Genomic DNA, 260,324 nt, shown 5'->3' with positions numbered 1-260,324 from the left:
CTGGTTCCCCTCTACCGGCAAGGCCTGTGCCATGAAGGGCAGGGCAGGGGCCGCGTCTGTCCCCGTAAGGCAGGCCCTCGTTCAAATGAAATCCTGCCCATGGCCAACAGGCATTTCCCTGCAGTGAATAAGGGCAGCCTAGATCCTAGAGGGGATGGGCCTCAGCCCACCCCTTGTGTCCTGGCTGGCATTCAATACCCACCACCCTTGTGCTTCTCCAGCTCTGCTTGCAGGTGCAGGTCCTGCCCAGGGAGGGGGGCTGGGGCCAGAGCCACCATCTGTGGGCAGGGGCTCGCTGGCCCTGGGGGGATCCCCTGCTCAGCTGGCTTGGGCTGTGACAGTGTGCAGAACGGGCTGTGGGCAGGAAGGGTGTGTGTGTTAATTTACTGGCTGCTGTAGCTCAATCAGGCACCATTAATCAGCTCCTGCACTCACTTGGTCACAGAAGGGGGGCTGGGGCAGCGCTGGTGGCTGATTGGGCAGCGGGCGAAAGCAGAAGCTGACCACCAGCCCCCCTGCGTTAGCACTGGGCTCCGTCTCCCTGCCTCAGAACGAGAAGGGTGTATTCGGATCTGCCCTCAGCCCTGCCCCGGAGAGCCCTGTACGCCCACATCACGTGCCCTATTTATTGCTATGCTGTATATACTTATTTATTATGGTGGATGAGCTGCGGGCAGCCTGTAGCCCGTGGCCAGTGCTGCCTCAACTGCAGCAAATGCCGGCAGCTCCCTGCTGCTCTGGGGCACCAGGAGCCTGGTTCCAGGGCAGCCCAGAGCAGAGCCCCGGCATGAGCAGGGGGGCAGCTGAACCCTCTGGCTGCTGGCACAATAAAGGAGTGTACGTAGGGCAGGATATGCACACAGAGGCTGGGAACTGGCTCTTGGAACCCTCTGCCCCCACTCACCCCCCAAGTAAGTGGTTGGCTTTGTTGGAGGAGGGAGGCGGCACCATTGCCACCTGCTTGGGGGCCAGCCATTGAGATTTCCTGACCCCACAGGCAGGGCCCCTCCATGCAGACACCAGACGGGCTGTGAAGCCCTCTCCAGGGGAGATGACACCGGGAGCATGGCTGCAGGTCCAACAGCCAGCATGTGCAGTGGGACCAAGCAGGGCTTTTCCATCGCTGCTGTTGGGGCAGTTTCCCGCATGGGACCCGTGGTGCTGGGAGCCCAGCTCTGGCCTGATCAGGTCATTGAGGAAATGAGCCTATGGCACAAGCTGAGGTCTGTGTTGTCGTCGTCCGTGTTCCCATTCCACACACCACCACCCCCCCGCGCGCACCTCGAGCCCTGGAAAAAGCACCAGCCCCAGGGAGCCTGAACCTACCTCAGGCATGCATATAGGAGTCTCCAGCACCAGAGCTGGTTTCCCTGGGCATGGGAGAAGGCACCTGCCCAGGCCACGGAGCCAAGTGCAGGGGAACAGGCACCACTTCCATCCTCAATGCCAGTGTTGGGGTGGCAGAGGGGTTCCCCAGGGCCGTCTCCTGACTTGCTCGCCAGCCTTGCGTCTGCTCTGGTGAAAGCCTGGCCTGTGGTGACCACAGTGTGTGAACACCTTGCGCTGGAGGAAGGGAATGGGAGGCTGTGTGGGGGGAAACCAGGCTTGGCAAGCCACGTGGCCAGTCCTTGTGAGGCCCTTGGCCAGTAGCTGGGGGAAGCCCTAGAGGTGAGGAGCCCAAAGGGTTTATTTCAATCTATATGTTTCACTGACAGCAGGACGTGCTGCTCGAGTGCCTGTTCACATGTGCTGTAAGTCTGTGCCTGTGGCAACCCACTGGATGGCCCAGACCTTATGAGCCCCAAGGCTGAGTCCTGCTGAGAACTAATCTCCCGCCTGCCTCAGCAGTGGGGCAGGTGAGCTGAGGGCCCAGACAAGGCTGTGGCTCTGGTGGGACCTGCAGTATGGGAGTGGGCTGGCCCCTGAAAGTCCAGCCACTGCTGCAAGCAGCTTGTGGGGCGGGGGGGGGTGGGTGGGTGTCCTGCCCCTGGGGCGTGTGCTCACTTGCTGATGCCCTGGCTGTGTCTGTCCTGCCTCGGGTGGCCTTAGCCCTGCTGTACGCTTTGTACTGTACAGTGGAAGCTTTTTTGTACCAGATTGTGTTTTATAACCTGTACAAAGACACATTAAACCGAACTAACCAAACCCCTCTGGCTCTGCCTGCTCCCTGCGGCCAGCTGGCAGCGCCGGCTTCTGCACTGTGCCGGGGCACACGCAGCACCGTGCTGCCTGGGGCCTGGTAGGGAGCCGCTCTCTGCTGGTGAAACGTAGCTACAGCTTTGCCCGTGCGCAAAGCATGGCCAGAGGCTGGCTCTGAGGCACCAGCCTGCGCCGTGGGCAGCCCAACACGCAGGGAATCGCCACTGCAATGGGTCCCATGAGTTCCTGCATTGCACTAGCTCAGTGCCACCACCCTGCCAACACGGCAGAGGGACTGGGGTAGGACCGGGGGTGCTGGATGAGTGCCTGGCCTTGCGCCCTGTGCTGCTGCATGGCCCCCCCCCCCCACTGCTGTGATGGCACCTCCCCGGTGACCAGACAACGGCCCCATCACTACAGATTTAACAGAGTCCCTTTTGACCTAGGCTTTTACTCATAAGAACAGTCATCCTGGGGCAGCCCAAGGGGCCAGCTACTTCTGGCAGGCAGAGCCTTAGAACACCCAGACCCTGGGCTTGTGTCCCTGATCATTGTGGCTGATAGCCGTCCATGGACCTAGCCTCCATGGCCTGCTCATTCTTTCTTAAGCATTAGTGTTGTTTTGGCCTTCACACCATCCCCTGGCAAGGAGTTCCACAGGTTCCCTGCCTGTTGCATGAAGTGCTTCCTTTTGTTTGTTTTAAACCTGCTGCCTATTAATTTAATTGGGGGACCCCCTGATGCTTGAGTTACCTGAAGGGGTAAATAACACGTCCCTAACCACTTTCTCCACACCCATCATGACTTTATAGACCTCTGTCATGTCTCTCCTTAGGGGGCACGTCTATAAGCTGACCGAGCCCAGGTTTTGTAATCACACCTGCTAAGGGAGCTGGTCCATGCCCCTAGTCAGCTTTGTTGTGCTGGCCCCTTTTGAATGCTACTGGATCTGAGCTGTGGCAACCAGCGCGGCACCCAGGATTCAAGGGGTAGGCGTACCACGGAGTTATAGTGGGGTAGTATATTGTCTGGCTTTATTAGCTCTTTCCACATTGTTCTCCAAGAACGATCCCTGCTGACACCACCGGCCTTTTCTGGAGCGGTAACGGCTGATTTAGAGCCCATCTGTTCCAGCCATCGTTGGGACTGTTTGCCGACGTGCACTACTTTGCCTCTATCAGCGTGGAATTTCAGCTGCCATTTTGTCAGCCAGGCCCATGCCAGCTCTTTGTAACGCTCCTGCCAGCTTTGGACTTTAGCTTGAATAATCTTGTATCCACTGCAAATTTTGCCACCTCACTGGGCGCCCCCCTTTTCCAGTTCTTGTTGAATACGCTGACGAGCCCCTGCTATTTACCACACACCTGCTAGCCCTGCAGAAAACACAGTCACGCCGGTGTGAGCCGGACGGCTCTGGTGCACCCCAACCAGATGCTTTACCTAGTTCCCACCACGTCTATCTGGGCAAGTGGGGCTGGATGGGGGCTAAGTACCTCGCGTGAACCATGAGCAGGAAATAAGGGCGCTGGGATTCCAATCCCCAGAGGCTCTCCCCTCAGCACGGCAGCTCTGGGAGACCCAAGACCCAGCTGCAGGACTGCACTGCACATGGACTAGACCCATTGCTTCAGTCCGTCTGCAGCTGAGCTCTGGGGAGTGGGTGATTTAGCACTTCCGAAAGCCTGCCAGCCCCCCAGCAGGCTGCTCCCAGAACAAGCCCAGCACACGCTGTGGCAGCTTCCCTGCCAGGTCCCTGGGGGAAGGCCCGGGAAAGGTGAGCTCAGACTCCAGCCCCATTGGGCTAGAAAAGCTCACACAGGCAGTCCAACAGGAAAGGGGGGAGGGGTTCCATGCCACAGCCATTTCCCAGCTTGGCCATGGCACAGGATTCCCCCATCTCCAGCAGGGTTTAAGTCAGGTCCACAACGCCCCTGCGGCCCAGAGCAAATCATCCATTTATTGGAGTAGCAAAGAGCTGAAAAAGTCAGTTCTAATTACAGAGTCAGATCAGAACATGGAGACGGACAATGTTACATTTGTACAAAAGCAGAGGAACCGAGCGCGCCAGCGGGGGCCGTGCGCCGTGGCCATTTCTGCCCAGGCCGCCGGAGGCAGGGCCCAGCGCTGAAGCCTGGGGGGGCTGTACAGTATGAGATGCAGGCCAGACCCAGGGGGAAACTACTTACCGAAGCAATCGAGGTCCCACCCCAACCCCCGCAGCAATGGGTGCTCCCAGGGCTTGCTAAGGACATGGCTGACCAGGTCTCCTGCTTCTGTCAGCCCCACAGCTTAACACAGAACAAGCCCTTCTCCCCAGGCAGCAGCGGGCCACCCGCTCCTAGGCCCAGGAGAGGCCAACCCAGCGGCTGGGATGTTGCCTGCCCCCCCGAGACAGTCACTGGCTCTGTAGGACAGCCCCAGGGGGTGGACACTGACTCCACTTCCATGCACGGCCTGCGCCCCTCCACGCCCAGCGGCTGGAGAGCTCGGGGAGAGGTGCAGAGAATCAAAGCGACTGCAGACACAAGGAACGACCCATCACCGCTCTACTGTACTCTCTCCTCCCCCTGGGACAGGGGCCTTGGGGCTTTTCACCCTCCCCGGCCCTGCTGCCAGCAAATCAAGCCCCCTGGAACACGGGGCCCTGCTGAGTAAGCCTGCCTCAGCCGCCCACCCCAAGCCCAGGGCTTGTGCCGCCCCAGCTGGGGTTACCCGGCTCTAGGTGCCCTCGGCCTGCAGGTCACCCCAGGCTGAGAGCGCAAGGCCCAGCCCCTGCTCTCGCTGTACCAACCCCCTGCCCCTCACAGCTGTCCGACCAGGCCAGGCGACAGGCCCCAGCTCAGCTCAGGCCGAGGGGGCACCCCAGGCACCCAGTCCCAGGAGAAGCACTGAGGGAGGGGTCACCACATGGTTCGGGCAGGGCTGGCAGCGGTGCCCGGGGCCAGCTGGGCACACGCAGTGCCGTAAGCACAGCCGCCAGCAGCTGCCCCCAGCCGTGCGGTGCTGGGCAGGGGCATTAAGGCTTTAGGCTGGTCCAGGGGGTTTCAAGGCCCCCCAGACACTAAAACCCTCATGTAAACTGCTGCCACATGGGAGGGAGGGGGGGAAGGGAGAGAACGACTGAGGCCAAGGGGGGCTGGAATTGCTCACTCTTCCCCAGCGCCGGAGCAAGAAGGGAGGGGGGCAATTGGGCCCCGTGAGGGGCAGGGAGCCACGCTGCAGCCAGCGAGCCGGGTGTGTCTCCAGGCAGGCGCCTGGGACAGCTTTAGGGCTTCACCACGGCCACCCCTCAGCACTTGCCCTCCCTGCCAAAGGCTGCCCCAGGACCCGTGGGGGTGGGGGCTTCCCGGGGGGCTCTCAGCCAGCAGCCCTCCATGGGGGCTCCTGCAGGAGCTTCCAAGGGCTGCGAGCTGAGGGGTCCTGCCTGGAGAGCGGCCAGCGTTCTCCACGCCGCAGGGGCGGAGGCTCCTTCCCCTGGGGGCTGTGAACGGAAGAGCCGGGGGTATTGCAGGCCCCCCCCCAAACCCCCAGGCAGGAGCAGCAGCAAGGGGGCCTTCTCTCTCTGCTGGACCAAGGCCAGGTCTCCGCCAGGAGGTGCTTGGGGACAAGCAGCAGCCCTGGCTTAGGCCGCAGAACAGCTGGGCTGGAGGGGCTGGGAAGGGAAGGCTGGCTCTCCATGCTGCGGGGGTCACCCTGGGCTAGCTGCCGGGGGGCCCAGGCAGTGAGTGTGGCACAGGCTTGTAGTGCTGTGTGCGCATTTCGCAGCCCTCCCAGAAGCCCAGGACTGAGTGGGGACAAGGGCTGTGGTCCAACACCCCAGATTCCAGCCACCACACTGGGGGGGCTCCCCCCAGTCCTCTTAGGGGCAACAGAAGGGGCATGCTGGCATGGCCAGGGAGGGGCTGTGCGTGCCATGTCCCCAGAGCCAGGCCAGGCCCAGGCCCCTGGCTCAGGTTTTATTGAGTGTCCACAGTGGGTCCAGCATGCTGAGGGGGTCGTCGCTAGGCCGGGGCCCCCGCAGCCCCTCCCCATTCTGGGGCTGCAGGAAGCTCTGCTTGCTCATCCGTGGCTTGCCCTTCAGGGAGCTGTCCAAGGAGAAGGCCTCAGGGGTCAGCGACGCCAGGAGCTCCAGCGAGGAAGAGGAAGGAGCCAGGCTTGTGGCTGAAGGCTCCCTGCTGGGTCTCTCCTCTACATGGTTGCTGCTTTCGGCTTCAGGGAGTGGCACAGGCATGGTGGGGGCGGAGTGGGCAGGGGGCAGCTCAGCACTGGTTGGGGGTACGGGCTCCGTCAGGCTGGGCTGGGCGACACTGTCGGGTGCTGCAGGAACCGCCCCTGGGCTCACAGCTTCGGGCGCTGCTGCTGGCTCGGGCAGCTGCCAGTTTGGGGGAGGCTCCGGGCTGCCACCAGGGGGCTTGATGCTCAGCTTGGCGATAGTGGCCTGGATGGAGCTGATGGGCATGTCCCCGCCCAGCACCAGGTCCTGAGGGTCCTGATGCAGGTACAGCTGGAAGAGAAGTGAGAAGGTGGGCCCAGGCACTTCCTTCAGACAGGCCCAGCCCGCCACCCGCCGCCCCTGCCCCACTCCTCTCAGCATGGATCAGCCGCCAGAGCCAGCCCCGGAGCCATAGCAGAGGCTGCTGAGCCTGGCGCCAGACAAGCGGAGCCTGCAGGGGGGGTGTCTCCAGAGCCCCGCTCTGCCACCGCCTGGGAGCGCGGGTACCCACCTTCTGGGTGGCACTGCTGGGGGCTTTGCTGGGGGCCGGCGTGGTGACCCCGTGTCTCTGCAGCACCTGCTCAGCGTGCTTGAGGACAGCTTCATAGCAGAACTTGAGATGCAGCTGGAAGAGAAGCAGCCGGCGAGGGCCCTTGAGCCAAAAGCTGACGAAGGCCCAGGCGCCAGGAACTGCCAGAGCCGACTCTGCCCTTCGAAGTGCGTCAGGGCACTGCCGTGCCCGCTGCCTGGCCCCCCCGCCCTCCCAGCTCGTTACCTTCTCCTGCAGCATATGCTTCCTCTGCTGGCGCATCCTCTTCACCAGCCGGGCCAGGTCAGGGATGCTGTTCCCGGCCTCCACCTCCTGCACGGCCGCGTACATCAGGCAGAAGGCGCCGGTGCGCCCCACCCCAGAGCTGGTGGGAAGAGAGCGCCCAGGGGCCATGACCGGGGACCCTGCCGAAGCCCGGGCAAGCCGGAAGTCCCTGGCCCCTTACCCAGCACTGCATCGTGGGTAGAGGGTCCCTCTCCCCAGGGGCCAGGGGCTCTGGGAGTCCTCTGCCCCGCACAGCAGGGCTGCAGTCTGGCTTGGGAACTCCTGGGGAAAGGGCCAGCCCTGCGGTCTCCCAGCAACGCGCTAGCTTTCTACGCTGGGCTCCTCCTCTGGCCCAGGAGGGAGGCTTGCTCCAAATGGGCAGGGCGCCCGCCCTGCTCCCATGCCCCGGCAGGAGGGGAGACCTGGTGCCCGCGCGGGTCGCTGCTTTGGGCCTTACGCTGGGCTAGGCAGCTGCAGCGACTGGCTCGCTAGCTGGGGCTGGGCGGCGAACCCGGCCCCGGGAGGGCTGCCTTACCTGCAGTGGACCACGATGGGGGTGTGCAGGGGGCGCTGGTGTAGATAGTGCCCGTGTACGTCCTGGATGAACCGCAGCAGGGTCCCCTTGCTGTCGGGCAGGCCCCTGCAGGAGGAAGGGGGGAGCTGCTGGCGAGTGGGCGAGGACCTGCCGTGCCCAGTGCCAAGCCATGCGGGGGAGGGCTTCCACCCCCAGCCTGGGAGGTGCCACGCTCCTCCCGGTGGCACAGGGCCTGATTTCCCCTCCCCCCTAGGGGCCTGGTAGGGCATAGGGTGCCGCTGGTGAGGAGATCTCCCCTCAGTGCCACCACACAGGGCCCTGGGGGGCACCAGCTGGGCTCCCAGGGCTCCACAGCCAGGCTGGGAGGGAACAGAAGCTCTGCCCTAAGAGAGCACCTGCAGCCCAGCCCAGCCCCCCGGGGTGGGAAGTTCTGATCCAGTCGGCTGGGTTCTTCCCCCAGGGCCCTGACCCCCTTCTCCAGCCCCCCAGACAGGCCCCCGCCCCGCGGCACATACAGCTCTGGCCAGGCCGTGAACTGCAGGTGGATGACAGTGCGCTTCAGGCTCTGGTCGCGGAACTGGAGGGTGATCATCCTCTCCACGTGCGTCGGGGCGACCTTCAGGCTGGTGAGGACCAAGGTGATGGGGCCCTGCACCATGGGCTGGCCCCGCTCCAGCGGGAAGTACCGCACCACCTTCTGCTGCGGGGCGAGAGACCGGGCTCAGCACGCGGCGAACAGAGCCCAGGAGCACAACACAAGGAGTGGAGCCCTGTCCCCCAGCCCAGAGCCACCCCCCCACCTCCTGGCCCCAGCCCAGAACAACGCCAGGGCCTGAGCCACTGGCCCCGCCCCCCCGGCCCCAGCCCAGAACACAACTCCTGCCCCAGGCTCCGGGGCACAGACCAACGAACTGCTCAGAGGAACTGGCAACGCAGAGGGCCCACCAGCAGGCTCCATGCCAACACCCAGCCAGAACTGGCCAGGAGCTCAGCTTTCAAGTGAGACCGTCCCTACCTTGGCTGGCACCCTGGCTGGCCGGAAGGACCTCCAGAAGTCATCAAGCCCACCCCACCATGCTGAGGCAGGACCAAGTAAACCTGGACCATCCCTGCCGGGGACCCACCACCTCCCTGGGAAGCCTGATCCAGAGTGTAACGACCCTGTTCGCTCAAAAGCTTTCTTTAAGACCCAGCCTACAGCTCCCTTGTCTCAAGCAAGTGGGCACAGAGAACTATTGATCACCGTCCACTTTACCCCCCTGCCCCCCTTCATGGAAGCTGCCAGGTGAGAATGTCCTGCCCTGAGGAGCTCCTGGAGATCCTACCTTCTCTAGTTCCTGCTCCGAGACCAGCATGACTAGGAGGGAGACCTTCTGTTCGTAGATCATCAGCCAAAAGTCAGAGGCCGTCCCCACCAACGGGGCCTGGGTGGCGATGATGGTGGGGCAGTAGGAGGACAGGTCCTCCACCTTGCTGGCATTGATGTAGTCGTCCTTGCCCGACTGCAGAACGATGCGGTTCTTGTCGTAGGGCATGATGTCCTGGTGGCGGTTTTTCATGGAGTAGCAGCGGGCGATGGCGATGGACAGCTGCCGGGCATCCCTCTCCTGGGCATCCTGGAGCTCCTTCCAGATGCCATCCAGCTCGGGGACGCTCCCAGGGACAGGCCTCTCCAGACTGGCCACCACGCCTCGGAACCGATCCAGCTCGGAAAGCAGCCTCATGATATGCTCAGGCTTCTCGTACGGGTCGTTCTCGATTAGCTGAACGGCCTTGGGTTTCTGCCCCTCCTTGGCATCTGCCTTGGTGGGCTGCAGCAGCGGCTGGTTCACCGCCGTCTTGGAGCCCCCGTGCTGGCTCTCGGGGCTTGAAGACAGGAGATCATCTGTGGAAGAGCTCTGCCGGTGGAACTGGACCTCAGCAGGGCCCTGTGCCAGCGGGGCCGCACCGGGGGTGAGTGATGGGGGGGGTCGCTGTGGCAGGGAAGGGGCGCCAGGCACAGAGGAAGGCAAGATGGCTGGAGGCTGGATAGCTAGGGATGGCTGGGGGGATGGCGCCGGTGAAGGGATGGCAGGACCCGGGACAATAACGCCGCCTTGCATCTGGCTCAGAACAGGACTGGGGGAAGATGGGACATGGTGAGGGCCGGACTGACTCGAAGACGGGGGCTGGGGACCAGCCAGTGGCATGGCGGAGCCAGGCGGCATCTGGTTTGTAGGGGGCCCTGGATGGCAGGCAGAAGGGGCAGGACAGTAGGGCATTGCAGAGACCACTTGAGCTGAGGAGCCGGCTGGCATGGGCTGCATGCCTGCCAGCGAGGGGTGAGGGTGGAGCTGCTGAGCCGGGGCCAGCATAGCGGCTGGGAGGCTTTGAGCCCGTGGGGGAGGCCCGCGGGGCATAGCTGCAGGGAAGGAGTGAGGGGGGTTGTCCTGAGAAGGAAGCGGATAGAGCTGTGTTCTCAGCTGGCCATGGATCTGGGCAGGGCTGGGAGGCTGGGGAGAAACGTGCGCCAGCCCCGAATGCTGGCCAGGGAACTGGGCCGGGAACTGGGCCTGCGGCTGGTACATGGGCAGGGGCTGGACCTGGGCCTGAGGCAGGTATTGCTGCTGTTGGAAGCTCGGAGGGGGCGGCCCCGCTGGGAATGGGGGCTGGGGCTGCTGGCCGAATGGCTGGACGCCGCCTTGGGTGTAGGGGAACTGGGCAGGCAGGCCGAGGAAGCCGCCCTGAGGAGGGAGCCCTGGCGGCTGGTTGGTGAGCCGCGGGGGCATGGGCCCGCCCACGGCCCTGGGCGCAGTGTAGCTGGAAATGGGCGCCTGGATGCTGTCGACAGTTGTAGTGGCCGGGCGGACCCCAAGGGGGTGAGGAGGGCCGTCGCTGCCTCCTGGGGCCTGGCCACTGAACCGGGGGGGCTGGGGTGGGCCCATGGCTGTGGGGAGGCCGCCTGGCAGAGCCCCACAGGAGGAGACAGGCTGCCCCATCCTGTAGGTGGCATTGGGGGCAATAGGAGCTGGAGCAGAGCCAGGCATGGGCACATGCTGGGGGGAGGATCTCTGGGGAGGCACCTGGGTGCCTGCGTAGCCGGGCTGAATGGGGGCAGGGGCGGGGCTGGGGTGCCCAGGGCCTCTCCTCAGGGTGCCAGCCGGGTAGAGCTGAGGGCTGGGCGACGGGGCAGAACTTGGAGGTCTGTGGGGCTGCATCGCCTGGGATGGCAGCACAGGGGGCCCGCTGTAGGTCTGCGGGGGGAAGGGGCCTTGCAGAGGGCTCCCAGGGGCACCTTGCGGGGGGGTCGCCAGCCTGCCGGGGAAGTAGTGTCCCGGCAGAGGCGCCAAAGCACTGAACTGAGCAGGGTTAAAGGGAATGCCAGGCTGGGCTGCCATTGGCCGCTGTAGCGGAGCGTTGGCTGTCCGGGCGCCGGCCGGAAAAGTCTCCGGGCCTGGGGGCCTCACGCCACCGCTGCTGAAGGCCGGGTTGATGGAGAAGGCAGCCATGGCGTCCGCAGGCAGCCTGGTGAGATGCGCTGCCAGCACGTCGGGGGGCAAGCTCCGGAGCTCTTCCGGCAGGTCGGCCAGCGAGAGGGAGCCCAGCTGCTGCAGGTCTGCCCCGTCCAGACTGGCTGCGAGGTCCAGGTCCCGCTCAGAGGCCTTCTTCTGCAGGGCCGGTTTGGGAGCAGTGGGCCTTGGAGGTGGCTTCTTTTTCATTTCTCTGCCAAAGCAAGAGCAGGCACGTGAGGAAAACCCAGCTCCCTGGCGCCGGTGCCTTGAACGGAGAGGCTTTGCGCTCCCTGACCCACCAGCCCAGCTCTAAGGGCCGGCGTCATGGGCGCTGGCAGAAGGTACCTCCAGCCTCTCCTGCAGGGACCCCCCGTGGGAGCGGGGAGGGGAGAGGGGTTTGGGCTCTATTGCTGAGTCAGCCAACAGCAGTGGTGGATTCTGCACCCTTGACACCCAGCTGAGGCCCTAAGGAATGGGCTGAGGCTTCCATCCTGCACGTCCGATTTCATCCCCAGGCGCCGTCGTGTCGCTGTTAGGGGCTCTCTTGTGCCACTCGGTCTCTGCACCGCTCCTAGTCACCCTCCCACGCTAGGGGACTTGGGGGAGCCTGAAACACCCCAACGTTCGGGTTCTCAGCGCTACGGCATGCCCAGCCCCCCCACAGAGAAACATGAACATGGCGAACGAGCTGACCACTGCAGACACAAGGAGTAGCAGAACCCACCCCGCAAGGTGGGCCGGATGTGGGGCAGTGACCTACCTTTCCAGGACCTGCTGCCGGCTTGCTTCAGATGTTTGGCAGGCCACTCGGGCCTTCTCCAGGAGCTTGGCTGCTTTGCTCTCCAGATCCGCATAGAAATCTTTCCCTTCCTGAGACTTCTTCATCAGGTCTTCATAAGCTTCATAGGAGGCCACCAGTGTCTGCAGCGTGGTGTTCCACCTGGGAGAGTCAATGCAGGGTATGCAGTGGGGGGCGATATTAACAGAGCAGTCCTGGAAACCTGGGTGATTGTGGGGGTGGGGGTTGAGAGCAAGGCTCACTGGCCTCTATGCGCCCCACCCCTGAAGTTGGTTTGTTTACACCCCAGCCATGGCACCAGCACATTCCAAATCAGGGACCCGGCCCGTGGGGGGCCCAGGTTTCCTCTCCTCCACTGACAGCCCCGGGGGACCACTCCTCTGGTTTATAGCTGAACCAGCCTCAAAGCAGTCAGTCAAACACTAGGGCCTGCAGGGGGGCAGCCTATGGGCGCCTTGGGGTTAGCGCCATGGGGCACGGCAGGCAAAGTCAGCAGCAACCACCACGGGCCCAGCTGGGATGTGGATCTCTGCACAAGAAGAGCGGAGGGGCTGGCGAGGCCCGCAGACCCCACCCCTCTGGCCGCGCCAGCCAAGAGGTGCTGGGGCACACAGAGTGAGCGGCTGGCTTCGGGCTAGCGGGGGGGTATTCCCCACCGGAGAACGGGAGATGGCAGACCCTGGCCGAGGGCTGGGCTCGTTTTACACAGCACAGGGCCAGCGCTGCACGCGAGGAGCGGACTCTGCTGCAGCGACCGCCACTGCCCCCTGCGGGCGACGCCATGCTTCCCGCCCACTCACTTGTGCTCCACCTCAGCCAGGACCTTCCGCACTGCCGCATACTTGACATTGGCGTCCGTCAAGGCCTTCAGGACGTTCTCCTGGGCCGCCAGGTTCTGCTCCAGATACACCTTGATCTGGTCGTACTTCTTCAGCTGCTCGTCGAAGAGCTTCTGTCAGGGGCGAGAGGAGCACGCTAGGGTCAGCGGGAGAGCCGGGCTGGGGAGCTCAGCGGGGAACCCCACAAGCTGAGTGCGGGGAGGGCTGGGGCCAACTGAGAGCGGCAGGAAGCGGCCGCGATAGGAGCAGGATACCTAGCAGGGCGGAGCAAGGCCCTTTGTATGACTGGGGGGACCGCAGTCGCCACCATCAGCTCTGACCAGAGATACTAGCGCACTAGGAGTGCGGAGAGCAGCGGAAATGGCCCAGGAGATCACTCCTCTCCAAAGGGGATGTGACCACGGCCGGCAGGCAGGGACAGGGAGGAACAGCGAGGGGGGGGAGGGGGAGTCTGTTTGGAACGTAACAGGCTCAGCTCAGTCCCAGGCGAGGCAGCAGCTCGGCACTCTGCCCCGGGCCTCACCCTCATCTCCGAGTGGTCGGTCGTCACTAAGGAGGTGGTGATGTCGTCCTTCTGGATCATCTCACGGAGCTGCTGCTCCAAGGACATCCGCTGGTCCTTCATCTCCTGCACTTTGGACAGGATCCGCTTCAAGTTCTGCAGCACCTGCTTGTCGTCTGAGGGAGGAAGGAGAAAGCCATCACCACCTGGGGGCGCTCCCCAAGCCACTGAGGAGCCTGCTCTGTACAGGCTCCATACTGTGGTCACCCAGCTCACCTAGCTACAGCCACCCCCCGGGAAAACGATCCCTCGGACAGGCAGGTACCGCTCCTGTTGGTGCCAGTGGAACCTGACCCCCTGCTCCAGGGCTAAATTTGGCCCTTGCTCAAGACACGCTGTGGGTCCAGAAGCCAAGCGGGCCTCCTGCCTCCTACAGCCCCCCCAGGAAGTCTCCAGCTGACATTCAGAGGACTGGCGATGGAGAGGCACCACCGAACCCAGCCTGCTCACCCAGCCCTGAAGCAAGACAGGATGAGCAAGCTGCTGGCGTCAGATCAGACTCCGCCCCGGGGAGCAGCTCCGGGGTCTCAGCCAGAGCAAGGGTGTGACATTAGCTGGAGGCATTCTGCCCTTTACACTCCACCCATCACCCACAGATCTGATCCTCTGCCCTGTCACTATTAATCTAAGCCATACAGCAGGCAGCATGCCATGCTCAGCAGTGCTAATTGGCCAGTTAATACTAGGCCCCTGCAACCATTTAACCGAGTTGCCTGGAGGTTCTCGCAGCACTGCAAGTCTCAGCTGTCTCTCTAGCCACCTGGGAGCTGGGGTGCATCTGTCTGTCTGTGTTCCAGAGCTCGGAGCCTCGGTAGGTCAGAAATTTCACCTGGAGTCTAGACCCAACCTGCCTCCTGATCCAGCCTGTGTCCCCCATCACTAGCTCTTTATCTGACCCCACAGGCTGGGAACCAGCAGAGCACTGCAGAGGGACCCAGCTGGAGCCCAAAGCATGGGAGGGACAAGGCCAAGAGGGAAGGCACTGGCTTGGGGCCCACAGCAGGAGCAGATTCATTCTTCTGGGGCAGCGAGAGACAGGGAAGACCAAGGAAGGAGAATAGCCTGGATCTCAGCATTAATGCCTCCAGGCCAGCGAGCCGGCACAGCTCAGCCCCAGCCAGAGCTCTCCGAGGGAGGGGCGAGGCTCGGGGTGCCATGGCGCTGGGTGCTCACCTTCCGTCAAGGCCGGCGCAGGCAAGGCAGTCCGCACCTGCTCCAAGGGCCCGCTCAGCAGTCGCAGGTTGCTGATGTGCAGGTTCATGGCTTTGTGCAGCTCCGTGTTGGTGAAACTGGCCTTCTCGTGCACCTCCATGTACTTGGCCCACTCTTTGCTGACCTCAGCCAGCCCCGGGGAAGGGCTAGGAGGAGAACCCGGCTTGCCAAGCAACTCCTGCAGCTTCTGGTCCTGCAGCTCGTCATCATCCAGGAGGTCCCTGATCTCCTTCAGAGAGGCCTCCACGTCGGTGAAGACTCCCGAAAGCACTGGAGGGGCAGAGACCCAGAGGCATTAGGACACTGGAGGTGTTTCCAGCGAGGCTGGGCAAGGCCCCGGAGAACGACTGGAGACTGAGCCGGCTCCACCTAGGGCCCAGTGCTAGGACAGGTGCAGCGAATGGCCTCGTTTGTCCCAGTGAAATTAGCGAGCTTCACCAGCATACCGGGGGAGGCAGAGGCAGAGACAGGAGGTGGCTTGTCAATCAGGGCAGGGAATAGAGCCCAGGAGTCAGATCCCCAGCCTCCAGGAAGACCCCTTTGCCATGACTCACTGGCCTTTCCTCCGTTGCGGATTCCCCCAGACACACGCCATCGGATCTTACCCTGCATGGACTGAACCAGGTTCTTCACTGTGTCTGGCCGCACACTGAGTGCGGCGCATTTCTCCATCAGGATGGGGGGAATGTGGTTGTACATTTCCAGGTTATCCACCGTCTCAGGGTCCAGCTGCATGGAGTCCATGAACTGGCTGTAGACAGAAAGCAGAGCCCTCTGAGCAGCAGGAGAACCCTTCCCAGACACAGCCCTGGGGATGGGAGCATTTGCAGATGCTGGAGCCAGTTTCTTGGCAGTGGGATCATGGTTCTCAGAAATGAGAAACTGGAAGGATCCCAAAGGGCTTTACAGAACGCACACCCATGGTCACCTCCGCCAGCACGGAAACACAGCCACCTCTGGGGAGGAGCACGACAGCACACACTGCATGACACAGTGCAGGACAGGAAGTGAAGGTGAGCACCACACAGACAAACAAAACTTCAGGGTGAATCCAGGGAGACAAAATGTAATAACCCAAATTGGAACCGGGCCTGAACCCAGGGTTAATACCCTAGCTATTGGGAATGGGCCATGGGAACTGTGGGTCCACCAGTGCCTTGGTTTCCAGATCTTCCCAAAGGAGAGCTCCAGCAGCACAGCGCCCTCTAGGGCACTGGCTCAGTACTGACTCGGGAAAGGGCAGCATGTACCGAATTGCCTGCCCCATTTCCTTCAGTGCCTTGGGTCACCCTTGGAGACCTGCCGTCCCACCACGCCAGGTCAGGGGAGGCACTATTGCTGAGAGGTGACCTTGCACTGGGCCATGGCTGAAGGGAGCAGAGCTCACTTCCCATCAGCTGGGATGGGGAAACGCAGAATAGCGAGGCAATGGGGGACCCCCGCACTGTCGGGTGTGCACTGGCCAGGGACCAACTCCATCCACACCAGCGAGGAAAACCCCACACGCTAGCGCAGTCTCAGAGCACACATACTCCAGGACTTCATTCTTGGCCTCGATCTTCGCCATCACTTCTCTCAGCAGCTTGGCCTTCTCCTCACTAGGACAGACGAGAGAAAACCCCTCAGCACCCAGACCAACCAAGGTACTTACAATCACTGGGCCCTATGCTGGGTACCCTGTTCAGGACTCGAACCTTCCTCAGGCACTCCAGGAGCAGGCTGAGCCGGCCCTATGGCTAGCCAGGGGCTAGCACTGCCCTGTTCCAGCAGCTCCCGGAGAGCCAGGCTGGAAGAAGCGAGCAGGTGAGAGCCGAGGGAGAAACACTCAGGACTGGAGACACTGGAAGGGCCCTTTCAGGCAGGCACAGCCGAGTGTCCAGTTTCGGCTGCTCCCCTACAAGGTGCTGGGGACCCAGCCCCTGGTGGGGAGGGGATGGGGGGTTCTGATTTGTTTGGGGAGGTCTCAGGTGAGTTCAGCCTCCTGCAGTTCCCATTCACCTCGGCGTGCTGAGTGCCGGACACGTCCTCACCAGAGCCACAAGCCCCTGCTCGAGAGAGATCGCCACGTTTCTGGCAGGGAATCACTGGACCCAGCTTCCTGGCCCCTGAGGCAGGATCCACACCCTCCCGTTACTGAGCGCACAGATGCCCCGGGGCTGCCTCGAGAAGTACTTGCTATGGAGATCCCCTCCACTCACCTGTACAGCGAAGATGCCTCATGGGCAGCCATTGGCACCAGCTTGGCAAAGATATCCGGGCCCGTGACAGCTGGGTCGGTGGGGTTGACGGGAAGGGCCTTCACCAGGGTGGCACCTGAGTATAGAAGAGAACAGCCTGACACCGATGCCTGCGAATTATTCAAGGACACAGGATTTCCCTTCGTGCCCAAAGCTGTTTTTCGGGCTGCGCCTGCCACCAAACACAGATCAAAGCGGCCAACAGCTGTTCGCCTCCAGCAGGTGCTGTGGAGACCCTGGGAGCAGGAAGTCCCTGGCGTGAGCGCCATCAGTGGTGCCAAGGGGTTGGAGACCGGTACCAACCCCCCCTGTGCTGCTGGGGCAGCGTGTTCTCATCGCTGCCCATTACCAAGATACCTGAGCAAAGCGCAAAGTGCTTCCCTTTCAGAGAGGCTTCTTCCCCACTCGGACCACCCCCCCCACACACACACACTCCAGCCCGCAGCACGGATTGCGCGGGGCTGAAGCTTTATGCACCAACCACAGCGTGGTTTTGCAGAGCTGCGGGCAGCAGCAGAGGGATGGACGTGCCCGGGTCTGGCCTGCCTTACCTTTCACTGACTGCAGGGTGTCCAGCGCAGGGACAGCTTCATGATAGATGAAGTCATTGTCCTTCTTGGCCGAATTGTACCTACAAACAGTTGAAGTGTAAGTCCAGGGAGGGGAAAGGTGGACCGGCTGGGACTCAAGGAGTGAGCTTGCTGGGTTAGGTGGGCAGGAGCCTCACGAGGGGTGTTTTGCTGCCCACCTGACGCCCCCAGAAGACACTATCTGCCATCTCTATTCTACAGGCTGATCCTCACCTGCCATTCAGTGGGTACAACCCCACCCAGTTCCCTCTGGGGAGAGGATGGACCACATGTGACAGACATTAGCTAGTCACTTAACAAGCTGCTCACAGCACTGAGATGCTACGGTGCGGACAGCGTGAGAAGACCCTGTACAGATCTACACTCACCAGCAGCACATGTGAATTTGGCCCTAGATACGGAGACCCTACACAGAGAAAAGCATGTGCCAAAGCTCCCCACAGTGAGTGGCGGCGGCGGGGGCGGGGAGGGAGATTCAGCAAAGAGGTTTGACCCCAGAGAGCCTAGAGACAGACTCCAGTCCCAGAAGCAATTCTGGCTGCAGACTCACTTTCCCCCAATCACATCCAGGGTGAATCGCAGGGCTTCCTGCACCGTTTCAGGCTGACCCTAGAAGAGGCAAAAAACATGAGTTAACACAGGCAGTCCTGCCACATCACTGCAGTCTATGTAACACGCTGAGCCGCCCTTCTGAATGCTGCATCCTGCTGCCCTCCACACACCAAGCCGTGATCTGAAGGCAGAAGCAGCCTGGCAGCCCCTCACTGCTCCCCCATTTCCCCCATCCTACTTCCAGAATGAGCAGCCGGCGGAGACGAAAGGAGCAGTGAACAGCTCAGAGCTGCAGTTGCAGGCTCCCTGCAGACTCTGGCAGGCACCAGCCCTTGGGTGCATTCTGGTCGCATTCTGCAGGCTGACTTGTTATTCACAACGGACAGCTGGGATTCGGAGCACCACAAACACAAGGCAGGTCGATCCTGTGCCAAACTTGCATCCCATGCCCCAAAGGGAGTTTTACCCCCGACTTCGGTGGGGGCAGAGACAGGCCAATGCCAAGAGCTTTTCAACAGCTTCTCCAGGTCTCCGTGCAACAGAAACACCACCTACTTCTTGTCTGCATCACGTGATGTAAATGGGCCAAATTCACCAGCTGGGCAGCGGGTTCAAGACACTGTAGTAAAATCATGAATGAGTCCGCCCCCCCCCCCCCCCCCGAGCTGTAGAACACATCTGGAGTCAGTACTACAGTGAGTGGGGGTCAGACGCAGCCTCCAGTAGAAACTTAGGGCTTTACCGTATGGACCAGGGCTGTGTTAAACCAGCAAGTTCCTTCTTTGCAATGGAGGATGTCAGTTAAGCCCCACGCTCCCCCCATGGTCCAACATGTGAGAGGCACGTAGGCTCCTAGGGGCCAGGGAAGGAGAGGACACCTTGTTGAAGATCCAGAATGGGCTTTACTCAGTCTTAGTGCAAGAGCCAAAACTCCCATTAGACCTAGAAACCAGGAGGCACCAATCTTAGGTCTCAGCATTCACAAATCCCCCGGGCAGGAGACAGACCCCCTGCTGTACTGGAAAAGCAGGACCTTGAGCTTTCCAATGGCAGAGGATTCATTTCAAACCCTGGATGACTGTAAGGCAGGCTTTAAAAGTCACATCATTCTGATTACCACCGCCCCCACAAATTCTCACCTATTCTAGTGACCAGTCTTCTTGGTGCCAAGAGATGGGCTACGTGGAACCTGGTACCAAGAGGTCTTTCTCCCTAACAGTGCACAACTGCTCCCTATCGTCAAGCAACGGGGCTTCCGCCACCTCCCTTGGAAAGTTCTTCCACAGAGCTGGTGCTTGGAAAGTTTCCTTGAGAGCTGCTGGAAACCTACGTTTTGCACCATCTGAAAGCTAGCCAGCCCTGCTCCGATGGCACCGAGCAGATGTCTCCTTCTGAAAGTGCGCGAGGCTGCTACAATCTTTGGAGAAAGTGCACAGCTGGTTGCTCACTACCAGCACTCTCAAAACCTGTATTTTGAGCACTGATCCCAGAGGGTTTTTTAAAGACCATCGGTACCATGGACAAGAAAGCTGCTTACCTTTGCCAGTTTGATAGCTTCATTGAGTTTATCCAGAGCGCTCTGGAAGTAGACAACCTGCAGAGAAAGCAGAGATAAGTTCTGCCAAACTCCTCTGCAAGCTGGGAAGGAATCACAAGAGCGCATACACTTGCTGTGCCACATGCAGCCAAACAGGCCAGCGAACCCTCTGTAAAGATACCTAGGACAATCCAACGCCATTAAATACAGTGGGGACTTCTAAGAAGAAGGAACAAATTAATAGCACAATCAAGCAACCCAGATGAAGGTACTCTGCCCGTGAGACACCCAGGGGCCATTTTCTAGAGAAGGACGATACGTGAGAAATGCAGTGCCCCACACAGCCACGTCAGCAATCCAGCTATTGCCATCACATGCTGCTGTCCCTCCAGGCCAGGTTCCAGAGCGGGTGTTCCCACGAGTAGACGAGTCTCACATCCTGCGTTTGAGATCTCTGGAGGTGCCTGCACTGCACCCAATGGGAATCACATGGAAAATGGCAATCATGCAAGTGTGGATTCTCTTCTGAGAACAGGGTCGGAAAGTCACATCCACCGGCATACGCAAGCTTTCAGCCTTAACTCTACCCCTGCTGGGGGACAGCTCCCTCCGTGGGCAGCACACCTGCGTGGAGTTTTAGAACAAAAGAACAAGCCTCGCTGGAAATGTACACAGTAACAAGAAAGATGGTGCCCGAGTTCATGTGGAGTACGGGAGGCCGATCCGCTATTTGCCTCATGGATTGGTGCAGAAGCAGCAGGGGCTTCCAAGTTACAGTTTAATAGACACCAAAGCTTTCAATGTATCCACCGTATCATGGACAGTTGAGTTCCCCCCGTGTAGCCCAACCTCTTCAAAGGGTAAAGGCCAAGCCCACATGAGATGGGACTTGGTTTACAGCTGGACTGCAGGAGGATTAACCAACCCAAAGCAGAAAAAGTTTTACTTACTCGTTCTCCAAACTTCTGCTGCTCCTCAGCCTGTTTCCCCATATGCAACTGCAAGGAAACACAGCCGCTGATGGCAGGGGCCCTCATTCAGGGACGGGCTCAAGAGGAACTGACTGAAGCCCTACAAAGCCAGCCAGGGGACGCTCTACAGGAGACTGCATTTCGCCAGTCTCCAGGTACACTCAGGAACTCCACGCCCATGGGGACCACACCACCACCTCCCCCCGGCGGGTTTACACAGCCACAGCCACCCGCAAGCGGAGGGATGCAAGGGGGGCTGCTGCTGCTGCTCTGGGGCGGCCAGGGTGGGTCTCCCCCGGGGCGCAGCCTCATTCTTCCCACTCACATGGGCGACGGCAGCAAAGTAGTAGATCTTCATCTGCACCAGCTTCTTCCAACCCTTCTGAATCTTCCCCAGCAGCGAGGCTGTGCCCGAGTCCTCCAAAGCCCGGCAGGCCTCCTTGTAGTAGTCCACCACCTACATGGAGAGAGCCGGTCAAGAGGCATCTCAGGGTGGATTCACAGCATCAGAATCCCAAAAGAAAGCCCTAGCGCCAGTTAAGAACATAAAAGAGGCCAGACTGGGTCAGGCCAAGGGTCCACCTAGCCCAGTGTCCTGTCTGCCGACAGTGGCCAGTGCCAGGTGCCGCGGAGGGAGTGAACAGAACAGGGAATCATCAAGTGATCCATCCCCTGACGCCCATTCCCAGCTTCTGGCAAACACAGGCTAGGGACACCATCCCTGCCCAGCCTGGCTAATAGCCACTGATGGACCTATCCTCCATTAACTTATCTAGTTCTTTTTTGAACCCTGTTATGGTCTTGGCCTTCATGACATCCTCTGGCAAGGAGTTCCACAGGTTGACTGTACGTTGTGTGAAAAAATACTTCCTGTTTGTTTGTTTTAAACCTGCTGCCTCTTCATTTCGTGACCCCCTAGTTCTTGTTATGAGAAGGAGTAAATAACACTTTCTTATTTACTTTCTCCATATCAGTCATGATTTTATAGATCTCTATCATATCTCCCCTTTTTTTCAAGATGAAAAGTCCCAGTCTTATTACTCTCTCCTAATACAGAAGCTGTTCCATACCTCTAATCATTTTTGTTGCCTTTTCTGAACCTTTTCCAATTCTAATATATCCTTTTTGATATGGGGCGACCACATCTGCAAGCAGTATTCACCATCAGGGCATACCATGGATTTATATAGAGGCAATAGGATATTTTTCCGTCTGATTATCTATCCCTTTCTTAATGATTTGCAACATTCTGTTTGCTTTTTTGACTGCCGCTGCACATTGAGTGGATGTTTTCAGAGAACTATCCACAATGACTCCAAGGTCTCTCTCTCGAGTGGTAACAGCTCATTTAGACCCCATCACTTTATATGTATATTTGGGATGTTTTCCAATGTGCATTCCTTTGCAGGGAAGTAACGGCAGGCTGGAGTTCTGGCTGCCACACAGCGCCCAGGTATTGCAGCTTACAGGGCTCTCCCTCGGCCGCAGGAATGCCTGAGCCAGCGTCCTCATTCGGACTAGATCGTGTCAAGTTCAGACACTGACTAACTCAAATGATTTGACTTTAAAAGGCTTGGTCTTTAAACCATTACTCGCTTGCCCTCACGCTCTAGCAGAGAGCGAATGTCCCCCACCCTGCCGCCCGTACAGCAGTGACTGTGTATAGGATTTCCTTCTCTGCTTGCAAACCACCTCAGCTGGTTCCCGGGTTTCAGAGATTCCCGTGGAGTTGTTCTTGTACATGGCAGGGCAGCAGGAGGGGATCCGTCTCAATCACGGTTCAGGTGCCCACAGAGCGTAGTGCAGCAGAGCTCCCCAGGTAACTCACCTGGGCGCTGATCCTGGCCACGAGGAAACTCTTCCTGTTGTCCAGCATCGACTTCTCCAGGAGACACTCCTGAGCTTGACCCTTCCAGGAAAAGCAATGGAGACACTCAGCTCTCCCCAGGGCTCCGCATTCCAGGGCTCCTCAAAGTCACCCCAACCAAACTCAGCCAGCCCCCTCTCCCCTGCCCCAAAAGGGTCACTCAGCAGTGGCTCCAGTCTACCATGCTAGAGATGCCGACACCGACCAGCTACAATGCAGAACAAAGCCGAAGGAGCCAGAACAGCTCATGGGACTAGCCACGCATAGAAAGCCTCTCCCCTCCATTGCCACTTCAAAGCCAGCCCATCCATGGGAACCCTAAATCACTGTGAAGTGAGCGTACGGATTCACCCCACCGCCGCGTTGGAGGGCTCAGGTGCGAGGCCAAGCACAGACTGAATGGCCTTGGAGACCGATCTCCCCTCTAACTTCCAGGGGCGACCCTAGGACTGAGGTACATTGGTGGGCCCATTTAGGGGACAGGGCTGCACTGGCTCTGGAGATCAGAGCTGAAAAACACAGGTCAGCCCCTGCCAGCGCAGGGCTCTGTCTGCTCAATCCCTAGGGCTGTCAATCAAGTCAAACACTTCCACCACTTCTTTCTCCTAGCTAAAGTGAGCTGGCCACGGAGGCTGGACTTCACCTACGCTCAGCTTAGCTCCAGTACTGCGGCAGTGCGGCTGAGCCAATAAAGCCACCTCATTTGGAGAGTCAAAATCCAAACCCTTCCTCCCTTTCAAGGCCAAAGTGCTGACCAGACAATGGCTATCAGTCTGACGCCTCCCAGAGCTGCACACGAGAATGAATAAAGCAAAGAGCATGCAAGAGGCAGGTGCCATTATAATGGGATCCACTGACGCAGTAAGCCAGGTCAGCTTCCTTCGCACCCACCTCTACCTTTCTCCTCTACAGCGAGGACGACAACGTCAAGGTATTTCCACCTGCTCTGTCAATAGCCCCACCCCCGACCCCTTGGAAACGGGAACCAACTTGTTTCCTTACCACTTTTATTCTCCCCGATTTGACATTTAAAACTCCCTTTGCTGTTCAGGCCATTAGGCTCGAGAGCTCAGTATCCCAGCCTGACAGACTGGGGACTGGCCACTTTCTGAGGAAAGCGAGCAGCCCCCACAATGCATGCAGCCACCCATGCAACCCTGCAGATGGAGAGGAAAATATTCCTCTTGTCCCTGTGTGTGTGTGGGGGGGGCGGGGGGGGCGCAGGGGAAGAGAATCAGCTTATGTTCTGGAGCCGGACTCGCAATTCCTCCCCTACATCAGCACTCTGAGATCTCTCCTGAAGAAGGACAGACACCGGAAGCCTCTCTTGGCCACTTTTTGCAGACAATTTCCCTCTAAGCAGACAGCAGGCTTACAATCTGTACGTTCCAAAGTACTGGGACAACTCCATCTTTATCCAGCTCTGTCCAACGGTGGCTCCCACTCCATCTGGCCTTTGAAAAATGAGACAATGCCAGGCCCAATACTGAGCACGTCTCCTTCTCCCCTCGCCTCGTCAGCTTTGGTGAGATCCCTTTAAATGAACTGCATCTAACGAGCCCAGCCACTGGATCCCAGCACGAATGGTGAGCAGCAAAGCCAGCACCCACCCTTACCAGCATGAGGTTGATGTTGAGGTTAAGGATCTGGTGACTCATGTCCACGCTGTACGAGTGAGGGAAGTGATCCCGCAGGTAGGTGAAAGCCCCAGCCGCACACTGGAAATGGGTGCAGGAAACCTTCATGCCCTGGCCAGGGCCGCCGCAGAGGGAGAAGAAACACGTAAGGCTCTAATGCACCCAAGCCAAAGCAGAGGGCGCTGCACAGACGCCATCCTGCCTTAGAATCATAGAATATCAGGGTTGGAAGGGACCCCAGAAGGTCATCTAGTCCAACCCCCTGCTCAAAGCAGGACCAATTCCCAGTTAAATCATCGCAGCCAGGGCTTTGTCAAGCCTGACCTTAAAAACCTCTAAGGAAGGAGATTCTACCACCTCCCTAGGTAACGCATTCCAGTGTTTCACCACCCTCTTAGTGAAAAAGTTTTTCCTAATATCCAATCTAAACCTCCCCCACTGCAACTTGAGACCATTACTCCTCGTTCTGTCATCTGCTACCATTGAGAACAGTCTAGAGCCATCCTCTTTGGAACCCCCTTTCAGGTAGTTGAAAGCAGCTATCAAATCCCCCCTCATTCTTCTCTTCTGCAGGCTAAACAATCCCAGCTCCCTCAGCCTCTCCTCATAACTCATGTGTTCCAGTCCCCTAATCATTTTTGTTGCCCTTCGCTGGACTCTCTCCAATTTATCCACATCCTTCTTGAAGTGTGGGGCCCAAAACTGGACACAGTACTCCAGATGAGGCCTCACCAATGTCGAATAGATTGATTACCGAAATTTACCAACAGCCGAGAGATGCAGCAGGATTTCTTTTAATTACCTTTTGCCTTCACGAAACCCCAAATGTTACCATCTTAAGGGCAGTTAAACCTTCTCCTGCCCCAGTTATCCAGGCTTTCATCACCTGGAGACTGGATAACCATGATGCTCTACACGGGGTGACCCCCATGAGACCACTCAGACCCGAGAGGTTGCCAAAAGCACCTACTGCTTATTACTGCCAGAAGCAAGTTACCCCCTTGCTCTGGCTGCCGTCGGGTTCCCAGACGGGGCTGGTGCTGATTTTCAGCTGTGAATTCCTACATGGCTTGGGAGCTGGTCAGCAGAGGGACTCTCTTCCCAGGTGATGCTTCCATGAGCCAGGTCAGCTGGGAGCTCCCCAGGTTGGGAGAGGAGGGAGTGGCTGGCAGGACTCTCCAGGAGGGGTCCTTGCCATCAGGGCACGTGGTCAGGCCCGTCTTTTCCGAGCATCTGCTTGGAGGGTGGGGGAGGTTCTGTTATTGGCTGGAGGGAAGACTGCATGTGGGGTTACATTGGGGTGTTAAATTATGTCAGGGTGCCCAGAGCTTGCCACAGACACTGCTACAGGGTTTCTATAACTATACACAATGTAAAAAAAAATCCTGTATTCATTCCTCCCCCACAGTCCCGGGAATCCCAGCACCTGGCATGAGGGACACAAAAATCTTCAGACTTCAGTAAATGTGACAAGTCCCCACCAGAGATTAGCTATCGCCGACCTTTGTGCTCTCATTGGTTTGAAAGAGACCACCCATGATAAAGGGAGGAACCACGAGGTGTTTAGCATCTTTACCTCCTCGGAGACTCTCTTGTCCATGGCGCCCAGCATGGAATGCAACGCCCCTGTTGGGAAGAGGAAGCTCAGATCAGGCCATTGGCGCATTCCTGCAGCATTAAAGCCCCTCTGCCAGTCTACGACTGACACAGCTACATTTACACTGCACATTTTGTTCCAAAGGCTCCCGAGCCACATAAAACATACAAATAATACCGATCAGTTCAGCTACCGAGAGGCAGCCACTTCTGGGGTGGAGCGCTGCAACCATGCACAGCACCGTAAAACAGTTCAGAACAAGAAATGAAGATTTCCCCCTGCAGTTACAAGGGCTATGGCAATTTGGGGAAGCAGGAACATCCACCTGGAGCTGGGCTTTGTCACAAACACTTGGGGCTACCTTTCTTACTCTTGTACCAGGGCTCTAAAACCCAGTGATCCGGATCTCTATTGCATGTCTCATGGTAAAATTAGCAGCACCCCAAGCGCCACCCTGGAGCATTGGATCCGCACTGACTCAGAGGAAAGAGTGCCCAGCACGTGACTCCATTCTCCATCTTCTCTGGCTCAGCCTCTGGCTCAAAGCCTAAGGGGCCAGACTCAACCCTGGTTTAAGCTAGTGCAAGTCTAGCAACTTTAAAGGGCCGATCTATCCACTAGTACAGACCCCTTTATCGATGCATCTACATCAGCCATTCTCAAACTTTAGCAACCCGAGAACCCCCATTTTGATTTACTTTTTTTGCAGACACCCAAGCCCCCTGCTCAGCCCCAGGCCCCGCCCCCACTTCACCCCATCCCCCCAGGCCCTACCTCCTGCCCCTCCTCTTCCCTGCCTCTTTCCACCCCCTCCCCAAGCATGCCCTGTCCCCGCTCCTCCCTCTACCTCCCACATGCTGCTAAACAGCTGTTCCCCCAGTGTGCAGGAGGCACTGGGAGGGAGGGGGACCCCCGGGGGTCTGCGGAGCCCAGTTTGAGAAATGCTGACCTACACCATTTTAATCCTTGCTCATTTTGATTGTTGACAGCTCACTGAACTAAACTACACCTATTTACATGAGGGATAAACCGGTTTAAGTACAACCAGCTGAATTGGATCAATTTCAAATTGATTTAATTAAACGGGGGCAACTTTTCTCCTAGACAAGGCCTGATTGGCCTGCGGGGGAGGGTGATGCATAGTAATGCTCTGGCTTGTCGTTCATCGATCAGAGTGAAGAGCCCTTCGGAGCTGACCCTGAATATCAGCCTCACCCGCACCGCAGATGCCCGGACTGAAGCCTCACTTGAGGGTCTCGTGCCTGGCACACACAACACAGCCAGGGTTCAGATCTGGCTGGTGTCCTCATGGCCAGCAGAATCCGCCAGAGCCAAGGAAACAGTGGCTCAATTGTCCTCAGTGACCACAGTAACACTTCAAGATGTCATGGGTCTTCTCTCCCAAGGGCCAGCACTTCCAGCTGTGGGCAGCTTCATGCCGACCGTCACCACTGGCTGCGGGCAGATCGGCTGAATGCCCCTGCAGCTGACACCCCTCCCCCAATTGAACAGCAGGACCAGGCTGGACGATGGACCCTGTGGAGAAGGGAATGAGGGCTAGCCAGGGAGGAGGGCATTCTCTGGTGCTAAGCAAACCCCAGGGCACTCTGGGCAACACACATTGCCAAGCCAAGCCAGCAGGTGGGCTCCAGCGCCTTACCGAGGTTATAGAGGATACACGCCTGCTCATACTTGATGTCCTCATGGGTAACTGCCTTGCCAGAGAAGATCTCCGTCCTGTGAACGAGAAGCCCAGGGTTAGCCCCTACACTAGTGAGCTAGCGAGATGGCCAGATGCACAGCCCACAGCCACATTTCCAGGGAAGGCAGATGGCTCACAACTAACGGCTCAGAGCAGGCAGGGGTGATCCAAATGATTTAGACTCACTTTCTTATCTAGCTGGCATAGAGTCCACTCCAAACCGAGTGGGAGATGGGAAGCTGCTAGGTACATAAACCAGCAAGCCCCTATAATGTTTGAGTGGTGCCAGGACCAGTCTTCTTAGCCTACTAGGGAAGTGTTATCTAGTGGTTAGGAGGAGGGGCTGGCATCAGATCTCATCCAAAGCAGGGTCAGGCACATGGGTGGGAGACCTCCAAGGAGCACAGCCGGGAAAGGTGTCGCTTGTTCAGTAAGCAGCACTCCTCCCTGCGAGGGGGCACTTGACCGATGGCTCTGTCATGTTTCAGTCCTGCCCACCTGTGGGCATTAGATTTGCCATGGCACTCCGGGAGGGGACAGCCTGATCTTACACGCACCAAAAGCGAGTTCGTGCTGTTTGAACGTGTTTTCAGTTTCACACGCCAAAGCCGCAGACTGGATTTTAACCTGAGGGGCTCTACTAACTGGGGTGTCCCTTGGCAGAGACAAGCGACCGATCTCCCTCCCCTGGCTTGGCCATGCCTTTGAACACCAGGCAGGGACAGAGAACACGTGCTGCTCTGTCCAGGAAGGTGTGTTTCTACACATCAACGGAGAGCAGCCAGCAAGCAGCCCCAGGGGCTGAAATTCACTCTCGAGCCACAAGCCCCAAAGCCCAGCCTCCACCACTGCCACCAGGCGGCGTAAAACCATCCCTCTTGGTCAGTCCTGTGCCCCCTAGGGCCATCGCTGCACCCTAACGCACTGAAATCCCAGCTGCGGCAGGAAGTGCAATCGCTGGCTGAAAGGTGCTATAAAAAACTCTCAGTTACTACACTGCACTTCTAATAGCTTCTTCCATCCCAGGCTCTCCCAGTACTCCACAAACCTCCACTAATCCTCACGTCCCCGGGGAGGGAAATACTCTTCTCCCCAGCTTACAGTATTAGATCTCTCTCCAGAGTCAGATGCGCATGGCCTTTGGTGGAGAGACTAGAGACGTGGCTCTGCCCGCAGGGCGTTCCAGGCAGGCTCAGAACAGAGGCACGCTGCTGGGCGAGATCACACTGGGTGCAGGAGAAGGACACAGTGAGGCTGGCGGAGCTTGGTCTGGGTTTGTTCCATTGTACAGATCATTGGGAAGGCTGGCAGAGGGAGGGAGTCAGTCATTGGTGGCTGGATGCAGGATCAAGGAGGAGATTCCTAGAGAGGGGGCTGCAGGGAGGGGCACTGGCGGAGCACAGGGACAGGAGGGGAGATGTAGGTGGGGTAGAGCTCAGCAGTATGTGAGCCAGTGGAGGGAACTGGGTCAGGGCAGAGGAAGGTCACGAACAAGGTCAGCTCCCAGACTGCTGCGCTGGGCATCACAAAATGGGGAAGAGATGGCTAGCCCTCTGTGGAGATAGAGGTGGTTAGGGACTATTTAGAAAAGCTGGACGTGCACAAGTCCATGGGGCCGGACGAGTTGCATCCGAGAGTGCTGAAGGAATTGGCGGCTGTGATTGCAGAGCCATTGGCCATTATCTTTGAAAACTCGTGGCGAACGGGGGAAGTCCCGGATGACTGGAAAAAGGCTAATGTAGTGCCAATCTTTAAAAAAGGGAAGAAGGAGGATCCAGGGAACTAAAGGCCAGTCAGCCTCACCTCAGTCCCTGGAAAAATCATGGAGCAGGTCCTCAAAGAATCAATCCTGAAGCACTTGCATGAGAGGAAAGTGATCAGGAACAGCCAGCATGGATTCACCAAGGGTAGGTCATGCCTGACTAATCTAATTGCCTTTTATGATGAGATTACTGGTTCTGTGGATGAAGGGAAAGCAGTGGATGTATTGTATCTTGACTTTAGCAAAGCTTTTGACACGGTCTCCCATAGTATTCTTGTCAGCAAGTTAAGGAAGTATGGGCTGGATGAATGCACTATAAGGTGAGTAGAAAGCTGGCTAGATTGTTGGGCTCAACGGGTAGTGATCAATGGCTCCATGTCTAGTTGGCAGCCGGTATCAAGTGGAGTGCCCCAAGGGTCGGTCCTGGGGCCGGTTTTGTTCAATATCTTCATAAATGATCTGGAGGATGGTGTGGATTGCACTCTCAGCAAATTTGCGGATGATACTAAACTGGGAGGAGTGGTAGATACGCTGGAGGGGAGGGATAGGATACAGAAGGACCTAGACAAATTGGAGGATTGGGCCAAAAGAAATCTGATGAGGTTCAATTAGGATAAGTGCAGGGTCCTGCACTTAGGATGGAAGAATCCAATGCACCGCTACAGACTAGGGACCAAATGGCTAGGCAGCAGTTCTGCGGAAAAGGACCTAGGGGTGACAGTGGACGAGAAGCTGGATATGAGTCAGCAGTGTGCCCTTGTTGCCAAGAAGGCCAATGGCATTTTGGGATGTATAAGTAGGGGCATAGCGAGCAGATCGAGGGACGTGATCGTTCCCCTCTATTCGACATTGGTGAGGCCTCATCTGGAGTACTGTGTCCAGTTTTGGGCCCCACACTACAAGAAGGATGTGGATAAATTGGAGAGAGTCCAGCGAAGGGCAACAACAATGATTAGGGGTCTGGAACACATGACTTATGAGGAGAGGCTGAGGGAGCTGGGATTGTTTAGCCTGCAGAAGAGGAGAATGAGGGGGGATTTGATAGCTGCTTTCAACTACCTGAAAGGGGGTTCCAAAGAGGATAGCTCTAGACTGTTCTCAATGGTAGCAGGTGACAGAACAAGGAGTAATGGTCTCAAGTTGCAGTGGGGGAGGTTTAGATTGGATATTAGGAAAAACTTTTTCACTAAGAGGGTGGTGAAATACTGGAATGCGTTACCTAGGGAGGTGGTAGAATCTCCTTCCTTAGAGGTTTTTAAGGTCAGGCTTGACAAAGCCCTGGCTGGGATGATTTAACTGGGAATTGGTCCTGCTTCGGGCAGGGGGTTGGACTAGATGACCTTCTGGGGTCCCTTCCAACCCTGATATTCTATGATTTTAAGGGGGATATGCCTTCAGTCCATCCAGAATAGCACAGCTGGTGGCTTACAAGAATAGGACATCACAGGAGTCTAGGCAGCAGATTACCAGGGCCAAGGAAGCTACCCACCTGGATGGGGAAATTGAGGCAAGAGACGAAGCCAGGTAGTACAGTGAGTCCACAGGCGAGCCCCAGCTTCAGCTCCTCTCCTCCTGTTGCTCAAAGAATCTCCCAATGGATCATAGCCAAGCCCCCAGCGTCAGCCGAGGGTGCCCTGGCAGGGGCAGATAGCTGGATGTGGAGAAACCTGCTCCCTCCCCTGCCACCACACAAACCCCACCAAACCGGTGAGCTTACCACGTGATGGGGACAGCCGCCTCGTGCTCCGGGCCCATGGGGACGCGGCTCTGCAGGTAGTGAAGCTGGCCGAAGTACTTCCGCAGGATGCTGCAGCCCTCGAAGTCCCTGGGCACGCTCACGGCGTTCTGGAGGAGGAGGAGAGGAAGGAGCAGCGCTTCAAGGCAACAGGCAGTGCCACGCTTACAGACAGAGGCCTGGGCTGTATTTGGCTGGCAGCGAAATCCACTTACCTGATCATGGGCAGGAGATCACCCTGAAATAACTCCACAGAGGGACTTTCCAGGGCCCAGTCACAGAAGCCAGGGTATTAGCCACTCTCAGAGAGAGTCCTCTGGGTTGGGCTGGAGTGGGAGGCTGCTGTAGACTCCCCACTCCTTTCACACACATGGGGCAGGCAGTTTGCCAATCCAGTGGTACAACTGCAACAAAGTGCTTCTTACGCGAGGCTCGGGAGAGGCCTCGGGCCTCTCTGTTCTGGAGCTGAAGGCAGCCAAGTATGTCACAAACTCAGGAGGCACCCACCGCCCCACAATGCCTTCAGCCCAAGGCTTTCAAAGTACTTTGCTCCATTAAACGCCAGGTGTCAGCCTGACATCCGTCCTGGGCATACTGGGTGAAATGATCACTAAAAACAAACCACCTGGCCGCTCATGACTGAGGAGGACTAACCAGCACCGATTCTGCAAAGGAAAACGGACTTGCTGATCTCCTGGAATTTTCTGAGCATGTCAGGAAAGGGCGGGAGACAGGAGAACCAGCGATGATATGCTTAGACAGCCAAAAGGCCTCTGACGAGGTCCCACACAAAAGGCTGTCAAAGACGCTAAGTCATCATGGGGAAGAGGCAAAGTGTTATCATGGACCAGAAATGGGCGGAGACAGGAAAAGTAGGATTCAATGGTCAATTTCAGCACAGCGAACGGTTAACAGCAAGCGCTGCAGGTTCCACTCCAAGTCCCGTGTTGTCTAATGGATTAATTCGTGATCTGGAAGAGGGGGGTTGGGGGGCGCATGAGTTGAGAGTTACAAAGCTGACAAATGACAGTCAGGTTAATGGGAACCAGGGAGGGCTGCAAGGAGCTTCGGAGAGAGCTAACGGAGCTGGGTCACTCGCTACATATGGCCAGCTGGATCACTTAGTGCTCTCAGCATTAACAGCAGAATTCTGGAAGGGGTTTTAAAAACCAGGCTTCAGGGCTTAAGCCAATCTCTGTCAGAGATCAGGAGACCAGACAACCCACAGTAAGCAGGTGTGGGATCCTTCCACCAACACAGCTAGTGCTGGCTCCTGCCAGAGAGGGGCTAGCGGACTAGACGGACTGTGGATCTGATCCAGCCTGGCCGCTCCTATGTTCCTGTGTCACGGGAGGCAAGGTGATGAACTGCATTTTACAGATTAGGAAGAAACAGATGTGAAGGGACTTTCCTAAGATCACACAGAGCTCTGGATTGCACGTGTCCCAGCTCCAACCACTAGACCACACTCCCTCAGGAGCGGTTTTGTCACGGATCTTTTACTATAGAATTTTAGAGACAGTGCGGTGTAGTGGACAGAGCACTGGACTGGGACTCAGGAAAGCTGGGGGCTCTTCCTGGCTCTGCCACTGACCTGCTGGGTGACCACAGGCAAGTCACTTTCCCCCTTTGTGTCTCTGTGACCCCTTCCACCCTCTCTCAGTCTGATCCATTTCGGCTGCCAGCCCTTCAGGGCAGGGACCATCTCTCTCTGAACAGTGCCCAGAACAGTGGGACTCCGATCTCAGCTGAGCCTCAAAGCACCACTGGAGCACAAATGAATGAGAGATTCCCCTCCCAGTAAGGGAGTGACTTTGGGAAAGCAGAGACCCTGTCCTGGGAGCTGGGCAGGAAAAGCATAACTTTTTCCAGCAGAGAGGAATGTGCTCACTCATCACTCCCCGGTGGAGTGCCGAAGCAATCACTCAACAGCGTCAGAGCTCAGCCACAGCCTTGTGGGAAACGGCTGGCGCTCTCTCCTTCGCAGCACGGCCACAAGAACGGAAGAGAGCAAACCTCTCCCAGTGAGTGCTAACCGCAGTGCTCCATCATCTGGGCAACCAGGTGCTAGGATCCAGTGGTGCTGCACCTTAGTGACACGCTTGGCTTGGCCTGGCTGGATGCAGAAGTTTATTTCTGCGCCAGGCCAAGCTGCTCCTTAATACCCCCCCATAAGCAGGCCCCACCTCAGGGCTCCGCACACACAGAACAGGAGAAAGCTAATGGCATAACCCTGACGTTTCTCCCTCTGGGTTTTCAAGCTGGTCATTATGGCTCAGGTAACTCCGGTCACTCCGGCTGGGTTGACCACACTGCTGCTGTGGAAAGCGGGCACGACGGCAGTCCTGCGTGGTTACGCTAAAAGGTGCCTTGCAATGACAGTCTCCGTTTATCCACAGCAACGAGCGGGTCGCCTCCCCTGCGCTGTCTCCCTACGGGGCAGTTGGGTTTCCATGGCCCATTCCGTCCTGGGCCTGCCTGCGGGAAGCGCCGCTGATCACACAGACACTTATCAGCTGGGGGGAATGTCACTTCACCACGCGATGGAGAAGACTGGGTGGGAGCTGACCTGGCCCTCGAGATGTGAACGCCCTATTACCAATTCCCTGGGCCAGACAGCCCTCTCCGGCTTTGGCTGCCTGCGTTTCGGGCTCAGCTGAAGCAGGTGCACGAACTCCAGTGTCTGGCTTGGCTGGAAACGTTCCCCCCGTCCCAGGGTCCTTCTCCCGCTGATGAGCTCAGCTGTTGTGAGTGGCGCTGACCTTATCGCAGCGCCCCACAAACGTCTCTGGGAACTCGCGTCAGCCACCCACAACAGCTCAGCTCTGGGATTCACATCACAGCCACCACGGCAGGCAGCTCCTTCCCCTAGGTCCCTGGTTCAACTCCAGAGGGGGCCAGCAGTGACCACTGTTGGTTGTGCCGGGCGGCCCTGCAAACCCCAGGGCCACAGAGGGTGGGAGCATCTCTACTCTGCCAGCCAGGAGCCCTGCCCAGCCCTCCTGTTCCCACCATCATTTACCTGCCTCTCCTTCAGCCCTGCCTACGATGTGCCTGACAGGGGCATCATGAGGGTGGGGGCACGGAGGGGCCTTGTTGCAATTCCCCACTGCAGGGGTAGCCCCCCCACTGCCCCTCCGCCCGAGATCTCCTCTATAAGGCCACTTGCCCTTGCAGAAGGAACCAGCCTCCCTGCCCCCACTAAGGAACCTCCTCTCCCCCCAATCTCGTGAGACCCCTAGCGCTGATCTTTGTGCTGCCAGGGCCCAACCACAGTAACTGCAGGGGCTGTCGAAGGAGCTGCGCTCTAAGTAGCTCTAGGGGGGCCTCAAACGCCTTCCCCACCGGAGGGGTCTAAAATCCCAAGGGGCTGCTGCTGTGTGTGAGGAGTTGTGAGGGTCCCAACGGACCGGTGTCCACAGCACTGAACACCCCCCTCTCCACAAACGGCACTGACAGGTCCCCTTGTTCACACTGACTCCAGCACCGAGCAGGCCACGGAGCGCAAAGAGAACCAATCCCCCGACCCCACCGCGGGCACTCCAGCAGGGGGCGCGGGAGGCGAGCACCCCTGCCGCTGCCCATGCAGCTGGAGGGCTATAGGCTCCAGGGCTGGGGCTCCCTCACCTGTATTCAGTTCACACTGTGCCTGGGTCCCCTCCCAGCAAGGCAGTGGAGGTTTCACATACAGAAAGCTTCCCCTGGAGGGTCCCAGGTGGGGGAGCAGACCCAGCACACACACGAGAACCATTGGCTCTCTCTCGTGGACTGTGGCCAGGAGATCAGGAGTTCCTGGCTCAGCCACTGGCCTGCCCTTGGGCAAGTCACTTTCCCTGCCAACCTTTGTCAGCCCCAGCTTGACGGTGCGCTCTGGGCAGGGACTGTCTCCCCACGTGACTGCCCCGCCTCGCAGCGCCGTTACACAGCGCCAGGGCACACTTACCTGCCGGAGCAGTTCAAGTTTCTTCAGCTCTTCATTGTAGCTCTCGGGATTCTCGCCATAGTTCTTCAGAACAAACTGGAGGGAGAAAAAACTAATCAGAGCTTGTGTCTAGGACTGGTGCGTAGAGGAGAAATCGAACACCACTCCCCGGAGCAGAGCTGCCCGGGCATTGCTGGAGAAGCCAGGCAGCAAGAGGGGCAGCAGAAGCCCCAAGAAAGAGCTCTGCACGAAGGGTGGCGGGGACACTCGGGGTTGGGCTTTTGGGGTGTTGCACAGGCCAGGCTGTTTCTGTCTTTGCTGAGGGAGAGGAGCTCAGAGCAGGAGAGTGAAAGCCCCCCTGCAAGGCCAGGAACGTGTCACCAGTTCCCTGTGCTGCCCCCACACAGCCAGTCAGCCAACAGCACATGGCAGCCACCTCCACTTTGAAGGAGCCCGTATATTTCCTCAGACAGCGGGTGCCCCTATTTCCCCGCAGTCTACAAGCCAGAGCCAGGCCTTTTGCAGAAGGAGCTCCACAGCCTGAGCTCAGCTGGCCACCCCCAGCCCTGGTCAGACACACCTCAGCCCACAGAAGTCAATGGAATTTCGGACCCAGCCTGCAGACTTGTTCCCTCCTGTGGCAAAGGCTTAACAGGGACCATGGCTGATCTTTGACTTAAGTAGCCATATTCAGCGTGAGCGGCCAAGAAGAGCATGCTGCCAACGTGAATCTGCAGCAATTGGCCACCACTGCCCAGGTGACAGGCCTGCTCAAGCAGCAACACATGCCGCATCTTCACTTGTCCAGCAAGGGGCTGGACAGGGGAAAGGTTTCGGCACAGCTTCTTGTGCAGTGGGCTGCCAACCTTTCATCGCACAGATTTGCCATGGCTACTGGAAGCTGCACGCTTGAGCCAGGCTCCCAGATACCCTGTTAAGTGTCCTGTATGTAAGACAGGCCCACATGTAACTATCAACCTTTGCATGCTCCTCCAGCTCCCTTCTACGACTCAGCTTTCCCGTCACATTCCCCTTCTCCCCTCCCCACCATGGTAGAGCTTCTGGAGGCATCAGTCTAGGTCAGATGGCAAGATCCTCAGGGCTGGGACCTTGTCTCCGATGTGCCTGTAAAGTACCATGCACTGTGCAAATCAAAACCGATCCTGGCTCTCTTCTCCACGGGGCCCAGTAAAGCATCCCCACCGCCCATGTCTGATGGCACTCATTCTCTGATTTCCCCCCGAGCAGCCAGGCTTGGATTGTTCCTTCCTGTGCAGCCTCCAGTGCTTTACCCAGCCCAAGCTTAAATAACGAATGCCTTTCCTCAGCTTTCAGCCCCAACACCGCTCAGCTCTGAAATGCAGCTACCTCTGGGATGAAACCCAGCAGCTGTTTACCAGCACACAGCAACATGAGAATCCAGATTCAAAGAGAATCTGCAGGGAAGATTCGGGAGACAAAGGTTGTCAAGGTTCCTTCCCCACTCTGAACTCTGGGGTACAGATGTGGGGACTTGCATGAAAGACCCTCTAAGCTTATTCTTACCATCTTAGGTTAAAAACTTCCCCAAAGTACAAACTTTGCCTTGTCCTTGAACCACATGCTGCTGCCACCACCAAGTGTGTTAACAAAGAACAGGGAAAGAGCCCACTTGGAGATGTCTTCCCCCAAAATATCCCCCCAAGCCCTACACCTCCTTTCCTGGGGAAGGCTTGAGAAAAATCCTCACCAATTTGTACAGATGAACACAGACCCAAACCCTTGGATCTTAAGAACAATGAAAAATCAATCAGGGTCTTATAAGGAGAATTTTAATTAAAGAAAAGGTAAAAGAATCACCTCTGTAAAATCAGGATAGTAAATATCTTACAAGGTAAACAGATTCAAAACAGAGAATCCCTCTAGGCAAAATCTTATGTTACAAAAAGACACAAAAGTAGGAATATACATTCCATTCAACACAGCTTATTTTACCAACCATTAAACAGATGGAAATCGAACGCATTTCTAGCTAGATTACTTACTAACTGACTGAAGTTCTGAGACTGCATTCCTGATCTGTTCCCGGCAAAAGCATCACACAGACAGACAGACCGACCCTTTGCTTCCCCCCCTTTCCAGCTTTGAAAGTATCTTGTCTCCTCATTGGTCATTTTGGTCAGGTGTCAGCGAGGTTATCTTAGCTTCTTAACACTTTACAGGTGAAAGGGTTTTGCCTCTGGCTAGGAGGGATTTTATAGCACTGTATACAGACAGGTGGTTACCCTTCCCTTTATTTTTATGACAAAGGTAGTCCTCAGGACTGAAATCCATCCAAAACACTGGAGGTAATACAGCCCCTGGGATCTCGAGCGACCACACGAGGCCAGCGCGATGGTTCTGCGTCTGACGGGAAAGATGGTGCCTCCTGCAGCACAGTGCCCCCACGACCACGCCGAGGTGCGGAAGCGGTCCTGACTCGAGAGTGAGGAGAGCCATCGAGGCATCGCCCGTAGAACCTTGGAGATTCCCCCCCGACCCTCTCCAACCTCACTTAGCTTGTCTGCGCAGCACCACGTGGGTCCTGGGCACTGCAGGTGACTTCTCCACGAGAGATGCCTGCAGCGGGTAACTGATCTGCTGTTCACTGTGCAGAGCGCCTGAGGGATCGTCCATTTCTTGGGTGCCCTCAGGTGCTGGACGCGGCATGCTCCCATTAGGGGCGTGCATTGCACTCCCGCAGCTGGAGCAGCTGCTTAAGGACCAGCGTGGCTCACGCACAGGACGGGGCTGGCCGTCCGGGCCCCACAGAAGGTAGCGATGCTGACTGCGTCACGCAGACTGTGACTAGAGCAGCGAGCTAGACCCTTCGGAGCTACGAGCACACAGCTGCCTGGCCTGGGCAGAGCGAGGACTCCACTGGAGTCCAGTCTAGTGCCCAGCATAGGGGACTAGAAGCCAGGGCACAGGGAGTCTATTTGGGGCTCTGGCACTGACGTGTCATGGGGCTTTGGGCAAGCCAGTCCCCTGTTACATGGGGAGGCTCAGCACGCAGAGGGGGTAGCAGGGTCGTGGGGCTTAATGAAGGCTCTGAGCTCTCAGAGATCCCCAGCCAGTGCTACAGGAGGGCAAAGGATTGTGAGAGTAATGCTCAAGGGAAGAGGACCCAGCCATGCCCAGCTGGCAGCAAACCAGCTGGAGAAAGACTGTCCTTGTCCAGTGTTAGAGAGACTGAGGCTGGTGATTGCAGACACGTACTACCCTTGACTGAAGGGACATAGCTCCACACTGGTAAGAAATCAAGCTGCCTGCTGTGGTTTGGGGGAAGGGACTGACACCAGCTAGAGATCTGTGGGGGTCCAACTGTCTTGGCAAACCTAGGGTCCGAATGAATAACACACAGGGGCACTAAGTGAGAGAGGTCAATAGCTCTCTGGAGGGGAACTGAAGATTCGGCAGCCTTCCCAGACTCTGGAGGGGAGAAAGGATTTCTGAGAGAGACAGAACAGCCTGAAAAACCAGCGTGGAACACAATGTACCTGGCAATACCCTGCACACTTACCCAGTCCCTAGGATCCCAGAGGGCTTTCACAAACACCTAAGCTGCACACCCTCCCAGGGTGGGCAAGTCAATCACATTGCACAGACCCAAAGGATGAGCAGCTTGCCCCAAAGCCACACAACAGAGGCAGGAATAGACAGCAGGAGTCCAATGCCCAGTGGCCCTACTATAACCATTATATTACACTGCTTCCTGTGACATCTGGTGGGATGAGTCACAGCAAAGGCTCCTAAGTATGTGCCACAAGGTCAGCAGGATGAAGAGGAAAGCAACTAACCCCAGACTGCAGGCCGTCCCCACCCACGGGCAGAGCAGAGTTTATGGGTAGATCTAGTCAGAGTGAGAGAAACCTGTCCTCTAGGTCACTGGGTTCAAATCTAGCCCAGCCCAGCCAAGCCATGACTCACAGCTATCATTATCCCCAACTGCTCACTGACAGGGATGTCATGAGTTGGTGGCTTCAGTTTTTTTCTTAAGGGTGGATAAAAACAAAATTTATTTGAAAACAAAACAATTTTTAAATATGGGATTTTGATTTAAATTGGATATTTTGATTTTGTTATTTAAATTATCATTCATTTTTCTTTTTAAAAGTACACCTGCTTAAAATGAATCTGAATCTAATAAAAAACATGTGAAGGCCTAAAATTATAATCTCAATACATTTAAATAAAAAAAAATAATTATGCTGAATCCATGAGCCTCTGTCAAAAACTGAGTTAAAGGCTGCTTTTCTAGAAGAAGAAGAACTAGGGGAAAAACTTTGAGGTCAGACTTTATAAATATGGCAGAACAGGTCAGCCTAAGTAATTTAGGAGACTCATTTTCCAGAGACTTAGCCCTGGTCTACACCAGGGGTTAGGTCGAATTTAAGCTGCATTAGGTCAGTTTTAAGCCCTGGGGTTAGGTTGAATTTAGCCGCATTAGGTCGATTTTAAAATGAATGTGTCTATCCAACCAACCCCGTTCCGTCGACCTAAAGGGCTCTTAAAATCGACTTCTGTACTCCTCCCCGGTGAGGGGAGTAGCGCTAAAATCAACCTTGCTGGGTCGAATTTGGGGTAGCGCAGACGCAAATCTACGGTATTGGCCTCCGGGAGCTATCCCAGAGTGCTCCAATGTGACTGCTCTGGACACCACTTTGAACTCCGATGCACTAGCCAGGTACGCAGGAAAAGCCCCAGGAAATTTTGAATTTCATTTCCTGTTTGGTCAGCACGGGGAGCTCAGCAGCACAGCTGACCATGCAGTCCCCCCAGAATCGCAAACGAGCTCCAGCATGGAGTGAACAGGAGACGCTGGATCTGATTGCTGTATGGGGAGAAGAATCTTAGCAGGCTGAACTCCGATCGAAAAGAAGAAATGTAAATATATATGCCAAAATCGCACAGGGCATGGTGGAGAGAGGCTACAACAGGGACACACAGCTGTGCCGCGTGAAAGTCAAGGAGCTCAGGCAAGCCTACCAAAAGACAAAGGAGGCAAATGGTCGCTCCGGGTCAGAGCCCCATACATCCCACTTCTATGATCAGCTGCATGGCATTCTAGGGGGGGACCCTACCACTACCCCACCACTGTCTGTGGACACCTGCAAGGGGGGAGTCTCATGCAACAGGGAGGAGGAGGAGGAGGAGGAGCAGAATGTGCAGCAGGCAAGCAGTGAATCCGTTCTCCCCGGCAGCCAGGACCTTTTCATCACCCTGGAGCCAATACCCTCCCAAGTCGGGATCCCCAACCCTGAAGCCGGAGAAGGCAGCTCTGGTGAGTACACATTTGTAACTACGGTACAGGGTTTAAACACAACAGTGTTTAATGTTTGATTTCCCCTGTAGAATTGGGATGCATTCACGGACAGTACAGCTACTGGAAAAGTCTGTTAATGTGTCCGTGGATGGAGCAGGAATCCTCCAGGGACATCTCCATGAAGCTCTCCTGAAGGTACTCTGAAAGCCTTTGCAGAAGGTTTCTGGGGAGGGCTGCCTTATTTCGTCCTCCATGGTAGGACACTTTACCATGCCAAGCCAGTAGCAAGTAGTCTGGAATCACTGCAGCACAAAGCATGGCAGCGAATGGTCCTGGGTTTTGGTCGCATTCAAGCAACATTTGGTCTGTATCTTTATATCTTAGCCTCAGGAGAGTGATATCATTCATGGTCACCTGGTTGAAATAGGGGAATTTTTGTAAGGGAACAGTAAAAGGACCCCGTTCATGCTGGGTTGTTTGCGCTTGGCTAAAAGGGATCATTCCAGAGAATAGCCACACCACAGGGGAAGGGGTGAAGGGATCATCCCAGAGAATAGCCATGCGGTGGGGTGGGGGGAGGTGTGTGCTGCACATCCACCCAAAAACCGCAGCCTCTCCTTTTAAATGTGAAGCCCAACCAGCATTGCTTGCTCTGGGAAAGGAGGGCGCTGCAGTTTGAAACCATTCCTGCATGTTATGAAGGCGGAAGAAGCCAACCCCACATACCAAAAGGCTTACCATGGCTGCCTAAAAACCAAATTCTGTTGCCCAGCAGTTTGTGATGTGCCACCATACCGGCAGGCACTCAATATAAAAGGCAAAATGTGACCTCGTACCTAAAGCACACGTGCTGTCTGCTGTGAATTGCTTGATTCACTGTGAAAGAGTCTCCCTTTTGTTCTCAGAAACATAGCAGCTTAAATTTTACTCTCCCTTTTTATCTCCCCCCAGGTGCAAATGTTTCTATGCTCCCCCATCATATCCGTCCCTGAGGTTATCGCAGATTAGAAGGCAGAAAAAAACGCACTCGCGATGACATGTTTTCCGAGCTCATGCCGTCTTCCCGCACTGATAGGGCACAACTTAATGCATGGAGCCATTCAGTGGCAGAGGCCAGGAAAGCATTAAGTGAGCGCGAAGAGCAGAGGCAGGAGGCAATGCTGAGGCTAATGGGGGAGCAAACGGACATGATGAAGCGTCTGTTGGAGCTGCAGGAAAGCCAACAAGAGCACAGACCCCCACTGCATCCACTGTATAACCGCCTGCCCTCCTCCCCAAGTTCCATAGCCTCCTCACCCAGACGCCCAAGAACATGGGCGGGGGGAGGCTCCGGGCACCCAGCCACTCCACTCCAGAGGATGGCCCAAGCAACAGAAGGCTGTCATTCAAACAGTTTGATTTGTAGTGTGGCTACGATAAGCAATGTGGCCTTGTCCTTCCCTCCTCCCGCCCCCAGGTTACCTTGTCAGTTATCTCTTTTGTTTTAAATTAATAAAGAAGGAATGCATGGTTTCAAAATAATAGTGACTTTATTTCCTTTGCCAGCTGTGATCGAAGGGGGGAGGGTGGTTGGCTTACACGGAATTAAAATCAACAAACGGGACAGGTTTGCAGCTAGTAGAAACACACACAACTGTCACACCGTAGCTTGGCCAGTCACGAAACTGGTTTTCAAAGCCTCTCTGATGTGCAGCACACCTTGCTGTGCTCTTCTAACCGCCTTGGTGTCTGGCTGTTCAAAATCGGTCACCAGGTGATTTGCCTCAACCTCCCACCCCACCATAAATGTCTCCCCCTTACTCTCACAGATATTATGGAGCACACAGCAAGCAGCAATAACAATGGGAATGTTGGTTGCGCTGAGGTCTGACCTAGTCAGCAAACAGTGCCAGCGAGCTTTTAAACGTCCAAAGGCACATTCTATCACCAGTCTGCACTTGCTCAGCCTGTAGCTGAACTGCTCCTTATTACTATCCAGGCTGCCTGTGTACGGCTTCCTGAGCCATGGGAGTAGGCTGGGTCCCCAAGGATAACTATTGGCATTTCAACATCCCCAATGGTAATTTTCTGGTCTGGGAAGTAAGTCCCTTCTTGCAACTGCTCAAACAGCCCTAAAGATGCGAGCGTCATGCACCTTTCTCGGCCATCCCACGTTTATGTCAGTGAAACATCCCTTGTGATCCACCAGTGCTTGCAGCACCGTTGAGAAGTCCTCCTTGCAGTTTACGTACTGGTTGGCAAGGTGGTCCGGTGCCAAGATAAGGATGTGTGTTCTGTCTATCGCCCCACCAGTTAGGAAACCCCATTCCACAAAGCCATCCAATATGACCTACACATTTCCCAGAGTCACTACCCTTGATAGCAGAACATTAGTGATTGCATCAGTTACTTGGATCACAGCAGCCCCCACAGTAGACTTGCCGCTCCAAACTGATTCCCAACTGACCAGTAGCAGTCAGGCATTGCAAGTTTCCACAGGGCTACCGCCACTCACTTTTCAACTGTCAGGGCAGCTCTCATCTTGGTATTCCTGCACTTCAGGGCGGGGGAAAGCAACTCAAAGTTCAAGGAAAGTGGCCTTATGCATGCAAAAGTTTTGCAGCCACTGTGAATCATCCCATACCTGCAACACTATGCGGTCCCACCAGTCTGTGCCATCACCACCTTGATATAAATCAATCCACCTCAAGAGCTGTCCCCACCACAAGCAGCCCCCTCATAACAGGTGCAGCAGAAGGCCATGGAGACCGACGTTCTAGTGCAGGAGTGGCCAGGCAGTGCTGGAGGCCAGTAGAGTGGCCATGTGGCAATACAACACTCAGATCGCCATGCCACATGGGAGCTGTGCTCGCTTCGTGTGGCGCTAAGGCTTCTGGGAGCACATCCCAGCATTCTTAGCACTGCAGCAAGCCAAGCCTCGCTTTGCATTTTCCCAGTGAACTATGGGAGAACTTGTCTGTCCTTTCTGGGCACAAGGGGTGGAACTGTGGGAAGGCACTGGAGGACTAATGGCACGCAAGTGGGGCTACACCTGTATCCATACTCGTGTTAGCAGTGACGAGTTGCGCTCACTCACGTTTTAGTGTATGTCCCCCTGAGGCCACCCAACTGGAGTTAAAAGCATCGCCACATCCAAGGCCAGGATTCATGTGTGGGGATGGGATTGGAATTAGGGACAACACTCTTGTTAGAAGTGGAGTTAATTCTGCAGTGAAGACCTGCCCTATGATCTTCCAATAAAGCCATGCTCAAGAACACCCACAGCAGCCAGAGCACCCAGCCACCTGGACCTGAAGGGTTACAAGCTAATGTGGAAGAGCCGGTTTGAGCACAAGCCAAAAAAGGTCACTCTCTGAACTGATGGCTTCTGCCAATGAGTGTCAAGCTTGTCCTTAATCCAAACAAATTGCTGACTAAAAGAGACTGAATACGTAGCTGGCACCCACCCAACCAGGAGGTTTATAATCCCAGGGACTAATATAAAAGGAAAATTAAATGGGATCTCCTCTGTTAACTGCACAAGCCCAGCTCCTCCAGCCTACGTGGGGCTCTAGGTAGTAGCAAGCCAGTGTAGAGAAGAACTGGACCCGGGGCTGGAAAGCAGGTACTCACTGATTAATCAACTTCCCTAGCATTTCCCATCTGAGGCTCGAGCACAAGGGTGTGCAAACTTTTTGGCAGGAGGGCCACATCGGGGTTGCAAAACGGTATGGAGGGCCAGGTAGGGAAGACTGTGCCTCCCCAAACAGCCTGGCCCCCACCCCCATCCGACCCCTCCCACTTCCCACCCCCTGACTGCCCCCCTCAGAACCCCCCACCCATCCAAAACACCCTGCTCCTTGTCCCCTGACCGTCCCCTCCTGAACTGCCCCCCCTTCCGGGACCCCACCCCCTATCCAACCCCCTCGCTCCCTGTCATCCCCCTCAGGACCCCTCCAACCCCCCCGAGACCCCCACATCCAACCCCCCTCCCCGCTCCCTGTCTCCTGACTGCCTCCGCCCCATCCAACCACCCCCTGTCCCAACTGCCCCCAGGGACCTCCTGCCCCTTATTCAACCCTCCCCTCCCCCTGCCTTTACCAGGCCGCTCAGAGCAGCAGGACAGGCTTATTGGAAAGCCTGTGAGGTGGGCAGGGCCAAGCTGCGCTGCGAGGGAGGGGAGGAAGTGGGAGAGGGGCCGGGGGCTCCAGCAGGTCAGGGGCCAGGCAGGATGGTCCCACAGGCCATAGTTTGCTCATCTCTGCTCTAGCATGTCACAATACTCAGCTAAGCCTCTCAGCCCCATGTAAGTGGGTATTATCCCCATTTCCCAGGTGCAGAAGGGGAGACAAAGAACTCCCCAAGGTCGCACAGCAATTTGGCAGCAGAGCAAGGACTAGAACTCAAGAGTCCTGACTCTGCTACTCAGCCACAGGGGGGCCCTCAGCAGGCCACTGAGCCTGTCCATTACTTAGTTTCCCCTACCTCACAGGGTGCACGTATGTGTGTGTATGTGGGGGGAACAGGATTAAATGAACACGTGTTCATCAAGGGCTTGGAGACCGTTGGATTTTAAAAAGTGCTTTTGCCAGACTTAGAACTTACTGATGTCAGACAGATGCTACCACTGCGCTCACCAGCAGCGTCTCCTAAACCTCCAGGAGTTTAAACTGAGACCTGTTATCCAACCTCCCAACCACAACCAGAAAAGGGGGAGGAATCTGAGATCCCAGATGATACACTGCAAGTCCAATCTACTTCACCACTCTAGGTAAATACAGGGAAGAAGAGAAGTGCTGAAGGTAAACACTCTGAAGTTTGTCAGATTAAAAAAATATCAGATTTGTTTTAAAAATAATATGCTATACCTCACTATTGCCTAGATTATTAAAACTGAAGGCACTTAAAAAAATGTACTTTTCACCACTTCTGCATCTCTCCGCTCAGTAATAAAATTGGATGAGTCAGTTTGTCTGATTTCTAGGTGGTTTCACTTCCTGTTTAATGTACCAACCAGCAAAATGCAGAGAAATCTGGGTTGTGAACACTGCAGGGAAATCTTTACATATAAAGAGAAGAGTTGCACAAAAGTATTTCTATTAATATCAGGTTTTCAGGATTTGCTTTTTTAAATAAAGAATAAACTCGAGGTTTAAACATGCTGAAAGAGACAGCACTTGCTCTGACCAAGTGGTAAGAGCATCCCCTCACATGCAGCCACGCCTGCCAGACAGCCATGTGATTTTAAAATGCCTTGTTTTGGAGGCCACCCTCCTCTAGGTAGGCACCTATCACTCCATCCACTGCAGCAGAAGTTATACTGATGGCTAGTCTCCTTTCCAGCACTAGCAGACAAACTGGAATGGCAAGGACTGTTTCTAACTTACTATCACTACCATGTCAGCACCCTGCAAAGCATGACTCAGCTCTCTGGACTGCATTAGAAAAAGCTGAGGAAGGCCCAACTACTTATGGTCATCAAAGATCCCATAAAAAGAAAAGGAGGACTTGTGGCACCTTAGAGACTAACAAATTTATTTGAGCATAAGCTTTCGTGAGCTACATTGTTGCATCCAATGAAGTGAGCTGTAGCTCACGAAAGCTTATGCTCAAATAAATTGGTTAGTCTCTAAGGTGCCACAAGTACTCCTTTTCTTTTTGCGAATACAGACTAACGTGGCTGCTACTCTGAAAGCTGTATAGAAGGACAGGTGCCCTTCCTCCCCAAAAAGCAACAAGAATTTTTGCACATTGTACAAAAATAATATGAATTAATACTAACCAAACATTTCTCAAACAAATCTCAAAGATGGGCATGTATTTTCTTTTACAAAAGTTAATACAAAATGGGCAAGTATCATACTCATTGATAGAGATACAGAGGGGTCCCAGGGACACAGCCCACTTGAAATCTAGTTAATTTAAGAACAAGTTAAGACAGTTTCAGACACTACCCTTGCCCCGACTCCCCAGGGCCAATTTTTGTTTTACAATCACTTCCCCCACCCCCCTTTTTGCTGTGTGAAAAGTCAACAGAGAAATTGACCCGCACTATCAGGGAAACAATGAAACTGACCCTGAACAAACTGCTGTCAAAGTCACAGAGACCAATCTTTCAATTCTAGAAATTTTAGGCATTGTTGGTAACAATGGTAAGTAAAACATCCCCAAACAGAAGAGCAATATTTAAGCTGGTCTCTTTCTCTGTGACCTAACACAGAGGAATTCAGTGATCAAGTCTCCTATCTGCAAGTCCCTGCTTTATAACACTGCCTCTCCTTTATCATAGCACAGTATTTTACAGCAGCAAAGAGTTCTCAGTTAAGCTTCTAGTTTCTAAAAATGTGAGATTGAGAGTACAGCTGCCCCTTTGCTCTTTTATCTACTTTCTTAGGACCTGATTCAAACTCCCTTAAAGCCAATGCAAGCCTCCCACTGTGGTTATCACTGGCTTTAACAGACACTGGATTGTGTCCTTATTAAATAAACATTATTGAGACAATCTCAAAATGCCTAGATTAAATACATTATTGATTACAGTGACATGGGGCAGGATGGCTCCCACTTGTCTACACTTCAAAGTTATGTTGTCATAGCTGTGTCAGTCAGGGATATGAAAACACACCACACACCCCCGTGACATAGCTCTGCCAACAAAACCTGCAGTGTAGATGCAACTATGCCAACAGAAGAGGGCTTTGTCGAGGTAGCTAATGTCGTTTGGAATGGTGATGTTCCTACACTGGCAGAAAAACTCCCGTTGGTGTAGTCTGTCTACACCCTAAAGGGCTATGCTGACACAGGCTATGTAGACACACCTATAGTTTGGACGAACTGGGCACCGAACTCTAGCAATCGAGGGTCCGTGTTATGAAATCCTCCCACAGGAGGTCTGCTCGAGCCCCTTTAGGGCACACAGCAGGAGCGACCCTGTTTTGACAGGCTTTTCCATAACCATTTGGAGCTCCCTCCTAGGCGATTTCTGCCCCTCCTACCTCCTTTAGAATCATCTCTTTGCATCACCTGGGACTTTATCCCATTTGCTGGTGGAGCAGTTCCCCTTGAAGGTCATTATGTCTCCCATTTGCCTCTCTCTGACAGTACATTTGATCTGGTTGGGACTCTTGACCATTGATATCTGGTACTTTGGCTTTATTGAACAGGGCGGAGCTATCCCAATGAAAAGCAACTTACAAATGGGTTAAATTAATACTGCTCTCTTAGAAAGTCACTGGGTCCAGACACATGGGAATGATGGAAACTGTCTCTTCCTCATTTTAAAACCCAGGGGAAGCAAATACCCAAGACAGACACTCAATCTAGCAGGGGTACCAAACCGGGCTTTAGATCCAGATTTACCAGCATCCCATAAGGCCCTGGTGCTATCTCACTGCCAGTGAGAATTACTCCCACCAGAAATAACAAGCCATAGAACAGAGCCCACTCCAAGCTGGACTTGGCAGCTTCCCAGGCCTCCTCTCACAACTGTTGTCTCTCCCAGCATGTGCAGCAATGGGGTACGCTGTGTCACCGGACGGATCCTGAGGTGCAGAGGCCAGAAGAGGGAAAGAGAAGAGGGAGGATGTGGTGATGGGATGGGTGGGGTCCGAGGAAAGTCACGGTAAGGACATTACTTGCCATGGCCAAGTCTTGCTCACTCAGAACAAGAGATTTTTAAATCTCTCCCTCTCATGACAAAGGGTGGCTCAATGAGACACGAGACACTTCACTCCTTTAAAACTCTCCCAGCTCTCAGCCTTGGAGCATGGAGGGGTGGGGGTACCAGCAAATGCAGCCCCACCTGCCACCTCCTCAGGAGCATCTGAGCTGCATCAGGGCTCGCAAGGGGTGCAGCTTCCAGTCACGGGGGGGCTAGGGGGTAATGAGAGCCGGTGGGCCCGGAGCACTCGCTAACACGGCCAGGCCAGCCGCCCTGGGCATGGGGGGCATCTTCAGGCTGGGGGGAGGAGTGGGGAATAGGGACCGATGTGCCACTGTGGGGATGGCAGGGGCAGACTCGGGCCTCAGGCCCAGCCCCCCCACACTTACCCCACAGTGACCACCCCCAGGATTATCCGCTGGAACAAGGACCCCCCAGCTACAACCCCCTGCCCTCCCCGTCAACAAGTCTCGCCCTCCCCCGCCCCCACATCCCCCCCACACCCGCCCCAACGGCCCCCCCACACCCGCCCCAACACCCCCCCCACACCCCCAACGGCCCCCCCACACCCTCCAACACCCCCCCACACACCCAACGGCCCCCCACACCCGCCCTCCCCCGCCCCAACACCCCCCCACCCTCCCGCCCCAACACCCCCCCCACACCCAACGGCCCCCCACACCCGCCCCAACACCCCCCCCACCTTCCCCTCCCTCCCCAACGGCCCCCCCCACAGCTTCCCCTCCCCACACGTGCCCCTCCTCCCCAGTCTGGCCCCTGGGGGCTCCCCCCCCTCACCTTCTTCACGGCCGGGTTGAACCCGAACTCCCCGGCCTCCTTGAGGTCCAGCCAGATCATGGGCATGCGGGGCACGGCCTCCATCCCGGCCGCTCCGCCGGCGCCGCTCCGCACCCGGAACGCAGCAGGCCCGGAGCCTCCCGAGTCCCCGCCCCCGGCCCGCCGCGGGGCCTCACCGGAAACCGCCCTCCGGAAGCCGCCGCGGCGCCTGATGGGAAATGTAGTCCTGACGCGGACTCGCTGCTGGGCGGGACAGGGCACAGGCTCCTCCCCTAGGGCCCCGCCCTCACTGCTGGGCGGGACAGGGCACAGGCTCCACCCCTAGGGCCCCGCCCTCATTGCTGGGCGGGACAGGGCACAGGCTCCACCCCTAGGGCCCCTCCCTCACTGCTGGGCGGGGCAGGACACAGGTTCCTCTCCTAGGGACCCTCCCTCATTGCTGGGCGGGGCAGGACACAGGTTCCTCTCCTAGGGACCCTCCCTCATTGCTGGGCGGGGCAGGACACAGGCTCCTCCCCTAGGGCCCCTCCCTCACTGCTGGGCGGGGCAGGGCACAGGCTCCTCCCCTAGGGACCCTCCCTCATTGCTGGGCAGGGCAGGGCACAGCCTCCTCCCCTAGGGATGCTCCCTTCCTGCTGGGGTTCAGGACACAGGCTCCTCCCCTGCTCCTGTGGGGTGGGTGGTACACAAACGGGCTCCTTCCATCCCTAAAGGTGTCACTACAGAACCCCCCCACCCCCACATTCTCTGTCCCTTGCTCCCCGCCTTGCACTGCTGCATTCCTCAGTGCTGTGGCCAAGAGCCGCCTGCAGTGGGTCCAGCTAGGCTCTGGGGCCCGGCATTCAGCCAGTGCTATTCCCCTGTTAAACTGTAGCACGTCACAGTGGCGCATGGGCTGGAGCCCCTCTCAGCGCTGAGGTCTGAAATGATCCGGGATCGGAAAAGACCCCCGCAGCCTCCCACCCTGGGCTCAGACCCAGCCAAGATCAGCTGTGAGCGGAAGCTCTGCCATATTAGGTGTCCCATGTGACACAAGGGCAGCGGGTCTCACACCCAATCCGAGCGGGCAGGTCTCCATGTAACAAAACCCACTGCAACTGGGAGGCCCCGGACTGAATGCGTCTGGAGACAGGGGGCTCTGTTGGCCAGGCAGGCAGGCGCTGCAGGGCCCAGCTGAGACACACTGGCAGGGCTCAGGGGGTATGGGAAGATCGCCCGACTACTGCCCGTGCTGTAGCAGCTCAGTGGATAATGGCAGATGTCAGACTCCAGGACTGTCCAGCTGTCTCTTTTAACCAGCGTCGAAATTCACTCAACAAGAATCACCTTTATGATAATTTCACAGACACATTTTGCATTGGAATCCAGGCCCCCATTAATCCTCCAGTAAAAAGCAACCAACAAAGAAGGACAGAGTGGGGAAAAAACCCATCACACTGCTGCTCAAATACTGGATCTGTTGCTTTCCAATAAATGCAACTGGCAAACGTGGCTGTGGTGAGGTCTGGCCCATCTGATCCCTTGACCCACTGAGTGCAGGACATGGCACGCCCATGGCTCACACCAGCACCTAATGGAGAGGGTGCATAGGAAGCACCTGGGTAAAGATGGCTGGATAACATTGGGGCTGGGACTGGGACCTGATGAGACCAGAGAGCTTCTCGCAGACTCCCCTGTACTGAGCTAAAAGATCTTAGCTAAATCAAAGCATTTCTTTGCCTGCTGCCAATAAGCCAGGGGCTGAGAGCAGCGGGGGAGGTGGGAGAGGGTTGGAGGGACAGCTCCATTCAGCCGCTGGCCGGTAAATCGGTGTGCTCTGCCCTTCTGTTCCAAGCAGAGAGTCTTATCCATTAGTGAACATTCCCAGGCCAGGCCCAGCTCGGAGCCTGCAGACAGCACACACTGGTAGCGGCCACATCCTCCAGACCCAGAGAGGGCTGAGCTGACCCTAGATTTCATGGGGGGCTCATGTGAAAAAAACAACTTCTCCCGACACCCCCCACTCCTGGCTGCATCCCGTCTCCGCACCTCAATTCCCTCCCACACCAGAGCAGGTGTGAGTCCAACCCAAATGCAGGGGAGACCCTATACGTGTGGGAGGATGCCCTTGGATAGTGAGGGGTTAAGGGGGATCATCTAGCCTGGGGGTCCCAAATGTGCAGGCCCTGGGGCAGCTGCCCCTGCAAAGGAAGAGAAACATGTGAGCAGCAGTGGAAGAGGGGGAATGTAGAAATCACCATGCTGATCCAGCTGGTCCAGTAGCCAGTCTCTGGCCGTGAATGATACCAGCTGCTCTGGAGGCAAGAACTGGGAACTCCCAGCTTGGACAGACATACAGTAAAATACCCCTGGGGGAGATCTCTTCCTATCCCCAGACTTGTGCCCTGAAGCACGGGGCCCATGATATAGAGAAAGGCCTTTTGGGAATGCTTCTATGCTCTTAACCTCCATGATATCTTGTGGCCATGAGTTCCAGTAGCTAATCCCAGCTTTAGCTGTGACACCTATTGATTGCTTTGTGTCCCCTTGAGCTTCTAGCAGGAGAGGATCAAGCTGTCCTGTCTGACCAGCTGAGGTTCAGCTTCTGGCCTACTCTCTCCGCATCCTGCCTTGTTTGATACCTCTCTAGTGCATCCCCTCTATTAGTTGGAGTCAGTCCACCTGTGAATGAAGTGGGAATGTTCTTTATGCTTTCTCCGAATACTGTGTGGGTGCCTCAGTTTCCCCTCTGCATTTCTTAAGTATCTAGGTGGGGGGAATGTCACAGAGTCCCTGGGCGATGCTCTGGAACTGCTCCCCATGAAGCCAGTCAGGACTCTGGGGAAGTCTTCTCTCTGGGAGCAGCCTGTCTTCAGGACACACAATACACACAGCTTCCACCTTCCTGGGTCTGACCTCGGAGCATTCAGCATCCTCTGCCCCTCCGTGCGCTTCCCACAGCAAGTCTGCTCAGGCAGGGCTCCTGGGGAAGCCAGAGGGTCCTGCACCCCAACTTCGCAATCAGACGTGACTCTCAGCCAGCCAGTAACACAGAAGGTTTATTAGACGACAGGAACATGGTCTAAAACGGAGCTTGTAGTTGCAGAGAACCAGACCCCTCAGCTGTGTCCATTTTGGGGGCAGTGAGCCAGACAACCACGTCTGCACTTCACTCCATGTCCCAGCCAGCCCCAAACTGAAACTCCCTCCAGCCCCTCCTCCCCTGGGCTTTGTTCCTTTCCCCGGGCCAGGAGGGCACCTGATTCCTTTGTTCTCCAACCCTGTAGCTCTCACCTTGCAGGGGGGAAGGGCCTAGGCCATCAGTTGCAAGGAAACAGGGTGTCGGCCATTCTCTGTGTCCAGACCCCTGCACACACCTGCCCTCTAGGGCTCTGCAACGATCATACACCCTTACCCCACCACCTAGATACTTAAGAACTGCATAGGGGAAACTGAGGCATCCCCACACGATTCAGAGGAAACATTAAGAACAGTCCCACTTCGTCACAGGGGATAAAGGTGTGTAATTGTTGCAGAGCCCAAGAGGGCCAGTGTGATGGTGTCTACACAGAAAATGGCCGACACTCTGTCTCCTGGCAACTGATGGCCTGGGCCCCTCCTCTGCAAAGGTGCCGACTGAAGGTGTTGGAGAACAAAGAGATCAGGCAACCTCCTGGCCTGGGAAAGAGACAAAGGGGAGAGGAGGGGCTGGAGAGTTTCAGTTTGGAGCTGGCTGGGGAAATGGAGGGAGGGCCAGATGGGGCTCTGGCCTTCCTGCCCGCCCCGAAGATGGACCTGACGGAGGGGTCCTGGTCTCTGTACCTACAAGCTCTGTTTTAGACTGTGTTGCTGTCATCTAATAAACCTTCTGTTTTACTGGCTGGCTGAGAGTCATGTCTGACTGTGGAACTGGGATGCAGGACCCTCTGGCTTCCCCAGGAGCCCCGCCTGTGCGGACTGGCTGTGGGAAGCGCATGGTAGAAGAGGATGCTGAATGCTCCGAGGTCAGACCCAGGAAGGTGGAAGCTGTGTAAGCTTTTTGCCCTGGAGAGGAGGCTCCCCCAGAGTCCTGACTGGCTTCATATGGAGTAGTTCCAGAGCAACGCTCGGGGATGCCGTGACAGCCCCCCGGGAAGGGTGTGAGACCTCAGAGGAGATACAGGTGGGGAGAGGGCTTCTCCCACAATCTGCCTGCCTCACTGCAGACCCACAGGGACCATCTGGATGGGTGGTCGGAGAGGTCAATCATGGTAGCCCATTCAGTCCTTGGCCTCTCTGCTAAGACTGCTGACAGGAGGGCTCATCCGTTGCACATGTGAGCATGTCCCCTGGCGATGGGCTAAGACCCATTTCACAGAAGCCATCAACCAGTCCTAATTTCCAGTCACCTCGGACCTAGCACGGTTCTGAGCCAGTGCTGGGGAGATCTGCAACCCATGCCTGTCCCCTGGCCCATCCGACCCCCTGCGGGCTTGATCCCATGCCCCCTGCATCTGTCAGCCCCCTCCCCTCCGCTCCCTGGCTGGGATGATTTAACTGGGAATTGGTCCTGCTTTGAGCAGGGGGTTGGACTAGATGACCTTCTGGGGTCCCTTCCAACCCTGATATTCTATGATTCTATGATTCCCTTTCTCCTTTGCTCTCTACCCTCAGACAATGGGCTCCCAGAGCTGGGGGCCAGATGTGGAGGCCGGAGGTATCTGAGGCTTCCCTGGCGCAGCGGCGTTTGTGAATTATTGATCTCCTCGCTGCGGAACATGAACATGCCGGGGGAGGACAGAACTCAGTGCCCCCCCCCCCGCCTGGCTCCCCACTCTGTTTCCATGGCAACAAAAGAGGAGGCGGAGGAGAGGGTACCCTGCCTAGGAAGAGGAGCAGCTTGGGAAGTCCCTCCTGAAATTAACCCTTTCATCTCTACAGGGACCGAGGCCAGGGTGCCGGGCACATCTGACTTAGGGAGCTGGGGATAGGTGCTTGAGTAGATGGACATGAGCCTGAAGGAAGGTGGGGGGGGGTGTGGTGAGGGACATAGCACCATCCAGAGGTAGGATTGGTTGGGATCTGGGTTTTCCAAGCCCAACCATGATTCCATTATGGATCCCATTTCTTCTGGACGCCCAAGGGCCCTGTCCCATTGGAGATGAACCCAAGCATGGCAGTGGTGGCCCCGGATAGAAGATAGAGACTGGGAGTGGGGGGGGGGGGCAAGGAGGGATGGGGGTGTCAGCTCAGCCGTGTTTGGAGGGTAACACCTGGACATGATTCACTTCTCCATCTGCCCAGGTGGGCACTGATCACCTGCAGCCAGAGGGGCTGTACGCTCCAACCCCGGTCCCAAGAGGATGGCTGGGAGATGGGGGGAGGGGAGTGTGAGAAGGACGAGAGTCTCAGAGGATGGTTGGGGGGCAGAAATGGAGAGGGCAGAGAATGGTTTTAATCATAGTCTCTCTCTCCTGGCTTAGGCTGGGGTTGGCACCTGGGTGATGCCCTCTCTGAGATCTGGGGTCACTCGGCGATGGGGGGTTACCCTGTGCCCATGATGGCATCTGCCCATTGCCATAGTATTGGAGCATGTTGGTGTCAAGTGGGAGGAGCTTTGATGGTGGGAGGAGCTTGGCAGAGTAACACCGCCTACATTAGCCCAATGTGCTGTAGATCAGCCTTGATTTCCCTGTGACAAGGGACCAGGCCTGAGGAAAGAGACTGGAGTGTAGTGGAGGAGGAGGGAAGGAAGAGGAGATGAGAGATGAACAGAACAGGGAAAGGGCAGGGGAGTAGAGGGAAGGGTTGGAGATGGAGAATAAGAAAGTGGAATCCAAGAGGAGAGAGGGAGAGTGGAGGAACCAAAGCATTGAAGCGTTTGCAGGTGGGAAACCAGGCCTCTTTCTCTGTTCCAGCCACTCGTGTGAGTTTGTGCAGGCCCATGGGTGGGTTTCGGCACTCACCTCACTGTGGCAGGAGGCCTGTTGGTGCTTAGGAGCATGGTGTGCATGCACGTACATGTGTGTGACTCTGTAGTTGTGTATGTGTGTGTAAGCGTGCTTGCAGTTGTGTGCCTTCACCCCTCGCAGATGTGCTTGCATGTGGCCACAAGCACAGCTGGAAAGGCAGATCTCAGTTTGTGGGGCATTCCTGTCCGTATCCCTGTATACACATGGGGGTGTGGCAGCCTGTATGCAACATGTGTGCATGCCTGTGTGTGCTTTGCATGTGTGTGTGTCTGGTGGCTTATGCTCACTAGCCCTGTGTGACCCGATGCCCTGATTTATGGGGGGCAGGGATGGGGATTTATCTGGGTGCATAAAGGTTCCTAACTCTGCTCATCTCTAAAGTGACCTGCAAAGGGAAACCCAAACCACAAAGATTCGTGCCTCTGGGGGCCCCTCAAAAACCATATTTTTTTCTTTTAACCCCACAGCTAGTAGAGCTCTGAGGCCTTTGCATCTGTTTCTGCTGGAGGACTCCTTAGAGAACTGCAAGCCTCAACTGGGTCCGGCTCAGCGAGGGGCCACCTTTCACAAAGAGGACTTCTCTCCCAAGCGGTTGTTGGGTGTTTGAGTTAAATGGGCACCAAAAACCAACCCGACGCCAGAGCTTTGACTCACAATCCCTTCCTCGGGGTTTCAGCTTCCTGTAGATCCTGATCGTTCCTCAGTCACCACAGGGAAGCAGATACTTTACATGTGAACACAAGCCGACTCCCCCACCCCCTCCCGACAACCTACACGAGAAGTAGCCGCAGCGCCCCCTATCGTGCCCCATTTGCAAATGGCTTTTATGAGTTCGGCGGTCTGCTATGCACTAAACTCAAGTGACCAGCAGGTGGCGCCAAGATTTTTGGCTCCAGCCCTGCTCAGACACATTGCACAGGGCAGGGGTGTTTTTTTGGGGGGTGGGAGGAGGACTGTTTTTTATGGCACCCAGCACCACAAACAGCCTTACCCTAGGCTATGAGCAAACACCCGCCAGCTGTGCTTTGCCCTGGGGGCTGGGGGTGAGTGTGTAGCACAGAGGCCCCAAGTTCAGGATGCCGTCCCATGGGGCCCCAGCCAACAGCATCACTGGGATGGCCATGGGGGGGGGGGTAGGAGCATCTCTCTTGGCAGCAGCAGGCATTATGGGGTGCTCCATGACTTGGGTGCTCCTGCCATGACACTCTCTCCTTGTGCTCAGCCCCCCCCCAGGCCTGGAAGCAGCAGCCTGGAGCTCAGAGCAGAAGGAAGAGAGGGACAAAAAGCTGTGATCGAGGGGACACCAAGCCAGCCTCCGGACAAATTTGCACTAGAGGGGCCGGTCACTCCTGCTAGATGTCCCGGGAGGGAGTGACGGTGCGGGGCTGGGTGTGTGTGTCTCCTGGGCAGGCCTGATGGGAGCAGGCAGGATTCTCTTGCTCTCCTAGTTCTGGTGGGTTTATCAATCTCCCGCCCTTGGAAGGGGCACGTTCTCCCTGGGAGACACTGGCGTCATCCCCAGCCTGAGGAGTATCAACCACCCCAAATTCCCCTTTTCCCCTTGGCTCCAGGCTCCGATTGTTGCCCAGGCAGGCTTCTCCTTCCTCAGGGCCTCCTAGGGCCACCCCCTTCTTGCAGCCTCATGTCTCCCAGCTGCCTCCCAGCCTTGAGGAGGCTGCAGGAAGAGCTGCTGGGAGTGACACTGCTTGCAAGGACTCACCTCCCGTGGGGCCACGTTGGGCCCTTGTGCTGGCTGGCCTCTGGTACCAGGAAGGGCGCAGAGGAGGGACGAGTCTCCGTGGTTGGGATGAGCCGCCGAGAGCGCATTATATCAGGGCTCGCAGTCTGCAACCACCGCTGACTCCCCAGTCACGGCCGGACCAACGCCCTGGATCTCAGAGCTGTTCGCCTCCGTCCCCTGGCTCTGCTGTCAGGGTCGTGCAACCTCGGGGAACGGCACTCTGTCGGGGACCCAGCCCTTCAGCTCTGCTTGGCTGTCCCGTGCCCAGGGGCCAGGGCTGAATGGCAGAGCCCAAGGCAGGGACTCTGGGACCCCGACCCCCGATGTCACCAGGCAGCGTTGGTGTAGCCAGTCCCAGGATATTAGACACATACGCAGGGTGAGCTCCTAGCTTTTATTGGCCCAACATCTGTTACTGATATTGCCTCACCCACCGGGTGACCATGTCACCTTCACGCCCCAACCTCTTCGCCAAAGCATTTGCCCGTCCCTGAGGGGAGCTGGCAACGTGCTCAGTGAGAAGCGCCAGAGGGTGAAGCAAAGAGCAGGCCAGAGACTTGCCTGTCCCAGCTGGGCCGGTCCCGTGGTTGTTGTTAACCCATCTCCGAAGCAGAGATTTTCTCCCGGGATTCTGCATGATCCCTGCTCTGTCTCTCTTTGTTCCTGGGCTGCTCCCCCAGCACTGGAATTTCCCTTATTCCTCTGGAAGGTGCTGCTATGGCCTGAGATTTCCCCCAGTCGGTGGCTGCCCCTTCTCCCCTCCTCAAGGAGGCTTCTCCCCCCACAGCTCATCGCTCCAGCCAGCCGGCCTGCGGCTCCAGCTGTGCCACCTCCTTGCTGCACGAGGGTGCCCCGAGCGCGCACCCATCCGCACGGGGCCATCTCCGCCTAGCACATGCCCTTGGCCAGTCATGCCGCGGGTGGGCGCCTCTGCACTTTGATCTCCACGCACCCGCATGGGAGGGAACAGAACATGGCCCGCGATCCTTGAGAGGAGAGGGAGGTCCTCAGGGCTTGTTTCCACACAGGGAGGCAAAGCCGGCTCTCTCCTCTTACCAGCCATCAGCTTCCAGTGAGCCAAGCCAAGCCTGGGCCAGCCACCCCTGACCAGCTAACACGGGGAGGGGGAAGGGACCAGACCCCAAGCTGCACAGTTTGGACCATGGTTCTCCAGGGCTCAGATCCAGGCTTCTCTGTGCTGATGGGAGCTGGGAGGGTTCTGCAGCTCAGGACCGATCCATTCCCCAACCCAGCCAAACTTGGACCATTCTGAACCCTGCCCCTCCGTGCAAATGGGGGGCAAGAAACCACCCTGTTTCCATGGAGCACATGTACAGAGAAACCCTACAGCCAGGCAGGACTGTGGGGGCTTGGCCTGGACACTACAGAGCGTGAGGCAGGTTGGGTGACTGAGAAGAGAAGCATCATTAGCCTCTCTTTACAGATAGGGAAACTGAGGCAGAGAGCGGGACTGTCACTTGCAGCAGGCCCAGGGCAGAGCAGGGCATAGAACCCAGGTCTCCCAAGTCCCATGTCAGTGCTCTATCCACTAGGCCAAATCCCCTCTGGTATTTCATGGATTAGTGACTGGCACACATGGTGAGCCTGGGTGCTGGGCCCTAGTATGTCACCACTGCTTGCCTCCCATTGGGTAATGAGTGTTCACTGCTCGAGGCAGGGTTATTGGTGCACACCCCAGCCCTTGGGAATTGATTGTGCAGTGCCACTGGCTGGCTGGCTCTGACGAGGCTGAACCTGTCTGTCTGTAAGTCGGCGAGTCACCCCCTGAAGTCAGCACAAGTTAGAACTGCACCCTCCAGCCTGGGGTTTCTTGTTCCAGCCGGAGCTGCGTGGGGCTGCGTGTAGCGTACCACCTGTACAACATACGTGTGTGCGTCTACCGCTGCCCCCTGCTGGATAGGATCAGACCCACTGCTCAAGTGTCAGGGAGTATGTCCTCCCCTGGTGGCAGGCCTGAAAAGAGGATGGTAGCCCTGCTGATCAGTGCAGAATGGGCTGCTGCGTCGGGGCCCGATTCTCCATTCTGATACATCCGCATCCCACCATTGACTTCAGGGGAGTCCCAGCTGCAACCCTGGGGGTCAGAGAATGAAGAATTAGCCCCCTCCACTTCTCCTCCTTGCATGGCTCTCACTAGATACCAGGTACCGCTCACTCCGAGCGCTAAGCCCCGGGTTCCGTCCCCCTGTTTGCTCGGGGATCTATTTCTGTGCTCTGTAAGAAGTTTATTCTGGTGTTTGTGCCGGCAGCCTCCCCTCCTCTCCTTCATTTCCACAAAGGCTGCCCCAGAATAGAAAGCCAGCAGCAGGCAGGAGCCTATTCTTACTGAGGTTGAGACAAAAATGTTAATTGCTTGTTTTTTTCCCCATCAACCCCCCCCCCTTTAGCCCCTCCCCAGTGGCTTGTCCCTCCAGCCCCGAGTCTGGCCTCTGGAACTGACCAGTGAAGTGTGTGTCCAGCACCAACAGACAGCAGCAGGTTAAAGGGCGTTGTGTGGATGAATCAGCGGTGCCCACCTAGAGCTGCCTTGGTGAAGCGCTCCTGCTTCGGCAGATCTGACTCAGAGCTGACTCTGCCCTGACGCAAGGGACTCTCCCACTGAAGTTCACCGGATGCGAGGCTCACACGGCAGCATGGCGTGCACAGGGGTGTCCTGGGGCTGGAGGCCACGACCTGCCCCATTTCATGCAAACCGGGCACAGGCTTCTGGCACGGTGTGGACGTGGCCCTTGACAGGGCACCCCTGCTGTACACCGGTGGATGGGCCCCTACCCGAGAGGGAGCTGCAGGGAGTAACCTGAGCAGAATGCCCTGTACTCATCTTCACACTGGATCTTAACAGAGGCCCCAAACCTGGGGGCAGGGACCAGGCAATTTCAGGCCACACCCCTTTTCCAGCATTCCACCCTAGCCCCGCCCACAGTCCACCTGGCTGCTCCTGCCCTAAGGATGATCATCTTCTAGCAGCAGCTTTCGTTGAGGGACCCCAGCACTCCACAATGGGTCCCCTGCTCAGCGCCCCCGCTAGGCAGTTTCCCCGGCTCCCTGCTTTTGGGGGTGGGGGCAGAGTGGGAAAGCGGCCCTGCGGGGATACTGGCTCCAGCAGTGAGCTTGGCAGTCCCACACTGGATCAGTTTGCTCAGTGAGCCACATAAGAACAGCCAGACTGGGTCAGACCAGTGGTTGCTCTAGCCCCAATGCCCTATCTCTGACAGTGGCCAGTGTCAGGGGCTTCAGAGGGAATGAACAGAACAGGGCAATTTATTGAGTGATCTATCCCCTGTCATCCAGTTCCAGCTTCTAGCAGTCCGTGACCATCTTAGCTAATAGCCATTGATGGACCTGTCCTCTGTGTGAACTTACCTAATTCTTTTTTTAACCCTGTTGTAGTCTTGGCCTTCACAACATGCCCTGGTGACGAGATCCACAGGGTGACTGTGCATTGTGTGAAGAAATACTTCCTTATGTTGTTTTAAACCTGCTCCCTATTAATTCATTGGGTGACTCCTGGTTCTTGTGTTATGTGAACGGGTAAATAACACTTCCTTATTCACAAAAAGAAAAGGAGGACTTGTGGCACCTTAGAGACTAACAAATTTATTTGAGCATAAGCTTTCGTGAGCTACTGCTCACTTCACTGGATCCAATGAAGTGAGCTGTAGCTCACGAAAGCTTATGCTCAAATAAATTTGTTAGTCTCTAAGGTGCCATAAGTACTCCTTTTCTTTTTGCAAATACAGACTAACACGGCTGCTACTCTGAAACTTCTTTATTAACTGTCTCTGCATCAGTCATGACTGCATAGACCTCTGTCAGATCCCCTCTTAGTCAGCTCCTTTCTAAGCAGAACAGTCCCACTCTTTTCAGTCTCTCCTCATACAGAAGCTGTTCTATACCTTTAAGCATTTTTGCTGCCTTTCTCTGTACTTTTTCCAAATCCAATAGATCTTTTCTGAGATGGGGTGACCAGAACTGCACGCAGTATTCAAGCTGTGGGTGTACCATGCATTTATATAGAGGCATTATGATATTTACTGTCTTATTATCTATCCCTGTCCTAATGGTTCCTAACATTCTGTTCTCTGTTTTGACTACCACAGCACACTGAATAGATGTTTTCAGAGAACTACGCACAATGACTCCAAGTTCTCTTTCTTGTGTGGTAACAGCTAATTTAGGCCCCATCATTTTATATGTAGAGTTGGGATTATGTTTTCCAGGGTGCATTACTTTGCCTTTATCAACATTGATTTTCATCTGCCATTTTCTTGCCTAGTCTCCCAGTCTTTTGAGAACCTTTTCTGACTCTCTGCAGCCTGCTTTGGACTTAACTATCTTGAATAATTTTATGTTATCTGCAAACTTTGCCACCTCACTGTTTACCCCTTTTCCCGGACCATTTATGACTATGTTGAACAGCCCTGGTTCCAGCACAGACCCCTGGGGGAACCTGCTATTTATCGCTCTCTTCTGTGAAAACTGACCATTTACTCCTGCCCTTTGTTCCCTGACTTTTAACCAGTTACTGATCCAGGAGAGGACCTTCCCTCTTATTCGATGACTGCTTACTTTGCCTAAGAGCCTTTGGTGAGGGCCTTGTCAAAGGCTTTTTGAAAGTTCAAGTACACTGTATCATCTGGATCACCCTTGTCTACATGTTTGTTGACACCCTAAAAGAATTCTAATAGATTGGTGAGGCGTGAGTTCCCTTTACAAAAGATGTGTTGACTCTTCCCCAACAAACCACATTCACCTATGTGTCTGATAATTCTGTTCTTTACTGTAGTTTCAACCAGTTTGCCTGGCACTGAAGTTAGGTTTACCAGCCTGTAATTGCCAGGATCGCCTCTAGAACCTTTTAAAAAGATTGGCGTCACATTAGCTACCCACCAATCATCTGGTACAGAGTTAGTAGTTTGGCAATTTCACATTTGAATTCCTTCAGAACTCGGGTGAATACCAGCTGGTCCTGGGGACTTATTATTGTTTAATTTCTCAATTTGTTCCAAAACCTTCTCTGTTGACACCTCAGTCGGGGACAATAATCAGATTTGTCACCTAAATAGAACGGCTCAGGTGTGGGAATCTCCCTCACCTCCTCTACCGTGAAGAAGATGCAAAGCCCTCCTGCCTGATTGAGAAGGAAGCTCACACACGGATCAGTGCTTGGGGTGGGGGCGGGGGAGAAACTGAGATTCCCTTCGTTGCTATTAACCATAGAGTGCAGTAAGGCCCACTTCACAATTCAAATATCAGGAGTCAGACCCAGAACTCAGGAGCCTGGCCCCCCGATGAAGAGAGCTGTTTAAAGATCATGGTGCTGTTTTTTGATCTCTTGATTTTGGAACTACCCACACACCATGGTGCATTGCTGGGGGCAGGAAGCCACCAGGGCTGCCAACACTCCCACACATACAGAGCAGGGCAGTTCTGGCCCCACTCAGCATTCGCTCTCTCAGGGAATGCCTGATGTTGCAGAGTCCTCCCCCCTTCTAATTAATTTATTTGTGCCCCATCTGCCCACCCCACAGCCAATCAATTCATTATGCACCCATGTAACGAAGTGGGAATGTTGTTAATGTTTTCTCTGCATACTGTGTATGCCTCAGTTTCCCCTGTGTGGTACTCAAGTATCTAGGTGGTGGGATAAAGGTGTGTGATTGTTGCAGTGACCCCTAGAGGGCAGGTGTGATTGCTGACTGGCTGCAGAGAACCGCCAACACTCTGTAGCCTGGCAACTGATGGCCGGGCCCCCTCCTCTGCAAGAATCAGCCACCCTTATCCCACTGCCTAGATACACCGCCTAGATACTTGAGTAATACATAGCTAAACTGAGGTGCACACAGTGTTCAGAGAAAACATTAAGAACATTCCTACTTTGTCCCAACCTGCAAGCCCCACACCAGTTCTACCCCACATCTGTGCCCCCAGAGCCCAGCAACTAATTATGCATTCCCAGCCCCCCAATCTGCCCTCTGCCCTCCCCCAGCATCTCTCAGGGTTCTTCACTCCCCTCTCCCTTCCCAGGCCTGGCCTTGCAGGGATGGAGGAAGGTGGGGAGGAGCAGACAGACCATCTCTCACATGACGGGCAGAGGGAGCAGAGCTGCTGTGAGCTTCTGGACTCTTTCTGCTTCCTCTTCCCCTCCCCTAAAACTCCTCTTGGCTCCTTGGAAGCAGCAACTGGGGCTCATGACTCAGGGTGTCCGTTCGCTGCAGGGGTGCGTCCCGCCCCCAAGGAGCACACGCGGCGGCCAATCCTCCGACCCTTGGACAGAGACAGGATCCCGGGCCTAGCTTGCCCAATCTGCGATGGCAAATCCTCTGGCCTTTAAGCTCCTTCCCCACCCCAACCACTTCCCAGGGCACAGGGGGCTGGGTTAGCCCAGCCCAGGGAAAGCTGCATTCCTCCAAAACTTTGTGGGGGGGGGGGCAATCTGGCCAAGCAGGGAAGGCAAAAGACCCCCCCTCTCCTGTGACGCTGGCAGCGCTGGTCCCCTCCAAGCCCGGGGGGGGGGGAGGGGGGGCTGAGAGGACACACAAGGGGCAGTGGCTCAACACCGGGCCCTGCCTGCTTGTTTGCACCCCTCACTCCTGGCCCAGTCCCGGCCTCACCCCCTCATGCCCTGCAGACCTGATATCCCCTTGCTGCCAGCAGCATCCCCCATCGAGCAGGTGCCCACAGATCCGGCAGCCCGTCAAACCCTGTGGGGAACGCCACCCCCATGGCCCCCTCACTCCATTGCCACTTGCCCCCCGCCCCCCGCCTGCAGGTATTCGCACCCCCCCCCCCCCGCCGTGCCTGGTAGAGCCCGCTTGGGGGTGCAGCCTGGGAAAGGGGGAGATTGCCTAGGGCTGCTGGCAAGGGGGGCATATTGGCGGGTACCCTAATTGCCAGAAGCCATTCTACCCAGCCTGGATTCAGCCCAGCCCATCTCCTGGGGCGGGGGCCTTGGCGTGTCGGGGGGAGAGGGGCCCCTGCCTGTCTGTCTGTCCGCCCGGTGAAGTCTATTCCAGCGGCCCAGCCATAGGGGGAGCACGAGCCCCACACAGCCCGGCTCCCTGCCTGCCCCACGGGGCGAGGATGCCTGCGGGGGGACGTGGCTGCTAAGGACCATCCCTCGGTCCCTCCTCCTCCTGCTCCTGCGATCCCGGCGGCTCAGATGCGGCAGGTCTCCCCAGGCAGCGCCGCACCGGGCCGGGCCCCGCAGAGAGCCGCGCCTGGGGGGGCAGGAAGAGGTTTGCTGCTGGACCCCCGGGAGAGCCGAGCGGGCCGGATTCACCCCGCCCCGGGATCGGGCTTTGCTGCGGCGCCCGGCCGGGGGCCGCTGCTCCGGGCGGACCCGTGACCCCCCCCCCACGGCAGGAGATCCGCTGGCGCATCTTCCCTGGGCCGGCTTCCGAGCATCTCCCCGTAGGGGGGACCCGAGATCGCGGCGGGAGGGGGGGCCGCCGCCCGCCCCCCCGCTCCAGCCATCTCCGCCGCGGGGGGGCTCTGAGTGCAGAGAGGGGGGGCCCCGCCCGGAGCCTCTAGATCCCGGGGTGGGGGGCGCGGCTGCCGCCCAGGTAGCCAGGCGAGGAAGCGCCATCGCCAGCAGCAGCCGCCGGCTCCCTGCGGCCGGTGCCAGCCCGGATCCGTCCTCGTCCCAGCCCATGGCCCGGGGGCTGCAGCCGCCGGCGATCCGGGAGCAGCCCTGAGCCCCCCGGCCCAGGGGCTCGCCCGGCTCCCTGCCTGGCTCCCGGCGGCGGGACGCGAACCTGCGTAGGAGCCCGCCCCCCGCCAGCGGGCCTGGCCGGCGATTGGATTAGATGGAGCTCGGCGCGGCTGGCAGCATCCTCCTGCCGGCTGGGCTCGAGCCTGCTGCTGCCTCGCCTGCCCGGGCTGGCCACGCAAGACTGAGCCTTAATTGCCTGCACGGAAGCGCTCCGCAAGACGGCTAGTTACGTGCACGCGTGCCAGGCTGTTAATTGCAGGCACAGGACAGGACCGCCATGCAACGCTGCTAATTAACGCTGCGTCCGCCGCTGCCCCATCGCAGGCAGCCCGCTGCCCGGCCAGGCTGCTGGGGAATGGCCTCCCTGCCGGACGGCGCGTCGCTTGCAGCCCTGCCGGCTTGCTAATTAGCTGCATGCGGGGATTTGCACTCGCAGCCCCCTTGCTTTCGCTGCCTGGCTCCCGCCCTGTTGGCTCATCCCTCCGCCGGCCTCCCCCAGCATGGGCACCGTGCTGTCCGTCTCGCCGGGCTCCCGGAAGGCCAGCCTGTACGAAGAGGGCTCCTCCGGCTCGCCGGCGCACTACCCGGCCCCGCCGAGCACCAAGGGCGGGGGGCAGAAGGGGGACAAGCCCCTCAAGCGCCACTCCATGTTCATCCCGGCCTTGACCTGGAAGCGGCTGGTGGCCTCCACCAAGAGGAAAGGCTCCCGGGGCGGGGGGAAGGGGCCCGCCCACAATCACAACCACCCCCCGCCCCACGCCAAGGACGTGGCCCTGCTCAACCACGAGAACGTCAAGAAGTCGCTGTCCTGCGCCAACCTCGCCAGCTACGAGGGGGGCGGGGCGCCGCTCAGCACCCAGCGCATCTCCACCACCTCCGTCTCCTCCCTCAAGCCGGGCGCCTGCCCGGGCGGGGGCAGCTCGGCCTCCCCGCGGCGCGTGGTCGTCCAGGCCTCCACCAGCGAGCTGCTCAAGTGCCTGGGCGAATTCCTTTGCCGCCGGTGTTACCGCCTCAAGCACCTGTCGCCCACGGAGCCCATCCTGTGGCTGCGCAGCGTGGACCGCTCGCTGCTGCTGCAGGGCTGGCAGGACCAGGCCTTCATCACCCCGGTCAACGTGGTCTTCGTCTACCTGCTGTGCCGGGAGGTGATCGACGGGGACTCGGTCTCCAGCGAGCACGGCCTGCAGGCGGCGCTGCTCACCTGCCTCTATCTGTCCTACTCCTACATGGGCAACGAGATCTCCTACCCGCTCAAGCCCTTCCTGGTGGAGGCGGCGAAGGACGCCTTCTGGGACCGGTGCCTGCGCATCATCGACGCCCTGAGCGGCAAGATGCTCCGGATCAACGCCGACCCCCACTACTTCACCCAGGTCTTCGCCGACCTCAAAAACGAAGGCAGCGCCCGCGAGGACTTTGCTCGCGTCCTGGACCGGTGACTGGCTCGGCGCCCCAAGGACCAGCTGCCCCCCTCCCCGCCAACCTCGTGTGCAGCGCAGCCCTCTCCCTGCTGTGACCTTTGAAAACCAGCTTGCAGCGAGCCAGGGATTTTCCTCTGACTCGCCTGGGCCAGCTCTCCCCCAGGCCAGGCCAGACGCGTCCAACCACTTACAAGGAATCTGGCTTGGCTGTCCCCCCGCCCCATGAGCCAACAACAAGGGGTGTCTGTGTATGGCGTGGGGGAGGCAGCCTTCAGCTCCGGTGTCTGTGTCAGAGACAGAAGAGGAGCAGCCAAAGGCCAATAGTTTGATTCCCTTTTCATAGGCCAATAAGTGCCTGTAGGTTCCCTCCTCCCCCTCCCTGCCCCCCGCTTCTCCCCCCCCCAGTGCCATGTTTGTGGCTTGTTAATGTCTTCTTCTTTCGGGTCTGCTTGGGATGCATTCCAAAGCGATGGGGAGGATCTCAAATATACACAGACGCTCGGACACGCGCTTTAGCTTCGGTCGGTGATGTATTTGTACAGGTGTGTTCTTCCCTTCGAACTAGCTCTGTCTTGCTTAGAAAACCTCCCGCCCCCTCCTTGCCAGACACTGGGCCAGCCGGTGCGTTGCACTGTCTGATGGTACCAGTCCCGCCAGATCCTTCCTTTTTGTACCTGTCTGACCTCTGCAGCCTGGACTTGGCGCTGGCTGGGGCCTCTGTCCCAGGATGAGGACAAGTAGCTGATGTCCCCTCCTAAGGACTTTCCAGGTGCGTGGGGGGGTGGGGGGGTGGGTGGAGGAATTGGGCCCAGGCTGTAGATGGAGGGTAGCAATAGCATGACTGGCCTCTGCATGCTTTGATTGGCCTGGGCGTGGCCTTGGGAACCGAGGAGCCATGGCTAGAAGGGTTCGAACAGGCCGGTGTCTTTTAAAGTAGCCAGGTCCCCTAGGTGTTGTGTGGTGTAAGCAGGGGAAGGGAGAGGATGGAGGAGCTGAGAGAGGGTGGGAGGGGCAGGGCTGGCTGGCTGGCTGGGAGGGGACGGAGGGAGGGGCAGGGCTGGCTGGCGGGCTGCGGGGAGAGGGGCAGGGCTGACCAGTGGAGGTGCTGCAAGCCTGCTCATTACTGGTTTTGTTTGTGAGTTCCCTGTCCCCTTCATCTGGCAGGGTGAGAGTGAGCCCTGGACTCCTTTACTCCCTGATCCCCGCTGGGTCCCTGTGAGTGTTGCTCCCCAGCGTTACGTTGACTAAATCTCATTTGAAAAGTCTCCTGTACCCCACCAAGCATGAGGGGTGGGTTCGGCACCTGGTGTCTCTCTTTGCTTGCCTGTCCCTTTGCTAGTCTGGCTGCAGGATTGGGGGATGTGCTAACCCACTCTCTTGCTGTCTGGTGCTTCACCAGCCTTGGGTCCAGCCCCTTCCTTTGCCCCCAGCCTGGCTAATTCAGCCCTACCTCGCAGCGCCCTTGCCGCGTGCCCGCTCTGAAGAGGGTTTGCAGCTAGGATCTAGGGAGGGGGTACGCAGGATCTGCCGCAGGGATGATGCTGGGGGAGTAGAATGGCTGGAGGATTGATGGCTCTGGGCCGTTCCAGAGGAGAGTGTCCCCATAAGCAGGGGGGTGTAATTGGAATGGGCTGTGGAGGGGTGTGGATATTCATAGAATCATAGACTATCAGGGTTGGAAGGGACCTCAGGGGGTCATCTAGTCCAACCCCCTGCTCAAAGCAGGACCAATCCCCAATTTTTGCCCTGGATCCCTAAATGGCCCCCTCAAGGATTGAGCTCACAACCCTGGGTTTAGCAGGCCAATGCTCAAACCACTGAGCTATCCCTCCTCCCATTGGGGACACTCTTCCTGCAAGGCACGGTGGATTGTGGGTCACCATTACAAAATTCGCACTTCGCATGCTGTACCAGCACCCATGACTATTCCCAGCCCCTCCCCGCCCAGGAAGTAGGGCAGTATTACCACCCCACTTTATAGATTGGGAAACTGAGGCAGGGAGCAGGCAAGCCACTTGCCTGAGGCCACGGAGGGAATTACTGTCAGAACTGGGAGGCTTTTCAGAGGACTGACCTCCAGGCCTGGCCTGAGGCTAGGCACTCAGATACTGCAGCGACCAGGCAGCCGTTGCTTGGGTCACTTGGAGCTGGACTGGAGTGCGGGGGACAATCCTGCGTGGCAGGGCGCAGGCTGGGAGGTCTGATAGGTCTCCTCCATCTCCAGCACCTGAGGTTGCAGCTTTACCTGCCCGTGGCTTGGCTCCTATTGGCGCCTGAAGCCACGAGAGATTCCCAAGGGACGAGCGTTCACGTCTCTCCTCCACGAGCGGGTGGTTGGGAGGGCACAAGAGCTGGTGCCAGGCTGGAGGCCATGCTCAGGACACGGAACGAGGTAGCTGACAAATGCACTCAGAGCAGAGAGTGGGCAGGGAAACCGCGGGGGTGCTACCAGACCCCGCGCATCAGGATTTCCCGTGGAGGCGCTGCCCTGCTGGTGAAAACTGTCAGGCGCCTCCAGAGGTCCGGTGGCTCATCCCACTCAGCCTCGCGTTGGGTGGGGAGGCCATGGTGCCCTCTCGCGGGAGCTCGGGGGCCTGCAGGTGCGCACAGGTGGCTTTGCCGTGGTATATCAGTGCCTGGGGCGGTGCCAATTGGTTAATTGATGCCCAGGCACCGGGCTCAGCACCATGGTAGCTGCAGCCACGGTCAGGTTTTATAACCAGCCTGGCTGGGGAGTTCTCGGTGCAGCGATAAGCCCGCGGGGAGACTGCACCTAGTTCTTCTACTATGGCTCATCGGAAACCTTTCCTGGGTGCCCTGTGCTAGGACCGACCAGGGCTCAGCTGGGTCACAGCCTGGTTAGCTCTGAGGCCTTTAACAACGTCCCCAAGGCAGAGTTCCTAAAAGCCCCGACTCCCGGGAGTTCTGCTCCCAGGATCTGGCCCTTACTGGAGACAGGAAGCCATTCAGGGACTCTTTCTTGCTCACCCTTAAAGGGGCCCTGCAAAGAAATGGGGCTTGTGCCTTTTGCTGTTCCCTTTCTGATGGATACCTGAGGCCTGAGACGTTGGGCCATAAGAAGGGGTCGGTTTTTACCTGAGCTAGTCGGGGCGTGTCTCTAGGCAGCTTCAGCCCTGATGAAACAAGCTCCAGCGCATGGGGAAGGGGCCTGTTTTCAACGCTTTTGGTTGTGTTGACAGCTATTCACGCCAATGCCTAATGCACGTCTGGGGAAAAGGCCATCTTTGTTCGAGTCACCTGTTCAAGGTGGGAGCCAGCGCTGGCAGCCGGGGACTCCTCCGGCAAACCCCAGGGGGCTCCAGCCCTGACTCCCTGCAATTTGTACGGGGACAAAATTCAGATTCAGAATATCCGCCAAGCTCAGGGGTTTCTTTGTGCGTCGACGAGCAAGGGCACAATCCCAGACCAGTCATCGTCAGGTCAAAGACCCCCTGCATAGCAGTGAGCAGGCTCAGACCTTCCTGAGCGTCCCCATGGCATTCCCAGGCCCTGCGCATCTCCGGGGCGCTTGTGTGCACAGATACATGATTTATAGGCAGGGATATAAAGTCCCTTTATAGACACACGCAGCCCTACTGTATCATAAGCTATATGTATATTTTTATATGAGAGAGTATCAGTAACTAACATGGGGATGGGCCCAAATGCCTTGTTGCTTTTTTTTAATTAAAAGATCAACTCCACGACTATAGAAGCTTAGGTCGTGTCCCCCAGCCCCACCCCCCATGACCCTAAAATCGGGACTGTTGGCGAAATCCACGCCAGTTGCTGCTAAACCAGCATCCACCGCCATCCTCCCCGCCCTCCCCTGTCCCCCGGTGGATATGCTGTTGTGTAAATAGCCCTGTATAAAGCGTCGCGAGCGGGTACGTGACGATTGTGCATGTAAAGATGATTTATTTAAGTTGTCACTATCTTTCTCTTTCCATTTGTGGAGCTGTTTTTCAGCAGTGAGTTTCTTATTTAAAACTGGGAGGGGGGGGACTCCCCCCCAACCAAACACACCGCTCTGGATTTTCTTCCATAAGGGGAGGACATTAAAGTGCATTCCTCGGGTCAGGATTGATGCATTTTCACTGGAAGCAGACTCTGTTTATTTTTAGTATTTGTTGCATTTCTTCTTTGGAACCACTATTTATTTGGGTGGAGCTGTCCAGCCTCCTCCTTCCCTCCTCCACCCCCAAAGACACCCATGAGGTGAGGGGCTTTGGGGGTGATTCCGGACAGAAACTTGTCCCTTGGTCCCTGTACCAGGGCGTGGCCAGTGTTGCTACAGAGGCCAAAGAGCCATGAGACTGCAGTGGGAACCGTGTGAGGTTTCACCTTGCAATCTGGCGATGCTCCCAACAGACGTAGGGGCCTTCGCTTTCACGCCCCTCCCAGTGCGGAATGAAGATGACAGTTGATATTTAAAGCAAAAATGCTTCCCTTCCCCTCACCCCCCGGAGGTGTTTGAAATCTGTTTGTAATATGTACTATCTCAGACTTGCCTACATGTCTGATTTCAAAATGTGTCATTGCTGGGTGCGAGCTGACCCCCCCCCCAGGTGCTCCAGGGATGGAGCCTTGTCACAGGGTGCCGGGAGCAGTGGGGGTCAAGTATTTTCTGCTGATGACCATGGCACTTTATGCAAAATAAAATTGGGGAAAAACAATCTGAAATACAAAGTCTTCTACTGAATGAAACAAGAGTGAGCGCCTCAGGCTAGCTGGGGACGAAGAACGCAGGCCGGACTTTCACAATCGGGGACTCCATCCTAGGAAGCAGCGACTCTGAAAAAGATTTGGGGGTGGGGGTGAATAATCAACTGAACATGAGCTCCCCATGTGATGCTGTGGCCAAAACAGCTAATGTGATCTTGAGATGCCTAACCAGGGGAATCTCGAGTAGGAGCAGAGAGATTATTGCATGGGTGTATTTGGCACTGGTGTGACCACTGCTGGAATTCAGTTCTGGTGCCCACAACTCCAGAATGGTGCTGAGAAACTGAAGAGGGGTCAGAGAAGAGCCATGAGAATGACTAAAGGATTAGAAAACCTGCCTGAGAGAGAGCGACCCAAGGAGCTCAATCTATTTTGTTTAACAGAGAAGGTTACGGCGTGACTTGATCACAGTCTATAAGTATCTACATGGGGAACAAACATTTAATCATGCTCTTCAATCTAGCAGAGAAGGGTGATCCCAATCCAACGGCTAGAAGTTGAAGCCAGACAAATGTACATTTTTAACAGAGTAATTAATCATTGGAGCAATTTTCCAAGGGGCGGGGTGGATTCTGCATCCCTGACCATTTTAAAATCAAGATGGGATGTTTTCTAAATGCTCTGCTCTAGGAATGATTGTGGGGCAGGTCTCTGGCCTGTGCTGGGCAGGTCTCTGGCCTGTGCTAGTCAGGAGGTCAGACCAGATGATCACCATGGTCCCTGCTGGCCTTGGGATCGATGAGACAGGGACAGGCACTATAAAAATACACCTATAGCAATGTAGGCTTGGCTACTCCATGCTGCCGAGGTTATTGCATTTCTGCCATAGCATCTGTATTCAGTGTATGGAACGGCTTCCTTTCCCTGCCCCACATGCCGCGTTATACCTGCCCCCCCCACCCCCCAGGCCTGCCAGTGGCATGCAGGGGTCAGGATGCATTCATGCCAGGCATTGGAATTACAGAACTGGGATTTACCCGCATACAGTGGGGAGTTCAGGAGCTTGAAATCTCTCCCCATACACTCAAGTCTATAGAAGTAAATACAATCACTGTGACTAGAATCCACTGAATGGGACAGACCCGCGCTTTTCAACCGTTCTTCATTGGCAGGCCCCTAAAAATGTCAAATGGCAGTGAAGATCCCTGTGGAAGTCTTAGATGTAGTCTGCAGACCTCCAGGTCCACGGACCACAGGTTGAAAACCACTAGGATAGACTATGTGACCTACTATACACACTGATTTAGCAAGGGCCGTATTCTAGTAGCGACTGCTGCTGGAATACGGTGCCCAGTTCTGGTGCTCACAGTTCAGGAAGGATGCTGATAAATTGGAGGTGGTTCAGGGAAGAACTCCAAGAATGATTAACGCATTGCAGACCATGCCTCGTAATTACAGGAACTTAATCTATTTAGCTTAACAAAGAGAAGATTACGGGGTGACTTGACTTCAGTCTATAAGTACCTTCACGGGGAACTAATATTTGATAATGGGCTCTTCAGGCTAGCAGACAAATGTCTAACAAGCTCTAACAGCCGGAAGTTGGAGCTAGACCAATTCAGACTGGAAATAAGGTGTGGATTTAACAATGAGGGGAATGACCCATTGGGACAATTTACCAAGGGGCACGTGGCAGATTCTCATCACGGGCAATTTTAAAATCAAGCCCGGATGTTTTTCTAGAAGCTCTGCTCTGGTTGAAACAGGAATTATGTCAGGGAAGCCGTATGGCTTGTGCTATACAGGAGACCGGCCTAGCTGATCACAGTGGTCCCTTCTGGCCATGGACTCTATGAATCTTAAGTATGTGCCTAACTTGAAGTCAAAGTGACCGGTGAGTTGATTGGAGGTAGGTGGGCACTGGGGCTTGAATGTCTGTTTCCCATCGCTGAGTAATTTCCATGAACGAGAAATTGTCTGCTGGTTGAGGCCAGAATGTTGATTTGCCTACAAGGGGGCGGGTTGACTTAATAGGAAAAGAGTTTTTTTAAGGACATGTAGAAACTAAATATCACTGCAAAAAAATGAAGTGGGGGGGAGGTGGCCAATATGTAGCCATTCCCCAGCCTGGTTGCAAATCCAAAGGCAGCAATGAAACTAACAGTGAAACTAGCTAGAAACACAACAGGAAACTCACTCGCCCAGGTTTGCTGCCCTGGTGCAGTGCAATGCAAACCCGTGAACAGCCGCTGCAGTGACAGGCCCCTTAGAGATGCAGTTTCCAAAGCACTCAGCTCTGGCCTTTGAAAATCCCGCCCTGTAAGGGTTTGACACAGGAAGACACTGAGCGGTTTGCTTTCCATTCCATCTTGCCCTTGTCTTTTTGCTCTTCCTGCAAAAGGGACATAAACGTGCTTGTTTTTCCAAGCGAGTGTAAGCAGCACTGCGGTGTGGACAGAGAAGCCCCTCCATATTTAAGGTTACAAACAGGATCCCATTGGAAGGCTGATTTTTGCAGCATCTTTCCCTTGAAAATATATTTAAAAAATCTCATCTGCCTTTTACATGTTTAGAGGCAAGTGATGTCCCTAGAAAGAGGATGGGTGATCCTGTGATTAGGACGGTAGCCTAGAACACGGAAGGCCTGGGTTTGAGTCTCTGCTCTGCCACAGACTTCTTGTGTGACCTTGGGCAAGTCCCTTAGATGCTCTGTGGCTCAGTTTCCCATCTGTACAATGGGGATAACAGCACTGCCCTGCCTCCCAGGAGCAGTGTGAGGCTCAGATCCCACGGTAATGGGGACCACACAAGTACCACAGCTAGAAGTCTCGGTGGGAATTTGTTCAGAAAACATTGAATAAACTGAGTGCGTTGAGCTTTGAGACTGAAACATGCACCCTTCTTTGGTGCCATGTCCTCCTCTCCCCGCAGTATTCCTCCCCTGACTCAAAAGCAAAGTAGATTTTAAACCCTGACTCATGCAACGAGTGGTTTTCAAGGCCAGGAATAGCGCTGTGACGCTGTGTCCCTGAAGCAGGCTGTGGAAGGCACAGGCTGCTGGGTAGTACTGCCCGCATCCAAGAGGACGGACGATGTTTGGTGTGATCCCATTTGAGCTGGGAGAACATCCTGAAGGAATTGACCCCTGGGAGCAAGGGACGTCATCCTCACATCAGATAGGCACAGAATGATTGCCCCATCATTCCTCATGCCACCAGGCCACTCTCCAGCCCCAAACCCAAAGCTACAGCCCCTAGCCCCTCCCAGCACACCCAGGCTCTGGGTTGCTTCCCAGATCTTCAAAGACACGTAGGGGGTCAGCGGATCTCATCCAGTGCATGGGCCAAACTCCCTATAGGCTACAGCAGCTGGGAAAGAGCCCAGACCCCAGACCTCTCGCATCCTGTGGGAGGAGGGGAAGGCTGGCACAAACATGGCACGGGTCAGCTCACGAGGGTTTGGGGGCACAAGCTGCCCTAGGGTGAAACCTTCCATCACACACACGGTTATGCCCAGAAGCCTCTATGTGCTGAGAGTAATCCCACCCATGGGAAAACGGAGCCAGCAAGAGATCAGACCAAAGCGTTCAAATGTTTCGCAGGGGGCGCTAAAGTTAGGAAACGGCAGATTTTTGGTGTCTCAAGCGGGGGCCTGAGCTTCCCCATTTCAGGATGGCTACTACAGTGGAGTCAATGAGAACTGAGATGGGGGGGTCGGGGGGGGCCGCATTTCTGAAATCAGGCCACTCCTTTAGGTGCCTATGCATGGACCCCAAGGCTTGAAACTTTTGGCCTAAGTGTTTTGCCTCTGGCATGGCCGGGACGAACACCCAGCTCTTCAGCCTCCTACCCCTATGCCTTAAGGGTGTCCTGCCTGCCCCTTCTCAGGAGCAGACGCCGCCAGCCTGGGGTTCCTGCTATCTTGATGATTAAAGCCCAGCGATCCCCAGACGTTCCTAACGTGCTCCCAGCTCTCCTTCCTTGTTCGAGCACCACTCTCCGACCGACGGGAGCTGGGGGGCAGGGGGGGGCGGAGTGATGGAACAAAGCGGCCTCCCTGGATGGTCTGGGATTCATTGACGTCTGCTTGCCCCTGAGTGCTGGGATCACTTGGGGGTTGCACAGCAATCGGGTCATGGCGTCCAGCGAGAGCGCAGGATATCGGAGTGTCTAAACACTGCCCAAGGAAGTGACCTCAGCATCCTCCCATGGTATGTATGGACGCACGCAGAGGGCCAGATCCTTTGGGATGGGGGGACCCTCTAGTCTATCTGGGTTCAGATCCTTCCCCATGTGGCACAATCCAGGTCATTATCCCGGAACCATCCCGACAGGTGGGAATCTAGGTAAAGCCTTAAATCTCTTCTGCAAAAGCAGCTCCGTGATGCCAGGGGCAGCTTATTACAGTTCATGATTTGCACGATGGCGTCCCTCTCTCATTCGCTCGCTCGTGGGCTTGGCTGGCTGGTCCTTGCTCACATGTTGGCAGGAAGAAGGTCCCGCAGCTGCACGTGCTCAGGCCCCGCAACAGGCGAACAAACCAGTGAGGTGACCTGACGGCACCGCCCTTCCTGACCTGCTGAGGAAGCCAGTCCGGTTCTTACGCCCAGCCCCAGTGCCAGCTCGCTGGCTGCTCCACACACCCCCGCAGGGTCTCTGCTTCCCTGGGCTCGTTTCTCTCCAAGCCCAGCTCCTGCTTTGCTCCTCCACAGCTCCAGTCTAGCCCCTGCCCTGCCCCCAGCCTTGCTCCTGGCTCAGAACCAGCCCTGACTCCTGGCTGATTTCTGGGTCCCACTCTGTCTCGCCCCTTGACTCTGGCACTCGGACTCTGATCACTAGGCCTCATGGCCTGGTCCCCAGCCAGTTTGAGCAGCCAGCAAGCTACTGCTGTTCCTGGGCTTAAGAACCAGCCTGCTGGCTTGTAAAGCCATTGTAAAGCCCTGTAAAGGCGCAGCTGCAGGGCTGTACTCCTGACATAAGAACATAAGAACAGCCAGACTGGGTCAGGCTAAAGGTCCATCTAGCCCAGTATCCTGTCTTCCGACAGTGGCCAAGCGAGGTGCCCCAGAGGGAATGAACAGAACAGGGAATCATCAAGTGATCCATCCCCTGTCGCCCATTCCCAGCTTCTGACACACTCTCAGGGTCAAACCGACTGCCATATGTGGGGGTCGGGAAGGAATTTCCCCATAGGTCAGTCTAGCGGTGACCTGGGAGGGTTTCACCTTCCTCTGCAGCGAGGGGTGCCGATCGCCACCCAGGATTATCGGGGTTTAGTGTGGGGGTGCTGGGGGTCTGTGATGTACAGGGGGGCAGACTGAATGATCTGCTGAGCCCTTCTGGCCTTGTACTCTAGCACTCTGTGATCACCTACTGAGAGCAGGGCCCCACTGCGCTTGCCACATGGGGCCCATCTCCACGCGGGGCCGAGGTGCCATGTCCGCATGAGCAGACGTCCCCATGATAGCGCTGATCAAGCTCGCGCTCAAAGCACAGAAGCGTAGCTGCAGCTGGGGGAGGGACTAGTCGCCCCGTCTACCCTCCCATCCCAGATGCGAGGCACGTCCCTGGGGTGCCCAGCCCCTTCCCCAGCACAGGTCTGTCTCCTCGAACTGGAAACAACTTCCCAGCGCCAATGGGGCCACACCCGGAAGGAAGAGACAGGGCCTGCCTTGGAGAGCTGGCTGTCTACACAGGGAATCCAAGGCACAGGAGAATGAAATGACAAGCCCAAGGACGCACAGCATGTCGGTGGCAGAGCTAAGACCAGAATTGAGGACTCCTGACTGCCAGGGTGCTGCCTTAGCCACTAAGCCACATTGCACGTCCTTCCTCAAAGCATATAGACCTGAGGCTAGTAGGGGTCACGCCACTGATCTCCAGGGAGCTCCCTGGCCTCCAGGCAGATTTTATCCTATGAAGCTTTTCCGAGGTTTGAACCCATCTCTCCTGCTGCAGCTTGTCTCTGAGACTGTCCTCGTTTGACTCGGGGCTGTTAACTGATCCCGCTCGTCTTCCCATCATCTGTTGACGTGTTTGTCAGGTTCGCCTCCCACTGCCACCTGTCACTGCTGAGTGACGCCACTGTGAGGGTTTTAAAGGGAGAATTCTAGGAAATCATCCCTGTAAAAATAGCGATCATCACAGCCAGGCACCGGTTTATTCTCTGGAAGAATAAGCCGAGGAAGGTCGTTCTCCTCACTGGGGCATTGTCAAGATAAAAACCGGTGCCAATAACTCCTTCTCCCTGTTGCTAGCATCACCCCGGGTTATTAAGAGGGCAGCAGTTAAAATCAAATCCATTAGAACATTTCACCATTTAAGGCATTTGTTCTCTAGTTGGGCTTTAGCTTAGTGAATCAAAGTTGGTCAATTTCAGTTTCTGGTCAGTTTCATTGTCTGGTTTAAAACAAATAAAAGGAAGTATTTCTTCACACAATGCACAGTCAACCTGTGGAACTCCTTGCCAGAGGATGTTGTGAAGGCCAAGACCATAACAGGGTTCAAAAAAGAACTAGATAAGTTAATGGAGGATAGGTCCATCAATGGCTACTAGCCATGATGGGCAGGGATGGTGTCCCTAGCCTCTGTTTGCCAGAAGTTGGGAATGAGCGACAGGGGATGGATCACTTGACAATTACCTGTTCTGTTCATTCTCTCTGGGGCACCTGGCACTGGCCACTGTCGGCAGACAGGACACTGGGCTAGATGGACCCTTGGTCTGACCCAGTAGGGCCAGTCTTATGTTCTTATGGTTGCCACAGCAGATCAGACCAGCCATCCGTCTAGTCCAGAAGAAGACGCAAGGAGCTCTGCCATGGCCAGTGAGGGAACAACTGCCCATAGGGGAAATTTCCTTCCTATCGGCCATCAGTGTGCAGTTGGCTTATGCCCTAGCTCAGGGGTTTCAGACATGTGGCCCACGGGCAGAGCTGACTCATTTAATATCTCAATGTGGCCTGAGAGGCACAGCAGCTTGCCCACAGGCTAAGCGTTCATTTTAAAAAAGGACGTTTCCAGCGTCTGGCTGTAAAGAAACCCAGGGGTCAGTGTACCCGGAGGCAGGGATGTCTGCCTGAATCCACAGCCAGCTCTGAACAGGGACTCGGGCATGTGAGCTCCTCAGCACTCCAGTAACCTCGCTGCAGGGTCAATCCAGGGCCCAGGCTAACTGGTCAATGGCTGATTGGGCCCAGACCACGCAGAGATGGGAGTCGGGAGCTGCAGCAGGGAGGGAACGCAGAGGGGAGAGCAGAAGCCACACTGAGAGACAGGAAAGAGGGAGCGAAACCGAGGGAGGTGGATGAGGAACAGAAGGGCAAGGGCAGCAGCGGGCCCGACAGCTCTCCCTGGCCGTGTATTCACTGTGGGGTAGCTGGGTGAGGAGAAAGCCCTGCCCCTGCCTGGGGGTGACCACAGCAAGTTCTCTGGTCTGCACTGTGTTTTCCCTGGGGCTAGGATCCGGGTCTTAGGCCTGCTGGGTAACAGCCCTGCCCTTGTCAGCAGGGACCACACAGCTGGTGAGTGCTGCCGGATGCAGCAACAAGGTGCTGCGCAAGCAACTGCAAAGAGCTTGGCTCCCGGCCCAGGGCCTGCCAGCCCTCTCGGAGCAGAACTCCCGCTGGCGGGCGCTCTGCGGAGCTCGGCGGGCAGGACACACTCTGGGATGTCCAGAGCTGCCAAGGGAGTCAGGTGCCTAAATGCCTTTGAGGATTGGGCCTCAATGCATCCCCCAGCCCACAGCTCCACGGTAACCCCGGCGTCCGCCTCTCTGCCGCAGCGCGGGGGACCTCGGAAGAGACAGGCTGGAGCCCAGGGCAGAGGGAGGCCCCGGAAGAGATTAGAGGGGAGCAGGGGGACCTGGGAGGAAGGTGGGGCAGAAGGGGTGCTGGGGAAGGCCCAGGGGAGCAGGGGGTGACTCGCTGCAGAGCCCATCTCGTCCCCACCTCCCCCTTAACTGTGCCCAATTCCTGCTGTCCATGGGGGGCTCTGCTGACTGGGCAGAACTGCTGCCCACTCCCGACACTGTCTGGCTCTAACTGCAGTGTCCTCGGCTCCCAGTGCGCCAACCCCCCGCCCACTCCCAGCTGCAGTGTCCCCGGCTCCCAGTGCGCCAACCCCCCGCCTGCTCCCAGCTGCAGTGTCCCCGGCTCCCAGTGCGCCGACCCCCCGCCCGCTCCCAGCTGCAGTGTCCCCGGCTCCCAGTGCGCCGACCCCCCGCCCGCTCCCAGCTGGAGTGTCCCCGGCTCCCAGTGCGCCGACCCCCCGCCCGCTCCCAGCTGCAGTGTCCCCGGCTCCCAGTGCGCCGACCCCCCGCCCGCTCCCAGCTGCAATGTCCCCAGCTCCCACTGTGCTGACCCACCACCAAGCGCCCCCTGCCTGGGCCCAGCCCCTGCCTGCTTGGCGGATGCGGTGCAGCTGGGGAGGGAAAGGAGACGCCCAGCCCGGGACCCACAGAAGTGGCGGAACCCCGTTCTGGCTCCCCAGGGCATTCCGGCGTGACTTGAGCACGACCTTCCCGAGTCTGACGTCACTGCCTTGCCCGGCATCAGGGCCTGCAGCCGAACACCCTCGGTGACAGCTGAGAGGCGGCCCCAACCCTGCTCTGGAGCCCGGACGCGGCACTAGGCCAGCGGCTGCCCCACGCTTAGGCCCACTGCTGCGACGTTCTCAGCCTCACCCCCTGCTTGGTTCCTGACTCTGGCTTTGCCCCATGGCTCTGACTCCTGCTTCCCGACTCTGGCTCTGAGCTTCAGCGCTGTTCCTGGCCACAGCTCTGACCACTGGACCTGACCGCCCATCCCCTAGTCCGGGACACCCAGTCTATATGTGGGTCTCCCGCACTACAGGGCAGGGTTTCAATCTTCTCCCCTCCCCACACCCAGTAACACTCACAAATCCATAGCTCTTTGTAAGGAAACCAACACCTTGCTTCAAGGAAGAAAAAAATCACTATTTTGGGCCCAAGAGCTTTGAGGTAAAGTGGCCAGATGCAATTTCTGCGTCAGCCAGACCACACGCGGGGGCACCAGACAGCAAGGCGCAGTGAAACAGACCAGCGCACGACTGTACAGTGAAATGGATCAAGGCCACGCCTGGTTCCGTGACGCGGACACAGCTGCGGTGAGTTGTTCTGGGTTTTACATACCGCGGTATCTTTTAAAGAGGATTCTGTGCCTTCGAGGTTGAAGTTCTGCACCTGCCTCTCCTGTCTGCCCTTCACAGCACAGTCCCTGGCAGCCCCCAGATATTTGGTACAGTGGGGTTCAGGCAAAGCCAATGGCTGATCTTTTAAACTATACGTCTATGAAATCTCTCGTGGCTTCCGACTAAGGCCTCTAAACTGCGGCCAGCTCTGCATCCGTATAAGAGCTGTCACGCTGGGGGGTAGGGGGGGTGGGGGGCTACACAGCTACCCGAGGTGTGATTGCCACATGGGTTTGCAGACCGGCGCTTGCTTTGCCCACCTGGCACAGCTAAAGATCGCAGTGAAGCCGCGGCAGCATGGAGCCGGGCTATCTGCATGGGCTCTCGTTCACCGTGCTCCAGCGGGTACGTCCAGCCGTGCTGTGGTCACAGCTCTGACGGCGGGGGAGCTAGACCCATAGCGCTTAATGCCCGGCACCCACATGTGGGAGCCTCCTGTCTGATCGCTAGCCTTGGGCGAGTGCGCGATGCTTGGGAACCTCCACTTTCAAACTGGGCTTCCAGTCTTGTGGGCACTAGGAGGGTGGGGAAGCACTGGAATGGGTTGCCTAGGGAGGTGGTGGAATCTCCTTCCTTAGAGGTTTTTAAGGCCCGGCTTGACAAAGCCCTGGCTGGGATGATTTAGTGGGTGCTGGTCCTGCTTTGAGCAGGGGGTTGGACTAGACGACCTCCTGAGGTCCCTTCCCCCTAATCTTCTGTGAGTCTATGATTCTATGCTGCCAAACTGGGGCTCTGGAGTGGCCGCTGGAAGCGGGCTAGGACAAGCGCCTTTCATGCAGGCTTCGACCCGTCCTGGCAGCCCTGTTTGGACCCGGTGGGCTCGGCTTTGAGCTGCCTGCCTGGAGGGGATGTTTCTTAGCCCATTGGTAGGAGCAGGATTTGCACCGCTTTGGGGAGCGGGAGGCTACTGGTGCTAAAACAGAGCAATCCGTTTCCGCTGCGGCCACGTCGACACTCGTCAGCAGCGGCCAGGCGTCTCCAGTCGGGCTCGCCACCGCCTTTCAACCCCATCAGGCGCATCTGGCCGGGGAGCTGGAGCTGGACCTCACGCAGCGGCCAGTGCTCGGTGGCTGGAGAAGGGTTTTCCTCGAAGCTGGCTGACCGAGGGAGATGGGGCCCTGCCGAGGGGGATTTCTGTGTCCACAGCTGGGCCGGGAATTACCCTATAAATATGGCCCCGACTCCTTAGCAAGGCTCGGCGTTTCCCTTATTCTGTAGCGGCAGAATGTGCCAGGGAGTCCAGCCCCGACTGCAGCATTGGGGTCCAGAATCTCACCTTGGGAGCCCTCGTAGCTGGGGTGAAAAATTCAGCCCCTGGGATGGATTCTTCAAGACCCGGCTCTGCACCCGCGCGGCTGCTCCAAATCCCTGGCCAGGGAATGCTCCAGCAGAGGGGAACCGCAGCACTTTGCAGGGACACAGACCCCACCACAGAAGGATCTCAAAGCACATCGCCAATAGTCATCGACCTGGGGACGGAGCTATTATTATTCCCTCCTTTGCTAAGGGAGGGAACCAGCGAGTTGCCCAAGGACATAAATACAAGGAGCTGGGAATGGAACCCAGGAGTCCTGAGGCCAATTGCTCTGCTCTGCCCCACACCAAGGGGGACGGGCGAAGGTGAAGAGAGACTGGAGTCCATCATCTGACTGTCGCTGTGGTAGATCTTCTCCGAGTTCCGCCTTTCTGAGAACGCATTATCACAACTCAGCCGCGCGAGCCCCGGCTTTCCCTTCATCCCATCATTGGCTTAAACCACCGCGACCCCCGGCATTCCCAGGGGGCTGCTCTTGCTTCGGCAGGTGTTGTGCTCCAGGCTGTGGAGCAATGACAGGTCACCATCAGACCACTGGGCTTCCCGACGGTAGGGTCTGTGCTGATCTCAGCTGGCCCTGGCCATTGGCAACGCCGGCTGTCACGCACACACATCTCCTTCCTGCAGCGCAGACATAGCCGGGTTGTAGCCTGGGGCACTGAAACTGTCCAGCCATTGACGAGACAAGACACTGGTACACGTACTGTAGGGAGCAGCCCTGCACCGGCCCTTCAGAGACGCAGTCGCTGGGATCCACTCGGTTTCTCCATCTTTAGCTGCTCGGATCCCAGGGAGCTGGAATCAGAATCTCGGCCCAAGTCCCCAGCTGCCCTTTGCACCCCTGGGCCAGTCCAAGGCTCTGAACTCCCCGGAGACTCTGGGGCACAGGGCCTGGGGCTGCCTCTGCGGGAAGGTGCCTGCCCAGCATGGAGCAGCAACAGGCGCCGGGAGAGGGAGGCATGGAAGAAATAAAGAAAGGCCAATAACCAGAGCTGGAGCCAACGGCACGGCCCATTGCAGCCCATGGATGTCAGTGACAGGTCCCCGGAGCGCTGGGCCCAGTGATGAGCGCCCACGGCAGAAAGCCTTGGAAAGGTCCTGGAGACGCTCTGAGAAGGAGGGACTCTGAGAGCCAGGCTGGAGCAGGTGAGTCAGGGAGGGGCTGAAGGCTTCACACTCTCAGCAAACGTGAGACCCAGGGGCACCGGGAGAACTAATTGCCAGCGCTTTAGAGCAAACACCTTCCCCATGCAACGCGCCCACAGCCACCAGGGAGTCGGGGACTGGCTCGGGACTGGGGGGGGTGTCTTTGATGGCTCTGAATGTCATCGGTGCCTCCCTTTCCTGTGGCGCATCAAGTCCTGGGTATTGGCAGCGACACGGGGTCAGAGCGACCGGGGGCCTGGCTAGACCTCAGCTCTGAGCCAGCACGACACGAGGGGAGGATACCGGCGTCGCTGGGCCAGTGTTTGCTCTGGTGTGAGAGGATCGGGGACACCCATCTGGAAGGAGCAGCAACCTTAGCTCGTGTGAGACACCAGGGGCTGTCCATGGGTGGCCCTGCAGTCTGCTCCGGTGTAACTGGCTCAGGGCAGCTGAACTAATGGTCTTACTGGTGTGAGACTGACAGAGGGTCCATCTCCACCAGACTGCAAGCCCTGCTGCATGCCTGAGGCTGCCTCAGACTCGCGGGGCCCAGGCTGTGGGGCTCAAAACTGCCATATAGATGCTGGAGCCTGGGCTCTGGGATCCTCCTGCCTCACTGGGTCCCAGAGCCCAGGCTCCAGGCCCAGCCTAAATGTCTACACAGCAGTTTTACAGCCCTGCAAGCCCATCAGCCGAGCCAGGCCAGCCGGGGGCGTTTCACTGCTGTGTAGACAGACCCAAAGCGGATCCCAAGCTGTATGGCCCAGCAGTGAGATGGGCTGTGGCAACTGGGGGATAGTGGCCTTTGTGGACCAGCAATCTGAGCTGGTCTGACAGGAGGCCTCTGAGCTCAGCTGCAGCTGGCCATGTCCTCCCGGGGCAGAGGCGGCAGGTGGCTGGTCTGTGAGGCACCCGGACTAGGGGATGGCAGTTGGGCAGTCGCACGACCGGAGCCTGCTGAGTTGCTCCCCTTGGCCCAGTGGAGAGCTGGGCAAAAAGCCAGGATGCTCTGGCTGGTGCCTCAGGACCGAGCTCCTTCCCGTGTGAATACCTCGCATGGCACCTTTTGCTCAGGTGGCAGGGGCCTGTGCTTTGGGGCAGCAAAATGGCAATGGCAGACTCGCTGCAGGCTGGGGGGCGGCTGGGAACAGTGGGCTATTAAAAGCCTCTTGCCTGGGTTTGATCGGGAGATGTTACTTGTACCAGCTGGTGCCTAGATCTCAAACTCTTTCTGCTTAACTCTTTGCCGGGTTCCCAATTCTAGGCGAGAAGACACAGCAAGCTCCCCTAGAATGACTCCTTGTGGCCCTGTGCTCCACCAGCCGGGCCCCAGGGAGACAAAGAAGTGGCCCCGGGCAGAAAGGGGCTGGGGCTTGTACTGCATGGTGACAGGAGCCCCTTCACCTGCTCTTCATTGTTATTGATCTCACTTTGCCCGCTCCGGTGCCGCATCTGAGGGGCTCTCCGAGTACGTCAGCAGCACAGGATAACTCCACAGCTTCCCCGTGAAGGAAGGAATGAGCAGGGATTATCACCCACCACTGAAATACAGCCACCTCTGGGGCAGAACACAACAGCTGTCCGACGGTGCACGGCAACATGGCGCAGCAGTTCGTGATGGGAAGTGAAGACAAATCCCATATCCAAGGAGCTCTGCAGGGGGATTGCCAGGAGGCAGAGGGGATCCCCCAAGTCAGAATTGGCCCAGAGAATCCAACACTTCAAAAGCACTGCAGGCTTTTTAGTAAGTAGCTGGGGGCCTGGTCCGTGGCAGGGACTCTGAGGTGCTATGATAATACAAATAATAACCACGATCGGTCAACATCTCCCTGATACAGGCCCCCCAGCACCACAGCACCCTCTAGTGTTGTGCTGGGCTGTTGGCTCACTACTGACTGGGGAAAGGGCACCGCCCACACCACATCTCAAGGCAACAAAGCATTTCTTGGAGGCCTCCCATCCAAACACTGACCCAGCTCTACCCCAGGTGGGCTGAGAGCTGATAGGGTCACAGTGCAAGGGGAGAAGGCTGCAGGGCTCCCCTGGGTGCTGCTGCTCAGCTGGCTCCCATCTCAGCCCAGGACCCTACAGGCCGGCCTGGAACCAGAGCAAGAAATAATAATAATCAAGCCAACTCAGACACCGCCCACCTGAAACTGACGGGCGAGCTCTGTGGTTAGAACTATCCTCCCTGGGACTCAGTAATGCAGGAATGAGGGGTCCCTCTCCCGGAGCATTCTGGAGATATCGGGCTCTGCAGCACAGCCTGGGCCACGCCCCAACTCGCAGCGGCCCTTGGGATCAGCCTTGAAGTGGGGCGGCCGGTCCAACAGCAGCAGCAAAAGGTCTCACTCTTGTGGTCTCGAGGGCCAGGAGGAGCGGAGAGGGAATTTTACTGCTGTATTTGGCACTGCTGCGACCGCTGCTGCAATCCTGGGTCCAGTTCTGATGCCCGCAATTCAAGAAGGATGTTGATATATGGGAGAGGTTCAGAGAAGAGCTGTGAGAATGATTAAAGGGTTAGAAAACCTGCCTTAGCATGACAGACTCAAGGAGGTCAGTAAAGAGACTGGAATGCCCAGTCAAAAAGGGACCCTGATGGCTCCGGTTGGCACCACCAACCAGGCCATTAAAAGTCCGGTCAGCAGCGCAGCGGGGGTCCGGGGCTAAGGCAGGCTCCCTGCCTGCCTTGGCTCTGCTCGGCTCCCGGAAGCAGTCGCCAGGTCTCTGTGGCCCCTAGATGTGTGGGTGACCCGGGAGGCTCCGTGCGCTGCCCCTGCCTCGAGTGCCAGGTAAGCAGCACCCAATGGCTGGGAACTGCGACCAATGGGAGCTGCGAGGGCGGTGCCTGCGGGTGCAAGGGCAGTGTGGGGAGCCTCCCTAATCGCCCACGTGCCTAGGGGCCGCAGAGACCTGGCGACTGCTTCCGGGAGCCGCGGTGAGCATCGCCGGGACCCCGTACCCTGAACCCTCTCCACACCCCAAACTTTCTCCCTGCAGCAGGACCTTGGCTGTGGGGGAGAGTCACCTCTCCGTGCCGTGGCAGCTCCGGGGTTGAGTTGAGGCCGGGGGAGGGGAGCCCTTGGCTGCGGCAGGTCCGGGCCACCCCTCCCCCAGCTGTGGCAGGTCCGGGGCTGAGTTGGGGCTGGGGGAGGGGCCCCCCTCCCCCGGCGATGCGGATTCTCTGAGCGCCTGCACGGTGCTTTATAGGCTGCTGCGTGGCCACGCAGCTTACAGGGACCTCAGAGCATCGGAGCTCCACACAGGTCGCTGAGACCCGCAGGTGACCTTGCACTCAGAGGATTCTCCGTTACCGCAGCACTTGCAGGAGCCCAGACCATTCAGGCATTTCAAATCAGGGCCATCGGGCTGGATTCTGATACAGTACAGTCTGCAGAGATGCTGGATTTTCCCGCATGTGACTGAGAGCAGAGTCCGGGCCCTGGGCTCGTGTCGATGGTAGCAGGTCACGTGCTGTGACGGAACCTGCACTAGCCTATCTGGCCGGCTTGCTCCCTTCCTTCTCAGAGCCTGCAGCACCAAGCTGGCATGTGGGTGGGTGTTGATATCTGACTGGTGATCAGGCTTGAGGGCAGCCGCATGGGGAGTCTCCAGGCAGATGCTGCGGCAGGGTGCATGGGTGGGAGAAGCCCAGGGCTCTGCGGAAGGAGGTGGAAGTGTGGTATCAGTTCACATGACGGACCACCCAGCCCCCAGCCCCAGAGGCTGCTCTGTTACTAGACATTGCTCATTGCAACAGCCCCAGGGGTCTTTCTGGCTCTGCCACATCCTTCCTACGATCCTAGGGCATGGGCCACCGGGTCTGACCTGGACCAGATGGGTGCCTGTGGATGGGTGCCTATTTCTGTGGGAATCAATCAATAACCAGCCCTGCCTGGCTTCCACTAGGACCCTCTGGAGCATGGCCCTGATTCAGGAAAGCTCACACCAACCGCACCCAGGAAAACACAGCTCTTTTATTCACAAACTGTACAGCGTTGTTGGCATTTCCTTGCTGCGAAGAGCTCCTGAAGCCTGTGGGGTCCGTTATCAGTACTGGCCTTATCATTTCTAGAGCAGCCGAAGCATGCCTGGGGCTGTAAGAAAGGTCAGTGCTCAGAAGAGTTTACAATCCTACCCAAAGACAACCCTTGGGGCAAATCTTCAAACACGAGAAGGGGTGTGTTGGGGGCAGGGGGCGCACGGTCAGGAGATCAGCAGAGGAGCCTCATGGGAAAAGTGGAGGTTGAGATGTGTTGGTGGCCCTTTAAGGACTCAGCCCAGAACAAGAGAATTCTGGGAGGTGTAGTTCCCCGAACAGATAGGAATTGTAGGCCTGGCAGCAATGCACGCTGGGAAGGGGACTGGGATATAAGAGTCCTCCCTCTGCTCAGGGAAGGGACATTCCTTCCTATCCCCTGTACATGGAGGGAGTGGAAGGAGGAGGTGCTTGGTGAATGCAGGACTGAGGGCTGCTCTGAGAGTGGCTGAAGGTGTGAAGCCAGGGGTGGGAGAAGGGGCTGATCATGGGAGCAGTGAAAGGAGAGGGTAAAAAGAAGCAGAATGAATGGGAGTGGGGGAGGGGGAGATCTTGGCTCCTGCATGTTGGATGGACAGGGTGGGGGTGATGTGGGGAGGATGTGGGGAGAGGAGCAGCCTGTGGCAGTGGAGATAGGAGGTGACCGGGGAGCAGTGGTTGCGAGGGAGGTGGGAGGATGGATTGGAGGGATTCGGAGAGGAAGGACAGGACTTAGGAAGAGCCGGAGGAGAGCAGGCCAGGGGGCAAGGAGTTCTGAGAAGGGCCGGTTGGGGCAGCCGCGAGAGGAGGGTTGGGTGGGAAGACCACGAGCTCAGCACAGGGGCTGGCTGGGGAAACCTCGGAGGGGCGGGAGCAGGCAGGTGGCAAAAGATTGGGGGTGGGGAGTCAGCAAAGAGGGGGAAGAGGAGAGAGCCGGGGCAGCTGCCAACAGAGGGGACAGAAGAGCTGCTAAAGGAGCAGTTGGTGAGTGGGGAACCCAGGGGCCACAGAGTCAGGGGAACCCATGGAGGAGAGAGGGTGAGGGCATCATTCCCTGAGCCAGCAGCCCAGAGGAACACCGAGGAGAGGAGCCCTGGGACGCTGGCTTCATGCTATGCAAGGGCAGAGCCTCTAGCAGTTGTGGGGGGCTCGGCCCTATCACCCCCAGACAGCACCCCCTGCAAACATCACGGCTGTAGGTGCTGATTGGCCTACATGGTGGCAGCGGCTACGGATCAGTTCCACCTCAGCAGTGCTACAGGCTTGAACTGGGAGACTAGGGCTGCCTGGGTGATGCAGAGAGGGGCTTTCCTGGGGGGGCCGGCCTGGGTGACTGTCTCTCCCCACCTTGGGGCTGCCCGTGCGCCCTTCCGCTGCAGCCTGGACAGGGACTCGGGCATGTCTCTGGGGTGCTCCTTGCAAAGCTGCTCCCGGAGCCTCTGTGTCCCCCATTCCAAGCTGCGTGTCTGGTACGAGCCTCACTGAGGTTCATGCATATCTGGGCTGTGGGTTTTGAGCTACATGGGCCCTGCAGGCCGTCAGCCTGGTGGTGTGTCTGGAGCGGGGCCCATAGGCAGCAGGCAGGGTGGGGGGGCCCAGGGATGCTGCTGCCTTCTGGGGCTGGCGGGCTCCAGGCTCCGGCTGGCTCCATCCACAGCGATGAACTCACTTAATAAAAGGTTACAAAATCCTAGCGAAAAACCAAAGGAAGGGAGGCCCGATGCTGAGCAGGGCCCTGCGTCCCAGCTCCTCCCGGTGGGGAAAGGCGGGTCTGGGTTCGGAGCCAAGCAGACCCTCCCCCCCGTCGTCCAGCCAGGACCCGCCGGGGGGCCTTGACTCATCTCCTGGGACAGTAAAGCACAAAGCCGTCCCGGCTCTTGCCGAAGTCGGGGAAGGCCAGTTCATGGCGCGTCTGCACGGCAACCAGCCTCTTCCTCCCGCGCAGGCTCAGCTGGATGCAGTCCGACACGCGCACCTGCAGCTCGCGCTTGGTCCTGGGGGGAAGAGAGAGAGCGGGTCAGCAGGGCTCAGCGCCCGGCAGCAAGGGTTTGCCGAGCGAGCATCACAGGTCGGCAGGGGCGGTTCTCGTGCCCAGGAGCACGGGGGCGCGTGTGTGTGGAGGACACCCATGCCAGTGTGTGAAACCTGTGCACGAGCGCAGCGACAGCCGTGGCCACGGCCCAGCTCCGCTGATTCCAGTGGGAGCTAGGAGCCTAAATACCTTGGAGGAGCCGGGCCTAAAATCCCCCTTCGGCAAGGCCATGGCTGCCGTGCTTCCGTTTGCCAGGGCAGGGCTGGCTCAGGCCTCTGCCGCTGTTCTTTTAGCAGGGAATGAAGTCGGCAGCCTGTTTGACAGCCCAGCCTGCCGCTTGTGGCACCTGCCAGACTGACACAACCGGGATGTGTGAGCTTCACACGGTGGGTGTTAATTGTCCTGCTCCCATTTCTAGCCTGCCATGGTTAACCGTGTTCCCGCCGGTGGGCACCTCTAGTGAATCCTGAGTCACTCTCAGGGCTTGTCCGCACGGTGCTGGCAAAGCACCTCAGCGGGCTCTGAAGTGCTCCGATGGGCGTGCTGACTGCCCTGCGTAGCCCCTCGGAAAGGTTCCTCGGTCACATGGACAGGGTCAGCTTTGCTGCGCTGTGGAGACAGGCCATTAGGCGCTTCCTGCCTTTACGCACCTTGCATGTGCTTGCAAGGGAAGGTACAGCTGGGGAAACTGAGGCATGGAGGGGTTCAGTGACGGGCCCAAGGCCCCAGACCCACTGCTAGTGATAGGATTAGAACTTGGGCTCTGCTGGCTCCCAGTCCAATGCTCGGACCTCTCTCACAATAGCAGGGAGAACTGGGGAAGGTCCCTCAGGCCTTGCCCAAGGCCACACAGCAAGTCCGGGGCCCAGCTGAACACAGAATCAAAGACTCTTGATGCCTAATCTTGTGCCACCAGCTCCCACCTGACCCGGAGAAGCACAGGCCTGGCTCCGAACTTCCACTGATTTCACTGGAGGATCTAGGCTGATGGGCCCAGAGCTGGGAAATTAACCCAGGTCTCTCTGTTGGGACCTTGTTGTACCAGCACTTGCTCCTGCTCTTAAAGCGCGGTGGGGAGGAACTGGTGTCTGCAGAGTTCTCGCCTGTCAAACATCAGTCCCTGGGGCTGTGCCTAGGGCATTAGATGGGGTCCCAGAACACACGCCTCCTCCTCCATCCGCAGCAGGTCACTCCAAGGACACACGTCAGTGCTTTGAACTATCTCCCATTGCTACACAGTTGGAATCTGCGCCAACGGCGTGTAAGGGCCAGATGCACACATGGGGGTAGTTCAGGTTCTATTGAAAATGGCCCCTTCTAACCAAAATCCTGCCCCTGAGCTCCCTGAAACTTCCCAGGGCTCAAAATCCAGCTCAGAAATTTGGGGTCCTGGTCCACAGCTGGTATAAACGGGTGTGGCTCCATCAATTTCAGTGGTGGATTTATACCAGCTCAGGAGGAGGCTCTGTGCTTTTTAATCTGCAGTAAGCAAGGAGGTGGCTGCGTGGCTACAATCCAGCAAAGGATAAACGATGGGAGACAGAGGTGCAGGAGAGCCGAGAGGTAATGCTGCGTCTGAGACCACACACGGGACAGGAAGGGGACAGACCTTTCCCCCAACGGAAACCCCCTCGGGAGAGCAGAGACCTTCAACAGACAATATTATTCCAAGCCTGGCTGAAATCCTGCCAATGAGCCGGCTGATAGGGTTAGAATGAGGCTCGGCAGAATTTGATTGTTGTTTTTTATCATTTTGATGGATAATATCAGTGTTTGATTTTAAGCATTTTGTTGTATTGATTTAAATGTTCACAGCTGTGGGAAATTGTGAGGGAGGATCAGGCAAAGGGGGGGTCTAGACAATAATTGGTTAATGACTGTAGGTGCTGAGATTCAAAACATTCAAGTTCTATAACCATTCAAACACAACCTGTCAACATCACACGCCAAAATATACCAAGTAAAAACCCTTAAATCAAACCCTGCTCAGTTCTCCAGCAGATTTTTCTTACTTTGCCTACTATTACCAATGGAAAGATTTTGGACGTTGGCTTGTGTGTTTTACGGTGAAATGGACACATACCAATAAAAATCTAACCCTCCCAAGCCTGGTTATAATGTACAAAGATCTTATGATTCCAAAATCCCCACGGGAAACAGATTATAACTTTATCTGTGTGACAAAGTGGGACTGTTCTTAATGTTTTCTCTGAATACTGTATGGGTGCCTCAGTTTCCCCTCTGCATTTCTTAAGTCTCTAGGTGGTGGGATAAGCTGTGTGATTGTTGCAGAGCCTTACAGGGAAGTGTGAGGCTGTCTAGGGAGAAAATGGCCGACACCCTGCCTCCTGGCAACTGATGGCCTGAGCCCCTCCTCTGCAAAGGTGAGAGCTAAAGGATTGGAGAACAAAGGAATCAGATGACCTCCTGATCTGGGAAAGGGACAAAGCCCAGAGGAGGAGGGGCTGGAGGGTGAGTCAGTTTGGGCTGGCTGGGGACGAGGAGTGAAGGGCAGATGTGGCTGTCTGGCTCATGGCTCCCCAAATGGACCCGGCTGAGGGGTCCTGTTCTCTGTACCTACAAGCTCTGGTTTAGACCATGTTCCTGTTGTCTAATAAACCTTCTGTGTTACTGGCTGGCTGAGAGTCACGTCTGACTGCGAAGTTGGGAAGCAGGATCCTCTGGGTTCCCCAGGACCCCGCCTGGGCGGACTTGCTGTGGGAAGCGCACAGAGGGGCAGAGGATGCTGAATGCTCCTAGGTCAGACCCAGGAAGGTGGAAGTTGTGTGAGCTGTTTGCCCTGGAGACAGGCTGCTCACAGAGAGGAGACTTCCCCAGGGTCCTGACTGGCTTTGTAGGGAGCAATTCCAGAGCTTCGCTCGGGGACACCGTGACAATCTGTTCCTGTACTTATGTCCCAATAATTACTGCAAAAATAAAGCTGTTTACAGCCTTTCACAGCTCTATCGTCAGGCCTCTACAATGGGTAGAGCCGCCACAGTGCTATGCAGCCAGTCCGTAATGAAGGACAAACCCAGCTTGGCATGAGGAGATGCACTGGGAACTCCACCCTTCCTTTCCTGGGAAAGAATCAGAACCCCCTGACCTCTCATGTGCTCCTGCTCATGTAATGGTAGAATTTCTCTGGGATGTTTTGAGAAAAACACATCTGAAAGGGGGTGGGGGGGGTGTGTGTGTCTAAGAAAGAGTGATCATAGCTCCACAACAGCCTGGCCTCCAGGGCTGGCTGGTTTTTTTGGCCTTGCTGCAAAGCAATGGCCTTTTAGTGGGTTTGCTGGGGCTAGCATGACGAATACGTCTCCTACCCCTCATCAGAGCAGGGGTATGAGAGGAGGCGTGTGAGCCTGGCCTCTCCACTCTGGCACAAGGAAGACCTGGCCAATTGAGCATGTTACTGTCCCAGCAGCATACAGCTCCCAGCGGACTCTGGCAGAGGGAAGCAGGCAAGGGAGCATGGAGGGGAGGCAGTGGACTGCCAAGAATGGGGAAGGGAGGGCATGGTGCAGTACAGGCTACCAAGGAAGGCACAGGGGGTTGGGGAAGGGTAGGCACAGATGGGTGGGGGGTACGTCTCCATGGCAAAGAAAAACCCACGGCACCGGGTCTCAGAGCACAGCCCAACTGACTCAGGCTCGTGGGGCTAAGACTAGCCGTACAGACGGCTGGAGCCTGGCCTCTGAGACCCGCCCCCACAGGGGGTTTCAGAGCCCAGGCTCTAGTCTGAGCTCCCTCCTGCAACCCTTCCGCCCCAAGCCCAGCTAGGCCCCTGGCTCGCCTTCAAGAACCAGGGGTGACCCACAGGAAGCCGAGTCCGTAGGAAGGGCGTCCGTGGAGCCCAGCTCTCCCCGAAAAGACACAGGGCCTGAGTGTGTCTTTGCTGAGTTGGTGGAGCACCACTGACGGCCAGGGCGCCCCACCTGAGTTCGAGTGGATGGAGGCCCCGCGGTCCTAGAGCACAAGCCCCCCGTGGGAGCGAGGGCGTCCGTGTCCGGCTGCCAGAGAGCTCCGCACGTACAGGCCAACTGACAGCCCCTGACACAAACCCTCCAGCACCCTCACCTCACCATGTTTCGCAACCCCCAACCGCATCCAGGCGGCTGCTTTGACTCCCCCTCGCCCGGGGAGCAGCTGCAGGGAGCTCTGGCCAGACTCGGTGCAGGACTGCAAGCCTCGAGGGGCCATCGGCGCCGCCCTGGCAGGGCGTGAGGGCCGCTCATGGTGACAGGCCCCGGCGGGGAGCGGAGCAGCGTGTGGCCTGCCTGGAGCACCGGGCAGTGACTCCCTGCTCGTTACTCGCGCGAGCTAGCTCTGGTGTGTCTACACAAGCTGCAATCACGCCCCGGGACTGCAGTCTAGACGTGCCCTTCCAAACCAGGTGACGCACTCAGGGCCAGATAAACCACCTGGAAGGATCTCTTAGGCCTTGTGTACATGGGGCAGCCAAGGCACCGTGAGCTAAACCCGAAAGGCCCCAGTTACGCCGCCTGGGCCCGGAAGCGTCCCAAGCAGCACGACGGCACCGTGCCCCGTGCGGACGACGGGCCCCCACTCTCCATGTGGGCCCGAGACGGGACTGTTCTGACCATCTAGTGAGGGGCTGGTGGGGAGAGGAGCGGTTGGGCTCGGGGCTTTGAGTCACTCATCCATCTCGGAGCACGTTCCCCGGGGCCAGGCCTTGCCTCTCCCCACCCCGCCGTGCAAGCCGGCCTGACAGCTGTCGCTTTTGTGAGCCCACATGCTGCCACCTGGAGAACAACCCTGGACCCCGGCGTGACCCGCAGGTCGAGTGTGTCCTTTCAGAGCGGGGAACCAAGCCCTGGCACCAATAGCTATGCCAAGGCCCCTTCTGGCTGGCTGGGATCGGACGAGGGGCTAGGAACTGTGGGGGAAGGGCTCCTGTCCCACGCCTTTGATCCCGAGAGCCAGAGTGCCGGGGCACTGTCCCTGGGGCAATGGCTCACGACGGCATCAGCTCAGCGGGGGCAGGAAAGGGCTAATCGACACTGGCCCCTGCGGGATGTCCCCCGGCGTTCCCCTAGGGCAGTGCCAGCCCCCTCATCACAGGCATCGCCTGGATATCAGGCCCCCCCAAATCTCCCTGGGTTCTTAGCTCCGCATTCCTCCCCGCCCCGTCTTGGGAGTGCCATGGCTTCCTGCCCCCTCTCTCTGGCCTGGCAGCCCCTCCAGGGAGCAGGGCAGGAAGCCATGAGCTGGTGCCATGGAGGCCATTGCCCCGGGCGGCTCACATGGCTACTCACTGGCACTGGGGGAGCTGGCTGGGAAACAAAGGGGCCGTTTCTTCGACGCTGCGGGGACAGGGCAGCTGGTCGGGCGGCTGCCGAGGCAGCCCTATTTATAACCCAGCCAGCGGAGGGAGGAAAGGCAGCTCGCAGCAGTCTCCCCGGGGCGAGCTGCGGCTTCAGGGATCGGGTTGCACCCAGGGGCGCGCTCGGCAGGGATCTGGAAAACAGCTGTCGGTACGGATGCAGCACCCCCCTGACCTCAGCTTGCTGGGCAGGGGTTAGCTGATCCGAGAGGGGAATTGTTTCCAGGGGGGAACCAGCTCTGGTCCCAGGGAACAGATCTACTAAAGGGTCATCTCCCTGCTCCTTCCAATGTCCACACACGGCCAACACCACATTCCCCCTGGCATAATATGGCTTCATCATATTCACATGGTACACCCGGCGGTGGTGCGCCCAGTTCGACAGCTCCACCACATAGTTTACCTCGTTTAGCTGCTTGACAACCTTGAAAGGGCCCTCCCAGGCGGCCTGTAGTTTGTTCTTTCTCACAGGGATGAGAACCATCACCTGATCCCCGGTGGTGTAGGTGCGGGCCCGCACCGTGTGATCATACCAGACCTTCTGCTTCCTCTGGGCTCTGGCCAGATTCTCCCTGGCCAGGCCCATGAGTTCAGCCAGTCTCTCTTGGAAGATCAGGACATACTCCACCACTGACTCTCCATCGGGAGTGGCCTTCCCCTCCAATTCGTCTCTCATTAGGTCCAGGGGGCCCCTCACCCTCCTTCCATATAACAGTTCGAAAGGTGAAAATCCGGTAGACTCCTGGGGCACCTCCCTGTACGCAAACAGCAGATGAGGTAAGTACTTGTCCCAATCCTGTGGGTGCTGGTTCATAAAGGTTTTCAGCATCATCTTTAGCGTCCCATTGAACCTCTCCACCAGCCCATTGGACTGGGGGTGATAAGCTGAGGCCCAGTTGTGCTGGACCCCACATTTCTCCCACAAGCACCGGAGCAAGGCCGACGTGAAGTTGGACCCTTGGTCTGTCAAGGCTTCCTTGGGGAACCCCATTTGGCTGAAAATAGTCAGGAGCGCATCGGCCACAGTGTCGGCTTCAATGGAAGCTAAGGGCACTGCCTCGGGGTAGCAGGTGGCAAAATCTACCACCACCAGAATGTATTTCTTCCCCGACCGGGTCGTCTTGCTGAGAGGCCCCACGATGTCCATGGCCACCTTCTGGAAAGGCTCCTCTATGATAGGCAAAGGTCTCAAAGCCGCTTTCCCCTTGTCCCAGGCCTTCCCCACCCTCTGACAGGGGTCACAGGATCGGCAATACTGCTGGACTGTGGTAAAGACCCCAGGCCAGTAAAAGTTCTGTAGCAACCTCTGCCGGGTGCGCCGGATTCCCTGGTGCCCTGAGAGGGGGATGTCATGGGCCAGGTACAGTAGCTTGCGGCGATACTTCTGGGGGACCACCTGCTGCCTCCTGATCCCACAGGACTCTACTTCCCTTGTGGGAGCCCATTCTCGGTACAGGAACCCCTTCTCCCACAGGAACCTCTACTGGCAACCTCTCCTCATGGTCTGTACCGCACTGAGGTCAGCCAGGTCCCTGAGCTTCTGCAAGGAGGGATCTTTCTGCAACTCGGCCTGGAACTCAGCGGCTGCGAAAGGGATGGGGCCCGGTTCCCTCTCACTGGCTGGGTCTGATGCCACAGCCTCTCTGAGCCGTGCCCCTCGGCGCTCCCTCCCCACCAGGGTAGAGTCCTGCGCCTCTGGTGTGGTACCCTCCCCAAGGTCGGGGCGCAATGCCCCTCACCAGCTCTGGCTATGGGTCACAACCAGGGTGGTCTGGGGGTTGCTTGGCCAGTCCTCTAGGTCCCCCCCCATCAAAACCTCAGTAGGCAAATGGTGGTGCACCCCCACATCCTTGGGCCCCTCCTTGGCCCCTCATTTCAGGTGTACCCTTGCCACGGGTACCTTGAATGGGGTCCCGCCCACCCCCGTCAGGGTCACGTAGGTGTTGGGCACCACTCGATCTGGGGCCACCACCTCGGGCCGGGCCAGCGTCACCTCCGCGCCTGTATCCCAGTATCCACTGACTTTCCTCCCATCCACCTCCAGGGGAACAAGGCACTCCCTCCGGAGGGACAACCCTGCGCCCACCCTGTAAACCGAGAACCCTGAGTCCAGAGCCTCCAGCCCTCTGGAGGAGCTGGCCTGGGGTACTCTTCCCTCCTGAGCAGGTGGTAAGCTGGCAGCCCCCCTTGCCTGGGCCGTCTGCCCCTTGTCAGGCTGGGTCCCTACCCAGTTAACCCTGGGTAGGTTGGGTCTGCTCAGTCTGTCCCTGAGCCTGGGGCTCTGGGTCCGTACGTGGCCTCTCTGGCCACAGTGATAGCAGCTCAGGTCACGTTGGTCCCCGCGAGCGGGTCGGATGGTCCGGACGCCAGGCGTTCCCCTTGGGAGGGGGTTCTCCATATTTCCCTGCTGGGAGGTCCCATGGTGACTCTCTCTCTGCATTGTGGGGGGCCTGTTCTTTTGGGACTCCTCCCTGCTACCCCCTGACCGACTGTTCACAGACTCGTCGGCCAGCTGCCCTGCGTGCTGGGGGTTCTCGAGCTTTTTGTCCACTAACCACAGCCTCAGGTCGGAAGGGCACCGTTCATACAGTTGCTCCAGTATGATTAGGTCAAGCAGGTCCTCTCTAGCTTGGGCCCCAGCTGTCCACTTGCGGGCATACCCCTGCATCCGGTTGACCAGTTGTAGGTAGGTGACCTCAGGCGTTTTACGCTGACTCCGGAACCTTCTCCGGTACATCTCGGGGGTCAGCCCAAACTCACGGAGCAGGGCCTTTTTGAACAGTTCGTAGTCCCCTGCCTCCGCCCCTGTCATTCGGCTGTACACCTCCACGGCTTTGGGGTCCAGTAAGGGGGTGAGAAACTGGAGCCTGTCTGCAGGGTCAACCCGGTGCACCTCGCAGGCATTCTCAAAGGCCGTCAGGAAGCTATCTATGTCCTCCCCCTCCTTACGCTGGGCCAGGAAGCACTTATCAAAGCTCCTTGCAGTCTTGAGTCCCCCGTCACTCACCACAGCCGGGGCCCCACTGCTCCTCAGCCTGGCCAGCTCCAGTTCATGCTGACGTTGCCTCTCCTTCTCCGCCCGCTCATGCTGTCTCTGTTTCTCCTTCTCCTCCTGCTCATGCTGACTCGCTTTTCATTATCCTCCAGCTCCCTCATTTTCATCTCCCTCTCCCATTCCAGCTGCCTCCACTTCAGGGATGGGGAGCTCCGCCGGGAGGATCCCCTGCTGGCTGCCGGGGTCAGGATGCCCTCAGTATTCGCTGGGCTTCCCTTAACCCCTTCCCTAGGCATAGGTAGGAAGGGTCTTGGGATGTCCTCGGCAGCAGTCTGACCCCTCCCAGCCCGGTCAGGCCCCAGGGCCCACGCTGCATCCATTGGGCGGCTTCCCTCAGGGACTGGGATCGGGTCATCCAAGCGATCCCTCTCCTCCAACTGGGCAATCAGCTGTTCCTTGGTGGACCTCCCAATGTGCAGCCCCCTCTGCCTGCACAGCTCCACCAGGTCACTCTTAAGGCGTTTAGCATCTCCCTGCTGGCCACTCACAGGCCTGGGCAGCTTTCCATGGTTTCCAGGAAGAACCCCTAGTGTGCCAGTCCTTCTTGAGGTCACACCTCTTTGCCAGGGTCGAGCTGCAGACTCCTCTGGCCCTGGGACAGCTCGCTGCAATCCCCTGGGGCACCCTGCTACTGCAAAAGTCCTTCTCTCTGGTCACACACTCCCAGGGGTTAACCGCCCCCTGAAACCGTCTCTCTCTGAATCTTCAGCACGCCTGGTCCCCGTCAATCCCCCTTCGTTTTACTGCTCCCCAGTCACTTACTGCAGGAAGCGCCGTCCATGGGGTGCAGTAGATCCCACCTCTGCCACCAGTTGTCATGGAGTGTGGGGGAGTCCGGGCCCTGAACCCCTCTTCCTGGGATTCACTGAGACTCTCAGCCAGCCAGTAAAACAGAAGGTTTATTGGACAATAGGAACACAGCCTAAAACAGAGCTTGTGGGTACAACCAGGACCCCTCAGTCAAGTCCTTCTGGGGGGCAGGGAGCTTAGGCCCCAGCCCTGGGGTTCCCTGCGTTCCACCACGCAGCACAAAACTGAAACCAACCCCCCCCCCTCCCCAGCAGGCTCTCTCCTCCAGCCTTTGTCCACATTCCTGGGCAGAGGTGTTACCTCCCACTCCCCTTCCCGGCTCAGGTTACAGGCTCTCAGGTCTCCCATCCCCAGTGAAAAAAGAAAAGGAGGACTTGTGGCACCTTAGAGACTAACCAATTTATTAGAGCATAAGCTTTCGTGAGCTACAGCTCACTTCCTCAGATGCATATCGTGGAAACTGCAGCAGGCTTTATATATACACAGAGAATATGAAACAATACCTCCTCCCACCCCACTGTCCTGCTGGTAATAGCTTCTAAGCTTCTACGGAGCCACCTTTTCTCCTCTCCAACTCCTGCGCCTTTGCAAGGGACTGAGCAATAACAGAGGCAAGGGCAGCCCGCCAGCGTGGCAGGCTGTTGGCTCCCAGCCTTCACCGTTCCCACCTCCCCCAGCCCAGGGCTGGCACCTCCTCCTCCCTCGGGCTGCCCCGCTGGCTCAGGGGTTACCCCTGGAGCTTGGCTGCTCTGGGGGTGCTTGTCCAGGGGAAGGGGACTGGCAGGGGGGTTTCCAGCAGCTGAGAGGTGAAGCAGGCTGGGATTTTTGTCCTCCCCCAGACTGCCTACCAGGAACCCTTCCTGAGTTCTGAGACCCCCCCCCCCCACCTGAAAGCCCCCCCCCCCCCGTGGATCCCTCCCTGAGCATGACCCTCTCCCCAGCTGCCTGTTCTATCTCTCCAGGTCCTCATCACCATGGTAACTAAGCCCCTCCCACAATCCCTCCAGAAGGTAGTGCATTCAGATCCCCATCTTACAGAGGGGAAACTGAGGCACAGGCTAGGTTAAGTGACTTCATTGTATGGCGTGTGCGGCTAAGCCAGGAACTGAACCGTGGTCTCCCCACTCTTCCATGCACTAGTCCTAGTGCCCACCTCTCTGAGCCTGACCTGTCTGCCAACACAACCCTCCCCCCCTTGCTCTGGGGGCTGCTGTTCCTGTCAGCAGAGTCCCAAGGCTCGTCTGGGGGGTGCGAGCAGTGGTGTCCTCTGCTAGCTTGCTGGCTGAGGGATGACCAAGTTGGGGTTTGCCCGCTCTCGTGCCCCTAGGCATCCGTGACTGCAATGTGTCTGTGTGTGCGAGAGACGGGGGAAGGCGTTTGTTGCCCCCTAGAGGCCATCCCGCAAAGGGGAAAACAGCCTTACCACTCGCAGCAGCTGAGGGAGATTCTCTCCCCTAGCTCCTGCGGCAGAGACCTGTGCTGTCGGAGCAGACGGCCCCATGTCCTCTCCCAGGGGCTGTCTGTGTGTGCGTTGCCGAGTGGACAGGTGCGGGGGCTGTTTCTGTACGGGCTGTGCTCACGGATTCCTTACCAACACTTGGCACCCGAGGCACGGTTGCCCTCTGCCTCCAATCCCCACAGGGCCAGCATCAGACCCTGGGGGGGGGGCCTGACCAGGGCTGCCCCGCCAATTCCCCCTGACGCAAGCCCTAGAGGGGCTAGGGCAGCACGTACACTGGGGGGTCACATCAGCCCCTGAATAGGGGAGATGCAGGCTGGCTGTCCCCTCCCTGCGCCGGCCCTAGGGCTGGGGCAGTGTGATTTCCCCCTCGCTCTCTGGAAATGCTGGAGGGTCGTGCTCACAGCCCAGCCAGGAATAAATCATCACTCTGGCTCGGTCTGCGTCAGCACCACTCGCACTGCGGTAAAATATTAATAAAAGCCAGACAGATCTGGGGCAAAGCAGCCCTGTGGAAGTGATTATCTGCGACGAGGGAGCCTCGCGCCCCTGCCCGCTCTGCCCAGGGGGCTGGGATTCGCCCTTCACCCTCGCACAGACATGCCCGTCCCTGACCCCTGCCTGTCCTTGATCCGTGCCCAAGAGTGCAGCGTGCGGGCATCAGCAGCTCTGAGGATGCCGAGCAGCAGCCAGCCGGCTCTGCACAGATGCCTGGCCCCTGTTGCCATGTCCGAACCCCACTCGCCGGAGCCGAGAGACGCAGGGCAATTGCCACAGAGAGTGGACCAGGCTGGGCCTGGGGCCGAGGACATGGTCTGGAAAAGGGGATGGGGACCTGGCTCCAGGCAAAGAAGAGAAACTGGTCTCCACTGATGGGACAGGCCCCAGGTGCTGACCTCCCACTGAGGAAGTGCACCCTGGGCACAAGCTCTGAGCTCCAATCCCCACCGAGGTATCAATGTCTAGCAGAGAGATTGGCATCAGAGCCGAGATCCTGAACCCCATCCATGGCACCAATCCGCAGGCTCAGGGGAACGAGCCCCACAGCAGGCCAGGCATCTGGCCTGCAGGTATACCACCCTTCAGCAATGGGGGGCCCATGATGGGCTGGTCACCTTACAGCTCCAAGGCCTATGGGAAGGAATCACTAGGGTGGGGGGCATCCTCCCCATGGGATCACAGCATACTGCCCTTAGGGTTCTCATGCAACAGCGCCGCATGGTGGCATAGCTGCAAAATGCCCCCGGCAGACTCCTATGCATCGTATGGTCTCCCTTTGCCTTTCTTTCCCTGACACGAGGAAGCCAGCCAGAGTCAGACGTAGCCCCTTTGTAGAGGTCAGAACCATCTCTCCCTGAGCTTTGCCCCCATGCCTGGCCGTTCCCGGCAGGACCCCCCACTCTCTACCGCAGAGCCCTCTAGGCCATGCCCACCTCTCTCGCGCCTGGCTGAGTTCGGGAGCTGTGCCTTCCACAATGAGTCCACAGAAGTTACTTGGCGGCTATAAGCAGGGTCCCAGTCCAACTAACAGGTTGGCTCACTGGATCCCTCCGGGGGTCACTGATCCTGTTTCCATAGCGCTTTGTACTGTCCAGACGCTGCCCTGTGTACCCACCATTGTCCTATGGAACTCTCTGCCACAAGACACCTTCCAGGCCAAGAATGTAGCAGCACCCATACAAGGGCTGGCCGTTTATATGGGTAATAAGAGCATTCACAAGTCAATGAGACTGATTACAAGGGATATTGACCCTCCTGCTTCAGGGCAAGCCAAGCACTAACTGGCTGGGGTTAGGCAGAAACTCCCTCAGAGGTATGAAGTTCTGGCCCCGCCAGAGGCAGGACGAGGGGATAGAAATCTCCTCCACTGGAGGTGCTGCATCTCCTGCCAAGAGGGCTATCGACACTCAGACAAGTGTGGAAATCAAAAGTGGCAGCGACTGGGGACGGGGCCAGGAACAGGAACAGACTGCGTCAGCATCGCTGCACTTGGCATCAATGCCCGTGCCGCTGTCACCCTGCAACCGCTCAGCCAGGAGCCCCGGCGCTGCCGGCGGCACTCCTAGACCGCCGCCGCGATGGACGGAGGCCTGGCCGGGTGGCAGGGCTCGCAATGGGCACAGACGGGAGCCGTCTGGGACACGTCTGCACCAGACAGCGAAACACCCCAGGTACGTCCACCCAGACGGTCTCCTGAGGGCAATGCAGGACCGCCAGGGCCTGGCCTGATTCAGCGTGAATGTGGCTCCCGCCGGTTCCCCCGATCTACCCCACTGGATCAAGCCACTTCCCCTCCCCCCTCAGGAATGAGCATCATCTCCTCCTGCTGCACCGCCAGCCCTGGTGAACTCTGGATTACACCTGCCATGGGTTTGGGCCATCTAGCTCGGTCCCTTGAGCGGGTTCGTTGCATTTCTCTGAATCCCTTCCAGCCTCTTGGTGCAGCGCTGGCTGGAGCTGGATGCAAGGGGGCCAAGGAGCCAGGTCCCCAGCGCCACACCTTGGCCACTCACAGCCTCAGGGAAGGCTCCCTGCCACCCCCAGCCCTGGGGGCCCCCTGTTCCCAGAGCTCCACGCTGATATCATCACAGGTCAGAGCCAGGTCTGATCCCGCTGCCCTTGAAAGCTCCCGGCGGTGGGACCTGGAGCGGGCCCCAGAACCAACGCCGGGGCCCATGGCAGAGGAGGGGTGCAGCGGCAGCAGGTGCAATGCCCGGCTCTGCCAAGTTGCCACACAAACACGGTCCCTGCAACAGCCAGCCTGTGCCTCACAGCTTGTCTGCCTGCTCCCCCGCCCCTGCCTTCCAGCTAGTGGCATCCCAGCAGGAGACAGGCTCGGGGCTTCTCAGGGCTCTTCCCAGCCAGTGCTGATGGCACCAGCCCCCACCTCTGCAGCCAGCAACAGGTGAACCCCTGGAGGGGGGCACACCATGACCAGGTGGAAGGGGAGCACAGGCTTCCTGGGTGAGCCCTTGGCCTTGCTGCCAGGTTGCCAACCTGGGCTGGGACCTGCCTGACTCCGCCCTGAGCCTCTGGCTCGCCTGGGCAGTCTGGCTGTGCCCATCACGATGGCCTCTGAAGCCTCTTTACTCCTGCGTCCCCAGTGGCGTTTCCCTGCACCCCGCGAGTGACAGCGCCAAGCTGGGAGAGCGGCTCCTGTGCTGGGCTGCAAACTGGGCCAAGCTGGCAGTGCCACCCGTGGCGTTCTCCCCTCTCCTCTCACCTTGACACCCTCCCGCTCTCCCTGCTTTTTTCTTCCCCAGCTCATTAGTTAGTCTCAGCTGTTAATGAGCTTTCCTGCAGTTACCTAGCAACCATCGCTGGGCTCAGAGCCATCTGCAAAGTGGGACACCAGCTAGGCTCCTTCTGCTGAGTGTGCAGGGTGCCAGTCTGGCCCACCCGGCTGGATCTCGCTGCAGCCACATTCTGCTCTGACAGGTTCCTCTTCCCTGCCCTGCGGGGTGCAAAGCCGTTGAGCCCCGATGCACCGAGCACCCGAAGTGCTTCTCAGCCATTTCTGTACCAGGATCCCACATTCACCGCGGTGGGAAACCTGAAACCTGTTCACGACCCCAGGTTGAGAATCCTGGGCTCGGGCCTCCCGGGAGACCCCAAGGCCAACATGGGGCTGGGGTGCAGTGCTGGGTGAGCAAGCGATCCCCGTGGCCTCTGGCCTCTGGGAAATACCCTCCTTGCTGTGGAACATCTCCGGCATGTGGGGGCTGTACCACGCAGAGCAGAGAGTGTGTGGCCGGGAGGTGATGGCTGGTACAGGCCAGATACGGGGAGCCAGTGGACTGGGATACAGGGCCCTGGGTTCTGTTCCCAACTCTGCTATCAACATGATCTGGAGCTTTGGGCAAGCCACTTGGCTGCTCCCTGCCTCAGTTTCCCCATCTGCTCAAAGGGGAGCCTGAGACCTGCCCTCACAGAGGTGCACTGAGGCTTAGCTGGGGCGCCATACAGTGCTCTGCAATCTTCGGATGGGAGGAGCTGCGTTTCTCAGACTGTGGGTCCGGACTCCGAAGTGGGTCATGACCCCATTTGAATGGGGTCGCTAGGCCCAGCATTAGACTTGCAGGCACCCAGGGCTGAGGGTGAAGCCCCAACTCCACCCCTACCCGAGGTGGCGGGGCTCGGGCTGCGGCCCCCTCTCCCCTCACTGGGGGCAGCGGGGCTCGGGCTCTGCCCACCCCCACCAGAGTCATGTGATAACTTTGTTGTCAGAAGGGGGTTGCGATGCAGCGAAGTTTGAGAACCCCCGAGCTAGAGGAATGCGCCGCGTGAGTTCTCCAGCCAGCCAGGACAGCAGCAAGCATGCTCTGCCGCCTGAGGGCCAGACGGAGGCTTGTGACACTGGCAGCACCAGGGAAAGCGTGCCGGGGTTTGCAGGTCGGTTAGTGAGCTCCTCAGAGCAAGCTGCTCATCATTTCAGGCAGCAGCCACACGGACTCCCAGCCACCAGGCCAAAATCATCTCAGCAAGGATGCTAGCGCCACACTGCTGCCCCCTGCACTCCCCCGCCCTGCAGAGTTTACGGATCCTGCCATGCTGGGCACTGCTCCCTGGGGGACCCTGCCTTGGCCTTACGGTGGGGTTGCTGGCGTCTGTAATGGCGACCTGGCCTGGAACCAGCCCGAGTTGGCACTGCTGTGGGGTGCGGATCAGGGGAGCCCGGCCTGGGGCAGACACCTACAGCGGGCTAGTGCTAATCACAGAGTGTGTGGGGAGACGCATGGAGACGGGTGAGAGCACTCTGGAAGGGGCTGTTTCTCTGACCCATCTAGCTTTGCAGGGTTCCCCGCAGTGACAGAAGGCCGCAGTTCCCCCACCCCAGCCGAGTGCCCTGCCGTCACACCGGAGTTTGCTTCCCTCTGGGACTGGCTGGCTTGGGCCCTGCAGTGCTCTGGGAGCCAGCAGGCCTGGAAGCCCAGCATGTTGTTTATGGCTAAATGTCTTGGCTCGGGGTTGGAATAAAACCGGCTGAGGATGCTCAGGGCTCAAGCACTCCCCAGCTATAAATCTGGTGGAGCTGGGAGGTGCGAATTCCCTGTGCTCCGTCTCCCAGACATCCAGCGAGGAGAGCGGGTGATGGACGCTGCTGGGGCTGTCCTCCTGTGAGCACCTAGGGGCCAGTGGGTTGGGTGAGGGGCAGTGGGGGAGGGAAACCAGTTACAAAGAGAAGATAATAAGAGTAGTAGCTTGTGTCTCCATAGCCCCTTTAATCCCAGGGTGCTTTACAGACGGGTATACGAGGCTGAAATGCAGCCACCTCTGGGGTGGAGGATGACAAGCAAGCAATAGAGCATGCTGCACGACAGCTGGGAGCGGGCACTTTGAGCCAAGGGCGCTGGGGCAAACCCCAACTCAGCTGCAAAGGGCCAGGGCCTTCCTCTGCCTGCATGGTAGAGGCATGTGAGGTCTTGTGGCTAGTCAGTGGGGTGGCTAGTAGCACGGTGCTCATTTCAGACAGCAAGTCAGAGGCAGGGCCAGGAAGAGAACCCAGGAGTCCTGACACTGTCTCCAACACTCAGAATAAAAGGGCCATGGGAGCTTTAACTTCCAGCCCAATAGTCATGCCCAGCTTGAAGGGGCCTTGTTCTGTCATCGGACCTGAAGGCCTAAAGGAGTGTGGCATAGTGGCTGGAGCATGGGGCTGGGATTTAGGAGACCTATGGTCAAACCCTGGTTCGGCCGCTGGCCTGCTGGATGACCCTGGACAAATCACAGCCCCTCTGTGCCTCAATTTCCCCACCTGCAAAATGGGTTTAATGACACTGCCCTCATTTGAGCAGCGCTTTGAGATCTGAGCAGGGCATTACTAATTATGCCCATCAGGGAGGGAGCCCTTGTGGAGGGATTGAACTCCAGCGGGAGCTGCAGTGGGGATCCAAAGAGACGGGAGGCAGTGGGACACTCGTATACCGACGGCGAGGATTATTATGGGACACACGGCAATTCTGTGTGTGCCTGTGTCTGGGGTGGGAGGGGCAGTGAATGGAGCAGCAGCTGTCGCTGGGTTAAGAAGACATGAGCGTGGGGCAGGATCAGCCCGTTGCATTGAGCAGGGAAGGCTGCTAGGTAGCTATTAAGACAGGACAAAAGAAAGCCAGGACTGAAATGCAAATGAGAGCCAGGAGCGGAGCAGCTGTGGGGATTCTTAAAGGGGCAGCCACCTTCTCGGGGCGGGGGAAGGGGAATACTGGGGCCTGGGGAAAGATCTGGCTCTGCACCCCCCCGTCTATGGGGAGCCTAGTGCAATGTCAGTCCAGTTGGACAGTTATTTCCTAACCCCCCCCCCCCAGCACCACACATGCAGCCAGGCAGGGGCTGTGGTAGAATGAGAGTTCCCTGCCCGGGAGCAGAGATCACCAAGGATGCTTCACATTCCGCCAACCTTGAGGCCTTGGCTGGGCTGGGACCGAAGCCGGTGGTGTGGCTGCTCTGGTGAAAACCCCTCGTGTTGACATGATGAACACATGCCCCGTTTGATTTGCACTAGTGCCGCTCTGGGGTTAGCTACACCAGTGTGCATAGCGCCTTCCCTAGAGGCTGGCACCAGTGGCTAAAATCCCACTGGGCACATGGCCTGAGATTGCTCAGACTGTGGAAGGGACTGGAGGGAAGAATAACCCTGGGACCCATAACCCTAGACTGTCCTGTAGGGCACAGTCCTGCACTGGACTCCTGGGCATGGCCTGGAGGGTCTAACAGGCCCCTCCTATGGTGATGCTATAAACAACAACTAGCTACATTCCCATTTCACAGATGGAGAAACTGAGGCACCAAGCAATTAAAATGGCTGGTCCAAAGCTACAGAGGAGAATAGGTGTCAGAGCTGGGGACAGAAGCCAGACAACCCCGGCTCCCAGTCCTACACTCACCCCACACTGGCAGGGGGTGGTTTAGCCACTGCAGTCTTCAGAGCATCCCGTTTTCTTGGGAGACAAGGCAAATATTTAGCCATTCTCCCCCCAAACTGGGATTAGGAGGAAGGATGCTTCGTTCAGGGGCAACCCTCCCACTGCTAGCCAGGCACAGTCATGGTAAGAACGTACACAGTCCCTTTCTTCTGGGGATCTCAAAGCCGTTCACAAAGAGGGAGGGAATGGAGGTCTGTAAATTAAGTGACTTGGCCAAGTCTATGGTCCCAGCTCCAAGCCTGGTGCCCTGTCATCCATCCCACCGTCTGTCCATCCATCCTGTAAAGCCCCAGGCAGGAGGGGGATCATGCAGGGAGGGGCAAGGGGGGAGTGAGAGAGGCACTTCAGACTGGAGAGGAGGTAAGCCAGGGAGGGAGACCTCAGCCTGGGGAATGGGCTCTCCAAAGGGGTGGAAGCACCTTCGACAGAGCGGGGCTGTAGGGAATAGTCCAGCCGTGGACCCCACGCACATGGGCTAGCCGGGGCCAGTGTGACATTTCCATGCCCTGCTGCTGGTCCCTCTGGACCACATCGACCTGCTGGCTCTAAGGGGGCACACCCGGGACAAGTCTGTGCCAAGGCAGCTACAATTCCCTGCTGCCACCCTTCAGCACCACGGCCAGCTCCTCAGCCACCAGCTGATCCCAGAGCACAAGGCTTCCCAGGAGGAACCCCCAGCTCTGCCCAGCCCTGCCTGCCCTTCCCCAAGGCCCCAGCGCCCCAGGGAGCTGACAGATCCCTGCCCGGAGGCCAGCTCCTGGGTGAAGGCCCCACCAGTTCCAGCACAGAAACCAGGCTGGGGGTCCCCTGGTCTCCGCCAGCATGTTACCGGCTGAGCTCTTGACCCACCCAATGACAGCTCGGCTCACTGGGAGCTGCCAGTGAGCTGTGTGCGTGCGTGTACGCGTGTGCATGTATGTGTGTGTACACATGCACGTGTGGGGAACTTTCCCCTTCTCCCAGCCCTGCCGTGGGGGCAGACTCATGCCCGCTCTCCAGTGTGCCATGCCACATCGCTCTGGACGGGGCCAACTGGGCCTGCGGTGGAACTCACACCCAGGGACCAGAAAAGCCACTGGCTCCTGGGCCAGCTGCTCCAGGAAGGTCTCTGGGTTACAGGGCGTGTAAGGGGGGTGCGATGGGCAAGAGCTGAGTTCCGGCGGGGCGGGGCAGCCCAATCCTGGGCACACGTCTGTCCCAACCTGCACCAACCGAGCCGGGGAGGGAGAGGGAGCGGCTGGGTGCTCTGGGAGTGGGGCAGGGGCGGGCTGGGGATCTGCCCTGCTCACACTACGTCAGTCTGTCTGCGTCCGTGCGAGTTCGACAGCATCCGTCATTCTGACCCGTCTGTGTCTATCTCCCCGCAAAGGGCGGTCGCTGGCCCTTTAAGAGGGCCCCACCCTGGGAGGGGCGTTACCATCTGGGGGCTCATGTGTGGGGCGGTAATGCCCTACAATCCACTTTGTGACAGTGCTCCGGGAAGAGGGGGGGCCAGCGTACAGCCTCTCTCCCCCCCATCCCCAGCTCTTTTCTTCCCTGCGTCTGGGCAGACCTGTGCCAGCAGCTGCCGAGAGCAGATGGCGCCGGCTCGCCCCAGATCCCTCTCTCCTCCCTCGGTCAATCCTTCAGGGGCTCCGGCAGACAGACATCCATCTGGCACCTGCTGCTCCGCAGGGACTGCCGGCGCAGAGCCAGCCCTGTGGGGGTCAGCAGTGCCCTGTCCACCAGGCTCGCCCTGCAGCAGGCACCGTGCTGCCCTCACCTGCACACGCTGCGCCCTCTCCCGCCTCCGCCCCACGGCCCGGCCCCCACGCATGCTACCGACCTCTTTTGCAGCGACACAAAGCCCCTGTCCGTGGCACCGGGCACAGAACGTTGCCCTGCCAGTACTGGGCAAAGGGCGAACCAGATCCAAAGCCCCTGCCTGCCCCTGGGCTCCTCACTCAGCTCAGCTGGGGTGTGCCGCACAAAGGGGGCGAGCTTCCTCTCACGACCTCCCCAGGCATGTACACACCTACACACCCCTGCCCTCCCCCACCCACACATGGCTGTGTTCTGTCCCCGCCCCGGTGCACACCCTCACCCAGCCGCTCTGCAGCATGGCCACACAAACGCACCCGCTTGTGGAGACCCACTCTCCACGCTCGGGCCCTTGTGTTCCCTGGAGGCCAGGGCGGGGAGCAGCCCCCAGCCTTGGCGAAGGCTCGCTAGCACCCCTGGCTGTAACCTGCCGAGCCTGGGAGCTCTGGAGCTGGCTTCATGCCCCCAGATCTGGGCTCAGCCCCCTCCCAGCCAGCTCCCACACCTGCTTTGCATCACAGTGGCAGGGGGAGCAGCAGGGTCAGGAAGAACTCTCTAATCCGGCCCAACCCCCCACCCCAGATGGGAGCTCGTGGGCAGGCGCCCCTGGCCTTGAGGCTTGCTGCCGTGACAGCTGGAGGCTGCAATGGGCCCGCGTGCCTTTGCACAATGCCTGATTAGGAGATTAGGCTGCGAACGAGCCTTCCCGGCCGCACGGCTGGTTCTTTCTTGGCCTGCACGCCCCCCGCCTGCCCCCAGCCAGGAACCAGCGCCAGCAGCATCCTCAGCTCTCCACTGCCCAGGATCAATACCCAGCATCCCTGCCAATGCAGCTTCTCCAGATTGGCACAGGCTCCTCTCCCTGCCAGTGCAGACACACTCCCTCTTGTACGGGTGGTAATGGGCCGTGGAGCCTTTCGACTCCTGTTTGTGGGGTTGAATCCATCCCAGGCGCCGCCGGTGTCTGAGAGCGGGTCGTAGACTACAAAGCCAGAAGGGACTGTTGGGATCTTCTCCTCTGACAGCCTTTATAATACAGGCTCAACCCACTAGGAGCAGGGTTTGAATGCGTGGGGGGGGAGCCCTGGTGGATTTCAAGCCCAACACCTTAACCGCTGAGCCACCATAGCCGGATAATTCGCAGGCGTGGCTCAATCCACTAGCCACAGCCGGTCACCTCGAGCCGCCTAGTGACAGTGACCAGTTGATAGTTGTCTGGTGGCCTTTGTCTGGGGAGCCAGAGTCTGAACGGGCCAGTTGGGCCAGAGCTCCTGTCACCCAGCCCATCAAGAAAGATGCCACAGGAACAGCCCCCCTGACCCACCACTGTCTCGTGCAGGCCCTTAGTACTCGGGAAGAGGCTCAGGCTGATCAGTTCCTTCTTCCAAGGGAAGCTGCTATCAACTGCAGGCTTCTTCAGGGCTGAACCAAGTACTAACCCCTGCCCTAGCTGCCGTTATCCTCTGCAAGGGCTACGCCCCAAAACTGGAGTCATGCCACTCCACTCAGAGCTGAAATGCTGCCACCTCTGGGGTGGAACACAGCAGCTGCTCAACAGCACACAGTAACAGCTACACTGGAGTTTAGGAGAGAAAATCTGGACTATAGCATTCAGATGATACCTCAAGGGAAATGTAATTATTTGGCTGGACTGTGGGGGACAGAGCCCTAAAACACCACAAGATCTGTAATGGTCGCAAACAGTCAAGGTCGCACTTTACAGCCGATCTGCAGGACAGCACCTCCCTCAGCACCATGCCAAAGCCTTGGGTTCATCTCTGACTCCCAGGGAAGAACACCAGCACCACCATGGTTTTCCCATCCACACCCTGACCTAGCTGTGCCCGGACCCCTTGCCCCGTCCCTTCTTGTGTCTTGCACCAATGCCATCACTCACGTTTTGAAGTGGTCCACCAGCACCCCCACCAGCTCCCCAACTCGGTTGTCCTCTTCCGGCTGCATCTTATGGAAGCAGATGACCAGGTCGTCGTGGGTCTGGGTGTGAAACACCACCAGCTGGTCTTGGCAGCTGGTCACGCTCACCCCCGTCACCTGTACAGCACAAACACACTCCGGGTTAGTGACACGCCAGGCCCCCTAGCTGAGGCAGGGTGCGATTCCCCACATGGCCACCAGGGGGCAAAAGGCAGGGCGGTAGCTGGGCGTCTACGGTCTATTGCTATTGGTCTTTCATTTTCTAAGCCCACCCACAACCAGACGCCACATCAGCCAATGAGATGGCAAATTGGCTAGTGTTTGTTCAGCACGGAGATGATTCTGTATTCTGATTGGCTGACGGGAGGAGATGTGGCGGGTCCGGGTGATGTCATCCCCGCCAGATCACATGTTCCTCACTGCCATGGGCCAAGGGGTCCATCATGCCCAGAGACTAGGCATCTCCCCTCAGATCTGCCCCCTGCGCGGCACCAGCTGCTTTCCCGGAGCGCCACAGAGAGGGGAATTTCCTCCAGGGCACAGGAGTTAAGGATAGAAAAGGCCCAGGCGATCTAACCAGTCTCCCTGCAAGTTCAGGACTATTCCCTGCCCCAGCATTGCCAGCTCTTGTGCCTTTATCATTAACTTTGCGGTACCTGGTGTTTCTATAAATCCCCAGCTCCCAGAGTCATGTGATTATGCAGAGAAGAGGAGGGGCTGAGGTCCCTGCGATGGCAGGGAATTGATTTGGTGAGCGATGCCTAGATGATCCTGCCAAGCGACCCATGCCCCAAGCTGCAGAGCAAGGCAGGTGTTTGACGCCTGTCTCGTGATTTTTGACCGTTTGGGGTGGTGACGCTGTTGCTGCTGCGTCCTGTCCAGGTTTAATGCTGTAGTAGCATGGTGCCCTCTGCCCCTCAGTGCTATTCACTGTAACACCACAGAGGTGGCTGCGGGAAGGAGCAGCAGCTAATGGTTAGAGCAGAGGATGAGGCATTGGGAGTCCTGGGTTTAGTTCCTGGCTCTGTGGGCAAGTCACTGCATCTCAGCTTGCTGCTCTGTTCAGCGCTCCTTAGAAGAGCACCGGGGTGTTATGGGATCGCAGTCAGGCGGGACATGGACTCTGAAGAAAAGGACCTTCAGAGATGCTGTGCTGAATATCTTGGGAAGGGCATTTGGGATTCTGCCTCATTACCCAGGTCTTGGTTTTCCCCATGAAAGGACATTTTCCAGCTGCTTCGGGATCAACTTCCAGCAACGCTGCCCCTAACCACCCTGCTTGTCTGCACTGGGGTTCAGGAGTCTCAAGAAATCCCACTACTGCCCCCAGCCAGCACTGGAAGGGGGACAGAGCAGCTGAGCCTGGTCTTCTCCATCTCTGCTGTGCCCACTTGGCTTCGATCAGGGCTGCTGGCCGTGGTACCCAGCCTGCTGATGATCCACCAGAGGAGATGGGAGGGCTCAAGCCGCCCCACGAGCTGTGTGCTGGTATAACAGACCCCATGCTCTCCCAGCGTCATCCATGCCTTCCTTGGGGGGAAATCCCATGGGCACCCCCTGCTACTGCTGTCTTCTCCCTTGCATGACTGACATAAAGATCCCATTGTTCTTGTTTCCACATTCAAGTGTCCACGCCTGTGAGACACTCCCTGTCCCCTGGCCGGCAGCCTTGGCAGAGAGCCCCAGGACTGAGTGGGTCACGGAGGCTCAGCTCCCCTCTCGGCCTGGCAGGGGTCCCGGCAGGGCACAGCTGTGGGCTGTATCAGGGACCCTTGCCCTGCTGTCCCCGCTATGCAGACAGGGGCCTTGCTGTCAGAGCAGCCCCTTGCATCGGACCAGTCCCTGAGGGTTACGGCACCCCCTGGCCCAGCTCATGGGGCACTCACCATGCTCAGAGGCAGGGTCCGCATCACCTTGTACTCCTTCTTGGGCTCCAGCTTGTAGAGGTGCTGGTCCGTGACGAGAATGGCCCGGTCCCTGCTCTTGTTAAAGCGGTTGATCTGCATGGCAGGGGAGACAAAGTTACCTGGAGTTGGGGGAGAAACACAGCCAGGGCCCTGAGTAAGAGGCAGGCAGCCAGGCCAGCCTGCAGGCAGGACTTTGCCCAGGGGTCCCCAGCTCCCTGCCCGCTCCCATGTGCCCCAACCCTGCTGGGGAGGGGGGCTCCCTCCTACCCTCCCAGGAGCAGCCACTCAGTGCTCCACTCTCACGGACACCCGATCCCAAACCTTCCTCACCCCTGGCTGCTTGGAGAAACAAGGGTGCTGAGGACCAGGCAGAATGGGGTCCCCATGTGTGTGTGTGTGTGGGGAAACGGCCCATCAGCACTATGGATGCAGGTGGGCCCAGAACTCCTGCTGGATCCTGCCATTCTCCGGGCCGGCGGAGAGGGGGTCTCCCCAGGCTGGAGGGGCTGAGGCAGGCAGTGTCCAGCACACAGTGCAGGCCATGGCAGGAGGGAGGGGGGCCCAGCCCCCCAGGGGGCCCTGCTGCACCAGGCTCCTCACCTTGCGGACATGGCAGGAGAACAGCACCGAGCCAAAGTGCACTTTGTCCTTCAGGGCCTGCACCCTCCTGGCGAACTGGGTGGCCATGACAGGGTTTTCAGCCACCTGGAGAGCAGAACAGAACCGGGGAGAGGCTCCGTCAGGCAGAGAGGGATCTCCCCATGCCGAGGGGGAGGCAGAGCTACCTGTGCAGGAGGCAGGCTGATTCGGCACGGAGCAGGAAGGGGCTTTCGCTAGCTTGAGCGCGACTCTGCCGGTAGCACGGCGTGCTGCGCGCTCAGCGGCTCCCTGGAGCTAAGCAGGGCAGGAGCTGCTCGGCACTCGACTGGGAGACCCGCGCAGGGGGAGCCGAGGAGTCAGCTGCTGATGCTCTTCCCTCTTGGTCAGCACTGAAGTGATACCCGTGGGGAGGAGAAAATCCCACAGCAGGCCCACTCAGTCTCCAGCCCTTTGCCCACCCATGCCCAGCTGGGATCTGTTGCCCCGTGGTAGCACCCTCCGGGCCCATTCCCACGGCCTTGATGCCTCCCCAGCCCTGAGCTCACTCCTCTCCCCCAGCCTGATAGGCCCCTGGATGGCCCTGGCTCCGTGCCGTGCTTTACAAGCCCTTTGAGTTAAACTGGTACCCCCACCCCATGTGTTCACTCTCCATGCCCAATGGGCAGCTGGGATGAGAAGGCCCCCGTGCCTTGCTCCCATACCGGTTTGGAGCCGGTTTTGTCGGGTTAGCTGGCACTTCTGAGCTCACTAAAGCCAAACAGGTTTAAATCCAAGTGCCGGTGTCCACCCTGGGAGCCTAGAAACTGGGTCAGGCCAAGGACAGTCTAGTCCGGCCTGCTGGCTCTCCTAGGGGCCAGTGCTAGGTGCTCTGGAGGGGAAGGTGTCGGAACCCACAGGAGCAGATGTGCTCCCCACAGTAGGTCTCACCCTGATCACTAAACACAAGAGGTTGGTTCGAGCCCCAAAGCAGGAGTGTGTTAGCATTAACAATGGTCACTCTGGATAGTCCTGTTAGCCAGATAAACAGCCTTTTGGAATCTTGCTCAGTTCTTGATGTCAGTATCATCCTGTGGCAGTGAGTTCCACAGGCTGATTACAACTTAAGTGAAAGTGTTAGCTTAGCAGGTGCAGCTCTGTATGTAGAGCCAGGCTATGCATCCAGTCTGTGGGCCTGGCTACTGCCTTTGCCTCAGAGCCCACCGACACATTTAACAGCCAGTTTCCTTGGCTTCCTCTCCTCCAACTCATTCCTAAAGGTCCCAGAGGATACAGGATCCTTCACGGCCTGACCTAAATTACGCAGCTGCGTGTTATTACGGTGGCTGCATTCCAGCGGTGTGCACGGAATTTGTGGAGCACTCTGGATTGACGGGCCCAATCAAAGAGCTGTTATGATCCAGTCCTATGGCAAACTAGCACGAAACCATAAACAGCAGCAGCCACCCGCAGAGGCGTTTACTCTCGGCTCAGACACAAGGGCCTGATCCTGCTGCTAGCCACAGCAGTGTAAATCAGGAGGGACGGCGAAGCAGACAGCGTGAGATCAGAATCAGGCCCAAATCAAACTCACACACACTCCTCTCCTGGCATGAAATGACCGGAAGGGGTTTGCAGGGTATCTGCTCCGCTGCCTTGTGCTTCCTTGTGGGGACCATCCCAGTGTTCAGAGCCCTGCCGGGGTGAATTCACTGGTGGGGCCGGGAGATTTCCACCACACAGGCCCTGTTTGACCAGCAAGTGCCATGTGGCCATGGCGGGGCCAGCTGTGGGGTTAATTCAGCCCCCATGGGCAGGGTCCCGTACAGCCAACGCTTTCAGCCGGCAGCAGCGTGGGGCTTTGTCGGCTGGAGAGGAACAATCTAGCCTCTCCGAGTGCCCGAGCGAGAGCTACTGGAGACAACCTCCCATTCCTGGCGAAAGGCAGGTGCATCTGGAGATGTGGATGCCCGCTGTTCAGGGAGACGCAGCACTCAGAGTGCGGGACTTGGAGAGCCAGGCACAGCCCCAACTCCCCGCCCCATGCACCCCCGGACACGAGTGGCGCACATGGGCCCAGACACACCCAGAACAGGCCCCGCACGCTCCCACGGAGCCACACACTACACGCACAGAGACGCACACAGGCATAGACAGACGCCCAGCATATGCACACAGGCAAACACAGAACTCCTGCTCTCACTCACACAGACACACACAATGCCTGCCCAAAGCACACCGGGCAGACATCCCCCCCAGATGAACACACAGCCAGCTAGTGTAGGTCTCTGGCCACATACAAACACAGCCAGACCCGTGCCCCCCCCCTCCCCCCATTGAGTTCCCTGGAAACATGCTGGCTTGGATCCTCCCAGGGGAAAGGAACACTGGGGCCCCTCTGGGGAGCTGAGCCACAGCCCAGGGAACAGCTGCCAGAGCAGGAAGTAGGCAGCAAAAGGCCTCTCAGTGTAGCAAGGAGGCACCTGCTCCTGGCAGGCTGCTGAGCCAGAGGAGAACAAGAGGCCAGTCAATGCCCAGCGTGGGCAGCGTGGTGGTGGGCAGCTCTTGGTCCAGGTTGGCATAATTGAAGGGATGACCCTGATCCCCAGGGGAGACCTGTCACCCCACTGCAGCCTAGTTGCCAACTAGCCTGGCACATGACCCTACCAAGGAGGGATGGGGAGTTTTGTTTCCAGATCCAGACAAGTGGGGGGTGGGTGAACCCCCCCCACACTCTGCCCACAACCCAGTGACTGAGAGACACTGGAGCTCAGAGTCACCCTGGCAGTACCAACCGGGGAGGCAAAGAGAAGGACTTGCACACTGGCACTCAGCCTGGCACTAGGCAGAAGGGAGCCGCACCACACAGTGGGCTGAGGCGGAATGGAGATGGAGTAGCACAAAAATGCGGCCACTTCTGGGGTGGGACGCAGCTGCCGTTTAACATCCCGCAGCAACGTGGCCAAAAAAAAAAAAATCAAAGAAAACGTTGCATCTAGCTGAAGCCACAATGGGTGCCAGAACGTACCTCAAAGCTGGAATCTGGCCGGGACCCCTGATAGTTACAGGAGCGCCCAGGCTCCTCAGTGTCAGATGGGCACCACCTGCGGGCGGCCCCGCGCCCCCTGCACTGTACAGGGGTACGGACTCACAGAGAGGAACGCTGTCACTGGTACCGCTCCTGGGGTCTCCTCCCAGCCACACGCTGCTTGGCTTGCGCAAGCCGAGGGACCCCCAGCCATTCCTTCTCAGCCTGGACATGGGAGGGGCGAGGGGGCAGAGCCAGGAGAGCCCAGAGGAGGAGGGGCACAGGGGACCAGCCCGGGAGAAACAAAGAGAGAAACGGGGCTGTAACGAGAGCCTGTCGCTATGGCAACTGGAGCCTGGCAGCAGAAAGCACCTGTGGGCGTCGAGAGCAGATGCTCGGGCGGGCAGCTGCCTCCCCCGCCCCTCGCCCAGCTGGGAAGCCCTCTGAGCACAGCACCCACCTCCCCCAGTGCTGCTTTCACAGCATGGGAGCAGGAGGATGCCCTGCCCCCTTCCAAGAGAGCAGCGCCCCCTGCTGGATCACCGAGGCCACGCCAATTCCCCACCTGCCTCCCATCCCGAGCCCACTCTGCCAGCGTCACTGGCCCAGCAGCTCCCCGGGCCAAAGACTCACCGACGACAGGTAATCCCGGCCCCAGTTCCTCTGGCAACCCCAGTCTTTGCGCAAGCCCTGCAGCACTTCCATGGCCGCCACCTTGGCCTGGATCTGCGCCATGTCCGAGGGAGGGATGTTCTTCACGATCTGTCTGGCTCGCCACCTGCAGCGAGGGGAGGGGGCTCAGGGATCCTGGCTGCCCTGCTAGGCTCCTGGTCCACCCCTGAGCGCAGCGCCCTAGCCTCTAGGGGGCAGCCTCGCGCACAGCATCCCCCCCGGGCAGGCTGCGAGCCGGGGGCCTGCATTTGCTCTCCTCGGCTTATCGTAAAGCATCGTGCCCGGCTGCCACTGGGCATATCCCGTGGGGATGAAGCAATCACTGCCTACTAGTCAGCTGGGCACGGGCCGAGGCGTGGGGTAGCCAGGGGGCTGTGGGAGAGGAGCGAGGGGCATGGGCTGAGCTGGGGTGGCGGGGGACGGTTGCCAGGCTGCACTGTGGCTGATTCTAGCCTCGTCAGCGAGGGGCCCAGGGGGAGCAGGGCGTGCGTCCAGGGTGCCACCCCCCGGCGTTACCTGCGGAAGAGCAGCTTGCTGTTCTCCTGGAACTGCATCAGCACCGCCGGTGGGTCGGGCCACTCCACGCTCTTGCCATAGTCGGCCATGCTGCGCACCGCCTGGAAGCGGTGCACCAGCTCCAGCAGATATGTCTTCACCTTGAGCCGCTTGTAGTAACCCATGATGGTGTAGATGGCACGCAGGTACCGGCAGCGCCGCCGGGCCAGGGCCCCCCGCCACGCCTGGGACAGACACACAGACCCAGTCACAGCTCTGCTGGCAGGGCCTCACATGCCAGCCCCCAGGACCCCACACCCAGTGCCCTGCGGCCATCAGGAGAAAACCCCACGGCCAGCGACTCTTGCGTTCAGAGCCACACAAACCATGGGGCCATCTCCAGCCCCACACCATGTCTCCTCTCTCTGCCGCAGGAGGATTCCAGAGCCCTTTACAAACCAGGCACATGGGGATCCCTCCACCCACCACCAAAGGGCAGCCACCTCTGGGGTGGGATGCAGCAGCTGTTTCGCACGTGGCAATGTCGCACAACCATTTAGAGCAGGAAGTGAAGGAGCTGTTGGCATTGACGTGAAAACGCAGAGGGAATGACAGCAGGAAAAAGGCAGCCCATAGCACAGTGGCTCTAGGGCCTGGGAGCCCAGCCTGGGCTGGCTGAAGAGTTTTGAACCAAACCTTCTACTATCAGAACCACAGGTGGCTCAGTCATGGGGAGAGGCTGTGGTGCATCATGGGAGATGTAGTCCGGGCAGAGGCACAGTCTGTGGAGTGGGGCAAGCACAGTCAGGGGACTGCACCCACAGGGCACAGCGAGCACCTGGGGCCCAACCTCAGCACTGCGCCCCTTCATCGGACCTTGCCTGCCAGCAACCCAGCTCCATTAGGTACCTGCCGGATCACGGGCAGTGCCCGCCCTTCCCTGCCCTCCCCTGTGCCCATGTCCTGTCTCCCCCTGCTCTAACTCCCTCACACACACGGAGGGGATCACTTCTCTTTGCCTGGGGGGGGCGGGTAGAGCAGCTCAGCAACACCCCTCCAGCACCCCCTCACCTTCTGCAGCAGGAGCACGATGATGGGGATGAGCTGGGCCCGCTCCTGCTCCAGGCAGAAGAGGGTCTGGGGCATGCGGATGAAGAGCTTGGTGTGACCATAGGCCACGTCATCCTGGAAGCCGTGCTGGTTGATGAGGGCCTGTGTGGCCTCCTGGTCCGTGGGCATGAGGTGGTTGGGCCACGTGTACTCGCAGGTCATCTTATACCTGAGCATTGAGACAGCAAGGTCCTGAGCACAGAGAGCAGCCGGGCTGGCCTCCGGGGAAGGGGCAGCTCTGACCCATGGTGGGGACCGGGGTCAGGACGGAGCGGGAAGGGGAGGTGCAGCACAGGGCAGCAGGATCATAGAAGATCGGGGTTGGAAGGGACCTCAGGAGGTCATCTAGTCCAACCCCCTGCTCAAAGCAGGACCAATCCCCAACTAAATCATCCCAGCCAGGGCTTTGTCAAGCCTGACCTTAAAAACCTCTAAGGAAGGAGATTCTACCACCTCCCTAGGAAACGCATTCCAGTGTTTCACCACCCTCCTAGTGAAAAAGTTTTTCCTAATATCCAACCTAAACCTCCCCCACTGCAACTTGAGACCATTACTCCTTGTTCTGTCATCTGCTACCACTGAAAACAGTCTAGAGCCATCCTCTTTGGAACCCCCTTTCAGGTAGTTGAAAGCAGCTATCAAATCCCCCCTCATTCTTCTCTTCTGCAGACTAAACAATCCCAGTTCCCTCAGTCTCTCCTCATAAGTCATGTGTTCCAGTCCCCTAATCATTTTTGTTGCCCTCCACTGGACTCTTTCCAATTTTTCCACATCCTTCTTGTAGTGGGGGGCCCAAAACTGGACACGGTACTCCAGATGAGGCCTCACCAACGTCGAATAGAGGGGAACGATCACGTCCCCCGATCTGCTGGCAATGCCCCTACTTATGCAGCCCCAAATCAGGATGGGGTGGGATAGCCAGGAGCCGATGGTGGCAGGACGGGGAGGTGCAGCTGGGCCAGCTGGAGCGGGAAGGGGAGGCTCCGCAGAGGGCAGCAGGGAGCTATGGTGTGGGGCCAGGGTGGCTGGGCCAGGGGAAGCAGGATGGGGCGGGCGGGCCAGCGGGGGCAGGTACCTGAGCAGGAAGCGGCCGTAGGGCTGCCGGTAGGCGAAGCCGGCCCGCCGGACCCGCACGTTCTCCAGCAGGCCCAGATACTCCACCTGGTGGCGGCAGCGCTCGGCGTCGAAGAGCAGCGGCGACTTCTGGTCGTTGGGCTTGATGCAGCGCACGTAGTACGGCTCCTGGGGGGAGAGGGGGGGTGCCACTGAAACCGTGGGAGGGGCCCTCGAGCGGCTGCTGGGACCGTGGCTCTGGGGCAAGGGACTGAGGCTCTGGAGAGGGGATGCCAGTGCAGGGGGTGTCGGGAGGAGCCCCCAGGATGGCTGGGCAGGGAGCGGGGGGAGCGGTGCCAGGCCAGGTCGTATGTGGGGACGAGTGGGGAAGGACCCCAGGGCTGGCGGGAGGGGAAAGGAGGGGTCACCTGCTTTGGGAATGAGTGGGTGCCCCTCGAGGCCTCTGTCTCCAGAGACCCACCCACGAGAAGCCTGGGAAAGGCAGGGCGGCCCCAGGGGATCCCCCCGCTGCAGGGTGAGCCGAGGGGCGCTGACGGGGCTGGCTGCCCAGGGCCAGCCAAAGAGTGGGGCAGGGGGCTAGACTTGGGGTCTGCCAGGCGCTGGGAAGTGGAGGTGCAGGCGGAAGCCCCGCAGGGCTGGGACAGCGGCAGGGTGCGCTTGGTGCCTGGGTGTGAGCCTTGCCGCCCCAGAGGGGAAACGTGCCCCTCCAAGGGGAGCGACAGGGTGAGCCCAATGGCTCTGTGGCTCCACAAAGAGCGCCTGGCCTGGGCTCTGCCGGCCACACCGCCAAGCCCAGGGCCAATCGTGTGCCGCAGCACACACACTATCCAGCAGGGGGCGGTGACGCTCACCCCCCCACACCCCCACATGTCTCTTCACAGGGGCACAGCGCAGGCAGCATCTATCTGGGGTCTGGGCAGCCGGGTAATTTCAGAGCTTTGGGGCCTGAGAAACAACTATCACTGCTGAGGCTGCAGTTTGGCTCCAATAAGAGAACCAGCCAGGCCTGGCCCATCCCCGCCCCCTCAGCATGGTCCATCCCTGTCCCCTTGGCATGCCTGGGCCACGTGTGAGCAGGGAAAAGGGATGAAATGGGAATTTTCTGTAATATTTTTATGATGCCACTGCGTGCCTCAGTTTCCCCTATAGCTTGCGCAGTTACCTAGTGGGCAGAAGGGACTGTGTGCTCTCAGGACAGGCCGGCAGATAGAGGTATGACCGTCACGCAGCTGTCTGAGCCGGGCTGGGGCGTTAAAAACGACTGGCCAAGGCTGACCGATGGAAAATCTGAGAAGACGACGGCAAAGCCAATCACCGGGCTACTGAGGCCTGGTGACCAAGGACCCAGAGGGAGGGGGATTTCCCCACCTCTCCACAGGGAAGCTGGAGAACAAGGCCCGGGAAGGTGTGAGCTGGAAGGCCTCGGTGATCTCAGCTGGGAGCTGACCATGGCGGGCAGATGGAGACAGAGCCGGGGCTCAGCACTGGGCTGACCAAACTGGTCTAGGCTTTAACCTGCAGCTCTCTGGGCTGAGCTAAGGGTTGCTAGGCTGCATGCCAGGCGACCAGTGCCCGTTCTGACAGCGCCATGTAAACGGCACTGCCCGCGCTTGGCCAGGCATGTTAGCCCCTGCAGAGTGGGCAGGTCTCCCTCAGTTCAGCTTGGCTGGACTCACTGAGCAGAGCTCATGGGGGTGCTGGAGGCCCAGAGGTTCAGGCTCGAAGGGGCTGAGGGTGCATGACCAACCCTGGCGGAAGAGCGAGAGCCCCGGGGTGCGGCACACTGAAGGGTTCCTCCTAGACACCGCTCCAAAGCTAGGGGTGTAGCCCCAACCCCGTGGATACAGGCCCCGGGGACTGTCACAGCCCCAGCCCCACTCAGCTCCCCACGAGCATGGTTCAGAACTCACTGAGGGGGAGGGGGTAACCAGAGGAAACTCATGAACCTGGCCGTGGGCAACCAGGGGCAGTCCCAGGGAAGCCGCAGGCAGTGCCTCACCTGTGTTCCCCAACTGAAGTGCAGCCCCCTACTCTCAAAGCAGCCAGGTGGTGCCAAGAGAGATCTGGAGAGGACGGGTGCCCGTGAGGGACAACACCCCCGTCCCTAGGGCAGTCAGGGCCGGGGGAGAGTGTCTCCCCTAGCCTTTCGGGGTGCTGCTGCAGGGAGAAGAGGGGCCAGCTGAGGGCACTGTGAGCTCCTGCGAGCCCTGCCCACCCCACCGCTCCGGTCCTGCCCTGGATGCACAGTGCCAACCTGCTCCGAATGTCCCATGGGAGCTCCCTGGGCAGGGCGGTGGGGGCATCGTCTTGGGGCAGGCTGTGCTGTACGCGGCTGGCCAGTGTGTGTCACCACTGCCCTCTGCTAGACAGATCAGAACTGCTCAGCTGTGTGTCATAAGCCCCACACTGCTGGAAGGGATTCTCCTGTAGCTCAGATGGTAGGGGCTGTGTTATGGGAGCAGGGGGGCCACTTCACAGCTGTCCCCATGGTGCTCTCATGGCTTACAGTGTGCAGCCCAGTGCAACATGCTGTTACAGTATCAGCCGGGACAGTGTTTCCTTCTGGCCCGATGGATGGGAGAAGTGCTGCAGCCATGGGACAGGGACAGGCGGCTCCTCCGCTCCAGCTGGGTCGATCCAGGAGACATAATCACGGCTCTGAGCCTCGCTGCAGCTCACACAGGAGCTAAATTTGGTTGAGACATCAGCTTGCCAGTGACAGCATCAGCAGCAGGTGCCCAGGCAGAGCTAATGAGCAGCTAGAGAAGCGGGGAGTGAGGAACACTCAACCCAGCACCGCCCAGGGCTTGTGTTCTCCAGTGCCAGGCTCAGCCCAGCCCTCCTCCCACACCTGTGCCACAAGCCCGAGCCAAGTCCCATCCCCACGGCCAGCCCAGCAGCCAAACAAGTGCCGGCTAGCTAGGGGTGTCTCCATGCATGTGTGGGTCTGCTTTAGTGTGCGTACATGGATAGTGTGCGTCCCTGTGTGCATCCATCGCACATATACACCTCCATGGCTGTGTGTCTCTCGCTCTAAGTCTGCGTGGATCCATGCAGGTATGGCTGGGTGGCCACGTGTCTACATGTCACGTCTATGCATACATCTCCGCCTGCCTGGCCATGTCTGGCTGGGGATGCATCCAGGCATGTGCCTCTCTCTGCATGCCTCTGCCCATGGGTGTCTGGGTGGCTCTGCGCCAGCCTGGATCCACGTGCACGTCTGTCTGGTCCAGCGACACACATCTGGGCTCCCCGCCCCCAACTCTCTCCTTGGCTCCCTCCCCCACCTCTCACTACTTCTCTTCCTACCGAGGGCTAATTTTAGCTGCTGCAGCTTCTGGGAGCAGGTTCCCGATCAGAAATGGGAGCAAATGCCAAATGATTCATGGGTATTATTCACTGCTGCCCGTTGCCAAGGCAGCTGGGGTCTCCGCGTGTCTCCACTCAGCCAGACACACGCGCTCCCCTTTAAATCAGTTCTTTATCCTTGCGGTGAAACAACCAAAGGAAACAGCTAATTGAATGGAGCGTGTGCAGGCTGTGGCCGGGGCAGAGGGTCGGTGGAGGGCAGGACCGGGTCAGGGCTGGGGGATGCTGCTGTTCAGAATTGGCTACACTGGCCAATCTGCCACTTGGCTTTGGCTAAGAACCAGCAGGCAGCCTCTGTCGGGGCCTCTCAGGGGCCCTCAGCTGCTGAGTGAGCCAGGATTCGCACTCAGACCTGGTTGACCTGCAGGAATCAAACCCACAGGTGGCTACACTCCAGGGGCTAACAGTGCCCTCTTAGGAGCTGGCCCTTTAAGAAGCCCGGGTGGAGCTACTCATCAGTTAGCCAATCAAATGACCCTCAGGAGCAGCGGGCCAATCCGGGGAGGGAAGGGAGCAGCCTCAGAGGGCAGAGACAGGTGGAGGACCTGGTTCCTGGGAAGGGAGGCCCTCGTGGCACTCAACAGCTCCCCCTCTGGCAGGAGCAAGCATGGCATGCTCCCAGACCTCATCCATCCGGGGCTCTCCCACCGTCACACGGGGACGAGGGCAGAAGGATGGGGGGAACCATCCAGCTGTCTCGCCCCTGCCCAATCACCACAGCACCCAGCCACCAAGCAAGCTCACAGGCTGCAGGGGAGCAGAGCAGGTGGGAGATGTATGGCTGGGTGTCCTGCCGGCCAGCCATGCTGCCACCCGTGGGGGGTGGCTTAGAGAAGCTGGGCAGGGAGGGGGCCGCGAGGTGGCGGCTCTGTGACTGGAGGGGTCAGTGCAGGACGGGCGAGGAGCAGGGCCTCGGAGGTGCACTAGGGGCAGCCTAGGCGTGTGGGGCTGGAAATGCCAGGAGGCCTGCCCCTCTCCTGGGATTTGGGCCCTTCGGGGACAGGGCACTCCAGGAAGCGCCCAGGTGGCAGACATATTTGGGAAGGGAGGTGCAGGGACACTGTTACAGCATAACCCCAAATGCCAAGCCTGGATCCAGGTTCTGGCCTGAGAGCCGGAGCCTTCCCCTCCGAACGGCTGTTCAGAACTCCCTGAGATCTGGGAGAGGCTGGATCCCGAACCTCAGCCTGCCTGGGCTTGACTCTGCCTGCTAAGGGACACAGAATCCAGCCTGGAACCGGGGGGAGGCCCCGGGCCCAGACCTATCTCGGGGTATCCCACCTTTGCCAATCTCCCATCCCTACATGCAGCCAGTGGCCACCATGGACTTAGGCAAGCTCTGTGGCTGTGTAGGGCCCTGCTTGCCGCATGACACTGGCCCCAGGAGCCGAGCGCCCCGACTCCCCTGGGAAGGTCCTTCCAGGCTCCCAGTCCAGACACAGGAGGCGGCTAGAGGCCAAGGAGCATCTCCTGTGGGTGTACGGCAGGAGGTGGGAGGAGGCAGCCCAGGGAGGGCGTTGGGGGGGGAACCCCCTTGCAGGTGGGGTATCCTATTGTTCAGTCACATTGGACACTGTGGGACCTCTGGCCAGCCCTGCTCACTGCCAGCAGCAGCCAGAGAGTCCTGGTGAAGCAGATGACCAAGGAGGAGCCGGGGTGGGGTGGGGGGTTACCTTGGAGGCCAGGTTCTCCACCAGTGCCACCATGGAGTTCTTGAAGAGGGTGGCAGCCGTCAGGGGGCGCTTGGTCACCTCAGTGATGCTGACCTCGCCCTCTGGCCACATGTCCCTTAGGACAGGGTCTGTGCTGGGGAGAGATCGTCAAGGAGCATGAGGGGCCGGGAAGCCGACGGTCAAGGACGGGGACACCAGGGTGAGGGGAGAGCACGGGCCCCGTTCGTCTCTGCTGTCCAGGGAGTTACTGCAGGCAGAAGACTTTTGTGGGGAGCTCCCCTCCCGTCCCCTATATTCCCTCCAGCCTCCTGGGCCTTTGCCTGGACCCAGAGCAGGGGTCCCTGGTGCCAGGAGAGACACAGGGGGAGCAGGATCCTGAGATGGAAACGGGCCACAGGGCCCAGATCCTGATCCAAGGCTCCCCAGGTAGAGCCACTGAGGTGGTTCGTTTAAAGGAAGGGCGCCACCCGGTGGCACAGAGGAAGGTGCAGCGCTGCCCAGGAGTTAGGAAGCTCCATAAGGCTGCTGTTGCCCTGTGCAAAATTGGCCTCCCATGTACGGCTATCAACGGCGAGGGAACCCAGCCAGGGTTTGGATCCTGTCCCAACTGCCCCCAGGCTGTTCCGGCTCCAGGAGCTCCCAGCCCATTATTGCTCCCCTCTGCCTCCTGGATTCAGTCAAGGGAACAGGACTCAGAGCCCCTCCCGCTGGACAAAGCCGGCCCACTGCTTGCCAATGGGCGGCCTGTGGGAGATGAGTCAGGGCTGTTCCTGGCTCCGGTGCCCATCCTCACAGTTAGCCCCCTCGTTGGGAGCCTCGGCAGGGAGCCTGAGGGCTAACTGGCCTCGAGACCGAGGTCCCCGCTAGGTCATGGCCGAGACACCCTGGTGGGGGCAGCTGCCTGCACCGTACCTGCTCTGTGGCTCGACAGGGGAGGCATGTCTCAGGGCAGCCAGGCTGAGCCCCTTCTGCAGCACCAGACCCCCTGATCCCGCAGAATCTCTCCTGCTGCGGCTCTCGCTCCCTCTCCAGAGCTGAGGCTCGGAGGCCAGCCCCATGTGCCCGGTGAGGCTCAGCCCCCTGGGCGTGCAGCAGGCCTCCGGAGCCCTCACCTGTTGTACATCAGCCGCTTGAAATCTTGGAAGAGGGTGTCCTTGTTCTTGTCGATAAACCCCTCCACCGAGTACCTGCAATTCAGAGCAACGGGGGCACGGTCACCTCCAACCCCAGCTGCTCCCCTGTGCTATGGGGAGGCAGGTGCTGTCCCTCCACTCGGACCCCTCAGCCCAGGATGGGCTGCAGCTGGGATCCTGCTAGGGCAGACACAGGGAGGGGAGGAAGGGGCTGGTGGTTATCGCACCATGGGGGTTTTGCCACTAAAAATTATTGTGGCACCCTTAAGGCTTAAAAGGAGCAGTGTCCTCACAGGCACATTTTGAAACGGTGGCACCTGGGTCACCTGGTCATGCAGGGAGCGTCCGGTTTTGCATCCTGCCACACTTGGTGTCCTGAGCATGCACCCATAACCCCCTTGGTCCACACTGCAGCCTCCCCCCACACACACACCCTGGGGATGGGGAGGAGGCTGCCCTCACCCTAGAGAGGTGGCTGACTCGAGCTGCCCAAACGGACGCTAAAGTCCCCGTGGGAGGTCTGCAAAGAGTCAGAGAGGACCCCGGCGTCCTGGAAGCTGTTCCCTCCCCCCGACCGAGCAGGTTCCAGCAACCCAGGGCCATGCATGAACGATTGCTGATTGCCTTTGCCCACGCAGAGTCAGAGCTCCGGGGAAGAGCTGGACGGGGCTGGAGAGAGGGTGACGTGACGGGACTGACACTCCCCAATGGCCGAGGGATTCCCCTGAGACCCTCCTCTCCTTTACCCTCCCACTGCAAACACACACGCACACTCACCCACGTACAAACACACACACACACTCCTTCCAGATCCCCCCCGATGTGCAATCGTGCACACACATGTGCACATGCATAACCCCCTCAGGGAGACACTCGTGCCCACACGCACACCCCCAACATATCACACATATGCGTGTGCACAAGCACGGCCCCTAGGGAGACGCACTCCCCACAGGTGCACAGCCAGCGATGCCCGCTCCTGCCCAGCCCTGCGTTCCCACCCCCAGGGAGCCAAGCGCACATGGCCCGGGGCCTGTGCTTGCTCCCCGTACCAAAGCTGTGGGCTTGACTCCTCTGCCTGACTCAAGATCCCCTGACACAGGGCGCAGGCCTCCCCCCTGCCCAGCTAACAATGAGCCTTGAAATCTCTGAGCAAGCAGCCCTGCGGAGGCGGCTCTCCTTGTGAACGGCAATGCAGCTCCGCAAGGGGCTGTGGGGGCAGCCTCCCCCATGTGCCTGCGTCAGGAGGCTCCTGTGCCCCAGCCGGCTCCTCGCACACTCATCTCCCCTTCTAGGCTCGGAGTTGAAGTCCACCCGGGCACCCCTCTCCCCGAGAGACGCCTGGTCCGGGCTAGGAGGAGGCTGGACTGTGAGGGCCCCTGGGATCAGCGACGGGAGGCATTTGGGATCTGCCCAGAATTTCACAGGACAGTCCCTCGCCCGGCCAGCCTAGCTCCGGGCCCAGAGCCCAGCACATCCTGGCACAGGGAGGGGAGAGGCCCGGGGAGCCTGCCCCCAGAGCAGCACACTGGGCCAGAGACAAGACCAATTTCAGTGGGGCCTGGAAAAGAGCCGCACACGAGCTGGGGAACGCGGGCCTGGGGGAAAGGGGCTGAGAACTAGCTGCAGAGCGTGGCGAGGGGCTAGCGGCGGGGTCTGCTAGCGAGGGAAAGCCACGAACCTGCCGAGAGGGTCATGTAGCTGCCGAGAGCCGTGGAGAGAAAGAGCAGAACATGTCAGCGCTTGCTGCCTGTGAGCCCAGCCAAGCTGGGGGGAAGTCTCCTGAGGGGGCAGGGGAGCCCCTGGCTTTGACTGGAGGATACAGGCCAAAAGCTTGCCAAGGGGCCGGGGATCTGAGCTTTGCCTGGAGAGGCCTCAGAGGGGCCAAATCTGGCCTGGTTTCCAAGAGGGCTGAGCAGTCACCTGCTGAGAAACCAACCCCTTGGGGGTGTCTGCAGGTGGAAATCCTGTCCAGTGTGCAGGGCACAATCCTACCCACCTGCCCGAGTGGGGTGCCTCCTCGGCCTGCCCGGCTCAGTCTCTCACCCCCTGCAGACAGGTACTAAGCCACCAGCCCTCTGGGTCAGCAGGGAGTCCCCTGCCACTCTCCAGACAGGGCCCCTATTGGACAGAGATGCCAGGCCGCCAGGTGGGACCCCGCTGGGCGTCACCCTGACCCCGGGGGTCAGGGGCAGGACTCACGTGACGTTCCCGGCGTAGTGTTTGATGCGGAAATCCCGGCCGAACTCCATGGATTTGTCGGTGGTGCAGAGCTGCGAACACACGGTGGGCTGAGCCGGGAGGGCACAGGCAGCCAGCGTCGGGTGCCCACACATCGGCGGGAGGGGGGTAACCCACCACCCGCCTGGGCACCACTGCAGACACAGGCCCTGTCCCCAGTGCAGGCCAGTACCCCATACTCTGGTATGCCTGTCCTGGCATGGGGAAACAGCCCCCGTCCTCATGCCCTGCACCCCCCCTTCTCCCCTGCCCCAGCAATCCCCCCCTCCCAACTTCACTCCCACCCAGTGCCAGGCCAACGAACCGGGCAGCCCCACGAGGTGCCAGCATACCCAGAATGCACCAGTGAGCGACCCTCTGGCCCCCACTCAGAGGAGAGGAACCTCCCACCCCTCCAGCCAGAAGCGCTGGGGATTGTGGGGGGTGTGTGTGTGTGTTAAGGTTACAGGGAGGGTAAATTTGTCCCGCTCCTGCAGAAGCCAAGGAGCTCCCTGAGACAGCGCCCCCCTCCCCCAAAGGGCCTTTCCCACCTAGCAGGACCCAGTCTCCCTCCCACTCCTGAGCCCTTTGTCTTCCCCACAGTGGGCGGCCTAGCCCCCGCCCACCTAGCCGGTGGGGCTCAGCCCTGACCCCATCTGAGCCCGGGCCCTGAGGTGCCCATGTGTGGGGCGTTACCTTGCGGCTGGCGTAGTGCGGGTGCTTGCCCAGCTTGGTGTTCATGGACTCCAGGAACATGGCGTCGGTGACCTGGCCCCCGGTCAGGCAGGCCTCATCCAGGATGGAGATGATGCCCTTGTGCGGCTGCTCCACCAGGTCCACGATGATCTGGTTGTTGAAGTACTCGATCTGAGGGGGGCAGGGCAGAGGTTACCGGGCACGGCCCTGGGGGAGCTCTGGGGTTGACCCCCACACTGGGGGTGGTCACAGCCTGGCCTAGGGTCCCTCCGTGAACAATGGAACCCCTGAGCCGGGCGCGGGAGAAGCCTGTGTCGGGCCCCTCGGGAGACAACGTCGCTGGCTCAGAGCAGGGGCCGCAGCAGGCGGGAGTTGATTCCCCAGCAGGCGAGAGCTCCCTGGGGCAGAGCTCCTGGCCCAGTGCCCCGGCAGGAGCGGCTCTCGCTGTCCTGCTCCTGGGGGAGCTGTCTGCCCCTAGCCCTGGGTGAGGGTCACACAGATCGCTGGGAGGAGCCCTTCCGCATGGCCCTCCGGGCAGGGACCCCTCGCCCTTCCCCATCACGTGGGGTGCTTCCGCCCCCACGCTGCCCTCCGGGCGGGGACCCCTCGCCCTTCCCCATCACGTGGGGTGCTTCCGGCCCCACGCTGCCCTCCGGGCGGGGACCCCTCGCCCTTCCCCATCACGTGAGGTGCTTCCGCCCCCACGCTGCCCTCCGGGCGGGGACCCCTCGCCCTTCCCCATCACGTGGGGTGCTTCCGGCCCCACGCTGCCCTCCGAGCGGGGACCCCTCGCCCTTCCCCATCACGTGAGGTGCTTCCGCCCCCACGCTGCCCTCCGGGCGGGGACCCCTCGCCCTTCCCCATCACGTGGGGTGCTTCCGGCCCCACGCTGCCCTCCGGGCGGGGACCCCTCGCCCTTCCCCATCACGTGGGGTGCTTCCGCCCCCACGCTGCCCTCCGGGCGGGGACCCCTCGCCCTTCCCCATCACGTGGGGTGCTTCCGCCCCCACGCTGCCCTCCGGGCGGGGACCCCTCGCCCTTCCCCATCACGTGGGGTGCTTCCGCCCCCACGCTGCCCTCTGGGTGGGGAACTCCCACCCCAATGGGACACTGGCACCCCCACGCTGCCCCCTGAGCAGGCGCCACCCCCCCATGGGGCTCTGCACTCACATGCTGCCACTCAATGCCTTCCCGCTGATACTCCTCCTGCTCCTGCCTCAGGATCAGCTCGATGAACAGCTGCTGCAGCTTCTCGTTACAGTAATTGATGCAAAACTGCTCGAAGCTGCAAACCAGCAAAGTGCACAAGTCTCACGGTCTGCACCCCTCACTCCATACCCCCTTCCCCATCCCTCCACCCTACTGTACGCAGCACCCCACCTCGCACTCTGGAGAACACACTGGGCTCCCGGGCCAGGGCTGGCTGGATGTGCTGGCTACCCCATGCCCAGAGCCAAGGAAGGATTCAGTTCATGGGGGCTGGGCTGAAGGATCCACTCCACGCTAACCCCCCGTGCTGCACCTTCCGAACAAAGCACTTTGCATGCCGTGACATGTGAAGAGTCACTGCAATGCAGCTGCCTCTGGGCTGGAATGCAGCAGCTGCTGCCCAGCGCACAGAAACGCGTCGCAGGAGTTTAGGGGAGCAGTGAAGAAGCAGCCACAGCAAATCAAAACGCGCAGGAAACGTCTGGAGGCTACAACGCGACCCCGGCTGAAACTGGGTCCGTGTGAACACCTCAGCTCTCACCAGGAGTGCCCCGGGCCCTGGGTGGGCAGCACCTCTGCTTTAGCCCCCCCCAGGAGGCACAGCAGCCCCCAGCCCCACCCACTCAGATCAGCACAGCTCCTGACCCACTGGCACCTGCCATCCAGTGACCCAGCCCGATATGGCCTTGCATTGGGGGGAAGGAGAGGGGGCCAAGCCTGTGATCAAGCTGTCAGTGGAGTGCACAGTCCGCGGCTGTCCCCTGAACCGGGCCTGGGAGCAGCAGGCAGACGGAGCCACCATCCAGCCCAGCGGATTGGTCCCTTGGCCTGAACCCCTGCGGCCAGCGACCCGCCCTCGCTCTCCCTCTCCTCCACGCGTGTCCCCAAGGCCCTCTGCACATCAACAGCTGCGTGCTACCTGGAGCCACTGGCCCTGGCAACCTGCCCTCCTCCCCCTTCCCCACCGTTCCAGGGTCGAGCCCCAGCAAATCAGCCCCAGGCGTGACCCCAGCCCTGGTGCATGCTGGGAGAGGAGGCGGTGGGTAGGTCTGGGTCCTGCTGGGCAGGCCTCCGGCTGGGCTGGCTGCATTGCCCGAGGTGGCTGGCTGGGCTCTACCTGTTGCTTTTGAAGATCTCGAAGCCGTAGATGTCCAGCACAGCGATGACGGTGTTCTTGCCGTGGAGCCGGGCGTCGTAGTTCTTCACCTCGATGACGGTGTTGATGCGCCCCACGATCCAGCAGAAAAGCCGCTCGTAGATGGCCTGGGGGAGGGGCGGGGGGAGACGCCATGAAGCGGAAGGTTCCCCCTGGCAGCTAGTCCCAGGGACTGGTAAGGGTGAAACTCTTTCCACCAGGTGTGGGGCATTGTACCTTTCGGAAGCAGGCGATGCTTAAGCCACGCCCTCCGGGGGCGGGGACAAGTTTTTGGCACTGGGACATGTGGGGCAGGCTGATGTGCAGGTTTCACTACTGCCCCCTGCTGGATGAAATGTCATGGCTGTGCAACTCTACTGCCACCTAGTGGCTGCTGTGGATCTAAGCCTTAACCCTACTGCAGGATGGGGTGCACCTTTAGCACAGGGGCTGCGGGGTTTTTGCAGCTGAAGGCTCTGGGTTTGATCCCCACCGGTGCCCCAGCGTGGTATAACCAGCCACGTCCACATGGCTGCAGCCATGGTGCTGTCTGGAGCGGCTGACCCCAGGAAGGGCTTTGAGCAGCTCCTGGCCTGTGACCCTGGCCTGTTTCTATCCATACTCTTCCTCCCAGGCTCCCTGACACGGCAGCGTGGGTGCCTTGGATGGAGACGGATGTGGGGCACATCAGAACAGCCCCACTCCAGGCTGCGGGGCTGGCTGCTGCCAGTTTAGTGACCTAATTTAACGCATCCATAGTCCCCATCAGCACGGGATGGCAAACTAGCCGGGGTGCCACAGGCCCAGGGCAGAGCAGCCAGAGATGCCCAGTCTCTTGTGGGCAGGGTGACCATCACAGCACAGGGTGAAGCCTGCCCCACAGCTGCCTGGCCTGGAGAGAGAGAGAATCCAATATGTAGCTGGGGGCGAGCTGGAGGTCACAAAGGGGCACTGCCCTGCTAAAGGATGGTTCCTGCAGCGGCTCAGCATGGGGGCTCGGCAGGGCCCAGCTCCCAGGTCCTCTACCCCTTTACCTTGGCGCAGGCGTCCCTGGCATAGTTGGCTTCCTTGGCGCTGTGACCCTTCTCGATGACCTCCCCGCCGCCCGTGGCCACTGCACGGTACAGCAGGGTTCTCAGCAGGCTCTCCGGCCGGGTGGAGGTCAGTTCCGCCAGCTGGGAGACCAGCTCCCTGTTCTCTATCTCCACGGCGTCTCCCTCGGCGACGAAGCTCACGTTGCCCTGGAAATCCAGCGAGAGAGACGCAATCAGCAGGGAGAGGGCACTGGCTTCCCACTGCACGGGCCTGAGCTGGGGGAAGCCACCGGTGCCCCATGGACACTGGGACATAGAATCATTGAATCATAGAACTGGAAGGGACCTTGAGAGGTCATCTAGTCCAGTGCCTTGCGCTTGTAGCAGGACTAAGTATTATCTAGACCATTCCTGACAGGTGTTTGTCTAACCTGCTCTTAAAAATCCCTCATGATGGAGATTCCACAACCTCCCTGGGCAATTTATTCCAGTGTTTAACCACCCTGACAGGTAGGAAGTTTTTCCTAATGTCCAACCTAAACTTCCCTTGCTGCAGTTTAAGCCTATTGTTGCTTGTCCTCTCCTCAGAGGTTAAGAAGAACAATTCTTCTCCCTCCTCTTTGTAACAACCTTTTATGTACATATCTGCTCTAAGCCTTGCGAACGGTCCTGAGTGGGCATAGAAAACACACCGTGTGCAGAGACGCTAATGCACACACCCCGCACGAGGACACACAATGGACAGACGTCAGACAAACATGCACAGACCTGATGCCTAGAAACGCAGGGCCCGATTCTCCGCTCCCTTATGCCTCGTGTTGTCCATCCCGAGGGTTAACCACGAGGGTGGTTCACACCGACCAGTACAGGTGTGACCGGTGCCTGGGTACCAGGCTCAGGGCCCACAGAGGGGCAGCCACAGGAGTGGACCCAGCATGTTGTAGGGCAGGCAGGTGACGAGCCCGCCCTGTGTCATGTCAGAAGTGGCACAAACTTCACCCCTTGCTGCAAGTCAGCTCAATTTCCCTGCCCAGGGTCAGCCGGCACCAGCCTGCCCGGACGCAGTCACAGGCTAGAAGGGTGCACGGGGCCACATGGAGGTGCACGGGGCCTGGCTCTGCAGACTGAGAGTGAAGGCCCCATCGCCAGGACTTGGTCCTATGAGTGGCCACTTTTAAGGCGGGTCAGGTCACTGCACTGCCCGAGGCTAGGGTGACCAGGTGTCGGGTTTTTGACCAGAAAGTCCGGTCGAAAAGGAGACCTGACAGCATCCGGTCAGATCTATGGACCGGACACTCAACATCTGGTTACAGCAGGTGGGGGAGGTGCCAGGTCATCACCAGCCATCCCCTACTCAGCTGGGGCTGCCTCCTACCTGCGTCAGGGGCTGCAGCTCCCAATCCCAACTCTGCAGGCGGGTCCTTCCTGACCCAGGTGCGGGGCGGGGTGGAGGGGGAGAGCAGCGAGTGACAGGGAGAGGACGAAATGGGGAGGGGCCTCAGGGAAGAGGCGGGGCAGGGGCAGTTCCTCGGGGGGACATGTGGCACCATACGTCTGCGGGCCCGTGTCTGCGTGCAATCAGGTTGGCAGCTGGACCCACCCCTCATCTCTGCTATGGGCCCCACCAGCACCCTACCCCAAATTGACCCCACCACTATCTGTGCTAGCCGGGCCGGACACGGCACAGGGGAAGGGATGTATCCGCTGACCAGGCCATCACTTACCAGGTGTAAAATAGTAGCTAGGATCTTGTAGACCGAGTCAATCTCCTCCGGGCTGAAGCCGATCACCTTCATGGCATCTGCCACAGCCTTGAAGTTGGACTGATCACTGGCCAGCAGCTGGAAGAAGCCGGGGGGTGGGGGGGAAGAGCAGCAGAGAGAGATGAGCCAACGGTTTCCAGCCCTGGGGAAGGTGCCAGCTGCATGGCCCTGGAGTCCTCCATCTGGCCACAGTTCACACTGGGCCTGGGGAGCTGCAGGGCGAGCATCCTGCACCCACAGCCCCTCCCCGGGGCCTGCCCCTGCCCCAGAGAGACCATCTCTACCAGCAAGGGGATCGCTCAGGTGTCTTGGCCCACTCAGTCCTTGCCAGCAGCTAGTGCCCACGGGTACAGAGCCCCTGGATCCACTGAGAACTGGGCTGAGAGCCAGCAAACTCATTTCACAGTGGCCACCAGGCAGCCAGGAGGTGAGAGTGGAACTGATGATCTACCTAGCGCCCATCACTGCAGTGTCTGGCCTGGAGGTGAAAGGCTCGGTGGCCCTCTGCCTGGCACCCGGGGCCCCCTCTGAGCTGTGTGCAGCAGAAGCCATGTCCAGCTGGATTTCTCCAAGTCCTTCCTGTCCGCCTGCCCTGTGGCTCCTCTGTGCGATGGGGGAACGGGACGCAGAGAGGCGCCCAGCGAGGGGCATGGCCCACATTCAAGGCAGGGGCTGCAAGAACTGTGCTTAGCACTTAAGACAGGGCTTTCTCCCTTCATAGTGCTGGATGCACACAAACCCTTCACAGGAACCATGATTAGCCCCCCATGGGGAATGGGACTTCAGCCTAATGGGAGCCCTGGTGGAAACTGTGTGGGTGCATTAGACAGCAGGTGGCTGCAGCTCCCACTGAAGTCAACGGGATTTGTGCCTGGTTACACCAGGGATACGTTTGGTCCCGGAGCACCCCAGCAGCTCCCTCCCTGCAGAGTGTCGAAGCTGCACCCTGCCCGGGCCAAGGGAAGCCCACTGATCCGATTGCCCAGCTGTGAGGCGCCTGTCGGGAAGCCAGGGCTTTGCTGCACTGACAGCCGGCTCCGCCCGTTCCCGTTCCCCATGGCGAGCCGCCCACCCAGCCCCTGCCTTCCCCATCCCAATGCTCAGGCACAGGAAGATCCCTGGGCCCAGGTTTCCAAGGGACCAGTGATTTGGGGGGCCCCAACTTGAGACCCGTAGAAGGGCCTGATTCTCAGGGTGGGGGCTCAGCACTTTCCACAAACCGGGCCCGGGTCTCTGGGTGGGTGCCCCCAATCACCAGTCACCCAGGGAACCCTGAGGAGCCTGGCGTGGTCCCCCCAGGCGTGGAACCGGGACTCACGTTGTTGCTGGCGCCCTCGCTGGTGAAGCGGTAGGCTGCAGGGTCTCTGCAGAGATGGAGGGAGGCCAGCTGAGCGTCCGAGGTCCCGAGAAGCAGCTGAGGGGGAGAGACAGGGATGAGACCCCCTTGTACCTGGGGCATGTGACATTGCGCCCCCAAGCTCTGGGGGATAGCGAAGACCTGGCACTTGCTGCCCGGCAGCTGGGCTCTGGCTGGCCTCTGAAGGCAAGGGAGCTCGCCCAGCAGAGCCCGGGCAAGTGGGTGTTCCCAGGGAAGGGGCAGCCGGAGAGGAGGCAGGGAGCTGAGACCCAGCGAAAGGACGGGGGGTCAGGGTAGTGAGGTGTTGGCTGGCGAGGAGGAGGAGCAGGACTGTGGTGCTGAAAGTGGGAGGAAACTGGCCTAGCAGTCGGGTGACCAGATGTCCCGATTTCATAGGGACAGTCCCGATATTTGGGGCTTTTTCTTATACAGGAGCCTGTTACCCCCCACCCCGTCCTGATTTTTCACACTTGCTGTCTGGTCACCCTACGTAGCAGCCTCAGCTCTGCCCTCCCAGCCCAACCTGTGCGGGGGAGCCAGGAACGGCTGGGCCCCATCCTCAGGGCGGCCGACTAACGTGCTTCCTACTGGGCCAGGGCTGAGCGAGAGCCAAAGGAGGCGGGCGGCTGCAGCGTGCCACAGAGAGTGTGGCTCAGCAAGGTGACGGCACTCACTTCCCTGGCTCCTCTGAGTCAACGGCCTGCGGTTACCCGCCTGGGGCCCGGCGCGCTATAAATAAGGGACACGCAGCAGCAACGGAAGCCGCCGGGGCATCGCCGGCAAGTCCCTGCACCCAGCACAGCCCCGTTCTGCACTGAGGCCTCTGCAGCACCCAATTCCCCGGGCGAGCGGGATCCTCCTCTGCCCCCAGCCGGGCGGCAGCCGGGGGCCTGAGCGCATAGGACTGGGGCTGACCTGGGAGCAAAGCTTCCTGCCTGGGCACAGTCGGCAGGAAACCCACAGGATGTGCCTCTGTGGCTGGTGGGGTGGGAGCCCATGAACCTTCCCCACTTCCCCCTTGTTCTCCCTCCCTCTCTTTACTGCGGCTGGCTGGGCTGCTGCCAATGAACTCATCGCAGGCTGGCTCTGCCTGGGCACCACCCCCAGCCGCTCCCTTCTGCCTTGGCACCTGCAGCACACCCGGCCAGCTCTGCCAGGGCATCCTGACATTCCTGCAGCTTGCGCCCAAGCTTACTGCTGGGGGCGGGAAGCCTAGAGGCCCTGGCTAAAACCAGACTGGCATCGGGCCCCACTAGAGAGACCTGGGTGGGTTCTGGGGGGCATTTCCCTGTTCTACTGATGAGCGCACTTCCCATCCATCAGTCATCTTTATTTAGTCACCTCCTTATCCCCTCCCCTTCCCCTAGGGAGCCAAGCCCTGCAGCCTCCCGGGGATCCCCCCGCACCACGGACTGCACCGTTGCCCCAGGATTCCCCCCCCGGTTCACCTGGTAGAAGGAGTGGAAGTTCCTCTCGCCTGGCTGCTGGTGGAGGATGCGAGACTGCAAGGGAAAGCCCAGAGGAAGTCAGTGCCTGCGGGGGCCGTGTCTCGCAGCCCCAGGCCGGTCCTTGCCACGCACCATCACTGTGGGTCCCATGCTGGCACACACAGCCCAGCCCCGGTTGCTAAAGAGTCACCACCAGCTGCCAGATTTGCTCCAATCAGAGACAATGGGCTGGTGAGACCAGAGAAATCCCCTTGTCTCAACGGACACACCAGTCCCTGGTAAAGGAAACTCCACACCCAGAGCGCTGGCAGCTGGAACAGGGTCGGTCACTCCCTATGCCTCAGGGAGCCTCTCCGGCAGGACGGCCATTGTCTGCCCTGGGCTTCCCACCTAGCCCCCTTATTTTGCTGCAGGATGAAACCAGCCCTTCGAGGTTCATGCAGCAATGTAGCAGCCATCCTGGCCTTCTGGGTGGGAGGCCCTGCTGAGGTCCTGGCCACCGGGGACTGTTCAAGAGCTGGTCCTCTTTTTCAAGAGAGCAGAGGCGTTAACTCCAGTGTCCTGGCTAAACGCCAGTAAGTTGCTACAGCCTGTCCGCCTCAACTCTCCCTGCAGCATGGATCCAATGGCCGTCTTCCCTTCCTGCCCTAAGCTGGGGGGTACACTAGTAAACAGCTGCTGCGTTGCCCCCAGAGGTGGCTGCATCCCAGTGAGGGGTGAGACGATTTCTGTGTGTGCAGTGCTTCGGGATGAAAGGCATCCTGGGAATGTCAGAGACTAAGGGCAGGCCTGGGAGGCAGTGGACCAGAACTGAGCCTGTCACTGAGAGGGGCAGAAGAACCAAACAGGAGACTCGCGAGCCAGCTCCAGGAGAGCTCACCAGAAGGGCTTGTTGCCCTTCGGAATGCACGGGGTCTAGGATACTTCGCACTCGGGGAGCGCATTTCCTGGGGGGATCTCAAAGCACGTGACAAAGGCGGGTCAGCGTCCTTCTCTCCAGAGGGGGAAGTGAGGCCCGGACATGATAGGGTACCACAGCACCCCAGCGCCAGGGCCTGCCTCCTGACCCCCAGCCCACACCACTAGACGACACTATCTCTAGCGTGAGATCCCCTAGGAGGGCCGCACGACCTCCAGGCCATTGGATGCTTAGAGGTGATGGCCACTGGGCTGTCTCCCAGCCCAGCAAGGACTGGTACCACGCCTGGATGCAAGGCCCAAAGGCCACTCCTCCTGACCACAGCAGGCCGCAGGCCCCAGATGCCTTTCCCCTGCCATCTCTTCCCTTGCTCCGGGGCCAGTCACAGGAGCTAGCCTCCCTTCCGGCAGCCTCCTCCATCTGAGATGTCAGAGCCCTCCTCCATCTGAGATGTCAGAGCCCAGATGTCAGAGCCCTTTCCAGCCGGGTCTGATAACTGAACAGGGCTGCCCTGCCCGGAAAGGGGCAGGCCGCCCTGTGACGGGAGGGCACAGGGACCACGCTAGCACACCGCGATTTCTAGGGTTTATCAGAGCCGACTCAGGCCAGGCGGGAGCTCTCAGCCAGTCCAGAGAGGAAAGCCCAGCTAACGCCCCCCAGGGTGGAGCTGTGGAGTACCAAGGTCCCTGCTCTCCTTCAAATACAAACAAATGACAGAGGAGTTGCTTGCTCAGGAAGACGTGCTGAGGAATCTAGGGAGGGTCCCCGTGTTCCTGAGGCCTGGCCCTGCCTGCTAGGTACTTTCCAGCACAGCTAGAAGAGGGCCGATCTGCTTGGAAAACATCCAATTATCTCCCCAGAAGGCACCTCTGGAAGGCCACGTTCTGCGTCTGCTCCCCAGACATGGACCTGCCCCGGGCACAGCCCACTGGGCCTCTCAACCCTGCAACGTTTCTGTCCCCCACCAGGGGGGGAAGGGGTGATTTGATCCCAGCTTCTAAGTCCCAGCATGGGGAACAGGTATTTAGCAATGGGCTCTGCAGTCTAGCAGGCAAAGGTCTCACGCCATCGGATGGCTGGAAGTTGAAGCTAGACACAGTCAGATTGGGAAGAAGGTATCAGTTTTGGACGGTGAGAGTAATTAGCTATTGGAACAATCTACCAAAGGCCGGGGTGGAGTCTCCATCACCAACAATCTTTCAGCCAAGAATGGAGGTCTTTCTAAACCATCTGCTCTAGGAATGATTGTGGGGCAGTCTCTGGCCTGGGCTAGGCAGGAAGTCAGACCAGATGATCATGATGGTCCCTTCTGGCCCTGGGATCTATGAAGGACACTGAGCAAATGGTGCTTCATTTAAGGAGGAACTGAGTCCTTCCTCCCCTTACCACAGCCTGGGTTAAAAGGAAAGGGGCTGCCGGAGAGGGGCTCTTCCAGCCCAGGGTGAAGGTGCCTCTCTAGCGAGGGAGGAGGGGGCTCGAGGCTCATACCCCATCTGGAGGCATGGCAGGGTGAATTATGGCAAAGCCCGAGCTTTCCATAGCCACGACTTCTCAGCCTCTTCCACCCAGACCCCGCGACCTGACCCGCACGCGAACCAGCCAGATGCCGTGCCGCAGGGGTACTGCTCTGAGCACTGGGCCCGTGGTGCCCACCACCATCCTCTTCACCCGGGAGTGTACATTACCCGTCCCCCTGCTTCCCTTCCCCTCCGCAGCCCCAGAGGCAGGCCCAAGTCCGTACCTTCTCCAGGAGGTAGTTGTTGATATGGCCACCGGTGGGGTCCCCCTTGAAGTCGAAGTTGATGTCCATATATTTGCCGAAGCGGCTGGAGTTGTCGTTGCGGTTGGTCTTGGCATTGCCGAAGGCCTCCAGGACGCAGTTGGACTTGAGCAGCACGTTCTTCACCCTGGGCCAGACGGGAAGCAATGAAGGGAACGTCACAGGGGGCCAGGCTGCGTTACCCCCCAGAATCGGGATTGGCACGTCCATAGGCTTGCAATGAATGAGCCCCCCCGCTCCTATTTGCACCCAGGGACAATCCGCAGCACTTGCCATCTCCTGAGGGTGGTGGCAGCTGTTCACAGGGAGGAAGGGACTTGACCAAGATCACCCAATAGGTCATGGGCAGAGCTGGGAACAGAACCCAGGTCTCCTGAGTCCCAGCCCAGTGCACTGGCCACAGCCTCCCAACCGTGCCAGGATGCTGCTGTGACCTCTCACCTCTCCACCTCTTCCCTCTGGCTGGGGTTAGTGATGGCCGCAATGTACTGCATGATGTATTTACTGGCTTCCGTCTTCCCAGCACCACTCTCCCCTGCAAGACAAACAGACAGGATGGGAAGAGGACAGCAGGACGGGCGAGGCTTTGCTGCCCTAGGTTACTGCCCACCTCCCCTGGCACACGTCTAGGAGGTCAGAGGCCACTTGTTAGCTCCCAGGCACCATGTTGGTGGTGGTGGGGGGGGGGGGTTATGACCCCGGTGGTTGGTGAGCTCAGGGCTGTAGCACAGAGCCTTTGGTACCAGCACAGCCTGCAGGAGGACAAGCCTCTACCAGCCGTCCCTTGTGGCCAGCCCTGGCCGGGCAGGGCCCATGCCATCTCTGCACTGCTGGCTTCCAAGGTGCCCTGTGGGCAAGGAGGAGTGGGTGCAGCGCTGCCAGCCCGATCCCAAGGGGACGTTTGTTCACAGCCTGAAGCCCCAGATGACTCCAGCTACTTGGGGGTCCCAGCTCAGGAGGGACCCAAGACTAGAATTACAGGAGCACGTGGGGTCAAGGGCTGGTCTAGCTGGGGCTGCTGCAGAATGGGCATCAAATCACACCAGGACAGGGGCAGCAGGGGGCTGTGGACCGGGACGGAGGTGCCTCGGCAGAGCTGGGTGGGAGCCCAGCATGTCGGAGTGATGCTCCATGGGGTGGCGCTGACAAAAATCAGAGGAGGAGCCGGGGTACTTGCTCCTCTTCCCCTTCTACGTGAGTGCGTGTGTGGGACGGACAGACAGACAGACAGACAGAGGGGTTCTGGCTGCCACTGCCCACTCCAACCTGAGATGACGATGCAGGTGTCTTTGGCTCGGCGTTTCATGGCCTTGTAGGCAGCGTCGGCCACGGCATAGAGGTGCGGCGGCCGCTCGTACAGCTCCCGGCCCTGGTACTGCTCGATCACGTCCTTCCCGTAGAGCTGCGTCTGCTTGTAGGGGTTCATGGAGACCACCACCTCACCGATGTAGGTGTAAATTCGCCCCATCTCGAACCTGCAGGGACCAAACCCGCTCAGGCTACAATGGAAACGCGGCAGCCACATGGCCTCACGCATCGCCCCCGAACAAGGACTGTCCCTGGAGCTTTGCCTTCCAACAGTTCATACCCCCACGGAGTGGCACTGCCTGCCAGACTATGGAGCAGGACCCCTACGACACAGCCACCCCGCAGGGCGCTGCCCGTCTGATCCGCGGAGCAGCCACCCCTATGGCACAGCCACCCCGCAGGGCACTGCCCGTCTGATCCACGGAGCAGGGCCCCTACGACACAGCCCCCCCGCAGGGCACTGCCCGTCTGATCCACGGAGCAGGGCCCCCTACGACACAGCCCCCCCGCAGGGCACTGCCCGTCTGATCCACGGAGCAGGGCCCCTACGGCACAGCCACCCCGCAGGGCACTGCCCGTCTGATCCACGGAGCAGCCACCCCTATGACACAGCCCCCCGCAGGGCGCTGCCCGTCTGATCCACGGAGCAGGGCCCCCTACGACACAGCCCCCCCGCAGGGCACTGCCCGTCTGATCCACGGAGCAGCCACCCCTATGACACAGGCCCCCGCAGGGCACTGCCCGTCTGATCCACGGAGCAGGGCCCCCTACGACACAGCCACCCCGCAGGGCACTGCCCGTCTGATCCACGGAGCAGAGCCCCCTACGACACAGCCACCCCGCAGGGCACTGCCCGTCTGATCCACGGAGCAGGGCCCCCTACGACACTGCCCCCCGCAGGGCACTGCCCGTCTGATCCACGGAGCAGGGCCCCCTACGACACAGCCCCCGCAGGGCACTGCCCGTCTGATCCACGGAGCAGGGCCCCCTACGACACTGCCCCCCGCAGGGCACTGCCCGTCTGATCCACGGAGCAGGGCCCCCTACGACACTGCCCCCCGCAGGGCACTGCCCGTCTGATCCACGGAGCAGGGCCCCCTACGACACTGCCCCCCGCAGGGCACTGCCCGTCTGATCCACGGAGCAGGGCCCCCTATGGCACAGCCCCCGCAGGGCACTGCCCGTCTGATCCACGGAGCAGGGCCCCCTACGACACAGCCCCCCGCAGGGCACTGCCCGTCTGATCCACGGAGCAGGGCCCCCTACGACACAGCCCCCCGCAGGGCACTGCCCGTCTGATCCACGGAGCAGGGCCCCCTACGACACAGCCCCCCGCAGGGCGCTGCCCGTCTGATCCGCGGAGCAGCCACCCCTACGGCACAGCCCCCCCGCAGGGCACTGCTAGGCTCTCTGATAGAAGTATACTGCCAACAGGGCTTCTTGTACCTTCCTGTGAAGCAGCTGGCTCCAGCTCCAGCTCCGGCTCTGCTGGAGACAGGGTTCTGGGCTGGCGGGACCCCGCTCTGATCCAGCCTGGCAATTCCCTGTTCCCCTCTCCGGAGCTCCGCCCCCTTCATTGACCAACTCCCCCACCCCCTGATCAGCAGCGTTCCTAGGCCGAACTCCAGAACCAGCACCTGGCTCACACCGGGCCATTGCACTCACGGCTGGCCCCTCCATCCCTGCCCTGGAAACAGCTTGTTCACCAGCGACCTCACTGAGTCAAAGCAGGCCACTGGGTCGAGACTGCCCCAGCTGCCGTGGCTGGGGTTCTGTGGGGATTGGTACCATGCTCCCTGTTTGGCACCTCGGTACCACTCATTCCTGGGTTACTGAACACCCAGTGTCCCTGCTTCTAACCCAGCAGTGGGCAGTGCTCCACTGGGCATGCAGAAGGGGCACCCCATTCCCATGGGACCTGAGCTTGTCTTTAAAAATGGTTCTAGCCCTGCTAGTTGGGAGGGGGGGCCTCTGAGCTGCAGTCACTGGGCAGATGGGGTACATGCTGGAGGTGGGGAGGGCTTTAATCCAGGACGTTAACGATCGACAATTGCTGGGTACAGCTAGACGAGCTCGCTCCATCACAGTGGCAGGGGAAAGGTTGGCATGTACACATGGAGGACTGGCAGCCACACGCCAGGCAAGGTGTGGGTGTGTCATGCTGTTAGCTCTGTGCTCATAGCTGCTGGTTGGGGGTCCCTGCAGGGCCAGTGAGATGGGTGGCAGGAAGAAAGGGGTGAGAGAACAGAGAGGGACAGAGGGATCGTGCGCTGGCCTTCAACTGAGTCAACTCACACCCACCACGAGGGCCTGGGAGGAGGGGACCGGCTGATGAGGGGCCTGGAAGTGCTTCACACTGCAATTCTCTGGTGCCCCGGCTGCCTCCCTCGGCGCTCGGCCTGCCTCGCACGCGGCCTTTTTGCAGCCGTGGCCTCTTGCATTTGAAATTAGCAAGGCATCGGCAGGGTGTCCCATTCGCACTTCTAACCGCATGGCGTGGCCGCGGACGCACTTCAGACACGAAGCCAGCCTCCAGCCACCACCAGCATGCTCCTGGCCCCAGCTGCAACCCCATCTCTAACCGGACCTAGCCATGGTGCACCAGGCATGCTCCTGCTCTCCCTGGCCCCCTGGAGCCATCTGCTGTCTCTCGGTTCTTATGGGGGCCCGCCACCATGGCCTCTGAGCCCCTACCTAACTGAGTTCTGCTGGGCCCCATCTGCCTGGGGTGTGTCTGTGTGGGAAGGAGGGAGTGGACTATCGCTAAGGGTGGGCTCCACGGGTGAGGTCCCAGGAGACACCAAATCCACCCAAGGATGAGGCCGTCCCACTTGCAGACACTGAGAGTCAGTGCTGATCTATCAGGGACAGGGGAAAGCTATGCAGGGGTGGCTTATCCCACATCCTGCGACTGTGGCTTCTCACTCCTTCCTCTGAAGCAGCTGGCGCCAGAGACACGAGCCCAGACTACATGCGCCTTGGGTCTGATCCAGCCTAGGTCCCTGTGGCCTGGCCCTTGGCTAGCACGGACAACAATCAGCACATTCTGATGGACTGCAGCATCTCTGGGATGCGTAGGGGCTGACAGAGTGCAAAGGCTTCTGGGACACGGAGGGGGGCAGAGGATTCGGGGTCACAGGAGAAGGATGGCTTGGGGGCCCCAGCAGCGGCAAAGCCAGCTCTCCCTGGGACGGGAGAGGTGTGTGTCGGGAGGGGGAGCCTACTCGGCAGTGGTGAAACCAGCTCTTTCCTGTAAACAGGCAGAGAACCAGGAACTCCCTCCCCGTGAGAACTCGGCCAGCCCGGAAGGGTGTGACTCAGAGCAAACCTGGCTGCTCCCCACCTGCTGGCTCTGTGCTTCAGCAGGGGGACATGCACTGGGAGATAAGTGAGAGCCGGGCGAAGCAGGCCCTGATCTGGATGTCTCGACCAAGGCCACAAGCAATCTGGAGAAGGGCCCCGGCACTCCACAGCCGTCACTGTACCCACACGCTGCCACCATGCAGGGCTAGCTCTCCTATGCCCAACTCCAGAGACACGGGCCCCATAGTCTGGGTAACAGATCTCCTTGTCCCAGGTCCTTCACCTTCTGTCCCTTTATCCAGGGAGCTCACCGGGTTGTCTGGTCCAGCACTCCCCTTGCCTCCCTGCTGTGGGCAATTCCTCCTGATTGCCCACAGGGCTCTTCCTTTAAGCTCCTTGCCGGAAGCCCACCTCCTGCTCCCGGTGTGTCTGGTTGGTCTGAGTAGCCCCTTCCTGGCTTGCAAGCCTCATTATCTCCTGACCCCAGCTGCAATTCCATCTCTAACCAGATTTAGCCAGGGTGCACCTCTTCTGCACTTAAAGGGGCTCAGTCCCCCTAGGCCAGGGAGGATCTCCTTCAGCTGCAGCAGTATGGGGGGCTTGTGATCCGACACACAGTTGAGTGGTTCTTGTGTCCCACCCAGCAGCATGTGTACACGCTAGCCAGGACATAAAACAATGTGGCCGTTGCGTCCCACCAAGTCCAGCCCAGCACCGAGCTGTTTTTCCAGGGCTGGCTGTCCTTTGCAGAGCTCCCAGCCCCTGGAGTGCCTCTCACTCAGGATGGCCACACAGGAGTCGTGGCTGGCAGCCAGCCCCGATGAAGCTGGTGAGATATCGGCACAGACAGCAGTGCCGGTTTGGTGCGGGAGCCCAGAGAAGAAATGAAGGCATCCCAAGGGAAGCCCCTGGTCCAAGGAGGAAAGCACAAGGATCTGGCTGAGTTTAGAGGAAGAGGATGAGCAGATGTGTGTGTGGGGAGCGGGGAGTTGGAGGGAAGGAAGGGAGATAATCTGTCCCCAAAATCCTAAAGCCGGCCTGGATGGGATGATGACACGTTACTGACACCTGGATTCTATGGTTGGAACATTCCAGTCCCATGGTGACACTGGAATCTTAAGTAGTTGGGACGATCAGCTGCCCAGCGACTCAACTGGAGCATCCGGCAGGCGAGGAGCCGCCCTAGCGAAACCCACAAGCATGATGCTTAAGGCAGTGTCAGTGGTGGTGCCTTTGAGCGTGTCATGTCTGGCTGGCCCCCTGGTATGGGGGAGGTAGAGGGGAAGCTGCTGTTCTCCCTGCCTCACAACACAAGAGCAAAGGATTGAAACGTGGCCAATCCAAAACGGACACGAGGAAACACATGTTCACGCAAAGTGTAATACGCTAGTGGAACTCATGGCCACAGGAAGTTGTTGAGGCCAAGAGCTTAGCACAGTTCAAGGAGGGGGTTTTATGGAGAACAGGAACAGCCAATGTTATCACAGTGCACCTAGGATCAGACTGGAGCTTTTCCAAGCTCAGCTCCCAAAATCAGCTCTGCCCATCAGTATCACCAAAATGAGACCCCATTTTCAAAATCCGGTCATGGACTCACAGCACCACTGGGCTCCATGGGCCTAGCTCCCTGAGCGGGGAAAAGCCAAGCTGCAGTAATTAACCAACACTACCCAAATGAGACACTGTCACTCAGCGAATCATGCTGCCCTGTAACCCTCCGGCTCCATCCTTACACAGGTGATGAAATAGTTAACAGTGTTGCCATATCAATTATCGTCACTGGACATCTGAGTTATCCGCTGCCGGAGATGAGTGGGAAAGTTCACACCTCTCCGAGACAGCGTCTGCCAGACTCAGCTCTGCACGGCTTGTGTTCGGGTCACCGTCTGCAGGGTTTCTTTGCAGCCAGATCAGCTTGAGAAGGCCTTTGTTTAAAAAAAGGAAAGCACTGATTCTGGAGAACCAGCCTTCCATTTCAGAGCAGGGCCAGCGGGCGTACGCTGGCTGTTTCGAAGCCTTGCCGTTAATGCTTAAAAAGAGATCTGGAAGGGATTGAACCCCTCCTGCTCCAGGGTCGAAGCCAACCTGTAACTAACAGAGGTCAGGTCTGAGACCTGGCAGGAGGGAGAGGGAGCAGATTATCCCATCTCAGCTGCTGCACTGTTCTTACACCTTCCTCTGAAGCAGCTGCTGCTGGCTCTCGCCAGAGACAGGATCCTTTGGACTAGCTGGACCTTGGCTCCGATCCAATTGCTGGGGCTGCAGAAGCTACTCAAAGGACACTTCACCAGAGATTGGGAAGACAGAGTTTACCGAGAGCTCAGCAGGAAGCACCAAACTAGGACACGTGAGGGGGGGTTCTGAGCTCACCTGTGTTCCTGACACACTGTGGGAGTGTGGGCAAATCCCTGCCCTGCCCCCTGCCTCAGTTTCCCCATCCATAAAAGGGGGATCATGATACTGAGATACATCCCCAGGGGAGGGGTTAGAGGATTTGTTAACTGCAGCTGCGATGCTTTCTCAGCCAGCTGCCTTGTTGCCAGGGCTGGGAGAGCTCAGAGCTGCATCTCAGAAACACTCCCGAGGGGGACACCGAAGGGAGGGGACATAAAGGAACACGCTGCCAACAAGGGAGCTCAGTGCCGGGGGTTGGTTAAAGTCCCAAAGGGACCAGAAACAATGGCTGAGAGACATACAGCCAACAGGCCCACGGCCCGGCCAGTTCAGCCGACGATGGGGCTGTCGGTTCACGGCACATGTACAGCTCCCAGCACAATGACACCCCAGTCCTCAGTGGGGCCAGCAGACACGACCACACTACACATAACAGGCCACCCGTCCTGCTGGGGGCTCAGCTCAGCCCAGGGCGATTGCAACCTCCTGCCTGCCCAGAGGATCCTCTGTGTCCTGGAGAGCTGCTTTTGTAGCCCTGTCCCTGTGCAAGGGGATGGGGCAGCTGAGCGGAGGTTAACCCCTTGTTCACCAGGGACTGGGTACAGTCCCTGTTACCACACAGGATTACATGGCCTGATCTGGAAAGGGACTGTCCCCACCTTTGGGTGCTCAGTGCCTTTGGAGACCAGCCCATGGCAGTTTCTCCTCCTCGCTCTCTCTGTCCTTGCAATCACGGCACCCTTCGGCATGCGGCTCCAGCACCGCCCGGCCTATCCCAGCAACTTTCCTCCCTTCTGGACCCTCAGCATCTCCTGAGGCCCAGCTGGCTCCTCTGGGCCGTCCTGGCAACCACGGCTGGACAAATTCATCTTCACAGGCTCCAGCTTAGGTGTCACCCCCTCCCCAGCCCTGGGACAAGCCCCCCAACCCCACCCAGCTACCAGTCCTTCCCCCATCTGCTCTGAACGGCTGCCTAGAGACGACAAGATTTCTGCTTTCGCGCATCAGAGGCAGTAACATTTAGGACACCCCTCCCCCTCCTGGAGTGTGTAACATCCCCTACGAGGAGAGAAAGACCAGTCCAGGTCCAGACCCAGACCAGAGCTTCCCCAGCCTTCAGGGGTACGTCTGGGCCCACCTCTTGCTGTTTTTCTGTGTTGAACAGGTGCTCGGCGCGGTACAGTTCTCGCAGGCAGCCCGGAGTATAAGGGACTACTCCAAGCACCAGCTGAGGGAGCTCTCCTTTTGCCCCCACGGCAGGGATCTATGGGTGTGAAGCTGTAGCTGCAGGGCTCTAATCCGGCCGCCCTCTCCACCCCACGTGTACAGATCGACAGGACCCCACAAGCCCTTCAAGCGCCCCACCTGCAGAGGGGCTGCTTTGCTCCTCTCTGGGGGGGTGGGGGGGACGCACAGTCCCGGATTAGCACCACACCGTGACCTGGCTAAAAAAACCACCTTGAAACGGGGCGAATCAAAAGGGTCCCGCATCCTGCTGGCACGGCCGGGGGACAGTCCGGCAGCACAGCGCCAAACCCCACGCTGGAAGTCAGCCCGGACGCCAGGGTTCGCCCGCAGGAAAAGCACCACGGGAATGTTACTGCCACCCAGCCAGCAGGTTCTAGGCATCCGAGCTCCCCGAGGAGACGGTCCCACCGGCATCACAGCGCCCCCTAGCGCCAGGCTCGGTGCCGCCGGGCTGCAGAGCGCCTCCCGCTGACTCACCCCCGCGGCTGGCTGCTGCAGCTGGGCAACCTGCCCCCCCGTACCCTGACCTAAAACAGGTCCAGGCCCGGGCGAGCCAACAGCACCCGAAGCCCAGCTCCCCTCGCTGCCCCGCCTGCCCCCTTCCCGCCAGGGGCCTCGGACCCCAGCGCCCCCTTACCTCAGCTTCAGGTTCTCCATGAAGTGCTCCATGGTCACCTGGTCCAGGAGGACAAAGTCGGCCTTGCCGAACTCCAGGCTCTCCTGCTCGGCCATGCCGCTGGGGGACGGCGAGAGGAGCGAGCACCAGCCTGAGGAAAGATGACTTTCAAAACCCAGCCGCGAGCTGCCGGGGCTCAGCTTCCTGTGCGGAGGCTGATTGAGCGACGGGGCGTGACAGCAGCCAGGGGGGTGGGGTCACGTGGTCGGCCCTGCTGAGCGGGAACCCCACGTCGCCCCCCCCACCCCGTGGCCCTGGGAAGGGTGGCTGGGAGCCCCTCTGCCCATCTCCCGCTGGGCTGAATCCTGCCCCTTTCAGTGTGATGTCGGGGGGGGGGCAGTTCCCCTGCAGACAGGGGGCAGGTCCCAGGACCCCACCCAGGGGCGCCGTGTGCCATGGAGCTGCGCTCTGCAAGGGGCAGGGCTGCCCAGTGTGCGGGAAGTTGGGGCAGGATCCCAGGACCCTGCCTAGGGGCACCATGTGCCATGGAGCTGTGCTCTGCAAGGGCAGTGCCCCCCAGTGTGGGGGAATTTGGGGAGACCCACCAGCCAGCTCTCCTTGTAGGGTGGGCGTGCAAGAGTCCTGCAGGATGGCTCCCACGTTCTTTCCCAGCCCCCAGGAGCTGGGATGGCAGGGGGCCATGGGTCAGGAAGCAGGGCTATGGGCACAGCTGGGTGGGGGGCTCAGGGCTGGGATAGCAGGGGGCCGTGGGTCAGGAGGCAGGGCCATGGCACAGCTGGGAGGGGGGGTCAGAGCTGGGATAGCAGGGAGCCGTGGGTCAGGAGGCAGAGGCAGAGGCCTGGGCACAGCTGGGTGGGCCCAGGGCTGGGATAGCAGAGGGCCATGGGTCAGGAGGCAGAGGCCTGGGCACAGCTGGGTGGGGGGGTCAGGGCTGGGATAGCAGGGGGCCGTGGGTCAGGAGGCAGGGCCATGGGCACAGCTGGGTGGGGGGTCAGGGCTGGGATAGCAGGGGGCTGTGGGTCAGGAGGCAGAGGCCTGGGCACAGCTGGGTGGGGGGGTCAGGGCTGGGATAGCAGGGGGCCGTGGGTCAGGAGGCAGGGCCATGGGCACAGCTGGGTGGGGGGTCAGGGCTGGGATAGCAGGGGGCTGTGGGTCAGGAACGAGATGCCCCCCACCCATTGCGGGGTGTTGGGGGCAGCATGCCCAGACTAGGCCCTGCGCACTGCAGTCAGAGCCGCGGGTTTTCGCACTCACGCGGCTACACTGAAATGGCTGCAGTGGAAACTGTCCTGGGCTGGCTGCTCATCTCTCACTTCTCGCTGCTTTGTCATCATGCGACTCCTGGGCCCAGCCTGTGGCCAGGTGACATCACTTCCCCCCAATGCCCAAGCCGCTCACACGTTGGGATGGGACACAAGGCATCCTGCCTGCGCACCCCGGGGCCAACTAGCCCAGCTGCTGCAGCCTCTGCCAAAACCCTCCTGGAAGGGGAGGGGAGCACGGTCCCTGGGGGTTTCCTCGGTGGTCATGGAGGCTTTGCTCACTGCCAGATGGGTTTTTCCCTTGGGGATGTCACACCAGTGATGAGAAATCGCCCTGTGCCCACCTCTGGCTTAACATGCACGACCATCGTCTTACATTCTCACCCCTTTGGTGCCACGCTTACCGCTTACCGCACACACTATGGCCTTCAGGGGGCGCTCCTGAGTCACACAGGTGGGCAGCACCCTCATTCCAGACGCCATTCTGAGTGCCAGGTGGAGCAATGGGTTCTGTGGTAAGGGTCGGCTTGGCGAGCGAGATCCTTGGGGGCGAGCGTGATCCTTGGGGGCTAGCGCAGCACGTGGGTGCAGGGACAGAGGCACCAGCCCATCCAGGCGAGACGCCACCCTGGCAGGTCCATGGGAACGACAGAGCTCTGAGCATCAACTGGGGGAATCTCCCACGTAGCAGGACAGCCATCGTTCGCCCAGTTCCGCTGACCCGGAGTTGCTTTGCCATCCCCCTGCATGCAGCCGTCCGAGACCTGCACCAACCCGGAAAACGGAGCCCTGACCAAGTCAGTGCTGGAACTCAGCCAGCAGCATTTGGGAAGGGAACGTCCTGTTTGCACAATACCTCACTGCCAGCAGCAGCAGTGGGCACCCAGCCCTGGCACTGCATTCAGGGACCGAGTAACCCCATCACTTTGGGTTCTTCATGCCAATGGCCAGGCTGGCTAAGCCACCTACCCAGGCCCTCAGCACAAGGGCACTGCCAGCCAGCCCAAAGCAGTGCAGTGTCCTGCCCTGCCTCTCCGCCTTCCCCTCCCTCCTGCCTGCTAGCTCCCCCAGAAAGACTGGCTGAGTGGGTGGCGGCAGAGGGCACCATACACTAGTGGTGACTGCAAGCGGCCAAGTGGCAGGGGCCCAAGAGAAGCGCAGTGGCTGGGGTTCACGCTGCTTTGTCCTTTCCCCCTCTCCCCTCGCAGGACAGCTGCAGCTGCCCCCTTCCGCCTTGCACAGCAGAATATCCCAACGGGGCCATGCAGCAGGTGGGCCCATTGCTAGAGCGCTGGCTTACAAGGGCTTGTTCAAACCTGAGGCCATGCAGGGCTCTGACAGACAGTAGCTGACCCTCGGAAAGGGGCAGGGGCCCAGCCTACCTCAGACAGGCTCCACAAGGGGAAAGGAGGCAGCTCAGGTTCACCAGGGACTCGTTAACTCACTGAGTTACTGGAGGGCACCTAATTAAACAGGGAGGCACCTGGTTAGGATCAAAAGGAAGCTACGCCTTGGGGGGCAGGGATCTAAGAGGACAGACGCTCCTGGGGCAAGGAACAGTCCCCAGGCCACAAAAAGAGAAAGCTCCCAAGGGGAGGGTGTCTCAAGGGGGCTCCCCAGGAAAAGTCCCCAAGGAAGAATGCTGCTGGGGGAGACGAGGGCTCCGAACAGGTGACACTATGAATAGCGAGTCTCAGCGGAGCCTGGCCCCCCTGGAAGGCCTTCACCAGGTAGCAGCAAAAGCCCCAGAGCACAGGAATCAGGGGCTGTCTGGAAGGTCGTTGCACTTTAACCTCCGTAGGGACTCTGACCCAAGAGGAGACCCCTCCCCCTCTGATGACAAGAGGGGCCTGCTGGTAAGGGACCTGGACTAAGGTTAACTCAGCCCCCCACCCCTTCCAGCTGGAGCTGCTGTGGGGATGCCTATTTGTACAATGCTCCACCTGGGGGTTAAACAAAGCAGAGCCCCCAAGGGGCACGGTTCAATATAAATAAGCCTCATTGGACTTACTGAGGCCCATAGGGGAAACTGAGGCAGAGATGCAAAGGTGGCACTGCAGTGAGCCATGAGGGGGCACCCCAGGACTGAGGGTCCCCATTAGAGGTTCCCATAGCTGCAGACCCTGCAGCAGCTACCACTGCTACCCCGCAAACAGTATTTTTATTTACAGTAGAGCTTATGGTTAAGACATCTGGAGCAACTTCCTCTTTTGGTGTATTCCCTGCCTGTGCTCCCTCTGCCGGCAGGTCTTCGAATCCCACTGCAGAGAGCAGCATGGGTGTAACGCGTTCAAAGTGCCAGGGAAGCGATTAGACACATGACCTAACAGCACTCGGGGCCCTTTCCCACCTTGGGTCTGAGTGGTGTCATTCTCCCGGCATGCTCCACGTCCATTCCCACCACAGAGGGAGAAGCCAAGACAGGGAAGCAAGGGGCTGCCTGCCAGACGTGCTGAGGCAGCCGCAATGGGAAGGACAGGCCCCCAGGGACTGCCCATGGAGGGAGGCCCCAGCACTGGGGCTCAGAACCAAGCAGGGGTGAAAGCAAGGTGGCACGGCGGACTGGTAAAAGTGGCCGCCTGTGGCAGCACTTTAATGTCGTTGCCCCTTTTGCGCTGGGGGAGCCAAAAAAAAAGAGCAGCTGCCCCCAGGGCCAGTGATTTTAAAGGGCCAGGATCTCTGGCCATTGCTGCTGCTACCATGGAGCCCCGGGCCCTTTTAAATCACCGCTGGAGCCCCAGGCGGTGCGGGCCAGGTAGCACGGATGGGCGATGCTAACCCCACCCTGCCCCCTTCCGCCTGATACCAGACCCCTTCCCGGGGGTGGAGGCGAGCCAGCCCCCGTACCGGTAAGTGTTCAATTTTACTTTCACCCCTGGAACCAAGTCCCTCTTTCCGCGACTGCACTCAGTCCATGCTGCTTGCTTGAGGCCCAGCAGCCCGGACCCCAGCGTGGTGAGCGATCACTCCTGTTCACCGAGTGGCCTTTAGCCAGCTGCACCAAAGAACAAATCACATCTCATCAGGATCAGTACTTGCCCATGTAAGGAAACTCTGCAGGCTACATTAGCAGGGGGAGAACTGTAACCACACACAAGTCTGAAATGCAGCCAACGCTGGGAGGAAGAAAGCCACCCTTCTGGGCCAGTTATAGTAGGGCAGGAAGCTGTCCAGAGCGGTGATGGGGAAAGACTTTGGGAGAGCAGGTAGAGAACAAGAAGTGCATTAGCCCATGGCGTGTTACTAAAGCAGCCGGGGACGATGCCACGGCCCATTCCTTGCAGAGCACCCCACAAAGGGAACCGAGAACATCCACTGACTGAGCCCTTCAGGGCTGGAGCTCTGCTCTCAGGAGCACTCAACCTGAATCCCAGTACTCCCTGCTGAGTCAGTGCAGGAAGGTAACTTCCCAGCAGGTGGGCAAGGCGTATCAGATCAGTGGGTGGAGCCCCCACAGTGAAGCATCCCTCGGCCCTCCACAGCACAGCAGAACTAGAGGAAATACTTGTAAGACAAACAAGCTCTTTGTGTATCCCCCTCATCTGAGTGCTGAATCCCAGGGCCAGGCACCGCCTCAACGCAGCAGGGCACAGTGGGAGTAGGACCCCAGCACAGTAGCATCGTCTAGAGAGACTGTGGGGCGCTGGTTTTCAGTGCTGCTGAGCACCCACAGCTCCCCTTGGGGTCGTGGATGGTCAGCTATTGGACCCCTCTCTCCAGACCAGCTACCTGGGAGCATTCGCTGATGGCAGCAGGAAAACCCTCCCCACCTTGGCGCAGTTCCGGGGATATTGACTCAGGAAATCAAGAGGGCGGCTGCTAACCCAGGATCACTTTTGTTTATTGAGGTTTGTACAGGGGGTGGGGGGAAAGGGGGTAAGGCAAGGCTGTAGGTGCCGCTGCCAAGACCAAAGCTACAGCCCACCTCCCTCCCCACAGGACTCAGCCCCCTTCAATACCCTCCCCCAGGCAGAACAAACTCCCCATGGAGCCACCTTGCAGCGGGCCCTGAAGGCTGACACACACACAGGCCACCCTGGATGGGGACAGTTATTGCAGCGCGAAGAGCCCCCTCACGGAAAACGCTGTTGCCGGCCCTCTCAAACTGAGGAGAATCCAGCTCAGGCCCCGCGGCCACTGGCAACCCAGCACAAGGTGCCCTCCCCTACAGGAAGCGCCCAGACTGTTGTGGGCTCCATCGGTCACCCCAACCCCTTAACTATCACCGATCAACTTCAGCAGGAGGCCAGGCCGGGGAACACTGCAGCTACTAAAGCTTATGCTCAAATAAATTGGTTAGTCTCTAAGGTGTCACAAGTCCTCCTTTTCTTTTTGCCCTCCACCAGCCCCTCTTGCCTATTTTAAGGACAGCAGCAGGTGGCATAGGCTAAGGGCCCTCCTGGAAAGGCTCTGAATGGGAGGGGGGGGTGGTCTAACCCCAGAGGGGCAGCGTCACAGTAGACCCTCACCGAGAAGAGGCTCAAAGGTGGCCACTCACCATGTGCAAAGGGCTTTAAGAACCACAGATGCTGGCCATGCCCTCCAGAAAGAGCAGGGGCCTTCCACAATTCTCATCCAACACTATGGAGGTTATGACTAAGCCAGGTGCTTTAAGCAGGGACCTCCCACACCTCAGAGGATCCCCTGGCCGAGGTCACTCCTCCTGGCATCTCACTCACTAGACAGATCCAGGGCCAGCCTGATTGCCAAGGAGAGAACAGGAACCGTCATCAGACATCTGCAGCTTTGACCAGCATCAGGGTGATCTTAACTCACTGAACAGGAAAGACCAACTCTCCCCCGCTGCTCCAGGCGGCCACCACCAGGCAGGCCAGGACCAGCGCTCCCTCTCACTTTTTGTGTCCATGTGCAGAATTCATTTTGTTTTGTGCACCACTTCCTGTGGGGGGACCGGGACTGAGGGGTCTGGAGTGTGGGAGGGCGCTCAGGGCTGGGGCAGAGGGTTGGGGGCACAAGGGCTCTGGCTAGGGGTGCAGGAGGGGGCTCAGGGCTGGGAATGAGGGGTTTGGTGTGCAGGAGGGGGCTCAGGGCTGGAGCCAAGGATGAGAGGTTTGGGTGCAGGCTGTCCCAGGGCTGCGGCGGGGAAAGAGGATTCCCCACTCCCCTCACTGCAGCAGCTCAGGGACAGGCTGCTCTCCCCGCTGGCAGCTCTGTCGGGGCTGGTGGGCGGGGGGGGGCGGTGGCTCCTCTCCCTGGCAGCTCCAGTGGGCCTGGGCCAGGGTTCCTCTCCCCTGGCGGAGGCAAGTCCAGGGCAGGTCCACGCTGGAGCCTGCAGGGAGGGGCACCTCTCCCCGCCGTGGCACGTCTGCGCTGGGGGAAAGAGACATCTCCCCGCCGCAGCCCTGAGCGGGGCTTAACTGGCAGCTGTGCAGCGGAGATGGAACTGAAGCCAGGATGCCACAGCCTCTCAATGCTGCTCTGGCAACAGGTCAGAGGGGCTGCTACAGCAGGTGCTCAGCGGGTGTTCCATCTTCCAGGGGTTGTAGATGACATCAGGTAATCCCCACAACTCCCCAGAAAGGCACTGTTATCCCCAGTGGTTCAGAAAGGGAAACTGAGGCACACTAAGAGGCCTGCCCACAGCCAGCCATGTAGGTGGGATTAAAATTCAGAGGTTCCTGGCTCCTCACCCCAGATCTATACCAGTGTGAGGGAGGTGCTGCCCCCACAACATCGCCCCCCTCAGGAAGCAAGAGACAGGTGATCAAAGGCAGATCTCCTGGACTGCAGTGCAGAGACCTAGCACCAGCTTCTCAGCAAGCGGCCTGTCGAATATCTTCCTCAAGGGAAGGGGCAAGCCTAATTACTTCAAGTGGAGGGAACAATTTCCCACTAGATCCCAACTAACCTAGGACCTGGGGCCCAACTGATCTTTGCCATCTCTAACCTGCCCCATCTCTTTCTGGAGCAGGGGTTCTCACAACAAATGCTCTGCGGGCCTCCGAGTGCAGCTCCGATTGCTCTTGCTGATGGCCACTCTGACAATTTTTCCTAAAATACTTAATTAACTTTAGGAAAAACATGAACATACATACGTCCCAGTCATTGTACATTTATTTAAGAGGGGTTTTTTCCCCTCCTTCTTCAGACTCAATAATAAAAATAATGCAGAGCTGCCTCTATCCTTTACTGGAGCTGAACACAATAGACCACTGATAAGGTGCTTGGTGCGTTCTTTTCTTTTTTGTTGTTGGGACTGTGCTTTTTTGGTAAAAGGTGGATGTTGGTACAACAATTTGGAACCACATTTAAAAATGTTTTTACATAATAAACGTCCAGATAATAATGAAAAAAAATCTGCAAGTGTGTCCAAAATTTCTCTTTCACGGACTGCCGCCCCCCCCAAAAAGCAACCCAATCTAGCACTAATCATAGTAACAAACGATCCTGTTATATTATGCTTTACCAATATAGGGTGATAAACCCCAGAACTTTAATTTCATTAATACAGCCATTGTGTGGATCAGACTACCTGCAAAAGTTCAGGGGCTCTTGGAATGGAAAGTCTGCAGGATCTCGGGTCTCCTGTTAAACTAGAAGGGAAGCTTCCAGATTAGCATCAGTGAGGCCGTTTTGGTACTTGCTCTTCAGACAATGGAGTGCACTAAATGCCCTCTCACACAGCACAGTACTTGAAAACAGGGACAAGAAAAGCAAAGCAACTTTAGCTAGAGGCTTGTAGGCATCCTCAGACAGGTACACTTTGATCCAGAACTGCTGCACTGTAACACCGGGCTGACTGAAGTAGGTTTTCATTCTTGCATTATTACGCATGTGCACCACGAGATGCTGGAGATTCCTTAAATCCAAGGAGGCAAAGGAAGCTAATCTGTCTTGCAAGGCCGTTAGTTTGTCTGCAGCCAAAAACCCCAAATGGGAATTGCTGAATGGGTCTGTCACAAAAGTGTACTGATGGAAAAAGTTTCCCTCGCTGAAACAATTTTCAAGATCTTCCAAGATGATATGCAGGTATTTGGTTACAGCTAAGCCGACCTTTCGCTGCACGCTCTCATCCTGACAGCTGAGAAACCCACTAAGCTCAGAAAAACAGAAAAGTCCCGTTTCTCTTGTAGCTGCTGGATGATGTCAGTGACGGTCATTCGGAATGTATGAATTACTTCAATGCGGTCAAATATTGTTAGCTGAGGTACCTGAAGCTCCAGGTTCAAGGAAGCAAGCTTTGGTAAAAACTCTTTCAAAAAGAGCAAACAACCATGTACTCCTGGATGCTTTTGGGACAGTCGCGGCGAAACTGTGTTCAAAACCTCAATGAGCTCTCCCCAGAGCTCAAACAGCCACTGTACACTGCCATTCAAACTAAGCCAATGGACCAGGTTGTAATTCAGCAGCACCTTGTGCGTCTCAGTCTGTTTCACACAGCGTTGCGAATCTCTCTTTATGGACACGGCTGACGTTCACAGCACTGATACACTTTTCCACTACGGATTCAACCTCATCCATACTTTCCACTGAAGCCTTGCTGGCAAGTACTTCGTGGTGGGCAAACCAGGGAAACAGAAAAAGTTTCTGAGGGCAGCTTTCTTGGAAGTAGTTCAACACCTCTGCTTGAGCACCTTGCATAACTGCTGCCACGTCAGCTGCCAAGCCGCACAGATTGTCGAATCTAACCCAGCACTCCTGCAATCTCCCCTGAACACACTGAAAAACCTGTTTGCCAGTTGGCCTATCAGTGAGGCTCACCTGACATAAAACGCCTTCGGTAAAACAACAGTGAGCACAGTCAAAAAAGTGAACGCATACGATTATCTTGGGATTCTTCACGACGTCAGGGGTCTCAACCAAGCACAGGCTGTAGAAAGGGCTCACTGAGACTTTCGCAGCTATTTCGTTTTGTAGAAAGTTCGCTAGATCTCTTGTGCTTCTCTGTAACATGTCGTTGCTCAGTGGTAGCTCTCTGAAAAGCGTATTTTCTGGTTGAACGGCCAGAACAATTTTCTTCACGAGTTCTCCGTTGTCGAAAGATTTCCTTGCTTGTCCCAAAAGTAGTGCCCCTTTAAAAGTAGTCACGTCTATCTGATCCACTTTCTTCAGAAAATCTCTGGGCCGTCGCTGTTGTCTTTCGAGCTCAGTTTTTGCATCATTTAACAGCTTGCGCCTCTGAAACTCACCATGATAATTCTGTTCAACTTCCCCTGCATGAGCGTTACAGTGACGTTGCATCGCGTACATTTTAATTTGATGAATTTCTTTCTTACAAACAGCACACACTGCAACTTGCTCAGAAATGGAATTGGATGGCTTCAGAAACACAAGAAACCATGTTTCCCACTGCACCTGAAATTTTCAATTTTCTTCCTTCCATGTTCTGCTTTTCTTAGCAGCAGGTTGTGCCTCTGGGACCATCTCTGCATCACATTCAGGGGCATTTTCTGGCACTGATTGTTGGATATCAGGAAGGTTTTCAATTTGCATTTTTAACTCTTTCGCCATTTGCCACAAACAACCTCAACCTACCCAAACACCTCGCAGTGATCTTGCCGATGAGGACGCTGGTCAATAGCTGCTTATGGAGCTACAGTAGTGCGAGATGTAAACATAGTGATTAGCCAATAAATATGCTTTGTTACTTGAAAGAAAACCACCCCATGTAGTTCAGTGCTCCCTGCACTGTACTGTAATATTTAGAAGGGCATGAGTGTACTTTATGGCATTCACAAGGCAACTTTAATACTTAACATCTCAGTGATTGTTGGGGCTCTTTGGAGGCTGTCATGGCTGCAAAAAAATCCCTGGTGGCCACATTTGAGAAATGGTGTTTTAGAGGATCCTTTCACAAGGAGCGATCATCTAAGGGTTATAACTCCATCAGACAGACTCAATCCGCAGCTTTACAAGCACTCTAAAGAATATCACCCTCCCTTTGCTTTAGGATCTCCACACTCCTGTGCGCCGGCCTAGGAGTGTCTGAAATTTCTATAACCTCACTCCGAAGGGGGAGCAGAACAAGGCCTCAAACCATCTCAGGTCTGCTCTTGCAAGCTCTACAGGAATGAGCAGGGTCACAATGCAGACCCAGCCATGCTGGAAGGCTTGCGGGAAAGAACTTAACCTGTCATGCACACAATAGATCCTCTTATTCAAGGAAAACAGCACCATTTAACAATAGAAACAGATGCCGTGGCAAGTGGCATCAGCCAGCCAGACACTCTCACAAGCGGATATATTTATTCATATGGACATTGGTACAGATCAGTGCATACATAACTAAGGCTGCAGTCTCGTGATTCCTACTTCTATTGATCAACAGCGTTTATGCTGCATCATCTGAACCCCAAAGACTCAAACATGGGTGTGAATTTTATACAGGGACTACGAGCAGCACTGACATGCAGCAGCTAATTTCCATCAGCAATACAATACTTTGGGGGAAGAATAACTTCATTGAAATTACAGGCAGAGTTACTTTGTGCCTTCCCAGAATTCCCCATGGTGGAATTTGGCCAGCACACTGGGGTTATCACGTACTCCTGAGGGGAGTGCCATAATGGAACCCGTTACTGTATTGTAACCGGTCAAAGCCTTAGATCCACATTTTATATGCAGCAAAGTATCACTCAGTCTGTGGGGCACTGTTCAAAACCAATTCAAGAGTTCTGACTGAGCTGACGCCATTCTGGGGTTTCTTTTGGACATCTCCCGTCCAGCTACAGTCCAACCCAGCTATGCTTAACTTGTAAGATGCAGAGATCAGACTTTGTCAGTCTGACCAAAGACAATGTGCTGAATAGAAATGCCAGCACCAAACACAATGGCTGGATTTTAGGCCTACTCCTTGCAGGGCCTTGCCCTGTTTTCTGGCAGGTATCAACATGCAAGGCTCTGTTTTGTTCAGGGGAATCCAGCTCCCACAGATGGCCCCATCTCTGCTCATCGAGCTCCAAGGGTTTCTTTTTGTTTTTTTAAAGTGGGTGTTGGGTTTGGGACACTCTGGTTTCTCCAAGGCAGGTCTGGGAATAGGGTTGGGGTGTGGAGAAGAACAGACATTTCAGCCCAGAACTATTCTGGTTTTTAGCTTACCTAATAATTCCACTTTCCATAGCATGAGCACTTCCATGTGACCAGCACAGAGACAGGGAAGCCACAAGCTGCAGGCAGGAAGACAAGATATGGTAACACCGGAAATGCAGCTTTAGAAATGGAAATGTATTAAGTGTGAATGTGGAGCAAAAAATAACCAGCGCAAGGTCCATCCTGTGAATCCTAACACAATAACCCAGAATGAAAGGGTTATGTGAGACTAAAGGAGGGCTTAGAACTATGGAATAAACATTGCTCATGCCTCACGGCTTTTCATACAACTTATGCTCACAGATCCTGAATGGGTTGGGAAGAAACCGGGAAGCCAGGTTAAGGGCTTGTTTTGCATATTTTAGGCAGAGGTAGTCAATAGGTGGACCACAGGTCAAATCTGGACAGCCAGACACTTTTGAACAGACCCAAAAATATTTCTATTTACTGGTGGTGGTATGTAGTTGCTGCTGGGATTGTTTTGTTGTTTATTACTTTCCTCTGGAGTCTAGACCTTGACCAAGAATTTTGACAAAAATAATTAGCTACCCCTGTTTTAGGCTCTGTGTGGTTCTGCCTTGATGCGATTTGGACTCCTGATTCAGCCTGTCTGAAATTTCTATAACCTCACTCTGAAAAGGAGCAGAGCGAGGCCTCAAACCATCTCAGGGCTGCTCTCGCAAGCACTACAGGAATGAACAGGGTCACCGCAGACCCAGCCATGCTGGAAGGCTTGCTCACGTGGGGCAGTCAAAGGAACTGGGGAAGACTGATCTGGCAGGTTTAATTTCTTTGATGCAGTTCAAACCCACAGAAATTTTTACCTTTCTAGCTCAGCAGCATTGTGCACTCCTCAGGCCCAGCCACTCCAACCACGGACTGGAGATCATTTCTACAGGCAGGAAAATGAGAAGAGAAAAAAAAAATCAGATTATTTAGTGGAAGACGATGGAGAATCTACTTAACCAGGCAGGTCAGTCATAGGATGCTTCTGGGATATTTATACCCATGTCATCTCAAAGTGTTTTATAAGCCACACATGCCTCACTCACTCCTAAGGCAGGCAGCCACCCTAAAGCGAGTGAGACTATGGAACAGGCAACAGTAGAATCAGAGCAGCCCCGACCTGTTACCAGGAGAGGGTTAGTTCTGTGGCACTGTCTGAAGGAGGCACACATTAACCTGTACAGAGATCAGCTGACCTGCTTGAGAGTAGGGAGCGGAACCCGCTCTGCTGGGATTTGCACAGTAACAGCTGAAGTCTGACGCTTAGAACATGATCCCACCCCTTGAGGACATGCCAAGCGGTCAAAGCCTCAGATCCACATTTTATATGCTGCAAAGCTTCATTCTGCGGCACTGTTTAAAACCTACTGAAGAGTTCTGACTGAGCTGACACCATTCTGGGGTTTCTTTTGGACATCTCCCATCCAGCCACAGTCCAACCCAGCCATGTTAACTTGTAAGATGCAGAGATCAGACTTTGACAGCCTGGCCAAAGACAACGTGCTGAACAGAAATACCAGCACCAAACGACAGCTGGATTTTAGGCCCACTCCTTGCACTGCCTTGCCCTTTTTTTCTGGCAGGTATCAACGTGCAAGGCTCTGTTTTGTTCAGGGGAGTACAGCTCCATCTCTGCTCATCAATCTCCAAGGGTTTGTTTAGGTTCTTTTAAAGTGGGTGTTGCGTTTGCGACACTCTGGTTTCTCCAAGACAGGTCTGGGAATGGGGGTGAGGAGAGAAGATCAGACATTTCAGCCCAGAACTATTTTGGTTTTTAGCTTACGTACCAGTTCCACTTTCCAAAGCATGAGCGGTTCCATGTGACCAGCGCAGAGACAGGGAAGCCACAAGCTGCAGGCAGGAAGACAAGATGTGGTAACACCATAAATGCAACTTTAGACATGGAAATTTATTATATGTTATTGTGCAGCAAAAAATTACGAGTGCAAGAATCTGTCCTACAAATCCTCACACAATAATCCAGATTGAAAGTGGCTGCAGGAGACTAAAGGAGGGCACAGGTTTTGCTATGGAATGTTGGGAATCATTAAGAAAAGGACAGATAATAAGACAGAAAATATCATACTGCTGCTTTATAAATCCATGGCACGCCCACACCTGCAATACTGCGTGCTGACGCGGTTCCCCCAACTCAAACAAGTTATAGTGGACTCGGAAAAGGTCCAGAAAAGGGCAACAAAAATTATTAGGGGTCCGGAACGGCTGCCTTATGAGGAGAGATTAATAAAACTGGGACTTTTCAGCTTGGAAAAGAGACGACTAAGGGGGGATATGATAGAGGTCTATAAAATCATGACTGGTGTGAAGAAAGTAAAGAAGGAAGTGTTATTTACTCCTTCCCATACCACAAGAACTGGGGGCCACTGAATGAAATTAATAGGCAGCAGGTTTAGAACAAACAAACAAGGAAGTATTTCTTCATACAACGCACAGTCAACCCATGGAACTCTTTGCCAGAGGACGTAGTGAAGGCTAAGACTATAACAGGGTTCAGAAAAGTATCAGAGGGGTACTTGTGTTAGTCTGTATCCACAAAAACAATGAGGAGTCCGGTGGCACCTCAAAGACTAACAGATTTACTTGGGCATAAGCTTTTGTGGGTAAACCCCCCCCCCCCACTTATTCAGATGCATGGAGTAAAAATTACAGATACAGGCATAAATATACTGGCACACGAAGAGAATGGAGTTAAGTTGACAAGGTCAATTCAGTCAGGGTGGATGTGGTAGACTGAACTGGCCTTGTCAACACTGGTTCTCCGTTTGTAAGGTAACTCCCTTCTCTGACCTAAGTATGACCATCCTTATGCAATAAACATTGTTCATGCCTCACGGCTTTTCACACTACCTTATGCTCACAGATCACCGGGTGAGGCAGACACTGGGAGGCCAGGTTAAGGGCTGGTCATGCATGTTTAAAGGCTCTGTGTGGTTCTGCCTTCATGCGATTTGGACTCCTGATTCGGCCTGTCTGAAATTTCTATAACCTCACTCTGAAAAGGAGCAGAGTGAGGCCTCAAACCATCTCAGGCTGCTCTCGCAAGCACTACAGGAATGAACAGAGTCACCACAGACCCAGCCATGCTGGAAGGCTTGCTCACATGGGGCAGTCAAAGGAACTGGGGAAGACTGATCTGGCAGGTTTAATTTCTTTGATGCAGTTCAAACCCACAGAAATTTTTACCTTTCTAGCTCAGCAGCATTGTGCACTCCTCAGACCCAGCCACTCCAACCATGGACTGGAGATCATTTCTACAGGCAGGAAAATGAGAAGAGAAAAAAAAAAAATCAGATTATTTAGCGGAAGATGATGGAGAATCTACTTAACCAGGCAGGTTTCAGAGTAGCAGCTGTGTTAGTCTGTATTCGCAAAAAGGAGTACTTGTGGCACCTTAGAGACTAACCAATTTATTTCAGCATAAGCTTTTGTGAGCTACAGCATCCAATTCAGCTGCAGCTGAATGAATCCGATGAAGCGAGCTGTAGCTCACAAAAGCTTATGCTGAAATAAATTGGTTAGTCTCTAAGATGCCACAAGTACTCCTTTTCTTTTAACCAGGCAGGTTGGTCATAGGATGCTTCTGAGATATTTATACCCGTGTCGACTCAAAGTCTTTTACAAACCACTCATGCATCACTCACTTCTAAGGCAGGCAGCCACCCTAAAGCGAGTGAGACTATGGAGCAGGCAACAGTGGAATCAGGGCAGCCCCAGCCTGTTACCAGGAGAGGGTTAGTTCTGTGGCACTGTCTGAAGGAGGCACACATTAACCTGCACAGAGATCAGCTGATCTGCCTGGAGAGTAGGGAGCGGAACCGCTCTGCTGGGATTTGCATCGTGATCGCTGAAGCCTGATGCTTAGACCACGATCCCCCCCAGGCTGGGCAATGCCTTTGAGTGAGACTATCCCTTATACAGCAGCAAATAGGGCGTGAGGCCCATACAGCTCACGGGCCACGCTGCTCACGGCGGCTGGGGCACCGATCCGAGCCACCCGCTGCCCCAGATCCCCCCGCGGGTCCCTCGCCAGCCCCGTGCCCGGGGCCCCCGGCGCAGCAAGGCCCATGCTGCACAGCCCGGGGCGTGCCCACCCGGAAGGAAGGGTCAGACCCCGCGGAGACGGGCGCGCTGCCCTGCCAGGGGTGCCCTCACCGGCAGCAGCACACGTGCAGCCGCCTCTCCAAGACTACAGCTCCCGACATGCACCGCGCCCCCAGCTGCAGCGACAGCAGGGCTCAGTACGGAACGCTGTCTCCTGGGACTTGTAGTCCCCATATAGCCCCGGGGGTGGGGGGGGGTGGCACCGAATCTTCTCTCACCTCCACGTGGGGCTGAACCCCGGGCACAGCCCCCGACTTCCCCACCACCAACGCAGCACAGCGGGCGGCCACAGCCTGCGCCCGCCCGGGGCTCCCAGGGCAGCGCAGGCCCCGGATGGAGGCGGATTAGAAACTCACCAGCGCCGCCGCCGCAGCCGCGACGCCCGACCTCGGCCGCCATGTCTTCTGCGTCTGCGCACTAGTCTCCCCGGCGCGTGTGTCGGCTCATCAGCGCGTCCCTCCCCCAACTCCGCCCCCCCGACTTCCTTTGCGGGGCGATGGTGTCACCTAGCGGCGGGGAGGAGGTAGGGCTCGGGCGAGCAGCGAGGCACATAATTGATGCACCTAGTAGACTGGGACTGGCTAGGTCACTACAAAAAATAATTTTCCCTCTGTTGATACTCACCCCTTCTTGTCAACTGCTGGGAATGGGCCACATCCACCCTAACTGAATTGGCCTCGTTAGCACTGACACCCCCCGCCCGCCACGCACAGTGGTGAAGTTAGGCACCTGACCTGTGCAACTTTTTGCAGGTTTGTGGCTGAATCCTATAGGGTGGCTTGGGTTAAGAAAGAACTAGAAGTTAGGTTTTGAGGTCTAAGTTAGCCCAAGCGTGCAGGGGTATGCGAAACTGAAGTTGCTAGTGTGAGAAAAGTTAAAGATAAATTGGGGACAGAGTGTTATGGGAAAGTAAGAGTTAGCAAAGCCATGATCCAGGGTTATGTTACCATTTTGTTTTGGTTATAACTGAATTAAACAAGGTATTTAATCAGTATTTTTGAGAATTGTGAATGTTTCATTCAAATATCTATATTGATAGTATGGGAAGGACATTGGTGCAGATGTTAATTTAAATAATGACAGGTTTCAGAGTAACAGCCGTGTTCGTCTGTATTCACAAAAAGAAAAGGAGGACTTGTGGCACCTTAGAGACTAACCAATTTATTTGAGCATGAGCTTTTGTGAGCTACAGCTCACTTCATCAGATGAAGTGAGCTGTAGCTCACAAAAGCTCATGCTCAAATAAATTGGTTAATTTAAATCATGTGTAATGTAAAGAGCCAATAAGAAGGTGGCAGAAATATAATGATGGTAAAGGGCAGTTTAATGTTAATTAATATTATAATAAAGTATAAAAGGAGTAGTTTTGCTAAATTTCAGGAGAGCTTCAATGAACATGCAAAGGGTATTGTTAAGTTCCTGGATATGGCTGTACATCATTCTGTTGTCAGTGGACGGATCACTCATTGATACACCATTTCATCTTTGAGTGTGAGTATAATCATAGTACTGTGTAAGTAGTAATTGCGTGCTTGCTTAATTAATTATTTTTCTTTTTTATAAACTTTGATTGTATCATTCATAGTGTCGCCTGGTGGTCCTCTATTAAATAAATGTTCTGTAACCAAACTAGAAGCTTAAACCTGAAAACTGTTAGGTTTTATTACACTCCTATCTTTATCAACTTAATCCAGCATTTCAATGTACAGGTTACAAGAGGTCTACAAACCACCTAAGATAGCAAACAGCTACAAAGCTCTGTTTTTTGCCCCTTATACAATATTGCCAAACTTAAGTGAACAAAAATCATGACACTGGTTTGCAAATCGTGAGATTGGCTTAAAATCATGATTTTTTTAACAATGAGGTGTCTTTGGTTTTTTGAGCTTTCAGGGTTCATAGTGGCAAGCTTTTATCTGCTAGACTTTTAAAAACAAAAGCTGAAATTCTCCCATAATCACATGCCATCGAATATCGTAAGACTTGTGATCAAAGTGTGCAAATTGGCAACAGTTCCTATGTGGCTTTGGCTTGGACAGTTGCTGGGCCATGCAACCCATCACATTTACTGAAGGCAAAGGGCCTGTAAATTAACTACCCGGGGTCACAGGGTGGCTGGCTCTGTAACAGGAGCTGGGCCCAGCCTCACCTTGAGAGACAAACTGCCTCTCAGCTGAGACTGAGATCAGTGAGAGAGCAGGTGATTCTAAAAGCCAGCAAGTGGCTCAGTTGGAGAAAGAGATGCAAGGAGGGGGAAGGCCCCTGCAGGAGACCATGGACAGGGAGGATGTGGACAGCTGGAGCAGGGTGATTCAGGTGAGCAGCCAGTAAAGTAGCTGCCTGTAGGGAATTAATTTGCAAACTGGATACAATTAACTTAGGCTTGAATAAAGACTGGGAATGGATGTGTCATTACACAAAGTAAAACTATTTCTCCTTGTTTCTTTCCCCTCCTACTGTTCTGGTAAAGTGCTGGAAATGGCCCACCTTGATTATCACTAGGAAAGGTCCGTCCCCTCCTGCTGGTAATAGCTCACCTTAAGTGATCACTCTCGTTACAGTAAAAAGAAAAGGAGTACTTGTGGCACCTTAGAGACTAACCAATTTATTAGAGCATAAGCTGTAGCTCACAAAAGCTTATGCTCTAATAAATTGGTTAGTCTCTAAGGTGCCACAAGTACTCCTTTTCTTTTTGCGAATACAGACTAACACGGCTGTTACTCTGAAACCTCTCGTTACAGTGTGTATGGTAACACCCATTGTTTCATGTTCTCTGTGTATTTAAATCTCCCCACTGTATTTCCCACTGCATGCATCCGATGAAGTGAGCTGTAGCTCACGAAAGCTATGCTCAAATAAATTGGTTAGTCTCTAAGGTGCCACAAATCTTCCTGTTCTTTTTTAGAGATCCTTGGGGCAGGGATGCAAGGGGGGGTACTGATGGGCTGCCCTGGTTTTCTGGGGCAGGTATAAAGCTGATGTGCTGAGCCAAGGGCCTGGCTCAGACTCTGGGTTGGCGTTGCGCTGGGCTAGGCCGGGGACCCACGCCCTGCTCTCTGGCTCCAGGCCACCGCACCAGCCCGCAGAGCTGAGCCTGCTCCTCGCGCCCCTGCGGCTTTACCCAGCCCCCTGGATTCTGTGGGGCCAGGCTAAGGGGCTGCAGCCGGGGGGGGGGCGGGGGGGCACTGAAGCAGCAGCTTGGGGGTCTGGATGGGAGTCAGGGGAGAAGGGCCCAGCCCCCAGGTGGGGGGATGGGTGAAGGGCTACGCTGGGCATGGAGGAGGCAGGGCAGGGGTGGGTGTGTGTGTGTTGGGGGGTGTCAGCCACAACAGCCGCCCCTGCGGGGGCGGGGAGGACTGAGGATATAGCGCATGCGCATCTCTGTTGACTCCCTCCCTCTCGACGCTCCGCACATGCGCTGTCCCCCCCCCTTCCTTTCTGGGAGGACTGACGTCAGCCCTCCGGCCGCAGGGAGGGGAGCGCCGGCCCCGCGCTGAGCACGCCGGGAAGTCGACGCCCAAGATGGCGGCAGGATTGAAAAGTTGTTGCCGCGGCTGCTGAGTCGGCGGCGGTGGCGGCCGGGGCTGGCGGGAGGGAGCGCGGCTGGCGGGGCGCGGGCCGTCCATGGCCGCCCGGTGAGGGGGCGCTCGGCCGGCCGCCGACGGGGCGGGGATGCCCCCGGGGGGCCGGGGCCGCAGGAGGCAGCAGGAGCCCGGGGCCGCCCCCCGCCTGAGACATGGAGGATGAGGGCAAGAAGGGCAAGAAGGTGAGAGCCGGGCCGGGACCCTCCCCCAGGCCGCTCTAGCCACCCGTCCCGGGCCGCGTCCCCTGCTCCCCGGGGGCTGTGCCCAGGTCCGGAGCCCCCAGGCTGCGCTGACGCTTCCTCCTGGGCTGTGGCTGGACCCGCCCTGGCCCTGTCGCCGGCCCCCGCGCAACCCAGAGTGGAGGGGCCGACACTGCTGCCCCTCCCCCTAAGCTGTGATCTCCTCCACGGCGGCCCCCCCCCCCCCCCGGGGGCTCTGACTCGGCCGCCCTCTGCCCCATGGCGGCTGTATTCCCTCCTCTCCCCAGGCTGGCGCTGCCCTCCCGTATCTCGGGTCTGCTAACCCTCCCCTGACGCTGCCCAACGTTATCCCAAGGCTGCTGTATCCTCCCTCTCCCTAGCCTGAGGCTGCCCCCCCTACCCACCCAGCCCTGCTCCTGTACCTTTCCCCTCCCCATCACTGCCCCTGAGGCAGCAGGGATTAGTGCCTCTCGTGGAGGGTGCACTTCCTTTCTCTCTCTCTCTCCCCCTTAGTCTCTCCAGGCTGTCCCCCCCTTTCTCCAGTGCATGAAGCCTATTTCTCACTGCCCTCATATGCCCCAGGCTGCTCTCAAGCCCGATCTGGCCCTGGCCAGGCTTGCTCCATGGCTGCACTCCCAGCTGGGGCCCTATGAATGACCCACTGGTGGGGATGAGTGACCTAAAGCCCCCCAAACCTGTTCTTGCAAAATGGAAAGAGCTAAAAATCTTCCTTTAAATGAACCTTGCTTGTGGGAGTCTGTCTCCCAGGTGAATGGGACTTGTACAGATGCTTGGACAGAACAAAGCAACAAGTGGATACATAGCAAAATCACAGCTAAGAGCTGTCACATGCCTGCAATGGAAGTAATCTGTGATGGCACAGGAGACTGCATGGGACCCTTACCTGTTTAGATTACAATACCTTATATGTGGCTGAAATGCCATGTGAATGTTACACCTTTCTAATGGGGGGTGTGTGTGTGGTGGTTTTTTTCTTTCCCTGTGAAGTGCCTTATGCTCTTGAGACTGGTACTTCCCAAGAGTATGGTGCTAGCTAACACTTGCAATTAATAATTTTCCTAATTGGATTTAATGAAAGAGCTGGAAACTATGCCACTATTCTTGCAAGTCTGTATGTTTGAGTTAATGAGGTAGATTGACCTAATTATTGTAAATACCCAATTCAGCATTTTCATAAAACCATGACTGCTCATAGAGGGCCTTGTCTATGTAGTAGTTTTAGAAGGGTCTTTAGAATACAGCATTAGATTTGTACTATGACTTCCATTTTTCATGGTCTCTCTAGATAAAGTCTAGACTCAGACTTGCAGTTCAGTTTCAGAAAAGACATGTTTTCTTTCTGTGTGGCTATAGTGCTCGTGAAAGGTGCCAACTTGAGAGCCCTGGAGAATGCAATCCTCTAGACCAAGTACAGCAGCAGTACAAGTCTCTCCACACTGCTTCACCAATGTCACCAAACACCTAGAGACCACTTCTAAGGGTCAGAGGATAGCTTAGTCTTTGTGCCTCTTTGCTGAAACTGCCAACAGGACAGTCAATTAATGCCAAGATGTCTTAAAACTGTATTATCCTACAAGAGCACTGTACTTCATCTGTGTTGTAACCTGTTACTGTAACTCCCCATACCTTTAAAAAAAAAATGGGGAAAAAAACTAAGGGTGTAACTCCCACAAAGATAGGGTGGCTGTTTAAGTGAAACCTTAAGCAAACCTAACTTAGCACTGACTTGGGATGGAAAGTCTTGGCTTTTAATGCTGTCAAATTAGCCCAGTGTTTTGGGGTGGGAGGGTGAAAGAGATCAAACTTTACTTGTATTTAGCTATGACACTCTTAGTACCTTTCCCAGACCTGAAGAAGAGCTCTGTGTAAGCTGGAACACTGGTCCAATAAAAGGTATTGCCTTACCCATCTTGTCTCTTTAATACTAGCATATGTGCTGTTCAGAGCAATAGTGAAGACCCTGTTGACCATGGCATCTAAGTGACCAGGAAGAGGGAAACAATTATGCCTCAGGCTTGTGATGTTTTTCCACAGTTATGACAAGTTATTGAGTGTAGATACCTGCAGTAACCATTATTTCAGAAGGTGGCAGCAGAGTTTCCCAATGAAATATGCAGATGCTCCTCATTAGTGACCAGGGTGTTAACGTGTCTAGAAACTAACGTTTCCTGCCAATCTGGAATTCTAAAGTCATTCCAAACTCAAATCAAGTAATATTTCACTTTACATTCTGCACTAATAGGTCATTTCATTCTAATCTAAAAGCATTTTACAAACAAACCTCATGACATCCCTGTAAAATAGAGAGATCTTCCTTTCAGATGGGGAAACTGAGAAACAGGTTAAGTGACTTGCCAAAGGTCCTACAGAAAGTAAGTGGCAGAGCTGGGAACAGAATCTGAGCCCTGTCTCCTATTTTTGTGCTCCTGCCACTTGATTGCTTTCCCTTTATAGTATTCTATATGTAACATTAATACTCAAAGGCTGAATATAAATTATTTTGAGCTTTTCTCCCCCCCCCCCAAAAAAAAAAAAAAAAAAAGCTGTTTAAAGCACAGAGAAAACACCTCAATCTGGTCACTTCTGCACTTGTTAAAACTCTTCTGGTGAAGAGGGAGAGTGAGGAAAACCTTCGCAGAAATAATCCAGGAAATGATCAGTGCTAGCGCAAGACTCTTAATGTTACAAGTCACATGCTGTCTTTCTAAATGGGGGTACTTGTAGTGTCTGGAAATGCTCTTGAGCTGTATTCAGTATTTTAACCCCCCAAGGTAAGGTTATTTCTTTAGAGATCATAGTGTTGGTTAACAAAACTAGTGTTCTGGTCTGTAGGGTGTTGTCCTATGACCATATTGTACCCTTCTGAAGCTACATTCTGTGTGCGTTCCATTGCCTTTTATCAGCTTTACTATTGCAAGGTAGCCACTCAAGCCTAGATACAGTAGCGAGGAACTGAGTAGGATCTTAAGGACAAGAGAGGATGCACTATAAAATCTCATTACAGCATATGAAGCAGCTTTAAAATGCCATAAACTAGGGCCCCTGTAAAGTTGAAATGGTACTAGATGCATATTTGGTTGCTAGAATGGCTTCCTTGACCAGCATAGACAGGCATCTTATGACCTACTACACATCTAGATGGGATTCTCCCCGACAAGAAATTTTAATGACCTTTGCTCAAACATTATGTGGCAATCTGAATTTCTGGGTTTAAACCATTTAAAGTCTGGTTGGACTTTAAATGGTTTAAACCCAGAAATTCAGATTGGTCATTAAAATTTCTTGTTGGGGAGAATCCCATCTGAGTGAAAACAGGCTGTCTTGTAAGCACACAGCATGCAGTTGAAACATCATACTCATATTCGTGGAACAAATGGTACATTTTCAAAATGGAAAGCTTGAAATGCTGTAGAAAAGCTAACACTCCCCAGTTTGACTAGCTAGACCTACAGCTTTTGTTGCTTATTTGCTTTTTTCAACACTTAATTTAATTCTGAATATCATCCACAGCCATCCAAATATGATGGATGTTGAGTTGGTTGCATAAGGGTTCAAATCTTGTAAAAAGCTGACACTTGAATGCAACTATCTTGTCTTGAGTGACTTCACAATCTTCCACCATTTGGATGGCAACAAAATGTGACAACCTCCTTGGCGAACAGATTTGGGTAGATATCTGGATCTCCAGTTAAATGCTAGGAGAAGGGATGACCTCAGGCTTGGATTCCAGCAGCTATGTTTCAATGGCCTCTTTCTATTTTGGGCTCATCAGATTATCTTTGTGTTTAGGATCATAGGAGCAACTGGAAGAAAGGTTCTGTTGCTCCTCTCCTGTCCTTGTGGTGGTCCAGTTCTTACTAGGTCGATCTAGATTTTACCAATACCGCAGCAAGTGTTACCAGCCTGTACTCCATTAAGTCTGTTTGAACCCTTCAGTTGCTTTTACAAACTTCTCTGCAGAGCCCCTCATGCTGAATGTGTGCTGTATTTTGATCAGTCCTCAGTGCAAATATTGATACTTATGGAAGCTTCGAGGATGGAAATGTAGATACTCTGAGAATTCTATAGTCCTTGGGAAGTTCAGGCATCAGTTCTCTTCAGTCCCACAGCAGGTAAGCTCCTGAACTTCCAAAACATGCATTAAAACTGTTCGGTGGTATTATTTAACCCTTCTTGGAAAAATGGCTGAGAACCTGTCTCATGCTCAGGATGATTTCACCTGAGAAGTTTTGTTTGAGTAAATTTAAAGACCTTGTGATATGCTCACATCTTCAGAAACTGACACTTTGTAGTTTTGTTTGCTGCTGGAGAAGCAATAGTACAAAATGGGAATGTTTCCTCTCCCCATGTATGTGCTTGTAACATTAACTGTTTCTCATCTATGACCAACCATTTTGCATTAATGCCAGTGTTGATTCTTCTAGCTCTGACTTTTAATATTTCCTCTTTAGTCACTTGCAGCATCTGGTTTTAATAAACCTGCAGGTTGTGTCTGAAGAAATTATATTCCGGAGAAAGTACTTCAATCTTTCCTTATTAAATAACCCATCTTGTGCACCATTTGAAGGTGAGGTTAGGTTAAAAAATTCCAAACTTTCAGTTCAGTTATTTGCCTTTCAGTTGTTCTTATGACACAGTCATTGATCTTTGCACATCTTTTTGACTCCCCAAAAATGCTCTTGATTAAAACTACTGTATAGTTGCAGGAAGGCCTGGGACAGGAGTTTGTTTTTGCAACAACACTGCCCTTGCAGTGATTGAAAAGACCTCTCACTTGCAGGATCAAATTCATGCTCTGATTTCCCACTTCAATAGACAGTATCATTCAATAGCATACCGTGACACTGTAGAATTTACACACATTTTCTGGAGCTGGAGAAGCAGGAATCCTTTTTATCTTGCTACCTAAGTCTTGACCATGTTTACAGTTTAAATGAACTGAAGTAATGAAATGCTTTCCCCTGACTACAACATGAGATGTGTTGATTCAGACATTCATCCTGTCTAATCACTCACTCCCGATATTGATCAGCAGCCTTCACATATATTACATTTTAGATGGAGAAACTAATGGATTCTACACTCCAAGGACTGAAAAATAAGCTAAGCTAATCATTTTTATGTAGAACTGTTTTATATAAATGTCTGTGTGACATGAAAGTTACAATGAAGGTGAAAGTTACTCTGTTTTTGCTAGGAGAAAAAACACATCTTGAAAATGCAACCTTGCTCAAGAAATCAAACCACCATCATGATCACCCTTAAGTACATATAGAAGCATCAGTTAGACTGCAATATGAAATGTATTGACAAGGAAGGAGATGCAAAAACAATTCTAGCAGGCAATCTAACTTAGTCACATGGAAAAATCTCCTTGCTGATATGCAATTTTGTTGTATCAACCAGGCAAGGTACTAACAAGCTTCACCAGGACTTTATTTTCAAAGTGGAAGCCTCTTTACCAAGCTGCTGCTGCACCCTCTGTAGCTCTCTCCCAGCCTCTTAACTCCCTCCCCCTTCCTTCCTGTTTCCTGTCCTTTCAGACTCCCAACAGCCTGTGCTCCCAATTCTAATAATTACAAGCAACATCTAAACACCACATTCCCTCCTCTCTTAAGAAACTCTCCCAAAATTAAAATAAACATTATTGTTCTAACCACAGGAACAAATATGAAACAAGACACTATACTGTTGGCAGAAATATTACACTGAAAACACTGTAGATACTACATAACAGTCTCCAGACAGGTGGTCATCTGGGTCTGACAGGCTGTCTCACAAGTCCCAGTTCCAGTGCAATGTCTTGTTGTGTTGGTACTATGGTGAAGTCATCCAGTGCAGACTGGGTGTTGGCATAATTTTCTCTTGGTGCATAGGCAGGTGCAAGATAAGAAGCATTCCATACCCACCTATCAGAAAGTTGATAGGTGTAAGGTCCCTTCTTCTCTATGATTTTAAGAGGAGCTGTGAATTTATGGTCCCCTTTGTGTAAAATTCCAGGTTTTTGTATCCTAACAAAGGAACCACACTCAAACTTTGGTTCCTTTGCACCCACCACTTGTCTGTGAAAGCCTTAGACTTTGCTTCGTTCTGTTCAACTTTTTTTCCTCACACCATCCTTGTTTGGGGCATCAGATCGTGCCTTTGACAATCAGCAATATTCAGTTTAGTATTCATCTGTTTCCCATGAAGTAACTCTGTGGGTGATCTTTGTGTTGTGGCACGTTGTGTAGCCCGGTATGCTTGCAAGAAATCGGTACAGAAGGCTATCCACAATCGCCCTTCCAGTTTAGCTGTTTGCAAACTTCTATTAAACCGTTCGATTTCCCCATTGGCTTGATGGTATTATAGGGATGACCTTCTGTGTAAAATGTTTCTCTGTGCTAGAAAAGTTTCAAACTCCAGGGAAGTAAATTGACTACCACTATCTGAAACCAGTTCTTTGGGGTTATCTTCCCTGCTAAAAACTGAAGAGAGGAACTTAATTACTGTAGCAGAAAAGATTTGCGATGTAAACTCCACCTCAGGCTATTTACTGAAATAGTCTATTAAAGTGATGGCATAATGGCAGTCAATTGGAGCAGTATCAAAGGGTCCTACAATGTCAATCGCCACTTTTTCCCATGCAGATTCAGGAAGAGGAACAGGCTGTAATACCATGCATTTGGCAAGTGACGCAGGATTTTGAGTGCTTTGGTTTGAGAGTCCATCCCTGGTCACCAATACAGATCCCATAGTCGTTTGGTTTGGACAATTTCTTGAATATCATGTGCCAGGTGTATGAGTTTTGACTGTAATTCTTCTGGCACAAGGAGCCGGTGTGTACCTTGTAGCACACAGCCAACAAACAAAGTTCATGCCAAACTCTAAATTAAGGCGGCAAAACTGGGTCAAGGTTTTTAGGGTGACTGGGCCATCTCTTTTTCATAAATTCCTGTAGTTTTTGTTGAATTGGACATACTGAACAAGCAGCTTGAAATCTGGTTTCTTGTAACTGCAGTGAGAGCGCTTGTAATAAGCGCAACCACTACATGCTCATCCTCTGGTGGACCATCTGGTGAAGGCAAAGGCAGGCGAGAGGCAATCAGCGACCACGTTCTGGTTTCTAGGCTTATATTCCAATTCATAACTGAAAGGGAGTAGTCTTGCAGACCATTGAGCAACATGGTATCCTGCTGTTCCCAGTCCTTTCGGGGTGAGCAACATTGTCAAAGGGCTGTGGTCTGTGCACAACTTGAACGTGCGGCCCCACAGGTAAGTTTTTTTTTTTTTTTTTTTCAGTAGCCCAGACACAAGCAGGTGCTTCTTTTTCGACTGTATAATATTTTCTCTCAGCATTATTTAGTGTCCTTGAAGCAAATGCAACAGTCCTCTCTGTGTTGTCCTCATATAGTTCTGTGAGAACAGCCCCAAGTCCATAATCAGAAGCATAAGCAGTTACACTATTCACTCCTGCATTGCCCACAATTGTAAGTACTGGACTATGTACAATCAAGTCTTTCACCGTTTTGAAACTAGCTTGTGCATCCGTTGTCCACACTAAGGTTGAACTTCTCCGTAGTAATTCCCGTAATGGTTCAATGACAGAAGCATAACTGGGAATGAACTTTGCATACCAGGAGGTAAGACCCAAGAAAGAACGTAAGGTTTGCAAATCTGTTGGAGGAGCATTTGAAATTGCCAAAATATGATCTGGATCAGGTTTTAGTCCAGCCTGTGAAATTGTATTCCCCAGAAAGGAGAGGTCAGTTTGTCTAAAATTGCATTTGCACCTATTGAGCTGGAGGCCTGCTGTGCTGATGCAGTTTAGTACAGACTGCAGGTTATTGTCATGCTCCTCAGAAGTATTTCCAAACACGATAATATCATCCAGATAGCACTGAACTCCATATTGATTCTTCAGAATCAATTACATCTTTTTTGAAAGGCACTTGGGGCAGATGCGAGACCGTATGGAACATGTTTAAAACGAAATAGTCCCTCGTGTAGTAAATGCTGTGAGGTCTCTGCTATCTTCATGCAACATAACCTGGTAGTATGCGCTCTGCAAATCAAGAGTAGAAAACATCTTTGCTCCACGGTATTCTGCAAATACTACTTCTATGTGAGGAAGAGGATGGCTGTCAATCACAATAGCTTTATTTGGCTCCCTTAAGTCCATACAAAGGCGAATGCTTCCACCCTTCTTCTGCGTCACTAATGTAGGTGAAACCCATTCTGAGGAGTCGATCTCTTCAATAATGTCCTTTTTAACAAGTTTTCTAAGTTCCTTTGAAACAGCTTCCCTGACTGAAAATGGTAAGCACCATAACTTCTGCTGTACAGGCATCACATTATTCCGCATTTTAACTTTATGCAGAAACCATAAGCACAGCTGAGTTTCTCCTCAACCTGGTGTTGGGTCCCAGCTGAAAGTGGTGTGTGTACCACAAGAGTGCTTTGCTGAGGAAGAGCAATTCGTCCATTAACTATCCTGAGATTTAAAGCAGCCAATAAATCTCTGCCAAGTATAGGAGTGCCTTTGTGGACAATGTAGAACTCTGCAATTACACAGCAATCACCAAAAGTAACTATTACTGGCAGGCGGCCATGTACTGGAATATGGTTTTGCAAATAGCACACCAAGTGAAGTTTGGATTCAGTAAGAGGCACATCTTTAAAGTAATCCAAATAGATGGAGTCAGGTAGTATAGCTACTGCTGAGCCAGTGTCTGACATTAGCTGAACAGAGTGTAGTTTGCCTGAGGATATGGCGGAAACATTTACAGTGCACTTTATCTGTTCTGGAATATGCGCAGTAGTGATTTTTTTTGTCCATGCTCAGCACAGTAACATCTGGTATTGTAACTGCATGCACCTGTTGATTGAACTGGCTATTGTGACATACTTTAGCAAAATGTCTAATCTTTTTGCAATGATTGCACTGAGCTACTTTTGACGGACATCCTGTGTAGCTTGCAAGGTGTTATGGGGATCCACAGCAAAAGCATGCTTTTACTGTATTTTGAATTTGCTGATTTGGTGGTTTTTCATTAGTTTTCCTCTTGCAGTTGTATGTCTGCAGTGGTAGTGAACTTTTCTGCAAAGGAGTCACAGTCCGGACTGTGCCTCCTGTATCCATGCTCATTATTTTGGCTTCAGCTGTAGCTGACTCAATCTGAGTAGCAATGGTTATTGCTATTTCTAGTGTAAATTGTGGTTCTAGAAGTAAGTGTTCTCTTACATGAAGCCTGGTTGTTTTCTCAATGAGCTGGTCTCTAATCATCTCATCTGCCATATTCCCAAAGCCACAACTTACAATCAGACTCCTCAGGGAAGCAATATACTGCATTATAGTTTCCCCTGGTTTCTGCTCACACTGGCGAAATCTGTAGCGATTACCTACTACATTCACTTTTGGCGCACACATTCTTTAATGCAGTGATTGCAGTCTTATATTATCTGCAAGGGGAAAAGTGTAAAATATATGCTGCCCTTCTGCTCCAAGGCAGTGGATTAGCAGAGTACGCTTTCTTACTTCAGAAATCTCTGTAGCAGTGATTGCAAGCAGATAAGTCTCAAACATATGGATCCAGGTAGTAAAAGCAATTGGAGGCTTACCTGGGCTTTGCAGAAAGGGTGCAGGTGGGTTCAGAGGCAGAAGATCCATCCTTGTCACCAAAATGTTGTATCAACCAGGCAAGGTACTAACAAGCTTCAACAGGGCTTTATTTTCAAAGTGGAAACCTCCTTTACCAAGCTGCTGCTGCACACTGTGTAGCTCTCTGCCAGCCTCTCAACTCCTCCCCCCCCTTCCTGTTTCCTGTCCTTTCAAACTCCCAACAGCCAGTGCTCCCAATTCTAATAATTACAAGCAACATCTAAACGCCACAAATTTCTTCACTAGAGAACTTGGTTGCAACCTTCTGAACGGGGAAGGAAAAGAGGATGAAAATGACATGATTGTGGTACAGAATAATATATGGTATTTGGAAGTTATGTTGTGCACTTGTATTTATTTTCATAATATGTGATATTGAGAGGCATTAATTTTAAAACCAAGAAATGCAATGCATAACCACATGTGGAACTCATTACCACAAGACACTGAAGCTAAGAGTTTAAGGACTTTTTTTAAAATTTGCCATTTTGACTACATTAGATTTCTTTGTGATTGGCAAAGATTAAGCTTTTAGGAGCCACTTTGGTTAGAGAACAAAAAATACTCAACTACAAAGTGGACACTAAGGGCAGGTCTACACTTAAAATGTTGCATTGGCTCAGCTGCACCGATGCAGCTGTAAAGCTTAAGTGAAGATGCTCTTACACCGATGGGGGAGAGCACTCCCATCAGCATAATTAATCCACCTCCCTGAGAGTTGGCAGCTATCCTGACAGGAGAAGCTCTCTTGTCAGCATAGCACTGTCTACACGGAGTTAGGTCAATGTAACTGCAGGCAAATCTACGCTACAAAATTTAGTTGATGTAAGCTGCAGTCTGTATGTCTGTGCAATAATTAAATTGCTTTTGCATGTCCACATCACGCTCTGTGCCAGTGGTGTGCGTCTTCACCAGGAGTGCTTGCACTGATTTAACTGTCCTTGTGGGACGGCTTCTGAAAGGCGGTAACAGTCGATGTAAGCAATGCAGTGTCTACACTAACACTGCATTGACCTAATTGCTATGCATCTTGCAGAGCTGGAGTTAAGTCAGTGTAGTGGATGAGTTACATTGGTGGGAGTTACATTTGAGTGTACTCTTACAGAGTTAGGTCAACATAAGCTGTCTTTTGTTGACCTAATTCAGTAGTGTAGACCATGCCTCAGTTGCTCAGAGGTGTGGATTTTTCATACCCCTGAGCAATGGAGTTATATTATTTTGTCTGTAGCGTCGACCAGATCTAAGGCAGCTGAAACTTGTGTGCAATCTCTGTATGAAGTGTTGTAGCTATGTTGTCCTAGGATATTAGGAAGACAAAGTGGGTGAGGTAATATCTTCTTTTGGTGAGAGAGACAAGCTTTTGAGCTTACACAGAGCTCTTTTTCAGGTCTGGGAAATGGACTCTGTGTCACACAAGGTAGAACAGATTGTTTAGCGTAAGTAGTTAACGTGCATTTCAAGGGACCAATGAAGTTGAAGTAGCCCATTATTACCTCTCCAGTCATGGGTGGAAAGCTGAGGGAGTTTAAGTGGGTTATAGATTGTTGTAATAAACCATAAATCCAGGGTCTCCATTCAGTCCATGACTTTCAGTATCTAGCAAAATTATGAGTTTAATCTCCCAGGCTCACCTTTAGAAGGTGTTTGTGAACGTTTCCTTTGAGGATGAGGACTGAGAGGTCGGATATAGAGTGATCGCTTTGAGAAAAGTGTTCACCCACTAGTGATATGGTGGCTTGTCTTTTTTATAATTTTTCTATGCAAGTTCATTTGACAGCATAGTGGTTGTCTGGTTTCACCTGCATAGTTGTTGGGACACTTAGTGCACTGGATGAGGTGTACACTACATGTTGTGATAGACATGTGTAAGAGGATCTTGGAAAGGTGTATTGTGGGGGTGTTGATGACTTAAGAAGGAATAGTAAAATTGCACAAATACAAAATGGGAAATGGTTGCCGAGGAAGGAATATTTCAGAAAAAGATCTGTGGATTGTAGTGGATCACAAACTAAATATGAGTCAGCAATGTAATACTGTTGCAGAAAAGTGATCATCATTCTGGGATGCATTAGCAGGAGCGTTGTGAGACAGAAGAAGAAGAAGAAATCTTCCACTCTGCTCAGCACTGATAAGGTCTCAACTAGAGTATGGTGTCCTGTTCTGGGCACCACATCTTAGGAAAGACATAGACAAATTGGAGAAAATCATTTGTTGCTCTCTTCTGGAGTAAAGGTCTAGAAAACATGACCTATGAGGAAGATTGGGAAAAAACTGATTTATATAGTCTGGAGAAGACTGAGGGGGGACAAAACGGTCTTCAAGTATGTAAAAGGTTGTTAGAGAATTGTTCTCCGTATTCACTGAGGACAGGACAAGAAATAATCGGCTTAAATTGCAGTAAGGGAGGTTTGTTAGGAAGTTTTTCTAACTCTAAGGGCAATTAAGCACCAGAAAAAATTACTTGGGGAGGTTGTGAAGTCTCCATCACTGGAGGCTTTTAAGAACAGGTTACACACACCTGTCAGGGCTGGTCTAGAGATAATACTTAGCCCCTTGTCTAAGTGCAGGGGACTGGACTAGATGACATGTTGGCGTCCCTTCCAATCCTACATTTCTATGATTCTGTGCTCCAGACCAGGGCTGAACAGGACTTTCCCTGCAATTGCAATTCCTTGCTGTTCTGGACTGTGCTGGGTCTGTGCACCAGAACTATCTGGGAGCCTGTCTCTCCTGTCCTCTCATTCCCCACCCCCACTGGGCCCAGTTGGCATGGAGGAGGAAACTGCCTGAATCATGTGCAGAAGGGACAGGACCTGGGGAGTTGGGGCAGGAGTAATTTGAGGCAGAGTTGGGAGGGGAAGGGAGAAGAGGATTAGTTGCCCAAAGAATCTGGGATTAGGAGCCAGAGAGGGAAATGGTGGGTGTGGAGAGACCGAAATCCGATGGGGAGCCTGAGTGCAGGAGAGAACTGGGACTGGCTGGGCAAAGAGATTGGGACAAGAAGCTGGGGGAAGGGGAAATGCAGAGGCTATTTGATGGAGTTGGGCAGGGAGTGAGAAGACTGCCTGAGGAATGGGGAGACTCTTTGTCCATCCAGTCCTAGACTCCCAGAGTGGGGCAAGAAGCCTGAGGAGTGGAGACTGGGACTGGCTAGGTGAGGGGATTGAGATGAGGAGCCATGGGTAGGGAAGAGGTGGTACAGATTTGTGGGGAAATGGGCAAAAGAATGTGTGTCCACTAAAGCAAGCACACTCCCCTCCAAAGCTTGGATTGGAACCCAAGAGTCCTGAGTTTCACCATTCCTCTGCTGTCAGGAAATAGCTGTGAAACCTTCTCTAACCCCTGTCCACATACAGGAAGACAATCTGTTACTGCCGTCAGTCACTCCATTAGTTCAAGTGGCAGAGGACTTAAGGGTGAATCTAAATGTTCAGCCCAGCTGATGGTGAAGCATGTGGGTTTTTTCCAGTTTGCTTTTTTAAAAACCTAGGAAATCATAGACAAATCTACAAGAAGGTTACTTGTACAACCTGAATTTGGCCCCTTTGTGTGAATGCATTATACTCTCTTTAATTACATGATCAGACTTTTTCCCACAGGATCCTGGGTTCATTCGGTGCACAAGCCTATTTATATCCTGGGACGATGTGGATTTAGGCTCACCCAAACCCGAAGGCCTGCCTCCTTAACCAAGGAGAGGAACCACTGAGTCCAGAAAACAAGAGTATGTATGGGGTCAATGAATAATGAAAAAACAGGGATGGAAGTGAGACTAATAGGCTTATAAGAAAAATACTGCAGGGAGATACAGGATGAACCTGCTTTGGGGATGAATCAGGGTTGTGTAATGGAGAGAGTGTTGTCTGTAGGACTCCTGCCTCATTTGTTGCAGCAGTCAGAAGGTGTATAGCAAATGAGATGGGACTGCAGGAAGAGAGAAGATGATCTCATGGTTAAGGCTGTTGAATGCTGCCCTGGGGAACTCGATTCTATTCCTACTTCTGCCACTTAGTTCCTATGTGATGCTGGGTATATCACTGAAATCAAACTTTTCACAGCTGGTCACTAATTAATTATTTCTCACTTTTTGGGTGCCTGAGTTGATACCTGGGGGTGTGATTTGCAGAAGTGGTGAGCACTCACAGGTGCAACTGAAGTCACTGGGAGCTGTGCTTTGAACCTGCAAAGTGTTGTATTACGCTAAGTACTCTGAAAAATCAGGTCTTGCGTGTCTCAAATTGGGCACCCAAAAAGCTGAAGAGCTCTGTGTAGCTCAAAAGCGTGTCTCTTTCACCAACAGAAGTTGGTCCAATAAAAGATATTACCTCCCCCACCATGACTCTAGTATCCTAGGACTAACATGACTACAGCAACACTGCAAACAAAAGATCACAGTATGTTAGTTGTGGGGCCTAGAAGTGTCTAGGGTATTTGCTCTGATGAAAGTGGGACTTTTCTGTCATATTTTTATGAATGATACGCATGGCAGAATGCAGGGCTGAAGAGCTCTGTGTAAGCTTGAAAGCTTGTCTGTCTTGTGATCAGAAGTTGGTCCAATAAAAGATACTACCTCACCCACCTTTTCTCAAGCATGGCACAGACTTACTTGACTTGGGATTGCTACCTATTGAATATAGAAGGGTTAAAATGCTGTCCTGGAGCACAACTGGAGATAATGAAGGGTTTGTGTCATGGAACTGTCTGGGGTGGCATAAATGGGTTTTCTAGGACTGGCTTAAACCAACCTGTATCAATGGAGGTTCTGGGAAGACCATTGGAACCCCAAGGTCTGAACAGCTGACACCTCTCAACAGGAAACGTGGGCGGGTGGAACAAGTGAACTCAGCATGGGCTTGCAGGAGGAAGACAATGGGCTGAGAGGTTACGGGAGGCTAGGGTAAGAGCAGAGCTTGGGAGAGATACAGTAGCTCTGACCTGGGTCTGACTGATGACCGAGGGGCAGAGAGAGAGGAAACCAAGTGATTCCTAGAGAAACGTGGCTCAAGGGGGCTTTAGCCAGCATGGACCATGTCTTTGTGCTAGCCTAAGGAATCCCCAGTGTTACGTTCCAGTTGACTAATAAATCCTATGCTGTTTAGAAAAGGCTGCCTGGTGTCACTGCATCTATTTGCTGAGGTGCTTTGATCTCTGAAGAGGGCAAAAATTCTCTGAACAGGAGTCTTTCTCTGTCGGCCTTGCTGGGCAGAGTTCATGGCGTGGAGCCTAGATGCTAAGTCTTAGACGTTGCGGCTGGGTGGTCTCCCCTTGTAGAAGAGTGGGACCTTTTGTGGGTCTAGCACACTGAGGGGGCTCCTCCAAGAGACTGCTGAAAAGCTGGGACACGACACTGATCCTGTGGATGTGAGAGATACATTCACAGCTCTATACTGAAGCTTTCATGTATGTTTTTGGAAGGTATATTAAATCTCATTCTTCACAGCTTAACACAAACCAACCAATCTTCAACCAACCTGTTAAATTAGAATGAGAGGTGTGGTGGGGGTACAGATAATCCCACATCTGCCTACTGCAGGGTTCTTGCACCTTTTTCTGAAGCTTCTGGTTCTGGCCCAGTTGGATAGACCTTGGGTCTGACCAAGAAATGGTAATTCCTATGTTACGTGTATGGTCTTAGCCACATTGCAGCTGGAACTAAAATAACTACATCAGTTGTAATTCATACCTTCAGTTATTTCAGGGCCAGTCTATGTGAAGACACTTATTTCTAAATACAAGCATTCTGTTTTGGTAAATAGGACAATCATTCAAAAATGTGTCCTTGCAGAGATTTACAATCCTAATGGAAGATGTAAGTTAGTTTCCGTGTAGCCAAGCCCTCAAACATGGCTGAAATTTTCTTATAGTGTGGACCCAAGAAGAGAGTTCATGCAGTAAAAAGCATCACCCTGACAGCTATGGGACAGTCACAGAAAACATTGTTGGACTTTATGTACTTGGGTACCTCTGAGTTTGGACGTGGCTGGTAGGATGGTGATCAGCTGTCGCTTGGAGCATTCCACAGATTTGCATGACTATTACTGGTGAGCTCTCAGGATTTGCTCCTTTGGAGGTAGTCAGCATTTCTGCTGAGCCAGACTCTGTATTTACTGTAGGCAGAAAGCCGCAAAACTTCTGAAATAAATGTACTTTGGCTGTAAAACAGTGAAAGGAAGTGAAAGGATTCATGAAAACTAGTAAGAGTGCCAAGTATATTCCAGCAGTTAAAACATGTGAAGCACAAAGGTCAAAGTGTAATCGACCCATCCTTAGACAGTGTGTAATAAGGGAGATGGATTGTCTTTTTGAATCCCCTCAGAACTGAATGAACTGGCACAGGAACACTGATAGAAAGATTTCCAAACAAACCAAAATAACTGGTTTCTCTAACTCAGGGAGAGGCTTTCAGTACAAAAATAAGCTCCAGTGGTTGGTTTATAACTCAGATTGACCTTGATGTTGCCTCCAAGTGGTGGCTGTCATAGGACCTCGACCTGACAGAAGAAGCTATTCCAGAAGTGCTGCATAGTACCTCTTATCATTAGTGTCAAGGGGCTTGAACCTCACAGTATCTGAGGTATAATACTTCATTTAAAGATCACATTAGCCACCTCTGCAATAACCGATAACTCTGGGATTCCAGGGTAGAACTAAACAGGCCGTGTCTACTCTTAAACTGCTACAGTGGCGCACCTGTGCCGCTGTAGCACTTCAGCATAGACATTACAGCAACAGGAGGGGCTCTCCCATCACTGTAGGTAATCCTGTGAGAGTTGGTAGATAAGTTGATGGAAGAAGTCTTCTGTTGACCTAGTGTTTATGCAGGGAGCATAGCTGTGTCTCGGAGATGTGGCTATTTCGCACCCTGAGGCATGCTGGGTTGATCTTATGTTCTAGTATAGACTAGCACCACAGTTAAGGACAGGAGGAGAATGCTGTATCCATTTGAAATGGTAAGTTTAACTCTAGGATGCAGAACAAAACTAGCAGAGTTGGAATTTGGCTAGCATAGCAGACCTAATGTCCCATCTTTGGCAGAAGGTGCCTTGGAATATTAAACATTAAAACACTCTCCCCCTCCCATCCCTGCATTTGTAGAATGGACTGAATGATCTACTATACACGGAGACCTAATTTCTATGATTGTGATGATACCCTTGAGATGTAGCCTCTTGTGATAAGCACACAAACAGGACCCCTTTCCTCCCACTCATCTGAAAGCAGCTCGAATGGGCCAGTGCTGACTTACACAGAAGGGTTCAATCTACTGAATCACTAACATTGTTTGTGCATCACCAAGGTGTTCCTTGGAGATCTCCAAGGCTAGGTCAGAACTTTGACAGCCATAACAATATGCTATCTTTCTTCGGAAAGGTTAGGTGGGTTTGAAGTGTCTTTTGGAAAGCTGAAATGTGCAGATCTCAAACTTGGGTGATCCTTTAGTTTAAAAGATCCCTTTGGTAGCTCTGCCCATAGCCTATTTGTTGGCTCTGGGATTGTCTAGTAAAGAGAGACTGGCACAAGAAAACATATCAGACTAAGCAAAGAATCTGAAGTATGTGCAGACATACAGTCAAAGCCTTTTTGTTTTTTATCTGCCCGAGTATTTTTAGCTTAACCATTATTTAGCCAACCACTAGCACAACAGCAAAATCTTCCAGATGTTCTTAACTAAAAATCCACCAAGCATATTTTCCCTTAACAAAATAGATCCAATAAATACACAAGTTCACTAATTAAGATGGTTTGCATAATGTCACTAATTGAGGTTAATTCTCTAAGCGATCTCCACAAAACAAGTGGAGAAGTGCTGTCAAAATACTAGGGTCAGCTGAATTTAAGGATTGTAGATTCTGGGTTTTTCCCCCCTCTTTCCTTGGAAGTAGAGATGGGACACTGAATGGGGTTGGTTGGTTGATGCTCTGAGGTGGTACTGAGAATTCTCAAGTGCTTGGCTGTTGTCTTGGTCGGGGTCTACCTGATCTAACCATATTCTGTGTTGCAAGAATTTTCCCCCAGGTGGGATTGGCAGGGATCTGTGGTAGGCATAGGGAGATTTTCCACCTTCCTCTGCAGCATGGGGCATGGCCATGTGGGTCACTTGCTATGATCATCTTGTATCTCACTAATTAAATTTCCTGTCATTGCAAGGGCCTCAGGCTTTGTGCACTTTGATACCTCCTGTTCTCTGCCTGTGGTGCACACAATAATTTAGTCTGGAGGGCTGCGATACTTTGGTTTAATTCTGATAGTTGGTCTTGGTGTCGGGATGGCTGGATGATGATGATTAGTGGTCTGTGATATGCAGGAGGACAGAGTAGATCAGGGGTTCTCAAACTTCATTGCACCGCAACCCCCTTCTGACGACAAATTACTACACAGCCCCAGGAGAGGGGACTGAAGCCTGAGCCCTCCTGAGCCTCACTGCCCCGGGAGGGGGCGGGGCCAAAGCCTGGGGCCCATCACCCACAACTGAAACCCTCAGGCTTTGGCCCCGGGTGGTGGGGCTCAGGCTTTGGCCTGGGCCCCAGCAAGTTTAACACCAGCCCTGGCAAGCCCATTACAATGGGGTTGCAACCCACAGTTTGAGAACCGCTGGACTAGATTGGGTAGTCCCTTCTGGCCTTAGGCTATGAAACGACCATCTTGCTGGCTTTTGCACCAGTAACAGCAATGGGACATAGTGGCCATTTTGCATAAGCAAAACTTCATGACAACAGGAGGCTGGAATAAGGAAAGTTGGTTGTTTATTTAAAAAAAAAAATCCCCAAATATTGCCAGTCTTGTAAGAGCAAGGAAATAAAGGCAGTGTTTTGCCATCACAAGCAGTTCAGACCCAGAAAGTTGAAGATAGTGGTCACATTGGGACACTGGTTTGAGACTGTGTCAGGTAAATGACACTTCTCCTTTTACAGATGCCTTTAAAGGAGCTTGGGAAAGGGAGGTGATGACCGTTGCTTTGGGGACATGTGTGATGGGAGTGGGAAGACACAGGTCAGTGGGAAGACACAGGTCATTAGGATGTACTGCTTATGGAGATGTGCTTGGTGAGACAGGAAGAGCCTTTTAACCCCCGTGTGTGTCAAGGCTGAGATTGGTTGGTTGTCAACTAGTTGATTGCCTTGCCTCCTTACCCACAGCAGCATGTTTTCCTCACCTGCTTCACTCCTACCTTCTAGCCGCATGCAGGGAACCTCTGGCGAAAATGAAGTTTGTCTGTCTGTGGGAGGATGCCTGCTAGCTGCCGGGTTTGTCCTAAACTACTCCCTTGGAGGAACCTCAACTCCTGCGATGTCCCAACATGGCCTCTCTCCGCTCCCTAAGACTGACCTCGTTGGAGGCACAACCCTGTCTTCGGTCACATAGCTTGATAAGAGGATGCAATCAACGTTAACTATAAACTCAACCCCATTTGAACATTAAGACCTGGTCTATATTTATAGCTATGCCCATCTAAGTTTTGTCAGTTGGTGTGAAAAAAACCATGCCCTCTAGTGACATGGCTATGCCGACAAAACCCCCTGTGTAGACACAGCTATGCTGACAGAAAAGGGCTTCTGCTGATGTAGCTAACGTTCTGGATGCAGAGTTCTTATACCAGCAGAACATCGGGCTGGCTGACCCTAGAAAGTTAGGTCAGTCTAACTACGATGCTCAGGAGCGTGAAAAACTCACAGCCTGAGAGACCAAGTTAAGCTGACCTAAGCCCCAGAGTAGATGGCACTCGGTTGATGGACAAATCCTTCTATCGACCTAGCTACCACCTCTCGGAAAGGAGGATTTACTACCCTTCCGCAGCTGCAGTAAGTGTCCGAACAGTGCTGCAGCGTTTCTATGGCAGACCTCTCCAGATGTGCGCATATCCCGTCATCGTGTGCTGCAGCTACGCTAGGAGGCTGTGGAGGCGTGGGCTCTGTAGTGTTGACATAACGTAGAGCTTTGTGAACTGGATTTTGAGTGGATGCCATAAATAGCTAGTTACATCAGTATTTATTACTATGAGCAGTACAGATCCTACCACTGCTGAAGCAGGATTTACCTAAAGCAAGTGGCAAGTCTAACACCAGCCACTTCAAATATTGGTGTGCGAGAGACATCTGGCCTCACTCTGTTCTGTCACCTTCTGCTTTATTGCTAAGACTTCCTGCCTGTAAGAAAGGAAAACCACACCCTGTCAGGGTGGAGTCAGTCCTTTTTTTTAAAAAAAAATCTTTCTCTAAATCCTGTCTGAGATGGGGAATTTGAAACTGTGAATAGAATGGACAGTTCCTGGGAATGCCTTTTCCCGTTAAGCACTGGGAGGGTCTGATATTTCAAATGCTTGCTATAGGTTGTAGCAAACCAAGCCCTGGGTGTTTCACTGATTTGCAGATGATTAGGAGCATTGCAAAGGCTGAAGGCTGCTTTGGCATGGGAATGCTTTAGGAGTGTGTCATCTCTACCATGGTATGTATAGTTGTACTTAAGTTTGTTTCACTGCATTCTGCCAGTGGAGTGGCTTAACGTGCTTTATGCTGGAAAACTTTTGATGTAACATTGCTTTATCGGTTCTTGCATTTTCTTGTGCAGAAGCAAAGAAATTGGCACTCGGTTAAATGTAGCTGTAGTGTGTAAAGCTCACAAGATTTTTTGGGACTCAAGTTTGAGCTGCTTTCCTTAGATTGAAGTCTGTTCAGGTTTTTAATTTGTTGAATTTCAAAACCGATGAATAGCTTGAGTCTGACCTTCGGGGCACGGCAAAATTCTTCCACCTAGTAAATTTAAGGGAGAAGTGGAGCAGTCTTCCTTGCCAACTCTCATATATGAGCGTCTTGCAATATTTGGTGTTTTTTCTCAAAGCTCCAGCGGCTGAAATCAAGAGATTGCACAAACATCTCCGCTTTCATTTTTGAAGAATACTGATAGTCTTAGCTTGTGGAGACAAGCTTTAAAAAAGTGAAGTGTCCCCTCCAAATTCAATGACAAACCCTCAAACTTAAAAATCAGAATTTCGGGGGGGGCCTGACAATGATTTTTTTGAACACTTGAGGTTGGAAAGAATGTATTTGTGTACGCACTTTATAAATAAGACAATAAAGTGCTCCTTATAAATCCCCATGACAAGCATCAACTCCTTGGTGACTGACTTAATGCAGTGGTTCTCAAGCTTTTGTACTGGTGACTGCTTTCACATAGCAAGCCTCTGAGTGCAAACCCCTCCCCCCCCATTAAAACCACTTTTTTATATTTAACACCATTATAAATCCTGGAGGCAAAGCGGGGTTTTGGGTGGAGGCTGACAGCTCGTGACCCCCCCATGTAAGAGCCTTGTGATCCCCTGAGGGCTCCTGACCCCCAGTTTGAGTACCCCTGACTTAATATGTATCATTTGAATTGCTAATTTTGAGAAGAGTTTCTTAAAATTCAAATTTAGCTATTCCAGTGATAGGATGTTAGATCTCACACTACAGTTTCTAATAAAACCTGTGTGGTGGTGCTGGTGGAAGAGGAAACTGTTTTCCACTTGCACTTGTCAGTTATTTGTGACAAGGACTGTGATGGAGATTGCAAGGACTCAAAACAGCTTGGCATAGGGACTGCATTCTCATGGTATCCTACAGAGTTCTCTAGAGTTTGGAATCTGCAGTCAGAGTGAAGTTCAAGGAAAGAAATGTGTTGCTTGCCTTCCCCCCCAAACCGAAATGGAAAACACAGTTCTAGAAGATGCAATTTAATATTTTGTGTGACTAGTCTATTTTAGCACTTTCTAGACTTGGTTTCAAGGACTCGTACTGTTAACCAGGGACCCTTGATTTCTAATAGCTGGCAACACCCACTGGCATTCCTGCAGAAACCTCAGTACACTTAGACTTTCAGGAATTGGCATTTGAGCACATTCTGGAGTTAGTAAGGCTCTAGTTTAGTAGCGCTGAAACTTTTTGGGAATAGCTGTAAAAGATAAAGATTAGGACCTTCAGCTGTTAGTTATATTACGGTAACACCTAGACAACCCTTTCTGGGATTGAGGCCCCTTTATGCTTGGTGCTTGTCTATACATGTAGAAGGACAGTTCCGGCCCCAGAGAGCTTACAATTTAGAGTTGATGGATAACAGATGGATGAAACAGGCAGCAGGGGAGGAGTGGTAAGAGGAAAATTAGCATGTTTTTTGCCTAATAAGAGAAGTCTGTTTACCAGTTGCTTAACCATTGTCAGATGGCACTTTTTTAAATTCGACGTGCAATACAGGACACTTTGGAGGTAAATTTGGTAAACACATCTATGCAGTTTCTCAGTCTAAAATGTGGCTTATAGCTTGTTGGCTAACAGACTTCCTTCTGTCAGTGACTGATTCATGTTGAAATCCAACCTGATTTCTTAGGCCTGGCTTACACCTTCAGTACTGCATGCAGTTCTGGTCACCCAGATATATTAGACTTGGAAAAAGTATAGAGAAGGGTAACAGAAATGATTAGCAAAAAGAAAAGGAGTACTTGTGGCACCTTAGAGACTAACCAATTTATTTGAGCATAAGCTTTCGTGAGCTACAGCTCACTTCCTCAGATGCATATCGTGGAAACTGCAGCAGGCTTTATATATACACAGAGAATATGAAACAATACCTCCTCCCACCCCACTGTCCTGCTGGTAATAGCTTATCTAAAGTGATCATCAGGTGGGCCATTTCCAGCACAAATCCAGGTTTTCTCACCCTCCACCCCCCCACACAAATTCACTCTCCTGCTGGTGATAGCCCATCCAAAGTGACAACTCTTTAAGCTATTACCAGCTATTACCAGCAGGACAGTGGGGTGGGAGTAGGTATTGTTTCATATTCTCTGTGTATATATAAAGCCTGCTGCAGTTTCCACGATATGCATCTGAGGAAGTGAGCTGTAGCTCACGAAAGCTTATGCTCAAATAAATTGGTTAGTCTCTAAGGTGCCACAAGTACTCCTTTTCTTTTTGCGAATACAGACTAACACGGCTGTTACTCTGAGAAATGATTAGGTGTATGGGACAATTTGCATATGAGGAGAGATTAAAAGGATGAACTTTTCAGCTTGGAAAAGAGACGACAAAGCAGGGGATGTTACAGGTTTATAAAATCATGGGTGGCATGGACCATTAGTCTGACCCAGTGTGGCTATTCCTGTGTTCACTTAAAAATTACGTCAACGTTGCTCAGGGGTGTGAAAAATCCATACTCTGGTGCGACACACTATGCTGACGTAACCCCCAGTGTAGACGAGATGAACAGATGGACAGAAGCATTCTTCTAGCAACGGTTGCTCGGGGAGGTGGTGGTCCAACAGTGACGGGGGAAAAAACCCCTTCTATCTCTGTTTGCTATGGGGTTGTGCTGGCATAGCTATGATGCCACAGCTGTTCCGCTATGCACCCTGTAGTGTAGACATGGCCTTAGGTTAATTGCTTTGTTGGCCTGATTTAGTCCCCCATAGAAATTCTCATTTCAAAACCACGATGCATAATTAGGCATGGATGTTCAGAGGGCCAGGACAAAGTTCAGGATACATGCCAGTTCTTACTCCTAGGATGTGTAACTCCTATGGTATTTAGCTGTTTCCAGACCCAACCAGAGGCTGTAGTGCAGTTCTGTAGTCCTGTTAGAATGTTGTTTGGTCCCAGTTATTCAGGCGAGACCAAATAATGGGTTAACACCTGGACTGCTTGTGTTGCAATTGCAAGTATGTGATAGTACTCCAGAGTTCAGTAGAGGGAACCCAAATTCACTGGGTGGATTTTAGAAGGGAAGGCATTTTTTTAAAGATTGGTTAGAATATCTTTATTCCTCCCCTCTCCCTGCCACGCCCATTATGCAGCACCGGACAATTTTAACTTGTTTTGCAGTTCCTGTCTAAAGCCATTTCAGCAAACCTCATTCATGGGCAAACCTGACATCACAAATACTTTTGTTTCGTAGTTTCTCTATGTACGAGTTCAGCCTCACTTCAGTATTCCACAGTCTAAAATAAAATGCTGTGGGTAGAGAGAGCTAAGTAGGGTGTTATGAATCTTTAAGGCAGGGGGGATGGAGCGGGGGGGGGAGAAGAGACTGTTCTAAAAGTAGTAGTCAGGGAAATTTCTTTTCCTTTTGCCTTAAAGGAAAATCCTGTTGGCTTTGCTGGAGCCCAGCTAGAGCTGGCAAAGCAGACTTCAACATGGAAATACAGGAGGGCTGGGCTTTCTTTCACTGCGCTTGGCTCTTCCATGTAGCTTTTTTGCTTTGTTAATCTTGGAATGTTTCTTTTGAGATCTGTGATTTGACCATAAGATCACTTTTACGGAGCTGGCAAATGAAGCCTTTCTGCATCATTTACGTATTAATGAAGCTCTATTGTGTACAGAAATAGCTTTAAAATATAATGTAGCCTGCTTCTGGCAGTCACCTGTGAATAACTCAGGTTTTCAATCTGTTGGTATCTATATTAAACACCATAGACAACATGAATGTAGATTCTACAGACAGTCTGTTGGAAGCATGTTAAAGTGAGAAGGATGCAATTAATGGGCCACTACCTAGGCATAAACTATTTCCCCATGTTTATTTCCCCCCCTACTGTTCCTCACACATTCTTGTCAACTGCTGGAAATGGCCCACCTTGATTATCACCACAAAAGGGTTTTTTTCTTTTCTTCTCTCCTGCTGGTAATAGCTCACCTTACCAGCAGGAGAGTGAATTTGTGTGGGGGGGTGGAGGGTGAGAAAACCTGGATTTGTGCTGGAAATGGCCCACCTGATGATCACTTTAGATAAGCTATTACCAGCAGGACAGTGGGGTGGGAGGAGGTATTGGTTCATATTCTCTGTGTATATATAAAGTCTGCTGCAGTTTCCACGATATGCATCTGATGAAGTGAGCTGTAGCTCACGAAAGCTTATGCTCTAATAAATTGGTTAGTCTCTAAGGTGCCACAAGTACTCCTTTTCTTTTTGCAAATACAGACTAACACGGCTGTTACTCTGAATCTTGTTAGTGTGTATGGTAACACCCATTGTTTCATGTTCTCTGTGTATATAAAATCTCCCCACTGTATTTTCCACTGCATGCATCCGATGAAGTGAACTGGAGCTCACGAAAGCTTATGCTCTAATAAATTTGTTAGTCTCTAAGGTGCCACAAGTCCTCCTTTTCTTTTTACCTAGGCATAATGAGTAGCTGACTCAATTACAAGTACTTAGGTTGCAGTACCCATCAAGGAAAGTCTTATGCAACCAGCAGCAGACTTGCAGGAGATGTTCCTACGTACAAAGAGGTGGACAGGATGACAAGGTCCCTTAGATTGATTTGAATTCTTCCAGCACCTGCAACCAAATCCTTTAGTGGGCTTTGTGGCTTATATACAGAGTTTCTCAAACTGGGGGGCACGGAATGTATTTTGGGTATGTGTGAGAAGCTTTTTGCGGGGGGGAAGAGACGTAGTGTGCACATTTTACCTACAGCACTATATAGCCCATGCCACCTTTACTTCTGTGCTGCCTTCAGAGCTGGGCACCCAGCCAGCAGCTGCCACTCTCTGCTCTGCCTTCAGGTGAAAGGACAGACGCTGAAAGGCTCCAGCATAATCCTAAAATCACAGGAGCTTTAACAGCCTTCTTCTAGTAGGACTCCCTCAGCTTCTAATGCCAGGCCCAGCATCAACAGCCCTCTGATGCAAACAAAGGCACTCGTTTGGAAGGAGGCAATGATCCAGAGGCAGAAGTCTGTCCTCTGTTTCTACTGCAACCTCTTTTGTTTCATCTTCTAAACCAGTGGCTCTCTTTTTTTTTTTTCCGCGGACCACTTAATGTTCTTTCCAAATGTTTGTACTGTTAGCTAACTATTGTAAAGCGCTTTGGATAGAAGTGCTATACAAAAAAACCTTAATGTTTTTTTTCTACAAATAAAAGCACACAACTCATATTTTAATATCAGTAGTCTTACCTTTCTAATGAGATGGATGTGCCCTCTCTCCCCCGCCGCAGCAGCCTCTGAGCTGGGAAGGAGTGTGTGTGGGGGGTCTCTCCTCCGCCTCAGAGCTTGGGCTGGGAAGGAGGGCATTCTCTCCATGACAGCCACAGCCCTGGAGCTGGGAAAAGTCACCTCTTTCTCTGGCTGCTGCAGCCTTGCACATCCCAAATTCCTCCCACCTACCCCCTATTCCCCGCAAGGCCACCACCTCACTTTATTTGCCTGCATGGCTCCACTAATTAGGTGGGTGGCCACCCAGGCACACACCTTAGAGGAAACTATCTGCGGACCGCCTGAATGGAGCTCGTGGACCACTGGTGGTCTGTGGACCACCGTTTGAGAAGCTCTGTTCTAAACAGCATTTATTATTATACACAAGGATTCTCATGGACACCACTTTCCCTTCCCCATTCCTTTTCCCTGCTGACATGAAGTCAGATTGCTTCAGACACACACAGTTTGGAAAACTTGCCAGGAATACTGTTCCATAAAGTTCTTGTGGAGAACCTTCTGCAAATATGCAGTGGCATGAAGTCTTCTCCCTACTATGGCAGCGATAGAGGTATTAAAGCTTATCTGGGAAGGAGGCTCTTATCAGTGCTATATGCTCCCCCCATCACCAACAACTCAGGAGGGACTATCCCACTTCAGGTCTGAGATTACTCAAATTCATCTGTAGATTAAATTCAGAATGGTAATTTTTAGCCTCTAGTTCCCATTCTCCCCACCCCCACCTTCCAACAAAACAAAAACTCACCACACTTGGTTTGGAGCCATCTTTGATAGCCTCTACGCTAAGGAATCTTACAAAAGAATAGCTATTTCAGCTGAACCATCTTTGGCACCAGAGACAGACCACATATAGATAAGGCTGCGTGTCTGTCGCAGATTCTGTGACTTTTCATGACCTCTGTGACTTCTGCAGCAGCCGATGCTGGCTCAGGCTGCCTGAGCTGGGCAGCCCCTGGCCAGCAGCAGAAGTTTGGGTGTGTGGGAGGGAGTTCAGGGCTGGAGCAGGCAGTTGGGATGCAGGGTGGCGCTTACCTCGGGGTGCTCCCCGGTTCTCATCGGTATGTCCCTGCAGCTCCTAGGTGGAGGGGCCAGGGGCCTTTGTGGGTTGCCCACAGGCACCACGCCCGCAGCTCCCATTGGCTGCGGTTCCTGGCAAATGGGAGCTGTGGAGCCAGCGCTTGTGGTGGGAACAGCATGCAGAGCCCATCTAACCGCCCCTCCCCCTAGGAGCTGCAGGGACATGCCAGTCCCAGCTGGGTAGAGAGCCAGCACCTGTGGTGCCCCAGACTGCCCCCCCAGCACCAGCAGGGGTCCCAGACTGCCCCCACCTGAGCGAGCGTGCGTGCACACACGCGCACACCCCAGAGTGCACACATGCACTCTGGCCCAAGTTTTAGTTAGGGATATATAGTAAAAGTCATGGACGGGTCACGGCCGTGAATTTTTGTTTACTGCCCATGACCTGTCCATGACTTTTACTAAAAATATCCAGGACTAAAACAGCCTTAAATATTGACAGTTGTGTCCTGTGTTTGCATCACTGTGTTAATTACACCCCCCCACCCCCCCAAAAGAGCCTCTGTACATCACCCAAATGCCCAGGAGGGGTTAACTACTGCTTGTTTTTAATGGATTAGCAGAAGGGCCAAACACTGGATATTCTCTTCCTGGCGTTTATCAAGAGCTTCAAAGCACTGAACTTAAATGTCGCACATCTTTGGTGCGGTGCCTAGAGCTTTGTTCTTAATTACTTCAGAACTTTTGCGTGGCAACATCATTCTTTGGAACCATGCTCCTAAAACCTTTTATAGCATTTTTATCAACTTGATAAAACATGGTTGAGCATTTTTCACTCCTCTGGCTTAAAAAGGGAAAGAAATACAGGATTTATGCTTTTACTGACATACAATTTTTTTTAAAAGGGAAAATTTTGGGGAAGGAGAGCAAGTTAACCACAAAAAAAACAACTCCCAGACTGAGATGTTAAGTGCCAAATTTCAGCCTTCAGCCGGAGCTAACTTAGTTATAAGTTTCTCAAACACATAGTTTGAAGCAAATGCTGACACACCCTTATCTAGAGCTGGCTGTATGCACTGGTATAAGTGAAAAAAGCAAACTGAAGGTAGAAATAGACACCTTTCAATCCAGGTTGTTCGCTGATTGCTGCCCGCTAGCCAGAATAGAAGGGGCTTTCCGAATAAACTGTCTTAAAGTTCAGTTCATGCAAAATTTTGTGTTCTGGTTTTGCTGTGACGTCTCTGCCACCGGCAAACTTTGGTGTGAAAATCAAGGCAGCCAATAGGGATGAAGGTACATGGCATTCTTGTAGTGGATGTAGTTTTCAGTTAAAAGTATGTGCTGTGGGTTATAAGGTTTAAATATCTTTTTAGAGATCTTATAAAACTGCCTGGTTCTCCACCAGGGTTTCCAGATAGCTGTGATGTGTGAAAGATATGATGTTCCCGAGTACAAGTAGGGTATGGGAAGGACTGCAAAGTTCTGTTCTTAAAGGTTCTTTCTGAATATGCTTTACTCTTCTCCTCCCACTACTAACAAGCCTTCCAGTGCCCAGTACTGCAGCAAATCGCACTTTTACAGTGAAGCGTCCACTACCTGAAACACCTATAATTAACCTAAACAAGGCTGTTCCTTACCTTACATCTCCAAATTATACTCATAATCCTCTGATCTGAAACTTTGTTAATCTGTGGTCCTCTCACCCAGCCTGGGGAGTTTAAATACCTGGAGAATCAAAGGTGGTTCTGTATCTGCAGCTCACCAAAATAAACCGTAAATTTGAAGTCCCACTTCCATCTGAAAACTTTGAACCTGCTGTTACAGGTAACCATTAAAGTTGGAATTGTTCTTGTACATCTAACAGCATTTTGGGTAGGGTCAGTTTACTGTTCGTAAGTTGCATCGAGTGTCTCCTGCACTCATGGAGTACTCTGGGTTTATTAGTGACTGCGGCAGCAAAATTGAAGAGGCAACAGGGAGGTACATACGTGGAGGAATGAAAGAGGTAGGAGGGGGGGAACCTGAGTTTCCTGTTGGGCCTTGATTGCCCAAAAGAAAAACTCCTTATACTAAGATTTTGAAAAACTTCTGGATGTACAATGCTATTTAAATACCACTCTTTCAAAAAACCTGATTTTAATTTTGTTTCCAAAACAAATTGATGGAATCTCTGTAAAGAGCAACCTTTCTGTGCACCAAGTTCAGTATGGAAAAGGCCTCCGTTCTCCTAGGGAAAGACAAGTGAAATCAGTGGAAGTTGCAAAGTGCTGTGATTTGAGGAGGATTGGTCTTGCTGGTGCAAGTCGGTGGTTGTGATAAGCAGAGCGAAGTCAGCTTTAGTGGTCAGGGTACAATCAAAACAAGCCGGAGCTCAGGTTCTGAATGTGCTCTGCAGGTTGCAGGCTGGCCTTACTGTACCTTTGATCTGCTGCTCAGTAGGCCTGAAGGAGGAAGCTGTGGGTGAAGTGGATTGTGAATGGCATGATAGCTTAGGATCCTGCAAATAGTAAGGCCACCCTACTTTGGCCATCCTTAGCTCAGTATACCCCAGGTGCCTGTACCATGCTCTGTTTACAGTATTTGTCTGTTTAAGGACATATGTTCAAACTACGCAAAAAGAAAAGGAGTACTTGTGGCACCTTAGAGACTAACCAATTTTATTTGAGCATAAGCTTTTGTGAGCTACAGCTCACTTCATCGGATGCATACTGTGGAAAGTGTAGAAATTTTTATACACACAAAGCATGGAAAAAATACCTCCCCCCCACCCCACTCTCCTGCTGGCAATAGCTTCTCTAAAGTGATCACTCTCCTTACAATGTGTATGATAATCAAGGTGGGCCATTTCCAGCATAAATCCAGGGTTTAACAAGAACGTCTGGGGGAGAGGGGTAGGAAAAAACAAGGGGAAATAGGTTACCTTGCATAATTGACTTAGCCACTCCCAGTCTCTATTCAAGCCTAAGTTAATTGTATCCAATTTGCAAATGAATTCCAATTCAGCAGTCTCTTGCTGGAGTCTGGATTTGAAGTTTTTTGTTGTAATATAGCAACTTTCATGTCTGTAATCACGTGACCAGAGAGATTGAAGTGTTCTCCGGCTGGTTTATGAAGGTTATAATTCTTGACATCTGATTTGTGTCCATTTATTCTTTTACGTAGAGACTGTCCAGTTTGACCAATATACTTGGCAGAAGGGCATTGCTGGCACATGATGGCATATATCACATTGGTGGATGTGCAGGTGAACGAGCCTCTGATAGTGTGGCTGATGTTATTAGGCCCTGTGATGGTGTCCCCTGAATAGATATGTGGGCACAGTTGGCAATGGGCTTTGTTGCAAGGATAGGTTCCTAGGTTAGTGGTTCTCTTGTGTGGTATGTGATTGCTGGTGAGTATTTGCTTCAGGTTGGGAGGTCTGTCTGTAGGCAAGGACTGGCCTGTCTCCCAAGATTTATATGAGTGTTGGGTCATCCTTCAGGATAGGTTGTAGATCCTTAATAATGCGTTGGAGGGGTTTTAGTTGGGGGCTGAAGGTGACGGCTAGTGGCGTTCTGTTGTTTTCTTTGTTAGGCCTGTCCTGTAGTAGGTGACTTCTGGGAACTCTTCTGGCTCTGTCAGTCTGTTTCTTCACTTCCGCAGGTGGGTATGGTAGTTGTAAGAATACTTGTTAGAGATCTTGTAGGTTTTTGTCTCTGTCTGAGGGGTTGGAGCTAATGCGGTTGTATCGCAGAGCTTGGCTGTAGACAAACACCTACAAGATCTCTATCAAGCATTCTTACAACTACAGTACCCACCTGCGGAAGTGAAGAAACAGATTGATAGAGCCAGAAGAGTTCCCAGAAGTCACCTACTACAGGACAGGCCTAACAAAGAAAACAACAGAACGCCACTAGCCGTCACCTTCAGCCCCCAACTAAAACCCCTCCAACGCATTATTAAGGATCTACAACCTATCCTGAAGGATGATCCAACACTCTCACAAATCTTGGGAGACAGGCCAGTCCTTGCCTACAGACAGGCCCCCCCCCCCCCCCGATGTTCTTGTTAAACCCTGGATTTGTGCTGGAAATGGCCCACCTTGATTATCATACACATTGTAAGGAGAGTGGGGTGGGGGGAGGTATTTTTTTCATGCTTTGTGTGTATAAAAAGATCTTCTACACTTTTCACAGCATGCATCCGATGAAGTGAGCTGTAGCTCACGAAAGCTTATGCTCAAATAAATTGGTTAGTCTCTAAGGTGCCACAAGTACTCCTTTTCTTTTTGAGAATACAGACTAACGCGGCTGTTACTCTGAAACCGTTCAAACTACGGAGACTGAAAATGCCTGTTAATTTAGCCCTATATTTTGCTGGAGCCCGGCTTTTGGCTCCAGGAGACACCATCACATCTCATCAGGGTCATCCACTGAGTCTCCTGTTAGGGTCTCATACTCCCATTTTAGCGCTTCTCCCTACTTCAGCTCTGATTGGCTCAGTTCTCATTTTAGGAATAGTTATAACTCCACCCATCAGTCACCATTTTCTGACATACTACATATGCACAATTAATAAAAATCAAAAAATATGAAACTGGATAATTGCTTAAATAAATGTATATTATAGTGTACCCTCCTAGGTAGCAAAAAGATGTACCAAACGTACTGTAAAGGTTTTATTTAGTTTGTAAATCAAAATATTTTAGAGGTTATATCAACCAGTGAGAGTACACCTCTTTTTTAGAAAATAATTGAAGTGCAAATGGAAAAGTTGATGTAAATCAAGGCTTTCCACTTTGTTTAAATCAGTCCATCCTGCTCACAATGCTACTTCAAACACTGACTGATCACTCTCACCCCTGGGAGTTAGACAAGTAGCCTCATTTTACAGACAATCCCCCCTGTGAAGGAGTTCTTAAGGGGTTTTAAATCTGTCAGTGTGTTAGAATTTGGGAGTGCCTTTAGCTTCCAGTGCTGGCCTTGGCTCACTACAGATGCATTACCTTTCATACTGCCAAAGCTACTTTTTACCATGTCTTCTGCCAGGTAGTATTGATTTCATTTGATTATTGTTAGTCACCCAGTGTACACTTGAGTCACAAAAAATAACCTCCTTACAGTTCTGATTTGCATAATCATATTATTAAAATTGATTGAAGATCCTCTGTATAGAGCTCAACAGAATTAGACATGGGCCTCCACTGGGAGAGTGACTGTCTCTGTCACACAGTGCAGTGTTCAACACTTCTGGGGAAGGAAACATTCCTACCTTCAGAGCAGCATCTCCACCCATCTGCTTGTGATAACAGCACATTCTAACAGTAATGTGAAACATGCGGTAGGAGCTAATGATTGAGTGTCTCATTCCATTGCCTGTTAACTTTTACTGCTGCTTCACAAATATAACCACTAAAGGCTGGAGAGCTAGAAAATACAGCAGCTGCAAGTTGTAAAGGGGATTGCACTGCGGCATGTTCTGTGCTGAGCTAGGCTTTTGTGGGGTACATCTGGCTCTTTGATGATGCAGAGGTGTTTTTTAAACAGCCACCATCTGAATGAGGACATGTCTTAAAGCATCAGTTCTCCTTTCAGTTTTTTAATATTTTGAGACTAGTGAAAACTGCTGAAGAGACAACCGGAGAAACTGATCTTCTCTAACAGCAAAATACTTTACTAGATGGTGTGTAAGTTGTGACTGCTGGCAGCAAAACAAGACCATTTTGATTTCACTGTTTCAGCAGAGTATGTATAGGCAGTAACTGAAACGGACCTACATTTGGCATCAAATAGATACCACGATACATTCTGATGTTGTTTACCTCCTATATTTACAATTTGATATGTGCATAAATCTGACAGAATCCAGTGCAAGGATTGGTGTAAAGCAAGTACATCCTTTTGACCTCCTTTTCTACGTGCGTTTCTCTGCAACTGAGCAATGAAACTGCTGCTCTGTGGTCCAAGAGTTTAGTGTTTGTTCCTGAGTCTGTGGAGCAAGCAGAAGAGAACAGTCAATTCCTGCGTCTGTCCAGTGATATACATTCACACTAAGCTCCTTTGAGATACAAAATTGTCCCTATATGTACTGGCCATGCATGTCTAGAGTGAGACTAGCTTACTGTTTAACAGCCACTTTTTCTAAGGGCTCTAAATTAGCACTAGTTGTCATAGGGTATGTCTATACTGGTATTATCCCATAGTATAGACGGAAGGTTTCTTCCATCACCTGAGGGACACCACCTCCCCGAGTAACAGTGGACTAGTTTGTTTGAAATGCTACAGTGGCACAACTGTAGTGCTAATCTGTGTAGCCATTCACTACAACGATGGGAGGGTTCTCTTATCACTGTAGTACAGGGGTTCTCAAACTGGGGGTCAGGATCCCTCAGGGGGTTGTGAGGTTATTACATGGGGGGCGGGGGTCATGAGCTGTCCGCCTCCACCCCAACCCTGCTTTGCCTCCAGCATTTATAATGGTGTTAAATATATAAAAAAGTGTGTTTAAGTTAGATGGGGGGCTTGCTATGTGAAAGGGGTCACCAGTACAAAAGTTTGAGAACCACTGCAGGGTCTACAGAAGAATTCTTCCGTCGATCTAGCACTGTGTACACTGGAGGTTAGGCCAGATTAACTACATCATGCAGGAGTAGGGATTTTTCATCCCCTGAGCAATGTAGATGGGTTGGCTTAACTTTTCAGCATAAATCTGGCTGCCCTCTCTCGATAGCGTTTACCTTCATTTACCCAGTTCTCACATTGACCATAAGATGCTTGGAGCTACTTTAGCATTTGTTTTAGCTGCTCAAGTTTTTACCTGTTGCACTGCTGCTGTCATGTACTTGGTAACTAATTCGAAAACTTTGCTACTGCAAATATTTGCATCCACCGGGCTAACGCATTACCCATTAAGTTACTTCAACGTAGTCAAGAATGAGTCTCTGCATCTGCCCAAAAATCCTGTCGGTATAGTCCAGAACTGTGGAGGCAACCTCCAAATAGCTAATGTAAGCATGCTAGTTTTAGGGCTAGTCTATGCTGGCAATGCTTTAACGTGGCTCTACAAAAACCACCTCCTCGGCGCTGAAACCTGCGCTCAGGTGTGTATTTTTTTCACACCCTCGAGCAAGATGGGTAGCTCAGTGGTTTGAGCATTGGCCTGCTAAACCCAGGGTTGTGAGTTCAATCCTTGAGGGGGCCATTTAGGGATCTGCTTTGGGCAGATTGGGGATTGGTCCTGCTTTTGAGCAGGGGGTTGGACTAGACCTCCTGAGGTCCCTTCCAACCCAGATACTCTATGATTCTAAGAAAGTTGCAGCGCTGTAAATTGCCAGTGCAGACAGGCCCTTATACACTGGTAGTACGGGCACATCCTACCCTAAGAACCAGGATATTTGTACGTGAGACGTATGCTGTGACAAGAGGGGGAAAAAGCAGGACGCTGGGTATCCATGGCATTGTATAGCCTAGATAATTCACATGCAGAACACTGCCTGGCCCATGCTTCATCATGCCGTAAATGAGAATTAGTCCCATTAGTCTGCATTAAAGTTAATCTACTTCTTGTTCATATACAAATCCAACCTGCATTGCTTTTAAACTGGGCTGCATTTTTTGCCGCACTTCACTCAAAGGGCTGAATGGCCTTTAATCAGGCTGTCCAAAACAGCATTCGCTCTTGGACTGACAGGAATCACAAAGGAGTGTGTGAGAACAGGCTTACAATAGGCGGGGCAGTGAGCAACCATAACTACCATGTTCATAGCCCACAAATACCATAATAGAAATTGCATCGTCCACCATGGCTATGTAGTAAGTGTCGTGTAGTGTAGCTGTGCAATGGGTAGTTGGGCCAAGATGCTAGCAAAGCATCCTCTCCCCAAAATACACATACTGAGCACATTGGTCAAGATCCAGGACTGAGGCTCTTAGACTCTACAGTAATACAAATAATAAATGATCAAGACTTTTGTGTAGCTCTTTCCAATGTAGGAAAGGATGGGTCTTATGATTAAGTATGGGGTTTGGGAGATCTGGGTTTAATTCCTGGTTCTGCCACAGATACACCGAGGCCACAGTCCCCCCGCACTACCTTATCCTGGAATAGAGGCGCAAGATCAGAAAAACAAACAACCCCTCTGACCTTGTTCATTCCTCTGGCTTTCCTGGAGGATCTTGTCTTATCTGTGTCTGCATCTTAAATCTTGTTTACACTGGCACTTTGCTAGCATGCTTTCCGGTGTTGGACTGGCACCAGTAACCTGGGGAAGTGCTAGTGGAGACAGGGCACAGGCATCTTCACCACAGTGCCTGACCCCACTCAGCATTAGCAACATGGTGGTAATGACACCTGCACCTTGTCAAGGGTTCATCTAAACATGTTGTACCTCAACCCTACCACCAGCTAGGTCTACACTACACGCTTCTGCCTGCATAACTTTGTCAGTCCAGGGTGTGATGGGGTGCAATCTCAGGCTAGTTTGTGAGAGGTGTGACATTTATAACCAAAATAGTGATACTGGCACAAAAACTGTGTGGGGACCTGCCCCTCGCATTTGCACTGGTGCTAGACCAAAGGTGGGGCAAAGCACTGAAAAGTCTATGTCCAGACTTCTCCTTTCTGAATACCCTGTCAGTGCTTTACAAATCACTTTCTGACCGAAAATCGAAGCTACCCCTTCTGCTTTGTTAAACCTGCTGCAAACATTGAAGGCGAGGGACTGTCACTCTGGCCGATGCTTTTTAAAGCTTGGCATTACACTTGTTTGAATAAATAATAACTTAGCCCTGGTCTACACTAGGAGTTTAGGTCGAATTTAGCAGCATTAGATTGATTTAACCCAGCATCCATCCACACAACAGAGCCATTTTTGTTGACTTAATGGGCTCTGAAAATCAATTTCTGTATTCCTCCCGGATGTGGGGATTAGTGCTGAAATTGACATTGCCAGGTCGAATTTGGGTTTGTGTGGACGCAATTCAATGGTGTTGGCCTCCGGGAGCAATCCCACAGTGCTCCATTGTGACTGCTCTGGACAGCACTCGCAACTCTGATGCACTGGCCAGGTACATAGGAAAAGCCCTGCAAACTTTTGAATTTCATTTCCTGTTCTGCCACCGTGGCGTGACCACACGCAACTCATCAGAGAGATGACCATGGAGTCCCAGAATTGCAAAAGAGCCCCAGCATGGACCGAACGGGAGGTACTGGATCGGATCACTGTATGGGAAGACAAATCTATGCTATCAGAACTCTGTTCCAAAAGACACAATATTTGTAAAAATCTCCAAGGGCATGAAGGACCGAGGCTATCGCAGGGACCTGCAGCAGTGCCACGTGAAACTTAAGAAGCTCAGGCAAGCCTACCAAAAAACCCAAGAGGCAAAAGCCCACTCAGGGTCAGAGCCCCAGACATGCCGCTTCTATGATGAGCTGCATGCAATTCTAGGGGGTGCCCCTACAACTACCCCACACCTGTATGTGGACTCCCGCAAGGGAGTCTCACGCAACAGGGATGAGGATTTTGGGGATGAGGAAGATCGCGCACACCAGGCAAGAAGAGAAACCGTTCTTCCCGACAGCCAGGAACTGTTTATCACCCTGGAGCCAATACCTTCCCAACCCGGGCTCTCAGACCTTGAAGGGAGAGAAGGCACCTCTGGTGAGTGAACCTTTGTAAATATAATACATGGTTTAAAAGCATGTGTGTTGAATGATTGATTTGCCCTGAAGACTTGGGATGCATTTGTGGCCAGTACAGCTACTGGAGAAGTCTGTTAACATGTCTGGGGATGGGGCGGAAATCCTCCAGGGACATCTCAATGAAGCTGTCCTGGAGGTACTCCCAAAGCCTTTGCAAAAGGTTTCTGGGGAGGGCAGCCTTATTGCATCCTCCATGGTAGGACACTTTGCACAGCAGGCCAGTAGCACGTAGTCTGGAATCATTGCATAAGAAAGCATGGCAGCATGTGGTCCCGGTGTTTGCTGGCATTCAAGCAACATCCCTTCTTTATCTCTCTGTGTTATCCTCAGGAGAGTGATATCATTCATGGTCACCCGGTTGAAATAGGGGAATTTTATTAAGGGGACATCAGAGGTGGCCATTCCTGCTGGGCTGTTTGCCTGTGGCTGAAAAGAAATCATCCCCGCTGTTAGCCACACGGTGCGGGGAGGAGTGAAGCAATCATCTCAGATAATTGGGTGGTGTGTGTGTGGGGGGGGGTTAGTTGGGTTTGTGCTGCACATTAACCCAAAAACACCAGCTTCTCCTTTTAAATGGCCAATGTGTCTTTCAATTTTAATCTCCCTTTTTTCCTCTCGCAGCTGCAAATGTTTCAACGCTGCCACTAGCATCTTCGTCCCAGAGGTTAGCGCAGATAAGAAAGCGACAAAAATGCACTTGCAATGAAATGTTCTGAGTTCATGCAGTCCACCCAAACTGAAAGAACCCAGCAGAATGCGTGGAGGCAGACAATGGCAGAGTCCAGGAAAGCACAAAATGAAAGTGAGGACAGATGGCTGGAGCAACAGGAGAGGTGGTGGGATCAAGAGGAAAGGTGGTGGCAGCATGATGAAAGGAGGCAGGATGCGATGCTGAGGCTACTGGAGGATCAAACTGATATGCTCCGGCGTATGGTTGAGGTGCAGGAAAGGCACAGACCGCCACTGCAGCCCCTCTGTAACCAACCGCCCTCCTCCCCAAGTTCCATAGCCTCCTCACCCAGATGCCCAAGAACGTTGGTGGGGGTGGAGGAGGCCTCCAGGCATCCAACCACTCCACCCCAGAGGACTGCCCAAGCAACAGAAGGCTAGCATTCAATACATTTTGAAGTGCAGTGTGGCCTTGTCCTTCCCTCCTCCCCTCATCCACCACCCCACCCAGTACTTCCTTCCTCCCCCACCCCTCCCAGGCTACCTTATAGAATCATAGAATATCAAAAGGGTTGGAAGAGACCTCAGGAGGTCATCTAGTCCAACCCCCTGCTCAAAGCAGGACCAATCCCCAACTAAATCATCCCAGCCAGGGCTTTGTCAAGCCTGACCTTAAAAATCTCCAAGGAAGGAGATTCCACCATCTCCCTAGGTAATGCATTCCAGTGTTTCACCATCTTCCTAGTGAAAAAGTTTTTCCTAATAGCCAACCTAAACCTCCCCCACTGCAACTTGAGACCATTACTCCTCGTTCTCTCATCTATTACCACTGAGAACAATCTAGATCCATCCTCTTTGGAACCCCCTTTCAGGTAGTTGAAAGCAGCTATCAAATCCCGCCTCATTCTGTTCTTCTGCAGACTAAACAATCCCAGTTCCCTCAGCCTCTCCTCATAAGTCATGTGTTCCAGTCCCCTAATCATTTTTGTTGCCCTTCGCTGGACTCTCTCCAATTTATCCACATCCTTCTTGTAGTGTGGGGCCCAAAACTGGACACAGTACTCCAGATGAGGCCTCACCAGTGCCCAATAGAGGGGGAACAATCACGTCCCTCGATCAGCTGGCAGTGCCCCTACTTATACATCCCAAAATGCCATTGGCCTTCTTGGCAACAAGGGCACACTGACTCCTATCCAGCTTCTTGTCCACTGTCACCCCTAGGTCCTTTTCTGCAGAACTGCTGCCTAGCCATTCGGTCCCTAGTCTGTAGTGGTGCATGGGATTCTTCCGTCCTAAGTGCAGGACTCTGCACTTGTCCTTGTTGAACCTCATCAGATTTCTTTTGGCCCAGTCCTCCAATTTGTCTAGGTCCCTCTGTATCCTATCCCTACCTTCCAGAGTATCTACCTCTCCTCCCAGTTTAGTGTCATCTGCAAACTTGCTGAGAGTGCAATCCACACCATCCTCCAGATCATTTATGAAGATATTGAACAAAACCGGCCCCGGGACCGACCGTTGGGGCACTCCACTTGATACTGGCTGCCAACTAGACATGGAGCCACTGAACACTACCTGTTGAGACTGACAATCTCGCCAGCTTTCTATCCACCTTATAGTCCATTCATCCAGCCCATACTTCTTTAACTTGCTGGCAAGAATACTGTGGGAGACAGTGTCAAAAGCTTTGCTAAAGTCAAGGAACAATACATCCACTGCTTTCCCCTCATCCACAAAGCCAGTTATCTCATCACAGAAGGCAGTTAGATTAGTGAGGCATGACTTGCCCTTGGTGAATCCATGCTGACTGTTCCTGATCACTTTCCTCTCCTTTAGCGCTTCAGAATTGATTCCTTGAGGACCTGCTCCATGATTTTTCCAGGGACTGAAGTGAGGCTGACTGGCCTGTAGTTCCCAGGATCCTCCTTCTGTTTTTTAAAGATGGGCACTACATTAGCCTTTTTCAAGTCGTCCAGGACTTCCCCCGATTGCCATGAGTTTTCAAAGATAATGGCCAATGGCTGCAATCGCATCCACCAATTCCTTTAGCACTCGGATGCAGTGCATCTGGCCCCACGGACTTGTGCTCGTCCAGCTTTTCTGAATAGTCCCAAACCACTTCTTTCTCCACAGAGGGCTAGTCGCCTCCGCCCCATGCTGTGCTGCCCCGTGCAGCAGTCTGGGAGCTGACCTTGTTTGTGAAGACAGAGGCAAAAAAAGCATTGAGTACGTTAGCTTTTTCCACATCCTCTGTCACTAGGTTGCCTCCCTTATTCCCCATACTTTCCTTGACTTTCTTCTTATTGCTAACATACCTGAAGAAACCCTTCTTGTTACTCTTAACATCTCTTGCTAGCTACAACTCCAGGTGTGATTTGGCATTCCTGATTTCACTCCTGCATGCCCGAGCAATATTTTTATAGTCTTCCCTGGTCATTTGTCCAATGTTCCACTTCTTGTAAGCTTCTTTTTTGTGTTTAAGATCAGCAAGGATTTCACTGTGAAGCCAAGCTGGTTGCCTGCCATATTTACTATTCTTTCTACATATCAGGATGGTTTGTCCCTGTAACCTCAATAAAGATTCTTTAAAATACAGCCAACTCTCCTGGACTCCGTTCCCCCTCATGTTATTCTCTGAGGGGATCCTGCCCATCAGTTCCCTGAGGGAGTCAGTCTGCTTTTCTGAAGTCCAGGGTCTGTATTCTGCTGTTCTCCTTTCTTCCCTGTATCAGGATCCTGAACTTGACCATCTCATGGTCACTGCCTCCCAGGTTCCCGTCCACTTTTGCTTCCCCTACTAATTCTTTCCAGGTTTGTGAGCAGCAGGTCAAGAAGAGCTCTGTCCCTGGTTGGTTCCTCCAGCACTTGCACCAGGAAATTGTCCCCTACCCTTTCCAAAAACTTTCTGGATTGTCTGTGCACCACTGTATTGCTCTCCCAGCAGATATCAGGGTGATTTTGAAGTCTCCCATGAGAACCAGGGCCTGCGATCTAGTAACTTCCATGAGTTGCCAGAAGAAAGCCTCATCCACCTCCATCCCCCTGGTCCGGTGGTCTATAGCAGACTCCCACCACGACATCACCCTTGTTGCTCACACTTCTAAACTTAATCCAGAGACTCTCAGGTTTTTCTGCAGTTTCATACTTGAGCTCTGAGCAGTCATGCTGCTCCCTTACATACAGTGCTACTCCCCCACCTTTTCTGCCCTGCCTGTCCTTCCTGAACAATTTATATCCATCCATGACAGTACTCCAGTCATATGAGTTATTCCACGAAGTCTGTTATTCCAATCACATCATAATTCCTTGACTGTGCCAGGACTTCCAGTTCTCCCTGCTTGTTTCCGAGGCTTCTTGCATTTGTGTATAGACGCTTGGCAGTTATCCCCCTATTTGTGTGACGAATTAATAAAGAATGCATGAATTTGAAACAACAATGACTTTATTGCCTCTGCAAGCGGTGATCAAAGTGGGGAGGGGAGGGCAGTTGGCTTACAGGGAAGTAGAGTGAACCAAGAGGGCGGGTTTTCATCAAGGAGAAACAAACAGAACTGTCACACCGTAGCCTGGTCAGCCATGAAACTGGTTTTCAAAGCTTCTCTGATGCGCAGCGTGTCCTGCTGTGCTCTTCTAACCGCCCTGGTGTCTTGCTGCGTGTAATCAGTGGCTGGGCAATTTGCCTCAACTTCCCACCCCACCATAAACGTCTTCCCCCTTACGCTCTCAGATGTTGTGGAGCGCACAGCAAGCAGTAATAACAGTGGGAATATTGGTTTTGCTGAGGTCTGAGTCAGTGAACTGCACCAGCGCGCTTTTAAATGTCCAAATGCACATTCTGCACTTGCTCAGCCTGTAGTTGAACAGCTCCTGACTACTGTCCAGGCTGCCTGTGTATGGCTTCATGAGCCATGGCATGAAGGGGGAGGCTGGGTCCCCAAGGATAACTATAAGCATTTAAACATCCCCAACAGTTATTTTCTGGTCTGGAAGGTAAGTCCCTTGCTACAGCTGTTCATACAGACCAGAGTTCCTGAAGATGTGAGCATCGTGTGCCGTTCCCAGCCATCCCACGTTGATGTTGGTGAAACGTCCTTTGTGATCCACCAGTGCTTGCAGCACCATTGAAAAGTACTCCTTGCGGTTTACGTACTGGCTGCCTTGGTGCTCCGGTCCCAAGACAGGGATATGCGTTCCGTCTATTGCCCCACCACAGTTAGGGAATCCCATTACAGCAAAGCCATCCACTATGACCTGCACATTTCCCAGAGTCACTACGCTTGATAGCAGCAGCTCAGTGATTGCGTTGGCTACTTGGATCACAGCAGCCCCCACAGTAGATTTGCGCACTCCAAATTGATTCCCGACTGACTGGTAGCTGTCTGGTGTTGCAAGCTTCAAGAGAGCTATCACCACTTGCTTGTGAACCGTGAGGGCTGCTCTCATCTTGGTATTCTTGCGCATCAGGGCAGGGGAAAGCAAGTCCCAAGATCCATGAAAGTGCCCTTACGCATGTGAATGTTTTGCAGCCACTGGGAATCATCCCAGACCCGCAATACTGTGCGGTCCCACCAGTCTGTGCTTGTTTCCCGGGCCCAGAATCGGCGTTCCATGGCATGAATCTGCCCCATTGCCACCAGGATGGCCAGGGCCTGTGCTTTGAGAGAAGTCTGTGTCCAAGTCCTCATCACTCTCGTCACTGCGCTGCCATCGCCTCCTCACTGCTTTTGCAGGTTCTGCATATTCCGCATGATATTGCGTGAGGTGTTTCCAATGCTTATAACTGCCTCGGTGACCTGAGCGGGCTCCATGCTTGCCGTGGTATAGCATCGGCAGGGGGACAGGGTTGCAGGGGAAGCGGTGGTTGGATGATCAGTTTTGCAGACCTACTGCACCATCTGCTGCCAGGACACAACAGCTGAGCGGGCTGCATGCTTGCCGTGGTATGGCGAGACAAGAGCAGCCGAGCAGAATTGCAGCAGAAGCAGCCCTGCAAGACCAGCAGGAGAGCAGAGTGCCAGAAGAAGCAGTGGATGACAACGATCATATTATAGAGGTCCTGCAAGGTGGATTCATAGCATCAGGAGAGCAGAGTTGCAGCAGAAGCGGTAGATGACGGTTAGCAGTCCTACTGCACCGTCTGCTGAAAGCAGTATGGCACCCGCATGGAAAAAAGGCGTGAAACGATTGTCTGCTGTTGCTTTCGTGGAGGGAGGGGCAACTGACAACATGTACCCAAAACCACCATCAGGCATTGGGAGCTTAACCCAGAATTCCAATGGGCGGCGGAGACTGCAGGAACTGTGGGATAGCTACCCACAGCGCAACGCTCCGAAAATAGACGCTAGCCTCGGTACTGGGGATGCACTCCGCCGACTTAATGTGCTTAGTGTATTAGTGTGGGGGGACACACGGTCTACTGTATAAAATCGCTTCCTAAAAAATTGACTTCTATAAATTCAGCCTAATTATTACATTGGAACACTACAAAATCACTAGAAAAGGGAGGATTAATACCCTCTCTTACTATGGCTATTTTGTCTAGTATTTCCAGATAAAAGGCAGTGAAAGAGAGGGCATACAGACAGGGTGGGGTGGGAAGTGGAACAATGAAGCTAATAGGTGACATTAGCCAGAAGTTTGACTGGTGGAGGCTGGGAGTAGGGGAAGGTGTAAGGGAGGTCAGAGTGGGACAGTGTACAGATCCAGAGGCAGGATTATAGAACAGGGTCGGGGGTCTCTTGTTTGCTGTCACTTTGATGACAAAAGGAAGGCATATGTCTTCTGATTACACCTTGAGAGTAACTGAGTCTGCCTGGTATGGAATTAACAACTAAATAAGTGTAACTCTTTTGTGTAAGGTTTCAGAGTAACAGCCGTGTTAGTCTGTATTCGCAAAAAGAAAAGGAGTACTTGTGGCACCTTAGAGACTAACCAATTTATTAGAGCATAAGCATCTGAGGAAGTGAGCTGTAGCTCACGAAAGCTTATGCTCTAATAAATTGGTTAGTCTCTAAGGTGCCACAAGTACTCCTTTTCTTTTGTGTAAGGAAACTGGATCACTTTTCTTATGCTATTAGGGCCTTGATCTTGCAACCAGAACACACAGACAGACCCTTACACCCATGAGGAGGCCACGAAAGTCATTGGGTTTTGGCCCCAGCTTCAAGAGTCCACCACACGGATCTGATTACCAGCTTGGGCCTAAGGTCTGTGGTGTGCAGGCTGTAATTGGCAGTCGCCTGCTCATCACAACACCAAACAATAAGCTCTTCATAAAACCCACAAATCCGGTCTGTAAAGCTTTTTCTTCTGTAACTCTAAGTCAAATCTCCCTAAAATAAACAGGGTGAAGGGTGGGGGACGCTTCCTATGGGACTGGAAATAAAAATCTGTGATCTGAAATGCTGGGAAAGCAGCAAAAGCTGTAAATACTTCTGAGTTCTGATGACGCTGCAAACCATGTTGGCTTAACTCCTGCAGTTACCATGTATCTCTGCAACCCATGGAGGGGAAGAAAGCACAGAACTTTCTGGCTTGGTTATCTGTTGAATTCTATGTAATTTTGTTCTAACTTGGAAAATAGTTTGATCAGTTTACTGCACGATCACATATTTGCTTAAACTCACCCTCCATCTCCTTCTCCACCTCTTGGGCCTTATCTATACTGAGGATTTTCAGCTGCTGTGGGGTGGGGTGAGGATGGCAGCCACTGGTGCAAGCCCCCTAGTGTAGACAGACAAAGCCACAATTTGGCCCCATTGCAGCTTAACCCTGGCTTGAAACCAGCCTATCTGCACTGATGCAAACCATAATTTTGTACAGTTTTCCTTGTTTTCACCTGGAGTTTGCATCAGTACAGCTACACGAGTGGCTGGACAAAAATGGCTGCAACCAGGGTAAATAGCCCAGTGTAGTAAAGGTCTGAACTGAATATTCATATACATCAGTGATGTTTGTTTTATTGCACTGTTTCTCAGATGGAAAGAGCATCAGATTTCTCCTCTGAGCCAGACAGATATGCAGTTCTATTACTAATAGAAAGAAATCAGTACAAAGAGTTGTTCATCATAAAAGTGTCTAGCACAGTTTCCCTCACTAGGGTGAACGTGGCTTTTTTGGAGGTCTGACAAGTCTGAGTAAGCCATGTGCACTGTAGAGTCTATAGCCTCCTTTCCTTCCCTCCCCACAAGTGCTTAGCCTGATATGTATGTGGCAGCGGTGCTTCACTTGAATCTGTTTCGGCTTCTAAGAGCAAAACTGCAATTGTGGTTGATGCTCACAATTAAATGTGCGCACCCTGTTATAGCAAATGGATTAACGTACAGATGGTGGCGACTTTGTATAATACTATGCAGAAATCCATCAAAACGCTCAGCACCTTCTAGAGTCAAAGGCACAGCACCATCTGAGGGCTCGATGTGTCTGGAGGAATGAGCTTTGCTAGTTCATTGCTGTGGGTAAAATGTGTGCAGAGAGGTCCCCCTATCCCTTCCCCCCACCCCAAACACATTCCACCCCACCCCAGTTTGAGAACCTCTGGTCTGTAGTAAAGTTGGGCTAGCACATCTCTGATCTTCCTGTAGTGGGACCTGTAGAAGTGATGCACACTGATGGAGTGAGGCTGTATAAGCAAACCACTAGCTGCTTTACAGTGCTGCGCTAGTATCTTTACCCTCACGCATCAGGTATGCCAAAGGAGCTTATAGGTAACACATCCAAGAACAAGGTCCTGATTCTCTACCCAGCTCTTGCTGTTTTAATGGTCCATAGCGGATTCTTCCAGCAGAGGGCGCAGTGTTTGCTTAAATCACTTAAAGGGAAAAGTGTTTTTCTGGTAAGATTTTATTTCCGCTGCAAAGTGTAGAAGGTCATCACACAAGTCACCGCCCAATTTCTCATCAAAAGGAAACAGCTGGGAGGAGGGTTTAACTCAGTTGCTGTCATAAAAAACCAAACTGTACTAAGGATTTGTTTAAACACAAAAGTTATACCAGTATAGTGAACGTGGCACAGTTAAAGTGAGAGAACACTCCTAGTCTGGATGCAGTTACACCAACATTTTTATGGCTGATTTAGAACAACGCTTCCTCAGCTCTCGTCCCCTAAAGCCCCTACTCTACTTGCGCTATATTGATGACATCATCATCTGGACCCATGGAAAAGAAGCCCTTGAGGAATTCCACCATGATTTCAACAATTTCCATCCCACCACCAACCTCAGCCTGGTCCAGTCCACACAAGAGATCCACTTCCTGGACACTACAGTGCTAATAAACAATGGCCACATAAACACCACCCTATACCGTAAACCTACTGACCGCTATTCCTACCTGCATGCCTCCAGCTTTCACCCTGACCACACCACACGATCCATCGTCTACAGCCAAGCTCTGCGATACAACCGCATTTGCTCCAACCCCTCAGACAGAGACAAACACCTACAAGATCTCTGTCAAGCTTTCTTACAACTACAATACCCACCTGCAGAAGTAAAGAAACAGATTGATAGAGCCAGAAGAGTTCCCAGAAGTTACCTACTACAGGACAGGCCTAACAAAGAAAATAACAGAACACCACTAGCCGTCACCTTCAGCCCCCAACTAAAACCCCTCCAACGCATTATTAAGGATCTACAACCTATCCTAAAGGATGACCCAACACTCTCACAAGTCTTGGGAGACAGGCCAGTCCTTGCCTACAGACAGCCCCGCAACCTGAAGCAAATACTCACCAACAACCACATACCACACAACAGAACCACTAACCCAGGAACTTATCCTTGCAACAAAGCCCGTTGCCAATTGTGCCCACATATCTATTCAGGGGACACCATCACAGGGCCTAATAACATCAGCCACACTATCAGAGGCTCGTTCACCTGCACATCCACCAATGTGATCTATGCCATCATGTGCCAGCAATGCCCCTCTGCCATGTACATTGGTCAAACTGGACAGTCTCTACGTAAAAGAATAAATGGACACAAATCAGATGTCAAGAATTATAACATTCATAAACCAGTCGGAGAACACTTCAATCTCTCTGGTCACGCAATCACAGACATGAAGGTCGCTATCTTAAAACAAAAAAACTTCAAATCCAGACTCCAGCGAGAAACTGCTGAATTGGAATTCATTTGCAAATTGGATACTATTAATTTAGGCTTAAATAGAGACTGGGAGTGGCTAAGTCATTATGCAAGGTAGCCTGTTTCCTCTTGTTTTTTCCTACCCCCCCCCCCCCCCAGATGTTCTGGTTTAACTTGGATTTAAACCTGGAGAATGGTCAGTTTAGATGAGCTATTACCAGCAGGAGAGTGAGTTTGTGTGTGTATGGGGGTGGGGGGGATGTGAGAAAACCTTGATCTATGCAGGAAATAGCCCGACTTGATTATGTAAAGAGTTGTCACTTTGGATGGGCTAGCACCAGCAGGAGAGTGAATTTGTGTGGGGGGGTGGAGGGTGAGAAAACCTGGATTTGTGCTGGAAATGGCCCACCTGTTGATCACTTTAGATAAGCTATTACCAGCAGGACAGTGGGGTGGGAGGAGGTATTGTTTCATGATTTCTGTGTGTATATAAAGTCTGCTGCAGTTTCCACGGTAAACATCTGATGAAGTGAGCTGTAGCTCACGAAAGCTCATGCTCAAATAAATTGGTTAGTCTCTAAGGTGCCACAAGTCCTCCTTTTCTTTTTGCGAATACAGACTAACACGGCTGTTCCTCTGAACACTGATATTTAAAGGTGTCTTATACCAGTATTGCTTATTTCTGTATGGAGAGGGTATAACTATGCTGCCATAAGACACCTTTATATCAGTATGACTGTCAGTAAAAAAACAACAAAAAGCCAAAAAAATCACACCCATGACAGATTAGTTTTATGGGTACAAAAATCTGTGTGCATAGTAGGCATTAGAATTAACATCTGTGTCGAGCTTGTTGGATGGAGTAGAGGAGCTGCCACTCCCTATTACTGCTGTGGTGGTCTTGATGCTGGGTGTTGCATACTTGTCCTTCAGCTCTGGGGAGGTGTCACAGAGTAACGTTCTTTTGTAGTTTTTATGTTGCATTCCTCCTCTAATCCGGGAGAGCAATACTTTGGAAGTGTTGGATGCAACTTTGGTTTTCAGTGACTGTAGTTCTGTCCTATGTAGATTGTGGCATGTCGAGGTTATACAGGTGTAACCCTTCTGCCCATCAGAGTTGGCAACAACAAGGGCCGGGTTCAGTATCTAGGGGTTCCATTCCAATAACACAATGTAAAACCAGCTCAAGCCCCCACTCAGTGACCTGGGACAAATATATACCACCCCCGCTGAGCGCCTCTAAGAGGCAATACTTCCCCTCTCGCAAGCACAGAGTCTGAGTGTAGCAAAAGCCTTTTAATAACAGAGAAAAAATGTGGCATTATGTTGGGGAAACACCACCAACAGGATTCATAACACAACCCATGAGCAAAAAAACCCACCCCCCAAGCAAACTGGGGTGTGTTCTTTCCCTTTGGTTCTTGAGTCCAGGAACCCAAAGTCCTAGAAGTCCAACAACCCAAAAGTCTCTGCCCCGGTCAGTTTATCTGCAGAGTTTTACCTCCCAACCTGGGTGGAGATGGGGTGGGGGTTAAGGGGCACCTTACATGGTCCAAAGTCAATCGTCCCACCTCTCCATGGGGCTCCACTCTGCTCCACCAGCCGTCCCACAAATCGCTCCGCTCTGCCAGCCGCCCCCATGAGCTGCTCCAGGCATTCCACAAACTGCTCCACTCCACCAGCCACTCTGCTCTGCCAGCCGTCCCACAAACTGCTCTGCACTATATCTTCAGGCTCCCCCACTACTTAACACAACACTCAGTGATTTCAGCTCTTAGTAAGTTTAGCTCTTTTGTGATTTCAGCTTGTAGTAGGGGAGCCTCAGTGCTGGTGCACCATTGGCCCAAAGTGAATTCAGCTCAGGAGCCTCTAATGCTAATGGAATCAAAATTAGCTTTGATATTCCACAGTGGAGAGAGGAGGAAGTGCAATTAACATGTAAGGCCCTCATCAGGGGACCCATACCACCAGGTATCAATAACTGTCCCCAGCCTCTCTCCATTCACTGGGTTTTGGAACCCATGACCCTTGCCTAGCGAGTGCTGCTTAGTTGATGGTGAGTCCCTCCATCATAACAAAAGGCCAAGTACAGTTCCACTGTCCTTGATTCACATAATCAGGATAATAGTTTATTCCTTCCCCAATAACAGAGAAACTGGGTCCTACAGCAGCCAAAGTGACCATCTAGGCAGGGTGGGTGTGTCTATGCAAATGAGACCAGCCCCTGAAGTTCTTTTCCACAACCCACCATAACTCGCCACCAGATGTCAGGGTAGAGCTCATCCTGACTCTGCTTACACAGGCAACCATTTCTAAATGAGGATCCAGTGTTTCCATTCAGTCCCACATTCATGGTTTGCCAGTTCCTGGGCAAATATGCCATGGATAGTTCATTTAATGAGTTCCTAGGGTTTGTGGGCCCCCCACTCCCACCCCAATAGACCCATTCCAGTATTTTGGCTGGAGCATCTTTCCTTGTTATCTAGATTCTATACTGAGTCACTTAAGGAGTTTATTGTTAGAAGTGTCTAACTTTTGTCTGTCTTGATGGTTTTGGCCTCTGATCAATCAGTAATGATTTTTAATGAGCCTTTCATAAGAGGCTCATAGATGAGTTTATATGCTGCTAATATTTTTGATAAGTACTTTGGGGTCAGCTTGACTGGAGACTGAACTCTCACCAAGTGCGGTGTCTGTCTTCTGTTTTTTAGATGAATATGGCAGTGTTACACTTGCTTGTAGGTAGTTTCTGTGCTCGACTGGAGAATCTAATTTAGTGAATGTAAACTCTTGTACTGATGGCTGCACTTAGTTTACTTAGTAGTCTACATGGGACTTTAATTGAAGATAAATTGCTGATTAGTGTACGAGGAGTGCTTTTCATAACAGATATCGCAGCTTAAAAATTCTCTGACCGATGGTACATGGGAAGCTTTCCTTCATGAGAGGGGATCCTACCCGTAGTTCTTGCAGAATGTCAGCTTGTATTTAATTGGGAGTGAAGAGAACCAACTATATGTGAAGCATTTCATTGCTGCCATCCTGAGTCTGCAGTCAGATGGCTCTAGTGCCTCAGCTGGTGTTTCCTGTTTTTCTCCAGCCACAGAGTGATTTTGACAAGACTTGGTTCACTTCACTGCTGCTAATTGGACCCTTGTGGGCAGCTGTGTGAAAGTGACTGCCATTATGTCCATGCTGCTGCCACTTGGTAAAGCCCTGCACAGTTAGGAGGCTGTACTTGAAGCAAGTATATGAATGTTGCATTGTCTGTACCAAATCTCCAGCACTCAAGGAATTGAAATCATGTTGGGTTCAGTACATTTTATGGGTTATTTCATATTGAATGGTTCTAGAGGGCAAATCCAAGACGTATTTCTGTATATTACCGGTGATGTTACTGTAGGCAGCTGAAGGATAATTTTCCTTCTCTAACCCAAACTGTGTTATTTTTCTTGTGTACAAAGTCACGAATTCCTCAATGAGAGCGTTCATCATAATGCAACTTAATATCTGTGCTTCAGTCCGCCCCCACCATAAAATGGGAATGAAACATAACTACCTTTCGTAAAGTGCTTGGAGACTTTAAATGAGAGATGCTACAGAAGTATGTAGTCTGCTTAGTTTCTGAACTGACTGCCTTCCACTTAAGGGAGGGGAGAGGATATACAGGGCAGAAGAATGTGCTTCGTGTTTTTAAAATGGATGGTAAACTCATAGCGCAGGAGACTGTCTGTCTGTCTTCTTTTGTGTTCATATTATAGTGCCTAAGGGGGTCTTAATTCTACTGGGAGCTTCCTGGCACAGCTGCAGTACAAACAATAGGAAAGCTTTACTCCAGCAGCCTTTGAGGCTGCTCATGGAAATGTTCATCAGTTAGGAGTTTTATCTATAGCTGTATAGGACATTGACAAAAGAGCAATTTTCCTTAGATAATTTGAGTTCTGTCTGTGCTAAATCAGCCAGACTGGATATCTTTCTGATGTTAGGTAATGTCAAGCAGTGCTCTCAAAATCAGTGTAGACTGTTTTTAATGTATTCCCAATGTTCACTAATACAAGCTATTTGTGATATACTCTGATTGCTCACCAATCTTCCGCTGTTTCCCTTGGCAAAACTTGTTTGCATATGTATATTATCCAGTGAGCTGACTGTTTACATTTAAAAAACAAAACAAAAAACCCCACAACTACTTTAAAAGCAGAATCGTTCTTCTGATTGGCTGCGTGCCCCATGAATTGTTTCTGAATGAATCTGGCTTAGTGTGCTAACTCCATAAATAAAATGTTCTCTTCTCTATCAATTAAAAGCAGATTGCGGTTTGAGTCTAAATGATCTATCTGGTAGATGGAATTACTGTTGCAAACCAACCAGATATAACAAACTGAATTGGAACATGCTAAAACTAGGGAGAAGGGGCCAAGTGTGCCAAATCCAGGAGGCTTGGCTAAACGGCCTAGACCTTTGGAAAGGGAGAAGTTTGTGTGGTGCCTTTCATCCCAGAATCCCTCCAGCTTTCCGCCCTTGGCTCCCTTCACCATCACTAAAGTGCAGCCCCATGTGGGGTGACGTCAGCCACTGTTTAACAGCACAACAATGGTAGACACAGCAGTTCAGGAAGTGAAAGAGGCTTTTCCACTTCAAGCTGCAGGGGGAATTCTAGATGGGTAGAATGCAAATATCTATTTAAAATTTTGCCATGATCACTGATTTCATTGTGGTTGGGTGAGTTACTTTTTCCACTAGCAACTCTTCCATCACCCCTTTAACGGTGTCAGTGTTGCTGAGTGTGAAGAATTTATCTGAAAACAATCATCAGATTGCTAGGGGGCAGCTCTAAATACAATCCATCCCGTCCTTTCATTACCAGTAGCTACAGATCTCTGCAGCATGCCGAGTCTGAAACGCACAGTGCCACTTGTCTGACTGCTTCCCTTTCTGTCATGCTCTTGGTTTAAAAAGTGAATGTGTTTTAAAACGGGAGCCATGGAATGGCTTGAACTCTCTGGAGAGTGAGCTGAAGCTCACGAAAGCTCATGCTCAAATAAATTGGTTAGTCTCTAAGGTGCCACAAGTACTCCTTTTCTTTTCACTTTATCCAGAGTCTATGAAGCATCGGCTGCTGGCAGGGAGAACTTCCTTCCTGCCTACTTCCCCAAACATGCAAGCCCACGAATGGGCCACAGGTCACCAGGTGTGAGCTGGCAGGACAGTCCAAGGACAAGAGCATATATTGTTCAATCTCCCAAAGCTTCTCTACTGAAAGTGGCAACAATGATGTAAAGTGAAGGCCCAGATTCTCAAAGATATTGGGAGTTAGGTGCTTAAATACTTCTGAGGATCTGGTCTGAGATGTTTTCAGTGGGAATACCTGACTTATTAGGAGTTGCACTAAGACAACCATCTCTTTCACACAAACCACCAGCTGGCCTTTGGAAGTTGCCATCTAACCTGGTTCCACATTAAAACTAATTACCTAGAAGTAAAATGCTCCATATTTTGTATTACTAATTGTCTGAACCTTAGACTCCTGGGGGGTGTGTGTGTGTGTTTTTCTTTGATTCTTATTAGTGCCGTTGCCAGTTTTAATTTTTCCAAGAGTAAACACAGCCTTTCAAAACTGTTGTCATCTCAATGATTGGGTGTTCTCAGCAGATCTCTTGGTCCCAGTCCAATGCCTTTTGTAACTGACAATTGAATTCCTTTCTGTTGCTACACCCTGACTCATCTCAGGCTATGCCACAGCAATGATCAGGAAGGAACAAAGGGAGGAGGACTAGGAAATGACACCTCAGGAGATTCTAATGGCAGAAGATGTGGAAAGAGTGTTCATTTTGTAATAAAGACTGGCCACATTGGCTGCTTTACAAATCTCAAGGAAAAATTATGTCCCACTGCCCCCAAAGTGTGTGTGCTTCTGCTATATCTAGTCTGACACAGGAGGAGAAGTATTGCATCTAATACTTAGAAATTGCAAATTGTATCCTGCAGGAGTGGAGAATTGGCTTCATTCATGTCCTGTACTGGCTGCAAAAGGCAACTTGACCTGCTGAGTCCAAATGTAAAGGTAACCTCACTGGGATCATAATCCTCATCAGTTTCCCTGTGTACCTGGCTACACCTATTGAAGCACAGCTGCTGGCAGCCAGTTATCCGTCACCCCAAGATACACCCAGTTAGGAAGCCAGCACAAGGTGTTTTGTGTGAATGGTCAATGGTACATGACTACACATAAACACTTAAGGGAGTATAGTTTTCTGAAGCCTAACAAATTTGGCTGATTAAATAAATTGTAAAATACTTTTCCCTTAAATTATAAATTGTGTTGTCCCTGTTTAACAAGTCTATCACATTAGGGAATAATCGTGTTGGGCTTTTTAATTTGTTTATTGCTGCATGTGAAATTGCTTGCAGCTAATTCTAATTACTCTTCTGATACCATATTCTGCAATTTATGTCCAAGCCTTGCAAAGCTTATTTGAACACTCCTTTCATTGTCTTCTTTGCCGGCCTGTCTTCTGGAATGCCTTGTCAGGCACACTCTTCCTGACCTGGTTTTCAAGGGCTGGCAATTTTTTGTAACTTAGACCCAGGCCTTATTTAAAGTCCTCTTGCCACAAATTATGAATTAGTCCCTGTCAGAACTTTCCCGGTCTTGATTTTAAAAAGCTTGGTGTAGGATCTAAAAGTATTAAGCGGCTGTAGCACAGCTGAAAGTGGGGAGGGGAGCTGGTGTTTAAACGTCTCACATTTTGGGGAGCATCTCCATTTACAACTCCTTGCATAAGTACCTATCTACAAATGTAGGGACTACTAGCAAGAGTTCCTCAGCTGATTTCCATTGTCTTGGTGGCACAGATCGAGGAAAGCCACAGGTGACTGATGGTCAAGGAGAGTTAGTGCTGGAAATGGATCCTGAACAGATAGTGCAGTGTGGTTTCTTTGCTGTTTCTAGTATTTCCTTACTCCATGCTAGACTTGGGAGTCCCTCAAACTATGAGTACCTGCTAAGTGGAAAGCACTGCTTTGCTGAGTCATAGATTTCCTAGATTCATAGATTCCAAGGCCAGAAGGGACCATCGTGATCATCCAGCCTGACCTCTAGAACATAGGCCATAGAATTTCCCCAAGAGAATTCCTTTTGAATGAAATAATTCCTTTTGATCAGTGGCAGCACTGAAGATGCTACTGTTAAATGTTCATCTGACTTTTTTCCACTGGGAGCTTTTTTGTTCACATCAGCTAGATTTTTTTTCACGGTTTTTCAGTACAAGTGAGCCTAGCAGCAGGAAACGGTGGTTACTCCACTTCCTGCTCATATTATTGTTGAAGAGTGAAAACTTAACAGTTATGCCTTGCTCCTCCACTTGCTCCAACAGCGCGTTGAAAGCCTGTAAGGGTACAATAACCAGCTGCACAGCAGGTGAAACGGGACTTTTTTGGAGCTTCCAAAGTAGCTCCACAACACGTTTCCCTTCTGCTCTTCCTGGCTGGGTTCAGAAATGGAGAACGAGGTAGGTGTAGGTTTTGTATTGACTCTTAACATAAATGGCCTTCAGAGTTCAGTAGTTCTCGGTTCTGCATTGTAGGTCGCTGTCTTACTTCTGTTTCTCTAAGGCTTTCAGAAAGTAAACTCCAGACTCTCTCCGCTGGTAATGAATTTTGTAGAGCTCTGAACTGAAAAGAGAGGGGGATCAGTTCACTGCACTGGGATGTGCAGGTTCGTTGGGAACAAGCATGTTTCCTGCATGTCCTCATAGCTTTCTGAGGCCTGAATGAAGTTGTGAAGATAGAACCAAAAATCTTTTCTGGGGTGTTTGACGTAGTTTGGGTCAAATGGCCATACGTGTCACGTAGGAGCTCTCATATTTTCAAAGCCACCAGAGCCCTGCATGTGGCAAGGGGGAGGCAGGGAAATCCATGTTCGTCTGAGAGATCGTTTTGGGTGCCATATTGAAACTGACTTGCGGATTTTTGTATCTCTTCCCTTAAGTTTACTTTCTACTGTTATTTCTAAAGATGCAGGTGTAGCTAGATCTCTATAGAGTAATCTTGGGGATTTTTTTCTCATTGCACCAAAAGTCAGCTGTGGAGACCAGCTACTCTATTTCTGGTGTCTTATGTAATTTAATAGAATCAAAGTGCTAAATCCTGCAGTCCATACTCAGGCAAAACTGCTGACTTCAGGGCTCTAAACCTCTCAGACTCAGAAAGCATAGCTGGTTCCTTCTGATGGGCTCTGCTCTACTTCTTGCTGGCGAGGGTTGCTGTTCCCCTCTCTGAGTATAGTCAATAGAAAAGGGTGGGGGGGGAATAGTTTTTTTTTTTTAAAGTCATGACTAGCTTGATCACATTGTGACATTAAACTCCATATTCTTTATGAAATATGCTTATGATATGGATATGACCTAACTAAGATGTACTTTATGCAAGATAGCTCATGTAAGATATAATTGGAAAGGTTATGATTTACTGAATGTGATTATCCAATTTGTATGCCTGTATCATTTCTGTATCTGGAGTTAGGAATATTGACTATTTATCTGTATTTCAAATATGTTACTTTGGGTGTCACCCCCAACTAGTCCTTCAGATACAACAATGGAGAAACCAGACAGGGCTAATGGCCCATTAGCAAAGATAATGGACTGTGAAAGAGCTTAGACTTCCCGTGGATGCTCCAGACAGCCTAGGAGTAATGGCTGCCACAGCCCTGCAGAGACATGGATCTGAGTCACCTGGTGCTGAACCTACCCCTTGGAATGCTAGTGTTCTTCCACTGGGAGATGAAGGGTTCTCACCATACACAAGAGCGATATAAGGCAGGGGAGTGACATTCTCGTGGTTCTCCTCTGCCTCCCCACCCAAAGAGACACTGAAAAACACCTGGAAGTAAGAACTGAACTGAGGGGAGAGGGTTGAACCCAGACTGGGAGGGCATCCAGTCTGTGAGTGGAATTACCTGAAGTCTCAAGCTGCAGGCCAGGGCAGCTGCCTTTCAAGACTTTCTGTAATCTACCTGTGACAATAGTTAGGGTGAGAAGTTACATTTTGTAACCTGTTTCTTTAGTGAATCAAATTTAATCTGTTTTGTTCGGTTTGCTACCCCTTTAACCACTTAAAATCTGCCTTTTATAGTTGTTAAACTTATTTCTTGTTTATAATATAACCCAGTTTGTGCAATTCATAATTGGGGGGAGGGGGTGTAAGAGGCTGTGCATACCTTCCTCCACATTGAGGGAGCAGGTGGATTTCATAATATGCCTTCTAAGTCTGTACAGGAGATGGACACCTGAGTGCTGGAGCAAGTCCTCAGAGCTGATCTCGGTGTCTTTGTCGTTCTGCAGTTGAGTGCGGCCTGACTCTGTGTGTGCTGGAGGAGGCTTATTAGCCTGGCTCAGCCAGAGAGGTAAAAAGGGTGCCCAGGCTGGCAGAACAGGTGGGCTCAGTGATACTCAACACATCAGGTGGCACCTTAAGAGGTCCAAACTGTCACACACATTCACCCCCGTGTTTGCTACTGTTGGGAAGAAAGAACAGGTTTGTGTGAATCCATTGAAGCAGACACGGTCTTGTATTTGTAACCTTTGTCCCTATTTCTCCTATCCCCTCCCTTTATATTTATCTTTCCATGGCATGTCCATGGAGAATACAAGCCCTTCAGGTCAGGGACTATATCATATCTTATGTCTGGATAGCACAATTTGGAGGCTGGTAAATAATATAAAACATGGACTTTCTATAATTGATCTGGGGGATGTTCTTTTAAATGATTTTGGATCTCTATGTGATTGTGTTAGGAAAGAGGTACTAAAACAAGTTAGTCTATCAGTCTAAAATGAAAAAAAGGAATATAATGAAGTCTACAGACGCTAACTTCCAGCACGGTTTGGTAATCTTAACCACAGACTGTGCACGTCAGAAAAACATGACAGACTGACTATATACGGTAAACATGACAAATTAGCGCAAGGGTCAAAGAAATAAGAGACAAAATCTGCAGCGTACAATCCTAACGACCATGGCTTCTGAGAAAAGAGGCTATGAAGCTGGACACTGCTTGTGTCAGACAAGTGGAGGAATGAACGAGCTAATGTTGCTGTAGCAAGATGTAAAGTGCTGTATAATAGTTTGCTCTGTCTCTGGTGCTGGAAGTGCTTTGGAGCACTCCTGTGATGTAGCTAAGCATTGATATTTGAGCTAATAATTTCTACTTCCACCTAGGGGTGTGTAGTGCTTGGCAGAAAAATAAGGGGAAAACCCAAGCCCTCCCCCTGTTTGTTCTTCCCATTTTAAAGGTGGAGAATCAGAAATTAAGTGACTTGCCCTAGGTATCCCAGGAAGGCCAAGCACTCAGAGGTCTACTGTTGGGAAACAAAGCTTCACTGCTGATTACCATACAACAAAACTGAAACCTCAGTTTGCTGAGCCAGTTGGAACTCATCTGACCTGCACTTTGAGGCAGAGGACAGAGGGAAGCCAGAGTGGAAAGCGTGTGCTGTTTCTGAGGCTTGGTCCACACTACAGACACAAGACGGCTTATGTTGAGCTAACTACGTCAGTGTCTACACTACAGCCTTGCTCCCAGTAATGCAAGTGCTGTACCACGCCGACATCATAACTCCACCGCCACGAGAGGCGTAGGGCCTCTGTCAGTGTAGTTAGGTGTAGACGCTGCCTTCCTTACTTTGGCTGTTGGCTCTCACTCTTGTCAAGATAAGAAAGCCAGCTTGTGGCTCTTGGCTTCCAGCTGCCCAGTCTCCCCTCCAAGCCAAGCTGCCACCCAGGCTCCTGCCTTGGGCTGCCGCCTGGGCTCCCCACTTGGAGCCCTGCAGTCCCCCCGGGGTTCTGGCTCTGTGCTGGGAGCATGGCAGCCAGACTCCAGGTGCAGATCTCCCCGCTGGAGGCAAGAAGCTCTGGCCAGCAGTCCCTCCACTCCTGGCAGGGAGCTGCACAGAGCTGAGAGCCCTGGCTGTCAGCCCCCATGTTGCCCCTCTTCAGTCAGTGGAAGTGCTCTTGGTGAATACGCACGCACGTCACTGACAGAAGGAGGGTAGTGTGGACATCAGCCAGCGCACTAATTACTGGGATGGCTGTAAGTTGACCTAACATAGGTTGATTTAAGATTGTAGTGTAGATATGCCCTGAACTGCAGACCTAACCAAATAACTTATTTGGTCTACACTAGGAACTTGCCTTAGCATAGCTACATCCCTCAGGGATTTGGAAAATCCACATTCTGAGAACGTAGCTTTGCCAACTTAACCCCTGGTGTAGACAGTGCTAGGTCTACAGAAGAATTCTTCCCTCGACCTAGCTACTGCCTCTCAAGGAAGTGGATTGCCTACACCAGTGGAAGAACCTCTCCCATTGGCATAGGTAGCGTCTACACTAAAGTGCCATAGCAGAGCAACTGCAGCTGTGCCGCTGTAACGTTTCCAGTGTAGACGTACCCTGAGAGAGGTCACAGATCAGAAGTTCTTCCCTTCTAATACAAACTACAGAAATGGACACTTGTGCTGGTGCAGACGCTAAGTGCTGCATTTATAAACTCCAGGACCGTTTGCTAAACATTTTAGTTAACAAGTTTTGTATATAAAGAAAAGGAGGACTTGTGGCACCTTAGAGACTAACCAATTTATTTGAGCATAAGCTTTCGTGAGCCACAGCTCACTTCATGGGATCTGTGTGCACCCAGTGCCTTGCTATCTGGCCTGTTGCGGTGTCGGTATTGAAAACTCAGCCATTGGACTGTGTGTTCAGGGAGACTTTCAAAAGCACCTCAGTGACATAGGAACCCAAGTCCAATTTTCAAACATGAATTAAAGGTTCTATTTGACTCCTTAAATTGGGGCTGTATTTACTTTGAAGACGCTTCTGCTTCCCTTCCTTTTTTTGCTAGATTAAAGCCTTTGTCGGTAGTAACTGAGATTACTAAAATTGACATGTATGTGTGTGTATTTTGCTGCTGAGAAGATTACAATATGGGTGAAATTACGGAACATGGGGGTGAGACTGTCTGTTCCTAGCAGTATATTGACTATATTCATGTCCTGATGTGTTAGATTTTTTTTCTTTCCTAAAGCAGTAACTTTCACAGTTTTTGTGCAGTTTATTTTTCGACTGGGTTCCTTCTCAAACTATTGATCTGAATTATTGGCTGGCACATTCATATTTTAATAGTGGCAACTCGGCAGAGAACACAAGAAGGAAGAAAACTAAATTTGATCATAAAAGCGTGTTGCTAACAGATGGTAGGAAGTTAAAGTGCCATCAGAGTCTGCAAAGCTATTTTGTAAAATAGCACTTCCTTACTTTGCATATCTTCTCACTGCATCTCTGAGGCAGAGCTGTTTACTTTATTGACAGAAACAACTCATTAGCCCTGCAGTGTGTTACAGCCTTGAAAGAACAAGCTGGTTTCTGTTCTGCTTTGCACATCTTCAGTGTAATTTAGGTAAGCTCTGATCACAGAGCCTCTGTTATCGTTAGTGACTTCAAAAAGCAGAAAGAACTCAGCTAGGTTGTTTTTTTCTTTCCAGACCCCAGATTGAACTTGCAGAACTACCTTCTGATATTTTCAAACCTCCGATTTCATAAGGAAACCGCTGAGAGCAGATAAATATTGAACCTCGTAATGTTAATTCTCTGATCTCATTAGGACCAATTCCTTACTGTCAATGTGAATCATAAAGTTCCATACTTCCTCATACAAATTTGAAGGGACACATTTTTTTCAATTGGATAATTACTTCTATAATAATTTTAGTGTATATATTTAGATACTTTGAAGGGGAAATGCATTAGTAATTTATCACTTTGAAGATAAGTGGTCAATCATGATAAAAAAAAATGCTGACTGATATCTAGCACTGTAAATTTATATTGTACTTTACAAATGAAAGGCAAGACCAAAAAAAAAAAAAAAAAACTAGGATGGGAAGGACATGGGACAACAATATAAGGTGTGAAGATTGAGAAGTTTAAAGTAGGAAGGATTCCTGGAAGAAATGGGTTAGGAGGAAAGTATGTTCTGAGTCTGTCTATGACTTGCTTCAAAATGCATTAATGAAACAGTTTGGCTGTGAAAGCCAGACACTAATGAGGTTTTGGTTCTGTTTGAGAACACAACCCCTCTTTGGTTGTTCCATAAATGTTATATACCATTATATGTTACCATTTATAAAATATAAGGTTTATATTTGTCATATTGTATGTAGCTCCATTCAGAATGTTGGTATGAATGATTGACTGTGAGGTTGCCATCTGTTATTGGGAAGATAATTTCTCCCATATTTGACTCTGACAGGGTAACTGATTTGGTGGATGAGGGGAATGCAGTGGACATATATACCTGCACTTCAGGAAGGCTTTTGACATAGTCCCACATGACATTCTGATAAATAATCTGGAGAAATGCAGCCTTGACAGAACTACCATTAAATGAATACATAATTGGTTAAACAACCACAAACAAAGAGTAATTATTAATGGAATGTTGTCAGATTGGAGGGAAGTTTCAAATGGGGTTCCACAGGGATCTGTTCTGGGTTCGGTGTGGTTTAACATCTTTATTAATGACCTGGATGTAGGTATAGAGAGCATACTGATCAAGTTTGCAGATGACACAAAGCTGGGGTGGTGGTGAGGGGTTTGCCAGTACTTTGGAGGATAGAGCTAAAATTCAGAGGGGGTTCACGGTGCAATGAAGTTTGAGAACCCCTGGACTAGGTGACCCTTGCAGTCCCTTCTAACCCTGTGGTTCTGTGATTGGCAATAAAGTCTTAGATTTGATCCAGAGCTTTAAAGCCACACCGTAATTTGCAACGAGGAGCTCTTGTGGCAATAGAGACTAACAAATTTATTTGGGCATAAGCTTTCGAGGGCTAGAGCCCACTTCATGGTCTGTCTTGTATTCATTCTGCCAATGGTTACGTCCTCATCTTGTAAGAGGACTGTGGGCAGTTCAGTAAACATTTATCCTGATCCCTTTTTTTGACTGTTGTGGAGTAGATAGGTATCCCTGCACAGAACTGTAGTGGTCAGTAAGGGGTGGGAGTGGGGGTGTGTGTCTGTCTGAGGGAGAAAGAGGTGCCTCTTGTTGGATGGAAACATACTCTGCACACTTGGGAGCAGCTTTTTGCAAAAGTGGAACATAGCCTTGACATGAACCAGGCCCCTTGAGAAGTGTTCACGGTTTGATGGTGGAATTATCATGGATTTCATGCAACACTGTGAAGTCAGTGGAGTAACTATAGCTTTATGCGTAAGTAACTGAGGGCTGGAGCAAGCTATTTATTTACACAGACTAATCCCATGCAGCCCATCAGGTGAATAATGAGCCCTTTCAGGAGAGAGACAGTGGCACTAAGAGCTGCAATGCACATAATCACTGCTCAACACAGTGAAACAGAGCGCACATGTTCCACTCTTGTACTGCTCCTGAATTCTAACTCCTTTAATTGCACAGTAGTTGATTCACCTCAAACTCTCTGCCTTGCTTTTAACAAGACTCCTTCATGTGTGCATTGATGCTACATCATGCCGAACATAACCCTAACTTGCCACTCTTTCTGTTTTTGCCAGCAGCCTGGAATAGTGTCCCCTTTCAAACGTGTCTTCCTAAAAGGTGAAAAGGGTCGGGATAAAAAGGCCCAGGAAAAGGTTACGGAAAGACGACCTCTTCATACAGTATTGCTCTCCTTGCCTGATCGAGTTGAACCGGACATATTGTTGAATGACTACATTGAAAAGGAAGTCAAGGTAACTCTTTTGGGGCTGGAGGGGGAACCGTCACTTTCATTCACCTTTAGTCTCCTCATCCTGTCCAATTCGTGGCCATGTTCAGTAAATGATTTGGTCAATTACGTTGCTGCAATGCACATTGCAGAATAGGATCCTCAGCGTCAAACTGCGTTTGCCATCCTGCCTGAATTCACTCGCGCAGCTCTCCGCGCTTTCTCTCCGCCTCTCTTCAAGGGGGAAAGATGCTCACATGTCCGTAAATTGTGGTGTTCGATGTCTCTCTCGGTGCGCATTGTAGCTCCTCAGCGATGAGTGCAGTGGGCACAGGAAACGCAAAGGAGCACAGCAGCCTCGTTCCAGTGGCTCCCCCTTCATTTTAGGGTGAAGTTCAATATTTCAAATCCCTAGGGAGACTCCTCTGGCTGACTTAATAGATTGCGTGTGCGTGTCCCTTTACGTGATCTCAGCACTCTTAATACAAGACTTTTCTCTGCAGCTCCTGCCATCTGGAACAGCCCTCTTGTGTATTTCCTCCTCATCAGCTGTCTGCTCTGACATTTCAGCTGAAAACGATCTATTTTTGGTCACTAGTTAATTCTGTAACTATATTTAACTCATGTAAAGCCTTTGGGATACAGCCTGTATGAAAGATGCTAAATAGAATATTGTATAATCTGATCATACAAAAATCTAGTTGGAAGGAAGTTGATGCTTCGCTGGAGAATGACAGCTGTCGGTAATGTTTTGCTAGATCAGTGGTTTTCAAATGGGGGTACATGAGTTCTCATTGAGGGGTATGTTAGAAAAATCCTATAATGGCAGACAACCTATTTTATTTAGTAAGACTTGGCAATCTAATCATAGGGTCATACTATACCTATCTCATGTGGGGGTACGTGGCAGACTACATTATTCGGGAAGGGTTATGGAGCCTAAAAAGTTTGAAAATCTCTGTGCTAGATTATGCTCCACTAGACTTAAATGCTCACCCTTTGACCAGGTGAAAGAGGCAGAATTTCAGCTCCTAGAAGCCAGCCATGTAAATAGCAACCACCCTGTGTAGCTTCATCAATTGTCTTCTGTCTTGAGTGGGTTTCAGGTGACTACTAAAGGTGGCATTGAGGCAACAGCCAGCCAGTATTTCTCTCCAGACCGGGCTTAAGAAGTTATTTCCAACTATGTATTTTTCTTTCAATTTACCCCAATTTCTGTGAGTACAGATGGAAGGATTTCAATGTGTAGGTTTATATATTACATGGTAATGGACCTTTTTTTTTTCCTTCCCAGTATTTAGGCCAACTAACATCCATCCCAGGGTACCTGAATCCCTCCAGTCGTACTGAAATATTGCATTTAATAGACAATGCAAAGGTGGGTACCAGTCCATTCCAGTACTGTATCCCAAACCCTTGCTGAATGAACTATACAGTTGCTACTGTTCTTATTCAATATTTGCATGTAGGACCGTCGATATGGATGGTGCTGGGCAGAGAGGTTAAAGTCTTGATCCTTGTTCTGAGAAGCCTTGCAGCCCAAGAACTAGGATGCGATGGAATGCAGGGGTAGATGTAGATGACTGAAGTCACAAGAGTGGAGGGAGAAGCTTAAGCAAAGAGGGTTATTGTGGGATTGTTTGAAATGCATAGTATGTATCATGTTGGTGCCTATTCTCAAAGGATCTTAGTCCTTGTGTTTTAATAGTGAAGGTGATTTGTACGTGACCAATTATCAGGAGCCCAGAAAATCTGAACTGGAGATGGGTGGTCTGTGGGTGTTCCCCTCCTCCTCGGGGAGATGTATTGCCATTGTGATCACCTGGGGATAATGAAACAGGAAATTATTCTACCTTTTTTTATGAAAGCTTTTTTGTTTGCAGAGGGCACATCAGCTCCCAGGGCAGCTGACCCAGGAACATGATGCTGTGATTAGTCTGTCTGCCTACAACGTCAAGCTGGTGTGGCGGGATGGAGAGGATATCATTCTCAGGGTCCCCATCCATGACATCGCATCGGTGTCATACATCCGTGATGACTCCTCACACCTGGTAGTGCTGAAAACAGGTAGGTTGTGGCCAGAACAGGGATTGTAATGCAGGTTTCATTTGTTCTCCGATTTTGGAGTCCAAGGGCCTGAGTCTCATTTACACTAAGTTCTTTTTACACCACTCTGGTAACGTAAAGGGACCTTAAAGTGAACATACGTCATGCTTACGCCCAATTTAAGGCTCTTAGGTCTCAGATCGGCTTAGTGAAGTGGGAACAGCCATTCATTTTCCCTGTGCATGTGAACAAGATATTTCATCAGTTTAGAAGTACCAGTAAGTTTGGATAGAACTGGTGTTTTGTTTGTTTTTTTCTTTAACGTAGGAGCATAAGGCTGGAAGGGATTTCCTGCTGTCACAGTCAACCCTGTCATATAATCCCATTCATAAACTAGTTAACTGTTTGCCTCCCACTACTCCTGTTAGAAGGCTGTTTTGAAAGGTTTCCGTTTGTATCAACTATAGCAATGTGTCCTGCAGGTGTCACTCCCTAGAAGTGCTCACTTTGCGGATGTGGAAAATGTGCTCTATTTAGTGCACTTCAGTTAGAATCGACCTACCCATATCCCAGGTTTCATTTAGCATTAAGGAGAAATGCGCGCAATGCATGTCCATTCTGGATCTGCATGCGAGACTGCTGTAAAAGTCAGGAACTGCTCAGGAATCTCTCCGTCAGGTCTGGTTAAGACATTTAAACCTGTCTTTTGGTATAATTATTTCTGGGAGCTGTTACTTTTTCTTCCTGGTGAATCTAATGGCAGTGATTTGTTGTTTGACAGTGATAGATAATGTAGAGAATAAATGAATAACTCCACGATGAGGCTGTAACTCTACTGGTGGTTCTTGTAGCTGCCTAAACCACAACTTCACATACATGAAGTTGTCGGAACCCTTCATTGGAATAAGAGCCTCATAATTCAAACATTTTCTGTTTTGTATAGTGCATGGATGTGAGGTTGGGATCCATGCTCAACACTGGCTACTGCTGCTCCACAAGAGGAAGCTTTCTTCTTCTTGCCATTGACTGTTGCCTTCCTTCTCTGGCCGCTTTGCAGTCCCCATAGCCTGACGGAGTTGGCTCCAGGTTTAATTCACTCAACCTTCCTTGCACTCTTACAAGACACTTTACTGTAAGCGCATGATATAAAGGGGCTTAGGAAGCTGTGGAATTATTCCTCCGTTCTCACAGTGTAATGGTCCAGTTAAGCTCAGCTACAGCTGACATGAAAAATAGTCGAAGCAGCTTAGCCCATCTACCATACTTGGCTGATCCGAATTGAAATTTCTTATGAAATACAGGAATGGGTAATACAGTGGCAAAACTTGAACGGTTTACACTTTTCAACAGTCAAAATCTGATTTGCTCTGAATGGACTGAATTGCCAAACGGACAAGTTGGTTGCCAGACTCTAGAATGAGAATGGGGAACTGATCTGTGTCGCCATCTCAGACCTATTCCTAAAGATGGAGGAAATACTGGCAAATCAAAGGCTGCACGCATGAGGGGATAGTGCATTTGAAAAGTAAACTCATTCTGTCCTAAACAATGGGAATCCAATTAGGATAGCAGCTGGCCACATGCAATGCATAGGTCTGCATCAGTGAGCTAATTACTTCCATATCCCCTCTTCTCCTTTCCTCTCACTATTCATTAATCGCTTCTCTACTTCTCAGCTCAGGACCCTGGGATTTCCCCAAGCCAGAGTCTTTGTGCAGAAAGCTCCAAAGCACTTACTTCAGGATCGCTGTCCGAGAGTGGAGTGGTGCCTGTCGAAGCTTGTTGTTTGGTGGTCCTGGCTACAGAGAACAAAGTAAGACTTAATTACCTTGTAGATCAGGGGTTTCAAACATGCGGCCCGTGGAGTTATTTCCTGAGGCCCACCATAGGCGCCGACTCCACCGGCAGCCAAGCTCCCGTCCCTCCCAACCCTCCCTCCCCCGAGTGCACTGCGTCTCCACTCCTCTGCCTACCTCCAAGCGCTTCCTGCCACCAAACAGCTGTTTGGCAGCACTTAGGACTTTCCAGGAGGAGTGGGGATGTGGTATGCTCAGGGGAGGAGGTGGAGAAGAGGCAGGGCTGGGGCGGGAATTTGGGGAAGGGCTTGGAATGAGGGTGGGAAGAGGCAGGGCGGGGCCTCATGGAAGGGGTGGAGTGGGGGTGGGTCTGTGGGTAGAGGGGGGGCTTTAACTGAAGTAATTCTAAAAGTAAATGCGTGTTTTGTCATTTGAGTGAGGTGCATTATTGAGTGTTAATATTTTATTAAAACCCCTCTTCGCCTTACAGTTTTAAAAAAGTTAATACATTAACTTTTAATAGCTGGCTGTGTTACTCTTCATTTTCATTTTTGACTATACTTTTGTATTGTTGTCTGTAAAGGTTTCAGTGATGCGGCCCTCGGGCCAATGTACTAGTCCTCATGTGGCCCTTGTGGTGATTTGAGTTTGAGATCCCTGTTGTAGATCCAGATAGTCTTAATTTTGTGTCCTGATATTGTAACTTCAGTCAAGATCCTATGGAACAATAGCTCTTTGGTTTGCTTTGATGCTGCTACCTGTGAAATTGAGTAGCAGGAAGCTGATGGGCTGCATGGGATTATTCTGTGTAAATAAGTAGCTTGCTCCCGCCCTCAGTTACTTACACATAAAGCTATAGTTACTCCACAGACGTCACAGGGGTTGCTGCAGACTGCGCAGTATAACATAAGATCAGAATCCATCCCGATGTGAACCGTAAGGTGCTCCTGTAATAGCTTGAGATGGGTAAGCTTGGCACGCAAGAAAAGTAGTATACAACGTAGTTATTCAATGAATTATTAAGGCTTCATCAGTGTGTTAGGCACTGTACAAATAAGGAGATATGGTCCCCATCTCAAGCGTCACAATCTAACTCGAATGCACTAGAGAAGAGCTCTTTCTTGCGTATGCTGTCTGCTGCCCAGCTCACACTTCTGCAGTCAGGAATCTGGGAAAGCAGCTGCTTGGCTCCTGCATCCTTACAGTGCTGCTGAGCTTGCTGCTAAGGGGGTGTAATGATAAGCAGTCAGATTGTTCTCTCATAGTCTCCTCCTGCCCAGGAAAAAGAGAGGGTGAGCAACAGCCACAACATGAATCCACTACCTAAAGGGCCTCCTTTGTCTTAAACTCTGTTATTTGTACTGTTGCCAAAAGGATGCTAGTGCCTTGCAGAGGGGCACAGGTTGCTGCCCTCAAACATTTACCGTCTAAGGTGACATGTGACAGATGTGGCAAGGTAGCTGCAATCCCAGTGGGCTGAGGGGGAGAGTAGGACAAGGTAATAGAAATAAGACCATAAGGTACTTAGTCAGGGGTACCTGAATATTCAGATTTTGTTTTCAATATACCCCACATTCCTATCATCAAATGGCCTCAGGTTAGATCTGTGAAACAAAGATGATGAGTGTATCTGGGTTGCAGGAAATCTGTCAGTCTTTATGGATTGGAGACAACCATGGGGTATAAAATAAGAGAACTGGGCACACGTGGCTGTGCTCACATTCGGGGGTTTCTTCTTTACCAAGCCTTTTTACTAGCATAGGTACTGAAATCCCCTGAACAGCCTCCTTGGGTCTGCAGTGTCTTGAGTAGTCAGTCCAGTGGCTGCGGTAGGAGGCACCCCCAGTTCTGGAACCATGGGGTTCTCTCTCTGTGATGTAGTGCCCTTATAAATACAGGTGATGCAGATAAATACACCTGTGCTCCCTGTGGTGCAGCTCCTTTGGGGGATGAAGAAGAGCAAGTGCTGTCTCTTTTGAAGGCATCTTGCACCGTAACCTCCCTGTCGGACCCTTCTTTCTCTCCCTCCCCAGGTAACTGCAGAGGAACTCTGCTCACTTCTCAGCCAGGTCTTCCAGATCGTTTACACGGAGTCCACAATAGACTTCTTAGATAGAGCAATATTTGATGGGGCCTCAACACCAACGCGCCATATGTCCCTACACAGTGGTATGTCAAGCACCATTTCCTTTCACCCTTAGGAAGAATCTCCGCCCCCCCTCCCCCCACACACGCGCTCTCTCTCTCTCACAACCCAGGCTTGTTCTGCCTCAGGCTCTCACCCTAACCGCAGCACTTGGTGTAGCAATACCCTTTGCTTCCCTTCCCTGTTCATGCTCCAGGTTCTATGACAGAGAAACTGGATCCAAACAGAGGCCCAGGTCTTAATAATCATAGGCCTCCCTGAGGCCCTGTCTTACCACAAAATGTATTGTGAACTGCGAGTGGGCGATGCATCTCAAATGCCACCAGCTTTGTGATAGCTGCGGCCCTGATCTAACCTTTGTGTGGAGTTGAATGGCCCAAAGAACCCTCCTCCCTAAAAAAACAAACAAACAAAAAACAAGGAGTCCTTGTGGCACCTTAGAGACTAACATTTATTTGGGCATAAGCTTTTGTGGGCTAGAACCCACTTCATCAGATGCATGGAGTGGAAAATACAGGAGCAGGTATAAATACATGAAAAGATGGGAGTTGCCTTGCCAAGCGTTGCAGGGTTTGGTTCCTGGGTTGGAGTTTTTATTGCAACGCAACACAAAAAGTGGCAATTCTTCAACAGAAAAAACTACATTACAAAAGTTATTTTTCCTCCCTTGGTATCCTGCTGTTAATTGAATTGTCTCGTTAGACTGACCTCACACTTGGTAAGGCAACTCCCATCTTTTCATGTATTTATACCTGCTCCTGTATTTTCCACTCCATGCATCTGATGAAGTGGGTTCTAGCCCACAAAAGCTTAAGCCCAAATAAATGTGTTAGTCTCTAAGGTGCCACAAGGACTCCTTGTTGTTTTTGCTGATACAGACTAACACGGCTACCACTCTGAAACCTGTCTCCTCCCTGATCATCATCATAATTTGGAGTTGTCACTTTCCCATAGCTAAGGGGCAAGGAAGGCTTTAGGAGATTGAAACACGGTAGCTGTCCTGCATCTTTCCACAGATGTTCTGTATTTTGTTTCCTTTTTAATCAGTGGAGGCAGTTTATTAAAGTGGTGCTTTGCAATTCTGCATTGTACAGCTCTTGACCTCCTGCTACTGTCTTAAGTGACAGAAGACTTCCCTCACGACCCCTGTCCTGTATGTCTTATTTTTCATACTCTAGCCCTGGACGCTTAGATTGGAACTATACGTGTCCACGACCAACAGGTTAGGAAATAGGCAGCATTCGTGACTGTAAATCTCTTGACTGGATTATCTTCCTTGCAGATGACTCTTCAGCAAAAGTGGACATTAAAGAATCTTACGAAACAGAAGCAAGCACTTTGTAAGTTGATAGTACTCACTGTGGAAGGGGGTGGTTTGGCTTCGATGGATGATACCTTATTTAGATAGCCATGACATCGGGTTCACAGTCTAAAAGGGGGAACTTTTACAATACATACACTGAATGTCTTTTGGTAATTACAGCTGGAATACTGAACAGTGATATCGCTGTCTATATAGCTCTCTGTCCCTGCCTGCTCAAATTCCCTTGCTTTGTAGCTACATTAGTACAGTATTCCAGAGAAGTCCATAGAATATGCTTCCCTCCCATGTAGCGGTTGAGTACAAGAGTTACGAGGCAACTCTTCCCTCTGAGCTGGCTAAATTTCGTGGCGTCCTAACACCTTATCCAAGTTTCCAGGATCCTTCCAATACAAGAAGACAGCCTCATCTAAAATGAAAAGGAGTACTTGTGGCACCTTAGAGATTAACAAATTTATTTGAGCATAAGCTTTTGTGAGCTACATCTCACTTCATTGGATGCATAAAATGAGTTTCCCCAGGATACCCTTCCAATGTGTCTCTTTGCTAGACATTAATGGAGCTCTCAAGATGGCTCACAGATCCACTTGCATTTCAGCTCCTTTCCGGAATCCTTGGATACAGGTGGCAACTCGCCTTCTTCCTTCTCCACGCCTCAGTCTCCACATGTTAAGACGGTCAGTGAAAGCGAGCTGAGCACCACGGCAACGGAGCTGCTGCAGGACTACATGATGACGGTAGGAATGTCTGCGCTGTTTGTTCGTAGCAAAGAGTGGCCATGCGTGCAAGGTGACGGGATCTCTTTACGGTAGTGTCAGCCAGGCCAGCATTCTTGGGAATGCAGCTATGCCCTTAGCGTGAAGTCAGAACCCCATGGCAAGCTCTGACCGCGGGTCAGAAACACAGCACCGGTCCTATAAATGACCTTGGTTTGTTTTCTCTCATACAACACTGCTTCATGGTCACTTAGGAACTGTAGGGATTCGGGTCAGATGCCATCAAGCTAATTTCCACTTGGAGCCTAAATGGGGTTTGAACATAAGCGGGCTCTGGAGGTAAATGGTTTGAGCACAGTTTCCCCGGGGCTACTCCCTCCCTCCTTCTAGCAAAGGCTCTCGTGAATGGGAACAGTCTTAAATAAAAATTCTCTGATTCCTGTGACGCACAATGCTTAAGTGGTGATGCTGCCAGAATGGGTAGGACCTTAGAGCATGCTATTAAATTGACATTTGGAACACTATTGTAAGAGCAATCACTGAAGTTGGTCCCTGAATTAGTAGGGTTAGGAATAACCTAAGAAGGATTTAAACAAAGCGTATTAATTGGTTGCCTCCTTTCTGAGAGTCCCTGTGTGAGCAGTGGGGTTTTTCCCCTACAAACTAGGTACAGTTTGCAAAATATGAATCGCTGTTGCTGTTAGGACCTGTACACAGCAGGAGACTGACACTCGGAGCGCAGCTCCTGGCTGCGGTTGCCTGTGGTATTGCTCTCTGGCTGAGTCCTCTGGAGTGCATCTGGCTGTCGCCATGGCCTGCCGCTGCCTCCTCCTTTCTGGGGGATACACTGAGCAGTCCTGAGTGGAACCTGTAGGAGAACACTGCTGCCAGCCAGAGGACTCTGATGTTTGTTTGGGAAGGTGGGTGCACGAGAGCTGTTTCTGCTGGGTTTTGGTGAAGTCAGAGGGATATTGGTGGCTTTGCAAAGACAGATGGGCAAAGTCTCAAGACCCCCACCCTGCTACTTGGGCCTCAGCTCCTGTTTCTTAAACACCCACTTATAGTCAGCCTAAACACTCATTAGCTTGAGCTCATAAGAATGGCCAGACTGGGTCAAACTAAAGGTCTATCAAGCCCAGTAACCTGTCCTCTGAGAGTGGCCAATGGCAGGTGCCCCAAAGGGAATGAAGAGACAGGTTATCATAAAGTGATCCATGCCCTGTCACCCAATCCCAGCTTCTGGCAAACAGAGGCTAGGGACATCATTCCCGCCCATCCTGGCTAATAGCCATTGTTGGACCTATCTAGCTCCCTTTTGAACCCCGTTATAGTATTGGCCTTCACAACACCCTCTGGCAAGGAGTTTGAGAGGTTGACAGTGCATGGCATGAAAAAATACTTTCCTGTGTTTGTGTTAAACCTGTTTCCTATTAATTTCATTTGGTGGCCCCTTGTTCTTGTATTATCAAAAGGAGTAAATAAGACTTCCTTATTTACTTTCTCTATACCACTCGTGATTTTATAGACTTCTATCATATCCCCCCTTAGTCGCCTCTTTTCCAAGCTGAAAAGTCCCAGTCTCATTAATCTCCCATTTTAGGGAGCTCCATATGAGGAAACAGCATTTCTAGGTTAACCCGTGCCACTAGGGGGTGGATTTCTTACAATATTGTCTCCCTTTGCCAACGAGGACATGGGCTATGTCATTAATGTGATTAAACAGTCAGTTTATGTTTGGGGAGTGTCAGTCCCTGCTTTGTCCACCACTAAGTGACCCTTACTTGCTGTATTTAACAGAGCCCATTGAATGTTTTGTTCCTCACAAGCCATGGCTTCTCCACTATTAGAAATAAGGTTGAATCATGCCTTGTGCTTCTTCTCCTTAGCTAAGAACCAAACTCTCTTCCCAAGAGATCCAGCAGTTTGCAATGCTCCTGCACGAATATCGCAATGGGGCTTCAATACACGAATTCTGCATCAACCTGAGACAACTCTATGGGGACAGTAGGAAATTCCTGTTACTAGGTAAGTTTCAGCTGAGATGGAGTAACATAAAGATTACAGACCTGGGAGGGAGAAGAAAGATGGCCTGTGGGGATCAGACTCTCATCCTGAGCCCCTTGAGGCAAGTTGCTTCTGGGGTTGCTGTCAAGTCCAAGGGAATCATGCGCAGGCCTTTTCAGAAGTATGATCTGATGCAGGATCCTGGGGGCGGCGGAGGAGTCTGGAAGATACAACCTTCCTTCCCCTCCCAAGACTTGGGTTTGATATGCTAGACTACTACAGTAAAGCTGCAAATGCTTTGTGGTTCTTGCTCACTTTGGTTTAGTAATGTTCACTGACATCAGTAGTCTTCAAAGTTCAATGTGAACTTGTCTTTCTCTTGCTTTCCCCATTGATCAGAAGTGCAATGGGAGAAGTCTGTAGCCAGCTGGTGATGATCCTATGCTGTACACGCTGGCCCCCAGCAGTTCAGTGAAAAAGTGGTGATCAAGCTTAGTTCCTCCTGCTCCAAAGTACAGGTTTCTACCATGTGAACTATGGGTGGGATGTTTTGCTGGTAGCAGTACAGGGTCTATGACACACATTTGAACAGTTCTGATGTGATTCTGTTGAGGGCAGTGGGGCCACATGCAGATCAGCCTGTCCCTATTAAAATGATGCCTTGGGAATGGATCCAGAGCAATGTTTCTGTGAAACATTTTTAAAATTCCTTCAGAAAGCTGGTTTACATTCAGATGTCCCCTTGCATTGTCTTCAACCGAAACACTGCACCATTGTTCACCGGACAGTGAACGGACTACTTAATTTTCATTATTCAAGCTAAAAGAAATGCAGACATAAATGATGAGTAGCAAACTGCATTGTCAAAATTATTTGAATTTTAATAATCCAAGCGTGGTGTTAATCAGACATTTAGTCCTGCCTCAGCTGCTGTAGACTGCCTTAGCATCATTAAAATCGGTAGAGTAAGGCTCCAGCGACATCAGCTGGAGATCCGACTTCTTGTTTTTTAAAAAATGTGTGTTTTAACCTGACGGAGCCATTGGAGACCGTCTGGGCCATGTCATGCCCTTGTCACCTTAGTGTGCGTCGTTTTCATTAATGTCTGTGTAGCTCTAGGAATAACGTTGGTTCTGCTAATGAATAAACAGAGGAAGTAAAAGAGCATAACTTCCCTTCCGTTGGTCCAACAGAAATAGCATCTAAAAATGTCTTGGTAATGTGAAGTCGGTATATTTTTAAAGCTAGATATTTAGGATCCAAGGACTTTGCCCTCCCTCTGTGTTGGTCTACGCCTTTAAGTCAATCTGGAAACTGAAGCTGGTGCAGAGCTCAGCAGCAGCCATGTGTCTTGGAGAGCCCATGTGTCTTGGAGAGCCTATGACACCAGTGCTCTGGGACCCACACTGGCTGCCTGCCAAGTTCCAGGTGGAGGTTGCTGGGGAAAGAGTTTTTGACCCATAAAGCCTTGAGCAAGTTGGGTCCTGCTTGTCTGAGACATCGCCTCTCCCCGTGTGATACTGTCCCAGTTCCAGTCAGTGGAGGTGCAGGAGTGGGAGCCCCTCAGTATACAAGCAACAGCTGCTGGCAGAGAGTTGTGTGAGGGGCAGTCAATACAGGAAGTCAGGCTAGATGATCCAGCAGTGCCTTCTGGCTTTAAACTCTATGTAGCTGAATGCTCTCTTTTTCAAGTGCTGGTCCCTACACACATTCCATGGTGAGTACACATTTGCTCCATGCACCTGAGGCTGGAGAATTTTGAAAGCAGTGTCCTTTGGTCTGCACATTACACCCTGGCTCACCTCATGCCTCTGAGTGAGGAGGTAAAGGGCAAGGTGGACTTGACCACCTCTCCTCCAGTTCCTTCTCAATGCTACTTGGCCCAGGTTGTAACCTCCAGTGTCCCAAGCTTCAGCTTTCTCCTTTACCTGAATATAGTTAATATTGGTAAATAGTTTTTATAATTCTAGAGCTTTACGTTTTTTATGTGATAGTGTTAGGAGTTTATAGATAGATAATTCCCCCAGCCGGTACCCTGTGTGTGGACTGAACTATGCCCAGGACCCCAGGCTTCAAAATTGGTGCTTCCTGCCTGGTCAATGACGACCACCACCGCTGCTTGTACTGCCTTGGGGAAGCCACATCGCAGCGAGGTGCGGTGTCTGCCATTCGTTCCCCAGCCATACACGGGAAGGGCAGGAAGTTTACCTTAGGAAGCACATAATGGAAAAGGCCATGAGGCCACAATCTGACTCAGACTGGGGGACCCCCCTATACATTGGCCTAACTCAGCAAGGAGCGCGCCTGGGGAGTCTGCCCCACAGATCCCTCGGTAGGGTCTTGTCAGGAGACCAGGGAGCATTCTCATAAGCTTCTGGTACCACTTCCCTCAAACCCCAGGATCCACCAATGAAGACCGATCACCGAGAGCTTCGGTTAGCCATGGTTCTGTCTTTGTCTTCAACAGCAGTGACACATACTGTCTCTACTGCGGCTCTGGCCTATCTGGGCACATCAAAGATATATACCCCCTGAAGCTGCAGATATTTCTCTCATTCTAGACAATATTCTTTCCCTAAATACAGCTGGTTTGTCTCTCAGCTCCTTACAGGTCCACTTGGCAGCAGTAAGTGCACACCATCCACCTTCGCAGGGCTACTCGAGCTTCGCGAACCCACTCACCTGCAGATTCGGGAAAGGCCTAGTCAGAACCTTTCCGCCTGGACAAAAAAGTCTATTCCTCAGTGGGGCTTGAACCTTGTTCTCTCAGTACTCACTAAGCCTCCATTTGAATCATTAGCTTCTTGATCCATGTCTCCCCTATCCATGAAGGTTGCATTGCTGGTAGCCATCACCTCACCCAGGAGGGTTGGTGAGCTTGGAGTACTGATGGCAGATCCTCCTTACACTATATTCCATAAGGACAAAGTTTCATCACTGTGGGGGTGAATTTAGGGTGTACATATAGTCTCAAGAGTTTCGCCTGAACCAGTCTATCCACTTACCTGTGTTCTTCCCAAAATCACACGCGTCTTCTGAACAGAGGAGGCTCCGTTCCCCTGACGTTCAGGGAGTCTTAGACTTTTACTTGTAGAGAACAAAACCAATCAGGAAGTCTCCTAGACAATTTGTTGCTGTGGTGGAAAGGTTCAGGGGTCAGGCTATAGACTCTCAAAGAACCTTAAAGTGGATCTCCAGCTGCATCTTACTCTATCAGTTGTCTAATCTTCCCCCTCCTCTTGGGGTAAGAGTTCATTCCACAAGAGCGCAAGCAACATCTTGGCATCGTTTCAACAGTTGCATTTACTTGATATCTGCAAGGCAGCTGTGTGGTGCTCAGTCCAGACATTGGTGAGACACTATGCCTTGGCACACAACTCCTCTGCATCTTTTGGAGTGGTAGTCCTTCATTCAGGTCTGCCATCTACTACTTCGCACCTTCTGCCAATTGAGTGCTGCTTTTTCATCACTCACAATGGAATACACATAAGGACCAGCACTTGAAAAAGAGAAAGTTACTTACTCACAGACTTTAAGGCCAGAAGGGATCATCGTGATCATCTAGTTTGACCTCTTGCACATTGCAGGCACAGAACCTCACCCACACCTGTAATAGACCCCTAACCTCTGGCTGAGTTACTGAAGTCCTCAGATCATGGTTTAAAGACTTCAAGTGACAGAGAATTCACCATTTAAACTAGTTGAAACCTGCAATTGACCTTAGCTTACCTTATGGTAACTGGAAGTTCTTGAGATGTGTGGTCCCTGTGTGTATTCCACTACCCGCCCTGCTTCCCCTCTGTTTTGGATCTTCTCTGATTCATGGTAAAGAAGGAACTGGGGAGGCAGTCAGTCCACTCTGCCCTGTATCTCCTTGGTCAGAGTCTTGAGGTGAGCCAGGGCACGTATGTGAACCAATGGATGCTGCTTTCAAAATCCTCCAGGTCTGGGCACATGCGTACTCAATGGAATACAGATTGGAACCACACATTTTGAAGAGCCCCCAGTTACTATAAGGTAAGTAACTTTCTCTTCCCCCAACATCTGACATAGCCTTAATTTGTAGATTCTGCAAGGCCCATCTCTTTGCCCAGCTTTTGGGTTTGGAAGGGCATAAAAGGACTGGTGTTTGGGTCTCTAGTCCATCTCTGGGTAGCTATGTTCTGGGTCTGAGATGAGGAGCAGCTGTTGGTTCAATGTATTATGTGACTGTGTTTTTTAACCCTATGCAATGACCTTTATCCTAGGCTCCAGGGAACTTTAGAGCCCAAGGACCTTTTGAGGATCTGGGCCTATGGGCATTATAAATAAAAACAAATACATTTAAAATGGGTCAGATGTGGAGGATAAATTTACAGGAATGCAATGCTTAGTATACTCAAGAAAGAGCGGTGTGACATTTGTTCTCTTTTGCTGGGTTCCAACCTCAATTTCAAGTGGCTTCTGTTACCTTTTGTTCTTACTGTGCCCGGAAGTGAAGTCAATTAGAAAAATTAATGGTTTGACTCCTAATCCCCAGCACCTCTTGCCTGTTTAATCAATGTCTGCAACTCATTTGCATTTAAGTTGGATGTTAGCAAACCTATTGGCTGGAGAAAGTCCTTGTCCTTTAAAACGTTGGGAGTGATTTGATATTGTTTGGACAGCATCATTGAAGGCCAGATCCTGCTTGCCGTTACTATCCGAGTACTCCTGTGGTCTGTGAGTGTTAGAAAACATTTTCTAGTGCAAACAAGGAGTTGGAAAGAACAGTTTGGCGCCATAAAAATATGCTGACAAGACACACAGCTACCACCAGCTGCATACTTAGATCACTGAAGACTGTTCCTTCACCATAGCCTTTACTAGATACCCCATCGTTATGTGGCTAAGCTCTCTTTAGTTTTGTGTTTTTGTGTATGTTTTAGGAGTGAAATTAGAGGTCATAAAAAGTGTCTGATAGACCAAACCACAGAACCGGTACAGCACAGGAAGTGGCAGCTTCCCTCATGCTGCCTACCAAAGTGCCTCCATTCTGATCTCTAGAGATGGGGCAGTTCAGTCTCCAAAAGCCATTTTAACCTTTGGCTTCTCTGAAACCTGTCCTGCAAGAGGATGAAGGGAGGCCACTGGTGGTGTTTATGATATGGATGCCCATTTTCTGGACTGACACCCCTCACGCAGCCCACTGAACAGCCCTGGATGGTAATGACTTAAGCTGCCACTGATCTAGGTCATAGTCAAATTGGTGAAATGCTCTATAGCTCATTACCAGTCCAGTCCCCCGTGGCAGATATTCAACTGGAGATCTGTCTTTGTTTTCAAAGTCTGTCTTTTCTTTGCACCAAAAAAATGGCAAGAATTACTCTATCCACATGATTACAAATGACTAGAGCTGTTATGAATACCTAGCACCAATGAAAATGGAAGTGGGTGGGGACTGGCAGGCCACTATATATTCCACTCAGTTCCTTGAATGTTGCATAAAGATTCCTGAGGAGTTCCAGACAGTCTAGGAGCATATTGCCAGAGGTGGTCTGTGGGTTGGTTCAAAATAGCCCAGCTGCTGAAGAGGGTATAATATCCCCTTATGGGTTAATGAATATCAGTGGGACTAAAATGAGAATGGACTGCAGGACTGAGCCCTGTGTTGAAAATGTAATGATCGATCTACCTGAGGTACTTGTATGGCCTGCATGACCATCGTGTCTGGGCCTTGTAATGTTTAACATACTTACCCTCACATCCCTCTGTGAGGCAGGGCAGTGCTACTACCCCCTGTTGTTCAGGCGGGGAACTGAGAACAGAGATGCTAAAGGCCAGATCCTCACTGGTATTTAGGCCTCTGACTCATGTTTAAATCAATGGGAGTTTGGCACCTAAATACCTTTGAGGATCTGGGCCTAAGTGGCTTGCCCACAGTCATTGAAGAAGTCTGTGTCAGAGCAGGGAATAGAACCTACATCACCAAAGCCCTAGGCTACTGCCCCGCCCACTGGATCATCCTTCCTGTGGTATGACAGCAGGGTTGGGGGGGAAGAGCCTTGCAACAAGGTACAACACCAGTAGGACTGGAACTCAACAGGCCTGCTGCTGTACCCATTGACTTCAAAAGGATCAGGGCTGGGCTCTTTTGCTCAGAGCTAGGAGGCAGGACCTTTATCTGCTCTGTTAAACAGACTTAGTTTAAATGAACCCTTCAGCGGCAGAAGGTTCTAATCCCTACATCTAATTACTGTTAGAGGGCTTTCCCTTCACCCTCTCCCCTGGTTCTCCTCACACAGACAGAAAGATAAGGAGTTGAGGCAGTCTTCAAGTGTGTGCTCATATATTACATTCCCACCATGCCCAGTAACACTCTAGCTGTATCCCTTATCTTTTCTCATTGTACTCAAAGCCCCATCTGGTTGTGGGAAATGCAACACACCGTCTTTGTTCATTGTTCTTCACACTTATTAGTATAAGATACAAGAGTATCAAAACGTCAAACCCAAAATTCTATCTCAGGCAGGCAAACAAGCCTATATACTAATACTTACAAAGAAGTGCTTTAAAGAATAATTAACAATCAGACAGGAAGCTGCCACCCTGCCATTTGAACAATGCACCATTGGACTCTGCTCCCACTGAACACTGGGACTTGTAAGGAAAGTTCTGTTTTTAGAACGAGTTTAATTTTACCTGGATTAAACGAGCTATTAAAAGAGAAACAACCCACATTCCTAACATATAGCATAGCACCTCTGAAAGTCTTGATTTCTATTGCTTTAAAATGACATCTGTGGCCTCAGTCTTGCAGGCAGAGATGCTTTGGCTCCTGGTGGGAAGCCTGTCGCTTTATTGTAGTCCCACTGCAAGACCACAGCCCCACTCATGGAATAGGGAAGTGAATGGTGACATATGTTCCTAGAAGCAGCTCTGAACCTTTTCCTCGATGTGCTTTAATCTGCATGTTGATGCTGTTAACGTATTAAGATCTGTAAAGCTGCACAATGTGTCTCAGTGCTGAGCAATCCTTTGGGCTTTTGGGCTTTATCTCCACTCTTTGTGTTCCTTCCACATCCATGGGAATGCACATGTGTTCTCCTGGCCACCAAAGGGAGCCCATGTTGTCTCCTGTGTGCAATGCTGCCTCACTGAGAACTACAAGGAAAACATTAATAGTTTGGGAGACGGGCAAGTATTCCGTGGCAGTGCATGCCAAGGCTGATGCAAAAACCATCCGGAAATCAGACCGCTCTACTGCGTGTTGCTGCTCTGCCAAAGTGAAGAAGAACAAAAAGCTTCCTACGGTTTGGATATAATTAGCTCCATAAATTAGATATTTATTAAAGATAGTTGAATAATAATTGATTATGTTAATAGATGGAAGTAAGGTAGTTAAACCCTAAGCCTAACAAAGTGTTAAGGAGGAGATATTTTAGGTGAAGCCCTACCGTGTCGTGCCATATACCTGCTGCTATGGTGAGAAATGAGATATATTAGAATTGGACAAAGTGCAAAGAAGGGCAACAAAAATGATTTTAGGGGTATGGAACAGCTTCCATCGGAGGAGAGATTAATAAGACTGGGACTGTTCAGCTTAGAAAAGAGACGGGGGGGGGGTGGGGTGGATATATCACATCACAACTAGCGTGGAAAAGCGAATAGGGAAGTGTTATTTATCCCTTCAGGTAATACAAGAACGAAAGGTCACCCAATGAAATTAATGGGCAGCAGGTTGAAAACAAACAAAAGGAAGTACGTCACACAATGCACAGTCAACCTGTGGAACTCGTTGTCAGAGAATGTTGTGTACAAATGGGTTGAAAACAGAATTAGATAAGTTCATGGCAGATGGGTCCATCGGTGGCTATTAGCATGGCCAGGGATGTAACCCCATGCTCTGAATGTCCCTAAATCTCTGACTGCCAGAGGTTGGGACTGGATGACAGGGGATGGATCACTCGATAATTGCCTGTTCTGTTCATCCCCTCTGAAGCTTCTGATACTGGCCACTGTCAGAAGACAGGATATCGGGCTAGGTGGCCCATTGGTGTGTCCCAGTATGGCTCTTCTTATGTTCTTAATTCTTCATGAGAAGTTTGGGTATGATTCTTGATCCTAGCCTTGACAGTCAGATTCTACCAAAAGGATCAATGCAGGATCATTAATAGATTCCAAGGCCAGAAGGGATCACTGTCATCATCTAGTCTGACGTTCTGTAGAACACAGGCCAGAGAACTTCCCCACAATAATTCCTAGAGCAGAGCTTTTAGAAATACATCCAGTCTGATCAGTGATGGTGAATCTACCATGACCTTTGGTAAAATGTTCCAATGGTTAATTACTCTTGCCGTGAAAAACTTATGCTTTATTTCTGGTGTGAATTTGACTAGCTTCAGTTTCCAGCCATTGGACTGTTATAACTTTCTCTGCTAGATTGAAGAGCCTATTATTAAATATTTGTTCCCCATGTAGATACTTACAGACTGTGATCAAGTCACCGCTCAACCTTCTCCTTGTGAAGCTAAATAGCTTGAGCTCTTTGAGTCTAACACTATAAGGCAAGTTTTCCAATCCTTTAATCATTCCCGTGTCTCTTCTCTGACCCCTCGCCAATTTATCAACATCCTTCTTGAATTGTGGACACCAGATCTGGACACTGTGTTCCAGCCGCAGTCGCGCCAGTGCCAAATACAGAGGTAGAATAACATCTCTGCTCCTAACCATAATCATCTAAAATGTGAAATCTCTTCCCTGTGAATAGTCTTCAGAAGCACGAACAGCCACTGAGGCTGCCAGAGCTGTTTGCTTTTAACTGTAAATTGCAGTTTTTTGGAGGGGTTAGGGAGGCTGCATGTGATGAGTAGGTCTGTCTCCCTCCTCCCACTGTTCTCTGTGTAACCTGCCAGATTCCCCTCCAACAGTGAGAGACCAAACTCAGAGAGACCTGTAATCATTCCACAGGATCCACAAGTAGTCTTGCAAATTACAGAGATGCCTTAAGGACCTGAGTGTGCCCCTTGGGAGGTTTGCTGCAGGATCGTGACCCTGAGGTGAACAAAATGGGGTTTCTCCTGCCAGGACCCAGGAGTTCATCAATATGTTCCTCCTTGCAAGATTTGCTTTCACCAGTGCCTACAGCAGAGCATTCCCCACACTGATCAGGCTGTTGGTGATGCTGTTAACTCTTGTCCATAAAATAAACAACCCCAAACTCTGGTCCTGGCTGGGGAAACTGCTTTGGAAATAGTCTTAAAATGCATGGACCTGGTTCAGTGCTGACTTCTACCCCATTGCAGCTCCGCTGGAGCCACTGGGACTGCCTCTGAATCAGTGATGAATTGGGCTGTTGGACTCGTGATTTGGGGGATCTTGGCTTTCTGTATCCTCTTTTAAACAGCCTTTTGGTTCCTGTTTGTCTCAGGACCTCTAGCTGTGGTTGTAGAAGTGCTCTTAGGATGGAGTCATGGTTGGACTCAATCCTGAACCCTGTCAAAGGGTGGGACCTTCTTTTATATAGAAGGAATATATTGCCATGAGCTCATGTTGGAAGACCCACCAAAAAATCAACTGTGATGGAGAGGCTGCATGGCAGTCACAAACCATTGATTTTTGCTTTAAAACAATTAAGATGCCCCTGAATGAGCCTACAGCATGTAACTTCATGATCTCATTAGTTTACAGTGTTGGTCCCAGGATATTAGACAGACCTGGTTGGTGGGGTAATATCTTTTTATCGGACCAACTTCTGTCTCTTTCACCAACAGAAGTCGGTCCAGTAAAAGATACCACCCCGCTCACCTTGTCTGTCAACTCTCCTTAGCGTTCTCCTCCTCCCTCCTGTGTCTCGCATTTATTTGCTTGTGTCCGGTTTCAAACTAGATTGTAAGCTCTTTGGGGAGGGCACTCTACAGTCTCAACAATAAACAGGGGTATGCTGTTAAGCGTTCTTCAGCTGGCAAGGGGTCAGAGCTGCTCCCTTTTGGACTGGATACCCCAAATCCTGGAGGTCAGGCTGGGAGAGATGGTTAACAGCTCCCTGGGGGCAAAGGTGGAAGTAATGGGTGCTGGAGTACCTCTCTCTGAACCTGCTGGAGATAGCAGCACTGAAAGGGGAGCCTTCTCCTGCAGACTGTGCCTGGAGAACGGAAGAGCGTGAGCTTGGGGGCACATTGTCTCATAGATAGAGCAGTTGCTCTTGACTTTTTTTTCACTCCGTAGTTCTCTACATTCCTCTGGTCCCTTGAGTCTGAGGATCTCCTTGTGCTTTACGAACATGAGCTAATTAAGTGTCGCCGCCTGTTTTGTGAAGTAAGGCAGCGATGGGGAAGCTGTAGCGCAGGAGGTGATGTGACACCGTCACACACAGTCACTAGCAGTTTGGGTGACTTGAGTTTTAGTTAAAACACAAAACTCTGCTACTTGAGCCTCAGCTATTGGGGGAGAGGAGACGGGATGAGTTGAGTTGCTGCATCTTGACTTTCATGGTGTCCTACAACCAAACCCTGAAGCCTTTACGTGGGCAAAGCGCTCACTGATAAGAACGTCGCAAATATAGTCTTGATCAGTGTAACGTTGTCATTCTAAATGTATTGAATGACTAATTTTTCCTCCTTGTTTATTTTCTGGGGAAGGCCTTAGACCATTCATTCCTGAAAAGGACAGCCAACACTTTGAGAACTTCCTAGAAACCATCGGGGTGAAGGATGGCCGGGGAATTATCACAGACAGTTTCGGGAGGTACAGACGGACTCTGAGCACTACCTCCAATTCAACGACCAACGGGAATGGAGCTGCAGGGAGTTCGGATGACCAGTCTGCCCCTTCCGAGGGAGATGAGTGGGACCGAATGATCTCTGACATAAGCAACGACATTGAAGCTCTTGGATGCAGCATGGATCAGGATTCGTCATGAGACACAGCTGCGGGAGGGAGGATGAGAAGACAGCTCCTTTCAAAGGGGCTTTATTGCTCTCTTTCACCCCCATGTAGCGAGTGCAGCAACATTTGCTGCTGTCTCCCTGACCTTCCAGTCTGAAAGAGGCTCCAAGGATGAATCGGGATTTGATTATTTTTCCCCCAATGTCAATGGCTTCACTGGTGCCCATTTTGTGATGTCGGCTGGTGCCCTCTTACTGTGAAGGCATGTGTGTGTCTTCGTGCAGGTGAGCGTGCTGTGAAAGAGGATCCCGGGTTGGGTGATGGAACCAGAGTCCCTTCCTCTGACTTCATAGAACTCTTTGGTTTTGTGTTTTCTTTGCTGTCGTCGCTCTGGAGCGATGCAACGAAGCTGGGGCAAGAAATTTGCATTGAGCAGTAACAGCTCACTGGGACCCGATGGCGGGTTTACAGTTTTGCACATGATATTCCTATTGTAACTCAGACTTTTTAAAAAAAAAAAAAAAATGAAGTTTACCACAATGTGAATAATTTAAACCTATTGTTGGTGTTGTCGAAACATTTCTAATCCGAACCTGAAGGCTGTCTGCTGCGATACTGACATGATTGTTTTGTAGCGAAGTCCAGTGTGGGCTCTTCTTCATTGGTCACAGAGGGAACTCTGCCAATGTGACCTCTGGGCTGTCCCCTTGCAGGAGGGGAGTTGGTTGGCGTGGGTAACCTTGGCCTTTCGCCTCTAGCACTCTGGTTCAAATTCAGCCCATAGTGCAGAGTGGGGCATGAGTGTTGGCACATTTAGTGCTGTCCTGGTGGACAGTCTAGGTCTAAAACCAACCCTGCCATTCAGCGTGGCTGGCAGTCTTTGCTCAGGAAAAGCCTAGGGCCTGAGGGAAATAGGAGATGGCACCACATTTTTACCTCTAGCAAAGTCATCGGTTGGGCTACTGTGCGTGCGTGTGTGTGTGTGTGTGTGTGTGTGTGTGGTGAGAGCTCCTGTTGTGGCTCTGTGAGCTCTCTGGCCTGGGGCTAGGTGGATTCACGTTTCCAGTGCTGCTAGCTCCTTAATCTTCACAAGCACAACTGTTCACTCAGTAAAACCCGATCTCAATTCCAGTCCAGCACAAGTAGACGTGACAAGTTTCCTGCTCCTCCCCAGAGGGCGCCATGGTGCATATATACCTCCCCAGCACCCGTAGCATCTGACCCTGCAAGGTGCGTGGGCACCTCTTGCAGGACAGACACTTTAGGGAGTTCAGGGCTCTGAGCATCTAGCAGGATTGACCCCAAAAGATGGCGGTGAATTCAGACAGGAAGTGACAGTAAATTTATTCTATTGCTTAGAATTTCCCCTTTAAGGTTACAATAACCAGGAAATTCTCAGCCAGGCTGAGTTTAACATCCGTAGCTATTTGCGTGGGGAGTGGATTTTGGTCACCCTTGAAGGGTGAGATGGTAACAAGTTAAACTGATACAGTAAACTTTCTATGAAATTAGCAGGGGATGGATGTATAGATATATAATGTACAGGTTGTATATATTATACAGGCAATTATAAATACACTTATTTTTTGTATCTGTATTCCATGCCATAATATCTATACTGGCCGCTATAACTGACCTTCAAAGGAACATATTGGTTGATACTTCAGCCCTTTCAGTAGCAAAACCCTATTTGTTCATGGACTCCAGGGGTTTCTTTCTTCACTCTTTTGATATAATTTAAAGTAAATTAAAATTCTGTACTGGTGGCTGGGCATGTTAGTTTGTCAAGAATAGGACATCAATCAGAGCTGGCATTCTGTTCCCACGTGTTCTGCCCCTGAAACAAGAGAGATCCAAAGTCTATTTTTCTGTGTTCAATACAGGACCCTGTGGCACAGTCATAAATTGACCTGGCTGAGGGATCTTTTCCTCTTCAAGACATCAGTTAATTTCACCTGGTTGCAGTGTGCAGTCCTCCTTACCTACAGTGCTGTAGGCCTGAAACATCACTGGAATTCTTTACATTTTCAGTAACCGCCACTGCCTGGTATAAGGAAAAATGCCCATAGATGATAGTTCATTTTTATTCTTAGATAATATTCTTAGTCATTCCTTTTACCTCAATGTTGGTGAAATCAAAAGATAGGACCCTAGGATGACCATTTTAAAACCAAAAACCCAAAGGAAAAGCCATCCATGGTTCACATTGAAATATGGATGGTTCAAAATTTCATTTTTTCTGAGATAGAATAGTACTGTCCAGTGAAGCTGGAGTGACTAATAGGGAATCGACAAAAAGCAGTGGCTGAATGAAGGGAACTTTTGGTAAGAACAGAATTGTGCTTGGAGAATATGAGCAGCTTCCTCTCCTAGGAGACCACGCCAAAGTATCCTCAAGGATGGTATCTTGTAGGGATTCCTTACATACCTTATGCTTGCTTACTCTTTTTTAAAAAACCCCTTCGGCAGTGCATAAACCACGAATGCGTTGGTGGGAGTTTTTTGCTACTGAAGTTCCCCAGATGTCTGGCCTCAGCATGGAAAGAGACAGTCAAGCACCACCGAGGTTATTTTGCTTTCTGCCCCTGTGATAAATACATGCAGCTCTTCCTGCAAAACAAGCCTTTGGCTCTAAAAGGTCATGACCCTAGAAACTAGATGGAAACCTTTCTCAATCAGCATGCCCATCCAATGTAGTGTTGTTCCCTAAAGTACATTTTGATGATTTTGTCTAGTCCAGTTTTCAGTGATCTCCCCAGTGATATCAGTTATTGTTCCAGCACTCCCAAGACACTTCTCCCCACCATTAGAAAGTGTTCCCTGATTCAGCTAATTTCCCCCCTTTCCCCCATTTGGTTCCCATTACTCCTTCCAAAAACACCTTAAACTATTCCTCCAACTCCATGTTTCTGTCTCTCCATTACTCATAGACAGTTATCACACCTGCCTTCCCCAAGCGCTATTCATCTAGCCAAGCTAGTTACTCTTATTTTTCCCCCTGTATACCAGTCACTCCAGCACTGGAATCATTTCTCTGCTCTTCTCTCACTTATGTCCTACTTGTTGACCATGTTTCTGGCTCTGCAGTGCCCCAGAACTGGATTCAGTCTCTCAAGGCCGCCCGGAGGATTCAGGGGGCCTGGGGTCTTCAGCGGCGGGGGTTCTTCCGCTCTGGGTCTTCGGGGCACTTCGCCGAAGACATGGAGCGCAAGGACCCCTGCCGCAGAATTGCCACCGAAGACCCGGAGCGGAAGAAGCAGCGGCGGGTCCTTCACTCCGGGTGTGTTCAGCAGCAATGAAGAACCCCCCGCCCCCGAAGTGTGGTCGAAAACTCTCGTTGGGGCCTGGGGCAAATTGCCCCATCTACACACCACCACCCCCTCCCCCCCCGTGTGGCCCTGCAGTCTCTTACGGACAGCCTTCCCAGAGCCTGCTGGCAGGGGCACTAAGATCTCCCTGCTCAGGGGCATTCTGCACATTGCCTATCTAAATTGCTGTCCACTAGCAGCCCCATGTCTCTGGGCATTACTGCTTTCTAGTGCATCTCCAGTGGGGTTTCCCCCACTCCCCACATGTTAGCTTTGCATTTGAGCAGATTCAATCACCTGTCTCCTGCAAACACTCCCACTATGCCTATGCTGCAATTAGACACCCATGGCTGCCCCATGTTGCCTGACTTGGGCTCGTGGGTCTCGGGCTGCGGGGCTGTTTAGTTGCAGTGCAGATGGTCAGGCTCAGAGAGTTCTGGGACACTTCCCCCTCACAGGGTCCTAGAGCCCAGGCTCCAGCCCAAGCCCAGATGTCTACGCTGCAGTTAAGAGCCCTGCAGCCTGAGTCAGCTGGCACGGGCCAGCTGCGGGTTTTTAAGCGCAGTGTAGACATCCCCTCACAAAGCACAGCCTGTTTTAAATAGGGGAGTTGGAGCAGGAAGCACATTGCCGCTCCCTAAGCTGGCTGCCTTCAATTACTTGGTTTCTGCTGCCCTTGGCACTCGGAATACATTACAGCATGGGTGCCCTGGAGCCCTGTGACCGACAAGGGGAGGACTGAACTCCTCAACAGCCGGTTTGTATTGCTGGGGAGTGTCTAACCAACAGGAACATTACAGTCACCGAAGAACATGTCAGATCCATTGTGTGCAATTTTTATTTGGCTACAAAAATGATGGAAATCTTGTGTGCGGCAGCTGCAGCTCTTGGGCTCCTGGTTCGTGAGCAGTGCTGCCCGCCAGCCTCTCAAAGCTTGGCTGTCCTTGGAATACGACCACCGCTTGTCTGTCAGCCCCGCTCTCCCCAGCACACACGCACGTACACACACGGATGCCGAGGAGAAAGGCGTGTTGGAAAGAGCTGTTCGCATAGCACCACACTGTCTTCCCGGTGTTGGTGCGCTTTCCCCTCAGGCCGCGCTCCTTCTCTTTTATGCTGAAAGCCTTTATTCTGGTGCTTCCGCCCCCCTCTTTTACGATTGTGTTTTTCTGGGAAAGAAATGGATAGGAAATTGCAATTTCTGGCTGAATTGTCTGTCCAAGAACTGAGTTCAAATACAGTATTGACGCCATGTATAATTTTGAGAGGCAGACGATGTCAAGAAAACATGCTACACCTAGGCTGCTTAGTATGGTTGTACCCTTGAGTTTAGGTGCGGGGAAGAAATTGTCTTGTTGCTACACCCTTAAAGCCCTGCTTGTTTTATCTTACAGAACAGTATTAAGTCTAAAACACTCTCTCACCTCTGTCTTCTCTCCGTTTCCAAGGCTCTTCTTATGCAATTGGGACTAAGTAGAAGCCATTGCTGGCTTACCTCAGGCTAGTTTTCTGTACAGAAGAAGAGAACCTTTCTATTCTTTCTATTCTAGTTTTCTGTACAGAAGCCCTAAGATGACCGTGACGTGATTACTTTCTACATGGATCATTCTTACGGTTGCCACCAACTTAAGAGTCAGGCTTTCAAACCCAGGAGCCTAAAGTTAAATCCATATATTCGGTAGGCACCTAACAAGGGGGCTGCACTTTCAGGAATACTGGGCACCAAAATTTCCCATTGACCTCCTCTTGGACTGCGGAGTGCACAGCTCTCTTGAAAATCTTGCCACTTCTTCAGGAGTCAAACTTCTGATTTTTGAAAATGTTGAAAATCATCGGAAAGGTACTGCCCTAAAGGGGAATTGACATGAGATCTTGCAGCAGAGAGATGCTTCCTCTGCAGACGGTAAAACGGTCAGGTGACCAAGACTGCAGTGATATCTATCCGGCACGATAAAATTGCAGCATGACATCTGTGGCTTGATGCATAGTTACATCAGTCCATGACCATCATCAGGCCATGACGCAGCAGCTTTGCGTATTGAAGTGAAGCCAGGACAGCATGTTGGGATGCCCCAAATTTGGGACAGTTAAAGTAGCATCCTGCAAATTTAAATGCATAGGACAAATGAATGGAAGCCGGAGGCTGCTGTGTCCTGTTAGATGAATTCCTGGACATCTGGCAAGTCCCACAGCATGCTCCCAAACTACCGGAAAGCAGGCTTCTCTTGCTCTGCGCAGCCTATGTCTTGGTGTTGGATTTTCCAAACTGTTCTATTGGGGAAACATTTTAACTGGGTCAATCTTATCCCTGGTGTAACTTTATTGTCCAGTGGAGTTACTCCATGGATTCATAATTCCCCTCAATTTTTGTACTAGTTTCCAAGATTTAGGATATTTCATTCAAATGTGATGCTTTTACATTCTAAGCTAACTGAAATATCAAGAAATGTGTATAGCTTTGTCACAGGCTCAAGAGCCAGGCCTCAGTTTCCCCTTTTGGCTATATCAATCAGTCCTGACTCACTTTGCCGTCAATAACCCCTTATTCAGGGGTAGCTTTATTCATTAATAACCAATAACTTATGTCAAGAAATAGTCCCAGGTCTCCATTTCCTCCTTACCAGAATTGCCATTGTCTTTTTGCCTCTGCTCATCAGCAAACTGCCAGCAGCCCCCCTGGCCTTCCCTGACTCAGCTGCTTCACCCTGTCCATGCTGGGCTTCAGTCTCTGCTTGCTCCCTCTGTGGGGTGTATGTCTCCTGGTCAACATGCTCTTCCCCTTACTACTCCCTTCCCAGGAGCCAGGCTCAAACTGCAGGCCTCTCTGCTCTTGAGGCAAACACCAGCTCTCTTCTGGGAGCTTCCTGACAGGAGCTCCCCATGGTGTCCCTTCTCCTGGGACTCTGACAGTTCTCTTGGGACTCTCACTGTCAACTCTAAGTGCTTGTTCAGGGCTTATTCCCAGGGAGGCCTAGTCTGCCTCTTGTGGGTTCATCCAGACTGCATCAGCTGCAGGTCTTCTCTAGAGAGAGCATTTCCCCTCCCTGGGTGACTTCCTGTTCTAGTAGTCTCCTCCTAAGACAGCTGCTCCATTTCTAATTAGCTAAAGGGGCCCACCTGGATCACCTCAGGCTCCCAGGTGTTTCCCACAGGGTCATCATGGTTAAGTTAGGCCCTGATACTTCCTGAAGAGCCTCTGGCCCCATGACAAGCTTCTAATGTGACCTCTATGAAGTGTGGGGGAGAGATTTTTATATCCCATGCAGGCTGCTCTGTGCCTAGCACATTCTCCTGCGTCAATACTGTCTTGCTTGCCACCATCTTCTGACTAGGCAGGACATCCTCCAGGCATTGTTGACTTTGGTTCTTGATCGAGAGACACTGCTCTATCCAATTTCAGCTGTCGCTGGCCTGGTGGAAGCTCTCCTGTGGAGCAGATGGAGTTACATGGGATTAAACTCTTCCCCGGTGTGTCTATAATGCCACGTAAGTTCTCACTGAAGGTCTCTTTGGAGTGGCTTAGTCCTCTCTGCTGTGGCACTGACATGCTACCCTGTGGAGGGGGGTGGGGGAGCCTTGCATCATTGACTGGCTTCCTGTAGAGGCTTTCTGTGATGTGGGGTCTCATGAGGAGAGTTGCACTAAATGGGGCACGTCTGTCTGGGGTTCATTTTGGGGCACAGCGAGTGTGACGTGCCCCAGGGAGGGAGCAGGTGGGAGACCGTTTGCCTGAGCTGAATGACTGACTGCATTTCTCCATTAATCCGCCTACAGTGCATTTATTTTAGTTCAATACCATGATGCCGTAAGTTGGGATTTCCCCAGTGCTCACCTGTTGATGCTTCCTGTGTTGGCACCTTAACGGCAGAGCCTCCAGACCTGCTGACGCCAAAGACGTGTTAACTGAAAAAAATATGCATGTTCTGAATGAGTTCTTAAATTGATCAGGCAGCTTTGTTTCCCCCGTTTGGCTAGTAACTAGCCGGCAGGCCCATGACCGGGTGGAACAATACAGCAGCCCATATGTAAAGCCACCAAGTTCTATGCATGACTCTCCGAATGTCTGAGATGATCAACTGGGCAAAACAAAAATTCATATCCTCGCAATTAAAGAAGTAAGATGCCAGAAGGTGCATGAACTTGGAGGTTGAAATTAAATGTTCTGGTTTCTTTTCAGGTTAACAAATTCACCTTTTGCCTTTCTTCTGGTTAAATTGGCATCATTGCGAGTTTCAGCTATGTGTAACCCAATCTTTCCTATGCCATGGGGGAGCGAGGGGTTGTAGCTTCTTAGTTAGTGTTGTGTTGGAGAGCACTGCTGTTAAAGGGGACACAGTTGGTCTTCCTCAATGGATAGGCGTGGGGCAGGAAACCCATGCTAACAACATGCTTTTAACCGTTCCATTGGATGCAGGCCTCTTGTGGATGCCTGTTAAATATTCCTGCAGGATTTGTGCATTGGAGTCCAGATTTTTTTTTAACAGCACAAAACAGCGGTACAATGCTAAATCCATCCGTTCTTCAGAAACGGGGGGATGAGAGCATTTATCCAGAGTCTTTATGTAGTTTGAGTTCTTAGTGCCTTTTTATATATTCACTGTTTGGAAAGAAATGAAGTTTAACCGTCATTGAAGATTTGTGAAAATAAAACCGTATTTTTGAAACAATTGTATAATGAAATCTATAAAAGACAGATCAGCTGCAGTATTTTTTTATACTTTATTCATTGGGAGGCTTGACTTAATTCTGGTATTAACTGTGTTAATTGTAGCTTTCAGTTTAGCCAGTGAGCGAGCTATTTGGTGCTTCGTCCCAGACGGGCCCGGAGTGATTCTTAAGCACATCAGACCCTCCGTCTACCAGGAAAAGACATGTCTCTCTCCCTTTTCATTCAAAGCTTTTGGCTGGACTATGAAGCCAACCAAGCTCCCAAAGATCCAGTCGTTTCATAAATGAAAAACGGGGACTTTGCATGTTTGAAGTGTCTGTTTTACGTTGTGATGATCTTTGCCTTGCTTTTTATGCTGGTGGTTTTGTATGTATGCTTTATGTAAGGAGTATTTGTTACAGGTAAATATAATTCTGCACCTGATGTTTATTCTGGTCTTTCATGCAGTGTGCACTGTCCTCTGTCTGAATTCAGTGTTTGTCCTGGACTATGATACACTTCGGCGAAATGTTGTTTCTCTTTGGCTTCCTGGGTTTAGTAGAAAGCACCTTTGTCCAACTTCTGCCCAAAGAGTCACAGCCCTGGTCCCATCCAGAGCTCCTAGAAAGCTGCTGTCCTATTGACAGAAGTGAGCTTTGGAAAAGACCCCGAGAGAATGAGCTGTTTTACCTGGATGGCTGCAGTAGACAAGCGCAAATGACTGGTCCTCGTGGGGAAGAGAACAGCAGCTCGTTGTTACTAATCTAGTCCCAAAGCTAAACGCTCTGCACCTAACTCCTCATGCTATGCAGATATCACCACACACAGCATCAGTGACCTAGTGGCCTCTTCCCTACCGCCTGCCTTTATCTAATATAATAGATAAGAACTTGTATAGAATGGAACGAATAAAATACAGATTCCAGGTGCTCCTGGGTGATAGCTGCCTGTCCTGCCCTGTGGGTTCCAGAAACCTCTGTGAGTCTGGCAACATTCTCCTCCTTTCCCCCAGGGCTGCTGCTGCTGCTCTCTCTGGTGAGCTGCGGAAGCCCTTAAGTCACGGAAGTCTGAGAAAGAAACATGAGCCCATCCAGTCAGTTTCTGCCAAAGAAAGCTAGTTCTTCGAGTGCTTGGTCTAATCTTAACACTCAAGCCATTGAGCTTCTCCTGATGCCTGTAATAGACTATTGCCCAGACTGGTGTGTGGTGGCATTGTAGTTTCCCCAAGATAATCTGCCTACATTTTCATTCCTATGTATCCCAGTATGCATACTTGTTCCATTAGTGAAATCCTCTTCCCCTTTTGGTGTCCACACCTCTCAAGTAGTTGCAAACTGCCCTCAGATTGCCACTCTCTACAGGCTTAGCTCTTCGTCTTTCTTCAGAACTCAGTCCCCTGAGCCTCGTTGATGCTGTTCTCTGTCCAGCTTGTCAGTGCCTTTCTGCTAATGTAGGGCCAGAGCTGAATACAACATTCCCCCCAGGGGCTGCTGCAAAGCAGCAGAGAGAGGGTCAAGTCCCTGTCACCTCTGTGCTACAATGATTTTACCTCCACGCCGCACTGGCTCCTCCTGGAGCTGTTTGCAAACTCCAGTCCACCTGCTATTGGGTCTAGCTCTATCCCTCCTGTTGGGCAGGGTTCTGCTGATTTCCCCTGCTGTGCATTTTCTTCCACGCTGGATTCCATTTTTATTTTGTGCCCCCTGCTTTGAAATCCTGATGAATCCGTCCTCACTACCAGCTGCACCTCTTCTCGCTGTAGTATTGACTCTGGGGTCTAATGGGCTGCGTTGTTCCTTTTCTAAATCAGTAGTGCAGATCTAAAAGAAGGGTCTGATCACCCAGCTGTGGTACCCAGCATTAGCCACTGTCTCGCTTCCACTTGCCACGAGCCATTAATTTTCAGTGTCGGCCAGTTTTTTGGTCCATCTAACTGTTTCTACCAAGCCACTGGATTAAGATTGTCAGAACCTGTGGCAGAGTTTGAGTAAACCTACGTATTACCTGCCCAGTGTCTCCCTTGTCCACTAACTCTAATTGTGTCCAAGCAAGCGAGATGTAGCCGTTATCCACCCATTCTGCCTGCTGCTCGCCCTCCAGACGTCCAGTGAATTGTGACCTAGTGAACAGAGCCATGCACTGAGATTCAGGAGACTTGGCTTCAGTTCCTAGCTCTGCTGCTGACCTGGGGCAAGTCACTGTCCTGACCTGTGCCTTGGTTTCCCCATCTGTGAAATGGGGATAAAGGAGGAGGTATTCTTGAAGTGCTTTGAGCTCTGCTGATAAGAGCTAGGGGTTGTTGTTTATTCCTCTGCCTTTCCAAAGTATGCATGTGTTCCGTTATTTTACTAGCAATAGAAATGTCAGAAGCCCAGCACCAAGAAGCCTAAGTCCCAGCTCCTTCTGATGTTAGAGCAGTTATGTGATAGTCAGTGAAAGCTGGCAACCTAATTCACTTAGGCTGGATTGTCAAAGCAGCCTTGAGCCTTCCAGGCCCTCTAGTGCCAGGATCATACTTCTGATCTCGGTGAAATTTACTCTTTTCAGTGGCTTTTGTGAAAGTGTTTCCTAATATCCAACCTAGACCTCCCCCATGGCAACTTGAGAACATTGCTCCTTGTTCTGACATCTGCCACCAGTGAGAACAGCTGAGCTCCATCCTCTTTGGAACATCCCCCCCCCCCCTTCAAGTAATTGAAGGCTGCTATCAAATCCCCACCCCCACCCCCCACTCTTCTGCAGACTAAATAACCCCAGATCCCTCAGCCTGTCTTTCCTGTGGCGCTGTCCAATCACTGCGGGGACATGTGTATGGATAAAGGGCACTAGCTTCACCATGGCAGCTGTTTTCCGGGAAGGGGAGAGAAGAGGCTTGCTTCAAACATGGGCGATTTCTCAGCCTGAGCTGCATCGTGCAAGGCTGAGGACCTAGAGTTGCAGCTTCTGGGAAGAGTACAGAGCCAAGTGCAAGCTTTGAGCAAAGGAGCTAGTGACTGGTCCATATTATACACTGATTCCAGGATAGGTCTGTTCTGGCAGCTAGTAGCAAGGCTAGTGTAAATGCTCAGTGAGCTCCTAGCCTTGCTCACCCTCTGGCTGGCCCAATCCTAATGCCCACTTCTGGACTTCAGCATTTGCACTGCAAGTTCCTCAGGTTGGGGGCCTTGCCTTGCTGCAGTGGGTACCCGCTCCGGGAGTCATGTTCACTGCTTTACTGCAGGACCCTAGGGCTCAAGGTGGCTGTCACCAGGGTGCCCTTGGTCAGGAAGTGCCTGGGCACAGGGAAGGGTAAGGATGCTCTGCCTTTCTGGTCCTTTCCCCTGAACACTAGGGCTGCAGTGGGGATACACTATGAACTGACCCAAATCTTCAACCAGATCTTTAATAGTCAAAGAAGTTTCTCCAGCCTAGACTGAGTTAGATCTATTCTAGCACCAACCTTTCTTCAGTGCACTCATGGCTACTTAACCCCTCTAGGTACCACCGTTCACGTGCTAGAACTAACCTTTTAAGGCTAATGTGTGTCCTATACCCAAAAGCAGTACTAGGGGCCACCACACATCTGCCAAACAGGCAGGCATGAGAGGGGTGATTTCTTTTAAAGGGAGAAGTCACAGGTGAGGGGGGAGAGGGGTATGATCTGGAAGAAGCTGGGTCTGCTGCTGAATATGGAGAATCCTAAGTCTTGCAACTTAAATGCAGAAACCTGGAGCATGGATGTGGCCGGTTAAATTGCTGCTCTTCTCACTAGCAGCATAAGAATGGATCAGACCAAAGGTCCATCTAGCCCAGGGTCCTGTCTTCTGCCAGTAGCCAAAGCCAGGTGCTTCAGAGGGAATGAACAGAACAGGTAATCATCAGGTGATCCCTCCGCTGTTGTCCACTCCCAACTTCTGGCAGTCAGAGTCCAGGGATGCCCAAAGCATGTAGCTGCATCCCTCACCATCTGGGCTAATAGTCATTGATACTCCTGTCCTCCATGAACTTATCTAGTTCTTTTTTGATCCCTGTTATACTTTTGGCCTTCATAACGTCCCCTGGCACCGCATTCCCATAGGCTGACTCTACATTCTGTGAAGAAGTGCCCATCGCTGCCTTCCGTGTGTGTTAAACCTGCTGCCGACTAATGTCACCAGGTGCCCCCTGGTTCTTGTTTTGTGAAGGGGGTAAATAACACTTCCTTACGTACTTTCCCCTCAGACTTCAATCATGGCCCCCTTTATTTGTCTCTCTTCCAACCTGAAAAGTCCTAGTCTTATTAATCTCTCTTCCTAACTTGTATGCAACTTTGCTAGCATGTTTGGCAAGCCGGAGGGGTGGGACATAGTTAACTCCTGTGGGTAGCAACAAAATTAACCTGTTTTTCTACTTCCAGGAGAGGCTGTGCCATATTTCCCAGTAAGGGAGACAATGTTAGGGGGGTCCAGCAGACAGGACCCTGGCCTGGGCAGCGGCAGTTGGGGGTTCTAGTCCCACCTGTGTCTTGTGTGTGGCTCTGGAAGTCACAGCGTAAGGCAGCACTAACGCTGGACAGATGGAGGTGAGGATCAGCTCTTCTTGCTGTCCGGGCAGAGGGGGTGGATTATCAATAAATACAGTTGCCTTCCCCCACCCCTGTGGGCCACACCATTGTCACACTGGCTAGCGATCAGTCAGGTGCACAGAGCCACAACTTGCTTCTCAAGAGCCCGCCCAAGTGCCTGTGAAAGGTGCTGCCCGGCTCTCTCGTATTTCCAAGGTTCCTAGCTCTCTTCTTTGGGACTGACTTAGCCCTACAACAGGTGCAGCTGAACAGCAAGGCCCAGCCTCTTGCTATGTTTCACTTTGAGCATGACAGAAGCAGGTGGAGTCCAAACCCCTTCAGGCCTGGGTCCTACTGCGGGGATGGACTGGGACATTGGTTCCCTGTGAAATGCATTTGAAAATCATTCTAATATCTAAAGGAGAGGGCCAGAGTCCAGCCAGTAACTTGCTGCTTGTGTGGACTGGACTTAGTGACAGGGC

The 260,324-nt window shown here is 53.3% G+C and overlaps 4 protein-coding genes, 1 long non-coding RNA gene and 3 other non-coding genes across 17 annotated transcripts; 2 read left to right on the top strand and 6 right to left on the bottom strand.

Annotated features, from left to right (window-relative positions):
* Positions 1–4,071: 4,071 nt before the first annotated feature.
* PTPN23 (protein tyrosine phosphatase non-receptor type 23) lies at positions 4,072–48,619 on the bottom strand. 5 transcript variants are annotated; one of them, XM_073334897.1, is made up of 25 exons: positions 48,435–48,619; positions 34,735–34,809; positions 30,774–30,901; positions 27,253–27,329; positions 25,572–25,621; positions 23,975–24,106; positions 22,320–22,400; positions 20,817–20,948; positions 20,471–20,518; positions 19,521–19,577; positions 17,982–18,040; positions 17,393–17,472; positions 16,803–16,917; positions 16,137–16,202; positions 15,210–15,355; positions 14,566–14,874; positions 13,354–13,508; positions 12,792–12,943; positions 11,953–12,132; positions 9,027–11,403; positions 8,217–8,401; positions 7,702–7,806; positions 7,128–7,266; positions 6,864–6,977; positions 4,072–6,643 (listed from the first exon to the last, which is right to left on the bottom strand). In XM_073334897.1, the coding sequence occupies exons 1-25, from the start codon at positions 48,516–48,518 to the stop codon at positions 6,089–6,091; spliced, it is 5,601 nt and encodes a 1,866-aa protein (XP_073190998.1). In that variant the 5' UTR covers positions 48,519–48,619; the 3' UTR covers positions 4,072–6,088. The 5 variants fall into 5 exon arrangements, with proteins under 5 accessions (XP_073190998.1, XP_073190999.1, XP_073191001.1 ...); XM_073334898.1 differs by having other exon boundaries at positions 8,217–8,398; XM_073334900.1 differs by lacking the exons at positions 27,253–27,329; positions 30,774–30,901; positions 34,735–34,809; positions 48,435–48,619 and adding an exon at positions 26,808–26,938.
* A 15,036-nt stretch (positions 48,620–63,655) lies between these two features.
* On the top strand, positions 63,656–89,710 carry LOC140907898 (cyclin-dependent kinase 5 activator 1-like). Its single transcript, XM_073334896.1, has 2 exons — positions 63,656–66,027; positions 89,126–89,710. Exon 1 carries the CDS (start codon positions 64,341–64,343, stop codon positions 65,274–65,276), a length of 936 nt encoding a protein of 311 aa, XP_073190997.1. The 5' UTR covers positions 63,656–64,340; the 3' UTR covers positions 65,277–66,027; positions 89,126–89,710.
* MYO1G (myosin IG) lies at positions 85,554–148,471 on the bottom strand. The gene is made up of 23 exons (XM_073334895.1): positions 148,131–148,471; positions 146,458–146,587; positions 138,834–139,042; positions 138,009–138,102; positions 137,529–137,694; positions 134,869–134,922; positions 133,382–133,477; positions 132,025–132,141; positions 130,301–130,507; positions 129,249–129,394; positions 128,093–128,207; positions 126,923–127,093; positions 126,209–126,279; positions 123,986–124,060; positions 122,874–123,006; positions 117,833–117,999; positions 116,719–116,926; positions 115,669–115,892; positions 115,114–115,258; positions 111,477–111,581; positions 110,856–110,969; positions 108,932–109,086; positions 85,554–87,602 (listed from the first exon to the last, which is right to left on the bottom strand). Exons 1-23 carry the CDS (start codon positions 148,456–148,458, stop codon positions 87,446–87,448), a joined length of 3,387 nt encoding a protein of 1,128 aa, XP_073190996.1. The 5' UTR covers positions 148,459–148,471; the 3' UTR covers positions 85,554–87,445.
* A 5,659-nt stretch (positions 148,472–154,130) lies between these two features.
* Positions 154,131–162,326, bottom strand: LOC140907896 (uncharacterized). 2 transcript variants are annotated; one of them, XR_012157672.1, is made up of 6 exons: positions 162,254–162,326; positions 160,980–161,047; positions 159,563–159,626; positions 158,594–158,661; positions 157,779–157,888; positions 154,131–156,273 (listed from the first exon to the last, which is right to left on the bottom strand). It is a non-coding gene; the product is annotated as an uncharacterized lncRNA (long non-coding RNA). The 2 variants fall into 2 exon arrangements; XR_012157671.1 differs by having other exon boundaries at positions 157,779–157,846.
* Positions 156,660–156,797, bottom strand: LOC140908001 (small nucleolar RNA SNORA9). The gene has a single exon (XR_012157712.1). It is a non-coding gene; the product is annotated as a small nucleolar RNA SNORA9 (small nucleolar RNA).
* On the bottom strand, positions 158,374–158,508 carry LOC140907999 (small nucleolar RNA SNORA9). The gene has a single exon (XR_012157710.1). It is a non-coding gene; the product is annotated as a small nucleolar RNA SNORA9 (small nucleolar RNA).
* On the bottom strand, positions 160,761–160,894 carry LOC140908000 (small nucleolar RNA SNORA9). The gene has a single exon (XR_012157711.1). It is a non-coding gene; the product is annotated as a small nucleolar RNA SNORA9 (small nucleolar RNA).
* Positions 162,327–165,407: 3,081 nt separating the features above from the next.
* On the top strand, positions 165,408–255,780 carry CCM2 (CCM2 scaffold protein). 5 transcript variants are annotated; one of them, XR_012157670.1, is made up of 11 exons: positions 165,408–165,663; positions 226,339–226,515; positions 227,785–227,868; positions 228,374–228,557; positions 230,213–230,349; positions 232,366–232,501; positions 233,761–233,818; positions 234,398–234,536; positions 236,402–236,540; positions 244,959–245,044; positions 247,118–247,198. XR_012157670.1 is itself a non-coding variant. In XM_073334891.1 (10 exons), exons 1-10 carry the CDS (start codon positions 165,634–165,636, stop codon positions 247,396–247,398), a joined length of 1,362 nt encoding a protein of 453 aa, XP_073190992.1. In that variant the 5' UTR covers positions 165,408–165,633; the 3' UTR covers positions 247,399–255,780. The 5 variants fall into 5 exon arrangements, 4 of the variants coding, with proteins under 4 accessions (XP_073190992.1, XP_073190991.1, XP_073190994.1 ...); XM_073334891.1 differs by lacking the exon at positions 244,959–245,044 and having other exon boundaries at positions 226,342–226,515; positions 247,118–255,780; XM_073334890.1 differs by lacking the exon at positions 244,959–245,044 and having other exon boundaries at positions 247,118–255,780.
* The last annotated feature ends 4,544 nt before the right edge of the window (positions 255,781–260,324 follow it).

The sequence above is a fragment of the Lepidochelys kempii genome, chromosome 2 (genome assembly GCF_965140265.1).
Source record: "Lepidochelys kempii isolate rLepKem1 chromosome 2, rLepKem1.hap2, whole genome shotgun sequence".
In the NCBI taxonomy this organism is placed as follows: Eukaryota; Metazoa; Chordata; order Testudines; family Cheloniidae; genus Lepidochelys; species Lepidochelys kempii.
Note: the sequence above shows the minus strand (reverse complement) of the source record. Positions and strands in the feature narration are given on the sequence as shown.

Bases quoted from the DNA above. Each gene is read 5' to 3' on its own strand.
- CCM2 (XM_073334890.1), top strand. From the start codon at position 165,634: ATGGAGGATGAGGGCAAGAAGGGCAAGAAG. The intron at 226,516-227,784 runs GTAACTCTTTTG...TTTCCTTCCCAG, and splicing joins ACATTGAAAAGGAAGTCAAG to TATTTAGGCCAACTAACATC. The intron at 233,819-234,397 runs GTAAGTTGATAG...CTTGCATTTCAG, and splicing joins GAAACAGAAGCAAGCACTTT to CTCCTTTCCGGAATCCTTGG.
- MYO1G (XM_073334895.1), bottom strand. From the start codon at position 148,458: ATGGCAAAGCAACTCCGGGTCAGCGGAACTGGGCGAACGATGGCTGTC. The intron at 127,094-128,092 runs GTGAGTGCAGAG...TGCCCCCCTCAG, and splicing joins AAGGCATTGAGTGGCAGCAT to ATCGAGTACTTCAACAACCA. The intron at 110,970-111,476 runs GTGAGGAGCCTG...CCTGCCATGCAG, and splicing joins TCTCCTGCCATGTCCGCAAG to ATCAACCGCTTTAACAAGAG.
- PTPN23 (XM_073334897.1), bottom strand. From the start codon at position 48,518: ATGGAGGCCGTGCCCCGCATGCCCATGATCTGGCTGGACCTCAAGGAG. The intron at 16,203-16,802 runs GTGAGTGGAGGG...CGTCTGTCCTAG, and splicing joins GAGGCATCTTCGCTGTACAG to TGAGGAGAAGGCCAAGCTGC. The intron at 11,404-11,952 runs GTAGGTCACTGC...TTGCTTTGGCAG, and splicing joins CGGCAGCAGGTCCTGGAAAG to AGAAATGAAAAAGAAGCCAC.
- LOC140907898 (XM_073334896.1), top strand. From the start codon at position 64,341: ATGGGCACCGTGCTGTCCGTCTCGCCGGGCTCCCGGAAGGCCAGCCTG.